The sequence below is a fragment of the Musa acuminata genome, chromosome BXJ3-9 (genome assembly GCF_036884655.1).
Source record: "Musa acuminata AAA Group cultivar baxijiao chromosome BXJ3-9, Cavendish_Baxijiao_AAA, whole genome shotgun sequence".
Lineage (NCBI taxonomy): Eukaryota > Viridiplantae > Streptophyta > Magnoliopsida > Zingiberales > Musaceae > Musa > Musa acuminata.
The window spans coordinates 5,006,857-5,220,626 of NC_088357.1; the positions used below are offsets into that span (position 1 = coordinate 5,006,857).

Genomic DNA, 213,770 nt, shown 5'->3' on the forward strand with positions numbered 1-213,770 from the left:
GCTAGTAATTTATTATAGAGTAACATGTAAGTGTAGTTTTGCATGTGGGATTTATGGTGTATTCATTTATACCATCTACATGGGAAAATAAGAGATACATACGTGTATATTATTGTTGTTGTTGTTTCCGTCGGTGATTCGTTGCGTTAAATTTCGTGTTTTGCGTGCGTGGCTGGTTAGTGCCTCCACCAGTTTCACGTGGGCTGCCGGCCGTAGTGTTGGGTGGGACCGGCAAGAGGTCCCGCTGCTTTCATTCCACGTACGATTGACCGCTTGTGTTGACCCTTATTGACCGCTTTGTTGGTTCACATTTATTTTATGTTCGCCGAGGGACAATCCTAATCCTACCAAGTAAAACTCATACGTGCAATGGGAGTTCACTTATAATAACGATCCTTACACACTTATTTCGGTCGTCGACACGATGGGTGGCATTCTGCGAAACGAAAGTAAAAGAGAAGTACAGGTACCGACGAGCAACTAATCTTATTAGGATTGATCCATACGCCACGTCATGTAGTTGACGACATGGAGGTGGTCGCCGGCGCTGGCTGATCACAGGAACGCGTCCTTCAGGGCGGAGGGCAACCTGACGGGGTTGGCGGTAGCATCGCCTTGGCGACCGAGCGACGACGGATACAAGATCGGCGCGAACTTGACCTTGTTGCCGCAGTTAGTCGGCAAGTCCGTGGGACAGGTCACGAAGGTGGTGGCGTCGCTGGAGACGCAGATGCGGATGCGGGTGAGGTAGTCCTGGTACAGCAACGGCCACGCCGTGTACCTCCTCTCGCACTCCACCGAGAAGGAAGAGGACCCCAGAGTGGTCGCCAGCGCCTCCGTGATCTCTTTCAACTTGTAGGTAACGCTCGCGTCCGGGACGATACCTTCCATGAGGGCAGGAGAATGAGCCATGAGTACTATGCTTAGGAGTCTGGGGTTACTGTAGAGGGTTTACCGCGGGATTTCAGGGTGGCGAGGATGTTGGCCTGCTCCCTCAGTAGAAGTGTCCGGTTGAAGTACACCACCTCGCTGAGGCTGGTGCAGTTGCCATACGTGCACCAGACGTGTTTCCACTGCTCCATGCCATTGTTGCTGGGGCAGCTCAGGCTGGGCCAGTACGCGAACAGGTCCTCGATCAGATCCACCAGCTGTTCGCGTTCCCCATTAATTCCACCCACGTCAAACAACAACTCCATCATCATCAATCGCCATGCATCGAGCTAATTAAAAGAGGACTCACCGGATTGATCAAGAAGCGGCAGTGGCTGTTGCAGTTGGTGATGGGGTTGCCGGTGCTGCTGTCGTACGTCTCCAGCGACTGCACAAGGAAGTCCGCCGCCGGCTCTCCCGTCGTCGGTATGCAGCAATTCTCCCCCAGGTTCACGCTTTGGCAGTAACCCCCTGGCCACTGCAAGCAACCACACAGATTTCATGCAACACACACAGTACAGAGTAACTCCACCACGTATTGATTGACTTGGCTGCTTATACCAGGAGGTTCAAGTAAAGCAAGTCGGGCGTGGAAGCCGCCGCTGCCGAAGAGTAACACAGGCACAAGATTAGGCCAAGGAAGCAGAGCCGAGGAAGCGCCTCGTTCGATCCAGCCATTCTCGCAAGCAAGAACCTCAATGGGTCTGCGAATGAGCGAGAGCAGGAAGCAGTATTTAAAGCATGTCCGGTGCATGAATTGAGGATATAAACATTAAAATAATGATCATAGGAGGAAGCGCATGTTTTCATCGTGCTTGAGTACGACGTTGTCTGGGTCCCTCGATCAATAATTGGTGTGGAGACAGAGAGTACTCTTATTCATATTTTCAACAGCACACACATCCAGGGAACAGTCGATGTTGTCTTTTGAATCAGTGAGAAAGAAGAGGCCGATCAGTGAGAAGACGAGAGAGAGGACAGGGGACGAGGACATCCGACGGTCTTGGCGGTGGCTTAAAAGGCTGGTTGGTGGCTGCGGCGGAACAGGGGAGTCCCCGGCATGCATGTGTTTCACGTTGGATTACGTATTTGTGGTGGGCGAGAGGATACTATCATAAAAGAAAAGAGAAGGCCATTTGGGAGAAGTGATTCCATGTCTTCGTTTATTGGGCATTGTGACTTCATGGCAGCAACTCGTTGATGTGTACTTTGAGATAATAGATCATACTATTACAGTGCTAGGGATCAAGCTTCTTCGAGCGAGTAAATCTCTGCTCTACTCCATGAACAATAGATCATACTATTACAGTGCTAGGGATCAAGCTTTATTTCGTCATCGAAAACTCTCTCATCAATCTGCACAGTCGATTGTGACATCACCTTCTTTCTCGCTGACCCACCCCAATTAGGATTGCTACTTACTCATCGATGTCTTCTCTTGTAATTGGATATAATCGGTGTCATCCTCCATTTGTAGCAACAATCATAATTGTCGCAACATCAAGTATAGTATAAGCAAAGTCCTCTTCTTCAACTTGTGGTATCTCTTGTGATCACTTGTATGATTCATCACCTCTCTTTCTTAGTCATTATTGATCATCAATATCTATTCTTCCTCAAGTTTTAACGCTTCGATAGTTATTTCATCTAGAAACAATAGTTTTTTTCTCAATTAACAGAGCTCATATCCATCAATATAGTTAATCTAATTTTTTTTAAGCTATCCAAATATAATAATTATGTATTATAATGAGCACAATTTATTAATATTCTATTTGGATACGATTTATGAGCTACATAGATTGATATTTTTTTTTCACCTAAAAAGATTCAAATATCAAGAGAAATAATCACAAGGTATGATTATATATATATATATATATATATATATATATATATATATATATATATATATATATATATATATATATATATATATATATATATATATATATATATATATATATGTGGTTTAACGTAGACATCTAACCATCTTCACCCACCGCAAGGATGAGGCTGTCCTCGTTCTTCGCCAGCAGCTTCTTCCCACGAGATCCACGTTGGTTGCAGATTTCTCTCTTCGATATGATTCCCATTAATGGCGTGTTATTACCTATCTACAGTGCCATTTGACGTTATTACGTGTTGATTCTTCACTCTTCTTCCCCATTATTTCTACAACTAACAATTGACTCGATAATAATGACGCACTGTTGAAACATTTATTGTAATTAAAGAAGAACGTTCTCTGAATTATTATTATTTTTAAAAAATACTTTCTTTCTACCTAATTAATCAATTATTTAAAAAAATTGATCTTCAATTCATTTTCACTAACTCAATAAAATTTAATATGTGATTTCTTCCAAGAAAATTATACTAAAGATAGAATGAAATAAATGTAATAATATATATATAACTAATATTTTTAAAATATATTAAATCGGATAATTTTACAGAATAAGGTTTTGAGTCGTTCGATGTATGAATCTGTTATATCAATATAAAATTATATTTTAGATATTAAAAATATATACGAGATAATATTTTGGTGCAGTAATATATGTTTAAGAAACACCACTTTTATTACTGCAGGTGTGAAGATGATGCGACTCTACAACTCGGGAGTAAAAGACGACGCGACAGCTCACGTCACCATAAGTGCATGCATGTGGATCACGCCAAGCAGAAGAAGACAGGCTTAAAGCAGTTCCTCCATCACAGTGCCATATCGTCGCCGGAGGGCAACTCGATCACTGTGCTGGAAACGGCGTCGTCTTCACGGCCGTGCAGTGGGTACGACACAGGGGGGAACTTGACCGTGTCGCTGCAGTTACTCTCCCTGCCGTTGGGGCAGCTGATGATCGATCTCCCGTCGCTGGAGACGCAGACGCGGATCTGGGAGAGGTAGTCGTTGTAGATTAAAGGCCAGATAATGTAATTCCTGGTGCACACCACCGTGAACGAGAACCCGATCCTGGGCACCAACGCGTCGTTGATGATTAACTTAGCACTTAGTTGCATACAAAGACATTTTTTAACGAAGATCCTATAGAGAAGAAAGTTCGAACTCAACTATCTTTTTATTTTTTTGATATATTTTTGTGAATATTTTTATAGGAAAACTAGTTTATAATCAACTCAAACTACCTTTTAAACTTCCCGAAATATTCCTACAGATATTTTGTAAGAAAGTCTGAATTGTCTTATGGGAATATTTCACGATGAGCTAGTTTTTAACTGATCTGAATTGTCTTCAATTTTTTATGAATATTTAAATATTTCATCGAGGAGGTAGCTTAACAACTCGGTAATTGACCCGAGCTATCTTTTGAGTTCAGACAGAAAATATTGGCTTAATATGACATTGACGTTACGAACGGTGACTAACCAATTTAATATTTTCTTTCGCTATGTGTAGTCAAACACTATGTGAGTTGTGTTCAAACTACAAACTCTACGTAGCTAAAGAAAAAAAAAAGTAAGATTATTTTGTATGATCTATTTTGATCAAACGATAAACAAGAAAAAAATAGAAAAAGGTAAGATAAGATTATTTTTTATGTTCTCATCGAATAAAGCTTATGTCGTCGAAACAATTTCTATGGTTACAAGAATAGTGGAAGTCTCGCCAAGAGGAAACAAAAGAATATGGAATATGCGGATCTCCTTTTTCCACGACAAGAGAGATGGCAGAAGAATTTTGTGTTCGAATCCCATCATGTATTTTGTATCAAAAAAAGACACTAATTCAACGAAAAGCTGAACACAAATGATGGAGAGATGGAGTTTAGATATCAAACGTATGGGAATTTTACCTTCGTTAAGTAAAATCCCAACTTGTTCATGACAGGTAATATGCTCTGTTGTTATTTGATTAATCTTAGAGACAGAGATCATAAAACAACATCTTATTCCAGCAAATGGCAAGACGATGATGACATCCTACACACAGGCAAGTCATCATGTTTGAGTGCCAAGATGATGATGATGACATCCGCATGACAAGAGGGCAGTAATCCGTGGATCGATCACTGAGCCATCGCCTTGTCCGATGGCAACTTGATATGGTCGGCCGCCGGATGGCGCGGGCGCCCGAGCATGTCGTCCGTGAACGGGTAGAACTTGACCTTGCTGCCGCAGTTGCTCTTCCTGGAGAAGGGACAACCGATGAGAGACTTGCCGTCGGCGGAGACGCAGATGCGGACTCTGGAGAGCAGGTATTCCCGACTCAGCACGCCCATCTCCGTGGTGCACTCCACCACCGCCGAGAACCCGATCTTGGGCACCAGCGCGTCCTCGATGTCCTCCAAACTGTAGCTCTTCGTCTCCGACGGGATGATGGCTTGAGATCAGGAACAGATCCATGCGTTAGCTGCAGACACTTGTAAGCTCGAGGTCGGCATGCAGGGCAGGGCTACTTACCTTTGGAGCCGAGGGCACGGAGGATGTCCACTCGAGCCCGGAGCTGAAGCGCCCGGCTGAAGTAATTCACCTCGCTGAGGCTGGTACAGTTGCCGTAGGTACACCAGGCGGCCTTCCACACCTGCTTCCCGTTCTGGGCTGGGCAGCTCAAGCTGGGCCAGTAGGCGTTCAAGTCGTTCATCAGATCGTTAAGCTGTGGCATGCGCAGAGTGATCAGTGTGGGTCGGGAGCAGCGGAGATCATCGACTGCATAGATCCAATCAGGCCTATTACCGGGTTCAACAAGAAGCGGCAGCTGGGTTCGCAGTTGGCGACGAGCTTGCCGGTGGCGCTGTCGTAGGTCTCCATGGTCTCCACCAGGAAGTCTGGCTCGGGGTTTTCGATGAGCGGGTCAACGCAGCAGGTCGGCTGCCAGAACCACCCTGGCTGGCAGCGAGTCCCCGGCCACTGCAGGAGTCACGATCCGTTAGACTTCATTAGCAGTTTACCGTACAAGAAAGGCTTTCTGTAAAGCCGAGAGAGAGAGAGAGAGAGAGAGAGAGAGAGAGAGAGGAATAGGTACTATGAGAGACAGGATCATGTAGTCGTATGAAGCAGCTGCTAGCGCACAAGAGGCGGCGCACAAGAGGAAGCAGAACGTGGGAAGAGCCTTTGAGCCAGCCATTCTGCAGAGGTGGAGAGGATGATCGGGGGATAGACGCTTCGTGAGGTGATTAGTCTGATGGCTCTATATAAGCACTGCAGTGAAGACACACCCACCTACTGATAATTGTTGGACTAATAATGCACCGCGATTGCTGTTAGGGGGTCTTAAAATAATGCACTTCGCATAAAATGTCGTACACCAACATGAAACACGAGGGACATTCCCGCATATCGCAAGCATAGTGGGTTGCAAAGTGCAAGGAAAGAAAGTAAAGAGTTTATTTGATTATGGTCTCTCATAGCTATAAGATTATGGTCTCTCATAGCTATATGGACTATGTGACATCGTCAAACCACGATGTCGCCTCCACCCTCCACCTCACCAGCCACTGGACCCTTTCCATACATTACAATCATTAATCTTGATGGAGGTGAACGAGTGATAAGCATAAGGATTTTTCCTCTCTTCTCTTTTGTATGTCTCATCGTATTAGGTATTATCGTACGCTTCCTTCACATATTGCTTTACTCTCTTGATCGAGCAACGAAAATAGTGTGACAGAAGCGAGCAAGGGCATACTCCTTCGACTAAGGGGTTTGAAATCTAAGAGATAAAAAAAGGGTTGAGAATAAAGACACGAACGACAGATAATTTTATTAAATAATGATATAATATCGGTGACGAATAAGAGTTAAGAGTAGAGATGAAAATGACTATATGATCCGAATAAAACAAAAAAGTGACACTAGTAGAATAAAAAATAAAAAAATTTAATATTTTTTTGAGAGAATTTACTATATATATATATATATATATAAATATAAAACTTTATGATCTTAGAATAATCATATACTCTTCATCTATATTAGGGATTAAAAGACTTCAAGACCAACAGGGAAAACACAAGCAAGTGAATAATAATAAAATAATATATTAAAAAATCGATCAAGAAAAAAATCCGTAAAAATATTTTATTAATCTTTGAGCATGCTTTCAACCATGCATTATTGAAACATATTCGTCCATTTGAAATATCATATCTTTAATCCCATATTACATATCATACGAATTGGATATGTGTACTTCCATTATTTTACTTAAATAATAATTTCAATTTATTAAATTAAAATTTATGCCTGTGGACATTATTGTGTGATCGGAACTGAGAACGAAGACTCGAACGATGCAAAGGTCCGTAAGGTCTCGCCGAATCTTCTTCCTTTGTCTTCCCTTTTACGCCATCGGCGGTACCGATGCATTCGATCCGGAGCTGGGCCTTCTCCGCCCTGATCCTGGCTGTCGCCGTCGTCTTCTTCGACTGGCCGTCTCCTCCTCTTCAAGAAATGGCCGGAGATATTCCCGGATCCTTGTATGACATCGCTGTGAAGGTAGGCCATGGCTTCGATTTCTTTCTCCCCCCTTCCTCTTCTTTTGCTTTCTTTTACCTTATTTCTCAAGATGATCTGTTGGATGTCGCAGGATATGGACGGGAATGATGTCAACCTGGGCAGCTACAGTGGGAAGGTTCTTCTCATTGTCAACGTTGCCTCCAAGTGGTATTTGCCGATGCCAAGCTTTTCTAATGCATATTACATTACAACTGGGGTCTTTGGACAACACCGAATGCATGCATGACAGAAAAATGTTGATGGTTGTGTCCTTCGTTCCTTGGGTATTGAATTAGGGTTTACTTTCCTGATCTCATTTGCTGCATTTAGGACTGAAGGGAGCATTCGGTGTAGAAAAAGGGAAATCTAAGATTGTGCAGCACAATGATTTGCTATGAAATTTTGCAAAGTGGTTCAATTGTTTCATCTCAAAGCATGGATGGTAGTGAAATTGTCTAGCTTTCAGGGTCCTATAGAGTCTCAGTAAACAATTTGAAAATGTTTGTAAATTTCACTTTCATGCACAAGAGGAGGGTTAAGGTTTGCTCCCTTTGTGGTCATGAATGTGGGAAGATCTGCTAAAAGGAAAAAAAAATGAAGGGCAGAGTATCAGTTTGTTCTTGGTCATAAAGTTTGTGTTTATGAAGAATAATTTAATATATAAGCTTTAGTTAATCGAATACAAGCAATTTTCTTGAATGGAAATCTTGAGTGCCCTGGAAAAATTTTGATGAACTATGAGCAGTTGTGTTTAGGGATTGCTCTATTTGAGACTTCCAAGCAAATAACAAGGTGTAAGGTAATCAATCCTGCACATAAAGAGATACTGTTATCTATAACCTGGTTGCTATGTACCTTTCCTGTGTTGCAGTTGCAAGTATCAATTGCTTTTTGCTTAGAAGCTAAAACTATTGCAGTAATTTTGGTCTTCAGATATTTGTTTGTCTACCTCACTCTGATTCCGACTCTTGATTATTGCAGTGGTTTCACAAATTCCAACTACAAGGAAATGAATGTTCTCTATGACAAGTACAAAGATAAGGGTCAGTTTTCTTCCTTTTTCATACTATATGGTTGAATGTTTTCATGTTCTTATGCAAAGATGTTGGAATCATTAAACAAGATTTGATGTATTAGCATTTCCTTGCAATCAGTTTGCCAGTCAGGAAACAGCAACCATTGAAGAAATTAAGGAGACTGCCTGCACAGTGTTCAAAGCTGAGTTTCCTATATTTGATAAGGTAATTGCTCTATGGCAAAGAATACTCTCATGCAGAAGGGATCGATAATTTCTTTAATACATTTTACTTTTCCCCCATTTTTTTCGACTCTACAGAATCCGCAAAATAATATCTTAAGCTACAACTTGTTTGTCTCTATCTCAAAGATTTTCTTGTAGAACAATCTCCTGTTATTTTAATTTTTTAAAATAAACAAATTTTCTTCTAGAGTCAAAGTATACAACTCGATGACGCCTTCCTTTATGCATACATATGGTTAGGTGTTAGTATAAGTTGTATGTGTTTCCTTATAAGAAGTTATTTGTTTAGGATTTATTATGGCCCAAATCAGGCAATTAAGTTCTTAGTTACCAGGATCTTAGAGCGAGTCAAAATCATGCCTCTTGTTGTTAGATTAAGTATAACACTTGTGCAATATATTGTAGCTTGGGCTAATTCAATCTTTTAAATATTGATATGAAAATATGGATATGATCGCTACCTTAGTGTCATGTAGTCGACACGATAGTGTTTTTTAGTCGAAACATGATCGATACTTTATTGTCAAGTGATTGGTATGTTCCTGACACTTCTGACTCACACAAATAATGTAAATTCGATATCTCGGAGCCACGACACTTTAATGTTATATGATCGAACCATTTTTGCATCATTAGACTTAACATAGCACGATCATAGTTAAGATCGAGAAAAATGCATAACTATACCATATAACTTGGATTGACGGTTATAAGAGTCTACTATAAAAAGGCTCTCCAAATGTATACCTTCACAATTTCAAACATGACTTTTGAAGCTCTTTCTAAGTCCTATGAATCCCAGATTAACTTAAGCATCCCCACAGTCTCCCAAATTGAGATTAAACTGACACAGACCCAAAAAAGGACATAATTTGATTTCAAATTGATTTTCAATTCAGACAATCAAAAACTAATACTATAAAGTTGACGATCATAGAGACAAATATGAAATAAAAAGTTTACATACCTTATATATTATAATCTTTAATCAATTTATGATTTGAAAATCAATCATCATGATATATGCACATTATTGAGAATAATCTTTTTTTCAAATCTGTATAAATATATATTACCTCATTGAATGAAATTATCAGGCCTTTACAATAAAATCTTAGTGGTATTATAGTCAAATCGTTTCGAAGCAAGGCTTCCTCCCTCATGATTGTGACATCACCTTCTTTCTCGCTGACCCACCCCAATTAGGATTGCTACTTACTTATCGATGTCTTCTCTTGTTATTGGATTAATCGGTGTCATCCTCCATTTGTTGCACAATCATAATTGTCGCAACATTAAGTATAGTATAAGCAAAGTCCTCTTCTTCAACTTGTGGTATCTCTTGTGATCACTTGTATGATTCATCACCTCTCTTTCTTAGTCATTATTGATCATCAATATGTATTCTTCCTCAAGTTTTAATGCTTCGATAGTTATTTCATCTAGAAACAATAGTTTTTTTTTCTCAATTAACAGAGCTCATATCCATCAATATAGTTAATCTAATTCTTTTTAAGTTATCCAAATATAATAATTATGTATTATGACGAGCACAATTTATTAATATTCTATTTGGATACGATTTATGTGCTACATAGATTGATATTTTTTTCACCTAAAAAGATTTGAGATATATATATATATATATATATATATATATATATATATATATATATATATATATATATATATATATATATGATAACGAAGAGAGAAATCTGCAACTAACGTGAATCTCGCGGGAAGAAGCTGCTGGCGAAGAACGAGGACAGCCTCATCCTGGCAGTGAGCTTAAATCCATTAACTAGTGGTGTGAAGATATCCATTAAATAGTGGTGTGAAGATGGTTAGATGTCTACATTAAACCATATATATATATATATATATATATATATATATATATATATATATATATATATATATATATATATATATATATATATATATATATATATATATATATATATATATATATATATGGTTTAATGTAGACATCTAACCATCTTCACACCACTAGTTATTAATGTATATATATATATATGTATATGTATATATGTATATATATATGTATATGTATATATATATATATATGTATATATATGTATATGTATATATATGTATGTATATATGTATATATATATGTGTGTATATATGTATATACATATATACATACATATATATATATATATATATATATATATATATATATATATATATATATATATATATATATATATATATATATATATATATATATATATATATATATATACATACATGTATATATGGTTTAATGTAGACATCTAACCATCTTCACACCACTAGTTAATGGATATCTTCACACCACTAGTTATTAATGGATATCTTCACACCTCTAGTTAATGGATATCTTCACACCACTAGTTAATGGATGAGGCTGTCCTCGTTCTTCGCCAGCAGCTTCTTCCCGCGAGATTCACGTTGGTTGCAGATTTCTCTCTTCGTTATCATTGCCATTAATAGCGTGTTATTATTTATCGGCAAACAATTGACTTGATAATTGATAAGGCATATTTAGGATCTCGATCACGTTGTGATCCATGCCACGTCACACCCTTGCAGATTCAGCAAAAGGGTTGCCTTCCTTCCACGTCGAGCTGGAGCTCGTATAGGGAGGCACCCTCTCAGCAAGTCCCTTCCCAGAAAACTTGGGACGGTGTCGCATAGCGCCGTTCCGCGCATACCGGATGACGATCACACGAAGGTACGATCTTGGGGGTATCGATCGTCAAGTCAAATCCGCATATAATCGATCCTCGGATAACAGTATAAAATCCCTTGACCGGCATCTAGCCAGGGGACAAAGAACAGAAGAAAAAAAACCATTGACTTAGTCTACGAGAGGCTAAAGTCGGGAATCTCTCGACCAGGGCATGTGTGCAGGAACGCGGCCACCCTCGAACTAGCTCAATCTCTCATTGGAGACGCGACCATCCTGGCCCTTGATCCAGACGCGACCATCCCGACCCCTGATCCAGCTCAGCCTCGATGTTTCTTCCAATCGATCAAGAGAGGCACTCCCGAACGTCGAAAACTCTGGACATCGACATGTGGACCAAAAAGTGCCGACTCCTTGGCCACGACACGTAAGTTCACCAATAAAAATAATGATATTGTTGAAACATTGATTATAATAAAAAAAAACGTTCTCATAATTATTTAAAAAATACTTTATTTCTACCTAATTAGTCAATTATTTAAAAAATTTTGATGATCAATTCATTTTCACTAACTCAGTAAAATATAATATTTGAAGAAAATTATACTAAAGATAGAATGTAATAAATGTAATTATATATATAATTAATACTTTAAAATATATTAAATCGGATAATTTTACGGAATAAGGTTTTGAGTCGTTCGATGTATGACTCTGTTATATCAATATAAGATGATATTTTAGATATTAAAAATATATACGAGACAACATTTTGGTGCAGTTATATATGTTTAAGAAAGACCACTTTTATTCCTGCAGGTGTGAAGAAGATGCGACTCTACAACTCGGAATGTAAAAGACGAAGCGACAGCTCACATCACCATAAGTGCATGCATGTGGATCACGCCAAGCAGAAGATGACAGGCTTAAAGCAGTTCCTCCATCACAGTGCCATCTCGTCGCCGGAGGGCAACTCGATCACTGTCTTGGAAACGGCGTCGTCTTCACGGCCCTGCAGTGGGTACGACACAGGGGGGAACTTGACCGTGTCGCCGCAGTTACTCTCCCTGCCGTTGGGACAGCCGATGATCGACCTCCCGTCGCTGGAGACGCAGACGCGGATCTGGTAGAGGTAGTCTTCGTAGAAGAAAGGCCAGAGAATGTAATTCCTGGTGCACACCACCGTGAACGAGAACCCGATCCTGGGCACCAACGCGTCGTTGATGTCGTCCAGGCTGTAGCTCTTCGTCGCGTGCGGTATGATCCCACTCGAGCCCAGGTTGACGAGGGGATCCACCTTCTTCCTGAGTTGAAGCGCCCGGTCGAAGTAGAGCGACTGGTTGAGGCTGGAGCAAGTGCCGTAGGTGCACCACACGTCCTTCCAGTGGGGCATCCCGCTGTTGCTGGGGCAGGTCAGGTTGGCGTAGTACGTGTACAAGTTGTCGAGCATGTTCACCAGCTGTCCAAACAAGACAAAGCGGTCATCATCGACATCTCGGCCGAGTTAGCTCGGGTGGAGGAGGCTAACGAGACTCACCGGAAGTATCTTGAAGACGCAGCTTCTGCTGCAGCCGGTGACCGGTTTACCGGTGGCGCTGTCGTAGGTTTCCAGGGCTTGGACGAGGAAGTCCGCCGCCGGCTCGCCATTCGTCGGCATACAGCACTTCCCTGTCGGTTGCAAGCTAGCACAGTAGCTTCCTGGCCACTGCAGTGAGAAGGACATCATACCATCACCCATCTTGCCATCGATGGTTACCACTACTGCAGGAAACCAGAACCAAGTAGAGGGTAACTATACCATAAGTTTCAAGATCAGGTAGTCGGGCTTCGAAGCTGCCCTTGCCGCCGGAGAGGAAGACAAGCATAACAGCAAGACAAGCAAGCAGATCCCAGGAAGAGCCTTGAGGATAGCCATTCTGCAGGAGCTGTCGAGTTGCCTTGGTGATGGTGGATAATATAAGCCCATCGTGGAACACACTGGTTGTGGCCTGGTGGTGGCGGGATCCATGGCAGCTCTATCAAGAAATGGCTGTCCTCGTCTCAGCCATCCGCCTCTCCCCACGAGTTTCACGTGGCTTGCAGATCTCATCGCTTTCGAGAAATGGTCGCCGTGCTGTTCACCACCAATTTAATGATGACATTAAAATAATGGCACAGTCCAAGATCAGATGATGCTCCATGTGACTGACTTCTTTTATTTGTACTCTCTCTCTCTCTCATGATTCGGGAACGGACAAGGAGATGGAAGCATTGATTACAGTCGAGCCAGCAAACGAGACCCCACTCCTCGCCATCAAATGTTCTTATCTTCACAGGCCGAACATCATTTAAGGGACTAACAAGAAGAAGATGGATAGCAACTTGATCGAAACAAGAACAATGTTGAGAAGGGGAGGGGTTACGAACCAGTTCTGAGAAAGATTTCTAGATGTGATTTCCTCTAAAGAAATCATGCATTAATTTGTTCTTGACCAAGTAAAACATGACTCGGATGCGTTTATTAGCATGATGTGATCCTGATCCGCATACGAGGAGTCGATAGAACAAGATTTCTTCGATCTCGTTCATATATAAAGACTAAGATTAAAAGGGGTTTTCCGAGCTGATTTATCTAATGCTTAACTTAGCACTTAGTTACATACAAAGACATATTTTTTAATGAAGATCCTATAGAGAAGAAAGTTCGAACTCAACTATCTTTTTATTTTTCTGATATATTTTTATGAATATTTTTATAGGAAAACTAGTTTATAATCAACTCAAACTACCTTTTAATCTTCCTGAAATATTCCTACAGATATTTTGTAAGAAAGTCTGAATTGTCTTATGGGAATATTTCACGATGAGCTAGTTTTTAACTGATCTGAATTGTCTTCAATTTTTTATGAATATTTAAATATTTCATCGAGGAGGTAGCTTAACAACTCAATAATTGACCCGAGCTATCTTTTGAATTCGAACAGAAAATGTTGGCTTAATATGACATTGACGTTACGAACGGTGACTAACCAATTTAATATTTTCTTTCGCTATGTGTAGTCAAACACTATGTGAGTTGTGTTCAAACCACAAACTCTACGTAGCTAAAGAAAAAAAAAAAAAGTAAGATTATTTTGTATGATCTATATTGATCAAACGATAAACAAGAAAAAAATAGAAAAAGGTAAGATAAGATTATTTTTTATGTTCTCATCGAATAAAGCTTATGTCGTCGAAACAATTTCTATGGTCACAAGAATAGTGGAAGTCTCGCCAAGAGGAAACAAAAGAATATGGAATATGCGGATCTCCTTTTTCCACGACAAGAGAGATGGCAGAAGAATTTTGTGTTCGAATCCCATCATTTATTTTGTATCAAAAAAAGACACTAATTCAACGAAAAGCTGAACACAAATGATGGAGAGATGGAGTTTAGATATCAAACGTATGGGAATTTTACCTTCGTTAAGTAAAATCCCAACTTGTTCATGACAGGTAATATGCTCTGTTGTTATTTGATTAATCTTAGAGACAGAGATCATAAAACAACATCTTATTCCAGTAGATGGCAAGACGATGATGACAGTCTACACACAGGCAAGTCATCATGTTTGAGTGCCAAGATGATGATGATGACATCCGCATGACAAGAGGGCAGTAATCCGTGGATCGATCACTGAGTCATCGCCTTGTCCGATGGCAACTTGATATGGTCGACCGCCGGATGGCGCGGGCGCCCGAGCATGTCGTCCGTGAACGGGTAGAACTTGACCTTGCTGCCGCAGTTGCTCTTCCTGGAGAAGGGACAACCGATGAGAGACTTGCCGTCGGCGGAGACGCAGATGCGGACTCTGGAGAGCAGGTATTCCCGACTCAGCACGCCCATCTCCGTGGTGCACTCCACCACCGCCGAGAACCCGATCTTGGGCACCAGCGCGTCCTCGATGTCCTCCAAACTGTAGCTCTTCGTCTCCGACGGGATGATGGCTTGAGATCAGGAACAGATCCATGCGTTAGCTGCAGACACTTGTAAGCTCGAGGTCGGCATGCAGGGCAGGGCTACTTACCTTTGGAGCCGAGGGCACGGAGGATGTCCGCTCGAGCCCGGAGCTGAAGCGCCCGGCTGAAGTAATTCACCTCGCTGAGGCTGGTACAGTTGCCGTAGGTACACCAGGCGGCCTTCCACACCTGCTTCCCGTTCTGGGCTGGGCAGCTCAAGCTGGGCCAGTAGGCGTTCAAGTCGTCCAACAGATCGACAAGCTGTGGCATGCGCAGAGTGATCAGTGTGGGTCGGGAGCAGCGGAGATCATCGACTGCATAGATCCAATCTGGCCTATTACCGGGTTTATCAAGAAGCGGCAGTTGGGTTCGCACTTGGCGACGAGCTTGCCGGTGGCGCTGTCGTAGGTCTCCATGGTGTCCACCAGGAAGTCTGGCTCGGGGTTGCCGATGAGCGGGTCAACGCAGCAGGTCGGCTTCCCGTTCCACCCTGGCTGGCAGCGAGTCCCCGGCCACTGCAGGAGTCACGATCCATTAGACTTCATTAGCAATTCACAGTAGGACTCATCGATTGCACAAGAAGGGCTTTCTGTAAAGCCGAAACAAAAGAGAGAGAGGAATAGGTACTCTGAGAGACAGGATCATGTAGTCGTATGAAGCAGCTGCTAGCGCACAAGAGGCGGCGCACAAGAGGAAGCAGAACGTGGGAAGAGCCTTTGAGCCGGCCATTCCGCAGAGGTGGGAAGGATGATCGGGGGAGATGATGAGTCTGATGGCTCTAAATAAGCACGAAGACACACCCACCCACCCACCGATAATTGTTGGGCTACATCGATATTGTTCTCGTGAGTATAATATAATATAATATAATGCACCTCGATTGCGGCATGGGGGTCGTAAAATAATGCACTTCGCTTTAAATTTCGTACACCAACGTGAAACACGTGGGACGTTCCCGCATCCCGCAATCGTAGTGGGTTGGAAAGTGCGAGGCAAAAAAGAAGGATTTTATTTGATTATGGTCTCTCATAGCATATTATACTCTTCATCTAAATTAGGGATTAAAAGGCTTCGAGACCAAGCAAGTGAATAATAATAAAATAATATATTAAAAATTTGATCAAGAAAAAATCCGTAAAATATTTTATTCATTGTTTAGCATGCTTTCAACCATGCATTATTGAAACATATTCGTCCATTTGAAATATTATATCTTTAATCCCATATTACATATCATGTGAATTGGATATGTGTACTATCATTATTTTCCTTAAATAATAATTTAAATTTATTAAATTAAAATTTATGCCCGTGGACATTATTGTGTGATCGGAACTGAGAACGAAGACTCGAACAATGCAAAGGTCCGTAAGGTCTCGCTGAATCTTCTTCCTTTCTCTTCCCTTTTACGGCATCGGTCGTATCGATGCATCCGATCCGGAGTTGGGCCTTCTCCGCCCTGATCCTGGCTGTCGCCGTCCTCTTCTTCTTCTTCTTCGACTGGCCGTCTCCTCCTCTTCAAGAAATAGCCGGAGATATTCCTGGATCCTTGAATGACATCGCTGCGACGGTAGGCCATGGCTTCGATTTCTTTCTCTCCCCTTCCTCTTCCCTTACCTCTTTTCACTTCGGATCGGATAGGGCATATTTTGGCTCTATATGAACCACCAACAGACGCTGCAGATCGACGCGACATCGTACGCCTCCAAAATCATGGGGTGCATGCCACGTCAAACGCCAACGGTGTGATTGTGCGGCTTGACCACCCCAAGAGCTGGGGGCGGTGCTGTCTGCTGCTAGGGCAGTGTCGTCTAACGCCCCTCGAGCACCCCCGAAGATGTCATCTCGTCAGAGAGGTTGTTCCGCCCCCAAAGTCAACGACCATGTCGGACCAGGGCCCGACCAATTCTCACACGCAGATATAAATACCCCCGACCTGATCCAAAAAAAGGGAGAAAAGGGGGAGAGATTTAGAACGAATCTAACTTGCTCGTCGAAGGTGCCAAAGTTGGGACTTACCCAACGAGGACCTTTTTGCATGGAGGTGCTCGTCGCTGAGCCGCGAATGTCTTCTTCACACGGACGGTGCTCGGTACGCAGAGGAGGGTGGCCCAACTAGTCGGACCCGACAAGTGTCAGCCCGCATCTCCCATCTCCAAGAGGCTTCCACACCACAAGGAGGATCCCCAACCATCCGAGGGGATGAGAGGACGCATCTTCCCATGAACAATGCTCATATCGGCCAACTTTGGAATGCGGGCTCACAGTAAGGCTCAGGCCGACCTTGCCACCTCAACCGGCGCTCGACACGTTTAAGGGGCGCAACCACTCAAACGATAGTAATTCCGCCAGAAGTTTCCGACGTCGGCAGGTGGGCCTAGTCATGCTAACATATCAGTCACGGCATATTTGTTCACTAATATTTTGGCGCTAGAAGGAGGGCCCATGTCGCAGGAACAGCTGGTAGGAACGTGCCCCGGGAGGGAGCCCCCGACCGACCTCCCTTTCACTGAGCCAGAAGGACAACCCCTCTCCGCCTCTACGGACGGAAGGATTCCGATTTCAACGCTTGATCGTTACCGGCGCCTGTTCAACGACTCAGGATTGTCCCCCCCCGGGGCTCGCCTCGGGGGGCCCGACTGTGACGCCCGAGGCATTCCTTAACCTAACCAAGCAAGTATAGACCATGACAGGCATGATGCACTCACTCACCCCGATCACCCCCCAAATCGGGCAGCCCCCGACGCCCCCGATCAATCCGGTCCGGCAACCCCCGAACGGGGAACAGCTCGGGGTTGGGGCAGCCTCGTGGCGAGCAATAGACACCCGCACCTTGCCGAGCCACCCTATCTCATCTAGAGCCCGATACTATATCGTTTGACTCGGCGAACGAGTCACTCAAAGCCCAGTTGTCCCAGGTCAATCAACACCTGGACGCGTTCCAGCGCGAGCTTCGGAGATCGCATAGTGAGCCCAGCGAGGGCACTTCGGGCGGGTCCCCCTTTACCCAAGAAGTACAAGATAAGCCGGTACCCCTCAACTTCAGGTTCCCGACATTGAAAACGTATGATGGAGGCTCGATCCCATGGAGCATGTCTCTGTATTCCGGGCCCAGATGGCCCTATATGGTGCCTCCGATGCGCTGATGTGCCGAGTGTTTCCGACCACTCTACATGGCCCGGCACGGACGTGGTTCAGCCGGCTGCGCCAAGCTTCAGTCTCATCCTTCGACCAACTGGCTGAGGAATTTGAGCAAAGCTTCCTCACCAGCGCGCGGCCCAGGCCCTCCATGGCCACTTTGCTTGCACTATCTTAGCGCGAGGATGAGTCGCTCTCTCAGTTCGTGGCACGGTTCGCACCGAGATCCAAGGTTTTTCGGATGCTCACCCTTCTCTAATCTTGCAGGCCTTTATGATGGGTCACAAACCTTCAAGGTTCTTATGGTCGTTGATTGAGAAGCCGCCAACGACCATCTCTGAGATGCTTCTACGTACCAATCAGTACATTGTCGTCGAGGCTTTAGTGGCGGGGAGGCGTGTGGAAGGCAAGAAGCCCAGGATGGAGCTGTCTCGAGGAACGGCCTCGGCGTTCTCGACGCCTCCCCGCCGGGGGCCCAACCGACAAGAGCTGCTGCTCTCAAGACCCCCACCTCTCCCCCTAAACACATCCCGCACTGAGATCTTCCTCTAGATCAAAGAGACGGGTCTCTTGCAGCAACCTCTCCCTATGAAGGCCGCCCACAGAGACCAATCTAAATACTGTGGGGATCCGTCGGCACGCCCCGGAGGTGGGGGAGAAGTGATAGGGCATATTTTGGCTCTAGATGAATCACCAACAAATGTCACAAACCAACAGCCATGAACGCAACGCCATATGCCACCAGAACCACGGGGTGCACGCCACGTCAAGTTCGGTACTATGTGATTGTGCGACTTGACCACCCCAAGAGCTCGGGGCGGTGTCGTCTGCTTTTGGGATAGTGCCATCTGACGCCGCTCAAGCACCCCTAAGGATGCCATCTCGTCAAAGAAGTTGTCCCACCCCCATGAAAGTTAGCGGCCACGCCGAACTGAGGCACAACCAACTCTCGCACGCAAGTATAAATACCCTCGTCCGATCCCGAGGAGAGAAGAAAAAAAGGAGGAGGAAGAAAAAACAGGGCAATCCGAACTAATCTGACTTGCTCGTGGGAGGGGCCAAAGTCGGGAGACACCCGACGAAGGCCGTTTTGCAGGGAGGTGATCGCCACTGAGCTGTGAGCGTCTCCACCATGAAGTTGTCACCTAATGCGCAGAGGAGGGTGGTCCAGTGGTTCGGATCCCAACCAGCGCTGACCTGCATCTTCCATCTCAAGGGTGTGCCCACGTCGTGGGGAAAGATTGCCAACTATCACAGGGACGAGAGGACACATCTCGCCATAAACGACGCTCGGGTTGGTTGGCTTCGGAGTGCTAACCCCCAACCGCTCGTGAGGACCCGGCCGACCCTGCCGCCTCAACCCTCGCCCGAGACGCTCGAGAGGCACAACCATCTCATCATCCTACTCATTCCACTAGAAGTTTCCGACATCGGCCCGTGGACCAAACTGTGCTGTCTCATCAACCATGGTACTTTTGTTCACTAACAGACATCAAACATATGGGAATTTTACCTTCATTAATTAAAATCCCAACTTGTTCATGACCGGTAATATGCTATGTGATTATTTGATTAATCTTAGAGACAGAGATCACAAAACATCATCTTATTCCAGCATATGGCAAGACGATGATGACATCCTACACACAGGCAAATCATCGTGTTTTAGTGCCAAGATGATGATGATGATATCCGCATGACATCGTACACATATCGCCTTGTCCGATGGCAACTTGATATGGCCGGCCGCCGGATGGCGCGGGCGCCCGAGCATGTCGTCCGTGAACGGGTAGAACTTGACCTTGCTGCCGCAGTTGCTCTTCCTGGCGAAGGGACAACCGATGATAGACTTGCCGTCGGCGGAGACGCAGATGCGGACTCTGGAGAGCAGGTATTCCCGACTCAGCACGCCCATCTCCGTGGTGCACTCCACCACCGCCGAGAACCCGATCTTGGGCACCAGCGCGTCCTCGATGTCCTCCAAACTGTAGCTCTTCGTCTCCGACGGGATGATGGCTTGAGATCAGGAACCGATCCATGCGTTAGCTGCAGACACTTGTAAGCTCGTGGTCGGCATGCAGGGCAGGGCTACTTACCTTTGGAGCCGAGGGCATGGAGGACGTCGGCTCGAGCCCGGAGCTGAAGCGCCCGGCCGAAGTAATTCACCTCGCTGAGGCTGGTACAGTTGCCGAAGGTACACCAGGCGGCCTTCCACACCTGCTTCCCGTTCTGGGCTGGGCAGCTCAAGCTGGGCCAGTAGGCGTACAAGTCGTCCAACAGATCGACAAGCTGTGGCATGCGCAGAGTGATCAGTGTGGGTCGGGAGCAGCGGAGATCATCGACTGCATAGATCCAATCAGGCCTATTACCGGGTTTATCAAGAAGCGGCAGCTGGGTTCGCAGTTGGCGACGAGCTTGCCGGTGGCGCTGTCGTAAGTCTCCATGGTCTCCACCAGGAAGTCTATCTCGGGGTTGTCGATGAGCGGGTCAACGCAGCAGGTCGGCTTCCCGGTCCACCCTGGCTGGCAGCTAGTCCCCGGCCACTGCACGAGTCACGATCCATTAGACTTCATTAGCAGTTCACCGCAGGAGTCATCGTTTGCACAAGAAAGGCTTTCTGTAAAGCCGAAACAAAAGAGAGAGAGAGAGAGAGAGAGAGGAATTAGGTACTATGAGAGACAGGATCATGTAGTCGTATGAAGCAGCTGCTAGCGCACAAGAGGCGGCACACAAGAGGAAGCAGAACGTGGGAAGAGCCTTTGAGCCAGCCATTCTGCAGAGGTGGGGAGGATGATCGGGGGAGAGACGCTACGTGAGGTGACGAGTCTGATGGCTCTATATAATCACTACAATGAAGACACACCCACCTGCCGATAATTGTTGGGCTACATCGATATTGTTCTCATGAGTATAATATAATATAATGCACCGCGACTGCCGTCAGGGGGTCTTAAAATAATGCACTTCGCTTTAAATATCGTACACCGACGTGAAACATGTTGGACGTTCCCGCATCTCGCCATCATAGTGGGTTGGAAAGTCAAAGGAAAAAAAGAAGGAATTTATTTGATTATGGTCTCTCATAGCTATAGGATTGTTCATATCTCCATCCCATCTCCACCCCTTGCTACCACCGTTGACTATAAGGCATCGTCAATACTTAATGTTGTCGATGTTTTTGTGGGGGTGGAGGCAACCAACCCCACCAGCCATGGACCCTTCCCATACATACACTCATCTTATTAAGCATCGTCGTACACTTTCTTCCCATGTTGTTTGAGTTGTCTGATCGAGCAACAAAAATAGTGTGGCAGAAGCAAGCAAGGGCATGCTCATTCGACGTAAGGGGCTTGAAATCTAAGAAATAGAAAAGGAGATTGAGGACGAGGAGGCTGAAAGCGAAAGATAATTTTATTAAATAAGGACATAATGAGAGTGAGGGTAGAGATGAAAATGATTATATGATGCGATATAAATCAGAAATAATCTCATGTTTCAGAAAATAACTAACGCAAATAAAACAAAAAGTGACACTAGTGGAAAAAGAAAATAAAAAAATTAAGATTTTTTTGAGAGAATTTACTATATATATATAAATATAAAACTTTATGATTCTAGAATAATCATATACTCTTCATCTATATTAGGGATTAAAAGACTTTAAGACCAAGAGGGAAAACACAAGCAAGTGAATAATAATAAAATAATACATTAAAAAATCGATCAAGAAAAAATCCGTAAAATATTTTATTCATTTTTGAGCATGCTTTCAACCATGCATTATTGAAACATATTCGTCCATTTGAAATATATTATTTTACTTAAATAATAATTTAAATTTATTAAATAAAAATTTATGCCTGTTGACATTATTGTGTGATCGGAACTGAGAACGAAGACTCGAACAATGCAAAGGTCCGTAAGGTCTCGCCGAATCTTCTTCCTTTCTCTTCCCTTTTACGCCGTCGGCCGTACCGATGCATCCGATCCGGAGCTGGGCCTTCTCCGCCCTGATCCTGGCTGTCGCCGTCCTCTTCTTCTTCTTCTTCGACTGGCCGTCTCCTCCTCTTCAAGAAATGGCCGGAGATATTCCCGGATCCTTGTATGACATCGCTGTGAAGGTATGCCATGGCTTCGATTTATTTCTCCCCTCTTCCTCTTCTTTGGCCTTCTTTTACCTTATTTCTCAAGATGATCTGTTGGATGTCGCAGGATATGGACGGGAATGATGTCAACCTGGGCAGCTACAGTGGGAAGGTTCTTCTCATTGTCAACGTTGCTTCCAAGTGGTATTTGCCGATGCCAAGCTTTTCTAATGCATATTACAGTACAACTGGGGTCTTTGGACAACACCGAATGCATGCATGACAGAAAAATGTTGATGGTTGTGTCCTTCCTTCCTTGGGTATTGAATTAGGGTTTACTTTCCTGATCTCATTTGCTGCATTTAGGACTGAAGGGAGCATTCGGTGTAGAAAAGGGAAATCTAAGATTGTGCAGCACACTGATTTACTATGAAATTTTGCAAAGTGGTTTAATTGTTTCATCTCAAAGCATGGATGGTAGTGAAATTGTCTAGCTTGCAGGGTCCTATAGAGTCTCAGTAAACAATTTGGAAATGTTTGTAAATTTCACTTTCATGCACAAGAGGGGGGTTAAGGTTTGCTCCCTTTGTGGTCATGAATGTGGGAAGATCTGCTAAAAGGAAAAAAGGAAGGGCAGAGTATCAGTTTGTTCTTGGTCATAAAGTTTGTGTTTATGAAGAATAATTTAATATATAAGCTTTAGTTAATCGAATACAAGCAATTTTATTGAATGGAAATCTTGAGTGCCCTGGAAAATTTTTGATGAACTATGAGCGGTTGTGTTTAGGGATTGCTCTATTTGAGACTTCCAAGCAAATAACAAGATGCAAGGTAATCAATCCTGCACATAAAGAGATATTGTTATCTATAACCTGGTTGCTATGTACCTTTCCTGTGTTGCAGTTGCAAGTATCAATTGCTTTTTGCTTAGAAGCTAAAACTATTGCAGTAATTTTGGTCTTCGGATATTTGTTTGTCTGCCTCACTCTGATTCCGACTCTTGATTATTGCAGTGGTTTCACAAATTCCAACTACAAGGAAATGAATGTTCTCTACGACAAGTACAAAGATAAGGGTCAGTTTTCTTCCTTTTTCATACTATATGGTTCAATGTTTTCATGTTCTTATGCAAAGATGTTGGAATCATTAAACAGGATTTGAAGTATTAGCATTTCCTTGCAATCAGTTTGCCAGTCAGGAGCCAGGAACCATTGAAGAAATTAAGGAGACTGCCTGCACAGTGTTCAAAGCTGAGTTTCCCTTATTTGATAAGGTAATTGCTCTATGGCAAAGAATACTCTCATGCAGAAGGGATCGCTAATTTCTTTAATACATTTTACTTTTCCCCCATTTTTTTTCGACTCTACAGAATCCGCAAAATAATATCTTAAGCTACAACTTGTTTGTCTCTATCTCAAAGATTTTCTTGTAGAAACAAAGCTGGAACCTTTTTTTTTTAATTATTGCAAGGTTATTGCTCGACAAAAACCGTAATCCTCTTTCTGTCGGCCTATATGCTAGCAACCTTAGCCTGCTTAAGTCTCGAGAAGTGTACAAGAATGTCTTCGACCTGCTCTGCTCTCACCTGCTTGCTTGGTAGTGTCTTTAGAAGCCATATGCTTATTTGGCAACCAGCTCACAAGGTTGCCCAAAAAGGAAGATGAAACAGAGAAATAGAACTATGATGCATATTTTAGGGCTTTCAAGTCTTTTTTAGAATGATCGAGTATCTTCATGTAAATTCACAAAAATAAGGCAAAGAAACAGATAAAAGTTCTACATAACCACAAAATGAATATAATGACAGATAATAATTATATGCTGTTATGAAATTTCACAAATGTAGAGTAACTTTGGCATCTTGCTCATGTAATTCCAGATTGAAGTGAATGGCAACAATGCAGCACCGCTGTACAAGTTCTTGAAATCAAAGAAAGGTGGGTTCCCAGGGTCTCGCATCAAGTGGAACTTCACAAAGTTTCTCGTGGACAAAGATGGGAATGTCATTGATAGATATTCACCGACGACATCACCCTTAAAAATCGAGGTTCTACTTTCTGCTAGCTGCCATTTACTTTCAACTTTGTATCTGCAACAAGCTTACCATCACCACAATTGCTCTTCATGCAGAAGGACATTCAGAAGCTGTTGGCAACTTCATGATCGCGTGTATATGTGCTGATCGAACTATTGTTAATGCATGATTCTAGTTGGAAATTGCCTTGGGTCATTTTGCGACTGTTACTATGTGAAGAAAGTTATCATGATCTATTGCTTCGTGGAAGCATATGTGACAATTTAGAAATAGTCTCAAATACTAATTGGACCGGTACACATCGATCCGTATTTAAGGGTTCTAATAGAGAACAATATTGAACATTCATTTGTATGATTTTTCAGTGTCGATAATCATGGATTTGTATGATTATTTATTTATTTATATCTTTTACTAATTTATTCATCAAAATTGATACCCAATCGATAGTTAAATCCTTCGTTGTGCTAAACTCTATCAATTGCTAAACTTGTAATTATCACTCATCGTATAGAATATTAATTACATAAATATAATTTATATGGGAGAAAATTTATAAAAAAAGAATTATTTGAATAACCAAATAATGTAGCAACTAATTTCTTTTCCCTCTTAATCTCCATATTTAGCCGACGCCGAAGTGATAGTTAGCCACTTTCTTTCATCCTCCATAGCTCTATCCGAGCGAAGCAAATCCGACGTCAACACTCGAAACGACGACGAATCCAATCGACCTGTCCCCTCTCGCGATCCCGGCTTCGATCTCCTCCATCCGCCCCCCCAAATCCGATCCCGTTCTCCCTCTTGTTTCGATCGATTCCTGCCGCACGAGGGCTCGCTACGGCGGATTTTAGGGATTGCGGGGCGAGGAAGTTGGGGGTCGGGCGGTGGGGATGGATTCCGATGAGGACATGCATGACGCGGTCGATCTCGAGTCGGTGGACGACGATTTCTACAGCGGGGAGACGGGGATGGACGGCGAGGACGGCGGTGCTGACTATAATTTCGTTGACCACGTGTTGGATGATTCCGAGGACATCACCTCGCGTCGCCAGCAGGTGATGGGATGGGAAAACGCTTGGTTCTTTTGCTTCTTTCCCTTTTTAGTGTCGTCGCTTAGTTGATTTTGGTGGTGATGCTGGTGGAAATCTTTGAGCCGAATTTGATGCGTGTAGGAACTGAATTGGCTGCTTTTGTGTGTTTTTATGGTAACGACAAGATCTTGTGCTGGTAAGGATTGGATTGGTGGCATGATCATAGCCTGGCCTAGGAATTGGTTAGTGTTACATGCCTATTGTAGGATTGTTCGTTTGGTGTCAGAAGGAAATATGCTTTACTCTTCTTTTCTTATTATATGTGAGATGATTATGGTACAAACAATTTTCTTTCCTTTAATGCTGCATGGTTTTAAACATTTCACAGAGACATTCGTGTAAATATTGTATTATTGATATATCAGGTTAATGGGAATCATAGTGATCATGGCGTAACTTGTGTGTGTGTTTGTTTTTGCTCTGAAGTTTATCAGCATTAAACATGTGATACTCTTGTTCCTTAATATTATGTGTTCTATTTATATTGTATTCGCTCTACTCTTTCTGTTCCAGTATCATGCAAGAGATGTATCCTTGTAAATGTGAAAAATCTATAACCTTAGATACTATAGTGGGTCAGACTTTTATCATTTCATCAGTTTAGTTCAAAAATGACTTGTGTGGTTTGCTTTCAAGCATCACTTCACGTGGATGATGGATTGTCTTTTGTTCGATGAGCGATTGTATTTCAAGTATAATAAAACACGTTGATACCATTGCTTCAAAATGCATCCAATCAAATATTTACTGGGACCACCAACCTCCCTGGAACTGTAATTTGGGCTTTGGGTTCCAATTCATGGATTTTTATTTTTTCTTCTTGGATTCTGTTGTACAGGATCCAGAAGTTAGTGAACGAATTTTATCAATGTCATTTAGGTTTGTAAATACCTATGAAGCATGGGCATAAGGGAGACAGACACTGCTCTGTACAAATATGCCTACATGACAAATCTTATAAACGTAAGCACAACACAGTCAATAGGGTAATTGTACACTAATGTTTTCGTTTGATACTGTGATTTAATACTTTATATAATATAAACAGTATGATTATGAATCATGATGTACAAAATTTATAAGAATCTAAAAAAATTACTAATTCTAGTAGCTAGTGGCCAGATGTTGGATCAGAATGTACCACGTATTGAGTGATATGCTACCCTGATCCTTCCTACATTAATGGAAAGAATAATAGAAAAAAATAAAATCAAGAGAAAATGTGAAATAGGTGACCTACAGTGGATAAATGTCTCTTCCTCGTCTTTTTCCTTCATTGCTTAGGGGGGAGATTTTGGACCTGAAATTGTATGCCAGAGACAAAGAAGAAGGGCCTTTGGACAAGACTGTCCAGTAATATAAAGCTTGAAATTGGCTGGTAAATGATGGTCTACTGTCTACTGGTTGGATTGATAGGAACCTTGCAGAATGGTGTTTTAAAACCTTTCTTGAAGCCTTATAAATATATATATATATATATATATATATGTATGTTACACTAAGGAGTTATAAAAAATCTAAATCATGGTTTCATAGACTGGTTGGTCCGGTACATATTACTATGTATACCAGTCTGACCAAGGATCATTACCAGGCCGTATAACTGGGTACTGGTTGATATGCCAAACCATAATTTTAGCTGTCTGACAAATTGCTGTAATAGTCTGGGACTTGAAAAAGTTGTCTGTTTATGTTAAGATTGCATAATGATGGAACATTGGGCTAATGTGAGGTGTTCATACGATGGTATATAATTATTAAGGTCACATTGGCTTCTGTGAGGCATTCATATGACCATATGCGCATACATGGCTGCACAAACTGCTTTTTAGATCACATATTTTCCTTTGGTAATGTGTGCTGGAATAAATGATTCTTAGTAAATCTTTAGAAGTTTCAGAAGGTAATGCATTATAATTCATCATCTAATGCTGTTCTGCAATTTTCTTTATTCAGCAGAACTGTATCATATTGAGTGAGACTGATATTCGGCAGCTTCAGGAGGAAGATATCAATAGAGTATCTACTGTACTTTCAATACCAAGATATGCAGCATGCATTCTTCTTCGTCATTGTAATTGGTAAGGCAGTTTACTTCTGAAGTGGAGTTTCCTGTGCTTATGCTGTTCAAATATTTTCATACATTGCAGGCTCTCATATATTTTTATTGCCATTACTCTAGACTTTGGAGTATAATAGAACTATGAACATGCATGAATGGTACTGTTAAACTATATGTTCCTTTTGTATTGCTCCAAGTTCTATGTTAGTTCTCTGGTATTTGATACTGGAATTATTGCTGAACTGTATTGTTCTGTGCTGCAATATGTTTGGCAATCTTTTTTATTCATATTTGTTCATTGCCTCTATTGATTTCTGGATTTCACACTGGATGACAATATAACTATACACCCAATATATCTCAGTGTATGCCTGCAGAGGCTGGTACATGGTAATCTTTTGTTTGACTCAAGAACAGTTGGTATATTTTCGAATTTCCAGTAGTTTGAGCTTGTTTATTAAATTGAGATGATATTGAGGTTGCAATAGAATATTGATATGAAAATCTATTAAGGATGTTCTCACCGATTCTTTACAGGAACTATGACAAAATTGGTGATGTCCATGGAAGCAGTGTTTTTGACAAGTGCACTTATTGCAGTTACTGCTAAGCTGCAACATGTTTTGCCCGATTGTGTCCATTCGTTCATGTGACACAAATAACATTAACATAAATAAGTTTTTCTGAAACAAATTCGAGTTTAAGTCAACATTTTGTCGATCTGTAATAGTGATTACTCCAAACAGGTTCTCGCACTATGATATGATTCTATTCGCTCTATTTATTATTTAGAATAATTAAGTTTATGATTCTGTTTGATCTATCTATTAGTTAAGAGTAATTAAATTTATATAATATTCCAGGTCAAGTTTTGGTTTGATGTTTCCTAATCTCATGCAATATCTTAATAGGTTATTATTCTGCATTGTAATTTGGATGTGTGCAGTATAGTGAAAACAAATAGTCAAGCTGTATGAACCTAATTAAATATCACATGATATAGGCAAAATATACAAAGATTCAGCTTTAAGAAATGGTCCAGAGTAAAATGAGGTTTTACAGGAATTAAGGTCTGAATTTCATCAGTGTTGGTATATGTTCAGTGGTTATGGGATTCAGTGCTTTATCCAAGTCATTCATTTATCTTTATGATCATAATTGTTTCTGTTCAGTACACTCTCTTGGCTTCTCCTCATTTATCATCTGTCTTTTATCTCCTGCCACATAATTATCATGACAAAATTGCATAATAGAATCAAGATATCAATCTTATGTAGTGTTAATATTAAGGGGATTGCTAGATTACAAAACAAGGTATAAAAATCTACCATATAAAATTTTAAAGAAAATTTGTTTGTGCATAATCTAATGCTCTCTGGTTGATCGTAATGCTTTACTGCAAACTTGCAAAGAAGGATCTATCGTATCTTAATTATGATGTCATTTATTTTTTTGCAGAATTTGTTGCTCTATTTGTCTGTTTTGGCACCAATCACGTCATTCATGCACTAGTTATTTAAAAATTTGTTTATTTAACATTGTTTTCCACTACCAGTGACCTCTTTCTTATCCTTGTGGTGATGATTTGATTTATATATTTGATTGAGTATGCAGGAGTATTAGTAGGGTGCATGATGAGTGGTTTGCAGATGAAGAGCATGTTCGGAAGGCTATTGGTTTGTTGGAGACAGTGGTGAAAATGCGAAATGGTAGAGAAGTAAGTCAGTTTTGTATTAGTAATCCCTTTTTTGGGTGATTTTGGGCCTGAGGTGGAGTTATTGTTTTCTTAATTTTGATTAATTTATCCTGTGGTCTAACTTTGTTTGTGGCAGCTAAATTGTGGGATTTGTTTTGATAACTATCCTCGTGACATGATGAGTTCTGCATCATGTGGTCATCCTTTTTGTGGGGCTTGTTGGAGAGGTTTGTTATTTTGATTTCAACTGTTATCATAACTTTATAAGCAATTCATGTGGTGTTTGATGGGACTGGCTTTGCCTCACTTAGCAGTTGGCAAATATGTTTTTGTGACAAATGATTGAGAAGTGTGATTTTCCGATCTTAGTGTCCTCTTGATAGTGAACTGGTTTTCTGCCTTTTCAAGGACTGCATCTTCTATAATACGTTTTTGATAGCTTCTTTAAGCAATTTTAAGCCTAATTCTGTCAGACCTTTTTCTGCATTGTAAGTCGATCAATTATACTTAAAGAATCATAGATCTGCACTATCTCCATTTGTTCTGGAATCTTACCTTATGACAGAACACTGGCTTAGAGGCTTTTCGAAACTTAGATTCTTCAGTGTGATTCATTCTTGATTCAAGTTTTGAAGGATGATTATGTTCTTTTCGCAGGTTACATTAGTACATCTATTAGTGATGGCCCTGGATGCTTAATGTTGCGATGCCCTGATCCTTCTTGTGGTGCTGCTGTTGGACAAAATATGATTGATGTATTGACTACTGATGAGGATAAAGAAAAGTACTCACATTATCTTCTTAGATCTTATGTTGAAGATAATAAAAAGGTTTGTGTCGGACTTATGATTTGAGGTTTATTGAATCATATTTAGTTTCATTTCTTTCTTGTATAGTTAATGTCTGTAACTTTAAGTAGAAAGACTAGTGTAGCTGTCTGTCTACTAGTTGTTTTTTTTTAATTTCTTTATCTTCTTCTTTAGATGAAATGGTGTCCTGCCCCTGGTTGTGAGTTTGCTGTGGAATTTGTTATGGGCAGTGGAAGTTATGATGTTTGTTGCAGCTGTTCATATAACTTTTGTTGGAATGTGAGTATATCTTGAGGAACAATGAATCCTAATATAATTATGCTTATTTCAATCCATACTCTAAGTTGTTCAATAAAAAAATTTTGCAGTGTACTGAGGAAGCTCATAGGCCAGTTGATTGTGTTACAGTAGCAAAGTGGATTCTGAAGAACTGTGCTGAATCTGAAAATATGAACTGGTACAGTATAAGATGGATAATTGTCATTTCGTATATGTTACTTTTACTGCTAACTCTGTAGCTGTGGAACTCGTCTTATTTTAGTTCGTAGATTTCAGTTTCTTGAACTTAAACCTTGGATTTAGTCTAATATTAGTTATGCATTTAAGCATCCTCTGCTAATGTAGATACACAACTAATGCATGCTTTATAGGTTTTATTACAAATTTTCTTGTAACCTGAAATGACATGATTTAGGAAACTGGCATGATCAAGAGAGCATTTTTTGAAGTTTTTAGCAGTTATAGGAATATTGTTAATCAAGCCCTGTGAGTCTTATGCTTCACAGGACTATTTTAATGGAGAAAATCTTATGTCCTATTTGGTAGCATTTGTTTCCTTTTCAATAGTTATAGTTCTGCAACATTTTAGCTTCAGATTACTGATGTTAGTTCAGGACTAATGCTGAAGCTTTGCATTTGTGTATTATTTCAAGTTTCCAAAATAGGATTTTATATGACATCTTGATAAATTGTCTTCACCTCTAAATCTAGATTTTCTAATAAATTGTGAAATGTGAATGCCAAATTGGTATGTTGTGTTCTCTCTTTTTTAACAAATAAAGATTTTCTTCATTTGTTCTGAGATTATTTGGATTTGATGGTTATTGAAGATGATGTTGCATGGTTTTCGTGTTTAACTAAGAAATGTTGGCTTATGAAAATCTGTTATAGTTTATGTATAACATTGATCTTTTTTGGCTGTATCACAGAAATAAGTCTGTTGTTTATGAACCCTATCAGAACTCTCATTATGACCATTCTATAGATTTCAGATTAGTTCCTCATATTCCCGAGGCCATTGGAATTACACAGAAGTATTGATGTTTTAATGATAATGAACATAATCATGTGCTAATCATATTTCTTTGACTTTATGTCCAGGATATTAGCAAACTCAAAACCTTGTCCAAGGTGCAAACGTCCAATTGAGAAAAACCAAGGATGCATGCATATAACATGCACACCTCCTTGTAAATTTGAATTTTGCTGGTATTAGATCTTTACTTTATTAATATTCTTTAGAGATATTTTTTCTAATTTCTGCATCTTTTGTGTTCCTTGATTGTTCTTGCAGGTTATGTCTTGGACCATGGTCAGAACATGGTGAGAGAACTGGTGGTTTCTATGCTTGTAATCGCTATGAAGCAGGAAAACAGGAAGGAACGGTATGATTAAATGTCTCTAATATTACAGAATGTGAAGGATTCTACAATGTTAATCCTCATACTTGTCCTTTTTATCAATTTATAAATTCTGGCAGTATGATGAATCTGAAAGGAGGAGAGAAATGGCTAAAAACTCTCTTGAGAAATATACACATTATTACGAAAGATGGGCTACCAATCAATCGGTACGCAAATTCAACTCTTCCACCTGTTTCATCAGAATGGATTTTAGATTTGTTGTCTTTGTTGATAGGATCTATGAATCTCTGATACTGTAATGATTTGTGCTTTGATTTTGGGGACCATACAGTGCTTATAAGTGGCTGATATTAGAAAGCTGCTTTCTGAAAGTCACTTTAAAAAGTAATGCTACTTAACCATGAAAACAGTAAAAAGGACAGCATTTAGTTCAATTCTTTCTGTGCTTGTGGTTGTTCAGGTGATTGATGATTGTTGGAGAACGCCTAGTTGTTGGGCTATCACTACTTGGTTGATTGCTGGCCATCTTGGGGGTTGACAGCAAGCTTGTTGGTTTTTGAAACTTTTTTTTGTTGGCTTTCACATAGTTGGGGAAAAAATTCCTGATTGACGTGATTGTTTGTTATGTCTGCTTATTTGGGCTGCTTTATTTGTTTGCAGAATGGCCAATCTCGAAGTCATGTGTGTATGTTCATAAACACATGCATGCAGTATGCCTCATGCTGGATCATTATCCCAACAATGAGAGCCTCCAATTTCCTTCATTTCACTGTTAAGTCTGGCTCAAGGCCTGATAATCCGATCTAGAAGACATCCTATTGTATAAAGATAAAATTAAATGCGGTATTTTGACCTCAAGTTGTTATGTCATCCAAACAAAATGGAAGGATGAAAAGGTGGGTTGGGTTGGTTCCTTTTGACATTCACTATATTTTAACTAGGCTCAACCCTAATCTGGCCAGGCATGAGGAGATCTAATTTGTTGTAATGAGATAGCCAATTACCAAAGTTATCTACACAAGAAGCTAATCTCTCAACTTAACAGTTTGCTTGAAAGTTATATGTTCTTTGCATGTTTGGTGTGTTTGGAAGGTTGAGGAAGATCTTTGGTTTCCTAGATGTGTTGTATCTGCTTAGTGCTTTAGTTGCTTTATTTGTATCCTAATGAGTAGTGGTAGAATTTAGCAGTCTGTCAATTGTATGTATTTGAAAATTGAAATTCAGTGATTAGAGTTGATCCACAGCCAAATATTAATTTGTTCCGGAGGAGTAAATCTATCATTGTTTTCATTCTTTTACCACTTGATGTATAGGGAAATGAGTATGTTTATATTCTGAAGAATGGAGAACAACATAACTGAGCTGGGTCATTGATTTTAAACAATCCCCCATTTATTAGGCATATTAATCCCTGCCCCTTGTGCCCAAATGATTAAATTCTAACTGGACATGTACACGTATGGTTCTCTTCCTGCAATACTTGCAGTCCTTGATGCATTCTTAAAGATTTGTCTTCGTTTATTTGACTTTCTTTTTTCTTCTTCTCAAGCATCTTCTAACTAATGTGGAATTATGAAAGGTGTAGTCACTTGACAACATATGACATTTATAAAATATCCCTAAATTAATAAAATTTTGTAAATTGGAAAGACATTACAAATTGTTTCTTCTGTGTGTGAACTTTCTCTGAGTTCAAATGGTTGAAGCTTGATTTGACCTTAATGGAAGAACATCATTGTTAAACCAGAATCTCCGATACTAATATGAAATAAGATAAATTCATAATGAGCAAAGAAAGTTTTTGTTTTAAATTTGAGAATATAGGAAGGAAAAGAGAGAGGAAGGGAATGATAACAATCATTAAAGATAATAAGAGTATAAACATTGCAAGATACCCTATAAACTAAAAAGACAATATTCAAACAAGAAATAAAGAAATGTGTTCCCCTATCATATATATTCTAGTCAGCATATGCTGATTTGACCAGAATTTAATTCGTTGGTCTATAGACTTATCTCCAATATTCATCCAGCCTAGGAAGCTTTTCTTTGAGAATTTAAAATGGGATAGCCTTTTTACTTGTCTTTTGTTTTGGTTTCCTCTCATGTTATTGCAATTGTTATTAATAAATGTGTTTTCTCTCTATATGTTGAAGTTTTCATTTGCTGATGCTCCTGACAATTTACATTATTTTCCCTTTTTATTTTTTCACTATTTTTTCTGAACATTGTAACTTTGGTTTCTTTCATAATTTTGTCTTGTTTGATGTATACATGTTTATTATATGATTGCTAGATAGGCGTATTCTTGGTCATTAGGATTATTTTATGTATCTCTCATCCATTCCACTAGTTACATTGGCTGTTCCTATAAGAAAATTGATATTGTTCATATTTGAATGAATATTATGTTCTATAACTTGCAGTCGAGGCATAAGGCACATGCAGACCTACAAAGTATGCAAACTGAGAAGGTATGGAGCTGTCTAAAAAATTCTTTTTGTTAGGTCAACAATAGTCTATGGCATTGGTTGGCTTATAAAAGTTTGACAATACCAGTCTTCATAAATGATCTTTGTCTGTATGAAGTTAACATCAGGGGTCATCTTTATTTCCTAATACATATTAATTGATAAAAAATGCCAAACTACTTGGCTTTGACTATTTCCCTTATTAATTACAAAAACAATCAGTTATGAGACTCTGTAAGATGTCCACCTTGTGGTTTCTTCTTCTGATTTTGCAGCTTCAGAAGCTAAGTGACATGCAAAGCCAACCAGAGTCCCAACTCAAGTTTATAATAGAAGCTTGGTCACAGGTTAGCTTTATGTTTGTAGCACTAATGTAATTGTAAGTGGCAAGATGCTATTTATAGTTTTGGTATAGTGTCAATCTTCTTCCTAAGATGTATTAGCATTTCAATATGCAGATTGTGGAGTGCAGGCGGGTATTAAAGTGGACATATGCCTATGGTTATTACCTTCCAGAGCAAGAACATGCCAAGAGACAGTTCTTTGAGTATTTGCAAGGTTCGTACTAGATTCTTTTTTAATGTACCCTTGGATGGCAAAGTCTTGGAATGGGGAAGTTTTTACCCACACAGTCCTGATCCCCTGATTTTTTAATATTGAACCACTCCTGGACCATATAAAAACTGATTGTATCCATTCTTAACCATCCACTTTGATATGAATAGTCTATGAGATACATGTAATATTATTAAAATATGCTTTAGTCATGTTTGCAAAATTTATAGGAAATTACCTACATGAAAATATTGTGATTGGTTTTTTCATGGGGCCAGGGTGAGTAGGGATGAGGCAGGATGGGTAATACCTTCTTCACCAAGTCCTGATTGGTTTTTGAAAATTGTAACCCGACTCTACCCTATTCCTTGGTCAAAGCTGGTCAAACTCGATGCAAATGGGCCTGGTTGGACCAATGTACCATGAGTCCTGTTTGAAGTTGCATCTTAGCTGTGGATTACATGCATTTTATTACTAAAATCCTCATGATCCATTCTCAGGTGAAGCTGAGTCTGGGTTAGAACGCCTTCATCAATGTGCAGAGAAGGAACTCCAAGTCTATCTTGATGCCGAAGGTCCTATGAGCGATTTTAATGACTTCCGTACAAAGTTAGCTGGGTTGACCAGGTAGCTTCATCCCACATATCTCGAAAAAGGTTATTTAGGGGGCCAAAATCATATATGAAATATTTCAAGGGTTTATTTGGTTTCTCACAATTGATGTGTGGAAACCAGAAATGGAGGCCCCTCATGTCAGGTCTGGTCAGAGGTGACACCACCCCTGAAAAATTAAAGGGATGATTTGGTCTACCTAAATATTAGTGTTTGTAAGGTTTTTGCCCGTAGCTCAGTAGGCGACCTTTATAATATGGTGTCTTTGGGAACAAAGGATATTTGTTTTTCTATTTGGCTGATTTTTAGTTGTATTTTATTCAACCTTTTCATAGCTGTGTGAAAATAACTGACTAAGCTTGTAAATTAGTTGACAGCAGGGCTACCAGCGATGGAGAAAATTTTAAGCTTTGAAGTAGAAGTACAAAGCATCGTAGGGATGAAATAACCAAAGAAACTTCTGACTTGTGGCAATTAGCAAGAACAGCTTAGAGTTTAGATTGTCTTGTTAAAACGTAAGGATTGTTTTGGTTGTGTATAAGAAAATGAAAGATTTTGGTAGGTGCTATGATTCATGAAATAGAGATCTGTAGAGGTGCCACTGATGTAACTTAGTCTATCTTTATTAGTCAGTAAGCAGGGGAAGAAATTAGAAAGCGTAGATTCTGATTATAAAGATATGGCAAAGCCCTTTAGCAATATTTTTGCTGCACTAGGATGTTCAGTGAAGTTGTACAAAATTCTAGTTTATTTGTGAAAGGTTCAACAATGCCACCAATTTTCAGTTACGGCTTGTGTTTTTGGCTGTTGGGCAATGGTGGCTTTTGCACTGAATAACCTATATCCTTCCCTCAAATTTCTTTTTGATCTATTTCTGGCTTTATGTGATTATATCAACCAATAATTTGGAGATTTTGCAATTAACCCTAAAGGAGAGGGATGCAGCATTATTCTGTATTCAGAATGCAATTTTTTACTTTACTTTGGATCTGTTGTCTTGATTTTAGGTTGTACAAATTTTTTTTTCTATAGACTATATATCGATAACTAGTATTTTGTTAATTTAGCCATACAACATGATAGATTCACTTCCAACAGTGTTAATGATGCACAACTTTAAGTCAATTAACCTGTCAAATATACATATATTAGTTCTTTGCTCTCATTTTCTTGTTAAAAATTCTTAAAAACTCATCATGACATTTGCTATTTAAGTGTTAGATCAGTTTGGGAAACCTGAAGTTTGAGTATGACTTTTATGGTACTATTGCGCTTTGGTTGTTTTCATTTATCACATTAAATTTGGTGAATTGATGAATATTTTCTCTGTGATGCTCATTGCTCACTGCACTGGTTCACTTGCAATAGATTATTTAGGTAACTGAGACTGTTGTATATAACATCAACCACCTCTTTATGACATTTAAACATTTTGAACTTTTGCTTTGTCTATGATATACTGAGATTTGGAAGTTTCTGTTGTCTCAAGTGGGACTGCTTCATTTTCAACCAATCCTTGTCAACTGACTTACCAGCATTGCCTAACCAATTTGTTTTTGGTGATTTTTGTTTTGGTTATGCTATGTTGGGATTGGTTGGCATCAAACCAATACTTGTCAAACGACTTTCCAACCTTACAAACTTCATTTGGAGTCATTGGCGTCTCATGCTTATGAACAAGTGGAACTTTCCAGATAGTGATTTTTAAACATATCTTTATGGACTTGTTTCATTGCAGTGTGAGTTAGGTCTTAACGTGGCAATGTACCTAATAAAAAAAAACAAGTTACCTGATTGTTGTAATGTCTCCTTGGTTGAACTTGGGTGGAGAAAGTTTGTCTACATATGCAAGGATCTGATTTAGATCTGATCTGACCTGTTGCAACCAATCATACACTTGTTGTCTTTAAGGCACTTTCCCATGCCAAAATTATTATTAAACAGACACTTCCAATTACTGTATACATGAAGATGTTTCTTGTTCTCTTTTGTGTTCAGAAGACATCTTCTTTTCTCTGTTCAGAAGTCAGTTCTTAGATAATTAATAGAACTGATTTATGGACAAGCTGAATTCCTTTCTCTATGAATGGTTAAGAAGATTTACTTCTGTGCAAATTGAGCTTTGACATATGCACTTTGTAATTCACTAAAGTTCTTGATTTCTCGTTCTTTTTAGAATGAATATTGACAAGCTGAATTCCTTTCTCTGCCGATATGGCTTAGAAGATTTACTTCGATGCAATCAAGTCGTGACAGGTGTAATTTGTAATTACAGCAAAATCCTTGATTTCTCATTCTTATAGAATGAGGATAGTGAAGTGCCCACAAAATCTGGCAGTTATTTGGCTGACTGAAATGCAAAATTTTCATCTTTTATACATAACATTTGTGTTTACCATCATTTTGCTATATACATAGTCAGGCTCTCCTCTCTAGCTACTGAATAGTATGCATTCACCCTTGCTTTAATTTGTTATTGGCAATTTGGAATATTGATTATGATCATTGGCACTATCTTCATTCATATTTATGTTTGTTCTGCGTCAGTGTGACTAGGAACTATTTTGAGAATCTTGTTCGAGCCCTGGAGACTGGATTGAAGGATGTGGGTTCTTCCAGCAACCAAACCACATGCAGCAGGAGTTCAAGCTCCAAGACGTTGGACAACAAAAACAAGGGTGGAAAGATCAAAGCAGCTGGGACCAGCTGTGGATTAGGAGCTCCTAGCCACAGCCTGGATGACAGCAATCTCTGGTCTTGCGACCGCTGCACCTACGCCAATCCCAGGTCCACTAGGTCATGCCAGATGTGCGAGTATCGCAGGTAGTAAAGTGCAGATACTCCTGCAATATGTGTAAAGTTTGCCCCTGAACCTGTTTCAGTGGCTTGTGTTGATAGAACACGCTCCTGTGATGCCAGCAAGAAGGTATTTGATCATCATAGGTTATAACTTGCCATGGAAGAGGGGAAAGTAGCAGGCATGCCAAGAGAGAGAGAGAGAGAGAGAGAGAGAGATTACTGCTGGGCGTCATGTAATCGATATTTGTTCTCTGTTTGTATATATTAAAGTATTAAACAACTGTGTGTTCTATGAAGCATAGTTCAGCATAGCCAGGTGTCCTTATGGTTGTTTTTTGGCAATCTGTTGCTCAAAGATTGAGATGTCAGGAGCATTGGGATCTTATTTGCCAAATTGAATGCATATGATGCATCGCTCCTACCTTTCATACATATGCTCATTGTAACACCATGATACCAATCTGTAAATAATTTCAATTTCAGGTTATTGCTCATTGACATGCTTCTCTTGCTATATATAACCTCCTGCTTCAAAATAATATTATTCAGGTGTTTTAGTAGCATTTCACACTGTTTCTTCACCTTCTTTGCAATTTGCAGAGCTCAACATTACCAAGATGAAGCCATCATTGCAGAATTTGCTAGGCCCAGCAGGAACTCAGAATAAGGATACAAAGATCTTACAATCAGGTATTCCTCTTTCTCAAATGAGATGTTTGTTATTGAAAAGGTTGAATGGTTCACATTGGACACATGACGAATTATTTTTTATTCATTGAAACCAATTGTTTATACGTTGATAGGATGTCACAAGTCTTTAACAGTACATCATAAGGTTCTGCGTCTCAATTCTGTTTTTGTCATTTATATTCTATTCATAGATCCATGCAATCACTAATTTTCTTTTCCTACTTGCGTAGGTCTTTATTGATTTTGTAGTTAACTATATATATGTTGCTTTCAAGTATGCAAAAGGAATAAGAATTTAACTGGATATATTAGTTTATTTCATTTAACATGAAGCCACAATTAGCAGTAGATATCACTCGTCATTCCCGTTAAATACAAGTAGCAATGGCTTAAACATTCACCACCCTTACAAGTCAGTGTAGTTGTTGTGCTATGTCTATTTTACTGACTGTCTGTTTGCATATCCGTACGTTTCGCCATTGGGAAACATGATTTGTTTCTTTACACCCATCGTATTCATACATCATCAACTAATATCTCAAATTGAGAACGTCATTGTTCGTCATGGTGTTAAATAGCTGCACTACACAATGCGTTCGGAGACGACAACACAAGAATGCACGCATGAGAGCCGAGAACAAGTGCACCTGTCGATCCGAAGAAAGACAATCCGATAAGAAGACGACGAACAACGTCGACTCGAAAAAGAATTCATTCGACTGCAATCAGAAGTTGTGCTGCAGGAACAGATCCTGCTGTGGTGATGCTGGTCCGATCTCTTCCTCCAAGCACCTCAAGCCATCCCCCGCTCCTCCGTTTCCCAGACTCCTCACCTCCGAGTTCTTCCCTTCCGTGGCGTCGCCTTCCGATCTCCTCTGCGACGAGGTCACGCTGGGGAACGTGATCCATGAAGGTGCTCTGTACTCCAACAACTGGTCGTCGGCGTCGGTTGTGTCGTTCTCCGAGCACGACTGGTTCGAAGACCTCTGTGACCCCCTCTTGTGCAGCCGACTGCTCCCCAAGACCACCTCCGTCGGCAATATCGGCTGCTCGTTGCATGGGCTGCCCATCAGCAGCGCCAGAGCTCTCTCCAAGGCCGTCGTCACCTTGTCCATCGACGGCCGGTCCTTCCCCCGCATCCTGACGCACTTGCACGCCGTGGCGGCGATCTTCTTCAGAGCCTCCGGTTCGGCAGGAGGTTTCAGCGCCGGATCCAGGATGGCCGAAACGTCACCGGCCTTGATCAGCGGAACCGCCCATTCCACGATGTTTCCTTCTTCGAACTGCATGTCGATCGCCTTTCTACCGCTCAAGATCTCCAGAAGCAGAACCCCGAAGCTGTACACATCCGATTTGGTGGTCAAGTAATGAAGCCTGTAGTATTCGGGGTCGAGGTAGCCAAGAGTACCGGCCGGAGGCTCGGACAAGGGCGAGCTGCTGTCCGCCGGCCCCAACAAGGACAGACCAAAATCTGCAACTCGAGCGTTGTGCTCCTCGTCGATGAGAATGTTGGACGACTTGATGTCCCTGTGGATCACAGGCGGGCAAGCGTACCCATGCAGGTATTCGATCCCCCTCGCAGCTTGGACGGCAATGGTGACCCTGCGAACCCAGTCCAGCCGCCGTTTCAGGCTTGCATCCTTGCCATGAAGGTGCTGGTACAAGGATCCATGGGCCATGAACTCGTACACCAGCAGCCTCTCGCCACCTTCCTCGCAGTACCCAAGAAGGTTGAGCAAGTGCGCGTGGTTCAGCCTGGAGAGCAGGTCGAGCTCGGTGTGGAATTCCTTGGTGTTCTTCTTCACGTCCGACGCTTTGGTGGCTCTCTTCACTGCAACCACCGTCCCATCTCTCAACACCCCTTTGAAGACACACGAGAAGCTGCCCTTCCCCACGAGGGATTCCTCGCCGAATCCACCGGTCGCCTTCTCCAGCTCTTCGTAGGTGAACATCTGTGCTCTCCTAATCTTTAGCTCCTCCAGGTCCGGTCGCACCTTCACCGGCTCCTTGTGGAACGAGTATGCCCTGGTCTTCAACGCAGTCAGGTCAGGCTCCGAACACGAGCAGCTCCGTAGCCGGCGGCGAACGCAGAGGCACGCGACCAAAGATACCGAGCTCGCGAAGACGATGGCGAAGGCGAGCTCCGCGACGAAGATCGGCATCTGGAGAGAAAGCAGCCCGTGGCTCCGGGGCCTCTGCTCTGACGAGCAGGAGGAGGAGCAATCCGCTGAGGCACAGCTGGAACAGTTGAACTCACAACCACGGTCGGACGTCGAGTTGCAGGGCGTAGACTGATACGTCCCTTCGGGACAGCCGACGCTGCACGGCAAGCAAACTCTGGAATTCGCTGGCTTGCAGACTTTGCCCCCCAAGCTTGCATGGATGAACTCGTAGTATCCCGGGCCGCAAGGATTGGAGGCGCAGATCCCAGGGGAGACCGCCATCGGTATCGACCAGGGGCCGCCTGTGCCCCAGCACTGCGGCCGAAGTGACGCCTCCGCAATCACACCGCAGGTGAAGTAGTCCCCTGCTGCGAGCTCGTACACCCTCGTATCCTTGGGTGGGGGCACGCTGTTCTGAAGCTTGAAGCCCCAGCACACCACCTTGCGATCTAAGCTCTTGATGCCGCAAGCATGGAACCTGCCGCCGGCGACCGACACCATGGGATCCATGGGAACCATGTTGACATCTCCCTGGCCTAAGATGTCCGAAGAAGACTGCTGCATTTCCAAGCTCCTTCCCCAGCAGAAGACCTGGGAGTTCTGCAGAACCCCGCAGACATGGAATCCACCAGCCGAAATGGATCGGAACCTCAGGTTCCTCGGAGTGAGGCTGATGACGCTGCTCCCGGTCTCGTCGCCCCAGCAGAAGGCCGTCCGGTTGCCGGCAAACATCCCACAGTTGAACACCGAGCCGGCAGTGATCGACACAATGGGGCCACTGAACTCGTGGGAGGCGGTCATGTTGTAGCCCCAGCAGTCAATCAAGGAGACGCCTCTTTGCTCTCCTTTGCTCGGCCTGCGGAGGGCACAGAGGTGGTCATCACCGGCGCTGATCTCCGAGTAGGCCGCGCCTTCCACCATGGGCTGCGGCACCCCCATCTTGACGTAGATGTTGCTCCCCCAGCAGTAGGGTTGGTAGGCATCCAAAAGGAGCCCACAGACGAATCCATCACCGGCCGTGAGACCCAGGAGGGGGAGCCTAATAGGAGCACCATAGACTATGGAAGCATCAGCACCGAAGCAGGAGACCATGTGAGACCCATCTGAGCTTAGACCACAGAAGACTGGTCCATTCTCACCGTAAGAGACAGCGATGGAGGACATTGATCCGAGGCCGGAGACCCCCACATAAATTGAGCCACAAACGATCACCAAAACTGCAGCTTGAACGAGAAATCCAGGCCTAACGCTGTTCATCTTTCTCACGCTCCGTTCTACCTTACCAAAAATCAAGCCTTTATCACCCAAAAGGATGACCAGAACAGCTTTGAATCATTTGCAGAGTGAGAATTACACTGGAGAGAAGAGACCGCAGGTCAATCACACATTCCTTCTCTTTGATCATCCAGAAAACAAAGAGGACTCGGTAGAAAAGCACGGTGATCTCAGAACAGAGATGGAACTTGATCCGAACCTGGAATCCGGAACTTGTGATGGGAAGATAACTTGCAAGATGAAGCCTTTTACCCAGAAACCCACTGAGAATCTATGAACGGTCTGAGCCAAAAAAAATGGAAGCAAGCCGTGCGGTGCATCCACAACCAGCACAAAACCTCAGCTTTCCTTGCATTCAACTCCACGCAAAATAACTTCTCCCCCTTCACAAAAGACTCGCAATAACGAGGCAGTGGAGAAAGAAGCTGTTGAGAAGGGAACCTACCCCATGAGCAGTTAGTTCCCTTGGTGGCTCATCCTGCTCTTTGGTCTGGAGCTTTGCTGTGGGCAACATCACAGGGGGTAAGCTGGAAAGAAACAAGCTGAAACACGTACAGAGAAGGAGAGGTAATGCGGATGGGAGCATTGAATGCAATAAATTTTAGTTCCTGGTTGGAGGCATGTGTAGGTGAGAATTTTAATGAGAAGTAAATGCAATATGTTTCCATGCCTGGATCTCTGCACACTTGTCCATCAATTCAAATTCCTCTGCAAGATGAGTGCCTCCTTCCTCTCCTTTGCTTCGCTTTGCTATCTGCATCACTGGCTGTGTTTGTCTGAATAGGATTCTTGTTTTAGCAGCACCTGTGTGGGTAGTAGTAGTAGTAGACTAGCAGTGCCAAGTGAACAGTGAAAGATATATCTACACAGGCTAGTGTTGCTAATTAATGGTGGTCTTAGTTCATTTGTATTGACAAAAAAAAAATTATATGCTTGGAAAAACTACTCATGCTTGATATCCAATCAATATGATGATGGATCTGATGTCCAAGGTTGCTTATTTGCCTTTCCATTGGCAGCATGAAGAACTCCTCATTAAAATTTTTGCCATATGTAATATTTGATTAACACTAGCAAAACTAGTTAGGAATTTTTTGTTGATAGAAGAGTTGTTTTGGTTCAATCCATGGCAGAAATATTTTGCCCCAAACAATTTTAACTTTAATGTTCCTTTTGTGCATTAATGCTGGCATGACTGTTAAAATGTTAGGGCATTTTAAGGCAATTGGTCTTTTTAGTTTGTTTTTATTCTTTTTGTTTTCTCTTTTCAAATTTCCTTTCTTCACTGCCTACTATTGTCTTTTACTGAGAAGCTCATATATTGCTTATTTCTTTTCTAATTCTCTGCAAGTTAAGATGAAAGAATTAGATTCTTCCACTGGCTGTCTTGTGACTTTTAACTGCACATAGCGACTTACAACTGCAAAGAACAGATCTTACAGGGTTCTATTTCTACACTGCTATCTCTTTTTCTGATACAATCTCTTTTACAAGGAAACCCACCTGTAGCAGAATTGTGTTCATTGTATACAGAAAGCTCATGGAATTTCCATAAGACCAAGATAAAGATTAAATATCAATACAATTCAAAAAGCTTGAACTATTAAATCATGGATCAAACCCAATATATATTACCTGATTTTTTTCATTCCGTAGGAATATGAGATCATTGTATAGTCATGTTTAATCTTTAACTCATATGCGTGTGGATCTCTTCCTTTCATTTGCAAGAGTTAGTTATAGTTTGATCTATTGTATGACTTCAATTTTTAATCACTCATTGTCAACCTTTCAGATCTTTCTGTCAACCTTGGCTTTAAAACCATATTAAGATTTTAAGATCGGATGAGTCCAAATCATATTGGTCATGACTAACATCCTTGAGATTGAACACCAATGCAACTTATGAAATCGTGAGTCAAACCTAATGTCGCTGGACTATTCAATCCTTAACGATGCCAAACGTACTCATTAACCCTCATTCAATCTTAATTCTCACATAAATATTTTCCTTATAATTATTATAAAGTTACCTAGTTTTTTTTTCCGCAATTAAAAGCTCTGCAGATCTCTGTCATGAACTATTGCTGGAAATAAGATCACTTTCCAATAGAAATGAATCTTATTCCTAATGCTTTAGAAAAATATGTAAAGGACAAAAATCTGACAAGAACTTATAGATACACTCTTCCTCCTCTTGTAATATATCATGTGTATTTTCATTGATAATACATGGAATATTTGAAGAGAGCTTTTTTGAAGATTCAAATGTGAGTAGATTGTGACCCCATAATCATATTTAACCTGCTGCCAACAAAGAATTTGTCCTTTGTTCAATTCTGAATATTCTGATCAGTTTCTTGTCACTCAGTTGTTCTTAAGTGTCAGCACATCTTAGTTTCCACTGCAGTTGAATGGTTTTTTGTTTTCACATTGTTCCCCCAGAAAACTCTGCTGATGTTTAATATGCCTCATTCTTTAATGTGCAACAGCTACAATCCCCTAAATCACTGGAGCACTGACTTGGAGGATCTTGAGATCATCATTCGAAGATACAAGATTTGCAGAACAAATCTTTGCCTTCCTGGCTGTAGCTGATACAGATGCCAAGCTCAGGCACATCAACAAAAGATCATTCTGTATGTCCATGTCAAGTGTCAACCTGCACAGGGCAAGTCCGTTCAAACAAAGAAGCAAATTGTTTTCTTCCTCCCAGTTTAGCTTTCAACATAATTCCCCAAAGGCAGCACCCACACACTTGCAAATTGTTCTTGGAGACAAGAGTAGATCCTCTGTTATTGTCATCTACTGAATGGGGACACTTCATGATGAGCTCGAGCAACAAAAGCAAACAAGCAATAAAGCTGGTAGGTGGATATTTCTTACAGGTTGCTCATTTCTTGGTCCATCAAAAAGTCCTTTTCCTTATTGTTTATGAAGGAATAAGGTAGCAATGAGTACATCTACTTTGAATTGTTTTGGGTATTCTTAATCTGTTGTTAAATTATAATAACAATGGATCTTTTTTTCTCTTTTATATTCACATATATTATTTGATTACTTGAACTGGTTTCGAGTACCTCTTTTTCTCCACCTTGCTCTTCTTTATGTGAACAGATACAATCTTATGATACATTATGCTTTGTTTCTTTTCTCCTTTACACAATGAATAGATAGCACTCAATGTTGGTTAGAAAAGGTAAGAGTGTCTCATGATGGCCATAATTATGGCTTTCATTTCTCCTCAACTTTATTGAGTCGTGTGTTCTACCCCCCAACTAAAAAGTCACCAATACACCTCCTGCAAAAAAATCAGCCAAGGCTAGTTTCCCTTTGTCACAGACACATTAAAGTTCTCCGAAATTTTAGTTTAGTTGTGTATCGCAATGTTGTAACATCTTGAGCTTATAAGAAAGCTAATTATATATTATCTTATTTATCTTATATAATTAATTATTTTTATTATTTTAATTTTTATATTTTTTAAAATTATATTGATATCTCTATACTTACGAAAGTGAAACATTTAATTTTATTTCTCCTTACACTATCGATACTATTGACAAAAATATTATATGTGATCAATGATAAACCGAAATAAGGCAGAATCATCACGTGTTCTATTGACTAATTATAGAGGATAATATGTAATTAGTCCACTTATACGGTTTGAATGGTATATTAACAATAACTTGAATTTAAATAATCGAGTATAATAAAATTATTGAGTCGATAATTATAATCAATCAAATCGTGTTGAATATAATAATATAATTATAGATCGACTCTACATAGAGAAGAAAACATAACATGACTTAAACAAAGATAGAGATATCGGTCAAAAAAGAGACTAAGCTCAATAACACCCACAAAATATTCTATGCAAAAAAAAATCATTTTAATCCCTTCTAATCATACAATTTAAGAATAACTAAAATATACTTAATAATTTATCGTCCATATAGAAGTTATTATATCATAGATAACAAAGATTAACTAAGTCAAAGTGTTATCTATGAGGATGCTGAGAATTTGGACTTTTGTTTTTAATAGTACCTTTGACAAAAAAATATTTTAATAAATATATATGTGATTATAATTTATAAAGATAAATAAAAATAAATTCATATTTTTTTTAGGGGCATATATATATATATAATTATAATTATGCGGTTTTTCCATAAATTATGTTGCATTCAACTTGTTAGGTACACACAGTCTCGTTGGCCATTTCCATTACTCAATCGCCACCGACACAGCTCACTCACAGTTCGGCATGACAGCCCCGTCTCCCACGGGCAATCTCCGCCCCACGATGCCGCACCCACCGCCTCATCCACCGTCCGATCTGATCCATTAATTTACGCCGCAGGGACACCGCAACCGCCGGCACGCTTCCCTCCCTCCTGTCGTCACGTGCCGGCCGGCCCGACGACAGCCCCGGGGAGGGCGCCGGCCCCACGTGACGCCACCGCCCCTCCTCGTGGAACCTTTCCCTCCATCGGATCTTGATCCAGCGGCCCTTCTCGGCCGTCCTTCCCCCGCTCTCTCGGATCCGTTTCCAACGGTCGTCTCGGCCTTCTTTATTTCGATTCCCCGCTCCCCCACCCCCCACCCCTCTCGACGCGCTTTCGTAAAGTATTCGACGTCCAAAACAAGCGTGTGGGGACGACAGCACAGAGAGAGAGAGAGAGAGAGAGAGAGAGAGAGAAGGCTTTAAGACCTCCGTTGGCTCTTCTTCGTCGCCTTCAATCCCTCTCCATCGCACAATTGATTGGGCACATGGAGCTAACACCGATGCCAGCTATCTTTGTAGGGATCTTCCTCATCTGTCACCACCTTAATAGCCGTCTCCTTCGTTTCCTCCCTGAGAAGCTGATCTCCCTGCTCTTGCCTTTTTCTTGGCACCCTCCCTCGAGCAAGGACGGCTTGTCGCCCCCTGCCACCGCTCTCTCCTCCATCTCCTCCTTCAGATCTCCATCGTTCGGTCCCAAGGCGTCAGCCAGGGTGATGGACCCGTCGGAGTTGAAGCGGGTCTTCCAGATGTTCGACCGCAATGGCGACGGACGCATCACGAAGACAGAGCTCAGCGACTCGCTCGAGAACCTGGGGATATACATCCCCGAGGCGGAGCTGGCGTCGATGATCGAGAAGATCGACGTCAACGGGGACGGGTGCGTGGACATGGACGAGTTCGGGGCGCTCTACCGGAGCATCATGGACGAGCGCGACGAGGAGGAGGACATGCGGGAGGCCTTCAACGTGTTCGACCAGAACGGGGACGGGTACATCTCCGTGGAGGAGCTGCGGTCCGTGCTCGTCTCCCTCGGCGTCAAGCAAGGCAGGACCGCGGAGGACTGCCGGATGATGATCAACAAGGTGGACGTCGACGGCGACGGGAGAGTGGACTTTAAGGAGTTCAAGCAGATGATGAAAGGTGGAGGCTTCGCGGCCCTCAGTTAGTAGCTACCGATGCCTGTGGCTGCTATGGACAGAAGATACATAGGGTTGTAGATACTGATGAGGAAATTGAGGTCGGGTGGGGGAAGAAGAATCCTCGGAGAAGGAAGACAAGGAAGGACTCGATCTACGTGACATGCGCACGGTTTGATTTGGTGCTGAAGAGTCTCAGACTTTATCTAGCTTTTCTTTTAATCGGTTTAATAACGTTAATCTTCTTCTTCTTCTTCGTCTTCTTCTTCGTCTTCTTCTGAGCAATGAAATGCTTGGTAGGTTTGGGGTCTTTTGATTCTTTTCCGAGTTCTCTACACTCACTCGTCACGGCCAAAGTGCTCTGTCGACGACTACTGACTGTATATGTTTCGGAGATGGAAGAAATGCATGTCTTCCCTGCACTTTGACCTCATCATCCATGGCTTAACATGAACAGTAAGTACACTGTGAAGTAACAATGTATGCAGATCAAATTTCACTCTGTAGCAGCACCACTTCCTTGATTCCAAATACCAAATCTGAATCCATGCAGTATCCAACCCAACATAAATGTGATTTTTGTTATATTTTTATTTCCTAACTAATAAGAATATCTATTCAAAACAAATAAAATTATAAATTAGTTTTTTGAATATTTATTTCTTATTTATAGTGTTTTATATGAACTTATAATTTTATACGAAGGTATCAAAATTATTATAATTGGACTGATTCACCTTATAAAGTGTTTTAATGCAAAAGATAAATTTTTTTTTTATCTTTAATGATATAGAAAAAAAAGTCGATACTTTTCGTTACATTTAGAAGGTCACAAAATATTTATCATTTTTGGAAAAAAATATTATCTTTATACTTTTTGTTACGTCTCCCTTACTTCATAAATATTTTGTTTTTCGTCTTCCATGTTCTTTACACAATTTGGTCCGATCTTAATCGAATCAAAATAAATAAAAATTGAATCATAAAGAAGAAGAATTCACAGTAATATTGAGAAAGAAGAAGTCCAAGTTTTTTTTTAGATGGGACATCCTTTTCGATTTAATTTGAATCAAATTGGGGCTTTTCGAACCCCAAAAAATAAAATTAATTAATTAATTAAAATTTTTATTCTCAAGAAAAAGATAAAACGATAATATTGAGGATGTGAATAATTGCTTTACGTTTAGCTGAGCCGAAACGACGCATCGCTACTTGGGCTCGATGGAATTGAATCGAACCAGGCTGAACCGGAGAATTACTTCGAACCGAACCATTGTATCAGACAGACTACATGCATCGATCCGAGTCAAACACTTCTCTAATACGGCTCAAATCAGTTTAATTGAGTTTGAGTCGAACCCGAATTGATTGATTCGGTTCAGCTAACTCGACTTATTAAAGCCCCTCGCGCCGCGCGCCGCGTGTGACCCCTCCGTTAACGGTTTAACCAAGTCGTCGCGGCCGGATCCCGTTTTCGCGCGTGCAAGTCGGCGGTGCCTCCGTCTCTCTCTCCACCTTCCGCCGGTGCCCGGTCCTCGCGCTCCCTGCCGCGTTGTATCCACCAGAGGTACCCTTCTCTCTCTCTCTCTCTCCTTGAAGGCAAGTGGTACAGCCCCCTTCCCCCCGATCTCGGCTTCTCCCATACAGAGTCACCTTCCCTCTCCCCCCTTCGGCCGCCCGTCCCCCTCTCTCTCGCGGGGCTCTCAACAGCACGGACGACCGACGGTGCCCGCTCCCCTCTCCTCTTCTTCTTTCCTTCTCTGCTTCTTCCCCAGCTCCTTCCCTTGCTCCCAGCCAGCTTTCTCCTCTCCTTGCTTCTTTCTCTCCCCGACAGTCTCCATGGGTCATCGAAATGCGTTACTTAATTTGTCACTGCTAATTTGCCTAGGATTTTAAATTATCACTGCTAGAATTCTTGTCGAAATACTTGGACTTTTGATGTTAATTTTCTTTTTTTTGTTATTTCTGTTATTATTAATGCTTTATAGATGGGTAAATGAATGTAATTTGATGATTTAGTGATGATAAAATTCATGTTTTGTCTAGTAGCTTTGCTTGGGCAAACTACTAGCGCCTGACAACACTGCTCCTAGAGTTTCCCTTTCTCCCAGATGCATAAATTGGAGTACATCTTTCCTTCTTCCTTGTTTTATGAATCAATCTTGGGAACACCTTGCGATGACAGAATTCATTGGGGCCCGAGATAAGGAGGAATTCTTCCATTTTTTACATTGGGCCCAATAAGGAGACCTCTATAAGGAGAAGAAATAGATTGATCTCAACTTAACTAAAAAAGCTGGTAAAATCTGAAAAGAAGAAAAAGCATTTTGTAAATGCAATTATTATATTGATTGTAAAATTAGAAAATTGGATATTCTTCTTAAACATCAGCCAATCCACTGACAGTTTTCATATGAATCTCTAAACAAGAATATTCTGCCACAGAAAGTTGAGTTGAAGCTGCAACGATAAATTCGACCAGCGAGTTAAATCGTCTGCTTGACCACCAAGCCCTCTATTCTGCCTTTGAGGGTTTAAGTGGCAGGCATTGGTGACATCAGCGGCGGGTGACACGAGGGGTGGACGAACTAAGAGAGGAAGAAGGTACTTTCATTATTAATGTTTTCTTTACTTTTTTTCCTTGTATTTTATGTTCTTTATTTTGATCGTGTCATATGACTGCCACTTTTTTGCTAGGTTTGGAGATGGATATTTCTTTTGAAGATGGGAAAAGGTTATGGTCTCTCATGTGGAACAAAGAAGAGCTGATCACAAGGAAAAGGAGGTTGGACATAATACCTTGATGGGAATGATCGAGAAAAAGGAACTAGTGTTGTCCTTTGAATTGCCAAACTTTTAATCTACTAGAATTAACTTGTTTGGTTATACGTAACCAAGGTTATATGAAAGATATATGTTCAATAAATTAATGTGTTATTATTTTTTTAGTGTTGTACAAAGGACATAAAATTATGCCCAATATGAGTAGTCTGATAGTAAGTATGGATTTGAGATACTAGAGCAAGCATAGGATCCTCATTGTAATATCTGAATCACTTGATGAAGTATTTCTTATGACGAGTGTTAGTAGCTAACCTTTTTATATTGGGAAGTGTTACTATGGATTTGATGGAGTATTTTTTTATTATGGTTTGTGAAAACTTGAAGTTTAATATTCTTCCTTGTTATAACTGACAGAACACTTTGTGCAGATTTTTGATGGGATCAGCTTCTACATCTGAAGGGAGCCCAAAGAAGCATAAAAGACCCAAACTTTTGACAGAATTGTAAGTGCATTAATTATGATGGCCTTATTGATTGCTCTTATTGTTTCTTATCTACAGGTTCATCTCACTGTCTTTGAACATTGTGTCTTAGGATGATGTAAAATGATTAAATATGACTCCAAATACATAAATTGCAAAGAAATAATAGTGAAATACTGCTAATAATAAGACTTTTAATCCTCAGATCTCTTTATTACTCGTGGAGTCCACATTTAATCAATTATCAAGGTGTCCACATATACTCAGATCTCTTTACATGCTTAGTTGTATAATCTATGTGAGTGTTTGGGTCTTTCGATATTTGATGTAGTAAATCACTTGATTTGTTTAATGATAGACTACAGTTATGTATCAGTAATCTGCTGTAGATTTATAGCTTCTGCAATGATTTTTTATAATTGGCTATTTGTCATCAATACCCTCTTCTATACATCATGCCACACTATTTGTGATATTGAACTTCACCATCTTTTTGTTTACCTCTAGCTTTCTTCGCTCTGATAGCTGTTTTGCTAAAAGCTACCAGCATGCTGAGAATGATCTTTCTACCGAAGTTCTTTTTTCCACATAATTCTTAATCTACTTGATGCTGGATTTGATCATTTCATCTTTTGCAATATATGTACACTTAGTTTTGTATCTTTTGCCAGAATTATTTCATGGGTTATCAAAGCTAACAGTCATTTTCTACTGTTGATGTAGGTACTTACTAGAGTCATATGTTAGGAATGATGACCTGCTATCAGAACAGTTGACAAATATTATTGGAAACCCAATAAATTATCATGATGACAAGTCTCTGCATTACACACCCACCTCTAGTCTTTGTCTTTCATCAGTTTCCAATATGTTGGAAGAGCTGGATGAAATGTCCTATCAGGAGCTTACTGCAACAAACAGAAAACTTCGAGGTGTATCACTGCTCCCTCAATTTCCACCTGCTCGGTGTACTGGAAATAGAGGTTTGCTAATTAAACGGGTGAAGAAAAGATTCAATAAATTGCTGTTAAAACTCAAGGATGGGGATGCGTTGCCAGAGCCATTAGTTAAAGCATTGTCCATTATTTATTTGTCTTACACGCATAGATCCAGACATGTTGATATGCTAACATCAGAGTTTTACCCCTTTCCACCAGAGACAGTGGACTTGCAAAATGATATCATGAATGCCCTTTGGTTGCTTCCGAAGGTTAAACATGATGAGCTGAAAGCATTGCATGCATTAATGGATCCAAAAGCTGAAGTTCCTCTAAAGTGTTTCAGGAATGTGCTCAGGAAATACTTGATGGAATATTTGTTTGAATGTAGCGAAACAAGTATCACACAGGAAGCCTTGAGAACCATTGATTTTATAAACAGGAAGATGCACAGTCAGACTCTTGTGTTCTCTAAAGAGACAATACAAGAGGAGGTTGAAGCTGCATTGATCATGAGTCGTTGGCTTAAACAAATGATATCAAGCGTTTTTTCAGAACGAAGTGACAAACAATGTTTTGTGGGGTTTGGTAATGACAAAAACATTAATTCTTTTAATATGGTTGGAACCAACTATTTCATGGGTCTTGGTGACAATGAACATGACCATATGTACAGTTATTGCTCTAATTATGAAGCAGAAGCTACTGGGGAATCAGGACCAGGCGTTTCTAGATCATTCACCACTGGTAGCAACTCTTTTTTAGTCACTGGGACTGGCAATCAAACTAGTGGTAATAGCTCAACGAAGCCTGAAGTTGAGCATGACAATGAAATTGACATAGAGAAACCTTGTATTGAGGAGTTAGAAAAGTTTACTCCTGAAAGGACTTCCCAAAACACAGGAAATATGGGAGTAAAGTCAGTCGAAGAAATCTGTGATGAGACAACATTGGTTGCTTATAAACTTATTGTCTCTATGCTAGATAAATTATTAAAAACAGAAGGTATGCATGCAGATATGTCAACACGAATTTACTTGAATGGTGGCTCATCAGCTTCTGCGGATTTGCAAGGTATGGAAGTTTATAATAAGATAGTTTCCTTCTTGTAAGGCATTCGTACTAAATGATGCTGCCCGGTTGTCCAATAAACATACCAGGTGCCAAAGATATGTTGAAAACTTCGAAAGAGCAGATGAGGTCTATTATTTTTGTACGAACTGTTGAGGAGCTAATACCTTCTTTGACAAAGAGGTATTGTCTTCTTTGCCTTAAGCAAAATAATACTGGATCTAAATAGTGAGGCACAAATGAATTTCTGATTTCTGCATTTGCTGACTAAGTTGGTTTGAGAGGGACTGGATTTTTAACTTCTCATTTTGACTCTTGCTAATACTGCAGTTGTATCAGAAGAGTGAAGAATTTGATGGAGAGCTGATATAGATTTCTTTCCCAAGATGATTCAAGTTTGTAAAAGGAGCATAGTTGCTGGCAGACACCAGAGATCATCTGGAGTCAATGACATCGTGCACTTCTCGAGTCCAAAATTGGAATCAAATAAAAAATTCCCAACTGGAGAAATTATAATTTTTGTAAACCAGTTAATGCACTGGTGACTTGAATCTCACTCTCTCACTGTCTATTCATTTCTCTATCTATCTGTAAAGTTCAGTAGGTTTATGTACTGTTTTTGCTTTTGTTTGTTTGAATTTTTCTTTAGACATACATTTAAGTGTTCATAGAATTTATGCCTTTGTCAGGTTTGATGCATGATACGATGAACATAGTAATATCTTCTTCTGATCGAAAACATAGTGGCTTTGTTGCAGTAGCAATGAACTTTGAGTTTTATGGAATTCCGGTCATGAATTGCCTATATGGTACTGGAACAAATGTCCGAGGGTCTATCCACCCTTTTGCATACAATTGACTAGTACTAGATGACATGAACCGATGATTCTTTTGCTTGCTGTTCTTATTTGTTTCTAGCACCTAAACTTGGACATTTCCGGTACAAACTGCCAAATCTTCTGGACATCTTTCTTTGACCAACAGAATCTGTTATGTTGTATATTTCTCAGTAAATGTTTGTTACTTTGCCTTCAAATGGTTCTCTTCATTTGAACTTACATGGAGCAGGTACTGAATCCCTGATAATGTTTGCAAGATACAAGAGCTTCTTAAAGCTGCAGATCGACTTCTTACCGTGAACCTTTGAAGTTTAATACAGACTTAGGTTCCAGTGTCTCTCTTGTTCAATCACCAGCAATGGAGATACTAGGTATGCTTTTACTGCTTTATACCTGTTTATTATCATTGCATCATTATATCTTTGTTTGTGTTAGTTTTGGTTACTCAAGCTCGAGAACCAGAAGCGTTCTCCATACGGAAAGGACCTTCATTCAGCAACAGTCAACCACTTGTCAAACTTGAGAGGGTTCGTTGCTCTGCTGCAAGGTTCAGCAGAGATAGATCTAGGCTTGTGGTGACCAAAAGCAACTCTGCCATCAGTGTTCAAGATTGTTGTAGTTTCACTGCAGATCCTTTGAGATAGTTCCCACATGGAGACAAAGTGGCAGCAAGAAGGGATGGTATCTCCAGACATTCCATAAATCCACTACACCACTGGATAAGAATGTTGTGCTGTGGAAAGTCCACACTAGTGCATCTATGTATCAGCATTTCCAAAATAACATGTCTAAGTACACATGGTTTGGATCTGTGAGTCTCTTTCTTATGTAGATGGTAGAATATGTGAAATGATTATTTGATATTAATTAAATTCTCAGGCCATCAATTATATTCAGCTCTGATGAATCTGTTGCCTGTCGAGTGGCAACAAATGAGATTCAGTTCCTTGACTGAAGGATTTTTCTAAAGGAACCATTTATAGGTTAAGACCACCTGTTGTTGCTGCAACTGAGCTGTCAAAGACTTCTGGGTCTTACATTGCAGCATTTGTACCAGAATCAAAGTTTGTTAATCCTAATCTATCTAGGCAATATTTATGCAAAAATTTGGTTCTGATAACATTTTGTCTTCTCGCTCAGGGTATTCCTACCAGTGTTCAAATCTTTTATTGTTATAAGGATGCACAATCTCAGCCCATTGCAAGATGGAGTTTCTTTTGCTGTTTCACGGTGGCATTCCATTGGAATAAGATTTCTTCTGGAGTTCTAGCAGTTGCTTAATCTGATGTTGATAAAAGCAACCAGAGTTGCTATGGTGAGTCTAAATCGAACTATTTAACAACTGATGGAAGCCATGAGGGACTTGTTTCTCTTTCTAAGTTTTCAGTTGGGTTTCTCAAATCTTATAATCCCTAGAATTAGCAAAGTCAGACTGGTGTGATTGATTGTAATAAAATGGCACTGTGCATGATGTTCAGTGGTGTTGTTCAGGTTTGGAGTTTGCATTTGTTTATGGATGTATCCTTCTTGTGCTTCTTGTGGCCTAGTTTTCTTCTGCACATTGGTCATTTGGGGTTTGTTTTTGCTTCTTGCTTCTGTTGTGATCCTTCACTAATCCCAGTTATGCCTGCAAGAGCAACAATATTTGATAGGAAATGCAATCCTTTGGTCGAGCTTGGTCAAGTTCCTCACAACACAATCAGATTCAACCTGGATGGAATATGTATCCTTTAGTTATCAATCCAGTTGGCTTGTTATTTGTGGTTATGTTGATAGAAGGCTCTTTTTTATTAGTTATCGAGCAAATCAGTAAGTGAGTTACTTTGCACATCGGCTCATTCTTATGTCCTTAACTTCTCTTTTTATCGCATTATATGTTTGGCTGGCTTTGGTAATTTATCTGGTGACATGGTATGTTAGAGGAATGGTGAATGCATTTATTCTGTTTGTTATATGACATCAGTTGCTTGTTGCATATGTATTTACACAAAGGCTTCTGTATATTGCTTGATTGGTTGATTCACAAAGTGGTGGTATTCCTTGGTAGCATTTCAACAGTAATTTTGTCTGTCCTTCTTAGGAATTCACAAATAAGTTTACCCTTAATTATTTTGCTATGATATGAGCTTGCATTAAGGTTTTTCTGTTGAGTCTAGTGAGGATGAATGCTACTAACTTGTTATATTTCAAGATAACTGACACATTAACTCGATGAATCTGGAACAAGAAAAAAAAAAAAGCTTCAACCCAAGTTAATGTGTCAGTGTTTTTTTCCGTCAGGTCATGACAATTAATGTTAGAGCAGAGGGCTTAATTAAGAAAGAATTACCTGTTGATGGGCATATCCTATTTTGCCATGTCATTGATGCTTATGATTACTGTAGTGGGAGGTTTAGCTGAGAATAGTGCAAGAAAGAAGCATCATGTCATTGATGCTTGTATCACAGGTACCTGTGTGATACAAGAAAGAAACATCATGAGAATAGGGCAAACTTCTCCATGGTACTACCAGGGGGTGACAGAAATCAATTGGATGGCAATTGAGACTGTAACTACAAATTTGCAAATGTCTTGTATGGATCGAATACTTCATTCAGGAAGAGGAAATCATTTTACCTTTGTAACCAGAGCTCTTTCACCAGCATCATCTTTGTGAGCAATTAGAGTGAGTTGCAAGAATATCCCTGTATCAAGAAAAATGAACTATGACATCTATGAACTGCTATTTCCCCCAGAGCTTCTTGGTTTTCTTCTACAGACTATTTAGCTTCACTGGTTTCATTTGTTTAAAGCTTCATGATTGATGACATCCTTGTGAGGCGAAATAAATCTGTGGTGCTTCCATAATCCCTCCTCCTCAACTTGGTGGCCTTCTACACTGCTAAAACAGACATGCTAAACATGGATGCTGAGCCTGTCTCTAGGTATGAATTAATCTGCTGCTACCAGGGATGAATGTTTCCATATATCCAGATAAATTCTTAAACCGTGTTCATAGTCGAGTTAGGAGAGTTCTATACAAGCATATATATTGAAATCAGCACCAGTAAGCTGTCTAAAAAATCATGCTCAAGAAAAGATTTAATGCACTGGAGCATGTTATGAGCCCAAGACTTTCACCTGCTGTTATGTTTATATTATGTTTATAAAACTGAAAGCAACAACTAATTATGTTTTCCAGATTCATATATATTACAAACTCATTCAGATCATCAAAAGCCACATCCATACAATTTGTTGATGAAAGTGAAACTAAGTGTATCATTGATTACGACGAATACAAAGTGTGGGTGAACTCCTTTAACAAGTTGAACAACAAGAATACTTGAAGGGATTGTCTCCATTTTCTTACATAAACTAAGATTCGGTACTCTCAAAATGGATGTAAACAGACAATAATTTCAATCACTTTCTTCCCCGTATCTCTCTTCCCCGTATCTCTCATAGCAAGTCCGCACTACAAACGCCAGCCACTTAGGATTGTGCCACAATGTTGGCGTTGCAACAATCTCACGTTCCAACCAATCCTTTCTCACCACTCCTTTCCGAGCAACACTCCGGTAGAACTTGCGCCATTTCTTCATAGCACGTGTCAAGCGGACACTGGCTTTAGCTCCAAAAAGATACTTGATATAGTCCCTGACAAGACGTGTTATTTCCTCGCCACTGATCATTAGGACATACTGCAATGCCAAACAGATATTATCAAGGGATTTGTTTGGTTTAGAAAGGTACGACATACAACGGATAATACAGAAATTAACCCTGATGACAGAATGATCCACCACAACTCCAACATGTAAGGCTAGACTTCTTGATGGAGGTAGATCCATTTAATTCTTTATAAATTCTGATAAATCATATTTTCTTTCGAGATAGTTACTAAAATTTCCATAAAGTGAAAGCACAGTCTTGAATCAACTTGTTATCGAGGCAGTTCTAATCAAGCAAAAATGAAGTGAAAGGCGCACAATGGGTATAATCAAGAGAAGACCATTTAATCAAAGTTTAGTTACTAGGTGCCACACTTGATTGTCGATACCTAGTAATATGTTTCTTGTGGTGATATGTTTTGGGAAAAATACCTAAAAAAGATTAAAAAACCATGGACATGGCCATAATCTGGTGCGACGCATATTCTTGAATAAGTTTCCAAATTTATTATATCTTTACCAATCAGACAAAATAGTAAAGTAACTGGTGATAATAAAGGGAAAACAAACCTCCTTTCTATTTACCAGCTTCAAATCATGAAATCTAGAACAATAATTTTAACAAAAACGAGAAACCTACAATCCTTTAGGATCAATCAGGATGTGTCACGATTATAATGAATAATCAACACTAAAAGAAAAAGTGGAACTTATCAGAAATCAAAGGGATGAGCATAGAAATACTGCACTAAAAGGAGCATACTTGTATTCAAACTGTAATATGGGCTTTTTAAAGTTTTTTCTTTTGTTAAATATGAAAAAAGAACAAGAATATGATCAAACATTTTAATTCAACAAATTGCAAGATACATAATCAGCACATGGAGTAACATAATCAGAAACAACACCAGGTAATTATTTACGGAAGCTATTGTTTTCTACACTAGCCAAAAATGATAAGAATTGCTTACCAGCAACACTACAACGATTACTGCCATAATCACCTGCAGGAGTTCATCAAATTGTCCTGCAAAACCTTCATCTTCTGGTCCACCAGAACCATCCCCACCACCGCCACCAGATATTCCATCACCTCCATCATCATCAAATTGCCTTTCCTGTGCCCTCTCTCTCAACATATCCTGCACTGTTAGCTCTCTCCTAAAAGTAAAACCTCCAACAGCTTTCTTTAGTGTTTCCCATGAAAAAGGCTGCTCCAGATTCAAAAACATATAAAGTATGCCACAATTTAGGTAACAAAACAAGATATTTCCGATTAAATTAGATGCTAACTCATAGCTGATTGCCTACTCCAACGGCTGAAGTTTATACAAACACAACACCACTCCAATACATAGTAAAGAGTTTTTCACATGGTTTGTACTTTGTAAACATGTTAACTAAAATGATTATATCACACGGTGACTAAAGAAAGAGTAAATGATCAGTGGTTAAATATCCCCAACAATGTGAAAACAGAACATGTAGAAGGAAAAAAACAAGAAAAGTTTCTTCGAGTATGTGGACAATAAGCAAGGATTGCTAGTTCTGCATGCTTCCTGTCAAGCTGAGCCAAGCACAGGGGTGCATGCTACATGATATGCTTACATATGAGATCATCACATGCCCAGCTAAGGCAGAGGCCTTGCAGCACGGCCAGAATGGCATGAGGCACATACCTTGCTGCCAAAGTCTACACATGCTTACAACTTTAAAACAAAAATAATATTGCAACCATAAAAAGCCTACCTCGTTTTCACTCTTAGAGTCTCCCTTTTTCCCAGATGCATAAACTGGAGCACATCTTCCACTCTTTCGTGCATTATGAATCAATCTCGGGAACACCTTGTGTTGACAGAACTCAATAGATGGAGAGGCATATAAGTATGTAGCATTTGAGTATAAGGCCCGAGATAAGGAAGAAAATTTTCTTCCATGTCTTGCATCCGGCCGAATAAGGAGACCTCTATTAGGAGAAGAAAGAGATTGAACATGACTCATCCTAATCCAGAAAGCAAAAGTCCAGTAATCTCGAATGAAGTCAGCAAATATCTGTAAAATTAACAAAGGTGGAATGGAGAGTTAAAGACATAACAACAACTTACATCAACCCATGAAAACTTACTAAAATCTGGGACAGTCTCAGCTTAACAAAAAAAAGCTGGTAAAAGCTAAAAAGAAGAAGCATATTGTAAGTGCAATAATTACATCGATTGTAAAATTAGAAAATTGGATATTCTTCTTAAATATCATGCAATCCACAGACTTTTATATGTGAATCTCCAAAAGGAAGTATTGTTAACAACAAAGAGCATGAAATGCAGGCTTACAGATCATAGATGTGTCACAGATAAAAGGTGATTATAATTGTTTCAAAAGGCATCACTCATGATAAGATGGACCAACATTCTTGAAAACATGATCAAGTAAAACAAAATTGATGGAACAAAATTTGGTTATTCCTTTGAAACCCAAAGACAAATCTCATATTTCTTACAATTAAACTAAACAAACCACGCAATAGAAAATGAAGTTAAACACCGAAAGACATACTAAATTATGTCTCACTGGAGTTGAGAATTGCTTCTTTGTTCGAAGGAAATACAAATAGCAAATGAAGGGGTTTTTTCGAAGGAAAATCTTGATATAGAAGAAAAGAAATATAAACAAGAAACCCTATATGCTACCAGCTCTCCTCAACAACAATCCAAGGAGCCATTGATCCGCGAAACGAGGCCCAAATAGGATCCCGTACTGACCCTTATCCACACCCCGCAAAGAACTCCAAGGTGCTGTGAATGACTAGACTACCTCATGCAGCGGATCACCGGAGACACCACGAGGAGGCGATAACACACCTTGGATCGGACAGGTGGCGGAGGCCGGTTGAGACAACGCCAAGTAGTGGCGGAGGACGGGCGGAGTCGCTGGGGTTCCCGATGTCGGGGCGGCGGACTTGCTCGAGTGAGCAGGAGATAGCGAGATAAAAGCTAGCTATTGTCACGTGTAATACACGTGATCAGAATAAGTTTTTGTCAGGAACAAGGTTATCAAACTCGCGATCCAGACCGTAGGATCGTGCGATCTTAGGGTCCGGATTAAGTCTTGCGAGTTGACCCGGCCTCGAAACGTAAATAGAATGAACTCAGGTTGACTCGCGATCCGACTCGGTACAATCGGTCGACTCAATGCGTTAATATAAGAGAGAAGAAGAATGAAAGAGAGAAGCGGAGGCCGCGAAGGCCAAGTGACCGAGCGACGAACGAGCCCTAGCTTTTTCTTTGCTGCCGCTGCCAACATCGCCGGGGATCCACCTCCTCTCGGCCGCTACCGCAAGGCACCTTTGTCGCAGCACAAGTCGCCTCCTCTCGCCGGTACTCTTCTTACTAATCGCTTCTCCTCCCGTCTCCTCCCTTTCCTTCCGTCTCTCGTCTCGTTTGCTAATGGTTGTTTATGGTTTCTCAGATTTCTGTCTTTTAGGGTTTAAGCGTTGGACATTGGCTACGTCAGGCGGCGGGTGACGCAAGAAGAACAAATAGAGGAAGAAGGTGCATTATCCATTATAATGTTTTATTTTCCTTTTTTCCTTGTAATTTATATTTTATATTTTGATTTTTTTCGTATGGCTGTCACTTTTTCCGCTAGATTTGAAGATGGATATTTCTTTTGAAGATGGGAAAAGGTTATGGTCTCTTATGTGGAACAAAGAAGAGCTGATCACAAAGAAAAGGAGGTTGGCCATAATACCTTCACGGAAACAATAGAGAAAAAGGAACTAGTTGGCCTTTGAATTTCCAAATTTCTAACTAACTAGAATTATGTTGTTTGGTTATACTTAAACAAGGTAGTATGAAAGATATATGTTGAACAAATTAATATGTTATTATTTCTTTTAGTGTTGTCCCAAGGACATAAAATTATGCCCAATATGAGTAGTCTAAGAGTAAGTTTGGATTTGAGGTTCTACGGCAAGCGCAGGATCCTCATCATCCTATCTGATTCACTTGATGAAGCAATGTTTATAACGAGTGTCGGTAGCTAACCTTATTTATCTTAGGACGTGCATGCTTTTATCTTTTCTAAATGAAAGGTGCACATGATTTGTGAAAACCTGAAGTGTGATATTTTTCCTTATTATTACTGACACAACACTTTGTGCAGATTTTTGATGGGATCACTGTTAGCTTCTACATCTGAGGGGAGCCAAAAGAAGTTTAAAAGACCCAAATTTTTGTCAGACTTGTAAGTGCATTAATTATGATTGCCCACAGGATTATCCCATTTTTTTTAACATTCTATCTTTTATTATGATACAAAACAATTAAATCCTGCTCCAAATGCATAAATTGCAAAGAAGTAAGCTAATAATGCAATAAACTGCTAATAACGAGACTTTTAATCCTCGGATCTCTTTAATCGAGGTGTTCATGTTTAATCAATTATCAATTTATAACTGAAAACTTGCTAGATTAAGCAAATGTTCTTTTATAGGAGGACTATTATCATATCCTTTCCTTTTCCAGTGATTTGTTTGTGGCAAGCTCTTTCAGTTAATTGTCCTAAAATGTTCCAACAAACAATTTGGTGATCTAGATTTATTCTTCAAGTGTACTATGGGAGCTAATAGTTAATAGCTAATGACCATGTATGGATGGATTATACTTTACAATTTTTTTAAATCTTTTGTTTTATATCTTTATTGAATTTTTATTTTTATCCTTGTTCTTTATGTCATTCTTTGTTCCTTGTTCATAACTTCGCATATATTTATTTTTGTGATCATTTTTCATCTTTTATTCCATTCGTATCATCCTTTATATTGTAGAATATCATTCAATATATTTTAAATATATTATTTATAAAACTCTCCTCCTTGATACAGTGAAAATAAAGGGTATAGCTAATTTTTATGCCGTTTTATTTTTTTAACTTTTGGATTTTAGTTTGGCTCAATCCTTCTTTATCCATATTCTTTTCCAAACTTCCAATCTCGTCGTTGATCATGCTTTGAAACTTATAGCAGATGATATCTTCTAGAAACCATTGGAAACTAGGTCAAATGATACATTGGTAGATTATGTTATATTTATTATGAATGTACAAGAAAATTATGTTATATTCATTATGAATGTACAATAACAACTTGTAGATGAAGAGTATGCAGATCCAAATTGTATTGACATGGTTATATAATTTTTCGACATAACATCAGCTTACTTGGTGTGTGTCCATAGAAGATAACTCTCGTATAGGAGAAAGATTAATTCTTTGAAGTTTGTCCTACAGGAGTTGCATCCTTGTAGGAAATCAAACCTTATCGATCCTTTGAACATAGTGCTCACTTCCTAGGTGCTACTTGGGAAGTATATTCTCCCATGTGCCACCTGGGGATTCCTGAGCATTGAAATTGACAGTTTATTCCTTCCATGCCATTTTTTCAGCCAATAATTGGATAAAATCCTATCACAAAACAGTAACTGGCCTATTGTGACACCATATGACAAAAACAACACTTTTTGTACACATGTTTATGGGCACATCAGAATTGTGTCTACCTAAAAACATTAACTTTGTGGACTCCAATATCCCAGACACAAGTATGCTCCTAACACAAACCATAACTTGTCCTAGCAATATGTGGACACCTTTGAATGGGTTCACATAACACGCAGCAGTATTTTTCTTTGTCGCAATATATTTTGCAACATGCCAATCAACACAACAGTCCTTGGGTCTTAAAAAGTAGTCATAGCAGGTGGCAGCAACAATGAAGACCACCATGGCTATTTGCAAGGGTGAATTATAGATTGCAGGTGCAGTGAAACCATTGTTAGGCATCCATCATAATAGGTGGCTACTATTCTGGCCACTCTACAATGGGCTTATAGTACCCTATTAAGAAGCTTTTTAACCAACCAATGCAATTAACTCTTATTAAATTTCTAGATCTAAGTTAATCAATTCAATTTGAACCAGTTTAAATGGAATAGTTTCTTAATCCAAATATTTATTCTTGCTTTGCTTTACATCCCTGGCCTTGCTTTTACTATCATATTGTGGATGATGGATGATCATATCACTTCTGCAATTTTGACATTATATAAGTAATGGATATCTGGTTATATTTTGATATTATATATTATTACCACTTCACATGAAACATACATGCTTAGTTCTATTATCTATGTGAAAATTTGGTCTTTCAATATTTGATGTAGTAAATCACTTGATTTGTTTGACAATAGACTACGGTACCAGTGATCTGCTTTAGATTTATAGCACCTGCAATAATTTTTGGTAGTTGGCTATTCATCATGAATACCCTCTGCTGTTACATCTTGCCACAATATTTGTGATATTGCACTTCAGCATCTTTTTGTTTACCTCTAGCTTTCTCCTATCTAAGAGCTCTTTTGCTAAAAGCTACATGCATGCAGAGAATAATCTTTCTACTGTATTTTTTATTCCCACATAAGTTTTCATCTACATGAATATGGATATCTTGATCGTTTCAACTTGCAATATATGTTTACTTAGTTTTGTATATTTTGCCATGATTATTGCATGGGTTATCAAAACTAATGGTCATTTGCTGCTGTTGGTGCAGGTACTTACTAGAGTCATATGTTCGGAATGATGAAGTAAGTTTCTATGTTAATCAGTTGATATGTTATAACCTTAATACTAGAGTATGAAAATTTCTTAATACTTCAAGTCAGTCATGATACCACAAGTCGAGTAGCACTTGCACATACAAATGGGAATTATTATCTGGAGCTAACAGGATCAAGCTTATTTTCTGTAAAAGGAAGGACAATTTGTTCCATTGCTAGGCAGTTGATATTAGATCTAAGAACTTGCAGGATTGGGATCATGTTCAGTGTCGGCTAGGGATTTTGCAATTTGGATTGGTCAGAATTGGTTAAACTGACATGACGTGCTAGTGTCGCATCATATTAGACCACTAATATCATGTCAATTGACATGATTTGCTGGAACAAATTATGCTAGATGACTAAAGAGGAAAGGAAAATTTTCTAAAAATATTACACGTGTTTATTTAGGGGTAATTTTTAGTGTATGCATTTACCTACCACCAACATCCTATCAGACAGAAGGGCTACAGGTTTTTCTTTTTTGCCTTACCATGAACTCTTTTCAGTGCCTACTTCCATCAATCCCTTAGGTGCCATCTTCAGATTGGCTTGAAGGCTGCAAAGTTTTAACTTGTGGTGGAGATGTGTATGCTGAGGTGTATTGCTTTAGTAAATGAGATGGAATACATTTTAATATTTGGTGGAGATGAGTATGTTGAAGTGTATTGCTTTAGTAAATGGAGTACATACGATTATTGGAATTGGTTAGCATGAAAAAGAAGAGCAGCACAATGTTTGACGCTGCAGGCAGTGCAGAATTTAGGGAGGGTCTATGTTCACAGTGAGCAAAATTTTAAGGTAGTTTAGACATTTTGAAAGTTGAAACAAGATTTTAACTGCAGTATAAGGAAAGATGTGTGTATTTAATTTAGACGATAATGGAGAATTTGAAAAAAAACAAGAAATAAAAATAATGGGTTAAGATATAATGGATCTTTAGTTATTGGAGGATTGTCCGTTGGCAAAAGCCGCAAAACTAATTGGTTGGAAACGATCCATATAATTGACGTCAAATAGTTCACAACAGAGGCTTGTTGCAAAATTATGCATTATCTTGCTGATCTGTTTATTTATTAGGCATAACTTCTTCAAAGTGTTCTTGAGCACAGCCACATGGTATTTTTTCCATTGATCCAACAACTGCTTAGTGAGGAAGTAGCCAGCTCGTCTTATTTTCTAAGACCTGCCAGACGACTAGGAACTTAATATTTTCTGTAGTGGTTTTCATTTAACATGTTTCTCTTATTTCTTTATCCATTGTAAAAGGAAGCCTGTCATTACTGCCTATACATAAGAGTGAATCGTCATCTGGAGCCCAAGACTTGACCAGACAAGTTCAACTCTACTATTTAGCAGAAAGCAGTCTTTTAGTCCTCCTTACAAACTTAAATCATTCATTGTGTAATTTGGGTTGAGCTAATACTAATCCTACCATTGAGCTATGATCTAGGCTCGTAAGTTTTTGACACAGTTTTATGTTGGTTATTAGTGGCCTAACACAATCCTCCATCTTTTTCATTTGAATTTGGCGTCAACATTGGTGGTGTTTTTAAAACTTGTAATAGTACCCAAAAAGAATAATTACATTGCAGATAATGAAACTAATCATTTATTTGGGAATAAAGGAATGCCACTAGAAACTACTGAGGCCCTTGAATTATGCTTTGTGGTTGTGCATAAATGCAGTACATGAAAAGTTTTAACACATCAGCTATCTAGGTTTCTTTTCAAGAATGTAGATAATATGGTGGATTTTGCTCTCCGTGGTATTAATTAATGACTTTTGGCAGTAATTATGTAGTGGCTTGGCTGATTTAGTATTAATTGCATGTATAATGAATGCATTTAGAAGACCAAATTCTCCCTGCATGAAGTTATTTTAATATCTTTCAAAAGTTTATGGTTTTGAGAAATATCAAACTTCCTTTAGTATATTGATCTTTGACAGCAAAACATTGATTTCCTGTCATTCTTTTAGACAATCACCAAGCTAGTCATTCGGCGTTACTATGATTATTCATTGCCAATTTCTGTTTGCTTAAAATGACTTATTTACCAGGTTACCAGTAAATCAGTCAGGATTACTGTTGAAAGAAGTTTTGCATGTTGTAGTTGTGAAAGCCACCATGTGGTTCAGGACTACTTGCAACTTTTTCAAACAAATGACGGGGAAAATAGGTGCAATAATGGTCTCCCATTGAAACAGTTGACACCGTCTTTGCATAATGCTCATATCTCTAGTCTTTGTCTTTCATCTGTTTCCAATATGTTGGTAGAGCTGGATGAAATGTCCTATCAGGAGCTTGCTGCAACAAGCAGAAAACTTCGAGGTGTATCACTGGTCCCTCAATTTCCACCTGCCCGGTGTACTGGAAAGAGGGATTTGATTATTGAACGGGTGAAGAAAAGGTTCAATAAATTGCTGTCAAATCTCAAGAATGGGGATGCATTGCCAGAGCCATTAGTTAAAGCATTGTCCATTATTTATTTATCTTACAAGCATAGATCTAGACATATTGATATGCTAACATCAGAGCTGTACCCCTTTCCACCAGAGACAGTTGGTTTGCACAATGATATCATAAATGCCCTTTGGTTGCTTCCGAAGGTTAAACACGATGAGCTTAAAGCTTTGCACACTTTACTGGATCCAAAAGTTGAAGTTCCTATAAAATGTTTCAGGAATGCACTAAGGAAATACTTGATAGAATATTTGTTCGAATGCAGTGAAACAAGTATCACACAGGAAGCATTGAAAACTATTGATTTTATAAACAGGAAGATGCAAAGTCAGACTCTTGTGTTCTCTAAAGAGACAATAGAAGAGGAGGTTGAAGCCGTAATGATCACAAGCCGTCAGCTTAAACAAATTACATCAAGGGTTTTTTCAGGACGGAGTGATGATGCAAGACAATGTTTCAAGGGGTTTGGTGATGACAAGAACATTAATTCTTTTAGTATTGTTGGAACTGACTATTTTATGAGTCTTGGTGACAATGAAAATGGGCAGATGTATAGTTCTTGCTCTAATTATGAAGCAGAAGCCAATGGGGATTCAGGACGAGGCGTCTCCACATCATTCACCACTAGTAGCAACTCTTTTTTACTCACTGAGACTGCTGATAAAATTAGTGGTAATAACACAAAGATGCCTGAAGTTGAGCATGATAATGATATTGATATAGAGAAACCTTGTATTGAGGAGTCAGAAAAGCTTACTCCTGAAAGGACTTCCCAAAACACAGGAAGCATGGGAAGAAAGTCGGTCCAAGAAATCTGTGATGAGACAGCATTGGTTGCTTATAAACTTATTGGTTCTATGCTAGATAAATTAATAAAAACAGAAGGCCTAGATGCAGATATGTCAACAAGAATTTACTTGAATGGTGGATCATTAGCTTCTGCAGATTTGCAAGGTATGGAAGTTTATCATAAGACAGTTTCCTTCTTGTAAGGCATTTGTACTGAATGAAGCTGCCATTGGTTGTCCAATAAACATACCAGGTGGCATGGATATTTTGAAAACTTCGAAGGAGCAGACAAGGTCTCGTATTTTTGTTCAAACTGTTGAGGAGCTAGTACCTTCTTTGACAAAGAGGTTACACCTTCTTCACCTTAAGCAAAATAATGCACAATCTAAATATTAAGGCACAAATGAATTTCTGATTTCTGCATATGCTGATTAAGTTGGCTTGGGAGGAACTGAATTTTTAGCTTCTTATTTTGTATCTTGAGCTTCTTATTTTGTATCTTGCTAATGCTGCAGTTGTATTAGAAGAGTGAAGAATTTGATGGAGAGCTGATTTAGATTTCTTTCCCAAGGTGATTCAAGTTTATAAAAGGAGCATAGTGGCTGGCAGACACCAGAGATCATCTGGAGTCAATGACATCATGCACTCCTCGGAGTCCAAATTTTGGACTCAAATAAAAAATTCCCAACTGGAGAAACTATAATTTTTCTTAACCAGTTAATGCACTGGTGACTTGAATCTCACTCTCTCTTGGTATACTCATATCTCTATCTATCTATAAAGTTCAGTAGGTTTATGTACTGTTTGTGCTTTTGTTGTTTTGAATTTTTCTTTAAACATTACATTAAATGTTCATATAATTTATGCCTTCAGAAGTTTATCTATAAGAAATGAATGTGTGAGAAGATAAAATTTACATTTGACATTTTAGATAGCATATACCAGAAGCTGGGATGAAGAACCCAAATCCTTGGTCTCATAGTAGAAAAGAAGGTTGAGAAAAAAAAGGATGGAATTGGAAAGGAGGAAAATTAGTGGGGTTATTAGGAAGTACACTAGCCATATCCAATGAGACCTTGTTCATATAACCCTCCCTTGAGAGAGAAAAATGTATTGCTTATATCATTAATTATCGAGTCAAAGTTTAAGTGTTGGATTTGATTACCTGTCGGGTCAACCAGCTGATTGATTTAGCCATATTGTCATATAAGATTAGTAGAAGTGAAAAACAGTGTTACTTTGGCCCAGGGCCAGAGTGATGAAGAGAGCAAAACACTTGTGGATCAACAATGAACATAAATGATCAAACATATGATCTCTTAGGCTATGTAGACTAATAAGGTAAGGTAAGCAGTACATAGTCATAAGTTTCAAAACAACTAAAGAAAATAATAAGAAGTTATTTCATGATACTGTTTTGTTTATAAAGTTTGTAAAATTCTCTTAAATATATCATCATGCTCATCGTGAAGTAACAGATCCTCTGGTATCATCAATTCAGATTAAATCTTTTATTTTTCTGTTCTTCAAAAACAATTTCATGTGATATACAACAGTACACAGTAAAAGATCTTTAACACAAATTAGGCTGGAACATGTAGCATACAAAAGTGAAGGAATATTGAAATGTAAAAGAAACAAACTCAGAAGAACATTTTCTTTCATTGTGATGCTTAAATGTATTCTTGCCCATTCTTTTGCTGTCCAGAATGTATAGAAGAAAAAACTGACACTTGTGATTGTCACCTCTATTCGGATTTAATCTTCCATATATTTTCTATTGTTCTTTTGCTGTTGCCTACTTCTACTTGTTAAAGTCTAAGTTGAATTATAATTTTAGATACATTGATATTTGGATGAATGGTTCTATCTTGACAGGGTCTCGACCTCTAAACTCAAGGGACTAATTGTTAATTCCCTATTTGTAATGACTCTCATAATCCTGCTTTATTCCATCTGGTGCGAAGCACAAATTGATCTTTCTGGAAGGACTAATAGGTCTGAGGGATGCAAAGGATAATTTTCTTCTCCAATCCCGTCTAATCATGTCCTTATATAACTTTGTCATGGAATATGATGGTCATCTTAGATCTGTTTTTAATACTGCAGACTTGGGATGAATTGTCAAGAAAATATAGTTGCAGCGGGATGCAAACAATGTAACACATGCATCCACTGATCGCAGAGCAATCTTAGCAGGTCTCTTCTGGACTTCGCCACCCGTTCTACAGATTCTGGATGTGACGGATGCCATTTGAAGAATCCCAAAGGCACCACTCCACATCTGCGTGCAATTTCTTTTGTCATATTTACATCCCAAGAGCTGCAGATTCTAATTCTAATGCTAATTTTGTTCTTAACATGATACAATATTAATCAATATTTATTATTTTTTTCAGTTGAGACCAAATGGTGTAGATTGATAACAGTATTGGGATACCAATTCGGTAGATTATTATAATCTTTTTTGATCATTTGATGCTTGTTTATTAAAACGCTGTCAACCCTTTCTTTATCATCAAAGATGGATGTATAACAATGTATGTACTTCTAGGGATTTAAAGAATGAATTTTTTAATGAATCATCGATGAGATTTAGTACGATTTTGTGCCCTAAAAAGCATCGAACAAAAAATAACATTGACCCGCTAATCTATATGAAACTAAATGTGATCTTATCATAATTCTATATAAAGTTATATTTACGACGATATATCAGATCCCATGGCACCGGTAAGATGTGCCCCCAGCACATTCAAAGTCGCAAACCGGTTCTCCTACTCGACCGTTATCGTGAACCGGACGGCCCAGGATCCGGGTCACGGCCGCAATTGGCGCGCACGTAACCAGAGACGGGCCCACCGTTTCGAAACCGAAACGACTTTGCCCTCCCCAACCGTCTTCGCCGCGGTGAGCTGCGTCGTCTCGACTGGAATCTTCCAATCACGGAACGAGTAATCGAGCCGAGCATGTCATGGATCGGGTCGGAAAGAACTACCCACCGCACGGGATCGTCGTGTGCTCTCACATTTCGGCGGCGTCCGGAAGAGCTTTTTCGGATGAAAAGGAGGGGAAAAGGTGGGGGGGGGAGGAAATTGCATTGGCTCTGCGGGATTTTAGGGTACTGGTCTCCGCAAAACCCTCCGTGCTTCAGCTTCTGTTCTCGATCTTTTGATCCCAATTCTTTCTTGCGCCTCCCGAAGGAAAAATAACGTTTTTTTGTTCGAATTTCCTTCGTTTTCTTTCTTTCCGTTTCGAGGTGGAGGTTCCGCTTCCAGATTCTTGTTTTAATCTAACAGTCTGGTTCTTGGTTTACCCTGGAGTGGTGGCACCTTTTGTTCCAAATCTTGTTCTTGGAAGCAGTCGGCCCTTTAAGTTTCCTTCTCCGGCCATATTCGGGTTCGTCGATTGTTTGGATACAAGTTGAATGCTGTCGAGGAGGATACTGTGGATTGGATCTCGTTGTGAATTCTAGAGAAAAGATTGGATTCTTTCGTAGCTTTTGAAAATTTGGGACATCATCAGGTTGAATGCAAGTTAATATTGGAAGGCATTGGAAGTGAAGATTGAAATCGAAGCCTAATACAAGGCTGAAACGTCGATTTTTGGGTGATGCACTTACGCCATCAATCAACTGATTCAGCAATAAGAAACGAGGAGTGCGTGCTTTAGTGGTTCTTATGGGCTGCATCTGCTCCAAAGGTATCAGCCGGGATGGCGAGACCCACCGAATAAAGTCCTTGAAGCGGTTCCTCACACTCTCGAAGAAAGGGGTGGTTGTGGCAACTAGAGTCGATGTCGCTAGTAACGGAAACCCTATGGTTGCGACACAAGATAATGCGGTGACCAATTCCCTGCCTCCACTGGTTGGTGAACGTGGGAAGACCGCTGCAGGTGGCGGGCTCCAGAGATGGGTTACCCTTAATGCTGGGGCAAATAGAGATAGTTCTGAAGCTGTGGGTGTGTCAAATGAGGTGGAAGGCAGCTTAGAAATTGTTGATGTGCCAAATGGGTTCTCCGGAGAACATGTTGCTGCAGGCTGGCCTTCTTGGCTAACTGCTGTTGCTGCAGAAGCGATAGATGGGTGGATACCTCGGAAAGCTAGTTCCTTTGAGAAACTAGATAAGGTTGGAAAATACTTGCCTTCATTTTCTTCTGTTATTGATGTTTTAATTTTTTTCTGCTTCATTGTCTGTTGGATTTATTGCTGCTTTGTAATCTGACAGAGTCATGTTTACATGCCTTGCTTACAATTAGAGTATGATACAACTAAAAAGATCTCTTTGGTCACCTAATAGCATCACAATAGTACTAATATGCAAGTGCAGTAAAGGATGGTTCCAACTTGCTTAGTTGTTGCAGGGGGAATAATGAGAAACTGAGATCCATTAACTAAAAGTTGTTTGATATCGTAACCACTTTCTTTTCTACATCTGGTCCTTTTTATGTAGACCATCCAAGGACTGGTTTCTAATGCCAAAAGATTGTCGTTTTCATGATAAAGACGAGCAGATTACACTCTGCCAGCCGAATGAAGAATTCGACCTTCCCTAAATAATAGGCCCATATAGGCAGCCTAGCACCTGATGAAACTAAGATAAATATGGTTTATGTTTTTCTTAGTTCTTACTATAATCCTCTTTTGCTTCGGCCATGCCTACCATCAAGCCACTTCAACAAATGAGCACAGAATGAAGATCAGGATGCAAATGTTATGTAACTTCAATTTTTAACACTTCATGGAATGAAATCATTGATGTCCATGGTTTACACATCGATGTTATTGATTGTTGATGTAACTGTTTTACTAGTTATTTCGTTTGGAAATAAAGGCGTATATGCATCATGATCAACAAGATAGTCAAAATGATTGTTCATATGTAATTGTTTTATACTTTTATCCTCAATTAATGGCAAATATATGTTTTTAAGTATTAATTTCAGGCTTGCTAAATTCTCTGACATAAGATTTTATTTGGTCCTTTGATATATCCACCAGTTTTCCATCTTTGCTAAATATATCGCATTTGCAGATTGGACAAGGGACCTATAGTAATGTGTATAGAGCCCGTGATCTTGAAAGTGGTAAAATTGTTGCACTTAAGAAAGTGCGATTTGTTAATATGGATCCTGAAAGTGTCCGCTTTATGGCTAGAGAAATTCATATTTTGCGTCGGCTTGATCACCCAAATGTTATAAAGCTTGAAGGTATAGTTACATCACGAATGTCATGCAACCTGTATCTTGTTTTCGAGTACATGGAGCATGATCTCGCTGGACTTGCTGCAAGACCTGGTCCCAAGTTTACTGAACCACAGGTTTCTCTTATACATTGTCAATTTCATGTAGATTTTCTGAAAAATCGATATATTTGACCATGTTCATATGGATTTCAGGTGAAGTGTTACATGCAACAGCTACTTGAAGGGCTTGCCCACTGCCATAGTCGAGGGATTCTGCATCGGGATATTAAGGGCTCAAACCTTTTGATTGACAACAATGGCATTCTTAAGATAGCAGATTTTGGCCTAGCAACACTTTTCAATCCTTATCAGAAACAGCCATTGACAAGCCGAGTGGTAACATTGTGGTATCGGCCTCCTGAGCTTTTACTTGGTGCTACAGAGTATGGTGTTGCTGTTGATTTGTGGAGTTCTGGTTGCATACTTGCAGAGTTGCTTGCAGGGAAGCCCATCATGCCTGGAAGAACTGAGGTATAACTGATCCGCTCAAGTACTCAAATAGATCTGGTTCAGGGAAATGAACCAAATGACTTCTAAATTCTAATAATGTGAATGTGGAAGGTTTCCATTTGGTGTGACAATCCACTTCAAACAGATCATTTATGGACCAGCCACTAAAAATATTTTACTGAAAGTTGAAATTAACATTCCATGTTTTGCATAATTGTCCATGTAATACATGATCACAGGTAAATTGCCATTTTGATGCAAAAAAAAAGACTTTAAGACTTTCTGAAGTTCAACAATTTGGAAATATATAGATGTCACGAATGGGCTACACCTTCAATGTCATTGTTGCTGATATCATAATCTTTTCTTTGCTCCTTTTATTTTCTTAAAGATATTTGCTGCCTCAACCAGTCTAGAGGACCACTTTGCACTGGAAACTTTATATCGGAAATAGTGATTAAGATCTTGGTCCAAGCTGATGTCTATTGGCAACTGAACTGGCACGATCATACCAAACACTTTACAGACCAACACACACACTAACCGAGCACTACACACCTTGATAAAGGACTGGTTGCAGAGGATGGGGGAGCAGAATGGAAGAAGTGGTGGTGGAGGGTGGGAGAACAGACTGGAAATGGTGGTGGCATGAGGATGGGAGAACAGCATTGATGAAAGAGGGTTGGCAAGGGTGACAGTTGTGGTGCAAAGGGAGGAAGAAATCAGAAAGATAAGGTTTGAGAAGAGGGAAAGAAAGGAGGTCCAAGCCCTATATGGAATGGTAAGCTTACTGCTTGGTAAGATTGTTCATTGGTAATCTTATTCTGGTAAACACAGTGTGGTAAGTATGCCAGGTGATAAGTATACCGAGTGGTTACCATGATGGGATTGCTTAATATTGGTTTGTACTGACTGGTAGAATGTCTTTAACAAGTATCTGGTTGAAATCACGCATTTGGATACATAATTATCTCAAGTGACAGAAACATCATTTCTCTTAAGAATGGGTTTAAAGATTTTGGAAATTTCCTGTTTAAATTTTTTTAATAAGTTAGATCTGGATTCCTAAAATTCATGTTTGTTATTTACAAATCAAATTATCTATTTTCTGGGATTCTTCTATTCTTGTTATGGTTCTCAAATCGGTCCATAATCTTGACAGTTGCTAACTTTAATAACTTGATTTCTTATCTGACGTATGGATATAAAAATCTCTGTCTAGGTGGAACAACTACACAAGATTTTTAAGCTCTGTGGATCACCATCAGATGAATACTGGAAAAAATCAAAATTGCCTCATGCAACCATTTTTAAACCTCAGCACCAATATAGGCGCTGTGTTGCAGAGACATTTGAAGATTTTCCTTCAGTGGCTTTAACTCTGTTAGATTCCCTTCTTGCAGTAGAACCAGCAAACCGTGGAACTGCAGCTTCAGCCCTTTCAAGTGCAGTAAGTTTTGATTTCACTGCTATGGCATTTCACATAAAGTGTTATCTTTAACTCTTGTTGGGACATTTCCAGGATCAAACTTGTGCTGCTTCTGTTATTTAATGAAGAATTTGATTTCTGATAAATGTTATAATAGGATCCGAGACAGTTCTTTTTCTTCTTTTAGATAAATTGAGAGAGAATAATTGTTCATCATACATCTAGTACTACCAGTATCTCATATGCTGCTGTTAATTTTCTTATTTTCTCAGTCTGTATTACAAATTGATTGAGTAGAGTATAATTTGCCCAGTATATTTACACTATTTCCTTTGCCTACAAAGTCGTTCTCTTTGAAGTATCCAAATATTAATGAACTCTCTGAAGATCGTCATTGGAGTCTTTTCCATACACATGCAAAATGTGTTACAGCTACCAGTTACTTCTTATTTTCAGTTAAATATGCTTCTAATATGCTATTTGATGATCTAGTGACCACTAAACTCTACTACTTTTCAGTTCTTTAAAACCAAACCATTTGCCTGCAACCCTTCAAGTTTGCCTAAATATCCACCAAGCAAGGAGTATGATGCTAAACTTCGGGATGAGGAAATTAGAAGGTATTTTGATTTAAAATCTGACATGAAACATTTTACGTATTGCCTCATTCTCCTCAAAGGATAAAGCAACTTGTGGAAGATATATACAGGATATTTGTTGGACTATGTTGTTCCACTGGATAATGACATCATTCATTTTCTGCTTTATGGCCTTTTACAGGCAAAGAGCAGAAGCTACCAAAAAAAGGTCAGAGTCTGCAAGACCAGGAAGACGAGAAATTAAAACAAAGCCAATGCCCGATGCAAATGTCAAGCAACAGGTAGATTTCATGCACTTTTGTCAATGCTTTTATTAGTACGTATAATCTCTAGTTTGCAGCTGCTCACAAAATATGCAAAAAAGCAAGAGAGCATCTGTATGTGACATTTAACAGAAACCTTTGATCAGAACATAGACAGCACCATATCCTTGATGATTTTGAAGGTTAGAAATGTATTATTTGTTATAGGTAGAAAGCCAACTCTACTCATAGTAATCAATTATTCCATTGTAATCATGCGACAAACTGTTTTCTACTTTCTCATTGGCCAGTAGCTTCATGAATATATGATATAGGAACAACCAAGCATAACTGTTTAAGAATGATCGTGATGGCATACATCATCCTTTCAAGTTTCTCTCTAGCTTTATCTTTTTGTTGCAAATGCTCTTTAGTATGGTGAAAACCAAATATGCATCTACCTTTATGTGTTCTTTTAGACTAAGAAATATCTTTGAATTGTGTCTACTCAGTTACTCTAGAGTTATGTCTACATAGTAACCCTTCATCATTCAAGCATAGAGTAGGGTTATAGTCCTTAGCAAAGTCTGGCAGAGACCAACATACTGATCTATCCAAAATTTTCATGGCAATGCCAAGAAAATATGTATTGGAGAAACATCTGGAAACAATTAACCAAAAGCATATCGGCATACTCTGCTTTACAGTAAATAAAAGTTGGATAAGTTCTTATCAAATCAGTGTTTACTAGACAAAAAAAGCTTCCGATTAGAGTTATTGAGAATGTGTTCTTTCCAATGTAATGTAATACTTAATTGTGCTCAACCTAACATAATGGAGTACATGTGCTTATGCAGAAATGCATTGATTAAACCATGGATCCCTATAGAGAATGTAATTCTTGTGTCAATTAACTCAGCTCTTCTATTTATCCTATTGGTTTAATTTATCCATTACTGCTGTTACAGAAGAGAAAACCACAGGCAAATCCCAAAACCAGCAGTGAGAAATACAATGCACAATATGATGAAAGTGGGTCTGGGTTTTCAATTGACCCTCCTGTGGGAACAGCACAAAATGGCTTTTATCATCCAGGAATGCACGCTGGTGGATTTGGATCCTCCTTGACCAAGGAAGAGAATCAGGAAGAGCCCCAGGTTCCTGGACGTTCATATAGTTCCATGGGAGTGGCAAATGGCCCTCGGTTGCAGGCACAGAGATCTTATATGCCTTTATCAGGAGCTGCCTTCTTCCCAGGTTCAGTGGCAGCAAGAAGCACTGCAAACTCAAGATACAATCGGCTTGATGTGGCTGAGCCATCTGACAAGCATATACTTGACAGACCTGCCTCCACCCATAAGAAAGATGACAGAACAGTGAGCAAGGTATTCATATTCATATGTTCTTCTGTGACACCTGAACAAGAATTGCACCATTGATAGTTGTTAAAGTAGTTGCATGTGGCACTAAACTTCAGCATGCTTTCATAGTGAATTTTGTGAATCAAGTCACATCATCCTGTGCAAGCCTAGGGATAATACTATAGGAGGCTATAGAAATGTGAAAGCCTTTGAACCACATGTTTAAATACTTGACCGAATAGAAGATACATGCAATTACAACAGTTTCTAAAACATGATTGGGGTTATATTAATATGTTTCTATATATATTGGCACTTCTTTTGATTTTTTTTATTTGACAAATTTATGTAACCACATCTCTGCTTGAGATTTTTCTTAGTGTACTCCACCAATGAGCATGTTAGGGCTTAAAGCTTTAAAGATAGCAATAATAGAATTTTCTGCTGCTAAGTTGAGTTATATCACTAAGTGCTTGCACGCTTTTACAAATTTCAGGGTTATGGTCCTAGGAACAAAAAAATCCACTATTCTGGACTATTGATGCCCACAGGAGGAAATGTCGAAGATATGCTCAAAGAACATGAGCGGCAGATCCAACAGGTAGTCCGCAAAGCACGCCTTGATAAAGTCAAGTCCAAGAAAAATTTTTAAGAAGGATGACTAGTGTCCTCCCATGGCAAAAGATGGTTTTGAGTCATGTATACATCGTATGAATGAATATAAAGGGAGGTAACATGCTCAAGGAGTAGTGCAAACATAATTTTGTGAATCATTAGTTGCGACAAAAAACATTTGGGTCATTAATTTGGTCAGTAGTGCAACATCGAAGAAGCTTTTGGCGGTGCAGAGCTGGTTACTGTTTGCAGTTGAAGTGCTTCCACGTTGCTTGCAGACTAAATCTCTAACTACCTGTCATATAATCTTTCTGCAACCTCTTGGTTCGTTTGCCGAACGTCATCATGAATAGTTCAAGGATGTCAAGAGCCTTATGTTGTTAATTCGGTGATGTGTGCACATGATCCTCACTGTTGGGTTTCTTGAAATCTGAAAAGGAAAGTTGGCCTCCCTTGAATGGAAAAATATATGTAAATCATCCTCTCAAGATTCACTGTATATGAAGATAGAGTTGCTCTGTAAATGTTTCTGACAAAAGCTACTTGGAAGGTTTCCTTGTCATCTTTTTATGTATTTTCTGGTGAGATCACTGACATCCATCCGGCACAAGATCTTCTCGTTTCAAATCTTTTACTATCGTCACACAATTCTGAACTCATGGAGCTGAAAGTTTTTTGGCTGAAGAGCAAGATTGCATGAAGAGAATATCTGTTCTGTAGCAGCAGGAATTAAGCTTGGTTTCCACTATATTCCAAGACGGTTTCCATCTTTATTTGAGCTTCGTCAGTACTGTTAATATTTCAGGTATTTCATCCTTTACTCTGTTGCTTAGGTTAATCTCTACTCTTATTTGATGTTTCATTTTACAATCATTTCATCTTGTTCAATTAGGTATCTGGTGCTCGAGCAATCACGTGTATCTGTTGCATAAGTAGAAATACATGTTGGATTAGAAATTGAGAACAAGGACTTACTGATTTAGCTGCAATAAATTGAGTAGTCCCACTACAGCAACTTCTCATAGCTGCACTTTTACTATTTTCTTTTCTTTATGATGTATTTACTTCCCAAATGTACCAACAGGATAGGCCACCATGATTCACATAAGAATCATGTTGGCCATGGTACCTTCCACCATGTTCTTCTTAGTTCAAAAAATAGGAATAATTAGGAGACACTATTTCGAACATTTCTACTCAAAAACTACTTAAACCATACCTTGTTGAAGTCTCATCCATTCTTACTACAGCTTAAGAATCAAGCAATGACTTAAATGAGCAAAAAGATGAGTTGTTGTAGAATGGTGTAAAGTCAAAATGACTATACTGCTTCAATTATGATTCCACTTCTATGTTTGTTTCTTCAGCAAGTGTGCACCAACCCACAGGGGGGGTTGGTCACCCATCTGTATCAGCCCCCCTCATTTCTTTTGCTGCTTCTTTAAGGATCAGCATTCACAAAGGCAGCCAATTTGTTTTTCTTCTTTCTCACAAGCCACCATCTCACTCTCAATATAACTTGATGCAGGACCAAGTCTCGTTGCCACACTCTCTCCATTTGCCAGCACCATGAAGGCCAAGGGTCCGAACACCATCAACCCAAAGCTGCTTCTTCTTGGGTTCTTGCTTGCATTTCTTCTCCTTTACATGCTCGCGTCTGGTTACTCATCCTCACCAACTCCAGACACCACCTCGGTGGAAGCATCGGCAGCAACTCGAGCACCTGCATGCACAAAGATCCCACCCTCGCTTGGAGAAACCATCATCCACTACGCCACCTCAAACATCACTCCCCAGCAAACCCTGCGAGAGATCTCCGTCACAGCTAAAGTTTTGGAGCGGAAGTCTCCCTGCAACTTCCTTGTCTTCGGCCTCGGCCATGACAGCCTCATGTGGAGCGCACTGAACCACGGCGGGCGCACCGTCTTCCTCGAAGAAGACAAGAAATGGATCGAGAGTGTCACACAGAAGTTCCCGACGTTGGAGGCGTACCACGTGAGTTATGACACGAAGGTGAGCCAGGCCGACGAGCTGTTGGAGTCAGGGAAGTCGACAGGCTGCATGGTGTTGGAAGACACCAAGTTTTCCAGGTGCCCGTTGGCACTGACCAAGTTGCCGGATGTGTTCTATGAGGTGGACTGGGACTTGATCATGGTGGATGCACCCACCGGCTACTTCCCACAGGCGCCGGGGAGGATGGGCGCAATCTACACGGCGGGCATGGCAGCTCGAGGGAGGAGGAGAGAGGGGGATACCGATGTTTTCGTGCATGATGTGGATAGAGCCGTGGAGGATAAGTTCTCAAAGACCTTCCTCTGTCAGGGTTACTTGAAAGAAGAGGAGGGAAGGATAAGGCACTTCACCATCCCCAGCCACAGAGCTAATCCAGAGATCTCATTCTGTCCTTCATAAGGCGGTTGAGAAAAGTGTCAGCAGTAGTTAAAAGGTGGTCATACTATTATTATTCGTTGTCATCTTTTGGGAACACTTTTGAGTTATTTTTTGACTTTAATAGTTGTGATCTTTATGGACCTAATAATTCTGCTGTACTTGTTGAATGTAGATCGATCTATGTATCGTTCATATTCTCCGATAGTGTTTCTGATAAAATCAATCATTGATGAAGTGGTTGCTTGCTCTGTTTCTCTTCACATTGATGGATTATCTTTTAATGTTTCTACAGGGCTTACAACTGAGATGATGGATTGCAAACAGTTGAGTCATCTTTGTGCTGTGGCCGCTACGCCGGGCAACCTCTAGTACTGACCTATCATTCAGGATCATCAGTGGTCAAGAGACAACCCTGTTATCGGAATACGATTATGCAATTATGAGATAGACCATTACGTTCGGACGATCCACCCCCCGAGAGGGAACCATAAAGCCAAGAAGATGATCTTAGGATCGAAATAAACACTAAGATGGGAGGGGATGAATTAGTGCTTTTGTAAAAATAATGATTTAAAAAAATTATAAATCCCGTATGGAAAAGATGCTTAATTTGAAAACGTTAGTAAAATACAATGATCAATGCTCTCTACCATGTACCCACAAGCAAAATCTAGGGATGCTCAACAACTCAAGAAGCAGTTGTAGATGTTGTTGGAGCTTCAGATTTCTTTTGGTGGACATGTAATAAGAAACATGAAAGAAGAAGCAACTCCATGAACTTGACAAATGGTATCACTATGACCGATTAGAAGCGATGGATGGATGATGGCTTACGGTGAGTGATCTACTTGCAAATCTTGAAATCATCACTCTCTCCTCAACTAGCATTCCTCCTCCATTAGCAGTCAAAGCTCAACTACCGGAAACAAGGATGATGAGCGTATGCAGATTAACAGGTCACCAACTACCAGTTCATTAGTAGCAGCCAAAACAAAATCCGTCATGTTTGTAGCCAAAAACACAAATGTTCCTTTCCCGATGGCAACATTATCATCGACTGATTTATTTCATTTATTAATTTTGTAATCGATAATCATAGAAATTGATGTGATGAGAAAGAATATTTATCTGATAACGTAAACGGGACATTTGTTTTTATTTGGGGTGCTCTTTTTATTTATTCGAATGAAAATACCCTTATATTTTTACTAAAATGACTTGAGCATATAAGTTATTCAAAAAAATCCTTAATTTTGATAATTAAATATCATAAAATTTTAAATATATATAAAATAATAATAATTTTTTTATTTTTTTAAAAAATTATGATAATTAATTATCAAAATTAAGGATTTTTTTTAATAGATCAAGGTATTTTCATTTAAATAGAAAAAAATCTTTATATAAAAACAAATATGAGGGTGTTATTGGTAAAAAAAATATTATGAAAGTGAAATAAATAATCTCATTTGCTATAACAGCTGCATTGATAAAAAACATATACCACGTATTGAATCGATACGAAAATGATAGACAAAAAGATAATTTCAATATTTCTTTCTTTTCTAACAAGTGAGATATAAAATTAACTTTTTTAGATAAAATCGTTAGAAACAGAAAAGATATTAAAAAAATATATTTGTTCATTATTTTCACGTCGATCTAACATATATTGTCAGTAATTTTCATCAATGCATCTAATGACGTTAGAATAAATAAAATTATTTATTTTATTTTTAGAATTATAAAGATTCTAATATAATTTTTTTAAGTATAAGGATTATGATGCTGTGAAAGGATTGAAAGGACACATTGCGCGCGAATCTCTTCATCTCCTCCTTCTCCAGCGCCGCCCAAACGTTGATGCCACTCCCCTCCCCCTCCTTGCTGCCATCAGCAAGCAGCAGCACGAACTCATGCATGCCGCTCACCACCGGGCCGCCGTAGACAGGCTTCCCCCACCCGAAGTCCAGCTCATGGAATGGCAGCTTCCACCAAGCCGACACGAAGAAGTTCCTCTCGAGCACCGACGGCACCCCTCTGTTCACCTCCAGCCAGTCCACAGCCGACCTCACGTACTCATTCGTCACCATTCCGATGGCCTCCCTCACCCTCTTCACCGCGAAGCAGAACGGCCGCTCGCCTAGCTCCGCCGCCCCGGCGCTCGCCGAGGCTGTGATCACCGCGTTGCCGGTGAACCCACGAGGCAGCGGCGGTGACATCTTGATCCTGACGTCCACCGCGAACAGCACGGAGGAGAACTCCAGCGGGTCGTCGAACACCGCCTTCGTTCTCGCTCTCCACAGGTGAGCTACCACCGCCTCGAAGCTGGAGTAGCACTCGGTCATGGCCTTTCGCTTGAGGCCATCGATCATGTCAGGGGCGAGAGACAGCACCCTGTAGTCGTGGTTCTTGGAGACCTGTAACAGAGCGGTGGATGGAGAGGGCTGCTCGGGGGAGGTGAAGCAGGTGTCATCCCTCCGCTTCGTCTACTCCGTGTGGTGGAAGCGTCTCTGAGGTGGATATCTTGCCCTGATGCATGATCTATCCACATGAAGCTCGAGAGTCTTCAGGCCATCACCCCTGCAAATGGCAGCAAGATTCTCAAACATTTCGGCTGCTAATTTCCCGTCGAGTACGCTGTGGTTCGTCATTATGCCGATCGAGAAACCTCCGCATCTGAATACAGTCACCTTCATTGGAAATCGGAAGTCAAGGTCTATACAGACGCATCCATCCCGATGAGAGGAGGATGAACTGACCTGAACGGTGAAGATGGGGGTCTCATGGAGGCCATTAAATCCATCGGTTCTAAGGATGAGATGCTGGAACGAAGGGTTGGGTGCAGAGAGGCTGCCGAGCTCCTCTAGCCTACGTCTCGATGTTGCACCAACGAACAAGGCCCCGGCATTGTTGCAGAGTAGCTCCAGCCTCTTGGTTTCCAGGTTGAAGTTGAGTCTCCCGGCCATGAAGTAGTAGGGGATCAAGAGGACATCAGACACTGAGCTCTTCACCCTTTCGACGACATCGGACGTGACTGCTGCTGCATCGTCAGGTGGCATCTCGTAGAAGAAGATGGTCTCTACAGGAAAAGCTGCGGTCTGGTCGATGTCGGATAGGTAGATTGTCTTCATAGGTGTTGGATTTCTCGGAGAAACCAGGACGGATGCTTCTCCTTTCTCGACATCCTCGTCCGTCAAAGGAGTGGCAATCTGCATGGGTAGAGAAGCCATTGATCGAGGCAGAGTACGGGGAGACCTTTAATGCTTTTAACAGAGGAAGTGAGACGAGAAAATATAGCCCTTGAAATCAACAAGAAAAGCATGATGGCTTCAGTGCAATCTCCTCGTTGGCCGAGTAGCATTAACAATCGTCACATTGGCTACCCATTCATGGTTCATGCATCCTCAGATGCCGGCATGAAAACGAAGTCAGCAAAGAGCATGCGCCTATGTGGTTGGAGGAGAGAGAGAGAGAGAGAGAGAGATCCAAGAACTTGATGGATGCATGATCGCATGTTTTGTGGCATAAAAAATGTTGAATATGTGAGAGAGCAATAGGAAGAAGAAGATGGTGGGAAGGTGTATAGTTGAGGACTTGTATCTGAACTCCTAAGCAGAGCTCGAGAGTTGTTTGCTCGGTTGCAAACCTGAAAGATATCAGAGCATCAGCCTAAATCTGCTTTGTACATTTGATGACAGTATGAGAACAATGATTCACCAAATTTCTTGGAGAATTTTGCGCATCCCTTGAGATTCAAGTTCATAGTGGCTTGGCTGCAGAAGAACAGACGGGGGCTGATCATTCATTGTGGAGTTGTACATGGATCTGAAGTCAGGGTCAAAGCTGTGGTACTGCAGTCCAAAGGAGCAGTGATGCTCCTACCAAACCTGGAGACCCTTTGTCATGAATGCCATTGAATGAGCTTGCCATCTATGTTGGCTCCTGCTGTTTAGGTTTGCAGTACCTAAACAGAGCCAAAGGGCAGTGAAACTTATGAATCAGGCCTTACCTTTGCAGCTTCTATTCCTGGAGACTCTAATGCGTGCATTGATCCTCCCCAAACTCTGCATTGCAGTGCACAAACCTTTGTCCATGAGATCTAACAGGCATTCATTTCAGGAGGGTGGCTCTAAGTTAAATTCATGTGATTGATTTAGTTAGTGCTGTGGCCTTGCAGACTCTCAATCACAGAAGATGGAAGAGTGTAGTTATGACACTACACAGTGCTGACTTCATGGAGGCAACCATGTCTTCTGGAGGTCATCAATTCAAACAACAATGGTGATTCATAGGCTTTATGGTCAATCCAAGGTGACCGGACTTGGATGAGAATGTAATGCTTGCCTTTCTATGCAACTTGAACCACAAATAATTGCTAGACTCAGTGAGTCGAGTGCTTTCAGCCATGGTGGGAGCTCAGAAGAAGCATGGATCTGTCAGAGAGTTCTCCATCTTCTTGCAGAGCTAGCTAGCTCTAGAGCTTCCTGTCCATTCCTCGCAATTAATCTGTGTTCTTGGTAGATGGATCTCTAGTTTATATCTCCTTCACTGTTTCAAATCACAAACACCATATTATGACCTGTACTGATCATGATCTAAGCTATTGAGACTCATGTTCAGCCATAATGCCTAAACAGTAATCGAGGGTTGTCTTCTTCACCAGCTGATTGAAATGCAACAATCCATAATGCCTAAACACTAATATAATTAACACTAAAGCTTGGTAAACTCATGATTATGACAGTGTGGAAAATGAAGAGAAAATCTCAGAAAGTGATACAAGAAAATAGTTATGACATGCTACCACCAAAACTCAACTTGTAAGATGAGCATTTGGCATGATGATGCAAGAGGATTTCAGTGGTCATTCAAGCTGGAGAGAGTTCTTCTTTGCCAAGTGATGCTTGTTGTTGTGCATCCACACCTTGAGGACCCTCCTCTTCACCCCAATCTCCTGGCAGAACTGCTGGACCACACTCTCCTCCTGCTTCTGCAGCCTCCACCCCACCTTCTCAGCAAAGCTCAGCATCTTCTCCTTCTGCTCTGGGGTGAACTTGGTCCTGAACCTCTTCTTCACCACGACAGGCCTTGCCATCATTGCACCCACCCCTTCCATCTCATCAGACTCAGAGGTCTGCATGACACCCAGAGGCATGATCATGTTGTGAGGTGTGGCCCTTGGAATGAGGCTATTGCATGCAGGGCTGTAACCAAATGCATCTGATCCTGAGATGAGGAGGCCCTTGTGGCCCATCACCTTCCTCCCCCTGAGGGGGTAGAACCAGTCGCAGCAGGGCTCTCCTTCTGTCTCTTTCCTGTGGAAGTTCCTGTGGCAGCTGCAGGCAGAGCACTTCAAGGCCTCCAGAGTTCCCTCCTCGCCACTGGGCATGAATTCACCGCACCCATCAGTGGCATTCCCACCGATGGAAGCTGCATGGTTCTTGAGGCACTCCCTGTACCTTACTACCACCCCTTTCTTGGTGCTGTAGGAGTTGGTGGTGTTGTGGTGGTGGTCCTCTGTGGTGGCAGTGGATAGGGGAGGAGGAGGAGGGCCATTGGAGGGGTGGTGGATGGGAGGGCTGTCATGGATGCTGCCATGGCCATGACCACCAACATATACACTGGTTATTGGGATTGGGATCTCTCCTTCTTGACCAGAAAGATCCATTCTCTTAAACTTTGTGCTCTCTATTTTTGAGGTCCTTTTTTTGACCTCAACACCAGAAGGAAAAGGTCAGTGACAAGAAAAAAAGAAGAATAAGAAAGGACAAGTAAAATTAAAACTAGACACTCAAGGATCCATATACTTTGAGCTAAGGCTTTTGGTCTGAAATGCTTGGGAGTCTAAATGATGAACCCACTTACCCTTTGGCAGAAAACTGAGAAGCTCTGAGTTCTAGAGAACCTTATCCAGGTAAACCTCACACACTCTCTCTCTCTCTCTTGTTCCAACCTTGAAGACCCAAGAGTGAAGAATGGGATCCTAAAATTGGAAGAGATGCTTGGCTCTATCTCCAGAGTCAATATGTGACTAGAAAACAGCAAAAAGAACTAGATGAAGGTGAGATTAACAGATTGATTTGGACAATAATTCATAAGAGGAAGAACAAGATAGATGATGATGGAATTGCAAAAAAGACCATGAAGTCATTGTAATCTGAAGACCAATGCTGACCTTTCTTTCTAACAAATTTAAAATCCTGAAGCATGAAAGATGATACCCAAGTAATCTCTTGTTGGTTGTGGGAGACTAGACTTTCCCACCCATGAGGAAAACAACAAGAATCACAACAGTGCCTAGAGATTTCCTACTAGCATTCAGATGACCACCACTTCATTGTCTCATAAGTACAACCGAAGAAAACAAACAGGTAGAGATGCTCCATGATGGTTGGAGCCATGCAGCAATGCAGAATGCTTGAGAACCTAGGACAGAACAAAACCCACCTTCCTCTCTCTAGGCTGCAGGGGTAAAGCAGAAGTGATCCTTTCTTTTCAAGGCTTGGAAGTAAGGAAGGGAGTAGGCATGGAGTTTATTCCAGAAAACTCTTGTTGGTTTACTCCATAAGAAGATTCAGCATATCCTCCATTGTGGTTTCCATGGCAAGAAGAGGGCATTAGGAGGAGCTTAGGTGGAAGAAGAAGAAGAAGAGAAATAAAGCAAATAGGAGAGCAAAGGAAAAGAAGTGAGAGAGAAAGGAATTGATGTGATTTGGCTGAAGGGTTGTGGTTGTGAGAAGCTAAATAAGGGACTAGCAAAAGTATTGAGGGATCACAAAGCTTGGAACAATATAGAAAGAGAAGCAGAAATTTTCAGGACACTGGAAAACTGAGAAAGTTTTAGGGGGTGGTGACCAAACAATAATAAGGTGTGGGGTGTTTGCTTTGTTTGCACTATCAGGTATCAAGCTTACCACATAGATGGAAACAGAGAAATTGAGGACTGCAGTGTCAGAGGAGGGGGGAGAGAGAGAAAGAGAGAGAGGGGGAGGAACAGAAGGAGTCCCCACATTATGAACTTGAGGAACATAAAGAAAGCTAGCTACCAAAATGTCCTTAGTGAAAAATAAGATGACAGAAGCATGTAGCAAGCTTTATGGCCAAAATGCCTACATGGTGGAGCTAACAGTCCATTCCTCATCAGAGGAGATGTTCATCCACCATGTAGGCATGGTTATTAGCTGAGGGTTAAATGATGGTTATTAATATCAAAGTTGAATGTCTGATTTCCTTGGGATATGATCATTTAACCACCCATGGTTATTATTATGATGAAGATGATCATATCCCAAGGAATTCAGACATCCAACTTTGATATTTAGCTGAGGGTTAAATGATCACAGTTTACTCAGCTCACCATTTTTCTCATGTTTTAGATAATTTAAGGCACCATTAGACATTAAACTTATGCTGTCAGGACAAAATTATATAATTAATCTGCCCTGTTTACATGATAAAGACTTCTGAAAATGTCCCAATATATATTAAACTCACTAACAGATGGATAGTGGCTTCAAATATGACACAGGAGAGACAAACTTAGTTTCTAAGGAGTTCTCTTCTTTTGATCACTATATTGTAATCAGCATGGAGATAATTAATCCAATTCATCTCTTTGTTCAAACATCCTATGACTAGTTGCACTATTTTGGTGGATTACTAGATTTAGGCTTAAACTGGTTGCTGGGTCCTGCCTTTTCTTTTTGATCATTCCCTGTAAGCATGGAGTTCTTTCCAAAGAAATCATTCCTTGTCAGAATTAAGGTCTCCACTAAAACACTTAATATGAATCTTTTGCTATCCTCTTTACCTTCTCAATTTTTCTCAGGACAAAAGGGAAAACAGAAGGTACATAACATGGTCCCTGAGACTCTATATTCTTTAGCTTTTCCATGACCAAATATCTCCCAGATGCTGAGCAATATTCTCCATCACAAGGCACTTTTTTATCTATGAACATGTGTGAGAAAGTGGTCATGACAACTTTGGAGGTGGAATTTTATCAGCACAATCTGCTTGACTAATCCTCATTGACAAGTTACTCTTAAGATGCTTTTCTTGAATGCTCTTTTGCTACCCTAAGATTCTGTTTCTCTCATTTGTTCTTATGGTTCCTTTTATCAGCTTATGGAACCTGAATTTTTCGAATCATTAGAATTGAGTAGATTTAGGCACTATTGACTGCAGATTTGCTCTGAAATGCACAAACAACCCTCATCTACAACTCATCAGAATTTCTTTGAGAAATGCAATCACTGTTTTGCTCAACTTCTTTTAGATATTCCTTTCAATTTTGCTGGTAGTTTTACTGTAATAAGTTGTAGACAAATCCACACATCCATTGATTAAGCTTTGAATTGTGAGGATAATTATGTCTACTTGAAGAAAAGAATAAACTCTACCTTTTGAGGTTATCTTATTATTACAGACAATTTCTGATGCTTGTGATGTTTTTGTTTGCAAAAATCTTCCTACCAAAGTAAAATATTACTCTAGGATTAATTATAATGACAAAAAAAAAAATGCAAATATCTCATTCATCTGATCAGGGTACACTGTATCAAGCAAAATGGTACTGTCCATTCAATAAATCACAATCTCTGCTGGCTTTACATATTAAATGCCATCAATAAAGATGATGTGCTCTTGTGTTTCACACACACACAGAGAGAGAGAGAGAGAGAGAGAGAGAGAGAGAAAGGTTGTGGTGACAAATTAATTGGGGTTCCTGGAAGAGGGAGAAAAGTGGTGGTTGTGCCAGCAAATTTAATTAAATAGGTTCCTGATGTCACAGTGATCACACAGGCCATAGGCTCCCAAAATCCAAACCTTGATTCCTGAGCCAAATGTATCTCATCCCAAACAAGCTGACAGAGGCCAGAAACAGTGCCCTCTGTATCTTCTTCTTGTTTGGAAGCTGGAAATCTTATCCCCCTAACCCTCCTTCTCCCTCCACACATTCCAATGCACACAGATAACTCCTCTCAGCCACCCAAAGGCAACAAAAACTTCCATTACCACTTAATCTCACAGCACACTGTTCATCATATTACTTTTGGTTACAAGAAGTTGATTTGCTCTGCTGAACACAACCTAAAAAGTGGTCTAATACTTGAGCTTCAAATTTGAGAATGAGACAGATTTGGAATCATGTTGAGGATCACACTCCAAAAGATTATCTTTGCCAGCAGCAGATTTTTGGCACATTGGCACATGAAATCAGGACCATTTCTGATGTCTTTATTTTGATGTGCCTAATAATTGCTCCACATGGTCCTGGTGTCTGATGTATCACATATAGGTGATCTTAACTTGATTTGCCCATCTTTGGCATTAGGTGCACAAAACTATTGGTCCTGAAATGAAGAAATAAACCCAGAGTAATTATATCAGGATCTTTCTTTTTCTGTATGTCTCCACTTGATTTGATTGTAAATAGCAGACATTAGGATGTTGAACATTAGATGCTAAATGATCACAAACCAATGGGACCTATGGACATTATTATTATTATTATTATTATTATTATTATTATTATTATTATTATTATTATTATTATTATTATTATTATTATTTATAATATATGGTGCATGGTGGATTCTATGGGCTCATATTATGTTCTTCTTTCTAGTGAGAGCACTATCTCTGGTCACTGAGTTGTGCCACCAACATGAGAGTCTCCTCCCTCTGCCATACCATGATTTTACCCCCAAGAGCTCCACCTTCACCCCCTTTTTATCCTTTGGAATGAATAAAAGAGAAATGTTCAGTTCTCTTGGATTACAAATATCTTTTTTGATTCAATAATTATATTTCTATATCAAAATTCACATCCATTTATTTATCATAAAACCTCACTTTATTAGATCTTACTTTGGATTTCTGAATGAATGAACAAAAAATGTGAAAGGAATAAACAAACCCTGATTTTAGTCAATTTATTTTCAGCAGTCATCTCACTTAATTGCCTTTGTCCACATTATCCTTTTTATGTAGCAAGATTTATGCTGATCGAACAAGTATAGGTGAAGATCGATTTCGGGACGAGATAAATCAGTATTAACTAAAATATATTTTTTGTTTTTATAATGCCAAAGAAATCAAGAAATGTAGTACAACAACTTATAAAACAACAAACTTATTTCATATAAGATACTTGTATTTGGTTTCTACCATGAGAAAGCAAGTGGAAATCATGACTAATAATAAAAAGGACTAGTAGAAATCAAAAAAACCAAGACAGATCATCCACACCAAACAATCCTCATCAAAGTCCATCACAGAATCAATTGCAAAATGTCAGAGATCAGTGGGTCTTCCCACAAGTCTCTTTCACCTGAGTGGCACAAAGTGATGTTCTAAAATAAGCAATCTTCTTTTACAAGTTGGCCACACTTCATGAGACAAACAAGAGGATGGCAAATGAATAGGTTGGTCTTCCTTTTGATCTCTAATTCATGTGCATGTCTTGTCTCACTGCTTCACTTCACCTCTTAGAATAAGAAGAAGAACAATAGAAAAGAACAAAAAGAGGACACCAAACATAGTGACAAGTCTAAAACATTAGACTATAGCATTAATCACACAAATCTAATTGTGTTTGCATATTTAACTTTAATAATGGTTATATACTTTAGTGGCTTGGATACATTTAGTTGCATAAAAGCTAGATGCAACATGTGCAAGTGCAACTATCCAAGTGGACAATTATGTTACCAAACATCAAAGCTGAATATAAAATGTATAACATTATAATATATATATATATGTTTATATATAGTTGTTATTAAATGATAGAGATGCATGCAATCAAAATATGGACTCATACCCATACATATTTATGGTTCTCTATAATTGTACGTTCAGGAGCAGTTGGGAGCAAACAAAGAATTGATTATGTACCCTCTAATGAAATGAATGTAAGGAGGAGATATGAGAAAATGGAAACCAGTAGAGGTGATATTTTTTGTCATGTATATATGTATGAGGATGAAGCTACATTAAGGTGAGGATAGGCAAGTGATCCTAAAGAAGTTGGAAGTTTAGTTTGCTGAATATATTTGAATTTGTGGATAGATTGTGTAGAATTATTGTCTACAATGTTTCCATAATGAATCCTTATGAAAGCTGTGCCCAAGCATTTGACTCGAGTTGTTCTCCTAATAGAATATTATTTCCTTTCTTATTCTTATAATAAGAAGCAAATTATTCTTATTCCAAAATGCTCAGAAACAATGTAAAGAAATGTGTTAATGCACCTTTAAAAGAAAAGAATACAAAACACATGCAGACAAGGCTGAAGAAAGGTCAAGAAGTGCAAGCATCTCTCTCTCTCTCTCTCTCTCTCTCTGAAGAAAGGTCAAGAAGTGCATGCATCTCTCTCTCTCTCTCTCTCTCTCTCTCTCTCTGTCTCTCTCTCTCTCATTCACTTTACATGATTTAATAGCAACTGCATACGAGCATGATCATGAGTTTTAACAGTCATAATTTTGTCTAAGGAGCTGTAAACATCACATTTGACCCCCTCTCATTGCTTTCTGTTCCTTGTTCTTTTTCCATTGTTTGCTTTTTTGTTGTAGCTTGGAAAAGAAGAGGCATTGATATCAGTGAAAAGCGAGTTTATTCAGACCAGCATGAGAATATGTGTGCATGCGAGGGGGGGAGAGATATAGAGGGCAAGTCTCAGCACAGAAACTGCAGACAAAGATTGAATGTGATCAAGTCAAGCTTACACCTTCCCCCTCAGGAACAGACAAGTATACAAAATCATGATCCAGTTTAGGAGGTCAGTCCACTTTAATTGAAGATTTTTCTTTTATAAATGACAAAAAAAAATTGAAATTAAAGATTTTTTTTTTTTGCGATCGATCGAATATAGCTTAATTTAATTTTGAATGTAACTTGTCAATTTTAACTAAACTAATTCATATATTTTTATAAATGACATGATTGTTAGATGATTCATATATTTTAAATTATTTTTAAAAATCTATGATAATTAATTATTGAAATTTATGAGTCTTTGAATCGATACTATGATCGAATACAACTTACTTATAATTTTATCAACTTCTATAAAACTATTATGACATGTTTCTAAGATGATCGATACTGTTTTTTTATTTTTTAAAAAAATATAATAATTATTCATCAAAATTTAAGATTTTTTGAATATATTCTATGATCGAGTGTAACTTAGTTTAATTTGAAGTGTAACTTGATCAATTTTACTAAACTATATAGCTATGATTTAAGATGGTTAGTATTTTTATTTTTAATTTTTATAGAATTTTATGATAAGTAATTATTAAAATTAGATATTATTTTGAACAAGTTCGGTAAACTTCTACTATTAACATAATTTTTTATGAAAGTATTAGGATATAATTTTAAGATGATTAGTGTTATTAGGACATGATCTTAAGATGATTAATATTTTTCTTTTTATAATTTTAAATTTTTATAAATAATTAATTATCAAAATTTAAGATTCTTTAGACTGGTACTATAATAAAGTGTAACTTCAATTTTGAATGCAACTTGTCATTTGAGTTTTAAGATGATTATAATTTTTTTTAAAAGAATTTATGACAATTAATTATCAATTTTTTATTTAAATAGAAAAAAGAATCTTTTGGGATAAAAATATATAGGAAATTTAACATTCGATTAAAAATAATAATAATAAATACTTAATTGGAGCTGACATTTGTTTTGCATCCTTAGGCGGGCAAGAAAAGAAGAGGAAGAAGCAAAACACAAACGATAATAATTGAAGGCAGCTTTGATGGTCAAAACAAAGTTCACCAGAGGTCGAGGAGAGAGGGGAGGGAATGGGGAAGAAAGAGCGGGCGATCCGAGGCGGCGCATGCAAAGCGGCCACGGGTTGGGGTCGACCGAAGGCTTGTTTCGCTACGAGACAAAATCTTCATTGAATCCAATGCGTCCCTCCCCCTCCCCCCGCCCCTCGGCCGGTGGTGCTGCTTTTGCCGGCTGCTGCGTTGCTTCATGCTTGCCGCTTCTTGCTTTCCCCTGCTGTGGTTGTCCGTGTGAAAAGGAGGCGTGGCGAGTCTCCTCCTCGTCTCCCGACCTACGTGCTGTCACCATCGTTCCTTCCTTTCTGGTTTCTTGTTTGCTTGCTGTGTGTGCGCGTGTTGCAGAGAGAGAGAGAGAGAGAGAGAGAGAGAGAGAGAGAGAGAGAGAGAGAGAGACAGGCTTCCTTCCAAATCACGATAACAGTGCCAAAGAGTGGTTGCTTCCACTTTTTTACACTGTAAAGCTATGGCGTCAAACTCTCAGCTTGCAGTAAGACATGTTGGGTTATTACTTAACCAAATCCCATCGCTTATATCATCGTACACGCGACAAGCTTTTGTTGGATCCCTTCGCCTTCCTATATGAGTTGCCTTCTCTTATTGATATCGATGCAAATAGTGTTGGAATTTATGATTTATAAGTATTTTAAGATTTCTTATGCTAAAAAGATAATAAATCTTGGTAAAAAATTCCTCATTAATTTATCCATAATTATCTCATATATATATATATTATTATGTAAAAAACAGATGCGAATAATACTTTTGATATTTATGAGTTTTTTCTAATATATTTGTGAGAAAAATATATAAGAAAATTATGCTTAAGCGAATATACCTCAAGGATCTTGTAATTGATCTTTGGTAAAAAAAATTTTGATTTTTTTTATAAATATAGATGAAAATTATCGAATCATATCAAATCTTACGTCTAGCTTTTTATATATATATTTTTATTATAAATCTCTATTTTTTATTTTGAATATCTTCGCTCATCGTGTTGAATAGTATGGAGTATCCAAATTATATTTTATTAACTTGTAATTACTTTCAGTGCCTCACAGCATGCAAATTATGGAGATGATAACTCTTTTTTTCTGTAAGAATTTGTTCTACATTCCATGTACCTCATAGGAGTGGCTGGAGATGAAGTGTGGTTCATCCATCATTGAAGCATATGCATCCATCAGATATAGTTATCAGAATTAGACCAAACAAATGATTGGACTGAAAAAATTGTGCATTGATTTGATTTTATTTTATTTATAAATGCAGAATGAACCAATTGATCCGACCGATGTATCGATATTATGATTGAATCATGATATGCCTCCAAGAAAGAATAATGACAAACTAATCTTTAGATAAATCTCACTTAGAGGACAAAAAGAATGAAATCACATAATTGTTGTTGGATTGAATAAAGGAATGCTCTGGATGTAGAAATTGTATGAGAATGTACTGTATAAGGCCAAAACTCTGCAAGTTTCTCCCATTCACTAGACATTGGTGATCTCAGATCAACTCCATGTTTTACCTGATAACAAGAAACTGCATGGCTGAGTCTTCAAACATCTGTTAAAAGCTGCTATGTAGATGAGAGAAGAAAACAAGATTCTGTGGAATGTAGCATAGCAATTAAGATTGTTATGAAAGATATGGACTAGAACAAGCCTGACTGACTCACTTGTTCATGTCTGGTTGACATTAAAATAGTGTTATTGCACAACATAAAAAAGAAATCATAATGCATCTCCACCAGCATCACATTAATGCATCAAATAATTCAATGCAGGAAAAGTACAGATTACCAAACAGCTCCACTTTCTGGATAGTTGAAGAGAACAAGGATGCCAGTTGATAACACAGTGTGGTGGATCTGAAAATGGAGTTCCTATTGATGAAGCTTCTCACTGAAACAAGATCTCTTTGGAAGAGCAATATCATAAGCAACATCTAAGAATTTTGGAGACAAGGTTGGTGTTCAGCTCAGAGCTGCATAAAGTAGTAGGATACAGCTCCTAATTCTAGACTGGATGAAGAGATTATGGATGCCAATTTACAACACAGTGTAATAATTCTGAAAAGGGAGTTCATACGATAAGCTTCTCTCTCACTGAAACAGAAGATCTTTGAAACAACAGGATCATAAGCAACATCAAAGAACTGTGGAGACAAGGTTAGTGTTTACCACAGAGTTGCCTAAATAAGCAGGATAGAGATCAGAATGGAACTCCTCCACAATCCAAAGTCCCCTTTCTTTGGTGGTATTCCCAATCTAAAGCCATAAGTGGAAGATGGCCACTACTTCACCAATTGCAATCAGTTTAATCATAAAGCACACAATATGTGGAGGAATGGAAAGAAGAGAGAGGGATGACATAAATGTTCAGAACTGGTGAGAGAAGAGGGAAGAAATATCTGTGAACAAACAACATGCTTCATTAAACTTTTTCTCATAAGATTCTGATCACGCCTTCCAAAAATCTCAATCTTTAAACAAGAGTAACACAACATTCAATTTTCCCCTGAAACCAGGAAGCCAGGCATTACAAGCAGAGCAGCAGACCAGAGGCTGAAGCTGTTCTCTTAATCCTTGGGAGTTATTTGGCACAACAAGTGTTTCTCAGAGGATTAGTCATCACAGTTTGTAATTGTCAAAGATCCAATTCTCTAACACATTACTTTCATCAGTGAGCAGAGCAAGCAGATTACAGAGGGTATATAGCATTATATATACACTGGTCTCCTGCCTGGAAACAAAAAGTAGAGCCATTCCCCAAGCACAAGGAAGAAGAAGAAGGAAGGTAGTCATACTAGAAAACTCTCAACACAACTCATGAGACCTATTTCAAGTACCACTGAAGCAGTAGACCTATACAGGTTTGACAGCAGTATATATATACAGAGTGCAGAGGCAAGCAGACAAGAAACAGAGTCACTGGTACCATCTCGAGTTTACCGGGTTGGGGGATCTGAACCGGAACGGTCCAAGGATTTAATTTAGAGCCGGACCGCAGTGGCCGAGAAAACGAACCCAGTGAACCCGATCGGCGTCTGCACGCGCGTCCACCGCCGTGACCCCACCTCCAGGACCCACGCGCCATGGGCCCCGCGATCATCCCCTCCATCTCCGTCCGTCTCCACGGCCATCACGAGCACCTTCTCGCCGGCGCCTCCAAGCGCTACCGCCGCCGCCGCGCACGGGCTTGGCCCCGGCCTCATTCCCACGGGTAGCGGCGCCACCTCCTTCCATCCCCTCCCGCTCCCCTCGTACTCCCTCACCCCACCGGTTCCCCCGCCGCACCCGACGCTCCACATCCTCCCCCCCGCCACCCCCACGCAGGCGGCGGCGCCCGCCTCCCACAGACCTCCCTCCCTCCTCCACGCTCCCGCCGCCGCGTCGTACCACTCCGCCGCCCCCACGAACCGACCCTGCCCCTCCGTCCCGTACCCGCTCACCGCCCAGAACCGCCCCCCCGCCGCCACCCCCTGGCACTCGTCCCGCTCCTCCCCCATCTCCGGCAGCGCCGCCCACGCGTCCGCCGCGGGATCGTACGACTCCCCCGATCGCAGCGCGTTCTTCTGCCCATCATGGCCCCCCGCCACGTACACCCGACCCGCCAGCGCCGCGCACGCGAAGAAGCTCCTCGCCGCAACCATCGCTGCCCCTCGCCGCCATCCCCCCGTCGCCGGGTCCAGCACCCGCACCTCCGTCGTCGGCTCCATGCTCGCCGGGTCCCAGCCCCCCAGCAAGACGACCTCCCTCCCCACCGCCGCGACCTGGGCGAAGAGCGGCACCGGCGCAGGCATCGCCACCCGGTGCCACGACCCCAGCGTCGCATTGTAGGCGCTTAGCCCATACACCGGCGGCTGGCAAACGGCGCCACCTTCTTTCTCCTCCTCAGAATCGCCACACTTCTCGACGGGGACGACGGCCTGAACGAGGAAGATCAGGTCCTCCGCGGTCCCGATTCTTTCCCTGTGTCGGTGGAAGGAGGGGGCGGTGACCAGATCGCGCCAGCGGCAACAGACGAGTCGGAGACCCGGGTGGAATCGGAGCGGGACTCGGGCGAGGCAGTCCAAAGCTATGTCATCCGGCAAACCCGGTAACAAAGCCTTGTAAAACTCCTCCCTCTCCGTCCCTCTTTCTCTCTTCTCTCTTCCTCCCATCCTATTTCTCTTAATCTATCTATCTCTATGCTGTGTGCCTCTACTCATTTATTAAGCTTTCTTGAACACCACTTCAGTATGGATGGAAAAATTGTGGCGTGGGGAAGGATGGGTTGAGGGTTTTAAGAAGAGGAGGCAGGGCTTTATCAAGTGGGGTGTCCTTTGCCTAATAGAGCTAATCCATGAGAAATGGATTGGCATAGCGTTACTGTGAAGATATTGGTTGCAGAATTTCCATACTATACAGCATTCTGATAGTTAATTTTGTATCACTGATGACTGTGGTGCCAAGTGAGGTGAGAGACAATTAATGATAGGATAGGATAGGCTAATAAACAATTAATGATAGGTCTTTGGGGATTGGAAAGAGCAAGCCACATGCGATTGGAGGAACATAGACAAGAATAGTGAGCAGTGGAGATTTTGACTTGGAAGGAACTGCAAAAGAAATATTGAAAGCTTGCTTTCCTGGTTGCCTGATGTGGAAGTTGCTTCCTTCAGTTTTCTAGCCATAGAATTTGAGTTTAGGGGATCCTTAAGCAGCTTGATGATGGTTATGGAGGCCATTGAGTGAGGCATTTGTCTTCTATGTCATGCAGAACTGTTTGTCTTGGGGTGAAGTGGTGGGGGGGTTGGCTAGATGATGCAATTTGTGCTGTTTTCAAGCTATCAAATATGGGTTTGGGAGATACTTGTCATTTCATTAGTTGGTTGGATGCTATTTAGTATTTTATCTTCTATGTTGACTGTTTATTTTGGAGCTCATGGAATTTGGCTAAGTGATGCCATTTATGCCTGGAGGGTGTCGATTTTAGGTGGAAAAAAAGATGCATCTGAGAGCCTTGCTTCTTGTGACGGGAGAGGCTGTGACTAGAGATGGAGCAGTTCAAAAACATTACTGCATTACACCTCATGAAAACTATAGTCAGAAGGTTTTGAGTTGAAAAACACAGTAGAAGCTAAAGTCAGTCCAAAATCACAGTTGAACAATTCTGTGCAGGAAGAAGGTGCTTTAATTTAAGCTGATAAAGATACTTTCACCTGGCTTCAGCTAGGTGCTCATCTTCCTATGCTTTCTTTTATTCTTTGTTCTTGCTTGAGTCTTCCAATCAAGGACTATGGCAGACAGCAAAAGATAGTGAGATGTGATCCAAAGTCATGAATATGACAAATATCTTCGGGAATTATTTGATACCAGGGACCACAATTTGAGCACTTCCTTTCTCTAGAAGGATAAGGATGAAAGTCTTATCCAATCCCTAGCCTTGTGTGATTGTGCAAAGTCTGACATATAAGTAGTAGTCAAGCAGTTTTGCAAATATATCCATGGTCATGCCAATAGCTTGAATTCTTTTAACCTGTTTCTTGAAAGTTGTTCTCAAACATCATATTGGTAGATTTATTTTCTGATGCTTATGACTTTTAGAATTTCTTGTGTATGTAAATGATTGCATTGGTCTGGGCTGAAGGACTTCTACAGAACAAAAATCAAGAACCAGGAAACCTATCTGACAATATTTTTGTACTTGCTGACTTGGATGTATCTCTTGATGGGAACTAATAACATGAAAGTGCTCACACTTGGTGGACTCAAATCCGTGTAGGTTACCCTCAGAAAAACTAGAGGATGTAGGAAGAGAGCGATATAATATTTTTGATAATAGAGGAACATAAAAGAAAGGAATAGAAGATGGTAACTAAAAGATAATAGGAAAACAAAAGGATAACTTCCAAACTCGTTTTGATTCAATGAGAACACTCCTAGGATGAAGGTCTCGCACCTCCACACGACTCAACAAATGTGGCCTCGCATCAGTCACACTCGAGGTAGGAAAATAACTTATTTCATTGATTCGTTTCTGATTGATTTGCAGTATAATGTTCTTGTCCCTTTTTACAAGCTAAGTACATGAAAATAAAAGAAAATTATAAAAATAAAGAATTTACAATTGAATCAAATCAAATATATGATTTGATCTTCCCTTTGAAAAAGATAATATTCTTGATTGATATGCTTCTATCCTGGTAGAGATCTAATTTACAAAATTTCCATCAGGATTTGAAAATTTCAATTATAATCATAATTTGATTTTTCTTAAATTTTTTCCATATTTTTTTCTTGCTTGAATAAACTAGGAAACAAGATCAGAATTATTCGGTATGTTGTCATGTGGCAACTTATGATATGCAAAATAACTGCTAAATTAATCAAATTTATTTGAATAAGAGATAGATAAGATTGGTTCCACATCACTAGATCTACTTAGGGAATTTTAATTCATGAAGAACGCTATCTAGATGCATAAGACAAAAGCTACCATAGCATATGATTCTAAGAGAAAGGACATAGAATATATTTGTAGACAGCTAATATATAACACTATCTTAATTTCCATTTTCCTCCTTGCTGAATTATCCTAAGATAATATTCTCTGTTTTCTGTTATTATATTATTCCATGTGCTCTATGTATGTGCATGTGTAGTGCAAAGCAGAAAAATGCAGATATGACCTACTGAGGTGTATGAATTTAAGAGACCAATGTCGGAGAGAGAGCAGAATTTCTATTACATAATTGTTCTCTGTAGAAGTGTTCAACGAGGATGGTAGAAGGAAGATATAACTCAGTATTCTTAAATCAGTAGATACCAATGAAGAGACCCCTTGGAACAATATCTTGTTACAATTCACAATGTAAAAGAACCTAAATCAAAGGACAATTATAAGCTTTTGGCCATGTCTTTAGCAAACCAATTATCAAATGTAAAAATTTCAGCATAAGTAATTTATTGTCCACAAGTTGGCGGAGTATCTGTTAGTATAGATGTGCTTGTTCCTAATCTTCTAGAACCTTTTGGTAGTCGTGCTGAGGATCAGGTCATCCAAGTAGTGGGGTCATTCATGATAGGTGGATACTATCCTTGCATTGATACAACACTATTAACTTTTCTTGAATAAGACTTCCTTTCTCTTCTCTTCCCCAGCTTGAGAAAACTGTGTCCAGTGCTCCATCTTCCTCTGGATGGTAGTAAGTGCATGAGAGGAAGAGGACCTCAAGAGAGGCTCCTGCCTGACATCAATTTGCAGAAGATTTTCTTGGGAAAGTGGACAAGGAATCTGAGCATACCACATGCATTCACTTGCATTTCTGTTCTAGAAGGATTGAAGGATGACATGGCCTTAATTGTGAAAAATGGTGTTGCTTTGCTGAACTTATTTGCTTTCTTTTGGGAAGTACGGAAAGTTCATCAGCAACTTAGATGGAACAAAGTGTGAGACTGCGTAGTTACGGGATGACATGCTCGTGCTATAGGTGGAGGGTGGAGTTCAAGAGCTTGAAATAAACTCTCCAGCTCTAAGAAGAGTTCGGCCTTACCAAAGCCATAGCAAAACAACTTATGGGAAAGAAATCCTCTGGTAAAGGTCTGACTTCATCACTCAGCTTTCTATAACTCAGAACTCAGGAGCAATAAGGACATCTGCTCTAGACTAAAACCATTCTTTTTCTTTTCCTCAGGATACTTGCATATCTTTTTGGGAAAAAATTGATATTTTTTTTTGTAAAAAACTAAAAATATCTTTTAAATAACATAATATGTTGTTCTAACTAAATCTGGCTAAAGGAGATGTTGGAACCAATTCAAGAAAATGAACTGGTTGATGGTTGCAATAATCATTCTCTGAACATGGATTGGGATTCCACGAGCCTTGAGCAGTCTCAAATGTGAATTAAACTTAGGACTTGCTTTATTTATTTCTATCTGATCTGTTACAGTTAATTGTTCTAGATTTCTATGTGCAAACAGACCTAGATTTCTATGTTTCTTGAAAAGCATCATATAACCACAAAATGATCTTTTCTGTGTGATATATTGCACTTTGCTCTTCTTTTTTTGATGGATGGTAATCTTGTATTTGGTTGTTGCTTTAGAAAATTTCAGAGAGACCGTTTGTGTACTACTGAAATGGACAATCAACTGGATAGATCTAAAAGTAAAAGAAAAGGAATTGAAACTTAGGACCATGATTTGGCAGAATGATGACCAAAGTACAAGTAGGTTCCATGTTTATATTTGCATGCAAGTTAGAGAGATCATAGCCCTTTCGTGGCATAGAATTATGCAGAACAAACTTGCTGATGGTTGATGATAGATTTACAGGGGTATCCATAATTTGTGTTTGTGATCTATCACTGCCATAGTAGATAGAAAATCAGAAAAGGAAAGCTCATGCTATGGGCCAGCACTAATAAAACAAGTTGAGGAAAGGGGTCTCAATCAAAGAGATAAGATCCTACATATAACAAGTTTGGAAACACAGGAAAGCAGAAGGCTTAGAAATGATACTATTTTATTAGGTCCATGATTCACTTATTTGCAAATTGGTTTATATTAGCTTGCTCTCAATATGTTCATTCATCATCAGGCAGTTGACAGAGACTTGATCATTCCAAGTTGTACTTTTGTAGGCTGCTGCCTTCTCTGTAAGATAAATATACTAACCAATTGATTAATGGAGAAATGAATAATAAATTGCAAATAAAGATAGATGATCTGAGAGCTGATGATCTCAAGTTACTAAAACAATGTTGTCTCAATCCATGCCCCTAAATTTATGAACTTAAGGACAAAAGCCATGTCCTTTTTTTCTTAAAAAAAATTGCTTGACAATGTCTATGTTGATGAAAGAGAATTGAGCCCTCTAAATTGCACAATAAAGATACTTGAGCATGAACAATGCACACACACACAGACTATATATACATACATACATACATGCATACATACATACATACATACATACATACATACATACATACATACATACATACATACATACATACATACATACATATATATATATATATATATATATATATATATATATATATATATATATATATGACAATAATTTTGTGGATAAGTCATGCTGGATAGGAGAAGAAAATGACTAAAGTGAAGGGCACAGAAGCAACTTTCCATATGATTCTTTTTTCCTTTTTTACTTCTTCTATATTGCTAAGAATTTTTGTTTCTATTTATTTGCATACTCATTCACTGAAATCTCTAGTAGGGTGAACCAGAACAACCTTTCCATTATACTAAGACCTGCCCTCAAAAATTGATCACAACAAGGTATGTACCAAGATAGTTCATACTTAAAATGGTGGCTTATTCCCTTCGTCGCTTGCTCAAGGCCCACTGAATCCATATGGGATGTTTATTTATGTATTTGACAATCTTTTATTAAACTTGATAATATAACTGATTTTTTTTATTTGATTATTTATGATTCTGTTGGTATCTGTTTTCGAGGATGAGGGGAATGCCAAGTCAACTTTTTGATTTACACTGAGAGATTATTGAAGCTATCAAAGAGAATAGATGGTTAATGAACAAGAAAATTTGAAAAGAAAACATAAACAATGCTAAATTAGTGAACATATTCTATTATTCTAAATCATAAAGGAAAGGAAGAGTTTGGATAAGAATCCAAGTTGAGACAACAGAAATCTTCTAGAGTTGGATAAGAACCCAAGTTGACACAGCAGAACACATTGAAAATGATTTAGTCTAAAGAAGCTTCTTTTGCTGTAAGCATGCTATCATTGATTGTTGCTTGACCCAGTAGCTATCCTTTCTTTCTTAAGTAACCAAAATCCATTGTATGTAAAGAAAAAAAACAAGTCAGAAAGCTATATAATACTGCCCAACATCTGAATTATTCAATAGGGTTTTATATCAGAGATGGTCATTGGGATTATTTAAATTTTTAAAGACTACGCCCGACCAAAAGTCTTAAAATAAATGAAAATAATTACAAAAAGGAAAAGGAGAGAAGCAAGTTCAGGAATTTGACTGGTGAGAGATTATCCATTAGTTTTTTTGCTAGAATAATTTGTGTTTATGATCAAACGGTATAAGGCTAGTCATATCTTAAGTCTTAACATGTCAAAGCTACATAGATTAAGTGGCACATGTGTTCAGCAATGCCGAGGGAAATATTCATTCATTTTCATGCTTATCTGCGATTGCTAAAATTGTGTTTATGAAGCAGGTATTGTCTCTAAAGGTCATGGAATCATGGTCTACTTTATTTAAAACAATGGAGGAGTTTTAAATTATTTCTTCATCAAGAAGATTGTGTCAACTCAAGTAGTCGTGAGAGTAACATCCATTCACATTGTATTGAGAAGCACAAGTAGATACTTGTTGAGCACCAGATTAGTCATCTTTCTCAATTCGGTAAGATCATCTTTCAAACAATTTTGTCCATTATTTCACAGTGACGATCTTTCTTCTCTAAATCCAGCACTTGTTTAAGACTACCATATACGGTGTTACGAATCTGCAAGCTCTTGTTCACTTGACACTTGTTTCTTTTGGTGTTTCAGAAGAAAACAAAAGCTCAGAGCTCCCCAGTTTGAATGTTGCTGCCAGATTGAATGTTCAAGTTTCAAGCTTCTAAGCTCAAGGTCAGGAAATTCCACTTGGTTCATGGATGGCTGAATCAAATATAACAAGTTTTATGTTTCTGACAAAAATAATTTCTCAGTTGAATGTTACAGTTTGCCTTTCAATTAATCTAGCTACAGCAGTCTTAGATCCTCTTCTTATACCAGATTCCAGTTAACATAAATAAACTGAGAAGCAATCCATAAGGGATCGACTCAGTATGAATGAGTAGAGTCTGCATCAGCAATTAGAATATGGTGATAGTTCATTTCTTTGCAGCAGAGTCACAAGAAAGAAGAAATGACCCCAATATCAACTTCAATACTTGAAACAAGTCAAAAGATAGTTGATTTCCTTGTGATGGCGGATGGAATTACGAGTTAGGAAAAAAAATTTCTAGGATTAATCTTCTTATGGATCCTAATGAGGATGTTTGATTATGAAGTTTTGATACTCATTACGAGTTTACTGTCAAATCTGCTTACAAATTCTTGCAGTCTCTTAACAGTAAGCCTGGTGAAAAGTGGTTTATACTAGCTTGCTCGCTCTATCTATCTACGTATATATCTCCTTGTTATATGATGACACAATTATGTCCCTTTTTTTCTTGGCAAGACAGTGCCCATTTCTTCTTTTCTGGGGAACAATCTTCATGTACTGTCACAATCTTTCTTGTTTTACTGGTGAAAAGTGGTTTCAAATGATGGAATCAGTCGACTATAAATCAAAGATTGGAAATCGAATGATAATTTAGTATTACGAATTTAAAAAAGTAAAAAATATTATGCAAAAATTGTAACTAAATGGCATGATTTTTTTAATCTGGTAAAAATGTAGGAATAATATTATTTGTTGCTTAAAAATGTCATATATATATATATATATATATATATATATATATATATATATATATATATATATATATATATATATATATATATATATATATATATATATATATATATATATATATCTGTTTAATTCCGTGGATATGTATATAAGTTTGGAGATTTTGCGGGTATTTATTTTAAAGTGGTGTTTACCAAAACTTTAGGACTTCGGCTCGCTGGCAGAAGAGTCAGGGGCGTATCCCTTCTTGGCCGCCAAGAAGGAAGAAGAGGAGCGAGCGAGCGAGGGCCTCATTGATCGCTTCAGCTCGACGCCGGTGACACATGTTCCGACGCCTCCTAACGCCGAGACCCCGCCGCAGCGCGGCCACCGGCCTCCTCGCTCTCACCGCCTTCTACGGCGGCGCGGCCCTTGCCTGCTCCTCTTCCTCCTCGGATGGTCACTCCCATCCCACCAGTATCCCTACTTACTGTTCTCCTCTCCCTTGCTTCTCTCGCTCTTTTCAACGATCTTGTGGCTTCTCAGTTTCGCCTTTCTCCCCGTCGACAGATGTAGCCGTTTCGATCTCCGCTCCATTGCGGCAGTTCCTGTCATCGACTTCGGAGCTGTTCTTGCGAGACTTCACTCTTCCATCTCTCTTCTCTAGCCCTGCCGGAGGTTTTAGTATCAAGCAACGGATTCTGTTTCTTCCCCCTTTCTCTTCTTTACTCGTTGCATTCTTGATCGGCCGATCTTTGGTTCTAAATGCAGGCTTTTTTACACGGTATTCTTCCACGAGCCCTCTGCCGGATTCGAATTCGTATAGGGAACCGCTCGGGAAGAACCGGGATGATGCGCCGTGCTGCCCGGGATGTTTGGGAAGGAACTCTATCGCTGAGGCGGCTGCGGCAGCTGGTCCTGCTGTGGTGAACATTTCTGTCGTCCAAGGTGAGGATGCTTCTTTTTGCTGCTTCAGGTTGTCAATCGAGGGATTTCTTTTTTGTTCTTACCTAACAGGCAACTTCTGGCAACACATTTCTGAAGGTCTGTATGGTCCAATGTTTGGGAAGAGTATCGGCTCCGGGACCATCATTGATCCTGATGGGACGATTTTGACTTGTGCACATTGTGTGGCAGACTTCCATAGCATGAGAAGGGTTTCCAAAGGAAAGGTTGGTGCACAATATGACAGTATTCTGTGAACTTTCTCCTTAAATCAGGTCTAGGATGCTAGGGACTCTATAGCAGCTGTGTGATTTTATAGTTAACTCCATGATTAAGTCCATTAGGCATTACTTAGTATGGAACATTGTGAGACTATATTATTACTGACAGTTTGATATTATATTTAGGATCTTTTTTATTGCATGCAAGTATAAATGCTTTGTAGATACAGTTGGAAACAATCAAGGTTATGCCATTTAGTTTAGGAGTGAAGATTGGTACTGGAATCTTAATGGACCTTGGTAGGGTATAGAATTGTAGTAATCTGGAAGAGGCCTACAATGTCTCCAAGGCTCGAGGAATGTCACTTAGGTCAGAAGTGTTCTTGGTTAGCTAGGCATTATAACTCTTTGAAGGTTTCTCCAAGATATTACCTGCAACCCAGCTAATACAGAATATAAAGTTTGTTCATGACGATTGGAGTTTTCAGAAGTTGAAGGCTTGCTTGGTTGATGCCCTAGTGTTGACGATAGAAAGTGATAAGTCTTGGGCCTCAATGAGGACACTGGGCCTTTGGTCTGGAAGTTTCTGTAACCCAAATTAGCCCCAGGTTGGAAGTGGATGGTTAGTTGATTAGTATATACTTGTTGTTATAATTATTACTGCTGGTATGGGCTTGAGCATTATGGCCATGTTGTCAAGGGCTCATTCCATTCAAGTTCTTGGGCCAATGGACCTATCGAGTCTCATCTTCTCCGTACATGTTTTCTCCCTAAAATGTTATGGGAAAGAACTAGAAAGGTCAGCCATGTCTTATTCTTTTTTCAGTCATAAGAATCTTAACTTAGGTAGGGAAACACATGCTTATATATGTATGATTGAATTAAGTTCTTCGCTAGTGCTAGTAAATTGAATTAGCTTTATCATTGAGGTAAAAGCCTAAAATTTAGCCTTTTGTCTCCAATTTCTACTTATTATTTTCTTAAATTAAAATAGGTTGGTGTGACTTTACAAGATGGCCGTGAATTTGAGGGCATTGTGGTTAATGCTGATTTCCTTTCAGACATTGCTGTAGTGAAGATACAATCTAAAACTCCACTTCCAGCAGCAAAACTTGGATCATCATCTAAGCTTCGTCCAGGTGACTGGGTTATTGCCTTGGGCTGCCCACTTTCTCTGCAAAATACCATCACATCTGGCATTGTAAGGTATTTTAACATAGATGTTGTGCTTCTTGTTTAATTTCTACTTTATCATAAAAATTCTCCTCATTTGCTGTCAGTTATTCCAGGAATTTCATGAGCGTGTATTAGATTGTTGTAATTTCACTACAAATTATTGTGTTTGATTAAAGTGTTGTTCAATATTATATCAGAAGCTTGTGGCTTTCATCTTGAATTTAGTACTATGGGTTTATGCTGTCAAGGAAAATAGTCTTTTTGGTTTCTTTTTATTTTGTGATTCTCTTTTAACTCTCCTTTCTATATGTAGCTGTGTTGATCGGAAAAGCAGTGACCTTGGTCTTGGTGGAGTTAGAAGGGAGTATCTGCAAACAGATTGTGCAATTAATGAGGTAAGAATACTTGTTATTTTTTCCTTTCTATTTAATAAACTGTGTGCATCTATCATTTGTTCCAGGACCTTCCTATATTCTTTTGTTGGATGATGCCAGTGTTCCTCATTATTTGTTATTACAACCCTTCTCGACTATTATTGAGCTGGGAGCTTGTACTTTACAACAATTGACCTACTTGCTGATATTTGTTTGAGTTGGCTGGAATATTTTGGTTCTGTTTGCCTCAGTGAAGTGGTTACGTGACTTTTAATTCATGTGAAAACTGCCAAAAAAGATTAAAGAACATAATATATGATCTCTAAAACTCATCATTATGCACTTCTATCCTTTTTTGGCTTTGTTTGTGCAGGTTCTCAAAGAATTTAATTGAAGGAAATTAAATGTGTTTATAAAGGAGAAAATTGCTATATGTACTGCTATTTCTCTGCTGTTTCATTTGTAAGGTTTCATGATTATGGTTTTGCAAAGAAGAACAAATTGTAGCTCACTTCCCAATTATTTGATCGGCGAGTCTTTGAAACTTGCAAGGCTGAAGGAATCTTAAGATATTTGATTGTCTTAACTTTTGTAGTCCAGCATTTTCTACCATGATTGATTAATATTATATATTCATCAATTGTTTTATCCTGTAGGGAAATTCTGGGGGACCCCTTGTGAACCTTGATGGCGAGGTTGTAGGTGTTAACATCATGAAAGTTGCCGCAGCTGATGGATTGAGTTTTGCTGTGCCTATTGACTCGGTCATTAAAATAGTTGAGCAATTCAGAAAGAACGGGTATGCTTTATTTAATTTGGTTGGTCTCACTTAGTACACCACTTAGGCTTTTCTGTTTTAGTAGTTCCTCTTGGTCCAATTTTTTAGTGACATCCTAAATGATGTCCTGTTGAGTGTAGTTATCTGTCATTTAGTTCAAGCAAATAGGAGAAGAATATTTTGAGCATTTTGTCTCTAATGCGTCTTATTGGCAGTTTTGCTTCTCTCCTATATCCTTACCCCACATCTTATCCTTCTCCTTTCATGGGTAAGCTGTTAATTACTGTAGTAGACTTGATGGTGGAGGTCGGAGGGTATTAGCAAGATGTTGGAACCATGATAATGGAGGTAAAAGAAAAACTAGACGTGGTGGTGTTGGTGCCAAAGCGAAGTTTAGAACAATGTTGGGGATGAGGTGGATATATGTGATGTGCAGATCTAGCCTAGGTCCTTGCAGGTCTGGACTAGATCCTTATGGATATAGCCTAGATATTCATGGATTTGACCTAGATTCATACCGATCTTACCTAGATCCGTGTCAATCTAGCTTAGATCCATGTGCATCTAACCTAGATCTACACGGATTTGAAGGCAGTTAAGCTGACCATGTAAGATAAGTACAAGTGTTATAGGGACAAAGTTGACAATGACCCTCAGCTTGTCGTCTGAATTTGTGTGTCATTATAGCATCAATACGTGCATGAGGAGACCATAAAACATTGGGCTAGAGACTATTAGTATGGGATAGTGGAAGTGATAGGGTTTAAACCAAGTGTCAACATGAGACAACCCAATGGTGTACATGAGCTTGTAGGATGACTAGTATAAAATAGCCTTGATCAGGTGCCATGTGGAATTCCGTAATTCATTTGGTAGATTACGAAACAGATGAGGATTAATAATGGATATACCAAGGAGAAGAGGGACATTAAGAAAAGTAATTGCAAAATGAATTAAATTTCATCACGTCTTTGCTGATGCAGCTTGAGGCCCAGAACTGAATCAGAACTTTGAAGTAAGAGTTCTTCGTTTGTTCTGTAGAATTTTCGTTGTTCTGTAGAACACTTTCTTTGAAGTCCTGATTCAGTTCTGAGGTCCTTCTAAGAATTATTTCCTATAATGAATTTGCATTTTCTGAGGATGTGTTTTCTGCTGAAAAAGATTTAGGCTTCTCTTTAATACTAAGAAAAAAATAATCCTAGCAATTTATTTTTATTTTTGTTATCATGTAGGAGCAAAGTTTGCCTCCTGTAGTCCAAGTGTTGACTTGTATTTCTCCTTCATTTAGAGGTTGAATACGCATATGATCATACTGGTTGATCACTGATATGGTACAGTCACATATTGCTTTATCACACTATCATGGGCATGCGACTCATCATATAGTGTGACAAAATATGTGGCATGTAGTGCTGATAAACCCAACAAGATGATGGAAACAATATGATATGGTAGGCAATGCACCGACACTAAATTTCTGACATCATTCCACTTGCAGTTGTCTTGTATACTGCCATAAATATGGAACAATGTTTGTTGATTGTTGTTCTACCTTTTGATTTCAGCTTCTGATCATTTTTTATACTCAACTTTATTGTCATTGAATTATTACATTATGCCACAACTTTTTTGACCTTGATCACCCTAAGAACACAATATAGTGTAAATTAAATCTATGTAAAATTAAAGCCTTTATAACAATTTAGTAACTATATCTTGTTTGTTTGTAAAAAATGTTTGTGCAGAAGAGTAGTCCGACCATGGCTTGGACTGAAGATGCTCGATCTTAATGAAATGAAAATTGCACAATTTAAGGAGAAAGATGCTTCATTTCCAGATGTAGTGAAAGGTGTACTAGTGCCTGTGGTAAGTTTTGTCTAGTGATAATATGCTATGAGTAAACTATAAATGCTTTTCCATATCAGGTTATTTTTATAGTGCTTGTTTGTTTTTTTTTTTTTGGCATAAGGGGAACATGGAAAATAAATTGGATCTAAAAATTGGAGTTTGAAACTAATATCATCGGTGATTTACCAGAAAGGAACCTTGCTTCCATAAATGACTGGAGGAAAAATTTTAATTAGGTCAACCTATGCACAATGAGCTTCCTGCAGAAAAATATGTCAGGTCATCCCTTTCTCCGCATCTAGCCCTTGGCACCATCTTTCCTGTGCCTTAAACTTTTCTTTGTTCTCACTTTCCTCAACTTAGAGTGGTAATGATGTGAAAACCTCTGCTATCATGTTTCTTTACCCATTGTTCGAAATGCTATGAAGGGGTTGGACTTAATGAATGACATGGACATGTGGGACGGGAAGCTGCTTTTGAAAGAGATTTTTTTTTTTCATGAGCCCACTCATCTATTCTTAATTACAAACTTGTCATACCTGGTGAAGTGTAAACTTGCAAGGACATTGGAAAGCAAGGTTCGTTGTACCGTATCGTACCAGCGTTTCGATCCGGGCTTAGTACGATATGGTACCGGTGTACCGGGCAATACATCAGGGCGTATCGAACGGTACATCCTAGTGTACCGAATATTTTTTTATTTTTCCACTGTAGCAATGCTACAGTATAGTATTGTAGCTCTGTAGTAGTGCTACAGTATAGCACTGTAGCACTGTAGCGGTACCAGGCGGTCCGCGTATCGGTGACCTATCGGACCGGTACATATCGCTCGGTACGAGCAGTACGCTTCGGTACGGCAGACCTTGTTGGAAAGTACATTATTTGTCATACATGTCAACCATTTATGCTTCATATTTTTCTTATTCACTACATGCTTTGGACATAATAAATTGGTCTTCTCCACAAATGATTTGTTTATCAAAGATATTTAATAAAAATAAAAGACAATGTTGATTGCATGGTATGTAATTTTGAATCGTACCGCTTGGTACGGGCGGTATGTACCGGTCCGACGGCATAACGGTACGTGGACCGCCTGCTACCAGACGGAACGTGCTACAGTAAAGAGGAAGCAATATATAAAACTGCTCGGTACGCCCTAATGTACCGCTTGGTACATGGTACCATACCGTACCGAGCCAACCTTGAAACACTGGTACGATACGATATTACATACCTTGGTTGATTGTGCATTAGCTGGCTCATTGATTCTATCAATCAGTTTTTTATCTGTTATTATCATGTTGAGGATAACCTACTAAATGATAAATTGACATGCCTACCAGGTAACTCCAGGATCCCCTGCTGACCGTGCAGGATTTCGACCAGGTGATGTAGTCGTTGAGTTTGATGGTAAACCAGTTGGAGGCATTAAAGAGGTACTTCACCTCAAATTGTCTAGAAACCAAGTCACAGCAATCTGCATGCTTGAATCATGTACGAAAGCAATTAGGTCTCATCCTGTTCAGAACTGGACTACGTACTCAACTTTAGGTCTTGTGCTTTAATCTGTCAGAAAAATTATTACGTTGATGATTGGATTTATTTTCCTTGTAAATTGTTTTCACCATTCATTTATGAAGCACAATATTCATGATTGACATTCAAATAGTCAAACATCATGCAAGTGTGGATACCAGGAGAAGCTTTTCCCAAGCAAGTCAATTTCTTGGCAAATACATGGGGGAAACTGATGCAATTTTGAAATTGCAATAGCTTGCCCAACTATTGCATTACATTATTATCAAAATTGGGTCATCAAAGATGATACTCAAAAGTAAGTTAGGTTAGAATCTCAAAACTATAATTTCTATACCTTAGTTGCAATTCGTGCCAGTTTGAAGACTTGGCCATCGATCATTATCTTCTTCAGTGGAACATATCCTGTTTCTGCTTCAGACATACTCTCAGTTCCTTGCTGCCATTCATGATGGCATTTATGATTCATATTGCTGGTTAGCGTAACTAGATTTATTTCTTTCTAACGGCATTGCAAACCGATCACCCAAGAAACTTCGTTTAGGATTTGTTGCTTTGTCTTTTTTTATTTGGAATAATCAGCACTTCAGTCTGTCAAGGTACTAAAATAGTTTTTTGCCAGAGATACACATGCATCTGTTTTCAATCCTAAGACTTTAGATTTATTTAAATGTGTTGTAGACACTGTTTGTCTCAATATGTTTGTCTTCCATGTCCAATATCTGTTGCGTGTGGAAAAGAAATAAAGACATTACCAAAGCAGAATGTACTGTCGTCGATTGCTGTTTCTTCTACAGATCATCGACATCATGGAGGATCAGGTTGGGAAGCCTCTGAAAGTGCTAGTGAAACGAGCAAACAACAAGTCAGTCATGTTGACCGCAGTGCCCGAGGAAGCTGACATCGACAGGTGACATGTTCCTTGAATACACCCTCGTACAGGCACATGTCATATGATATAGAACATGCATGCTTAGCCACATATGTTGGTTTTTTGGATTTAGCATTGAGCTTTGAAGCTAAGAATGACAGATTGTTGTTAATAAGATGAAATAAGATGCTTTTTGAATTTTGACTAAGAAAAGTCGAAAATTAACTTCAAATTTTCAAAATAGTTATTTGAGTATACTAAATGTGCTAATGTTCAGATACATGTAACACTAATGTATCTGAACATGAGCACATTTAGTATACTCAAATAACAATGATGATGAGAAAATTCACATTATAATGATTGATATATGCTGATCTGACTATATATCGGTTTCAATTTATTTATTATGATTTTGTATTGACATTATATTGATTCAATCAATCAGTGATGGTCAAGAATAATATTTTGTAAAATTGTAAAATAATGTATAAGGACTGATGGCTGTCCGAAGGTCAAGAAGTTGTTGGTAAACTACAAAACTAATATATATTTTTTAATGCGTTAATTTTAAAAAATAATATCATAATAGAATAATTTAAATAAAAATCTGAAGTGTGTGCACAAAATAAGATCACAGTGAACATCACAATCTTACCACGAGGAAATCAAGGTAGACATGAATGATGTCTCCAACGCGGTGCTCGTTTTGCATGTATACATGTGTTGTCTCAAAAGGTTAACATCAGCCTCTCTCTCTCTCTCTCTCTCTTTCCACATCCATCTGCCAGCCTTACGACACAAATTAAATGAGAGCAACATGTTAATTCCTGATGTAGTAATCACTAATGTCGACCATCCGAAGAACACAATCAAACATGACGATAAGATGCTTTTTTCCAATCTTGGATTTTTTTTTTTTTAGCACTATACTTGTTTCTAAAAACTGAAGTTCTTCATAATCTTTTGATTTATATTTCTTAACACTCCTCTTATATTTTTTTATCGCTACGGTTGCATCTAAAAGTTTAAGCTGTCGATGGAACACAAAGATCGACCTAAACCCAACATGATAAAAATAACCTCAAAATGAATAAAAAGGGATCAATTTTAGGTGACAGTACGATGAGCGAACGAGCAACAAGCGACATATGGAACAGTGCCAAACTGCTATTTGAGAACACTACGAACAACTCCATGATGAATCAATTTTATGTGTGACAGTACGACGAGCAAGCAAGCAACAAGCAACATATGGAACAATACCATACTATTATTATCCGAGAACACTATTGAGCACCATCATCTTTACGATGAATTGTGAATTACTAATATAGTTTACGCTTTGTGTCGCATGTCATGTCACAAGTGAAATGATGAGTTTGTTTTGACAATACCATAACACTTATATATATATATATGCCTAAGCTCATAGATGAGATAAGAAGACCTATATTTTTGATGCACTGTTGACGACATGTTAGAAGCCGAAAGAGAAAATTAGATATAGTCGAAGCCATTATATCAATTCTGTCGATCTAAAGAAGAAAAAGATGCAGCGGACTCCCTCATCTTATTTACAGGTAGGAAGAAGCAATGTTTCCGGTGTCAGAGGGCATGAAAGCCAGGATCAAAAGTAGAACAAGCATGCCTATAGGAAGCAGCAGCAGCACCGAAGGTGGTGGTGGCAATGGAGGCAGTACGAGAGGAAGTATCAACAGAGATAGAGTGAGGCAGATGAGTACAAGAAACGACTTCATGCTGAAATAGTTGGAAGGGGAGCCTCTCGTCTCCTGCTCCTGTGGTGGATGCACCCACCCGCCCGTGCTTGAACCAGTCGCCGATCTCTCCATCCTCCTCCGCCTGCCATCCTCATCCGTCTGTCTGCTTGATTCTGAGCTCGAATGCTTCATGATGCATCCAGATCAACACGTCACAGGCTGGTGTATGATTGCTAGGCACATCGTTAGATCAAGTTTTGATGAAGTGGGGGATCGAAGAAGGCTCTCAAAGCCAGAGAAGCTGATTCCAAGATGACCACTCGAGTTGTGGGACAAGATTGCAGAAAGTGATGGAGGCTTTGTCATGAACAACTCCGGTTTACATCTTCTTCTTCTTCTTCTTCAGCCTTCTAATGGAGACATTGGATTTGTTTTCTTTTCTGTATGAAGAAACAGTATGTTTCGATTGAAATAAACAAGGAAATAATTCACTTAAAACCACTTGATCAGAGACCAAACCTCTAAGCTGTTCCTCACAACCCTTGGAAACCACTGCACAGGCATCAGTCCTCCTCTATCATGTCTTTACCTGAAATCCATGCCATAGAATGAAGAACTGCACATGAGATCGGTGCAGGTGTCCTCCTCTGACGCTCCTGTACTATGAGATGAACGGAAGAGTGAGAAGAGAAGGTTGATAAGGATTATTATTGACAGAATGAGTTTGATGAGGAGGCAGTGCCTGTGACGCTGAGAGAGGGGTTTGGTAAAAGGAAGCGTTGCGGTCTGCTCTCATTTATCCCTGGGAGGATCAGAGCAAGAAAGAAGAAGGTTGAGACTTGGGGTGGATACACTGCATTCCGTGTTCAAGTCTTCAACTACTATTGTTTATCCCATGCAAGTGGTGTGGGCTGGTGATGATGGCATGAGCTTTCTCTTTCTCTCTCTCTCTCTCTCTCTCTCTCTCTCTTTCTCTTTGGGAGAAGGAAAACCAGGTTGATGTTTGAGGTTCCTCTCCCCTGGCCATCTTTCAAGATCCCCTTATCCCCCTCCCTGGCTCTTTTTGGATCTCATGACAAGTCAAAAGAAGGCCTCCACTTCATCAACCTGGGTTGTCAGTGAACCAAGTTGAGCACGGAAAATTCTTGCTTTGGATATGGGATAATTAGGTTAGACTTTTTTTATTATTTCCATCCACTAAAAATATATATATATTAAAAAAATTTATAATTACGAAAGTAAAATATTTAATCTTATTTATCCTAATACAGTCGGCATTACCGATAGAAGATACAATAAGTGCATAAATGATATGAAAACGATATGTAAAACAAAATTTCAACGATGATGATAGACTAATTATATATTATCCTCTATAATCAGACCTCTTTAACGTTTTGGTCCTTAGACTTAAAATATTTATATTAAAATTTTTATAATTATGAAGGTAAAATATTTAATTATATTAACTATATTTTCATCGATTTTACCATAGATACAACACATGTCTGAATAACGTCATACCACTCTACCTCCCCTTCCTCTCCCTTCTCATCGTTAATAACACAAATATCTCACTTGCTTGCTCTTCCTCTCCCACCACCAATATCGACAAAGTCAACTATCATGTCGTTGTTGTCGATCACCACCATAATAATCACTCATAGTATCGTCATCCATTATCATTGTTAAAATTATCTTTTCACTCATATTTTTGTATTATTCATGCTCATCCAGTCAAGTGTTGTTTTACCGACGATATTAAGACAGATTAAATTAAATATTTCACTTTCATAATTATAAAAATTTTAATATATAATTTTATTTTAATATAAATTTTAAAATCTAGAAACCTAGATTCTAAAAAGGTTAACTATGTAAGATAATTTATAATTAGTTTATCATCATAATTTAAATTATCTTTTTATCCATCATTTTTGTCTCATTGTGTTATCATATATTTTATATTTCATTGATAATTTTAATGCCTCAGACATTGTTATGGGATCCACCAATAGTTCTGATATATATATATATATATATATATATATAACCTTAACCTCATAATGCCTCACATCATATCACAATGCTAATTCTTTTCTCCATACTAAGTTGTCCATGGCAGTTGGCATCTCGAGGCCAATAAAAATGAATATAAACAAGGACAGGAGATGTGTCTGTTTAGCTGGAAAGGTGCAGGAGCTGCTGCAGCCTGGATTGTTTCAGCACTCAGAAACCTCAGCTTCACTATACCAATTTGCACCACCCTGTGTTATCATATCATAATGCATTCATCTGTATACCAACTTGGTTTCCTTGCTCTCTGCATTGGTCCTTTGTTTCCTTCTCCCTAAAAAATGTATACAAGTTATCTACTACTTAATATTAAAGGCAATTGTGAGGTATTGCAATACTATAAATACTCTTTGGTATCATATACTGTGAAAAGATTTAGCATATTCACAAAACATTTAATCTTGAAGCTTTATGCAATGTATATATTCTCATATTTGCCTGTTCCTATATCTTAGCCATAGTAGATTAACCTTACTGTGATAATATATGGCATTCCCACAATTACTTGGGCAAGCTAATACTGCAAGAAAAAAAAATGTTTAACACAATATGAAACAAAATAGATGAGTCTTATTCCATCTGGATTTCCTATCTTTATTACTTAAGTATAACATTCAGGGATAAAACTAGACATGAATATAACTTATTAGAATACCCACTAAAGGTTCATTACATGGCACACTTGATTGGGTCTTGCACTTCTATTTGTTCATTGTCACACCATGTGAGACAAGTCCCTAAACAAATCATGTTTTACATTGCAACTCTTCAAGATTAAACAGCTAAAAAACATGAGATTTGAATTAAGACAAAAACAGGATATCCTTGCCAAGTCAAATACTTGGCTAGAATATGGTGTTTTGTTCTTTGTTCGACAAGTGTTATCCTTTCCAAGGTGGTATTCTAAGAAACAAATCTGGTCTGACTATCTTGTCTTACATTGCAACTCATGTGAGACAAGTCCCCAAACAAATCATGTTTGACATTGCAACTCTTCAAGATTAAACAGCTAAAAAATATGAGATTTGACTTAAGTCAAAAACATCAACTATTTTGTCATCCCAAATGGGATATGATTCTCCTTTTGGCCCATAATTCATTGAACCAGATTAAGTTTCAAAGTTAAAAGTGCAGCCAATATTGAAAACAAATCATAGCAAGTCAAATAATTAGGTAATCACAGATACATTTGGAAATAGCCAAACAAAAATAAATAAAATAAAAAAGCATATGAATAAAATTCTTAGGAAACTTTCATATTCATGGATACACCTAGAGAAGTGAAGACTGCAAAAGAAAAATAAAATTCATCAAACTTTTCGGCAAGAGCCATTCTTTCCATTTCTCCTTGTGGAAGTGAACATCTTGTTCATGGACAACAAAGGACAGGGTTGACATTGAGTTAAAAGGAAGTCAACTCCTCTTATGTTTCCAAATTGGAATTTTCATTTTCTTTTACTTTTGGTCAGAAAAGATGCTAATATATACCATGGCATTTGATTAAACTTCAGTGTCTAAAAAAGACAGATGCACCAGAATTGTCTCTCAGCAACTTCTGCAATTCAATTAACAAGGTCATTATCTAAACCCACTATGCCTATGTTAAGTTCGTAGCCTCATCTACTACAAAGATAAGGTAGAAGAATATTTTCGTTGGATGATCAGACTGCTAACAACATGGCCCCAATTCAGTTCATGAGATGAACCTGAAAAAATAGATCAAGTCTGCAATCATTTACTTGCAAAGTTATACAACAGTAAGAATCCCCCTCATTAGCGCTGTTCTTGTTCCCTCCCTCCTAGTAGTGTTCTACAACATAATTCAAAGAGCTCAAGAGAAGAAAAAAATGAACTTAACAACAAAGAATATCACATGGAGTCTGCTGGAATTCGCTGAAAGTGAACTAGGAACTCTGTGTTGCCCTCAGCACCCTTTATTGGTGACTCTATCCACCCTTTGCTACAGAATCCATAACCTTCAACACCTTTGATTATTTTTTCAAGAACCTGCAGTCAAAAAAATAGAAGATTAGAGACACAAGCATGGGACTCTTTATACTTGTCAAATAAAGATAAAGTTAGCCAAGGTTATGGCAATTTTAAATCTGGACACTTTATTTCTGCATTCATGTGGTACTCTTAACATGGATGTGAAGAAATTGCAAAAGGAACTAGAATGGTAACTGGCATGAACAAACTTGATTCAACAGCCAGGCAATTTCTGGCAAAACATAACAATGGTTTAAGGTGTTCCTGAATTTTCAATAGCAAGATTAGTGCCTTCCCCTTAACCCAACAGCTTTCTCCTTTGCTGTCTTTCTTATGCTTCATGTCTCAAGTCCTTTCAAATAGCAAAGTATACTTTCAAACTACAAAATAAAGAGAAAGATACAGGCTCCATAGAATTAGGAGAGTGAGTGTCCTACTGAACACTAGAAATGATTATTAATGGAACTGGGAGATGATCTATACTCTGGTCGGTCATCACCATTGTTATGTTCTGTAATTTGCATTCCAGCAGATGCAGAATCTGTATGCAGAACACATTGCTACATGCAAGCATCTAGCATAGACAAATGGTTACGTATTTCTACAAGGACAGCCCAGTGCACAAGGTTCTCATGAATACGGGATCCAGAGATCATCCTACAAACATAAAGATCATTTATGATCATCCAGATTACAAGGGAGGAGCAACCTTACCTTGATGCCAAGATCAGTCATCTTCACTTAAGCATTTCTGGACATTAAAAATTTTAGAACTTTCTTATTCTGAAAATTAAGCAGTGAACCAAAAGAGCCATCCAATCAGGCATTATTCATGACCTCAGCATGCAACGACCGAAAACCAACAAGGTGGAGAACTAGTGTCTTTTGTAGCTTCCCTTGTGCATAGGTAGGTCCACATGCCATGAATTTGAAAGAAATGAGGTAAAGGGACATTTGAATGCAAAACAGCAAAAGTATGACATTAATCATGTGTAGATGGAGTTAGTAGCAAAAAGGCACACACAAAGTAAATAACAATTAGGTCTCACAAATGGTTTTAGTTTTATCAATAAGAATAAGCACATACTTCCTGATGCACCTGAGGATCTCTAACAATTCCACCTCCTCCAACCTGGTTAATATACATTAAAAAAATGTAAAGCTTTCATCACAAAGGAAGAGTCATAAATTTTATTATTTAGAAAACAGGACTAGACTTTCTAAACACTAAATGTTTTGACTGTGTGCTCCAAAGAATAAGCACCTTAAAATGTACTTGCTAGAAATCCAATTGAGTGATTTTGTGTCCTTATATTTACAAACAAATTTGCAAGTACTGTTGTCAACAAGCTGAACAAATTTGCAACAAAAGTAGGTTTTCCAAAATATTTCCAATTTAACTTGGTATGGTAACTAGGGATTACAAACATTTTGTGGAGAAAGTTAAGGCAACTGAGATGGAAATTTTCTTTTTTGTGGATGGTATATTAGTTTATCCTAAGGTTGTTGTGGAATCAGTGCTGCATGTAGTTTGCCTTCTATGTAGCTTTGCTATATCTCTCATCTTTGGCAGCGTATAAAGAATAAACATATTAGCTAAAAAAGAAATTCCTAAAGTATTGAGTGACAATATGGACAATAAATTTGCAAACCTGAGACCTACGGGCCTCAAACTGAGGCTTCACTAATGTCACCAACGTAGACTCTGCCTTCATAACATTGATGACAGCTGGCATGACCTATAATTATCCAAAAGAAAAGGTTATGGATAATTCAGAAAATGCATTTCATGATGGATCCCGCAATCAGAAAACCTTTAAAGAAACATATGCCCATGTCAAAATTTTATTTACAACACAAAAATATGATAACCCTAAAGAATTATTTTTCTTTCTGAAGTACACAAAAAGATAAAGCGTGAAAATATGAAAAATGAGAGAAAAAAGGAACTCATTTCCTAACTCCTCCATGACTAAACACAAATAAAGTCAGGCGGATGGATCCAAACAATGCAAAAAGGGGAAAGAACAAAAGGACATATTTAACCATATATATGGAGAAATCACAGAACATCTTGTTGTGATACATACCAAAAGTACAGAGATAAAGGATAAGTCTAGAGTCACAATGTCAACTTCTTGTGGTAGTCCAGGAAGATATCTCAGATTTGTCCTTTCAATTACAGAAACACGTTTATCTCTACGAATTTTATCAGCAACCTGCAAATTTTATAGTCATTAAATATACATGCAACAAGAAAGAAGAATAGATATAGAACAATTACAGCTAAAGTTTGAAAATGGAATATTCTTCAAATTATCCACCTCCACAAATAATGCAAGGAGAACTTCTGGAAGCTTAAGTAATGATTCTTATTGCTGATGCATAATTATATAAAAGAATAATAAAGGCAAAAACATGGTTCGCCTTGCTGGCCCATACCGATATACCGACCAACCATCAGTATGGTATGTACTGAACCATATCGATATACCAACACATTGTATGATGAGGTATACCGACAAACCGGTATGTACCACCCATACCAGTCCCCTGTCAGATTGCTATGTACTACCCATACTGGGCGGTCTGTCATGGTATAACAAACCTCGCAGAAATTTACATATTCACTAAATTCTCATAATTTGCATCAGATACCACCCGTGGTCAAATTACCTTATGGTATTACGTCATAAAGCTATCATTCTGAACATAATGAGATCCTTTCCTATCACGATGCTAGCTAAGGAGTGTACAATTTCACCATTCTACTTTAATAATCAAAAGAAAGGCATGCTGTAACAGAAGGTATAACTTATTATTGATAGTTATTGAGTTAATTGATATCCAAATGAGTGCATTTGTAATGTGCATTCTCAACAAAAGAGACTAATTTTAGTGCTTTGTATGATAAGAAAGGTCAAGTAAACACCAAGGTGTCAACCATCATAAATTATTACATATGTATATATACATGTATTAGTGAAAGCCAAGAGAATGATGCTAACGGAACCATAAGCTCTCATATAAAGCTGCTCTTTCGATTTCTCGAAATGACCTGTTGCACAAAAGTTCCTTGTGAAAGTTTGAATACCTGTCCATAGCCTACATCGACACCATAAACATGTGATGCACCATGTTGAAGCAGGCAATCAGTAAAACCCCCAGTGGACAACCCTGAATCAAGTGCTACTTTCCCAACAACATCAACATTGAGTTTTTCAATAGCAGCCTCTAACTTGTATCCTGCTCTGCATACATAGAAGGCAACAAATTTTTTGGCACTATTGAAAAATTAAAAAAAAAAAAAAAATCAAATGATCAGTAGAAAGTTCCTTTGGAAGCATCACCTACATACATATTTTGGAACTTCAGCCTTTATCTCCACAACAGAACTATTCGATACAGGGGTTCCAGCTTTGCTAACTACCCTTCCATCCACAATAACTTTACCTGTGAAGACCATGAAACAAAATAAGCCATATAAGTAAAAGCATAAACTTCTTGCACCATAAGAGAAGTGTAATGACACATCTCAAATCCGACACCACAAGAAAACACACCAGAAAATGGCTAGTTACACTTTGTAAATGGAAAAGACCAACAATTATAAGTAAGCAACTTATGAACAGTTGAAAGTTTTTGTCAAAAGCAAATAAAGATGGCAAGTCTAACCAGAGTTATCAAACAATGTGTGGTACCAAGTGTAAGAAAGCATTTGCACGATTGAAATACCATGAAATTAAATAAAGATTTACAAAGGGGAGAACAAATTTGCCTTAATCTTCAAACAGCTCAAACAAAATTTTCCTATTAATCATGTCAAGCATACTAAAAAAGCAAGTTTTATTTTGGTAATACAATAAACCTTGTAAGATCCATGACTGTATCAAGGTTCGGCTATATTCCTGAAATCTTTCAAGACATGCTTCATCCAATCGCTTCTTTCTGAAGAAGAATAAACAAAATGAGATATTAAAACCAAGTCACAAATTTCTGATAGAAACTTTAAGATAACCTTAGTAAATGGGAAGTAGGATCTGCTATGATTCTAGAAAATTCAAAAAATCATTAGAACTGCAACTTTTAAACAAATAAACAGGCACTTAGTTTTGTCAAAACATCGTAGCAGTTCACGTGTAAGATGGTCAAGGCATAAGGCTGTTAGAAGTCTTCTTCCAGACTTCAATTTCAACTTGTCCAACCTGAACTATTATACTTGTTTTCATATCCCATCAAAATAATCAAGTTTTCTACTCTACCTTGATCAAAGATGAGCATTCATGAGCCATTTCAGCAAATGCATGCCAAACATGCATTGGAGAGCTCATAGAGTGACATACAAACTTTCCAGCATGACTCATGAGTATGCAAAATTATATTTGTCATGATGTTGAATTATCTAGTTGCAAAAGAAGAATTCTCATGGTCACAATTAGTGATCTGACATGCATAAAATTGCAAATAAAGGATATCTAAGATATAGGCCTTCAGTAAAAAACATATGGAAACAACTAAAACAGATATTTATATTATCTTAAACAAATGCCATAACCACAAAATTCAACAGCAACAAGGACATCTTTTAACAGTTATAATGTAACTAAATAGCCAGCAAACGCCTCTGTTCTTTTTAACACCGTACATAAAATAAGTGCATAAGATCTGTCGAGGAATAGTTCCTCCATCTTTTAAAAACCATTCACGACCACAATTCTAATCTCTTTTATCCAATTTACAAGTCCCAAGATCATTCACACCATAGTGAAAAGATGAAGCCTGGTATAACGCAGAGGAAAGAATTCAATGGAGAATGAGAGTTTGACATTTACTTCTTCCGCAGCGGAAACCTTTCGGCTCTTGCAGTCACAAAAGCCCTGACAGAACGTGGACGTGACGGCTGTGCATTATAGACCCATTTCACTGCAACAAGAAAAACAAACACAAGAAAAAAGATGATAAATATCCAAATACTTCAGGAGAAAACCTGAAAAGGCTGACTAAGCAAGGAATAAAAATGAACTCCGACACATAAAAGCACGAACAAAATAAACGAATATCCAAAAAAAGAAATGATAAAAACCAGTAACCCGTAAGGATCAAATGAGAATTTACGAGAATCAAATTCCGCTAACTCGTCACATCATTTATACTGGTAGGATCAAAATTAATATGAAGAAAAGGATCGATTTTGAACAGAAACAGCCGGGCAAAAGAGTCATTTCAAAGCGATTTGCACACAGAAGTCGGCACGGAGGTTCGATTTCGAGGAAGAGGAAAATCACCAAAAGCAAACAACCGGTAGGAATCAAATGAGTAAAAAGGAACAAAGAATCAACTGCTGCAATGCCTCGAACTACTCATATCATTTATACACACAAGATAAAAACAGACGCAAAGAAAAAGGTCCAATTTTTGGGAAACAATGCGGGGAAAAACAGGCAATTTGAAGCGCTTAATAAGCCAAAACGAATCGGCATAGCTGAGAAAAATCACCAAACCAAGCAACGATAGGGCTCAAATAAGACAAGCAAAGAGAATTAAATGCTTCTTGATAAGATTAAAACAGATGCAAAGAAAAGAACCGAATTTGCGCGTAAACAATCGGAAAAAGAAGCTGCTTGAAGCGATTCGTACGCTGGAACTGGCGTAGGAGGCTTGATTTCACGGCGGATGAGAAGAAGGAGCTCGTAAAAGAGCGGCCGATCCGAAGAGATAAGACCACCATCTCTCCTCCCTAACCCTCTCGGCCCCTCCCCTTCCACGCTAGGGTCTGGCCGCGTCGCACCGATGAGGCCGGTGATACTGATACTCTCACCACGCGTCACGCGTCGCCTAAACGACAACCCGTTCGGCCGGTTCGCTGTGCGATCGGTTCAATAATGCAATTAGACCGCGGCTTCGACCGGTCGAGAAGCCGACGCAAGCCAGACCCGGTCCTTGTTTTTGTTCTCTCAATAATTATTTCATATAAATAATTATTTTTTTCTTCGATAATACAACTGCCAATTATCTTTTTTTAATTAGGATGATACAAAGAAAAAATAATATCATGTTTATTCGATAGAAAGAAAGGAATGGAGGATGACAAAATAATGAAGAAATTCTTGCAAAATATTTCTATATTTTGTATCTCCTAAGGTCTTTCATGATCATACGATACTTTTCCATCCACACCCGTAAATTCCACACTAAATTCTGCTGCTTGTAAGTGCACTGGCTACTCTTTAGGGGAAGGTGCCTTTGCCTGGTTCATGGAGTTTGGATACAGTCCTCCATCAGGTCAAGCAGCAGAGTTCATCCATGGTGGAGATTCATAAGCTGACTAAAATTCCATCGTTTCACTCCACTAGGCATTCAATTACCACATCTACTTAGTTCACCTGCCTTGCATTACTATTACTATACTCCCTTTCTCCTACTATTCTTCGCCATGTCGCCGTCACCGGGGAGGGTGACAAGAAGGGACAGGAGGAGTTGGCTCGTAGAGACAGACAGGTGAAGTCTAGCAGTTCTTGTTGATCACGTAGCAGTGTCAACTCCAACGGCGCTGCCGCTTCGTTCATGTCATCGGCTACGTTCTCCTACCGAGGTCCGTGCAGTGCATGCAGGGTCGTGCGTCGTCGGTGCAGCGAGGGCTTGGTGTACCGCACGCTCGGGACTCGGAACGTCGCAGCTCCCGCCTCACCGCCAGCGCCCTCGTGCTGAACCATCGGATAGATGTAGTATCAAACTTGACATTAACATGCTGGGTTAACGTACGTAAATGGGCGCATGGAGATGGGGAACCCTTCTGAATCAGTACAGAGAGAATAGACATGCACATCACTGTTCTACCAAGAACCAATAACGAAAGTAATTGAAATAGAGTTCTTTTGCTTTTCCCTAACAATAATTAGAAACAACAAGGAGAAGGAAACGAGATAGCCTCATCTGTCACGCTACAGAGAGAATATATTGGGAAAAAAATTTGAGGCTCGATCCAAGTAGAAGAGATTTACGATTTCTGGGAATATTATTTGAGCTTCTTGGCTGGTTTGAATGTGCAATTTGTTGTCACGAAATGCAGGGCATATTTCAGTAGCCGAATTATCCTCCACGTCAATAAAAATGAGGAGAGATGTACAAGGAAACAAGAATGCTAGTGTGTAGATTATTAGATTTTGTTTTGGAGTTCTTATGTTTGGATAAGATTTGAGTCTAGAATATTGCAGCTCTTTGGATACAGAGAGGGTAATGCCACTACCAGATGATTAACAAATGTCAAGAACATGATGCTAGTATCCAAATTGGTGTCCTTGACTGTAGGTTTGTAAGCAATCAATAACATTAAAGACGTTAGACCGTGCCAATGACCATCTGACTCTCAGGTCTTGGTCAACATAAATCATATTCCGAGAGAACAAAGCCAGAAGCACACAATAAACACATATGTTGGAATTTTTTTGATGCTGCATCAGTGAACAAGAGTAAAAGATGATCAAACTGGACATAAGAAGAAACATGTCTCGGTCTAAAGGATTAACACATAAGTTTCCACCAATCAAGGTTGAGAAACACTTAATACAATTACAGGACTAATCTTCCGGTTATGGAGATTCAGTTAATTAACATACTGGTTAAAAGCTAAGTCAAAAGAGAACATGATCGATTCAGCCTTCTCCATTAGTGTAAATAGGCAGTCTGGTAGTGGACCTGGTAGCTGTTTCCATAGTAATTGGTCTGAGTAGGTGAGATGGAGTATGGAGCAGAACCCATCCGCAGCGGGTAATGATTTTCGGCAGCATAGGCATACTGCATGTCATATGGATATGGAGATCTCTCAGGGAGTGCACGGTAAAAGCTTTTGTCAGGCATGCTGGTAATACGAGCAGTGTAAATGCAGCCAGTGGCACGGGGCCGCTTGGATTGCGGCTTTGCAACTTCAGCAACCCTCTTCTTGTCAGCCTTGGCTTTCTCAAGCAGAACGATACGCTTCTGAAGCGGATCAACCGGATATTGCTCCTCAAGTTTGTGCTCCTCGATGCACTTTATAACAATTTTAAGGGCAGCTAGTTCGCGTTCATTCATTTCATTCTGGAATGGCAATATAATCAAAAGGTCATATAGTTTGTGACACAAACACTCATTAGACAATCTGAAAAGCAAAAGTGGGGAAGAAGCAAGACTAACAAGTTATCAAGTATCACATGAGATTCTACTGATAATATATCCCTGGTACACGATTCTCAATTTTGGTTTTTTTACTTTGAGAAACCTAGCCACATGAATGCTCGACCCGTTCATTTTTACATAACCACAATAAATTTCTCGAGTTAAAACCTGGTGCCAACAGAATTCCAAATAAGACAAACCATATCTCAAGTACACTAGATAGAGTCATAGAGACACCATATACTGGACCATATAATCATTAGCAAAATGTAACTTTATTAAGCAAGAAGAACCATTATGACAAGACTATCAGCATGGCATTGACCCAATTGCAATAAGAACTTAGAGGCCACTTCGTGAGTAGGAAATTTATATTTTTTAAATTAAGTTCAAAAAATCCAAATACAGCTAATTAGCAGATAGCTACATTACTAAATAAAAAGAGGCGGCTAGAGAATGAGGATCCCCCATTGCAGCATCTTGGAGGGTCAAAGAATGCAGCCTTACCCCTGCATGGCTAGATAACTATGAAATATTAAATCATAACAAACTAGCAAAGGAAGTAGGACCTGTGCACCAGGAGACATGCTTCCAGCTTTGACCTGTGCAACCTTTCTTGCGTCCTTCAGATATGCTTTAAGCAATGGCACTGGTGGAAATTGTTCGGTAAGTTTGAATGCACAAGCAAGATTAACAGCCTCAATTTGCCTCCCGCTGTTCAGAAGATATTCAATCAAACCTAGGAGTCAACAATTCCAATCAGCATATATGAGACGGAAAAGGCACAAGTAAACTAAACCAAAGGTCTAACTAGAACCGATAACTAAGATATAATCAGAAGCAATTTTAGAAACAGCTGATCTGATCATCTCATGTCTGACAATAATTAACTTTCAGACATGCAACAGCAAGTCACAAACTAACCACAAAAGTGGACAACTAACAAATTTACATCCTTACTGCAAATAAGACACAACACAAATACTTGATTAAAAAAATAACAATAGGTATTTAAAAAATTTAAGCTGATTAACCACTACAAACAATGGTGGCAAAAGCATGCAGCAAGAGGAGGCTTGAAAACAACTTCGCTGCAAAATTAATCCTCCCAAAGTTTCCATACCTAAAAGTATATCAAAAACAAAACAGGTAAAATCAATTTGGTAGCATCAATGCAAAATTTCATGACGGAGGTCATGGCCCAGTGTTAAAAGAAAATGTCAAATTGAAACCATAGGATCCAGTAACTGATTATTTATGTTTTCTGCTGTATAATAGTTTTTAACAAGATCATCTGATAAAACATGATGCTGACTAATATCTTCATGATGCCCATAACTATGGGAGACTACTCATTCAAGAAAGTGTCAAAATGTATAAGGATATAGAAAGCATGGATAAAAATCCAACAGAAATCTGACATCTGCTTGACCTCGATGATCGGTCCTAGAAATATGAATGGATTTTTAATATGATGAAACTAATAATGGGCCAACCTGGCATTCTATTTGACAAACCAAGTGAGCAACACAAGTCAACAGTTTGACGGCGCCGTGCAACAGCTGGAATAAGTTTGCAGATTTCATCTTGATCAAATTCTGAAACAATGTCAAAAGTAGCCAACAGCTGAAGATATGCATGTGCTTCCAATGAGTTCCCACTGCTGGCTTCAATACCCAGATGATCTAATTTTGGCTTCCATTCTTTAGTTATCACCTTTGCTTTCTCTTTAATGTCTGATGTAAGTATCTGTTTGTCAGAAAGGGAACCAGGTACAGCATCTGCCAACAGCTGTTCTAGCGATTCCATTAACATGAGACAAGTCCTTCGCAGGCCCAAAAGGTTCCCATCTTTTTTTCCATCTGATCCTAGAATCTCTCCAGCATAGAAGCCCTTCAATGAATCCAAAACTAAGCTGAAAGGATTGGCTGCCCTTCTTAAAGCTGCTGGCATTTCTTCGCGTATAGAGCTCAAGTTTTTCCGATTATCTGAAATGAACTTATGTAACCCTTCTGCATCCATTTCCTCACACAGCTTCACCAGCTCTGTGGGGTGTTCGTTGTGTGGATTAACATTTTCTGCATGATACACATCTTCTAATGATGATTTTGCATATGTAACATCAGAGTTTTCTTCTGAAATAACATCAGTCATGCCATTTCTGGGCCCCACACCCTCAGCAATGGGATCTGGAGAGGTTTTATATGTATCAAACAAAGCAGATAGAGCAGCATCTCTTTTTTCCTGCAATTGTTCAAGTGATGCAAGCTCCTTAGCCACAACAGCAGACTCCCGACTCTCCAACATCTCTTGGGCCTCCTTGACCTTTGTAACATATTTGGTCTCCTCAACTTCCAATTCATCAAACCTTTTCTTTAAAGACGTCTCAAGCCCACGAAAATGTTCCTCGAGTTCTTTCCATTTCAAATTCAAAGATATGGCATTAAGACTCTCAAGTTCAGCAAATGCATGTTGCAACTGTTGTATCTTTGAAGTTGTAGAATCTATGAGTGTAGCAACGGAGTGTATATCCTCCATAGCATTAATCCCTGCCAAAAACAGAAAATAAACGCTTATATATAAAGAAATAAATAATAAAATAACCTGAATGAGAACTGCATCACAAGCACTTTAATTAGTAAAGCCAGTTTTCTAAAGCAACATTTAATAAATCATTTTCCCTAAAATTGTTAACTTTGTAAAAACTGATTTCTAATTCTTAAATTAGGGTCAAATTAGATCATTAGCGCACTCAACTAGATCTATGGGAACCTGCCGGGTAGGGTATGCTGATGATATCTCAGTGTGGTTGCTCTTTCTTCTATATGCTCTAACCTATATATGACTACATGAGATCAAAAGTCACAGAGAAATCAGCAAATCACAACGGAATAATCAAACAATGTAAAGGATGAAAATTATAAAGATTGACATCTGGAGTAGATACGACCTAACTTTTTAAGCTATAATTTCCCCTGGCCTTAATAATATCACTAACTAAACATGCACCAGCCTAGCAGAGCAGCTATTCATGGTAATTTAACATAAGCCATTTCCTCCCAACAAGACAAAATCTAGATGCCAACATCTTTTAAATTTATGGCATCCAATGGAATTGCTGAACATACCACGTCTAACAATGTCACCTAAAACACCAAACTTCATGCATAAAACTAGTATAAACTTCTCACACCGGGACACTGAAACCAGAGCAATAGAAAATTGCAAGAGTCTACACTTCAAAACTTTTTTTGTCCTTTACCTCCTATAATTAACTTCGCAAGATCAATATTTTCCAATTACAAAAGAAGCTACTCACCAATTTCCCCAAAATGTTTCCATTTTACGTGTAATACCCATTCAAACACTCAGATGACCTAACTATGTGGTCCAACGATAAGATAGCCTTCAATCTGCATCCCCAACCTCGAGACCTGTAAATCATCTACGTAGAATAGACAATGAGAGACAAATTAAACCAAGGAATGAGGAAAAAAAACACACTACTAAAAGCCCCCATCAACAGGGTTTCGCTTTCAACTCGTTAGCAAACCCTATCGACCAACCAAGAAACGAACGACCAGGTTCAAACCGAATTCAAGAAATCAAACCGACAACCCTAATATTCATCAGTCGATTCAGCGAAAAAACCCTAGCTGGCAACTCAAATTCACCTAATCCCGCACCGAAAAGGGAGATCCCACCACGAATCGACCAGAGGATAGACAAATTGGCGAGGGGAGCGAGAGACCGAGAGGGAGAACTCACAGGATTACGCGACCGTCGTGGATCAGGGGAGCGGGGGAAGACGAAGCGGCGAATGGGAGTCGGAGCGGAACCCACCCATCGACACTGTAAGAACGAGCGAAAGGTAAGCGACATGAGCTCTTCGCTTTATCGATGCGCGGGCTTACGGTGGTTTTCCAACCGTTCAACTGTAGATCGACGGTTTGGATAGTTGAGAGCTTATGCCGTCGGATGACCGCTCCCTTGGCGTCGATGGGCTTGCAGTGGCTTTTGCTCCCTTTGATGAAGTAGCACGTGATATTCTCACGTGATGCCTTTGTCCATTAATTAAGAAAGTGGTGTAAGATTGAGGATTTAAAATATTATCCGATATATTTTAGAATATATCAATTAACTTAGATAGTAAAAAACAATTTTGATTATATATCATAAAATTCTATAATATATCAAACCTCACTTATTCTATACCTTGTGGTTTCAGTTGCTAATTTATAAAAAAATTCATAATTCGAGGACCTTAGTTTACGATCGATTCTAATTTTGATTTGGAATCAATGAATTATCGGATCAAATTTTTTTCTTTTTTCCTTAGTGTGGGAAAAATAGCTATAAAGTTCGTTTTCTATAGCAAAAAAATTATTTTTCTAAGTCAACTTAAGATTTGTATGGACAACTAATAAATATATATACCTAATGTTCATACATACCTTGTGATTATTCCTACATGTGAATTCATATACACATAATTTCCATAATTTATGAGATTTATGAGCAGATGCCTATGAAGTAGTTTTTCTTTTCAAGTAAGAAACTATATTGCTTTAAAATTCTCTTACAAAAAACTCCATATCATAGTTCGGAAGACCAAGAATTGGTGACTGCCACAGTCAACGCAGTTGACTTGACTTTGATCAATGCGTGTTCGAGTTAAAGTTGAGTAAGCCTAAAAAGAGAATGCAGGACTTGTTCACACTAAAATTAATAGAAATCCAAAGAGGACTTCATCAACTGCTATAACTATCCTTCTGTAATTAAATTCAGCATATACATATATAATTATTGTTGTGACTTTAAATATTATCAATAATATTCGAATAATTATATAGTTTTAAGAAAATATACACATTGTTTAAATTCAAAGTAGCTAAACTAAGGATTTTTAATGTGTATTTATGGCCAAATATATGTGAAGAATCTTAATATTTAGATGGAAGTATGCGTCACAATTTATAAGAGCAAATATATATTTCTCAGTTTCGAAAAAAAATTATATTTTTGAATGTAAAAATCTTCATAAATACAGATAAAAGCGAGCAAAAAAAATCATACAATCTTACCCCCAAAAATACCAAACTGAATGTTTATGTTTGGTCTCTGAATCCACAAGCATTAATTCATGAGCTGAAAAGAGCACAATAAAAAATATAGGCAAAAGTTGAAGACTTATCTAAATATAAAATAGGTATGAAATAAAGACTCAATTGCCTAAGTCTGACTTCCAAGACATTACAAAACTTCAATATTTTTGGACATAATATAATAATAATAGAGAACAATTAGGTACCGAAAGATTCCTAATTTTCTATCATGGAAACACAAGGGAAGCAGACAAAACAAGCTCTGATGAGTCCCCACACTTCTTTGACTCGAAAGTTCAAAGCAATGCAGTGTTACCTCTCTCTCTCTCTCTCTCTCTCTCTCTGTAGAGCTCTAATTCCCAATCTTAACTTCATCTGGTCATCAACCAACACGCTCAATCTGAAAACATGGGGAAGTGTGCCATTAACAAGTTGCATTCATGTGGGAGCAGGGAATGGGGCCCATTCTCTCTGACCAATCAGTGAGAACCACCACAGCACTGGACGGAGAGTGATGGCTGGAGGACGCATCCAACCCCTCCGGTAAGAGTAAGAAACCTCTGTCTCGCCTCGCCGGCCACCCATTCCCCATGAGAGAAAAGAGAATGCAATGCTTTTCCTACCTCCTCTAATTCTACCTTCGAGCACACCTGCCTTGTTATTAGACAATAGTTCGAAATCAACTGCGGGGCCCAATGTTCCGTACCCAATAACGTAGCGGGTACCTGACGCGGGAGTGTTTCTGGAACAGTGAAGCCCCAGTCAAGTTCTTGGGTCCACGCACGCGTCTCGTGTCTGGCTTTGGTTGGGTCAGCGAGATGTCTGCTGTCACGAGGGACGAAAGATCCCCAGGAGGACTTTGACCACAGTCGAACGCAAGATCTTGTGCCTCATCACACTGTTTTATATGCGGTCATTATGTAGACGGTCGAGATTCACGATAGATTAACGTCAGGTAGAATTGACGGTTAGATGTAAGGACGTATACAGTTTTTATGTGTGCATTCCCGGCAGCATTTAACAATAGATTTCGCAACGTCGAGAACGGGAAAGGCGAATAATTTGTCATTTTCTGCTGCGCAATTAGGAAGAGATGACGCCGATGACAAAGGGGGAGGGAGAGAAAATGTTTGCCTTTGGGTAATGGTGGGATTTGTCGTCGTGATGACTGAGAGTGCTGCTTTTTTCTAGCACCGTCGGGTGTGGTGTTTTGCCTTGGAATCCTGGCACAGCGAGTCCTCTCTCTACCCCCAGTCTTCGGTGTTATTATTTAGGGCGCGGAGTGGCGACAACAACGCTGGGAACGAGAAAAGTCTCTGCTGAGCTCCGCGTCCCCGAGTCGGGGGCCTTGAGTTAGCGGAGAGACGCTCTTGACTCTGCTTCTTGCCCTGGGTGTTCCTGGTGAGTGGTCAAAATGCGCTTGTTTGTGGTCTTCTAAATTTGTTCTCGAGATAATCTTTTCTTTCCTGTTTATCTTTTTCATTTCTTGGTGAATTTGATGGATAGGTGGGGAATTTTTTTTTTCCTACTCTTTTGTTGGTGAGTTGATCTTGGATTTTATGTATATTTGTTCTCTTTGTTTGAGATTTTTAGTCTATTGATTGCTTTTTCTAAGCTTGTAAGTTGGAAAGATTTGGTTTCTCTTATTTGGTCTCCATGGATCTCGATGGGGTGGCAGTTTATGGCGTCTGTTTGGCTTCGAGTTTCATGAAGAAAAATAGAAAGAAATAGTTATAGATCTTTAATATTTTATTGCCTTTTTAGTTTATCTTAGAATAGTGACTCCTCATATTGGAAGGGCTAGCTATCTTGATAGATTTTTATCAGTGGTGTTATCGGTGATCTGTTGGTGGCCTTTTTAAGATTAAAGTTGGTGATTCAGCAGATTTTACAACGATCCTTCAGTTTTTTGTTCTGTTGTTGGTTCCTGTGATGGTTTTCTTGTAATGATCTGTGGCTCTTTATGGAGATCTTGTAATTATTTGTATGTAATGTTTAGTTGTTGACTATTCTTTTGGTGGGAATCCTGGGAGGAATTCTTGCCTAATATATTGAAGTTTAGATATATGTTTGGATCACTTGTGGTTACGGCTGGGAAGTCATGAGTTCAAGTCATTCATCATAATTTCTTATCAAATCTTAGCTTTGCAACTTCAGTTTTCTAAAAGAAAAACCCTGTAATTATTGAATGTTTGACCCTGTATAATTTGAAGAAATTATATTGTTTGGGTCCATGTGGGCTTTCTTTCCTTCCAGGTGCGATCTAAATGCTTCTCCACATTAGAGAATAGGATACTTGTTCCAATTACATTCCTAGGTTTTGTACAATGTTCAAAGTAAGAACATGGTTCCACGACGTGTGATAGGTGGGAGTAGAGTAGAGTTTAATCATTAGAATTTAGATCATAATACTGTGGGATTACTATTGGTGCCTTTAATACCTATCGTAGTTGTGTTAAAAGTGCTTATTTGCTGCCGTTCGTGGTTTTTTGGATCGTGAATGAAATTGAAGCAGCAATGTAGAATTGCATGCACGCTGGCCGAGCTGGTGATCGAAATGTTCTGTCTGGCATTACGAAAGTGGAGTCAAATGAGTCACTGTCTTGTTTTAGACTCGTCTTCTGCAAGCTGGTGTATGATTAATCGATCGTTGCTCTAGTTCTGTGTCAATTATGATGTTATTGGTTGATGATCATTTTAACAGCTTGAGAATTAAGCTGATATGTTATGAAATCTACATTAGTAATGACACTGGAATACTCTGACTGCATGTGCTCGTGGATATCTTTTCTATTTATCTAATTCGGTTGTATTTTTCATTTAGGTAGAGCTGAATCTTGGAATATATAATGGCGGGTGATGTTGTATTCGATCCTGTTCCCTGTGTTTAGCTGGAGAAGGGGAAGCAAGTAGAAATTTGCATGTCTGTGGCCATGAAGTGTAGACTTTCCGTTACTCTTCTGCTGATGCTTATTTGGTTTTTGCTCAATAACATAAGTTATGGTACTGTGAGTGACATCCAATGTTTAGAACTCATACATAAATCGCTAAAAGACCCTGAAAACAGCCTAACCTACTCATGGAATTTCGACAACAAATCAGAAGGGGCCATATGCAGGTTTGCCGGTGTGGAGTGTTGGCATCCTGATGAAAACAGGGTCCTTAACCTGCGGCTTTCCAACATGGGGCTTCAAGGCGAATTCCCTTCGGGACTTGAGAATTGCACAAGCTTGACCGGTCTGGATCTCTCGAGCAACAGCCTTTCTGGACCAATTCCTGCTGATATTTCAAGAAAGATCCCATATGTCACAGCACTTGATCTTTCATTCAATGGTTTCTCGGGTGAAATTCCGGTGAATCTCTCCGACTGCACTTATCTTAATTCCCTTAAGCTTCAGCACAATAAATTGACCGGACAAATCCCTGGGCAACTGATTCGCCTTGCACGACTGATAGATTTTGATGTTTCTGACAACCAGCTGTCTGGCCCAATTCCTTCATTCAATAACAAATTCCCGCAGTCGAGCTTTTCGAACAACCTTAATCTTTGTGGGGATATTTTGAATGTTGATTGCACAGGGACTTCAAAGAAGACTAATACCGGGGTAATTATAGGCTCAGCTGTTGGTGGTGTTGTGATAACCATTATCGTTGTTGCAGTTGTTTTATACTTCTGCATGCGCAAAATGCCCATCAAGAAGAAAGAGAAGAAAGACATGGTCATCGAAGAAAACAAGTGGGCAAAATCTATAAAAGGAGTTAAACACGCCAAGGCAAGTTGACTTTTCTCTTCATTTTGTTAATGAGCTGAAGTTTGCATTCTAGTTTGCTATGATGGCTTCTCTTTCTTATTTTTCACCTCATTCTGTATTGCTGCTTAATCTATGTGAACCTTAAAGGTTGATTTTTTTATGGGTAGGTTTCTATGTTCGAGAAATCTGTGTCGAAAATGCAATTGATTGATCTCATGAAGGCGACCAATGATTTTGACAACGAAAACATAATTGGTACCGGCAGGACAGGGACGATGTACAAGGCAACACTTCCAGATGGCACTTTTCTTGCTATCAAGAGGTTACAGGACTCACAGCAATCTGAAAACCAGTTTGTATCTGAGATGGCGACGCTGGGAAATGTCAGGCATCAAAACTTGGTTCCCTTATTGGGTTATTGCAGTGCGAAGAAGGAGAGGCTCTTGGTGTACAAGTACATGGCCAAGGGGACTCTCTACGATCAGCTACATGGCTCAGGTGCGCAAGGCGGAAGTATGGAATGGCCAACAAGGCTAAAGATCAGCATTGGAGCAGCAAAGGGATTGGCATGGCTTCACCACAGCTGCAATCCCCGCATTCTTCACCGTAATATCAGTTCCAAATGCATCCTGCTGGATGAGGATTACGAGCCTAAAATATCTGATTTTGGACTTGCAAGGCTGATGAATCCCATCGACACGCATCTCAGCACTTTCGTGAACGGTGAGTTTGGCGACCTGGGTTATGTAGCCCCCGAGTATGCTCGCACACTAGTCGCAACACCAAAGGGTGATGTTTACAGCTTCGGAGTAGTCCTCCTTGAATTGGTTACTGGGGAAAAACCCACACAAGTGTCTAATGCTTCGGAAAGCTTCCGAGGCAGTTTGGTGGAGTGGATAACCTTCCTTTCAAATAACTCTCTTCTGCAGGACGCAATCGACAAGTCATTAATCGGGAAGGACTATGACAGTGAGCTGCTCCAGTTTATGAAAGTCGCTTGCGTTTGTGCTTTATCTGGTCCCAAGGAGAGGCCTACGATGTTTGAAGTGTACCAGTTTCTAAGGGCAATCGGGGAGCGGTACCATTTTACTACTGATGATGGCATCCTTATGATGCCCTCCGAAAGCACTGATGCTGAGAATCTGGATGAGCTTATTGTCGCAAAGTGATCAAGAAGTTCAAAAACAACATAAAACAAGTACTCGTCTTGCTGTGTATCTTTAGCTGTCTCTTGTACATCAAGTTGCTAAGTATCTTGGATCGTCTCCTTTATCCTCTGTATACATTGTATCGAATATTTCCTCTTCCATGCTGAATGACCATGATTTGTAAGTAGTTTTTGTATCGCGGTTAGTGATGCAAGATACTAGTGAGTTCAACATGGGAACAATGATATTTGTCTGATCTGAAGATGAGCAGGTTCTCCAGAAACTCATCAAGTGTTACTCCTGATACTTGGTGGTGTTGATCTACTAGGTTTGCCATGAATGTAGATTGTAGAACAAATGGCACTCCTTTCCCATACATAAGCTTTTGAGCTTTTTCCGAGGAAGATGATCTGAAAGAGGGAAAAGAAAAGAAAATGCTAGATGGAGGCACCAGTAGAATTCACTTGATCTGTCACAAACCGTTCTACAGGTATTGAATCAAATCAATTTAAGTTGCTGATAGGACACCCATTGGATCTTTGTAAATCAATTCAGATCTTTTATCTTCGTCCATTATAGAACTAAATTGGAATGTCATACTCTTCTGGATATGAGGGCTTGTTGTTTTCTCTCTCTCTCTCTCTGTCTCCTTCCTCGTATACTAAGGATCATGTTAAGTGCTCGACCATTTAAGCAAACTAGCTGCAAAGATGGCACGGAGAAGATGTACATGATTTCTGCTGCCATTTGCATCACAACCATTTAGATTCTACCGTTCAGCTTATGCGTGTTTGCAGTGTGTTCTCCGGGGAGGCATGTGATGTTCTGCAAAGGCTTTGGTGACCTCCATGTCGATGATGATGATCACACCATGCAGCAGTCTCCTGTGAGAAGAGGGCGTGACAGAAATGCTAAAGAAGATAGTTTAGCTGATGATGATGCAGATGATAGTGTGCGGTATTTGCTTCCCCACATCTACTCACACGAAAAAGAGGAAAAAAGGCATTTGATATGGATTTAAAGATCCAAAGTAAAATGAAGTAGCAGTTGTCACTTCATTTTTGAGTTCAATTCCAATGTTCAAGAACTCAGGATCTCTGAATTCCTAGTCATAGGAAGATATCCAAGTTTTGTTGAACATGTAACATAAAACTAAACACATTGCAAACTCATTCGAGAAAAGAATTGATATAGGAAATCTTCTCCTTGCAAACAGATAGAATTTTTCTCATGATACTAAAACCCTGATCATGTGTTGTGTGCTGTGGGCATTGGTTGTATTTGTTTTGGAAAGGAATATATGGTTTTTCTTTTTTGTTGGTAAAAGAAAAGAATACATGAACCAAGTTTTGTGTGATTCAACCTTCTTTTCTTCAATAAAAATAAAGAAAATAATAAAATGGTAGTCCGATATAATCTCTCTCTCTCTCTCTCTCTCTCTCTCTCTCTCATGTTTGATATTGTATTCAGCATTCTCTGGTGTCCAAGTTAAAGAGAGAGTGCCATACATAGTAGGCTAAGCAAATGAGCAAACACCCAGTGAGAGTGGCAGAATGCCTACTTAAAAGCATTTTGATGAGCCAAAATGACAAGTTCAGAGTGCCAGTGCTGCACAGGTAAACTGGGAAAGCCTGTATTAATAGCAATCGTTAGATTCTTTTCTTTTGGATCCAGCAATTGCATGTGCTGTAGAGAATGTTAGCCCTGTCTTTAGGAACCTGAACTTTTGGTCTAAAGTGGAATGTTTTCTGCTAGATAGGCATTCATTTGTGGTATAAATTGCTTGGTGGAGTAACTTAATTTGAGAACCTTGGAATCCCACTTGGTATGAAACTATTTAAACCCAAAAAAGCATTTCCATCGATCACCTCTTTCCTGTCCAAACTGTTTAAATCCAATAGTAGTGCATACCATGTCGATGCCCAAATGATCAAAACTGGCTTTGATCTCCAAACTTACTACTCCAACCGCCTAGTCGAATCTCTTCTAGACAAGGGACAACTCTTGAGAGCACGTCAGTTGTTCGATGAAATGCCTCTTAAGAATACCTTCACTGCTAACCGCATGATCTCTGGCTATGCCAAGTGTGGATACCTCGATGAGGCACGTCACCTGTTTGACCGCACGGCGGATCGCACTGCAGTCACATGGACCATCATGATTGGTGCCTACTCCCAGGCCGCCCAACATCAGGAAGCCTTCGACCTCTTCCGGTCCATGTTGAGATCAGGAATCAGGCCTGATCATGTTGCAATAGTTGCGCTGCTAAGTTCTTGCGGTTCTCCCGATGCATCAGGTTGGGTTGTTCAGGTTCATGCCCATGTTGTCAAGTGTGGATTCGGTGATAGAGTTATGGTGTGCAACACCTTGGTGGACTCGTACTGCAAGTGTGGTCTTGTTCGATTAGGTAGAAGAGTATTTGATGAGATGCATGAAAGGGATTCTGTCACTTTTAATGCTATGGTGATGGGTTACTCGAAAGAAGGATTGTATTATGAGGCACTGGATCTGTTCATCATGATGCGGAACTTGTCAGTCAAGCCATCACAATTTACGTTCTCTGGCATTCTAACTGCTGCTACCGGCTTGTGCAATTTTGGTCTTGGCCGACAGGTCCATAGTCTTGTCACCAAAACAAATTTTGGTTGGGATGTCTTTGCATGCAACTCATTGCTGGACTTCTACTCAAAATGTGATAGCTTGACTGAAGCCAAGGCACTTTTCGATGAGATGGCAGAGAGGGACAATGTTTCTTACAATGTAATGATTTCTGGCTATGCCTGGAATGGACAGACTGAAGAATTAATGAAGCTCTTGAAAGAGATGCAATTCTGTGGCTTTGATAGGAGACGATTTCCTTTTCCTAGTCTTCTAAGTTTTGCTGGAGCTCTCCCTGATCTTGTGATGGGGAGACAAATCCATGCCCAAATAATTCTCACAGAGTCTTCATCTGATGATCTCATGTGCAATGCCCTTATTGACATGTACTCAAAATGTGGTCTTCTCGAGACGGCAGAGATGATTTTTAGGAAAACAATTAATAGGAACATCGTGTCATGGACGGCAATGATCTCAGGTTACATAGAGAATGCTCTCTATGAAGAAGCGTTGAGCCTATTCTGTGAGATGAGGAGATCTGGCTTGAACCCGGATAGAGCTACATTTTCTAGTATCTTAAGGGCTTCGGCTAGCCTGGCTCTACTTTCAATGGGAAAGCAGTTGCATTCTTATTTAATCAGATGTGGTTGCATTCCTAATGTTTTCTCAGGAAGTGCGCTTCTCGACATGTATGCAAAATGTGGATGTTTTGTTGAGACTCAAAAGACATTTGATGAGATGCCAGATAAGAACATCGTCTCATGGAATGCAATGATGTCTGCTTATGCACAAAACGGACAGGGGACCAAGGCTATCAAACTATTTGAAGACATGCTCCGACAGGATGTCAAACCAGATGCTATCACCATTCTCGGTGTTCTTTCTGCTTGTAATCACGGTGGCCTTGTGGAAGAAGGGCTGCAATATTTTGATTCGATGACAGAATTATATGGACTGAAACCAAGGAAGGAACATTATGCTTGTATCATAGATTTGATGGGTCGAGTCGGGCGTTTTGATGAGGTGGAAAGGCTACTTAATCAGATGCCTTTCGAGGCTGATCAGATTATATGGAACTCAATTCTAAATTCATGTAGGATACACGGGAACCAAGAATTGGCACGACGGGCAGCTGACAAACTTTTCTGCATGGAGCTAAAGGATGCTTCTCCTTTTGTCATCATGTCAAACGTCTATGCTAAAGCTGGCCAATGGGATGATGCTGCCAAGGTTAAGAAGATGATGAGGGACCGTGGCGTGAGGAAGGAACCAGCTTATAGCTGGGTTGAGATTAAGCAAAAGATCTACAGATTTTCTTCTGATGACAAGATGAATCCTCAGATAAATGAAATTAGAGCTCTGCTAGAGATGTTGAGTGAGGAGATGGATAAGGAAGGTTACAAGCCTGATTCCAGGTGTGCACTTCATTTGGTGGATGAGGATCAAAATTGAATCATTGATGTACCACGGTGAAAGGCTAGCCATTGCATTTGCTTTACTAAATACACCACCAGGAACACCTATACTGGTGATGAAGAATCTGAGGGCATGCACGGATTGCCATGCTGCAATTAAGGTTATAACCAAAATTGTAGGGAGGGAGGTAACAGTAATGGATTCGAGTAGGTTTCATCAGTTAAGGATGGATTGTGCTCTTGTGGAGATTACTGGTAGGTCAGTGATGAACAAGTACACACGAAGGAGAAACCAAATAGCATTGTGAAAATGTTGGAAGGTAAACTCTATCATATCCTTCACTGATTCACTTTTGAGATGCAGACAAATAGTAGATGTTCTCAGATTCATGCCTATAATGCCTCGTGAGACGTGTCATGTTTTAAGATGATTGCTATCTTTTGATCAACCATATCAGAAATTTTGTTCAATATTTGCTAACACATTGCAGTAAATTGTGATTTATGATTAAAGCCTCTTTTTAACATCACATGGAGAAAACCAAATAAAATTTGGCAGCAAACTTTTGGTATCAGCAAGCCTCCATTGCCGATATATACCAAGCTGGAGAAGTATTACTTCTTTTCAGGAATTGATGGAAATTCTGATACATAAAAAATTAGATATTAGTTTGCATACTCCTGCAGGTGGTTAAAGAGACACTGTTAGACTAGCCTACAAGCTTTGAAATCTACATAACAATCTTCACAAGAAGTTGCAAAAAATTATTTGTGTTCTTGGAATACCTAACATCTCCTTCAATGTAGTGAGAAGAGGGTAAAAGTAGTGAATTTTGTAAACTTCTCCCTCCATATAGCAACTTTTATCTGCTAAATGAAGATTTGTTCCACAAATTTTTTCGCTTCTGATATTTGAAAAGCATGCTTTTGTTTATGGCCTCAAATAACATTGCAACAGATTCCTACAAATGAAATGTTCTTATAATGCTGGTTTCCATGCGGAAATGTTGTTTCTCTAAGCTAATTAAACTCCTCACCTTTGGTAAATGGGTCTGTTATGGTAGTTTGATCCATACTGATTAAAATACCCTGGAATATAGTTATTTTTATTTACTTTTCGAACATTTTAGTTTTTTTTCTTATATAAAATCTTTAGGCATGTGTTATTTATTTATTTATTTTTTACCTTCTCTTTTTTTACATCAAATGGTATACACAATACTTACATATGACTCGAACATGAGAATCATCAATTGTGTAATAATATATTAGTATTAATATTATTTTTCTTTTTTTTCTCTCATAATTCTTTACTTATCGACTCATTGTTATTTTTTACCTTCTCCTACCACCTCATTAATGTGCCATTGAGTTTGAATTTTTTATTATTTCTTCATCAAATATCTTGAATTATTCTTGAACAGAGGTATTTCACAATTATATTTTTCATAATTTTATATCATAATTTCTTATGTAATATCCATGCATAATTAATTCTCGAAATATTTTATATTTAATATACGGTCTGATCAAAAAAAGACCGGAGACCTGATCGGTTGATATCCGTCAATTCTGTGATCCGGATCTGATAACTCTGTCTGATTCCTATCTTTCGGTGTCAGCCGTCCGATCAGTACCGCAAGAGACTTGGAGAGGATCCGAAGCCGAGGGGGTGAGTCCGCCCCGTACGCCACGACACACGGTCCCGCTGGCATGAGTTGCCTACCCTATATGTATGACGTCACGGATTTGAACATGACGTGAGATGTGTGGGGTTGTTATGTGACCGAGGATGTTTCCTGATTTCGTCGAGACAGGCAGACGACCTCCAACCTCGTCTATTTTTCTTCCTCCGGAAACCTAAATCCTTTTCTCCGCTCGGCTGAGCCTTTCTTTTCGCTTCGATTGCGAAGGTTTTGTTTTCGGAGATTTATCCGAAGACAAGCAAAAATCCCCGGTTGCAATTCAATCTTCTGACAACACCCCTTACCTGTTGATTCGAGCCGATTTCTTCTTTTCTTAATCTGCCTGTTCCCAAGTACCAAATGGGGAAAAACCAGGCTTACAAAGCGATGCAAAGGGCGAGGCTGGGGTCGTCCTCCGCCGGACCGGAGGAGATCGAAGACGGAATGGTTTGTACCATTTCATACCATCCTTTTTTTCAGTGTTTTTGTTCCTACTGCTTAAAAAATTGATTGTGCAAGAGGATCGTGATTGTTTAGATCGAGGTTGAGCGTCCCTCCTCCCCCTCCCCTTTCATTGGAGGAACCGATTCTTTTTTCTCTCTTTTTGGCCCTTCTGTATGAGACTCGAGTTGCCATTTTTCATCTTGTAGTTTGCTTCAACGGTTTTATCTGAATCTTTGACATCGTAAAGTTGTGATCTTCCGGTTTTTTTTTTTTGTTTTTTTTGTTTTAGTAGTTCATTTGGATAATTTGTTTGGTATTTTAATTGTTTCTTTTGGTTGTTATGCGGGTAAAAATATGATTCGATGGCAATAGTTGGTTATGGTGTCAACTTTTGCATCTGTTAGAGACGAAAAGCAGGACTTCAAGCAGTAGTTTTTTGAAAGTTTTAATGCATTTAGCAGCATAATGGTAGCATGTATTTTGGAGCGAATCCCTTAGCTAATCGGTCTACATGTTAGTAGTGTGCTTTGGTTTACATAAGGGCTTAAGAGTATCAATTTTTTTCCTCAACTTCACTTGATTAGTTTATGCAGGTTTCAAAAATCACATTAATAGTGTGATTTTTCAATGGAACAGACATAGGACTTAAGGCCACTTCAACTGAAGTCCATTTTGGTGAATGAACAGCCCTTAGTGGAAGTTAATTGCATCTATAACGTCTTTTCTATGGTTGATCATATTCAGTAAGTGCAAAAAATTTGAGGCTCAAATCGTATCTGTATTAATTTTGCAGTATTTATGCTTGTGGACCTTTTTTCTCCTTGTTGCTGGGTAAAGACATGAATTGTACAATTTTTTTTTTTTAAGAATGACTCTTCCACCGACAATAACTTTGTCAGTAATGTGCAATCATCGGTAACATCCCTAAATTGCTTCTGTTTTGTAGTCTTGAGGTTATGTAGTTCTCTTACGGTTTTACATTTTTGCTTTCCTTTGATCAAGACATACCTTTGAAGTAGCATGTCTTTGTTTATTGTTTAATACAATTGGATTATTACTAATGAGGACCATCGCAGACGGATGGTTCATTTCATTCACCAGAGTGGCATGCTGCTCGTTTAGCCAGCCTAAAAACATCCCACACCATAACATGGGAAGAGTTCAAGAGGAAACAGAAGGTAAGACATTGTCAACAGGACTACTGCAGTTTCTTAAGCAGTAAACAAAACATGCATTTCTCAATTCTTTCTTCATGTTGTGTTTATTATCTTTTAATGATATGTTTGGGGTGCATTTTTGAGGGAACCTTTTTCTATTTGTGTGTTAATTATTATCTTTTGATCTCACATGTATACAAAATTTCTGTTTTTTGATGTGTGTATACAGTATGTATATTAGTTTGCTTTGGTACGTGTAAACTTTGGAAGTATCTTATGTTTCATGTATGTTTTTTTAGTACATTTCTTACTGTATTCAACAATTTGACTGTTTTGAGATAAATTTGTCTCATTTCATCAATGTCTACAAAATTTGCCCATGTTCTTTCATTCTACTGAAAATGAACTCTGTTTCAAAATTTTTGACCAGTGAGGAGTCATGATGCCCATTTTACACAAAGATTATTCAATATTTTTATGACCATATTGAACATCAAGGCTTATTTTGAAGGCTCCAAATTTAGGAAATAATATGACTGCTAAAATGTTGCAGTAACTGCTGGTAAACCTTCTGATTTTTAAGACCACTAGAAATCTCCAAGGGCCTTGTGACTTTGGTTGGTTTTAAATTGTTTGTGAACTCCGTTGGTTTTGTCACGAGAAGATTTCTGCTACAAATTATTATGTTGCTTTAAGATTTAACTTTATGATCTACCAAGACTATCTGTGACATCTTTTTTGTCGTTGTGAACTAGAACACACATAATGCTGATCTTGTCTGAAGTTCATCGATACAGTGGTTTAATGTATGTTTGACATGGTAGACATGGTTATTTAGGGCTTTCCTACTGCTTTATTGATTTAACACAGGGAGTTTATATTTGTTTGCCTGTATGGGTTTGTATGGAAAATCAACATTACTAAATATCTGTGTATCTGAAGTATCTGTGAACAAACCTTTGTTATTTTTCATGATTGTTTATCCATTAGACTCCATCTTTGTCTTTATTATTATTGAGATAGCTGGTATAATGTTAAGATATACCTCTCCTAACAAAGGCTTCTCTCCTTATAGGTAAAGAACTTTCTCCAACTGTGGACATTTGGGACTAGATCTTAATTCAACTAGGATTGTTATATTATTGAAATTACTGTTAAATTAGAAAAAGCATCCTTCTTGTCTGTTCAGCATGCTGCAAGTGCCCATATTTTAAGCTAAATAAGAAGATAAGTGCGAGAAAAGTAGGAATGCCCAGGAGATCTCTTCTTGAGCTGGACTTGGACCTCTATGTTAGCATTCCCAGTCTACTTCAAAGCTATAGTGGTTAACCAGGGGTTTTTGCATGCTATACAAAACAACCTGGGGGTGATTCAGCCTCCTTCTAATCTCTCTATTACAATATCTTCTTTGTTTCTCATTTCCCTCTGTAAAATGTTCCTTCTCAACCTTCACTATGAATTTGTTTTATTGCTCACTAATTTATCGATTGATTATCTGTTAGCTTTTTTTTTTGGTTACTCGTACTCCTACAATCTCCCATGATTTAAATTTGTGATAACCATACGTGTTTCTAATAACATACACCAAAAACAGAAGTAACTAAAATCTTATTCCATTGAGTAATCTATGGGTCAAGTCACCTTTTGTTGAATCCCGATAAGACCTCTTAGTTTAGCTCATTTAGGCTGTAAAATTAATCAAACCCGATTTTGATCCTCATGCTGCAATGAAATGAGGACAAAATGATTCTATAAGAATTGACAATGCATAGGTTGAGAGTCAGATGTAACTTAATATGACTCAAACTAATAACTAAGTCTACAATGATTCCAACATAAATATGGTCTGCACTAGATATGTCAGAAAGAGTTCAAGCTTATTTACATTATAAAGCTCCTACCTTACCATAACTTGATAGGCAATTTCTTTCCTTTGTATGTCATTAATGTTCGACTCAAAACTTGTTATAGTATCCATCTTAAGAATTTCTCCCGCAATTTAAAATCATGATGGTGTTTCTTCTGGTAATGTGATATTTTGTTTATGGTTTTAGGAAGATGAACTCAGAAGAGATGAGCTTGAGGCTGATAAGGATAGAATGATGAGAGAATACAGAGCTCAGCTAGATGCTGAAAGGGCCCGGAAGCTGTCCCTTGGAAAAAATCACTCTGCCAGCAAGTCACATAAAAAAAAGGGTATATACATGTGGTTTAATGCTATGGTCTGGACTCTGTTGTCTTGATTTCGTATGCTCTCTTTGTCTTGAGTAATAATTAAACAGTCTTTGTGAATGATATTCATTTTTCTTCACTTTGCACATTTTTGAGAAATGCAATTGCTATTTTGTTGTCATAATGCAGACAGGAAGGACAAGGATTCCAAGAAACGAAGTAGCAGAAAGAGAAAGGTACTTCTGATCCTATTTCACTTTTCTAGGTACTGCATGTGCAAGTGTACTTTGCTATTATTTACAGAATTTTTCATTTTCTCTTCCAATTGATATCAACTAAGATTATGCATCCTGGCCCTTGGAATGATGCTTGTTTCTTTTCTTGATATGAGCACATTTGACTGATTGAAGTGTATGCATCGAAACTTCTAAGAACTTGCAGACAACATGAGCTAAGTTGAAAACTTCCAATCGCCAATGTTCTATGTGATTTGTACTTGGGATTTAGGTTATCCACTATGACAACATATTGATGCTTGATCTCATGTTGCATTTCTTATTTCGTTTGCCTGGCAATTGTTTTGATAATTCTGGTATGTTAAAAGGAGTTACATATATCTTGCAATAAAATCTTTGCAAGAATTTACTAGGAATAACTGACCATACAAGAAAGGGTCTTTCTCAGTCTACAATCTAGATTGATGCTGATTCTGCTGAAAGGGATTATGCATATGGTATTTAGGAACGAACATGTTGTTTTGTTTCAGTTTATAGAATCCATTTGTGGAACCAATAGCTACAAAATTTTGATTAGGAATGTGTTGCTGGTCAAACATACTTTTTGTTTTACTATAAGCTTGTGGTGTGTGCTTTCCGATTAGTGTATTGTTTAGTGAGTGATAGAAATTACATTGAGAAGGAATCTTACTCTTTTCTTACAGTCCATTATTTTTACTATCATAGTATCATGCTCATCGTTTTTTATCAAGATTCCAGGTCATCCTTGATTTTTCTGTCACCAATTCGTATGATCTGCAGTGTAACCACTACTGTTTGTTGACTTTTCTGCCTCGGTCCCAATTTTGATAGCAGAAAAGATCATCCGAGTCAAGTTCCTCTGGTTCATCCTCCGAATCTTCAAGCAGTGATGATGACTATGAAGATGATGAAAGGGAATCAAGGAGATCAAGATCCAAGAGATCAAAGAAGAAAAGGAAGCACAAGTCAAGGGTCAAACACTCTAGCAGCGACAGTGACAGCGACAAGAATGGCGGCCCAGTGCCATTATCAAAGTTCTTCGGAAGTGTCAAGAGATAGGTAGACCTTGTGCTGTGGGTTAGAAACGGCTCCACTCCATCTGAAATGGTGGTGATTCTGGTTACAAACTTGGATTACCGAGTTCTAATTATGCTGCTTAGAAAATATTATGTAACATTCATGCTGTTGGTGATTGGGAGTTCTCGAGAAGTTGCCCTGTGAGGATAACTCAGCATAATCCTGCCCAAGTATTTGTTATGAATCCATTTCTGCGCATGATCTGTTGCATCCTGAAAGCAGTGTCTTCTGCATTGAAGATGTTGTGGAGGCTTTGACCAGTTGATAATGCAGCAACCAATCATGTTAATGCTGCCAATTGCATGGATTGCATCACCTGTAATGTTGTTTGAAGGAGGGAAAAAAGGTATAAATTCCATGTTTTTATTATCTAAATAAGACATCTTAAAAATTGATTTTTGAAAAGATCAAAATATTCTTAGATCTTATTTATTATCGAAAAATATTTGATTTTTTTTTCATAAGGACAATTAGGATTTTCTATTTTAAGAAGAAAAAAAAATCTATTATATTCCATGATGAGATGATGTCAATTTTTTCCTTATCATCCTATTTCATTATATTATGATAATCATTTAATAGTGTTATCTATATATTTTATATTTTTATTATAATACATCATTATAATTTTATCCACCGTTGATCAAATGATTCGAAACAGCAATACGTGTGTTAATATTTGTTGTGATGTTGGATTTTATCAAGCGTTGGTTGTAAGCCGCAATCCACAATTTGATCAAACGGCTACGATCGCCTGACAGCTTGACAGAATATGAAAGAAGAACTCGATTGAATCGGACCAAAGGTATTCACGCCGTCACAGTCAAATAATAAATGTCATCGCTTCCGTCGTGGCGCGCACCAATTGAACGGTCGAGATCGAAGTGAGCGGGCATCAGAGCTGCACGTGGATCGCGCCTATTACAGCTCACGGTGAAGCAGACATTTAAACCGGATCTCAATCCGGCTCTTTCGAATCCCCGATTGAACCGGGTCCAAAAGAAAAGAGTGAGTCCACTGCCTTGATCCACGAGAGACTCCCGAAGCCGTCCGGTCCGGTTCGGGTAGACCGGGACGGCATGTCCCTCCACGTGTTTCCCCTTCCCGTACCCGTGAAACTCCGCGGCCATCATCTATAAAATGAAACCCCGGCGACGGCCTTTTGGACTCGGGAAGGGCGTGCGATCTGCGGCCCCAATTCGTTTCTGCGGTAAATCGATCCTTATGTGATAGTGTCTTACTTTTATTTCCTGCAATTCTTCCTCAACTTCTTGAATTCGGTTTGTTGGGATCGATTACTTGTCGGGTTTCTTCTTGTTGGGTTTTCTAGATCTGCGGTCATCGGAATCTGGTGGACCGAAGTCATCCGCTCCTGTGGCAGAAGGTTTTGTTCTCGATGGGTAGCGCGGAGCTGACGACCGAGGAGGTTGGTGACCTGAGATCGGGCTTTGATCTGTCCTTGCGCTATCATTTTAATTCTTTTGATGCATATGCCATTTTAGGTTTGTATTGATGATTGTTTGACTACGATGCTCAAGGCCGTGGATTGATTTTGGGATTGATCGTTGGTGTCCGGTGCATACTGATAATTAGATGACGTTGTTTGGCCTACCATCTGGGTAAAAAGAAAAAGACAAAGAAATAATATATGTCAGTGTTAGAAACAAAGAATTGATCGAGTTAATTGAAGTTCTTGTCAAATTATTATTTCTTGCTGTCAGCCTTTCCTTCTCAAACACCATTGGTGCGTGTTCTTGTCTTCATTAAGTTTGCAATTAGAAGCACCTTTCTGACCTATACAATTTTTTTTCTTGGGATTTCGTTTAATGGCTGTCGATGAATGATCATAGGCATAGACTGCGATAAGCCTTTTCTTTAATTCTTATTTTTTTTTCTAGTGCTTCCAAGATAGCAACAAAATCAGATACATGGTGAGAACTGAGAAATGTAGGTGATAATGGTTGCAATATGTGGGAAGCCAATATGGAAAAACCTAGGCTGCTGTTCTGATAGGTGGTTTTTCAACATCTATAAACTGACTGGAGTAACTAGTAAGAGGATGAGACTGAGAAGTACTAGCGATAGGAAAGCATGATCTGCGGTAAACTAGCAGGGGGAAGAGGACAAAGGAGGAAGACAATGATAAGGACAAGGGAGGAGGACTATGGTAGCAGTAGCACTACGATGGCTGGTGATGCAGAGAAGATGAATAGAGGCTGGCTTTGACCTACAATATCCTACTTTGTTAATCTACATCGTCCCAACATTGAGATCAATTTATAGCTCATGGTACAAGATGACATGGACATCAGCAATTCCCAGACATAGATCTGACTATTTGGGTTTGATTATGGATCTTTTCCACATTTGAGTTCTTTTAAGGGCATAAATACTAGTCAAACTTTAACAGTCACTGAATCACTTCTTACTTTTTTAACTAAATTTTTATTACGTCATCTTCTACCTCACCCTGTGCTATTAATATAAATTAATTTATTTGTCTGATTGGTGTATCTATAGGTCTCCTTTGGATGTGTTTATACCACCTTCAATATATCCTTTTCATTTTATACTTTATCGGAATTAATATTAATCGTTATTATTGTAAACATTTCTTGTTTTAATTTTTTTAGTTACCCTGCATCTCCAACTTAGCATCCTCATTTTCATTGACACTTATTTTTGGTGAAATGTTTCTTAATTGTCTAACATTACATTCCATGAAATAGCTCATCTTACAATGAAGGATTTATTCTCCAATAGAAGGGTATATCAACTGGCAGATGGAACAATTTGGTTGGTGTGACAATGTAATATGAAGGAAAGAACAAAAATATTATGTGATCAAATTTCTTTTTCCAATTAAAACTATGCATATACACAGAACAAACCTTGTTCTGCATGTCATGTAATGCAGCACCAGAAGCAGATTTACAACAAAAAGGCATCGTAAATATAACACTATAAAGAATTTACATTGTCTAGTGGTGATGTCTTCTTTGAAGAAGACCTTACCTTTGAGTTAATTAATTTTATCAGGTCTCTGCTGGAATTTTGGTTAAGTAGGAGTAATTTTTTATTCTGTTTAAGAACCTTGGTTACCACTTATTTTGTCTCAATTTGCATTTGAAGGTTCTCAAGATGGACATACCATGGGAAACTTATATGACTACAAAGCTCATTACAGGAACACATCTTCAGCTACTAAGGCGCTATGATAAAAAATCTGAAAGCCAAAGAGCTGCTTTGCTTGATGATGTAAGCACTGGTTTATTTTCTTTTTCTTTTCTTATTCAAATTTATTAGTGCCATCTTCATCTAATTGGTACCGAAGTATGATGTTTTGATTCCATTTATAACTTTCGTTATGCTCTAGGTGAATGCTTTTTGAAGTGGTTTTGAAATTTGTCCACCCTTTTGTCTTTTTTTTTTTCCTAACTTCAGATGTTGACTATCTATATAAATGTAGCTTCTGTGGTGACACATAATATAACTTTTGAGTTGATTTTGCTAATATATTTTTCTTATACATAGTTATAGTTATTTTAGCCTAGATATTGTGTCTATGTTGTATCTTACTTGTAAAAGTAAAGGGAATGAACCCAATGTACGAGGCGCCCGCCAATATGGGGCTTGAGAAGGCGTTCTTTATATTTTTTTCATCCTATAAGAGTTAAATCATATTAGAATCCTAAGTTTATGGTTATTGCAAGAAACAAAATGTAATTTGTTTTGATATAAGTTTATTGCCTAGCTGCTTGGACTATGGCATCAAGCTATTTCCTTCTGTGTAACAGTGTAGTGTTACCTATATTGGCAACTATAATCTGACTTACATATTGATGATTGCAAATTTAAAGACTATTATTGGAAGATTTAGAACCTTTTCTTATATACACTATTTTAGAGAATCTAATCAACCAGCAAATTAGGCTGCTAGACAGGGTATGATAGATAACATATCCTCTTTTTAGAAGGAGATATCACTTCTCCTCTAGCTGAGAATTTTTTTGGTCTGGACCATACCACTTAGCATGCCGGCATACCATGATCAGTTGAACCTCTACTGCCTAGTGTACCAGCATTCCATGTGTCAGTATCTCGTATTGGTCCTAAAATTTTAAATCATGGTTCCAACCACATTGGCATGTGTGATTTCTGGACAGACAGGGCCAAAACTTTACCTCCTTTATCTTTGTAGTATATAATAGTATATATAGTCTGGCATTATATTTAATTTTTGACTGTTGGGAGACCATTATTGATGCATTCATGCCCTTCCTTTCTTGACTCTTTTCATTTAATACTTCGGTCTGGACTGCCATCTTTTATTTAGTGTAACGATAATCTAAGGTAGTCACTGTTTGCTACTTAAAATGCTTCCTTTCCTTTCATATTTAATAAGTTCCATGTATGCATATGATGTACAGCGAGTTGGACAAGTATAAAGCTTAGACCATGTTTTCACTGAATTTCTCTCTAAAATTTGTCAAAGGACTTGATATTCATATTGATTGTCTGAACTTTTAAACCATTTAGATTCTGAGTGGTCATGATAAAGCAATATTAGCTGTGTGAATAATTTCAGTACACACTGGTCACATTAAATTAATTCATTTGACAGGATGGACCAGCTTATGTAGCGGTCTTCATAAACATTTTGCGTGACATTTCTAAGGAAGAAACAGTTGAGTATGTGCTTGCTCTCATTGACGAAATGCTCACAGGTATGAAGTGGTGCAGAATGTGACAAAATTATGATCTCTTATGTGAATAATCTTGACAAATTTCTTTCTGTTCTTTGCAGCAAATCCGAAACGAGCTAGACTTTTTCATGACAAATCACTATCAAACGAAGATACTTATCAGCCTTTCTTAAGTTATGGTCTTCAGGATTTTCTTTTTTTATCCAATTTTTATCAATGATATCAGTGGCCAAATGTGTCTTTGAGGTTGACAGTTGGAACTAGCTGACCAACTTCTATTGTATTATAATAAACCTTTAAGGACCATCTTTTTAATTGGTAGCCTTTCATGTAGCAACTTATTCTCCTCCTAGTCATGCTTAGAGTGTCATTCTGGTTTTGTTAAGTTTTTATTTTTTTGGTGAAGTAATCAAACTAATTGAGTTGTTAAAGGTTCAACAATCCCTCTGATTGGCCCTTCCCTGAAAATAGATTTCTTTTTCCGTGGTATATTTGTCGAGGTGAATGGTATAATGATTTCATTATGAAACATCTTATTGGTGTAGTGATTTTTTTCTTTTTCTGCAATTTGGATTGTGCTTGAATCATTTACACATTTCACTTCTGATCTTTCAGATGGCTTCAGGAAGGCAATTGGTTCATACAAGAGAAGAGTTGTAAGATACTGACACTTATAGTAAGGTACATCAAATTCTCAAATGGTGCAAATACTGTTGTAGATTTTATGATCAACCGAACAATCAACAAGTGTGCTTGCGTTCAGTGCTCGTCCTAAAGGTCAGCATGGCCTTGTTTCAAATGGAGAATCTTCACATTCTAAGAGCAAAATCTCAGCTATTGATGCTGTTCTAGAAGGCCTACTTGATTGGCTCTGTTTACAGGTAAAACTTGTATGCGTCATCATGGAAACAACATAGCAATTTTTGTTACATTTTATAGCTATATAATTGAAAAACGAAAAAAAAAAAAGAAAAAGACCAAAAAGAAGGAACCATCTCATTCAGTAAATTGATGTGTCATGGCTTAGTAATAATTGAGTTGATTTTGTAGTCTATGCATTCGGTAATTTATAAAGCTTGTGATGTAGTAATACCTGGGAAATGTGTCACAATGCTTTTCCCAAGTTCCACTTGAGTTTCTGTTTTTCAATCATATAAATATTTTTGACTTTTATGGACTCGTCAGTGAGCTATAGACTAGTGATGTTTGTCACAGTGTTTTTTTCTGAGCTCCATTTCTGTTTTCATTTGAACAGGTGTTTCGACTTCTATGAACTTTTCAGTAAGCTATAGACTGGTGATGTTAAGTTAATTAGCATGTTCTTGATTATCAAGGAAGTTTGCTTAGATTTCAGTTAATATGATCCGAGATTCTATTGTCTGGCATCATGATCATCTAAAGCTATTGAATCTGATATGATTTGGCCAAAATACTTTTTCGTAGTCACTTATATGAAAAATGAACAAAGCCATTCTGCAACGAGATGTCATGAACGAATTACATTTTTGATGGTTCATTGTGGATGAGTTCCCAATACTTGACTTTCCTGTGTTTCAGATCATATATATTTTATTTTGGTCATATATTTTAATTCTACAGCAAACTGCACCAACGTTTTCTTGATAACTATTCTAATAGTTCTGAAACCCTTTTATATTTAACCTGGTAACCACAGTGATCATTCTGTGACACATTTATATTTGGGTTAAGGTAACCTAAACGTGACTTGATTATAAAAATTGCTATCTGACTTATGGGGAGCAAGTTGATGGGCTCATGAACATATTTCCCACCTTTACTGAGAAGAATGAAAAAAAGAGATGATGTCATGGAGAAGCTAAATATTATAGAAACAGGCAAAGAAGTCCAATTAAGATGAATCTTTTGGCTGAAGACTGGTTGATTGCCTTCAACCTAAATATATGAACATACTTGTTGATCTCTTAAACAAGTAGACATTTCCCACCTTGATGGATTGACAATCAGTTACATGTTGATACATTATTCTCGTGATATGGATTTAACTATTCTGAATATATTATTTACTCATCTTGCCCTTCCACAACTGTTTTACTCTTCATCAGTTCACACTCCGTGTATGGATGGGCAAACGGGTCATTGACCCAGTATAATGTTGATTAAGAACAAGTTTTATTTTTATTGTGCTTTATGTTTGGTGTGGTATGTAAGAGCATACATTTGTAACACACTCATGCTGTTTTAGCAAGAGAATGATATATATATATATATATATATATATATATATATATATATATATATATATATATATATAAACAGTTAGATGATCAGCGTTCTTTCTAACTATGGATTACTGAAAGTAGTTGTACTTTCCAGCTGAAGGCCCCAACTCACCCCAATCGTTCTGTGCCATTGGCTGTAAGTTGCCTAGCCACTTTGCTAAGAGAACGCTTTGTCAGGGTTTCATTTGTACAAGCAGATGGTGTTAAATTGCTAATTCCTTTGATTTCCCCAGCATCAACTCAGCAGTCCATTCAGGTAAAAATGATTTAATTTCTTTCTGTGGTTCTGTTTCAAGTTCCACAGATCATACTGTGTGGTTATTGACTTGAACTTGCAGTAACTTTTTGATCTGTTGTCTGGTTTTATGCTTGATAATTGTTTGTTTCTTGTCGTGCCTTGTTTCATCTGAATGTAGTTTGTCGTCTGGGTTTCCAACATCACTCTAAATGATAAACATGATGAAACAGGTGAATAGCTGATTGCATAAATGGATCTGAACAATGACCAACTTCAGTATATGTTGCATGACATCTTCAAGATTGCTAATGTGCATCTTGATTTTCTTAGTTCTATTAAGAATATTTTAGATATATTTCTTTGACTTTGTTTTTTGTATTTGTGTCCACATAATGTGCTTAACTGTACATATCTCATTTGCATTAATGTGCTTAACTGTACATATCTCATTTGCATTAAATGTATCACTGCAAAGAAGGCATACATTTCATAAGCCATCTTTCTTCTTCCACAGTTATATAAAAATTTAATGTTATCGACTATGCTTAAGCTTGCATTAATTTGCCTACTGTTTTTGTTGATACTTTTATCCATTTTTCTGAAATGTTTTTGAAGCCAACAATATTCTTTTGCAGCTGCTTTATGAAACTTGCCTTTGTATTTGGCTCTTGTCCTATTATGATGCAGCAATTGATTACTTGGCCACTACTAGGGTAATGCCAAGGCTGGTTGACGTTGTAAAAGGTTCAACAAAGGAAAAGGTTGGATTCTCTAACTATTTCTTTCTGACTCAGTGATCTAAACTTAGTCTAAATGTAGTGGTGATTTTGCTAAAGTGTATATCTCCGGTGCAGGTTGTGAGGGTCATTGTATTGACTTTGCGCAATTTGTTACCGAAGGCAGCATGTGGGGCCCAAATGATTGACCTCGGATTGCCGCAAATTGTTCAGTCTCTAAAAGCTCAGGCCTGGAGTGATGAGGTTACATTTATGATACCCTCTCATGCTATTTTTGGTGCGTTTACTTTTAAAACCATAGTTGCAAAGCCACAAGTACTCAAATATCAGATGCTGCAGATTGATATTCCGTCACTTTTGAAACACATTTGAACAAGCTATAGTCCTGTGATTAAATGGTAATGTCCTTACCATCTTCTCATTCCACGCAGGATTTATTGGAAGCATTGAATCAGCTAGAAGATGGACTGAAGGAACACATTAAAACTTTAAGTTCCTTTGATAAATATAAGCAGGAAGTCCTTCTCGGTCATCTTGACTGGTATCCTATGCACAAGGATCCAGGATTCTGGCGTGAAAATATTACAAATTTTGAAGAAAACGATTTCCAGGTATGTCATGTTACTCAAATTGTGGAGGAAGTTGCATGCTGAAGGACTCTGGTACTTTTTCTGTGGGAATCATGGGTTGTCTAGCCATCACAATTATATGCTTGTTGACTGAATTTTGACCTTTGAGTAAGGGTGTTTCATACACATGGAGAAAAATCAATAATAAAAGAAGAAAGCAGGGTAACCATGGATCATATTCCATGTGTATATTGCCTTTCTTTTTTATGTTGTTGCAAGTCCTTGTATGCAACTTCTCACTTGGAACTAATATTACTGTTGGTAAAGCTCTTGTTGACTATGTAAATGCTAAAAGACTATCAAATTCCAGTCATCTTAACCAATTTAAACATACTAGAAGCAAATACAGTGCCAGGAAAATAACACAATAGATAACAGCTTCAAATTATTACTCTGTGAAACTTGTAGTGGCTGCACATGCAACTGCTATTTAACTTTTGTTGTTATTTTAGATCACTTAGTGCTGATGTGTTCTTTTCCTTTGGACCTTGCACTAATGATACTTATACAGACCCATGGTTGATGCTTATCTAATTTCCAGTAAATATTTTTTGCAGATCCTGCGTGTCCTCATCACAATCCTCGACACCTCCGGTGATCCAACGGCACTTGCTGTTGCATGCTATGATTTGTCTCAATTTATCCAGTACCACCCTGCTGGAAGAATCATCGTGTCAGACCTGAAGGCCAAGGACCGGGTAATGAAGCTCATGAATCATGAAAATGCTGATGTGACCAAGAATGCTCTTCTCTGCATCCAGAGGCTTTTCCTTGGTGCCAAATATGCTAGCTTCTTACAGTCTTAAGTCAGTGTTGTTCCCAGTGGGACCCAATCTCTGGTACCATCTCATTTTATAATGCGCCCCTTACATTTGGCGATTCTGTTTGTGTTCAAAAGCCATCTGAAACATTGTGGTAGAGTTGAGGTTTTAGATACCAACCCAATACTGGTTTGGTAACCTATGGAATCATCGCATTAATATAAATGATGGTATGTTGATCTGTACCATAACCACTATCATTAAATAAAATAATAAAAAATGAACTGATGTGTACCGGTATGATCTATACCGGTTTTGATTGCAGGGCCTTGAATGTTGTTACTTTCGTTGAGGTGACCTGTATCCTGTAAAAGTTCATAACTATTTCTGGCACCCGTATTGAGGGCCTGAATTAATTTATTTAATTATGTGCTTGAATTTTTATCGTCACTTGTATTGCTTAGGAGTGGATGATGACTTGGTTTGATTAGTCTTTGTGGCATGCAGTGGTGCCGTGGGACTGCAGTCCCAAAAACACACTGCGCCTGCAAATAGGTGATGCTGAGTCGTGAATTTATACTGTTTGGATTGCATATAATTATTATCTGTTTACCTTCAGAATTCAGGATGAGCTGCAAAGAAATTGTCATCAGTTGCAGTCAATAATTGACTTCTTTTTTAATGTTTCATCTCCTCCTCATTGGAGTACCCGATCAATAATTTTTGGAGGAATATGACATGGTAAATGTTGTCATCTTATATTATGATCTATGATTTAAATTGTAGGATAATGATTATGTTTCTGAAATGTGGTGCCCTCCTCCATGGGTCATTCAAGATTAGTTTTCATCTCCTATGTTTTCTTTTTAACTCAATTATCTTACTGGATCGGAGTGTTTTGAATGTTCGATGGCAGTGCGGACTGCTGAATGTTCGATGGCAATGCAACAAAACCCACAAGCAACTTTTGAATGTTCGATAGCAGTGCGGACTGCTGAGACAAACCAAGAAAGAAGGAGATCTGCCAGTCTTCCATTCCCATCATTTTATGATTCAAAAACTTGTCATCGCAAATCAAACTCAAACTTTCAAGAATGAACGAGCAAGAAGAAGAAGCCACAAGGTTCATATCTTCCAAAAGATTCACTTCCTGTCTACTAATTCATCCCTAATAAAACAATCACCCATCTGTTCCAAGGATTTGTCCATGCAGCATAGAATTCTCCATGTATGCACAAAACTACGATGAAGTAAATGAAGATCCGTAAGTGGCAGACGGATCACAACTTGTTGCACCGGCTAAACCTCTTAGAACTACTACTCTTCCTCGGCCATCACCATCCTGCTGAGAGGACTCGGCCCGATCCTCTTCCTCCTCGTGGCATTCCTCTTCCTCATGAACTCCATCTGGTTCCTCCTCCTCAGCTGCATCATCGCCTCCTCCTCCACCACGAACCTCCGCATCAGCATGTCATCCGTCAAAGACTTCCCCCTGAACACTCTTCGGCCCTCGGCGGACCCTCGCGTGCTCGCCATCCATCGCTCCGGCGGCGACTTCGACCTCGGGCAACTGTAGCTTCTCCGCGACGGCGCATCGGCTCGAAACACCTCGTTGTAGGAAGACATGGGAGCACAGAGGCAGACTCGGGTGAACGAAGAGGCTACCTTCAGAGAGCTGCATCTTCCCAGCTTCTGCTTGCTGGAGTCTGCAGCAGTTCCGGTACTAGGCCTTGCTGTTGGAGATCTTGTTGCAGACTTCCAGAGAATTATGACCTCCATCACTCTTCCATACCATGGCTTTCTGAAACACATGCAGAAGTCGACACTCTTCAAACATAGTATCAGCGCAACTCAAGCCGTATGCATGGCAGAACAAAAGCGTGTAACGGGGAGAGAGAGAGAGAGAGAGAGAGAGAGAGAGACGAGTGGAGATGGATGCTTGCCTCTGTTGTGGCTGCTTCTGCTCTTGCATCAACAGGGAGTGGAGAAACATGGGAGGCAGCTCCAAGTTTGTCCGCGAACAGAGTGGTTGGAGCCAATTGTGCTGCGCTCGGTGGGAGAGATTGAAGAGCGGCAATGTGGTCCTCTCCCTTCTTCTTCTTTTTGCTTTTGCTTTGCAGGATTCCTTAGAACGAGGGAGAAATTGGCCTTACAAATCAACGATGGTTGAAACAGCAGACAGTCATTTGAGACCTTTTCCATCTCATCTAATTCGGGTCAGATCCGATGACCCCATAGGTCAATGCTGTCTGTGTAACCACAAGCACCAAAAGATCATCTCAGAGTACCTACCATAACATGAATCTGGCCCATCACAAAGCTGTTCCTGACTACTTTTTCTCTGGACTTGAAGCCACCAATCATAGTTCCAACATCTTAAACTGGACCTCCATGGTGAAAGCCAGTAAGAGAGAGAGTAAGAGAGAGACCCACACAAAGGTCTGAGCTCAAACATACTATTGAAATCGTGCTATGCACATCAGAAACATTGGTAGTGGTCGGTGGTAGTCTAATATCAAACGAAAGCAAAGCAGAGGCAGGGAGAAAGAGAACATGATTGCTGAACACGACTGCTTTATGACATTTAAGATCTCAGAGCAGAATCCTCCAATGGCTGACGAGAACTACAGTGGCAAGTTCTACCAGCTCAAAGTATATTGTTCTTGATTCCTCTTTGGCAGCTTACAGGTGTGTCATTTGGAATCAATTCAAGCTCGAGGTACTTAAAAAAGTTCCTGCAAGTTGTATCTTAAGCCTGGTTAATATATATCCTTAAGGATGCCTGCTCAAAATGTCTTACATCTGGATTATTATCTCCTTACTTTTGGAGGAATAAGCTTTATAAAATGTTGGAGGATATGGCTTTTGCCTTTACACTTTCATCTTTAAAGAAGAACAACTGTGATTCCCTACATGGATAATGTTTGTCCTTCCAGATAACTTTGCTCATGAATCTTCAAGTTACTTGAACTCTTACCCAGTAACAAAGGGTTTGCTGGTGAGTTGTAGATATGCATGAGCTGTGCTTAGGAAAAAGCTCAGCATGGATGATTCTCTTGTGTAGGTCTGCATGTCTCACTCAGGGGGCCAAGTCATCAGAAGTTCCAACTTCACCATAGAATTGATGGTATGAGTTGGGGGGGAAACAAACAGAGATCAAACAATGTGATGATGCAGCATCAGCTAAGATGATAAGACATCAATCACCATCACCACTGCTATATCATGTTGCACATTTTGCTTACTATGTTCTGAAGAGTGTGGCCTTTGGCACACACTGTAATGTTTGGCAGTTAGGAATCATGACAAGGAGGAAGGTGACAAATTTTGGTATGCCTCAAATCTAGTTCTGATTCTTTCTATGTGTTGATACAAGTTGTCACCATTGTAGCTTTTTTGAATCATGATGGAATGGTTGTAGACTTTGCATTTCCAAAAAAAAAAAAAAAATCATTTGACATCTCTCCAATGAAAATAATTTATAATATCTTATCGTAAATTTTTCCGAGTTACTTTGTGAGTTTGAAACTACGATAAAGTTTCCTTGGTTCCTGCATTAACAAGAGTCGCGTGCGCGAAAACATCAATTTTCATGCAATAAGTTCTTACTAGATTATATATCTTCTGAAAGCCAAACCCTGTTCTTTAACCAGTAAAGACCGCAGTCCATGAAGAATAAGTTCATGCCAAGCAGGGTTTGTCGTACCGAGCCGTACCGCCCGGTACGGGCGGTATGTACCGGTCCGATAGGTTTTCGGTACGCGGACCGACGGTTACCGGTCCGAAGTACTGTAGCAGGTACTGTAACATTGTAGCAGGTACCGTAGCATTGTATCAGGTACTGTAGCACTGTAGCAGTGCTATAGTACTCGATACACTCAAGTGTACCGCTCGGTATACCGTACCGTACCGGTACCGAGCCCAGGTCGAAATACCGGTACGGTACGATATTGCGAACCTTGATGCCAAGAACAAGTGTTTGCTGGCTTTGCTTTTCCTCCTCTTCTTCTCATCTGCATGCATATATGTTTGCTTCCTCATTATCTCGAATCCTACTGACCTAAATTGCAAATGAACAATTTTACTATAATACTAAGAAATCACTTTGTAATATCTTCTAATTCATTATAAAGATTAATTTTCAGGAGCATATATATATATATATATATATATATATATATATATATATATATATATATATATATATATATAATCTGTTCCAAACGACCGAACCATCAATTTTGACCGACTAATTTAATTTAATTTGGACCGGCACGTCGAGCCGGGAAATCTAGGCCTGCTTGCGGGCCACATTGGGTCGGAGAATGGTAGGTTGGCCGAGCTCAATCTGAACTCTAGTCGGTTCCAACCCAACCGATTGCCACCCACGAACACTAAATTGGGCCAAATGGGCCCAACGAAGAGCGTCTTTCCAAAACCAACCACCTCAAACAGTTTCTTACTCCCGTGGAGTCTCCCAAATCCAACCCCCCATCTCTCTCTCTCTCTCTCTCTCACAATTAGAAGACGACAACGCAGAAGGCAAGGGGGAAGGGAAACCGCATCTCTCCATGGTGTCGGAGCCCTCCGATCGCTCGTCGGCGTCCCCGAGTCTCCCGATCTCCGCCCTTGCCAGGTGCGTCCGCCACCCGATAGTCTTCTACACCCCATCAATCTTTTGCTCTCGTCGCGCTCTTCCGATCGATCTGCGTTTCGATCTGGCGCGTGGTGCTGTCGGTTGGATTTCTTGTCGCTTTCTTATTCGATTTGATTTTGCTCATAACTCAATTACTACAGGGTTGGAATCATGGATCTTTGTTGCTCGTATAGGTTTTTTTTGGTTTCGATCCGGGGGCTTGGATCGGCCTGTTGAATGATGATTCTGACTGAAGATTTATTTCTGGTTGTTTGTATATGGAATGTAATGAGTTTTGCTTATGGATGCAGGGAATGAGGAGGAGAGGACGGGGTGAAGAAGGTTAAGAATAGATGATGTCTGATGACGGAGAGGATACAGGATGGATGTGTGGCAGGGCTGGTATGGTGAACCTTCACCGAGTTAGCTCTATAGTAAGAGAGATTGGAGAACCATGCCGGTATCACTCGTCTGCCAAGGTTGGTCTAACTGGAGCTTTCTTGGTACCTTAATTCTGGCTCTCTAATTGTTTCGCTTGCTGTTGAAATGCGGATGGTGTTTCCGATAAGCCTTTGGTGGTTCAGTGGTAATCTTATGCATTGCAAGGTTGTCATTGGCAGCTGCATATTCTCGCTATCTCAATGGCTTATACACTTGGTGTTTTTCTGGTTTTCAAGCCAGGCGATCACCCAAGGGCTTGGATGGGGTTTAGGTGGCTGCAAGACCCTCAAGGCCTCATTTTTTCCCCTAAGCTGGCTTTTGATAGGTTTAAGTAGACATTATTAGAGGGGAACATAATTTGGCTCAAAAAGTAGATTAGCACTATTATCATTTTGAGTAATGATGCTTGATACTGTATCATTATAGTTACAATTATTAGTTATGTTTTTTTATTCTTGCTTACACTTTTATTTATGTTAGTATCTTAAAAGAATTTCCCGATAAAATGCTTGTAATGGGAGTATACCTCTATCTTTTAAACAAGATTTTAAGTTTGGGTCATCATTAGTCAGTTTTTTATGTTCAACTTCTGCTGAATCTTCTTTGTAGATGGGCTGAGTTAATTATTTTAAGGCTCTTTCTGGACTTTCTGAATTTTTTCTATTTTCTTAAGTATTTTAGTGCAAACATATTTTTCTTTTATGGTTCGCGAACATTATTCTTTTTGAGACTATTCATCTTACACTTTATGTTACATGGTTTCAGGCTTTCAGCCACAACAATATTTTCGCTGCAGTACTTATTAGGGAATGCTTTTATCTAATGCAAAATGCTATGTCAATTCTATTATGTGGAGATTTCTACTTGCTCTTGTTATGATATCTTGTATTATCATATTGCTTAAAAACATTAAATGATTATTTTTTTCTTACAATTATATAAGATTTATAGTTGCAGCCCTGTCATTCACTTTGACATTTTTGGAAGGTCATGTTTAACTAATGATCTGCTTATTATTCATTGCATGCATCTGTTTGTAATTCATAAAATACAAGCATGTATATGTCACTTATATAATCTGTATTCACTTTCTTTTCTTATTTCTCATCTAGTTTCTTATGAAGCAGAGAAATAAAATGCTCAAGCCAGAAAAGTGGCAATCAAATTTTGCCAGTGATGGGAAGATTATAGGTTTTCAAAAAGCACTTAAATTGATTGTCGTAGGGGTAAGTTCTTTGGCACTTATCATATCTTTCAAAGTGTCTGTGTCCTTAGTTTTGAATGTTTGGATCCTAATTCTTCACATTTGTTGGCATCATGTTTACTGTTGTTTAACTGTAAGATATTATAGCACATTACAATCCGTTAGAATCAAATTTGCAAGCAAAAATCCCCTTGAGAGGATATGAGATATTTTTTTATGATTGTTTGTTTGCTAGCCTATGCACATTTCATGCATGATATGAAGTGACTTATTGCTGATAAAGCATAGTGATATGTGCTTTTATATTTTTATCATCCTGTGCTGATAAATCACAAAGACCAATTTCTTTTATTTTTCCTTTGTGAAAAACAGGGTGTAGATGCATCAATAAGGGCAGAAGTCTGGGAATTTCTACTTGGTTGTTATGCTTTGAGCAGTACTGCTGAATGTCGGAGGCAATTAAGGATGGCCCGAAGGTATCATTTCCATCTTCACCTTTACTAACATGTGTCTGTTTGATCATTTTGTCGTGAATTAAATTATAAAAGTATAACTGTGAAATTTTAAACCGAGTGCATAATTGGTCTTGCATGTTCTGTAAGAGTAAACATTGCTACTGTAATCTTGTTCTGGATACAGTTTCCTCATCTGTATCAAGTACTACTATTTTACCTTTGTAGTTTGTGAGTTGAGAAAAAGATGATTGAATAACACAAATAGCATTTCATTTTACACCAGTGACATTCAAAGGGTTACCTGATGTAACTGATGCAAAAGTAGGACAACATTTTGGTTGCAAAATAGGAAGTTTGCAAATTTATGCCCAAGTACTTATTACTTCTTGGGTAGTATTGAAACTATTATGTTCAGTTATTATAGCTACTCAATCCACAAACCATCCAATGCATCCAAGTACACAATTTAGTAGGGAGACAAAACTGAGATATGTGGACATGTAGAAGAAGATTAATTATAAAGGAATAATACTATATTCACATTGCATTATTTTGACTTTTGGAAATGTGAAATTGTGGAAATCAAGTTCATAAGAAACCTTATAATCATAAAAGGACCAACTTTTTTTTCCTTTGTTTTGATAATAGGATAATATATTTGCAGATTTTGATAAAGTACCTGACTTGTGCATGTGTGGATGCGCATACTGCATTGCTTCTGGCAGTCGACGCAAAAGTCCATGAATGCTGTTTCGAGAACTTTCTTAACATCAGGCTCCTCTTTTTATTCTTGACGAATCTTAGTTATCATTATTAAGCAGACATGATGTTGGATCACAATACATGTTGGTAAATTAATCTCTTTTGTCTTTCTGATGCTAAAGATACTCTTAACAGCCATCACCCTAACCAGTGTAGACTACATGTGTTCTATATGAATTAGTAAACAAAGAAACTATGGTTTGCTTTAAGCTTAGCATTCCATAAATAATTTATCATGCCCCTTAATTTTTTGGATAAATATCATTAGAATGCTTTATTTAATCATCTAGCATGCTAAGCTCTTTCCAGGGTTGATAATCAGGCTTGGCTTTATGTATTATATGTAATGCAGGGAACGCTATGCAGATTTAATCAAGCAATGCCAAATGATGCACTCAAGCATTGGTACTGGTAACCTTGCCTATGTTGTTGGGTCCAGAGTCATGGATGTAAGGACTCTATCCAAAGATAATGTTAATGGGAAAGCAGTGACTACAAGTGAGTATGCTTCTCATGATGCTGCTGATAAGCTGGATACATATACTGATATGGATATTGATACAACATATTTGTATCAAAAGAAGAGCTCTGATAATTCAACTGATTTAGCCAGCCCCAGGATGAGCACTGATAGCGCTGCTTTTAATTATGGTTCAAGAAACTCAGAGAGTGAAATTAATGAACCACAGTATGACAGCGAGAGTCTTTTTGATTTTCCTCCGCTTCCTGTAACTAATTTATTTCAGAAAAATGGTGATGATAAGAGAGAAAGTAAGAAGCATGGTAATGGTACTTCTGTTTCTGAAGGTACAGCGTCGAAGGTTCAACGCATGTATAGCTTCCAAATTAACAACAATGTGGATCCGACTACAGAATCAGATTTTCCGTCTGCGAGCAACAATGTTTCTTACTTTAATTCAGATTCTCAAAAGTGTGTTGAAGGGACAAAAGAAAAGATGTTAGAAAAGGATGTTGTCAATGGGTTGCGGATATCAGACATTCCAGAGGCAGCTATGGTAGACAAGACAACGTCAAATGGATTGGTCACTAAGGAAGATAGAGTTTCTGAGTGGCTATGGACACTCCATCGAATTGGTAACTTAATATTTCTGCAACAAATTTACAAGAACATTTCTACGATGAATTTTCAAGAAATCTTGCATTATTATTTTGTCCTACATGATTTATTTTGTTCTATTTCTGTCAGCTGAGAATCATTGGTTTTGTAGTTGTCGATGTTGTGAGGACAGATAGTCATCTTGAGTTTTATGGGGACTCAAAAAATATGGCCAGAATGTCAGATATTCTTGCTGTCTATGCATGGGTTGATCCAGCCACTGGGTACTGCCAAGGTTGTTTCTGAGTCTTCACATCTTGAGTTTTTTGCTTGTATCATATATTCGAGTTATTGCAAATTTAACCATTTAATTTTGTGATTCACTTTAACTTACATAAATTTTGGATGATTGACATCAGGAATGAGTGATTTGCTTTCTCCCTTTGTTGTACTTTATGAGGACAATGCTGATGCTTTTTGGTGCTTTGAGATGCTTCTCCGAAGAATGGTAATCTTGCACTTATCTGATCCACCGTCTCTTAATTTATTTGTCTTTTCAATATATCAGCAATTATAACATCTGTCACATATTGTTTCAGCGTGAAAATTTTCAGATGGAAGGGCCAACTGGAGTCATGAAACAATTACAGACATTATGGAAGATCTTGGAACTAATAGATGCAGAAATTTTTGGACATCTTAGACTCATAGGTGCTGAAAGTCTTCATTTTGCTTTTCGAATGTTGCTGGTTCTTTTTCGTCGGGAACTTTCTTTTGATGAGGCACTTCGTATGTGGGAGGTTTGTACCTTAAAGATGTAGATCCTTCCATGTAGTTGATTAATCATGTCACATAACTTTTTATCTGTTCCATACTATAATTGTTGATTTTTTTTCCCAGATGATGTGGGCTGCTGATTTTGATGAATCTCTATGTCAGCAATTAGAGAAAATTTGTCTTAAACCATTATTTGTTCAACTCAGAGAAAGTTCGAGGGGACAGATGAGATCAGATGAGACAGAATGCAGTAAAAAAAAACTGAAGGCACGATCCCGATGCAGTAGTGGTGAATCTTTTGCACAGTATAGCAATGGGGCAAGACCGATTTCAGTCCGTCCATTTTGTGGTCTGTCTAGTGCGAATTGCTGGGCAGAGAATGATCAGCTGCAGCCTTGCAGCATGTCTGTATCAACAAGAAACAACAGTGATGGATTGCCAGTCTTCTGCGTAGCTGCTATTCTTATCATCAACCGCCAAAAGATTATGAGAGAAACACACTCGATTGATGATGTGATAAAGGCATGTCCTTTTCATTTAATTGTCTATATTTTGGAGATCGGTGGACCTTGAACATGCTATTTAATTTCTTATGAAGAAAATATGTGCATGTTTTTATTTGTTTAATTGCTATTTTGTTATCTAATTGTACACATTGGCTTGGACTTTTTACCTTGATGAGCTTTATATTAAAAAAAAATTATCCAAGACTAGTATTTTTACAGGTATTGTTTTCAAGTCTATTAAGTTCATTCATTTTCAGTATAGTATTGTGTGCCATTAAACTACTTGGCTTAACTAGCTTGAAATGTGCTATATTTGATGTTAATCTGATGCGCACATGTGAAATCTGAGAGACTTGAATGCCTGTTTCTCTTGCAAATGGTATATCCTTATCCGCTTCTCTTGTCTATTACAGATGTTTAATGACAACAAGCTGAAAATCAATGTGAAAAGATGCATACGTATGGCAATCAAAGTAAGGAAGAAGTATTTTTACAAGGTAAAATTTTTAGCTTATTGATTATGAAAATCGTTTCCATTTTTGCTAATAAATTGTTATTGCCTTCGCTTCATTAGACCCTCTAAGTATTTGATTCTTTCAGCAATTATCGCTTCTTTGGAAAATTCTTCTTCGACATTCCATAAAAAGTATATCTTGAAACCTTTGCCTTGTGTTGTATACAGTTGATAAAGAAAACAAGTTCAGGACGTTTGGAGCAATGAAAAGCAAATCCACAAATGGATGCACTGCCACTGTGCTATTCACACATCCTGGAAATGGAGCCCAACCTGCTTTTAAAGGATTTTTTGGTTTCAGTATGACATTTTGTAGTTCCTACATTGTGGAACTTGAGCTGGAGGCATTGTCCAACATTTCAAAGATTCAGTTGGAATGCGTTATGCCGTGTTGCACAAGGTAAGTTACGTTTTTATCTTCTAAGTTAAATGTCTTGAATATTTCTACCTTCGTAAACTTTTGTTTTGAGGATACATGTAGGTATTACCTAGCATCATTGACTTTTTAACTCTCCAATTTTTATGACATTTTAGAAATCTGTAAAATATCCGTTAGACTCGTGAGCAAAGGAGAATTTAGTCTGACAAATTTCATGTTTGAAATATCTAGAAGTTGGTTTTCATGAAGTTCTCTGGGACATCGTATAATATCCAGGGTGTGAGGTTGTAAGGAGAATCTCACAGAAATTTGCCACTTATGGATAACTTTTCTTATTCATGTCTGTTTAATTGGAAAATAAAATATATAGAAATCTTGGTTCAGTTTTCTTGGAAAATTTACATTTTTTTTCCCAGAATTGATAAAAAATCTTCACTTTTATAACTTTTCAACATATCTTTTAAAAAATAGTGTTTAAGTTTTTCTAACATTGCTAACACAAGAAAGGGAAAAGAGAAAAGAAAATTTAATTTCCTTTCTCACTAGCCAGGCAAATTAATTTTCATGAAAAGGTTCTTCAGTTGGAAGTTTTTCTCACCTCTTACCTTGCATCCAAACAGGCCTTTGGGAGAAATCCTGTCTCTTGTTTGACCTGCTAATGAGTCCATAAACAATAAATCATCTTTTCCACTTATATTGTAGCACCTACCAGCCTTTGTTCTCTCGGAGTTTCTCGAGGTTTGCAATTTGAATATCAAGAGACATAGAATTCTTCCTCCAAGCCTTGTGGTGTACTGCTTGTCAAATTAGCTCCAATGTCTCCTCCTGAACTGTTGGTTGAGTTTGACCTTCTTGCAGTATGTTTTTTTAGTTTATTTTAGTGTTCGTCATTTGAATTATGCACTCACAAACTTTTTCTATTTACAGCATATCTGTACAGATTCTTCTGATTTGACCCAAATACTTCAAAGCATTAGATGTTGACTTCAAGCAGTCAGAGCATTAATCCTTTGCTGATATCGGTCTTGACTACACCGCAGGATTACTGATGAACGGTGGATAACAATCACCTTTTTTTTATGTAATTATCTGTCACTAATTCAGTGCTGGCGAAAGAAGTTTTACATATTACAATGACCTCACTAAAAGAAATTTTAGCTTTTTAGGTGTCAGCTGTAGTTCGTGTTCTATCACTAATCAATTTCTTCATGCATCTTCCACCATCTAAATTCCTATCACTTATAGGGCCTACTATATATTGTTCAAGCAAACAGGCCATTTCCAGTTCACATCAGGATGTTTAATGCAGGATATTCTTCATCCAGAAATTTGCTTCTTTGCGAAGAACATAGCAGTGAACACAGGACATGGGACTGTAGTCGTTCTTGATGTAAACTCACCCCCTTCATGATGATGTCTGATAAACGAAACATGGCAGCCAAGTGTTCTCTTGTTGATTCTTTTGCCCTTTAAACTGTTTTTATTCTGCCTGCAATCTCGTTCTTTCAATTGCTCCTGTGGTTTCTTTTTTTTCTTTTATTCCTTTGTGTCGGTGTGTTCTATTGCGAGCCTGCCTCGTGGTTCGAGTGACACATGGAATCCTTCCCAGATGTGTTTATGCAAAGAAATAACATATGCACGCACGCAGGCGTCGAAGAAGTCACAACTAAAATAAAAAGGAAGTAAGATGTTGTGTCTCCCACACTCGAGGATATGGATTTGGACACTACAAGCATAATTAATGCTTATCCAATCCCCATTCCATGGGAGTTGTCACGAGCTCGCGCCATAAAAAAACACCGAGACGGATTAGGTCATTCCCGGTAACTTGGTGCCAACGGGAAACGCCGGATCTCTATTCATAAGGCGGGTCGTTGGGCGGGTAGCTGCCAAGCCGGTACGTGAAGCTTTCTCTAAGCACATCATCTCATCCTAATATTAAGACACGACATTCGTCTACCAACCTGATCGAGAAACCAGCAAACCCTTCGGTATGCCTCCCGGTCTACCTACCACGTGATTGGACCAAGAGGCGGGTCCCGGTTGGACCAACGCCTAGCTATTTCTATTTTCTATCCTCGGTTAAAAGAGTGGGAAGAAATTAATAATATCTCCGTCTCATCGGCGGCTACCGAAAGAAACAAAATTATAATTACAGACAAGAAGAGTTTAAATCCAACCTTAGAATTTGCTCCTTCCAATTCTGAAGACCGGACCGAGCAAACCCAGCGGAGCCAAAGGTCCGTCCCAAAAGCGCGATTTTTATCCATCTTCCTCTTCCTTTCCATCCAACAGTTGTTTCGTCGACGACGCCTCCTTCCTCTCAACGGATTCGTGGCCAGGTCCCTGACTTCGTCCCCCTTCGATCCATAGGGCGGGAACAATGTTCGAATTGGCCGGAACCAGCGGGAGTTTTTGAGAAACGGAGGGGATTTTCGAGAGGTCTTTTGGCTGATGGGAGCCAGCGCAAACCCGTCGGGGAACCCGGATGGAGCCAACGGCGGTCCCTTACCTGGAGGCGGCGGCGGCGGTGGTGGCGCGTCGGTTCCCGGAAACCCTAGCAATGGCACCATGGCGGCGGGGGCGGCAGTAGCAGGGCCCGCGCAGGCGCTGAAGCATGACCCGGGGCTGTCGATTGAGTGGTCCTCGGAGGAGCAGGCCATCTTGGAAGAAGGGCTTAGCAAGTACGTAGCTTGAACTCTAATTCCTCCGTTGTGGAGGAACTTTATTCCTCTTGGCTCTTGAAAGGACTTCTTCTTTACTTTCCTTGTGACAAGTTCTGCTCATGTTCAATTTGTTTGGCTCTTATTGCTATATTAGCCGTTTGGAGCATTTCCGGATTCAATTGTTCTATTCATGATAAGAATTTTTTTTTTTAGATTAATGTCCTTTAGGTGTTACATTTATGAACTTCATGTGGCCTTTTTGCTCGAATGAAGTTAGAGATTTGCGTCATCTTATTTTGTGGTATATATGGGGAAAAAATTATCGTTTTAGATGCCAAGTGATGGGAGCACGTGGATTTACTGAACACGTCTGTCCACTTAAAGACATCTGCAACAGGTTTTCTTTTTCTCATGACATAGTAAACCATGAGCTTCCTTAAAAATGGAGGAGTTATGATAAGGTGACTGAGTTATGTGAACAATTCTTAACGTGTTTGACCACAGGAATTGATGCGATGCTGAAGAGAAAGCAGCTCTGTTTACGGTGCTGCATGTGCATGGTGTGAGGCAGCAAGGACGTGGACTTTGAAATGTTTTAAGAAATAGGATGGAGTGGTTGAAAAGTTTAAGGCCTAAATAATAATTGTTATACCTAGATGAACTCGCTGTTGATCTTTTGAGATAAGATTTTGTCACAAGTTATTGTGTGACAATTCTTAGATATAACCCTGCTATAAAAATATCTGTACCATGAACCAAGTATATAATCAGTAGAAGCTTATAATTCTTCTGATAAACCAGTAAGTAAAAAGATGGATTAGCCGAGGAACATATGTTCTAAGAGCAAAAATTAACAAAGATATAAGTTCATCTATGCATCACATGTCAATGCTGGATCTACTTGTGGTCCTGATTGTTTAAGTCTTGTGTTGGTATAATATACCATAATTTGACCTACCTTTCATCATAGGTGACACATTCTGAACTTATCATATAGTGTATATTGGTTCAAAACAAACTTTCTTAAAACTTTTATGCAAGAAAAAATGATAATGACAATGGTGTTAAGAGCAAGAAGCAACTCCAAGTTGATTAATAAATAGAAACCGCTTGATCATTGTTGCATCTGGTCTAAGATATGTCTTCGAGCGTGTTTCTTTACTCCTTTCTCATCATAGTATAGTGAATTATTTTGTTATATGATCTCTTTCTCTTTGTTAGAAACTAATGTATGCGTGAGTTTTTATACAAACTTTTCTTTTATTAATTCGAGTTTGGTGATTGCTTGGATTGTAGATATGCATCTGAATCAATCATAGTGCGTTATGCAAAAATTGCCACTCAGTTACGGGACAAGACAGTCCGTGATGTGGCCTTGCGGTGCAGATGGCTGACGGTAAGTTTGACAATTTGTTGCTTGGCAGAATGCTTCTTTATTTTAATATATTTTCATCAGTGAACATGCCCTGTCAACATGGTTCTTTATATTAAGAATTTTATGCTGGTCATGTAGGAAGCACTTTGCAAACAACCAAACCTTTCCTTTACATTTCGTTTATTGGGGTAATTTTTGTGGTTCAAGGAGAGAGCCATGTGGAACAGGCTTTGGCAAGGAGGGACAATTTGAGTCTATTATGACAGATTTATATTGCATAAGTGACTAGGATAGGCATTTTACCTTGTTTGAAAAACTGAGTGCTTTAAACTGAGTGGTTTTTGTCAGCACAAATGCAGTTCACTTCTTTGTTCATTACCGAGGGTGACAATAGTAAGCAGTGACAAGAAAATAGTTGTTAAAAATCAGAGTGGAAAACAAGTTTTGTTTGGAATTTTCTTGCAGGGATTTCAATGCCTCTTGCAGATTATGGCTATTGGCATAGTATATACCAGATAAGTACTATCTCATGAGTGGTTGTGCTAAGCATATATATTACCCTGCTTACTGCTTCACACTGTATGTACTTAATTAAAGGCAGGGGATCTAATTCTGTGTCTAGAAAGTATTGTTTACCATTCTCATTATCAATTTGTAAATCTACCATTTTACAACTTATGAAAACAGAATAATTTACACTTTCTTCCATAAAACTCTGTTAATTTTGAACCATCTGTTAATGAAATCAAAGAATTATGCATTGCGATTTTATTTACAGCAATACTATTGGTTCTATCATCATATCATCATTGAGTACATGTTCTATGATATGTTCTTATGGTAGTAAAACAAGATCACCATGGGCATTCAATCTGTTTGCCTACTTTATATATTACCTACTTGTTTTTGGATTTTATCTTCATTTATGTAAATGAAGTTTTTTTCTGCTTGAACAAGTTTTATTTTCTCTTCCAGAAAAAGGAGAACAGTAAGAGAAGGAAAGAGGATCATAACTTGACAAGGAAAAGTAAAGATAAGAAGGTAAGCCATTGCTTGTATCTAGGTGTGCATTCTCTATCTATGGTTTAGTTACTAAATGTCTGATTGATTCAGTAGGCATTTCATCTGTTGGATAATTATTTTTTCCCAGTTACTGTCTTGTTTTTTCTTTTTTTTTAGTTTCTGTTTTGTTATCAAACATGTTTTTGGAATGTTTTATGGTTTCTTATATTTGAAGTTACCAATACTTAATTACCTAGACTTGCTAGTTTCTACTAAAGATAATGGATAATGTTCCACTAATATGTGAATCCAGTTTTTTTTTTTTGGTTATAATCTTGTGGTGATAATAATGTTTTATATGCATTACCTGTTTGTTTACTCTATAATTCAGATTCCTTTTTGTTTCGTATGTCAGATGTTCTTTTTGATTTTTTTTTTGTTTCTCTTTTTGGATTTTGTTTTATTTTATTTCGGAAGAATTCTGATTTAACCATCCGATTCAGTGATTTTTGTCCGATCTAATTCTCAAAATCCACTAATTCCACTTTTTCTTTGCTCAATTATTTTTTAGATGGCACATTCTTTTCTTAATCATGCCTTAGTTTGAATATTTACAATGTTCACTGGAGAATCAGCATGAGATCTGCTCAATTTAAGATATGTTTTGGTTGGCCTGCACTATTCAGGCTTACATTGTTGGTATTTAAAACGATCATGGAATTCTGACCTAGTCTGGCAGGAAGCTAATTGAGACTGATCCACATGATTTTATGGAGGATAATAATGATTCATAAGTGAAAGATGAGATAGAAAGTGGGTAGTCACATGGCTTTGGGCAGCAGGTGGGGAATCTGCATCAAGGATTGTGCTCTGGAGTCACATGGCTAAAAAGTTGGGAATCTACTGATGGACGTCTGTGCTGCGGTGTGAACCTCATTTGTGTTGGATCATAGTATATGAAAGACTTCATAGATGAAAGAACAAGGTAAGGTAGGAGGACATGCTAGTGATGATTATGTGTCAAAGAGAGAACATAGGAAAGGGGAAAATGGATAGGCTGAGAGGAGTATGCAGATTTGCTGGCTTGTCTGAAGGTTAGATTTGCTGGACTAGAATGTGACTGGAGTTATTTATTAGTTTCTGCTGAGTCAGTTAGGGTCACATCAAAGTGTTAGATGACTAGGAAATGCAATGATCAAAATAATAAATATTACTGAAAATGGTGTCCAGTGATTTGGTCAACAGCTGCAGATATTGTCTCATAACTGGATGTTCTGCACCAACCTATTTCTAGTATGTATGAAATACTTTGTGTGAATATCTAGTCTGTGGATTTTGATTTAACAGCTTATTTTCCTATATATGCAATGATTATGATGTTGCTTTTATTTTAACAAATACCAACTTTAACAATATTAACATAGAAATTCTCAGAAATTTCAGAGTGCATACAAAGCTTTATATTGTGGATTTGGTTGAACCAAACTAGTCCCATTGGGGTTTATATGTGCATAAATATTTACCACATACAATCTAGGGATTGCATGTTCCCTAGCTTATACTTGAGAAATATAGTTTTCATCATGTCATGTTCTGTTGAAGACTGTGTTCTGGCCAACATTAGATGTATAGCAGAAGTTCTTTCTTTGGACACAAATCATAGTCATGTCTATAAATAACTAGGTTTACATTAGCTGTCATATTTATGATTGATTGTAGAAAGCAAATGTGTGTGCATGTGCTTGGAGTTTAGCTTTTAAGTACTTGATGCTTGCCTTCTTTAGATTCAAACACAATGTATTTGGCCAATATGTATATGTGTGATTAAATCTGCCTCTGTATGAAGAATTTTTAAGCATCCTACAGATGCTTAAAAATGATGCATTTGATATACGTATATATTTGACCCTAAAATTGTAAGTAGCAAATGGTGTATTTGATTCTTTCTTTAAGCAATTAGTCAGTTTACCAACTTCTCATTTGACATAAGGAGTTTTGGGCATGTTACAATAGTAGCAGGCATCACTTCTAATTACATAACTGGCTAACCTCTTTTAGAAATTTTCCCAGTGATCCATTTCTAAAAGAAATATCCTTTTTATCAAGCAAAATTAATAATACACTGCAAATGCTTCCATTTGATGCATTGGATTGTATCATCTTTACTGTCACATATGGACCTGTCAAATTATGGATTATTTGGATGATAAAAAATTACTTTTGAAGCAATTTTGTAGTAAAGAAAATAGTAGTTTAGGAATGATGTTTAACTTTGAGCAGTTCTATTCCACAGTGAATTATTCTGTATGTTGTACGATATCTCTTGAGTATGCATTTTTTGTTTTATATAATCTATTAAAGATTGCAGCTAATAGCATGCGATAGTTCCCTTTCTATAAATGAATGTGGTATTTATCTGTGTAATTGCTTTCTAAACCTGTTAACTGATTTAATTTTTCAAAGGTTGATCAAATGAAGTTATCTTTCTGCTGCAGGAGAGAGTTACAGAAACTTCTGCTAAATCATCAGCGCACCTTGGGACACGACCTAATGTTCTTCTGTATACTCCGCCAATGCTTCCTGTGGATGATGATGATATTTCATATACAGGTTCTGTTTCATTTGGCTGTTACATTCGGTGTCATATTCCACCTTCTGTGGTGATTTAGGGTTGGGTTTATTGTTATCTACAGAGTCATCTTTTCATATTTTTAAATGTTTATGCTAGAAGAATAAGTAATTGACCACAAGAACTAGCAGTGGGTTAGAATCAACCAATGCATAAAATAAATTTCATGTGCATGCTAGAAGTTGCTTAATGAAGAATGTGATATTTCTAATTTTGACCTTACCGGATGTCATTTTTATTTTGCAGCAATTGGTGGTCAAACAGGAGAGCTTCTTGAGAATAATGCAGAGACCTTCACTAAAATATCGGCAAACTTCGCTAACTTAAGGGTATCAGCATATACATGTTTCAGTTTCTGTGTATTAAGTTATTTAAAGTAGTCAACATGATGGAAGTGAACTTTCTAACACTGAACAAAGCTTATTTTCTAATTGGAATTTTTGATCAAATTTTGCTGACTCATATGGAAGCGTCTACCCTCATGATGTTTCCATGCACATTGTTGTGTGTATGATGAACCAAAGTAAAATGACGGCTGCAAAATTAATCTCTACATTATTTTTTTTACTCTTACAGATGCAGGATAACATCAATTTATTTTGCCAAACGCGGGACAACATACTTGCAATCTTGAAAGAGTATGTTTTCAAGTTTCAAGTCTCAGCCTTTCATTATTAAACTTTTATACATACATGACTTTATGATCGTTTATGTTGTAGAGGATTGTGCATTTCCTTTGCAGTAAATTGGTAATTATATATACACATGCATATGCATAACTTTGATTGTCATCTTTATGGTGCCAGCATCATTTTTTTGTACATGCTATCATCTTTCCAAGTTAATTGAATTACTTATCTATAAATTTTATTAATTCCAAGGTAGTCATACAACTAGTACTGATTGTTTTTGGTTATATTGATTTTTTTTTTCATGTAGGAACCCTTTTTGGGATACCTCAAATTTAGCATCAATTTTTTGTCAAATGTTTATATCATTCAGTGTGAGAGGAACTAGACCACTGTCTCTCATCCATGATAAAAGCAAAATTGTCTCATTAAAAGAATTGCTGGGGACAGATACTTCAAGTTGGTATTGTCTGAAATATTTGGCTCATTACTCTCTCTTTCTAGCTGGTTAAGAATAGATACTTCAAGTTTGTTTCTGCAGTCATAATGGATATGTGTTCAATAAGATACTCGAGGATATTTCTCAGATTTATGATGGATACTTGAATTACTCTCAGGCTTATATGTTTTACTCCATAACACACAGAATTTAATGAACAGAACTTCTAACTTGAGCTGTCTTGTGCTATCAGTTTGAATGATATGCCTGAAATAATGAAGCAGATGCCACCACTTCCGGTGAAGTTAAATGAAGAGCTTGCCAACTCAATCCTGCCAAGGACAACCATGCCAATGTAGATCTGACCGGTGGATGATCTGTATTTGCTCCCATGTTAGACGCAGGCAAGGAATGACCAACTTGATCTGTTACAGTACCTACTAGTAACTCTATTTAGTTTCCCTTTTGTTGCATCCTGTGCAGTATTTAGGATAATGCATCAGAAAACACAGATGCTAGTCATTTTTGTAAGAAATGATAATTCGTTAGACTAACGGAAAGCTAATAAGTAGCAATAATTCCATACTTTTGTTTGGTGGGCAGTGGTGTTTGGTAGTGATCCTCATTGTTGAAAATAATGTTGTGGTGTCATTTAAGAGGGAGCTTAGTGTTCCTCTTGTGCTCCAGCCTCCCCTCTCATACAGTAGCTGTTGTTGTTGCTGCCCAAATGCAAACTGTTAGGAGTTCTGGGCTGTCCTGAGTAAACCATGTGTAAGCATTGTTAGATGCTTTTGTTTTTGCAGCCCAGACTAATGTTGTTGTTGCTTCCCATCCTTGTTTTGGACAACACCTAAACGAGGATGGGGGTCTTCAGAGCCTTTGGGCATATAATTTGTATCATATATGTGGCATAGCACTTAGATGCTTGTTATCAGTATTCAATGGAAATCTTTGAAGTCTAGTTGACCATGGTCAAACTTGAGAGTCTTCATACAGCTTCTGTCATGTGGTGAGATTCTAACAAAATAATAATACAGGTTCTAAGGCTCACTAAACATTGCTTAGGTTGGTATTAGAGAATGAAAAGAAGGATGGGGATGCAGCCAGCATAGTTTGGGCATGCCTCAAGTGCAATTATATGGCATTAATCTAAGTAAAATCTTTCCGGTTTTTTCGATGGAATTTAAATAAAAAATCTCACATAATAATGTGAAACTTAATTGCCAAAATGGTGCAGTCCTGATGTTTGTCATGTGTGAAGATTATATGACAGAAATGTTTGTTTGATCAAATTGTACCTTTTTTTTCTCTCATTTTATCTAACAAAAAAGAAGATGGTTTGGTGGGGAGTCACCATTGGAGGTGTTGGCAGTGGTTCTCATTGAATGAATGAGCCAGCATCACCATGCACAAAGCTCCAAAATCAGTCATAAATAATTGCACCACATCTTGCAACTGCAAGTTTCACCCCTACCTGACAACTGCTACATGGTTGTCTTGTAATCCATATTTAGTGTTTTATGTTTCCATCAACATAGTAAAGAAGAATTGGTGTTGATATTGCAGTGTCCTTATCTTCATGGAGTTATTATTATGATAGCACCATGCTCAACAACTTCTCTTGGGTTAGTGTTTGAGAGGGACATTCTAGCAATTGTGGCAGGTTAAAGGATCTTCTTGAACCAACTCTGATCAGATTCTTGTGAACTAGAAATGATTGGTGGGGTCATTTTATTCTTCTTTCCTTTCTATGATTATTTCTTGAATTCAAAGAGCAATGTTTTAGCATTGGGAATTTTCTGTTTTCTTTTTCTCTTTGGAGTGATTTTGATGTGTATGTATATTTTTGTAAGGTTTTTTTTTTTAAATCTAAAAAAGTTTTCATTATATTAAAAGGTGTCAAACTTGAAATTTATTACTTATGCAATAATGTACTAATCAATCCAAATATTTTAACCCATATATGTCTTAAGATTCTAAAATAGCATATTTCCATTATTAATCTTGTATATATATCTTCAAATAGTAAAATACTTCATATATTTCATTTTCATTAAATGTCAATATCGAAAACTTAGATTATTCACTTGTGGCCATGGTTGATATTAATTTGTTGAGTTAAGATGTACATAAAAACATAAAATATCTCTAATGTTTTTAATATCATAATTGGCTCCTAAAGAATATTAAAAATAATAAGTCTCTCAAACCATATTAATGAAAGCAATATTTTATGGCTGATCATTTATTGATATTTTGGCTGTGATCTACTTAGAAATGCTAATTTCAAATCTAAACCATCATGCATTGATCTGACAAAGTCGAAATTGTAGAGAGATCTAGTGGTCAATTTAGATTTAATTTTCATACCTAAAATATTGATATGATGATGATATGTCAACCCATTTATCAAAAGGTTGAGTGCTTAAAACTTCATCCAATATATTTTCAAATGTGTTGATTAGTTTAATCGGAAAAAACATCGATAGAGCAAAGTCGTGACTCAAATCTCATCTTCGTAAAAAAATAAAAATAAAAATAAAAATGTATGATGATTCACTTTCCTTACTATTTTAAGAAATGTATATACTAATGTTATTATTTACTCTAATAAGATATTGATAATGTCAATTTTTGAGTGGGTCAAAAATAATCATATATACCAACTTAGTCAAGGATGAGACAAAGCTTTTAAATGAGAGGATGGGGATATTTTGAGCATCCAAGATGGTTTTCACTACCTATGATAAGAAGTATAACTCATGTGAAAAATCAATAAAAAAAAAAGTTTAAGCAAATTATTGAGGAAAAATAAAGAAAGTAAATATGGCATTCATGCATAGATAACAAAATATTTTTATTTTATTATTCATGGAGACATCTCGGTCATTAACATATTATACATTCATATAATTGAAGCTTCGAATATAATTATAAATGGAATATATTTATGAAGAATTTATGAAACAATAATTAGCAATTAATCTATAATATTTACATTTATATTATATATATATATATATATATATATGTATATATGTAAGTATGTATGTATGGTATTTTATTGCCATAGTAACTATGGATGAGTTGAATGATTGAGTGCCCCAACCAGAGAGAGTAATAATAAGCTTACAAACATCGGTGCGACGCCAACACCGCGCTCGTTGTAATTATTGCCATTTGATCGCTTCTGTTCTCGATTCATTCCCTCTCACCCGGAGAGCGAAGACCCACCCTCCTCTTTCCTGATAGGAATCCACGAACAAGGACTAACAGGTGGACTGTCAGAGTAACCCCCAGCGCTGCAGCTGCGGCAGAGCAATCATCACCTGCTCCGTCTCCAGAGCTCTGATTTGATTAGCGGAAGCATCATCCTTCGATGAAGCCGGAGAGCCCTCGGCGTCTGGTTTGCTGAAAGGTTAATCTTTGCCCTCCCTTTTGACGGCCCGTAGAGTGAAAATACTTGCTTTGATCGGGTACTGCTTGTTGTGACGGTGTTTGACTTCGATCGTTTCGTTTTTCTCCCCCTGTTGAAATCGGAGACGAACCACGTAATGCTTGAAAGGAAGCAAAATGCCAACTTTTTCTTTCGTTGTATGTCTTTCTTTGGTCATCCTGTCCTCGTGAGCACTATAAATGAAACCCCCAAGGTCAAAGGTTTGATCTTTTGTTGATTTGCTGCTTCCAACTCTCGGTTTCCATGGTCGAACTGCGTTTCTGTGGAATCTCTTGATCTGTTCATAGTCAACGTCTTCTTTCCCTTACGGTCTTGTTCATCGAGCTCCTCCTGTCAAAATTCGCTCCTTTTTGCCCGGATTGGATACCGTAGCTGCTGAACTTCCCATTCTAAGGTGGAATTTGGGCATGTGATTGCAGGAGTTTGGTTGTATCGGAGGTGAAATGGCTGCTGTGTTGGTCCCTGGTGTTCTCCTCAAGCTCCTCCGGCACATGAACGCTGATGCGAAAGTTGGCGTTGAGCATTGCTCATCTGTCCTCCAGGTCGTCAGCATTGTCCCTGCTCTTGCCGGTGGAGAGCTGTATCCGAACCAGGGATTCTACCTCAGGGTGTCTGATTCCTCCCATGCTACCTTTGTCTCCTTACCTGATGAGCAAGTGGACCTCATCTTGAGTGATGAAATCCAACTAGGCCAATTCATCCATGTCGACCGCCTCGAGGCAGCCTCCCCTGTGCCAATTCTTAGAGGTGTCATGCCTCTCCCTGGTCGTCATCCTTTTGTTGGCAACCCTCAAGATCTTGTGGCCACTTGTTCCTCGGGGTTGCTTGGCAGCGAGAAATCAAAGGTGTCTCATGGCTGTAGTGGCAATGCAAATGATGATCTACTATCTGCAAAGGAGAAGAACAAGTCTGGGAAATTGGAGGACGTTTCCAAAGTTGTGGTGGTGGAAAAGAAGAAGTCGTCATTCAGTCGATCGAGCTCTTCCCTGTCAAAACAATTGACTAGTAGTGATGTGGAGAAGAAGGAAGTCCACCATGTGAGGTCAAGATCATTGAATCTGAGGTCAGTCCCTTCATCTCCATCGGACTGTTTCCCGTCACCTGTGTCCGAGAAGCTCCACTCTGAAGTTACGCAGCAGGCAAAGGTTAATGTGCCAGAGAAGACTTCACCTTCAAGGTTTGGATTGTTGGGGAGGGCAGCTTCTGTTTTAAAAGCAACCACAGCTGGTAGGAAATCATCTGCCGGGACTTTGATTGGAAATTTGGTTCCAGCTTTCAAGTCAGGATCAAAGGTTCTGAGGAAGAGCTGGGAAGAGAACATGGAGTTAAAGGATAGGGATAATTCTACTCCTAGGGCAACAAAGAAAGAGATCAAACCTGAAACCCGAAGCATTTCTGTAAGAAGCCGATACTTCAGATCTTCTTTATGCATGATAATTAGCAGCTGCTAGCTTTATGTAATTCATTTAGCTTCTTTATATCTATGTCAAAATCTAGGAGCAGCATTTTGCTGATAGTCTTGTTGATCCTTCTTATTCGATATTAGAATTCTTTGAAAACTTTTGAAATGAGAACATCATTCTTGGGTTCTTATTAGCATCTTCTATTTTTGCACTGTCAGATACAATTTCGATTGCACATTCATGATGTACCTTTTCATTTTGAAGTTCTATGTTATATGTCATTATGGAAATACTGATTTTTCACTAGTTTTTTTGTACTTAGGCTTGCCATGGAACTATTATCTTTAAGAGCAAGAATTTATGAGGATGCAAAGAAGTCATGGTTGCACATAGAATAGTAAATTGAGTAATAAAACAAATCAATGCAATGATGACATTAGAATAAATGGTTGATTATGTAGCATAATAACTGATTATGTCAATGCCAATTTCTATCCAATTATCAATCCACATAAGGAATATAAAAAAGATAATAAATAAAAGTAATTGCAACTATGCTGCAGTGTATCAGAAAATCTATAATTTTCCATTATGCCCTGCAGGCTCCCCGAAAAAACACACTCACAACTGAGAGGCTGTCACATAAAGAGGACAGCAAGGTTCAGACTACCGGAAAGAAAGGCAAAGTTGATGCTGATCTGGAAGATCATGATAAGTCGATTAAGCAACAGCCTGCTGTAAAGAAAACTTCAGTTTCCTCATGTAATCTAACCCCTGAAAGCTCATCTACATTTGTCCCCAGTAATGTTTCTTGGGCATCACTTCCATCTTCTCTAGCAAAACTTGGAAAGGTACTGTTTGTGTCATCATGTACAAGCATGCAGAAAAGCATCTCTTTCCATTTCTTTGTCCATCGATTCAATTATATTCTTCTATGTTAGCTCACGGTTAGGTTCTTTGATCAAACAAATATAATTTGACACATAAGTGTATCTAGATCTTTTATTGGCATCTTTTCTTTTTGTTCTTTGTTTTCTTTGTTAACTTTGTGGTACTCATTCTAGGAAGTACTGGAGTATCGAGATGCTGCACAACGAGCTGCTATTGAGGCCTTGCAGGAAGCTTCTGCTGCAGAGACCCTGATTCAGTGTATGAGGTACATGGCTTTCCATGAATATAGGGCATAATCTATCCTAGTATCTTGAACTCTATCGAACTTGCTTTTAGAATTGGTTTATGCTTTAATCACAGTAATTCAAATTAGTTCGCGACTCAATAAATTGTCGATCATTTGTTCGGCTTTCCAGTCATCTCTAATTTCAAATTTTGCTATATTCTTGGAGGTTAATGCCTACCCCTAAGAGATGTCCCATTGCAATTTGGGTTTCACATGGCATAACATGGCCTGTAAGCATATCATCTTAGATAGCATCTAATATTCTAAAAGGCAATCATGTAATGCAGGTGATTAATGTGCATAAATCTGTTACATAAAAGTAGGACAAATCAAGAACTCTGAAATAAAAAACTACACAATTAAAAAAAAAGTCAAGGTGATGATTATGGATTATTGTATAGACGTATGTGATTAACATACCATCGTTGACTATGTTTTATTCCATAAAATTAATATGAAATCATGAGCTGCATATGCAATGTAATCCTTTCTTTCAGAATCCTAGATTTATTAGAATCCATAAACTATTTATCTCTCTGCCCCAGAATTGTCATGCTTTTCTTTAATTGTTTGTCCTTTTTGAGCAGAAACTGTGAATATCTATTTGTTCTCGAGTTATTCAATGAACTGAATGGCAGAGAAGGGTGTCATGAACATGCTGCTATTTTACATTTTAAATACTAGTCAGAAGCTCAGATTTAACTAACTTTCATTAATGTAATTGAAGAGCAAAACAATATGTCATGATGTAGGCATAACTCACTAAAACCTTTCTTTTTTACAAAGAGAGACAGAAAATGATTACAAGTAATGCCCCCATCAATCGGAGCAATCCTGTTGAGTCCAGCAAAACTCATTTAAGACTACTATAGTTTGATATACATCAAGTAGAGTAGGTACTTTTTTATGCCAAATGATACCACTAATGCTGACAGTGCAATGTTCAAGAGAAAGATCCTTTTAGTTTGTAGAGAAGATGGAGAACACCTTTGATTGTTCTGAACAGTGGGCCTTCTTGACCAAACTTACTACTGTGTTGATCACAGTAAGATCCTGACTCTGACAAATCTCTGCATTATTGGACTGAGTACCTATGCTCTGACATTACTGCCTCTTGTTTCTTGTTTCTTTTTACTTGATAACAGTTTGAATCAAATTTGTTTAGCCACTCTGATTATAACATCACAAATCAATATTAGTGTATGTGGAGATACCATGTCAACTCTGAAGTTATTAGAAAAGTATTTACTATTTAGGAAGCTAAACTGCAAAGAATCAAAGGTAGATAAAAATGGTCACTTGATTCAAAAGTAATTAGAAAGCTACTAGCCAAGTTTAGTAGTTGGCTAAATGCAGTCTTTTGAGTAGTCAGAGAAGTCGAACATCCTAAAAGGCCTGTGGACATACATAACCAATACTAATTGAATTGCTAAAACTCATGTGAAGTAAATAGCACTACCATGCCTCTGGTGCTAATCTGGCACAAGAAATTTGCCCAAAGGCTTGTTGATGAGATTTTGTCATCATAAAGCTTCAAAAACCACAGAATTTTTCCTTTAACACTGTGTTGGATGACATTGAAGGGAGACACAAGAATGTGCTTCTTATGTCAGAATAAAATGTCAGTGACAGATCTCCAACCCATATTTACTTTTCTCTCTTTCTCTCCCTCTCTCTCTTAGTAGATGAAATGTTCATGAGATGCTCTCTTTAGAATCATAGCAATGCAATAACTTGCAACAAATGTTTCCAATTAATAAATCTTCAGTACAGGATTTGTAGTCTGATTTGAATTGTGTGGCAAATTTTGTGTACCAAATGTCAACTAATATGTAACTATTATGACATTTGGCATTTGGAACTTGATATCTAATACAAGTGAATATATGTATATTAGCAAGCAACCTCTACTTGCAGAGGAATCATAGATAACAACATTGAGAAAGTGAGATTAATCAAATCATAACCATTAATAACAAATGCTTCCCATTTTGGAATCATGTGATCCTTTTTATTTCAGAATATTTGTATTTATTATAATTCAAAAAAATATTTCTTTCCTCTCTTCTTTCATGGTTTAATTGTCTTACCTGTTTTGAGCAGCATGTACGCCGAGTTACGATCCTCCGCGGAGGATGATAACCCGCAACAGGCAGTGGAGCAGTTCTTCGCACTATTCGGTACCCTCACCCGCGCCGGCCTCGTCGCTGACTCCCTCTTCAAACTCGCTGTAACCTCACCGACCGACCCGCTGGGTGGTGACCCGACCATGGAGGAGGCTCTCCGCGTCTCCGGGGTCCACCGGAAGCTCGCCGCTGCTTGGATCCACACCGCCATCGCCACCGACCTCTCCGCGTTCTCCCTCTACGGCCCCGGCGCTTCTCCTTCGAAGCATCGGGGGACAACGGTCTCGGTGGTCCTCGAAGCCCCGCGCAAACCCGCATCCCCTTTAAAGCCCACGTCTTCCTCCACTTCGTCCGCCCCCACCGCCGTTTCTCAGATCAAGCAGCGCTCCTCGGCTTCGATCCAGAAGCCCCGGGCGCCTCCGCCGCTCCCCCCGCCGCGAGAGTGGGTGAGCGGGCAAGGCGTGGCGGAGGTGGCGGCGGTCGGGCGAGCGCTGAGGCGGGAGGTGAGGGGGTGGTTCCTAGGGTTCGTGGAGCGGTTCTTGGACGCCGACGCGGCGGCCGCGGACGGGCCACGCGACCGCGACCTGGTGGCGGGGACGCTGTCGCAGCTGAAGAGGGTGAACGACTGGCTAGACGGCGTCGGGGAGAGGGGCGGCGACGGGATGGCGGAGGACGGCGGCGTTCCACCGGAGACGATCGAGCGGTTGAGGAGGAAGATCTTCGACTACCTCATCGCGCACGTCGAGTCGGCCGCCGTGGCGCTGGGCGGTGGCCGACATGGCGTGCCGGCGTCGTCGTCATCGCGCACCTCGTCCGTGCACGAATCACGGAGCGCGAACAGGTAGTAAATTGCAACGGGTCACGTGGAGCGATGCTAAGCAATCTTAATTCGTCTTTGGTGTCTGAAGGCCGTCAGCTGATACAATCACTGGAGGGCAAGTGGCCGTCCACAATATGAAGATATGTATATTTTGTTGCTCAATATCCTATTTATTTTCCACCCCAAAAAATATATTAGATATTATTAACACTCTTCCGACATCCACCTGTATAGCTCACAAATAAGATTGGTTTTTTGAGAGAGTTGATGATGACAAAAAAATGTATCTGAATGAACGAATTGTAGCCAAAGATTCTGATCATATTAAATATTATTATTATTATGCTCGTGTCTTCCTATGTTAGTCTATAATTATGTATATGCTGAAATAAATAAAACCGTATTTAAAGTTCGATCCGCAACGGGTGACCCTATTGGTCGGCACACGGTGAGGTATCTCAAAAGCCACGTTGCCCCACCCAATTGGTCCGCGAGATCGTCGCTTTCGCGGGGGCATCGAGCGCCCTGGTCCGTCGGATCGGAATCCAAAAGTCATTCTCACGCCATCCTTCACCCACTCGCCAAATCTCCCACGATTCTCCCGGAGAGATCGGACACCTGTCGTCCGATCCCGATCGAACCGTCGAAACTAAGATATTCCCATTCGTCGAACAATGACCCAGACATCCAACCATCCGGCCGGGTGATCACCATCCGTCCGATCGATCGGGTGATCACCGTGATGAACGACTGAGATCATCTGGGGACACCTGGTCCCCTCGTAATTATGCTGAATTGTGACAGTATAAATAAATATCACGTTGGCTACCAATTACAACAACGACATTTACATCTCACTAATCGCTCTCGCTCTCGCTCTCGCCCGCGCCCGCTGTTACAGGTTGGGGCTCTCTGCCGATCAAATCTCTCCTCCTCCTTCCCAGTTCCGATCCAATCTGGGCAATCTCTCTCTCTCTCTCTCTCTCGGTACTTTAGGTAGATTGTGATCTACAAACTAAATATTGTGTTTCTTCTTTTAATATCGAGTGCCGGCCCTTGCTTGTGGAATGATGTTTCTTGATCTTCTGGTTGAGCGTCATTAACCGGCGATTCATCACGGTTTCAGAAGACATTGGCTTGTTCCTATGATCTTTTTTATTTGAGTACTGTCCGCAGTAGGTGGGAGAGGTTTTGCTCTTCTTAGATTTGGGGTTCAAACGAGTTCTTTAGACGGTAATAAAGTGGTTCTTCTGGTGTATTATTTGGTTGAAGGATCTTTTTGTCTCTTGTTCGCAATTGATGTAACGGTTTAGAGGAAATTTTGAGTTATCCATCTTTAAATCCTTGTGAGAACGTTGGTTTCGATTTTATGTATGATTTGATTAATGCGATGTTGTTAAAGTTACCCCGTTGATCCTATTCACGATTTTGTAATTTTAATCGAATTTGACATTGCAGTTAGAACAAGAGATCAGAGTTCTGATGTGATCTTTAAGGATTTACATAGATCTCTTATAATCTTCAAGTATATGGAATAACATTGTAGAGATGCATGTTGATTACATTTTCTTTCGGCATGAATCAAATAATAATTTCATTTGAAACTGCCTCTGAAAAGGTAACGTATGTATTGGCACATTGTATTCATCACTTCCCTTGCATGGTAATAATTCCTTGATTTTCTTTTTGTGATTTTAAAAGTTGTGGCATAGTATCAAGTCTGGTTTACAATCCAAACAGATGGAAACAAAGAAGAAAAAGCCAAAAGAAAAAAAAAAAAAAGAGAACGATTACATATAATTTTATGTCTGTCATTTTACTAGGTTACCTACACCGATAAGAGCATTAAGAGTGAGAAAATCTAAGATGTGCTGCAACTCCAAATTTTCAATCAGTCTTTATTCACTTTTTTCAGATTTTTTTAATAGCAATTGAATGGTGATGATGCCACTCTAATCCTAGTGTTTTAACGAATTGGGTTTTGTTCCACAAGTCCCCATGAGTAGCAGTTGACTGAGCAAAATTACCATAATATTAATTGGCGTTGAATTTTCCAATGCTTTAGAATATTTCTCTGGTATATGGTTATGGAACTTGTGATATGTCAGTCAAAGTTTATTATAAAACCATGCGACCTTTATTATTTTTAAATTTTCTTTTCTTTTCTAGCCTATTAAATTTAGTCTAATACAACAATTGAGCCAAAATTTTCAACCTAATTTGTAAAGCTTCAACCTGACCAGGTTGACCGAATCAAGATGTCTGAGAATGGTAACATGAAAAGAATGAAGGATCCACTATTGAGCGATCCACATTCCAGGGCAGATGACCTTTTGGTATGTTTTGGTTTTTTAAATATAGTTAATATTTTGGTTGTTGATTACAGAGTATTTGAATGTTTTTTCAATATCAACAGTTGTCTTGCTACTATTCATTTTATCTCTCAACATCATGCTATCCACTGTTATCGTTGATATTAACTTGACTTGGGATTATCTTATCCTTTAGGTAAACCATGATAATGGACAACCTCCCTCGTTAACATGGCAGAGGAAAGTAAATGACAAGGGCCACCAATTGTCTGAATTCACTCTAACCATGCGAGAGAAGCTAAAACTGGTATTGCTGTTGCTGAATCTTCTTCTTTTTTAATGGTACGGCTAATCATGATTCAGTGGAAATAAGATATTTCACAAGTAATTTGAAGAGGTTTGGTTATGATATTGGGTTCTGAACTAGGAACTTGTTCCCATTGCCAAGTTTTTGTTGTTTAGGTCATAGACTGGAAACCTAACAATTTAGATGTGCTGAGTGGACAAAATGGGGCATGACATTTTAATTTTAGTCGAAATTATTACAAATTATCATTTTGTCTTTCTGAATCTTGATGCCTGTTTTAACTGATGAAACATTATATTTCCTTTTCTTCTGTTAAGTTGTCCATTTAGTTCTAAGTAGCACCATAGTCCACAGACAAGTATGAGTTTCTGCCATTTGTGTCCTTTTAAGTTAAATGTTCACATTCAAAGTACATATTGTTTAGGAAAAGAAGCTTTAATATGTGTGGGTAAGGATCTTAGTTTAGATTTATATAGAGCAAAAATATCCTTTTGTTGCTTGTTTCTGTGATAAACGACAAAGCAGAAAGTGTATCTTAAGGAAACTGTATAGAGTATCTAAAGATTCCGAAAAAAAAGATGATCTTGAAAAGAACACTAATCAAATGCAAGCTTAGTTATGCTTTTTAATGGAGTGCAGAAAATAATTAACGATAATGGTGAAAGAAAACATTGTATACAATGTCCAGTTAAAGATTTGGAATAAATCAGTGTAGCTGTTATAATTAAATTAGGTTTAGCTATGACATTGAAGGTTGTGATGGGAGGAAAAGTTTCAATTAAACATGAATATAGTTAACCATAGAAAGAATGAAGAAAAATTTACCCCCTTGCAGGTGGACCTTTAGTGGAAGCTTGATTGTCACAAATTAAAGCCAATGTCAATACGCCTTCACAGTTCATACTATCTATTATCAGTTGAGACATGACAGCACGAGAGAAGGAAAAAAGTGCATGGAGGACTTTCTTAACCATAATGATATCATATATATGCTATTTTTGTGCAGAAGAAATGGCACATAAACATGTATGTTTGATAAGATTTTTACTAACCAAAACATGAGGTTGCTGATCAGTGATTTTACCAAGTTAGTTGTGTCTGTCACTACTTTAACTTTAATATTGTCTTTGCTTTGACAGCATCCATTTCACAGTTCCTATTTAGATGTTTCACTTTATGTTGGGTAACAAATTGAGATGTTTCGCTGGATAATGCCTTTCCTGCTAGGTGAAACTCCTAACAGCTTTCGATCACATATTACGATTCTACTTGTTGTATCATATAATACAAGAAAGCTTGAAGTTCATTTACAATTTCATCTCGTTAGCTACATCTGAAGCGTTTAAAGCTTTGAATTCATATCTCAGAAGTTGAATATTTCTTATTTGACTCTCTATACAGTAATAAACAAAATATTTGTTATTTTTGTGGCAACAAATATCCAATTAAAATTCTGCTTAAATGAAGTATTTTTCTAATGAAGTTTGTCATTTTGATGGTCCTATTTGATCTTAGTTTCACTTTGGATGGACTTTACTGCTTTTGCATTACTTATATCATCTAGTTACCAGGAATTTGGTAGGCCACTTGTTTTCATGCTCCTATGATTACATGCAAAACTCTGTCTCTTGATGTCAGATTCAGCAGTATCTTTTCTTTTCTGGACTATCACTTAGAAACATGCAAATAACTCTGATGTTTTTGGGCCATTATTCATTATGACAGATTAGCCATGCAGGTTCACAGAAACTTGTTCTCTTGTCAGATTACTTGTTATATGGTTTATGCAGGCTCCACTGGGTATTCGACTTGGAAGACAAATTGTTGAAGACATTGCAAGAGGACAGGTGAATAATATGATTACATTTGTTCCATGCAAATTTATATCATACCATCGTTTCAACATTGTTGTCTTTTAGCATAATTTTTGGGAATGATATTTGGCTTTAGGTTGCGGTGATTGACCCTCTGAAGAAGCACATTGGTATGTCCTGCCAGGGTGTTCCTCTTGGTGGCATTGGGTACTTCTCTATTTTGCAGGTTAACATGCTTTTATGAGGAACAGTTTGTTTCTAAAATGTTATGGAAATTTCTTGGATCTTTCATGCAATTTGGACTCTATATTCTAACTTTGCTAATGCAGGGTTAGTACAACCTATAGGTAAACCTTAAAACACTAACAATGAGATTGAATGCAATGACTCTTCCAACTAATTATGCTACAAGAGATTATGCAATATATTTAAGATAGGAATATATGAGAACAACTGAAGTAAATAAATGGTAAAACTGAATATAACACTACTAATTTACTCAAGGTCTCAAGTGCGATTCCAGGCAATAATAGTATTATAGATAAGCAAGCTAGAAATGTACCTATCAGTATCTTATTTCATTTGAAGTCACATAAATATAACATTCTACCAATACTTGAAGCCAAGGTTTAGAAAATCTAGGTCTGATATAGATACTAGTCAGTGGCCGAATCAGTATGGTTTGGGTACAGATTGACATACTAACAGTCAAGCTGATACTGCTCAGATCAGAGAGAAGAGGGAGAGAAGAGTGGAGGAGGCGTTGGAGGATGAAGAGGCATGCTGGTAGAAAAAGGAGGAAATAGTGATGACCTGGATGAGGAGACTGCAGCAACATGGCAGGGAAGAGGAGGCAACAGCAGAGAAGGGGAGAAAGAGAGAGCATGTGAGAGAAAGCAAATGTGACAGAGAGATGACTACAGGTACCAATAGTAGGCATACTGTCTGGTACAATTTGGTACCAGGTGGCTTATCGCCTGGTAAGCTTACTAGGCAGTATAATCCACAATGCACTGAACTGGCACAAAAGTGCTCGGTTCATATTTTGGTTGACTGTTGAACTGATAAGTATTGGTCCATACCCACTGTTACAGACAGTATTTTAAACCTTGCTTAGAGTAGCTTGTTGTTTCGAGGTAAATGGAGTTTCATTTGATGTTAGGAAGCAAAGAATGGATTAACTTTATAGAATGGTTATCATGGCAGGTTGTGGTGTTTGGTTGTTCATTTAATAACAACATCATCAAGTCTATGTGTTTATCATTTTTCTCCAGTTATGCTGGGCAGTGCATTTAGCACTTGTTATAAAGCTAGCACTAAAGTCCGATTAGATACCAATTGATAACAATATTTGGTAGTTTCAAATAATGGCCAAACTAGTATATACCAGTCAATATTTACTGGCTTGACCAAGGACTGGTACAGAACCATATAGTTGGATAATATAGGCTGTTTACTGCTTGGTATACTATTGAATATTAACACCTTGCTTTGTACTACTTTAGTGCATAAGACCTTTTTGTTCTTCAAGTTAATTCTATTCCATTCTATAAGAGCTGGTTTTAACTCTTAACTCATTTCAAATATCTTCTAGCTATTTTATGCTAATCTATTTTCAGATGAGAGAGAATGTCCACTTCTGCATCAGTAGTTGCTAATAAGCTGATTTGTTTCCTTCTCTGGATTTTTTGGCATTTAGTGTAGGAAGTATTGGAAGAAGCTACAGAGGTGATTTTCAACGATGGCAATTGTTCCCTGGAGTTTGTGAAGACAAATCTGTACTAGCAAATCAATTTTCTGTAAGTCACATTTATATGTTAAGCTTGTTTCAAATATGATGTTGGTAAAGAGATGTGTGATAAGTGTTATTTATTTTTCTCCATATATTTCTACATATTTTAATGTGTTTTTTAGTTCATGTTATTTATCCTCAATTGGAACTATTATTTATGGTTCATGAATGTAAACCCTACTCTATCTTTTCTACTAAACCCTTGCATCTATCTTGACATCCTCATCTCAGTGATTGTTTTCTACAATGTGTATGAAACATGAAATTAGATTGTTAACTTTTGCATGATCACCATCAGATTGTTTCCCTATAAAATGAATGTTCATTTGATGTTTTAAATACACGAAAGAGCAAAGTAGTTTTCCACAGTTATGCATTTCAACTAATTGCTTGGTAATAATGTTGTGGCATCCAACACTAAAATTGCACATCTTCTAAAGAACCAAGTGAAGGGTGTTCACTTTCCCTGAAATGAAGTATTGATGAATATCCATAAATACCAGCATCACAGTTTAGAACCTTATCTCATCCAATGTCTATCTTGGTAGGTTTTTATCTCACGCTCGGATGGTAAGAAGTACTCAACTGTTCTGTCTCCTAGGAACCCAGAATTGATCAAGTAAGCAGTTACGTTCTTTTTTGGCTTTCCCTTGTATCCTTGAGTAACAAAAAAAATTAATATTTAAGAATTTATTAACTTAGATATCTATCTTTCTTTTGGGTTCACATTGTTCAGAAAGCTTAAAACCATTTGAAGTTCTTGATATGCAGACAAAATTCCATTTCAGGAGTTGGATCTTGGGATTGGAACCTGGATGGTAAGAATACTACCTATCATGCTCTGTATCCAAGGGCCTGGACTATCTATGACGGTAATCACCATTACCTGATATGGATTTTGAAAATGTTTTATGATCATTGTATGTGGTTCATTTTTGCTCTGTCTTTGTATTTGCCAATGCAGGAGAACCTGATCCAGATCTTAAAATAGTTTGCTGCCAAATTTCACCATTTATACCTCACAATTACAAAGAGAGCAGCTACCCTGTTGCAGTGTTCACATTCACAGTAAAAAAGAAAAACAAATTGATAACTTATGTCATGGCAAATAACTATATATTGTTTTAAGCTGTTGTTTTATGATATTTCCAGCTGACCAATCTGGCAAAGATTGCTGCTGAAGTAACATTGCTTTTCACATGGGCTGTAAGAAAAAAATACTTTTCTGATTTATTTGCATCATTATTTTACAAATCTATCAAGATTTTATGCTTGTACTATTGGTCATTGATGTTCTTTTAATTAATTTTATTTATGCATTTTAATCATTTAATATAACCTAAATGGAGAAAAATGGCCATTTAGTTACTTTCTTTGATTTCTGCAGAATTCTGTGGGTGGAACCTCTGAGTTTTCTGGATATCACTCTAATTCAAAAATGGTGTAAGAGTATAATACACTAACCAGCTCATTCATAAAATTCATTCAGCTTTTTTCTATTCAGCAGATGTTCTATTTGTACCTTATTAAATATGTAAGATATGGTGTTTAACATGTATTCTTGTTGCAGAGAGAAAGATGGTGTTCGTGGAGTACTTTTACATCATAGGTATTTTTTAATATGAAAATTGAGACCCTGAACAGAATATCATGAATGATAACATTGGGTTGTTGAGCTGGTGGTAATATCCTTTTATTGTAGATCCTACTTATTCTGGGGTATTATATATGTGGATACAGGACCGATGATGGTCTACCTCCAGTAACGTTTGCCATAGCAGCAGAAGAAACAGCTGATGTCCATGTCTCTGAATGTCCTTGCTTCATGATAAGTGGAGATTCTGATGCATTTACAGCTAAGGACATGTGGTCTGCAATCAAAGAGGTTTGTGATATTAATTGACATTTAATCTCATTATGCTGAAACCATCCCACAATTCCCAATTCTAAATTGGTCACCTGAATTTAGTTGCTTGCATAGCATGTTGGCTGATGTTTTGCAATTTTTTTCATAAGATGTGGCAGTAATGCTTTATTGCAGGTTTTGTTTGGTAGTCTAAAATAAAGAAGTTACAATCCAGTACATCAAGGATCTGCTTTTTGGTGTTTTATGCCATTCTGGTTGATGGACCAATCAATATGGTCCATTGGTGTGAAAATATCTTTGAGCCTCCTTTCTAGGTCCTCATCTAAGTTGGAGGATTATACATCAGTCAACGGTTGCTTGGCGGTAGATTCCTTGGTCAGCTTATGCTGGAATTCATGAGGGCCAATCCTCAAGAAGGAAAACAATTTGAGTAGCTGACATTTTGAGAGAACCCTTAAAAGCTCAATCAAATTAGCCTGAGCCGTGAACACTAAACAGGAACAGATAACCATTAGTTTCAACTAGTCATGTTTTCTTTTTTAGTTTCACTTGGGGGTATGAAAGGCAATGGCTTTAAATGTGTGCCAGGCAGGACAGTCTAATTTTGTGTTGCATGTCAATCTGCACGTGGTTCATACAATATCATATTGGTTGTTGGAACCAGGGATTGTAACTTTGTTGATGCTTGCATGAATATAAGACTTACTAGCAAAAGTGTTCATTGTTGTGTGGTGTCAATTCTTGGAATTGTTTGGTATCCATCTGATTATGTGGCGCAGAATGTTAAGATCCTCGACAGTTCATACACAAGGGGATTTTACACTGTGATGGCTAGGTTTTCATCATGCTATGGCCTCGACTATGATTTAGCAGAGAACTGAAATGCTACAAAAAAAAATGCCATCCATCTTGGCATTTATGATACCAATGTAGGCATTTAAGAAGGTATCCATGTAGACTATCATATGAATCAGATTTGACATTTAATCTCTGCTATTGATTTAGGTTCCTTCATTTCTCTTTTACTTCCTGTCATTCAGAACACATCTATTAAGTCTTTGAGCTATAGCATCAATTATCTAGAAAGAAGTTCATGAAGAGTTTATTAGTACAGAATCCTCTATCATATGAACTAACTGTTTTTCTTTCTTTATTATCATAATTCTTACATTGCCATTTTGTTGAACATCTTACACCAAACAGCATGGATCTTTTGACCACCTTGATGCTCATGAAATTTCCTTTCGTTCTGAACCTGGATCATCAATTGGAGCAGCTGTTGCAGCTTCTGTGGCACTTGCTTCACAAACGACCCGTACTGTGACATTTTCTTTAGCGTGGGCTTGCCCTGAAGTAAAGTTTCCTAGTGGCAAGATTTATCACAGGTAAGCAAGCTACGATCCAATTGCATGAGTTTTAAGAGCACAAGTAATTCTGTTGTTTATGATGAATTGAGTTGTGATGACAGGCGCTATACAAAATTTTATGGAATTGATTGTGATGCAGCAGCAAATCTTGTGCATGATGCCATTATTGGTATGATATTTGGCTCAGTTTGTTACATGTCTTTGGGTTGATTTTTCTTCTGATGGACCAATATATATTTATTAGCTTCTGCTCCTAAATTAATTCACAGCTTTTGCTCCAGCCTTCATAGCTTTTGCTCCTAAATTAGTTCACATCTAAATCTTTCTCCTTCATTCTAACTTCAATAGAGCATGGTTCCTGGGAGACACAGATTGAGGAATGGCAAAATCCTATTTTGCAGGATAAGAGGTTCCCCGCTTGGTATGTTCTAGATACCATACCAAATACAATAAAAAATTAATGCTTCAAAATGGTTTTGACATTTATTAAAGTTTCATTTCAGGTATGCTGTCACATTATTTAATGAACTATATTATTTTAATGCTGGAGGAACTATTTGGACAGGTGATTTTCCATTTGTACCATACTTGACAAACAATATTTTCTTGTAACTAATAGTTCATCATGTCCTACCACAGATGGGTCACCACCAATTCAGAGTTTAGCAACTATTGAGGAAAGAAAGTTCTCCCTTGATATGTCGAATGGAGATTTTGACAACTTGACTGAGGTCATAACAAGAAAGAACACTGCAGTCAATCTCCTTGATAGAATGGCATCAATACTTGAAAAGTTGCATGCGCCCATTGCATCTAACTCGGCTATAGGGACATCACTACTTCAAGGAGAAGAAAACATTGGCCGGTTTCTCTATCTTGAAGGGATTGAGTACTATATGTGGAATACCTATGATGTCCATTTTTATTCATCCTTTTCCCTGATCATGCTGTTTCCAAAACTTGAACTGAGCATTCAACGAGACTTCGCTGCTGCAGTAATGATGCATGATCCTGAGAAGGTCAAAACTCTGCACGATGGCAAGTGCTCTGCAAGAAAAGTTCTTGGGGCTGTTCCTCATGATCTTGGGCTTTATGACCCATGGTTTAAAGTTAATGCTTACAACCTTTACAACACAGATAGATGGAAGGACTTGAACCCTAAATTCGTACTTCAAGTTTGGAGAGACACGGTAGCCACCGGTGATAAGTCCTTTGCAAAAGCTGTTTGGCCTTCGGTGTACATGGCCATGTCGTACATGGATCAGTTTGACAAGGATAAAGATGGAATGATTGAAAATGAAGGCTTTCCTGATCAAACCTACGATGTCTGGTCAGCTACCGGTGTTAGCTCATATAGTGGAGGACTCTGGGTGGCTGCTCTGCAAGCTGCTTCGGCTATGGCGCGTGAAGTTGGTGACAGAGCCTCTGAAGAACTTTTCTGGGACAAGTATCTGAAAGCAAAATCTGTTTATTACAAGTTGTGGAATGGTTCTTACTTCAATTATGACAATTCTGGTAGCAAGACAAGCTCATCTATTCAGGCTGATCAATTAGCTGGACATTGGTAAGTACATAAAGAAAAAAGTGATTTGTTTTAGTTCAAAATATTCATTTAATTGGATTTTGCTACCTGTTGGATGTTTCATACATACACAATCTATTTGTCTCAGAAGGTTTACATCACAAAGGTAATTTTGTAGAACAAAATATAATTTCTTTTATACTTCAATTTTATTTATATGATATATGTTGTGTTGTTCTTCTGTCAGCATCCAAGTTGATTTTTTCCCTGTAGCCTAATAACGTGCATCCATTCATATGTAACAATATTTGTTGGTTTTATCTCATTTACTTCTCTTACCTTACTGTATTTGTGATGTTTGACTCTCAGCTCTACTGTTGGGTAAGGCCACTTTTTTCATCCCCTTTTTGTGAGAGTTCAATTATTCGAATACTTGACTATATTTCAGGTATGCTAGAGCTTGTGGTCTTACGCCAATTGTTGATAAGGAGAAAGCAAAAAGTACATTTCAGAAAATCTTTTGCTTTAATGTCTTAAAATTCAAGGATGGAAAGAGAGGAGCAGTTAATGGGATGAGACCAGATGGTACTATTGATATGTCTTCCATGCAGTCAAGAGAGATATGGCCTGGTGTAACATATTCAGTTGCTGCCGCAATGATTCAAGAAGGCATGTTGGAAGAAGCATTTAGAACTGCACAAGGGATATATGAAGCTGCCTGGTCTCAAGAAGGATTGGGGTTAGTATCTATCCCTATGTAATTCCAACACTGTGAAACATCAGTCAATGTTCTTTATCCAAGGTTAACCATCATGTAGGGTACTTCCTCTCTACACACCATGAACATAGCTAATTACATGGTCCTACTAGTGGCATGTTCACTATTGACCTTTTGTGTCATTCCTTTGCATTTCTACATGTGCATTCCTGGGCCCTTTTTACCCTTTTTTGGTGCCATAAGCTTGCATATCAGTTTTATAAATTCTTTATATCAGAAAATATTATTCCACCTTAGCACCTTCAAATTCCAGGTGTCTATAGATTCTATTTTATCTTTGCACCTTTTAATTTTATTCTATCTGGCCCTTTTTTTTTAGGCAAAGCAGCTAACTTGTCTGGCCAACTATTTCTTCCCATTTTATAAACCTGTTGCGAATTATTTATGGCAAATAGTCTGTGCATCAAAGTAGGACAGAGATTAAGTTATGACCAAATTTATTAGGACTAATTATAGTTTATACACCAATGGTTTGCCCAGCTTCAACCTATGCAGTTATGGTTTAAAGCACATAATACATATAAACTCACCTATGTTTTACACCACTGGATAATTAGCTCTTGCTGTAACCTACTAGGCAATAAACTTAATGTGTTTTGACATGATATTGATGTTACACTTGCATCACAATGACATGATAATGTAGTGTCCATATGATGCATAGATAAATGTGGGACTCATGGGACTCTACAATATGCAGATCAGCAATGACATGGTGCAAATGTGGCATTCACATGCTATCACTAGACCCTTGTTTTTAATTGTGCTGATGTGTTGTTGATAGAACTCGGTCCAGTATAACAAAACTAGCATAGTAGTGGTGTATCACATGATAACCCAATCGGTAGCCACAAAAAAAAAAAGTACAAACTGTTACCCCGACTATATGATCCAGTATTGGTCCTATTTTAGACAGAAAATACCTATTAATATGCCCCATGCCGACCACAAGTGTTGGAAACCATGTTTCAGATGTACGGGCACTTCATGTTTCGGAAGGCGAGTACTATAAGGAATGAATTCACAAGAGTTATTGACAATAATGAACCCCTAATTTGAATTATTTTCAGAAAGATTCTACTCAAATGGTTAGGATGACTATTAGTATTTATATTGTGGATGACAATACCATTGGGTCAGGTCTAGGGTGGTGTGATTAGAACTTGGATTATATATGTCTTGTAACAACAACAAGCCTTAATGTCCCAATTAATTTGTGTTCGACTAATGGATCTTTTCTAGTCATTGATTTCTGTACAAGGCATGTTTCTAGTCAAATCAAAAAACATTCTGATATTTTTTTATTGATATTATTTATAGTGTTCTGCCATGCCATAATAGTTCCCGAGATTCAGGATTTAACATAAATATCTTTACTCTTGCCCACTATGTTTTAAAGTAGAGAGGTTCTTTTTGAATGTACCCATCCTTATAAAGTTTGTTGACATCTTATTGAGTTAATTTGGATGACAGGTATTCATTTCAGACACCTGAAGCTTGGAATAACAACGACCAGTATCGGTCGCTTTGCTACATGCGCCCTCTAGCAATATGGGCGATGCAGTGGGCTTTGTCACCACCGGTGCTCCACAAAGAACCTGAAACAGCATTACAAGGAGAGGCTCATCTAAATCACCATGCCTCGTACTCAAGAGTTGCTAAACTGCTTAAACTGCCGGAAGAAGAAACTTCTAAAAGCATTCTCCGAGTCATCTGTGAAATCACCTGCAGTCGGCTTAGATCATGATTCGGGTTTGAGAAGCCCTCAACTCCTTGGTTACGTGCAAGCCTTTTATCATTCATCAAAACTGCTGAGCTGGGGCAGAAGGTTGTGTGTCTGCATTGGCACACACGGCATACAAACTACAGCAATTTTTAGCTTTCAGCTCTACATTTGGCCCCATCGATCTATCAGAATGAAATTAAAAGTGTACTTCAAACCCTTTTGTGTACATGTGAATTGTGTACTCGAAATGAAAATATGGCAATCTCCGAGATGAAATGGTGCACTCCAAATCCGGACACATTACGCGTAAACAAACTTTACGAGAGTATATTTTGTATCTCGATGTCATCATTACCGTAAAAGAGTTGCCTCATTTCAGAGAAATCAAGGGATTTTATTTTCTATAATGTCATTTGTGGGTTGTAACAGTGTTAAACAACATAGGCAAATCTCGAGCAACTGACAGTATGATGACTTTTGCGGAGGGTGATCAAACCTAATATCATCTAACATTATGACGGTGACGCAATTCACAGGAGCGAATAAAATTCTGATTCCCAACCCATGCTTCTGTTACTGGTTCCATTCCTTGAGATTGACCGTTCTCCTGATGTAAGAGAATTTAATTGTGGTTGCATCCCAATCCCATTTGTTGCACCTCATTGCATGATCGAACCAACACACACACACCTTCCCAGTGTGTGTGCTGCAACAAATACATCCGCAAGAATAAGCGAAACAAGCTGACCGTACCATTGCTGTCCATAGCCACCCTGAAACAGAAACAATACACAGGAAAACCGGGAAACAGTTGTAGAAAAACCTAATCCCGAGTCAATATAATCCATTGAAACTAAAAGTCAACAAGACAATAGAAGGGTCATATTGCCCCACACGCAGAAATCCAACTGCCGAGAGATCATATACCAAGTACGCTAAAGTTAAATAGACTGACAACAGCTGAACTTGAGCATACATGGGAGCAGAATCACACTGGTCGCCATTGCGAGAAACTTCCGTATACAACGGTGCATTAACGGGCCACCGATTGATCATAATAGCCTGATGGGTTTGATGGCTGCTGGGCATAACCGGGCTGACCGCCGCCTGCTGGCGGTGCACCATAGCCCGAGCCAGGAATGGTAGTTCCATATGCTGCATCAGCAGGCACACTGGGATATCCATAATTACCGTTGCTTGCAGCATCACCATAACCCTGTTGGGATGAAGCATACTGTCCATAACCAGCAGAATGTGAACTTGGTTGCGTGTAAGCTGGCACTGGCTGTGCAACTTGACCATAGCCAAGAGGAGCCGCTTGGCCACCCTGCTGGGCGTAAGCTGCCGAAGGTGGTTGAGTGTATCCATCCGCAGCACCAGAGGCAGGCCCATAAGTCTGGTTGTAAGAAGGGGCTGGTTGAGAAGGTATATTGGAACCATAGGGATATTGCTGGGTCGTAGTGCCAGATCCATAGGCTGATGTCGCATGACCTTGATACGTTGGATCCCCTGGTTGACTTGTTCTTGGGGGTACACCATATGGGGGCACCTCCTGATGGGGAACACCATAAGGGGGCTTGCCATATGATTGTTGCTGACTGAAACCGGACTGGACGCCTGGCTGCGAGCCCACTGTTTGTTGTTGGCCATAGAACTGTTGGCCTGGTCCTTGACTATCATACCTGCTGGGCTCATTATAACCCTGACCGTAGTGCTGTTGAGCAGGGTGTCCATAAGGAGTAGGTTGTCCATAGTTTGGAGTTTGCGGTCGTCCATAATTCACAGGTCCTGGGGATGGGCCAGACATTGGGTTGGGCAATGAAGCTTGAGTTGCAGTATTTGGACCACCTTGACCATAATAATCATATCCACCAGTTGGAGTGTTATGGACAGGCGCTGATGACCTCTGATCCCAGTCTTTACCACTATAGCTGCCTCGTGGAGTGGTCTGCTGCGAGTAGCCACCATAAGGCTGAGGATATTGTGCCGTCTGAGGGGGCGGGTACGTGCCTCTTTGCTGGTACTCGTAGCCCATGGTCGGTTGCGTCGGAGCTGTTGCCCGGGCTCCCCAGTGAGACATGCTAGTGGGCCCACGAGAGCGATAGTTTTGTTGGCCATAACCTGAGAGAGGCGATGACCTAGGCGTCTGCCAACACCAAATTTTCAGTTAAAATTAAGAAAACAATAGACCTTATTCCCGGCCAGGGAAGATACAGATTGTCAGTGCATAATCAACTAGATAAAAACAGCAGGCTAAAAAAATATACAAAATACAGATTTAAATGCACTACCACGTGATGTCTTTCTCTGAGGTCATGCAACAATCAGATCATAGTATGAATCATTATAAACAGAGAAATGAAAGTAAAATAACAACTTTGTCAAAAAAACACAGCAACAAGTGTGTATACAATGCAAAAGTAATGCTACTAAACAAGAATTGAAGGATTGGAGAGCACTGTACAAGAAAAATATAAGGCCAAACTAACAGGTTAAGCTAAAAAATGTACAACATTTGCTGATCAGAGAAACTCTTCCGCAAAGATATGGAAGATGCAGGCATGCCAAAGATTGCAAATTACTATAAACTTAATAATCACTGATGATATCCAGGTAACACAATGGAGAAATAGATAAGCATCACACAAACATTCTATAAAGAGCTACAGATAGTTTAAAAAATCAAAACCTCAGAGAAAAAACTAATGAATGTTTTTGCATGACACCGATGCATGTTTTGGAATTACAGAGATGAGAATTAACAATCATTCTTTATTGATGCAAGCAACTTATTCCAAGTGGCAATCATGTAATGAAAAATGTGCAGGAAATATGAGGACATTAATGAAATGGCATCAATAAGCATCAGTAAGCTAACAAGTGAACACAAGACCTACCTTTGAGGTTCACGTCCACAATCAGAAGGCAAAACATTTAGCCACAAAGTTACCATTTGGAATGATTGTCAGTGAAAAAAAATGAAATTAAACAATCTCATACAAATATGTAACACCAAGACTTCTGCTGCAATTACATACTAGAGAAATATCAAGTACTATGTTGATATTAAGGTTTAAATCATTTCCTTTCACAAGGTTAACTCTGTTTCAATCATAACCTTGCATTAGAAATTTGCAGAACTACAAAAAATTGGAAAAGCAGTTTTCTGTTTACACCAGATATTGATATTGTTGGAAACTCTAGCACAAACAAGTCACTTGCAATTGAGAATATGTCTGAAGGAATTAGCAAATTATAATATTAACCATAAAAACAATATCACATTTCTTGGCCATTGTCATGAAAAATCAACTCATGAGTACAATAGAAGGGCAAGTTTGCTATCTAAAGGGCCAGCATTTCAAATATAATATAGCAATTTAGCAACCGTCATGTGCATAATTTCCATTAGTAATGTCTCATGCTACATGAGAACAAAAACAAATACATTACATCCTTCAATAATCTCAACTGACATGCAACTATCTGTACATGGAGAAAGACACTGCATCAGATTTATCATCTATATGAGAAGATGGGCTAAAAGAAAGAGAAACTGTCTGATTAATGCAACAGATATTCAAGCCAAAATAGATAATTAATTATTTGCTTAGGTGAAGCAAGAGAAGATAAGATGGTAGCAATGGAGAAAAAGTTATGAAGTATGAACAAACATTGCATAAATCAGAATCAGAAGGTTGGTCATGGAGCAAGATGTGTATATAGTATCATCAACTGAGAACAAAGATACAGGAGCTTTAGATTCGATGGGTATATACATGATATTCTGCAGACTGATAAGCATGCATACCACACGATCATAAGGCAGTAATGACTCTATACAGAATGGTGTAATATCTAAAAAATTTTAATAGCATACATTGCATGTCAGATTCCAAAGGATGGTCATGGAGCAAGATATGGATATATCATCGTCAAATGAGAAGATTCCAGAGCTTTAGACTTCATGGGTATATACATGACATACTGCAAGATGATAAACATGTACACCACTCTATCATAAGGCAGCAATGACTCTGCAGAATGATGTATTATCTAAACACATGCAAATGTTTGGAGCATCCACTATACCAGATAACACCAACGTCATCATGATACTTCTACAAATTGAATTTGATCTTCAGTCTAAGCAGTCTTACCAACTTTAAACTTCTTCAATGGCAAAGGTTAAAGCCACTTATGCCTCTTTCTGTGGACGAGACTGAGGAATGAGTTTTTTGCTACACCAAGAAACCAATGTTGACCTCAATTGTAAGGCATAGCGAAATCTGCATTATGAAAGCCAACCAATTTGGAATTGACACCTCTGCACAATTAAACCACTGCAACTGGCAGCAAGAAGGCTTTACGTTCATCACACAACTGTTGTTAGACTTTTTTTTTACAAAAAACTCATTCTCAAGATGAGCAATTAGTGTTTCACTCCCGGCCACCATGATCGCAAGGAAAAAAGGGTGATCATTCTAAGCAAGTAGATAGATGTTGACATGGAATAGCATCTTTTATTCACCAAAGGTGATCATGAAGGCAAAGATATCATTCTTTGGATGCAAGACAAATAATCTACATAAAAAATCTCAACCCTAATATCACAAAACAAAAGAGCTACAGAATTTCATGAAACAACATTTCAACTCTGTTTGGTGGCAATTTAAACAGGACATATTGACTTGCTTTAGTAAAGGCATGGACATTTCAACAAATATGTTTACTTTTATAGTAGGCCAACAATCATTTATGAAAGTCAATATCATATCAAGGACCTTGCCTTGAAATAAAAGGAATCTCTAGAGATAGTGTTGATAACATCTGATTTTAACCCACAGACCATCTGAAGTAATATTGATCCAATTCAAACTACAAGGAATCATGCAGCAAAATGCAAGTGTATAATTAATTTCATAGGATCAAAGCCTCAACCTGGTGAAGTAAGAAACCCGACACTAACTAATAGAACACCTTCCACACCAGCAACCCAAATCATATACCATATTTGTCATATTTTGCGAAACCATGATTACGACAGTTGACATATAAGAGATAAACTGAAACGACCAAGAAAGGTGATACACAGAAAAATCTTATATTTCTTTTATGAGAAATCACCGAAAATAGGAGTCAGGTTCCGCACTTATATCTTATGCGAGAGAGATTTTTCTCTTCGAAATTTAGAATTCATGGTTCTCAAGGTTGCAATGGCCAAAAGTGGGGCACAAAGTCATCATTGGTCAAAAGACAGGTTAAATATAGCTGCCATTTTCTCTTGACCTACTAATACAATTGCATGGACACCCAGTCCTCTTACTTGTTAACAAACCCTTGGACCTTCGAGTCTTATATTCATCCTCAGACATGGTTGGTTCTGATTTTGCCAAGTTGAAAAATAATTTGTGGTCTTTCCACTTCCCACCTAACTTCTTAACAAGTAGCTAACAAAGTACTAGGTTAAACAACAAAGTCGATTATTCCATACCAAAAACAAACAGAACTTCACAGCAAACATTCCTGAGATAATATTGATGAGAAATAACCACCTTACCATCGTTTTATTCAAGTTGCAACAATTGATGCCTACTAAGTTCCAGATGGTAAAATTGAAGTTATGGAAAGTAAAAGGCAGGCTATCAACCAAAAAAGTAAGAAAAATCATGTCTCACAACAGACCTGATTCATTACTTCCTTGATCATTTCTTTTGCAGTTTCAATTTGCCTTTTGTCTCCAGTTATTCGTACAGTTCTTTCTTTTGATGCATCACCCTCAGGTAGATGTTGTGGTATCAACTAAAAACAGTAGATTGAAATGAAAATCAGTTGAAATTCGTCCAGTCATTGTCAAAACTGTACAGTGTTCATGAACTTCAAACTGCCGACATAAGGATCTTTACCTGGATGCGTGCACCAGATCTGGTCTGTAAGTTCTTTATAGTCTCACCACCCTTGCCTATGATTAGGCCAACCTACAAAACAACACAAACAATTTCAATGCAAATCACAAAAGAAAGAACATTTTTATACATACAATTCATACCTTTTCATTTGGTACTTTAATCTCAAATTGTTCTCCACCGGACTGTATAGTACTAAAGCCCCTAGCAACAAGTGATGGGGAACCTCCTGCATCAGCCTATAAAAAAAAAGCAACTCATAAAAAAACTCGAAAAACAAAGGTAACCAAGAAAGCTGCTATAAATTATCACAAGAACAGGAAAAGATAAAAAAGAAATGTTAACATTTGAGTAACAAAAAACCTCAGCAATGACATCCTTTATCAGTTTTTCTGCCTTGTTAATGCTCTCCAAGGTCCCTATTAGTTCCACAGGTCGAGTCGTAGAATGAGGATCAGCTTCAGCATCTCTCGTGATCTGGATTTTTGCCCCTGAGTTTAATTGCAGGTACCTTATTGTCTCCCCAGCTTTACCAATAAGAACACCAACCTGTACATGATGTCCCAAAGATCAACTTAGAGACAGATGCAACACAAAGCTCGATCCCAACTTAGATCAACTGGTACATCACTAATTCAATTACAAAAAGACAGATACAACACAAAGCTCGATGCCACTCTAAATAACCTCAATCGACTTCCATAACATAATGCAATCAGTCATTATCTTTTTTCCTCGTAAAAAGATAGACAATATGTCATCTGTGGTTAAAGGACAAATGTGCCTGCAGTACATTTATGCAATAGATTCTCCAGATGTTCTACCTACTCATGAAAATTATGCCAGAATGATTGACAGGCAGCAAACAAAAAAGTGGCAGAGGTTTGCTTCCTGAAGCTTGCAACTCATCATATGTCTGAAAGTAATTATGCTCTGTTTACTTCAGTACCATCCATATTAATTACTTAAGCAAGATTTTAACTCTTATCCCTGTACTTTAGCTCTTTAGACTCAGATACCTGATGAACATGCATAAATTGGTACGACATGATGACATTAAAGAGTTACACAACAAAACAGCACCTATGGATGTAGACAACAAAACACAAGCAGCTATGATACAAGCAGCTTGATATGAAATGTAGATGCTTGCATTATCAGTGAGATAAAACAAAAGACAGCATCAATGATTTAAAAAGTGTTAGGCACCAAAAGACATAAGGTCCCAAAACGCCCGAGACGCTAGGCGCTTGCCCGAGTGAAACAAGACGCTCTAAAATATTATAATATAAAAAAAAATTTTAATATTTTAAAATATAAAAAATATATATTTTAATATTTTAAAATATTCTCTACTGTTAACAGCAGTAGAGAAGAGTAGAGTATGAGAAGGAGACCGAGGTGAGAAGCTAAGTCACGGTAGAACTGAGTCGTGGACACTGAGAGCAGCAGCAACGGCAACAGACAGCAACGAAGAGAGGTAACGGCAGCGGAGAGAAGCAGCGACAATGACAACGGAAACGGTAGTGGAGAGCAATGACAGCGACAGCGGCAGCGGAGAGAGGCAACGGCAACGATAGCGACAGCAGAGATAGGCAGCGGCAGCGACAACGACAGAGAGAGGCAACGGAATCGAGCATGGGGTTAGGGGAGGACACGAGGAGGTTGAGGCTGATATGCATGCGTTAGTTGGTTCAATCAAATCAACTAATCAGGCACTCGCTGCCTCTCTCTGCTGTTGCTGCGACGGTTGGTCGCCTGGTTTAAACCGAGGGCTTGCCTGAAGCATCCAGCGCTTGGGCTCAAGCGAGCGCCTAGGCCATTAAACGAGGCGCTCGGACCTCGCCTGGCCATTAAACGAGGCACTCAGACCTCGCCACGCCTTGCCCAAGTGTCTTTTTAAATCATTGCATTAGCATGACTATGTTAGCAAGTAACTGGGGAAAAACACAACTTAGTGGGTGATAGGCAAATCAAATAAAGCCATGAACAATACTAACAGCCAGCATAGTAGTGCTAAATCATAATACCATATAGCCCAAAAAGTGTTTCTCTTTTGGCAGAGAACATTCGGATGAGGAAAATGAAGAGAAACCAAGATACCAACAACAGGATGGATTTTTTCCTAGTGGCGAACAGTAAGCAGTGTTACTAACAAAGGTGTCTGACCTACCAATATATCATCATCCGTTGGAACTGCATGAAAATTGCAATAATCAATTAGAAAATCATACAATCTTAGACTATTCTTTGTTTCCTTGCATCTAAATACATGGGAAAATAAGAAGCAACCTGCATGTACCTAGTTCAAAAACATCAGTGCTCTCTATGAAACCAAAATCGATCATAACTACTAAATTATTATCTTTCTGAAAGAGATGATATAATTGGTAAACTTACGTGCAATTAATTAATCCTATCTGTTATATTAGACTTTGATCAATTGCTAATAACAATTAACAAAGGTAGCCTGGTGCCCAACAGTATTCACTCTGGGGCTTTCAGTCTTACCTAGTATCTGCAAAAGAACCATTAAAGCACAGCTCACAATAGAACCATTACACCAAGGCACATCCTTGTCAGTTACATCATGGAGAAAAAGTGCATGATCAAACTCAATAAGCATAATTCTAGCTTATTGTAAAGCTCTTAAGTACTGAGTACCAAACAAGGAGCAGTATCTTAAGAACTTCCAACTTAGATGCTGATGAAGTGCAAACAGCCAAAGGGCAATCCATACCACAATACATTTGGTCTTAATTGAATCAGATTGCTTGAAATAATCCAAAGGTAATGGATAAAGTTTATCCTGAATTCTCATCCCATGGGTTCTTTGTTAAAGATCTTAGAAGAGATGGTGAAATTTTTTTCATGCTTTCAGATAGCAGCATGTTCCCCAATCTAATGAAGCCATGCATTACTAAGCAAATGACTTGCATTGGACATGAATGATTTCAGACAGCAGCATGTTTCATAGCTTCCAGGTCACCACCACTGTTATGCAGAATGATTTTATTTAGTTGATTCTAGCACTCATTCATCAGCTTATAAAATTTTCTTTTATCAGAACAAGAGCTCAAGATGTTGAAGTTATTAACTACTTTATCAATTGTCATCCACTTCTTCAGTATTATGGCAGGAATGCCAATTCTAACACAGCAAAGCAAACTTTGCCCAACCAACCCACACAATTATCACTGGATGAACTGTGAACTATCAGGTTAATTAAGTTGGTCTAAAAGAGCATGATCATACATGCATCTAAACTAGGCTCCTCGGTTTTGATAAGCAGAGCTCTAATAAGAACATATGATGCAGTAAAACCATCAATATTACATGTACAAGAAAATTTTGCATAAAAATATCATTATACACATTCAATGCAAGAAACACAAGGATGCACCAGTATCTTTTTTAATTTATAACTTGATGACTGGATGGTCCAATTTCTCAGTTAGAAGCAAGACAATGAGCAGCTGAGAGCACAGGCATCCATTACCTTATTGTTAGGAACTTCAGTCTTGCGAGACATCGTGCCCAAATCTGCTGGAGGTACCATGGCGCTTTGATCACCCTGTCCGTCACCATTTACCAGTTCTTGAGTTTCTGGCTTATGTAACTCTTTTCCTGTGTCAGCAGCCACTGCATACGCTAGCCAGTAACCATGTTATTAACTGAATCAGAACTTTTTAAAAGATTCATAAGCACTGAAACAAACTGAGGCAATCAACTCTTGAAACTATTGCTTTCAAACGTACAAATAGACTAAATACCCAACCCAAAAGTAAAGAGCTTAAATAAAATGAAAAATCACATCAGGACCACTTCATTGTTGATTATGCATATAACATATAAAATTATTACCAAGTGGATACATAAGGCATGTAGTAGAGCAACCAAAGACAGCAAATAGCACCTCCCAAAAGACATAATTGGCCATCCCATCAATTATGAATAATATCTATAAAATTAGTTGTTCTAAAATTAATAAAAAATCTCTAACTTTCAGATGCTCAGAACCCGAACAAAAGATGTCCTAACCCACCAACCCTTGATATAAACCGACAAGCATGTGCTCGAATGAATCTACCAGATAAATTTCAAAAAAGAATGAGAAGATTCAATACCGGAACCATCCAACTCTCCACCAGATTGAAACTCCTGGGCATCAAACTTCACATCAACCGCCCCTGGCTCCTCTACCTTTGGCTCACCGCTTTCTGCAATGTCCGATTTCACCTCATCTGCCAAAGTAACAGTAAGCAGTGCCACAGCGGATGCGTCTTAAAATCAAAAGAAACAATAAGCAATAGAGAATTCCAAATAAAGAAAAAAATGAAACTCCAACAACGAACAAATCAAAGCAGAAGGCGCTTAAAGCGAGCGAGCAATTACCAGAGCGATCCACAAATCCACCCGCGGCGGCGACCTCCCCATCGCCCGATCCGGGCTCGTCAGCGGCAAGGGCCGGGGCATCGGCGGAGACCTCCTGCTTCTTGAGGGGTGCCTCTTCGTCGCCTTCGCGGGGTTCGAGATCATCTAGCTTCCGCTTGTGATCTCCGGCGGCTGTCACGGTCCCATCAGCCATGGCGGGGGATTCGTCGTCCTTCGGTGCTTCCGCTCCTCCCAGGGCCTCCGCTTCTTCTTGTACTTCTTCTACCACCTGAGCGATCGCCAACTCCACTCCGGAATCCGCCATTGGAGAAAGCTCCGAGGGGTGGGAAATTAGGCTTAGGGTTTGAGGTCGAAGGGAGAGGCTCGGGATAGGGTTTTTGAACGGGTCTACGGATGTGGTGTATGGAACGCCTGCTTATTTATAGTGATAGAGTTTGGGCCGTCAGAGGGCTTTAACTTCGTTATAGAGTTAATGGGCTTAAATATGGGCTTAGAAATAGGCCCATATTGGCCTGTACATTTCATGATAATTCTGGAAATAATCTATTAGTGGTGGAATTAATATTATAATTTATATCTTAGTTTTATTTCTATCCATTTCGGATAATAAATCACAATAAAATTAAACTATATGTATACAAATAAAAATATATATTGCATTAGCAGAAGTTTTTAGGCAATTTAGGATAACGAAACCAGATTTTATTGACGTAGAAATCTATTCAAGCCCTCGTGAATCCTAAAAGCAATTGCTGTTCTCTCTAAGGGTGGGAGCTCCCCTTTCCATCCCTCGCATGCACGTGCCTTACGTGAAGGCCATGCAACCTCGTGCCATGAGCGACGCCATCTTCCTGCTCGCCAGCTACGGCTTCGTCGGCATGCCCTACCTGGCCGCCGGCAGGCTTGCTCATCGTGTGCGCCAGCACCGACATCGCGCGTGATTGCCTCATCAGTACTGCGTCCGTGGACGGATCCTGAGACAGCAGTATCTCGTAGCCGTCGTAGTACGACTCCATCCCGTCCGCCATCACTTGCCACACCAACCCGCCGCTGAGCGACCCGCCGCCGCTCCTTGCCAAGTTGTATATGTCGGTGCAGATGGCGTTGATGTACACGTCCCGGAGGTTCTCGGTGTAGCCGGGGTCCTTCTTCGACAACCCGAACTCGGTGAGCACCAGTGGCTTCTTCAGTATCTTCGTGGCGTCGTCCCAGTGGCTCCACATCCACCGCTGAGCGAAGGCGGTCTGCGATGCGTCGTCCTGCGCAGCGAGCCTGAAACCAGGGAGGGTGAGTTTGTGCGCTTCGATCAAACCTTTGAGGGAAAGAGCTAATTAGCTAGGTTACCAAACGTCTGGGTACGCATGGATAGTGGCAAAGTCGATCTCGTCGATGAGATTGCTGGTGATGAAGTCTGTGCCAACTTGGTAACCGGGATTGTACTGCTTCTTCTCCGGCATGGAGTCTCCGTAGAATCCTTCCATTCCTATCTCTAGCATGTGTTTGCTGTCCAGCGACTTTGTGTAACTTGCCATCTCTTGAACCCAGGCCTGTCCAGAGTGAGAGAAATATATGAGAAATTAAGATTAAGATTGCTTCTTGAAGGTGTCAAAAGAAGAGTGAAGAAAAGATCATGGGTGGTGATGCTCACGTTCACCGTTTTCCCTGAGTAATCTGCCTGGCAACGAGGCTCGTTTATTAGTTCCCATGCCATGATCGTTGGGTCGTCTTTGTAGGCTACGTTGGTGATGGTGTTGATTCTTGTTAACACTCTCTGCAATTGATTTCAGCAGGAGAGAATTGCACTCGCATGTCTGCTTTGCATCAAATGCATGCACGTAAAATGCTGAAAATAGAAGGTGTTCTTTACTGCTTATACCTGGACATGGTTCTTGTAGTATCCCTTCACAACCGGATTGGTATAGAAATCGTCTTCACCACCGACAGCAGCACCTGCATTGCTCGCCCATTGCACGTACTGAGCTCTGCCTCCGAAGTCTTTGTAATTGTTCACCAGACTCAGGATCAAGCGAACACCATGACTTTGAGCCTCCGAGACCACAAAATCCAGTCCCTAATGCACAAACAGTCGAGCAAAGTTGCATTTTTAGTCAAATCATTAAGCTCGTACGATTGACGAGAGCCATCGAAGCACCTGAAACACTCGCTCATCGTACACTCCGGGTGAGATCTGGAGAGCTCCATCGCCTCCGTCGCTGAACGCCCACGTCCGGCAAACAGTGAGCCCTGCGGCGGCAGCTTCGCCGAGCACCTGCGAGACCTTCGCCCGCTCGGCGGGTTGGGACGCGACAGTCATCATCCAGTACGAGTTGAACCCGTTGAAGAGGTACGGGGAGCCGTCGAGGACGAACTGCGTGCCTTGCCTCTCAACAAAGGAGCTGCTGCCGGGAGCAGCGATCGCCAAGAACGCGAGAGCACCCAACAGAAGGCAGAGAACAGCGCAAAGCTTGGCCATCTTGTTGTGGAAGAACTGCTGCTTGGTGTGGGCAGAGTGGAGCCCGGGGTTGGTATTTATAGGGTGCAGGGATGGAGCTCTTTCATCTTGTAAAGCTGCGAGAGAGTGCAGACTCGATGGGGTCTTTTTTCGGTGGTCTAAATAATATATTGGAGCACAATCCACCATTATCGCATAGGTCTTCGAGAAGAGTACCGAGGAGGCCGAGGAGGAGGAGGAGCAGAGGAAGAAGAAGTAGAAATAGAGCATGAGAGAATGGTGGGCGGAAAAAGCGGGCGAGTCCGTTGGCGGGAAAAGGGAAGGAATTGGTTTGGGTGACGGTGGAGGCCCATGTGGGCCGTTATGTGACGTCGGGTTGGCTTCCTGAAGGGTATATTTCGCGTACATTCGAGTTACGTGCAAGTTAACGTGTTGCCAGTTTGAGCTCGACTCGAAGGGATTGGTATTCCGAGCTCAATCTGACGACCCGAACTAACACATTTGAGTAACGGTCAAGTTAACGTGTTGAGAGGACAACATGCCATGTGAGGATGGTTGCCAGTATGAGGAGTCTGTTAGGTCGTGTAGTCGAAATTAATGATCGTATTCCAAAATAGTGTGAAATATTAAATCGAAAATATATTGTAAAATAATATTAAAAGAACTAGTAAAATTGTAATTAATGAAGAAAATCTCAGTGATAAAAAGCCTAAATTTCCTACTCAATTTTTCATAAATATAATATTGAACCTCTGAAAGACACAACACATGCAAATGTCTCAATCTTCAATAGCTCATTTTCGATGATGACTCGGGCATCGAAACATGCGGTCTACCATTTCTGAGTTTAAATTAAATATGGATAATGCTTGGTACCACTTATCCGACACCAGGAACGTGGCCTCACGTGGCATCGTGACTTGTTGCATGAACCACCAACTTACTTGGTTTATTTATCTACAGCTGTCTATTCCGATGCACTGTTTCCTTATGTCTGTTAGCAAATAAATAGATAGTACTTAAACTTAAAATTTTAATTTTTATAATTTAGTAATAATCATATAAATAAGTTATTGAGTTAATATATGCCTTCAACACCACTGCAGCAAATGAGGCATTAAATGGGGCGCAACCAACGGCCCATTTAATGAACTCATATAAAGAAAGTTGCTCACATTACACGCAAAAATTACATACCTAAACCACAATATTGACCGTCACTCAGCAATGCCATCTCAGTCTTCTTCCTCACAACCACAACCACTAACACGTTACATTCATTACCGCTTTCCGGTTACTATTTCACCCACGACTGCTACTTGATGAAGGCTTTGAGCTCGTCGATGAAAGCCGCCGACTGCTTCAGCTCGGGGAAGACGTAGAAGGCGTGGATGGCGTCGGGGTACTCCAGCAGCCGCACCGCCTTCCCCCTTGCTGTCATGCACTCGTAGTACCGCCGTTGCCAGTCCTGCAGCGGGTCGAAGCCCCCCACCACCACCATCGCCTCCGGCAGCGCCGCCTCCAGCTCGCCATCAGCCCGCGGCCCGAACACGTTCGCCGCCTCGTGGTCCCGGTCCGCCCCCTCCGGCAGGAACGCCCGCCACAGCCAGTCCGTCCGGTCCACCGACACCAGCGGCGCCGCCACCAGCCGATTCTCCGACTCCGTCCGCTCCTCCCCGCCGAAAAACGGCTGGATCAGCACCATCCCCGCCAGCCGAAGGTTTTTCCATCCCCCCGCGGCGTCCGCGGCCCAGCGCCGGGCCACGTGGTGGACCATGTTCCCGCCCGCGGAGTCGCCGGCCAGGAAGCAGCGGGAGAGGTCGGCGAGGCCGGCGGCTGTAGGGTCGGCGGAGGCGAGGCCTCCGTCGTCCAAGAATCGAAGCACGTCGACCGCGTCCTCGTACGGCGCCGGGTAGCGGTGCTCCGGGGCGAGGCGGTAGTTGACGGAGACGACGAGGGCGTTGATCTTGCGGCAGATCCGGCGGCAGAAAGCGTCGTAGGCGCGGGAGGCGGGGGAGAGGTAGGCGAACCCGCCGCCGTGGAAGTAGACGATGACGGGAATCCGGCCGGACGACGCAGAACTGGGGACGAAGAGGCGGAACCAGAGGTCACGGGAGGGATCGACGGGGACGTCGGCCGTGCGGACGCCGTGGCGGGGCTTGGCGGAGGCGGAGGAGCGGGCGTCGAAGAAGGAAAGGAGGCAGCGATTGATGGTGCCGTTTGAGCGGCGAGCGCCGTCGGTGACGACGGAGAGCAGAGCGATGTAGAGCCGCGTCGTCCACGGGAGCGGCGGCGAAGTTAAAGAACGGCCGCCACTCGCCAGCGAGGAGGCCTTTTGCGTCATTTTATTATACTCCCCCTCTGTACCTCACGGGAAACGGTTCGTAAGCTGAGGGCGAGCGAGGGGGGCGAAGAAGGGTAGATAAAGATAACAGTCACGTGCTCATCACATGTCGCGTCGTCGGAGATGGACTGATCTGGTAACCTAGTCAGCCACCAGTTAACGCAAAACTTACGTAACGAACAGCGACGTGGGGCGTGAAATGCAACCAGCGGCGGCCACGTCCGCCATTGCCAAAATGACCACCACTCAAGTCGCGACACGCGGCATTTAAGGGACCGAACCGACTCCTCCACTACGCAATCGAGAATGTTTCCGGATACGAAATACGAAAAGAGTAATGAGACTGGAATGTGGGTGAGGTATCGTTTTCTGACAGACGACACGGATTACGTCGAGGTTGGATGTCGTGTAATGAAGTTGATCGCAACACGAGGAAGAAGACAAACCAGGCATCGTCGAGCTTCACATCGGCGGTAGGCGGGGTGGGGGGGGGGGCGGTGGCGGCGCTTCGGTGGCAACTCATGGAGGGCCGATCAGTTCTGCTGCTGGTATCGATATCCAACGAACAACTGCTGAAAGCAGTCTCACAGTGCTCCTCGGACCGAACTTTCGGTTTCATTTTGATTGACCTATTGATTTTAATTAAAAAAATAAAATACTCCATTAAAATTCGAACACATGTCAATAAACTTTAAATCTAAAATATTTATCATACAATATTGGTTTGATTTATATTTA

The 213,770-nt window shown here is 39.1% G+C and overlaps 34 protein-coding genes, 2 long non-coding RNA genes and 1 pseudogene across 59 annotated transcripts; 18 read left to right on the forward strand and 19 right to left on the reverse strand.

Moving 5' to 3' along the window:
• Positions 1-361: 361 nt before the first annotated feature.
• Positions 362-1,651, reverse strand: LOC103997207 (ribonuclease 3). Its single transcript, XM_009418379.3, has 4 exons — positions 1,492-1,651; positions 1,241-1,408; positions 956-1,148; positions 362-884 (listed from the first exon to the last, which is right to left on the reverse strand). The coding sequence occupies exons 1-4, from the start codon at positions 1,606-1,608 to the stop codon at positions 556-558; spliced, it is 807 nt and encodes a 268-aa protein (XP_009416654.2). The 5' UTR covers positions 1,609-1,651; the 3' UTR covers positions 362-555.
• A 3,175-nt stretch (positions 1,652-4,826) lies between these two features.
• On the reverse strand, positions 4,827-6,078 carry LOC135648746 (ribonuclease 3-like). The gene is made up of 4 exons (XM_065166668.1): positions 5,918-6,078; positions 5,629-5,802; positions 5,356-5,548; positions 4,827-5,275 (listed from the first exon to the last, which is right to left on the reverse strand). The coding sequence occupies exons 1-4, from the start codon at positions 6,017-6,019 to the stop codon at positions 4,962-4,964; spliced, it is 783 nt and encodes a 260-aa protein (XP_065022740.1). The 5' UTR covers positions 6,020-6,078; the 3' UTR covers positions 4,827-4,961.
• Positions 6,079-7,163: 1,085 nt separating this feature from the next.
• LOC135649272 (probable glutathione peroxidase 2) lies at positions 7,164-8,837 on the forward strand. The gene is made up of 4 exons (XM_065167480.1): positions 7,164-7,389; positions 7,481-7,557; positions 8,371-8,432; positions 8,544-8,837. Exons 1-4 carry the CDS (start codon positions 7,255-7,257, stop codon positions 8,570-8,572), a joined length of 303 nt encoding a protein of 100 aa, XP_065023552.1. The 5' UTR covers positions 7,164-7,254; the 3' UTR covers positions 8,573-8,837.
• Positions 8,838-12,136: 3,299 nt separating this feature from the next.
• LOC103997495 (ribonuclease 1) lies at positions 12,137-13,496 on the reverse strand. Its single transcript, XM_009418742.3, has 3 exons — positions 13,147-13,496; positions 12,886-13,053; positions 12,137-12,807 (listed from the first exon to the last, which is right to left on the reverse strand). The coding sequence occupies exons 1-3, from the start codon at positions 13,435-13,437 to the stop codon at positions 12,292-12,294; spliced, it is 975 nt and encodes a 324-aa protein (XP_009417017.2). The 5' UTR covers positions 13,438-13,496; the 3' UTR covers positions 12,137-12,291.
• A 1,369-nt stretch (positions 13,497-14,865) lies between these two features.
• LOC103997492 (ribonuclease 3-like) lies at positions 14,866-16,137 on the reverse strand. Its single transcript, XM_009418738.3, has 4 exons — positions 15,954-16,137; positions 15,668-15,841; positions 15,395-15,587; positions 14,866-15,314 (listed from the first exon to the last, which is right to left on the reverse strand). The coding sequence occupies exons 1-4, from the start codon at positions 16,053-16,055 to the stop codon at positions 15,001-15,003; spliced, it is 783 nt and encodes a 260-aa protein (XP_009417013.2). The 5' UTR covers positions 16,056-16,137; the 3' UTR covers positions 14,866-15,000.
• Positions 16,138-20,006: 3,869 nt separating this feature from the next.
• On the reverse strand, positions 20,007-21,291 carry LOC103997493 (ribonuclease 3-like). Its single transcript, XM_009418739.3, has 4 exons — positions 21,135-21,291; positions 20,834-21,007; positions 20,561-20,753; positions 20,007-20,480 (listed from the first exon to the last, which is right to left on the reverse strand). Exons 1-4 carry the CDS (start codon positions 21,234-21,236, stop codon positions 20,071-20,073), a joined length of 879 nt encoding a protein of 292 aa, XP_009417014.2. The 5' UTR covers positions 21,237-21,291; the 3' UTR covers positions 20,007-20,070.
• A 1,065-nt stretch (positions 21,292-22,356) lies between these two features.
• On the forward strand, positions 22,357-24,932 carry LOC135649271 (probable phospholipid hydroperoxide glutathione peroxidase). Its single transcript, XM_065167479.1, has 6 exons — positions 22,357-22,585; positions 22,677-22,753; positions 23,563-23,624; positions 23,704-23,822; positions 24,429-24,596; positions 24,680-24,932. Exons 1-6 carry the CDS (start codon positions 22,442-22,444, stop codon positions 24,710-24,712), a joined length of 603 nt encoding a protein of 200 aa, XP_065023551.1. The 5' UTR covers positions 22,357-22,441; the 3' UTR covers positions 24,713-24,932.
• Positions 24,933-25,231: 299 nt separating this feature from the next.
• On the forward strand, positions 25,232-38,621 carry LOC103997491 (probable E3 ubiquitin-protein ligase ARI8). Of its 2 annotated transcripts, none has more exons than XM_009418735.3 (15): positions 25,232-25,642; positions 27,635-27,759; positions 29,355-29,457; positions 29,573-29,663; positions 30,094-30,266; positions 30,420-30,524; positions 30,614-30,702; positions 31,626-31,733; positions 31,819-31,909; positions 32,005-32,094; positions 34,315-34,362; positions 34,635-34,706; positions 34,818-34,917; positions 35,415-35,541; positions 38,074-38,621. In XM_009418735.3, the coding sequence occupies exons 1-15, from the start codon at positions 25,478-25,480 to the stop codon at positions 38,351-38,353; spliced, it is 1,767 nt and encodes a 588-aa protein (XP_009417010.2). In that variant the 5' UTR covers positions 25,232-25,477; the 3' UTR covers positions 38,354-38,621. The 2 variants fall into 2 exon arrangements, with proteins under 2 accessions (XP_009417010.2, XP_009417011.2); XM_009418736.3 differs by having other exon boundaries at positions 27,638-27,759.
• Positions 38,622-39,549: 928 nt separating this feature from the next.
• LOC135649559 (serine/threonine-protein kinase-like protein CR4) lies at positions 39,550-43,535 on the reverse strand. 2 transcript variants are annotated; one of them, XM_065168035.1, is made up of 2 exons: positions 42,652-43,535; positions 39,550-42,532 (listed from the first exon to the last, which is right to left on the reverse strand). In XM_065168035.1, the coding sequence occupies exon 2, from the start codon at positions 42,432-42,434 to the stop codon at positions 39,741-39,743; it is 2,694 nt and encodes an 897-aa protein (XP_065024107.1). In that variant the 5' UTR covers positions 42,435-42,532; positions 42,652-43,535; the 3' UTR covers positions 39,550-39,740. The 2 variants fall into 2 exon arrangements, with proteins under 2 accessions (XP_065024107.1, XP_065024108.1); XM_065168036.1 differs by lacking the exon at positions 42,652-43,535 and having other exon boundaries at positions 39,550-42,216; positions 42,317-42,438.
• A 3,655-nt stretch (positions 43,536-47,190) lies between these two features.
• Positions 47,191-48,318, forward strand: LOC135648932 (calmodulin-like protein 3). Its single transcript, XM_065166957.1, has one exon. It carries the CDS (start codon positions 47,235-47,237, stop codon positions 47,913-47,915), a length of 681 nt encoding a protein of 226 aa, XP_065023029.1. The 5' UTR covers positions 47,191-47,234; the 3' UTR covers positions 47,916-48,318.
• A 1,001-nt stretch (positions 48,319-49,319) lies between these two features.
• On the forward strand, positions 49,320-53,814 carry LOC103997488 (uncharacterized). Of its 2 annotated transcripts, none has more exons than XM_009418729.3 (7): positions 49,320-49,452; positions 50,316-50,489; positions 50,583-50,670; positions 51,098-51,172; positions 51,875-53,163; positions 53,250-53,343; positions 53,491-53,814. In XM_009418729.3, exons 3-7 carry the CDS (start codon positions 50,591-50,593, stop codon positions 53,525-53,527), a joined length of 1,575 nt encoding a protein of 524 aa, XP_009417004.2. In that variant the 5' UTR covers positions 49,320-49,452; positions 50,316-50,489; positions 50,583-50,590; the 3' UTR covers positions 53,528-53,814. The 2 variants fall into 2 exon arrangements, with proteins under 2 accessions (XP_009417004.2, XP_009417003.2); XM_009418728.3 differs by having other exon boundaries at positions 49,323-49,452; positions 50,331-50,489.
• Positions 53,815-53,959: 145 nt separating this feature from the next.
• On the forward strand, positions 53,960-55,918 carry LOC135649884 (eukaryotic translation initiation factor 2A-like; annotated as a pseudogene).
• Positions 55,919-57,208: 1,290 nt separating this feature from the next.
• LOC135649885 (uncharacterized) lies at positions 57,209-60,609 on the reverse strand. Its single transcript, XM_065168815.1, has 4 exons — positions 60,464-60,609; positions 59,402-59,704; positions 58,624-58,863; positions 57,209-57,682 (listed from the first exon to the last, which is right to left on the reverse strand). The coding sequence occupies exons 2-4, from the start codon at positions 59,651-59,653 to the stop codon at positions 57,401-57,403; spliced, it is 774 nt and encodes a 257-aa protein (XP_065024887.1). The 5' UTR covers positions 59,654-59,704; positions 60,464-60,609; the 3' UTR covers positions 57,209-57,400.
• Positions 60,610-60,854: 245 nt separating this feature from the next.
• On the forward strand, positions 60,855-69,957 carry LOC103997486 (uncharacterized). 3 transcript variants are annotated; one of them, XM_065168814.1, is made up of 10 exons: positions 60,855-61,026; positions 61,118-61,200; positions 61,298-61,385; positions 61,814-61,894; positions 64,260-64,293; positions 66,368-67,724; positions 67,813-67,906; positions 68,075-68,312; positions 69,438-69,557; positions 69,669-69,957. In XM_065168814.1, exons 3-8 carry the CDS (start codon positions 61,306-61,308, stop codon positions 68,109-68,111), a joined length of 1,683 nt encoding a protein of 560 aa, XP_065024886.1. In that variant the 5' UTR covers positions 60,855-61,026; positions 61,118-61,200; positions 61,298-61,305; the 3' UTR covers positions 68,112-68,312; positions 69,438-69,557; positions 69,669-69,957. The 3 variants fall into 3 exon arrangements, with proteins under 3 accessions (XP_065024886.1, XP_009417001.2, XP_018674111.2); XM_009418726.3 differs by having other exon boundaries at positions 69,438-69,957; XM_018818566.2 differs by lacking the exon at positions 61,298-61,385 and having other exon boundaries at positions 69,438-69,957.
• A 702-nt stretch (positions 69,958-70,659) lies between these two features.
• LOC135649322 (probable serine/threonine-protein kinase At1g54610) lies at positions 70,660-77,544 on the forward strand. The gene is made up of 8 exons (XM_065167562.1): positions 70,660-71,686; positions 72,593-72,877; positions 72,956-73,273; positions 74,475-74,702; positions 75,201-75,301; positions 75,462-75,561; positions 76,491-76,907; positions 77,380-77,544. The coding sequence occupies exons 1-8, from the start codon at positions 71,240-71,242 to the stop codon at positions 77,533-77,535; spliced, it is 2,052 nt and encodes a 683-aa protein (XP_065023634.1). The 5' UTR covers positions 70,660-71,239; the 3' UTR covers positions 77,536-77,544.
• A 624-nt stretch (positions 77,545-78,168) lies between these two features.
• Positions 78,169-80,378, forward strand: LOC135649323 (glucuronoxylan 4-O-methyltransferase 3-like). 2 transcript variants are annotated; one of them, XM_065167563.1, is made up of 2 exons: positions 78,169-78,303; positions 79,027-80,149. In XM_065167563.1, the coding sequence occupies exon 2, from the start codon at positions 79,068-79,070 to the stop codon at positions 79,908-79,910; it is 843 nt and encodes a 280-aa protein (XP_065023635.1). In that variant the 5' UTR covers positions 78,169-78,303; positions 79,027-79,067; the 3' UTR covers positions 79,911-80,149. The 2 variants fall into 2 exon arrangements, with proteins under 2 accessions (XP_065023635.1, XP_065023636.1); XM_065167564.1 differs by lacking the exon at positions 78,169-78,303 and adding an exon at positions 80,182-80,378 and having other exon boundaries at positions 78,823-79,944.
• Positions 80,269-82,264, reverse strand: LOC135650002 (omega-hydroxypalmitate O-feruloyl transferase-like). The gene is made up of 2 exons (XM_065169037.1): positions 81,701-82,264; positions 80,269-80,301 (listed from the first exon to the last, which is right to left on the reverse strand). Exons 1-2 carry the CDS (start codon positions 82,262-82,264, stop codon positions 80,269-80,271), a joined length of 597 nt encoding a protein of 198 aa, XP_065025109.1.
• A 114-nt stretch (positions 82,265-82,378) lies between these two features.
• On the reverse strand, positions 82,379-83,122 carry LOC135650006 (acyltransferase GLAUCE-like). The gene has a single exon (XM_065169047.1). It carries the CDS (start codon positions 83,120-83,122, stop codon positions 82,379-82,381), a length of 744 nt encoding a protein of 247 aa, XP_065025119.1.
• A 1,458-nt stretch (positions 83,123-84,580) lies between these two features.
• On the reverse strand, positions 84,581-86,919 carry LOC103997484 (zinc-finger homeodomain protein 4-like). 3 transcript variants are annotated; one of them, XM_009418724.3, is made up of 2 exons: positions 86,340-86,919; positions 84,581-85,594 (listed from the first exon to the last, which is right to left on the reverse strand). In XM_009418724.3, exon 2 carries the CDS (start codon positions 85,558-85,560, stop codon positions 84,757-84,759), a length of 804 nt encoding a protein of 267 aa, XP_009416999.1. In that variant the 5' UTR covers positions 85,561-85,594; positions 86,340-86,919; the 3' UTR covers positions 84,581-84,756. The 3 variants fall into 3 exon arrangements, with proteins under 3 accessions (XP_009416999.1, XP_009416998.1, XP_018686825.1); XM_009418723.3 differs by having other exon boundaries at positions 84,581-85,605; XM_018831280.2 differs by lacking the exon at positions 86,340-86,919 and adding an exon at positions 85,758-85,774.
• Positions 86,920-95,418: 8,499 nt separating this feature from the next.
• Positions 95,419-97,201, reverse strand: LOC103997523 (F-box/kelch-repeat protein SKIP20). Its single transcript, XM_065166759.1, has one exon. The coding sequence runs from the start codon at positions 96,878-96,880 to the stop codon at positions 95,711-95,713; it is 1,170 nt and encodes a 389-aa protein (XP_065022831.1). The 5' UTR covers positions 96,881-97,201; the 3' UTR covers positions 95,419-95,710.
• Positions 97,202-102,954: 5,753 nt separating this feature from the next.
• On the forward strand, positions 102,955-112,112 carry LOC135648625 (putative protease Do-like 14). 4 transcript variants are annotated; one of them, XM_065166476.1, is made up of 12 exons: positions 102,970-103,124; positions 103,274-103,354; positions 104,389-104,639; positions 104,733-104,840; positions 104,934-105,110; positions 105,207-105,334; positions 106,323-106,534; positions 106,818-106,899; positions 107,535-107,677; positions 109,402-109,522; positions 110,851-110,943; positions 111,841-112,112. In XM_065166476.1, the coding sequence occupies exons 3-12, from the start codon at positions 104,507-104,509 to the stop codon at positions 111,955-111,957; spliced, it is 1,314 nt and encodes a 437-aa protein (XP_065022548.1). In that variant the 5' UTR covers positions 102,970-103,124; positions 103,274-103,354; positions 104,389-104,506; the 3' UTR covers positions 111,958-112,112. The 4 variants fall into 4 exon arrangements, with proteins under 4 accessions (XP_065022549.1, XP_065022547.1, XP_065022548.1 ...); XM_065166478.1 differs by having other exon boundaries at positions 102,971-103,124; positions 104,389-104,621; XM_065166475.1 differs by having other exon boundaries at positions 102,963-103,124; positions 104,389-104,840.
• Positions 112,113-113,392: 1,280 nt separating this feature from the next.
• On the reverse strand, positions 113,393-114,635 carry LOC135648478 (uncharacterized). The gene is made up of 2 exons (XR_010500973.1): positions 114,155-114,635; positions 113,393-114,075 (listed from the first exon to the last, which is right to left on the reverse strand). It is a non-coding gene; the product is annotated as an uncharacterized LOC135648478 (long non-coding RNA).
• Positions 114,636-117,426: 2,791 nt separating this feature from the next.
• On the reverse strand, positions 117,427-123,495 carry LOC103997482 (uncharacterized). The gene is made up of 9 exons (XM_009418719.3): positions 123,338-123,495; positions 122,533-122,623; positions 121,569-121,648; positions 121,051-121,153; positions 120,795-120,951; positions 119,791-119,919; positions 119,353-119,439; positions 118,788-118,832; positions 117,427-117,718 (listed from the first exon to the last, which is right to left on the reverse strand). Exons 1-9 carry the CDS (start codon positions 123,426-123,428, stop codon positions 117,581-117,583), a joined length of 921 nt encoding a protein of 306 aa, XP_009416994.2. The 5' UTR covers positions 123,429-123,495; the 3' UTR covers positions 117,427-117,580.
• A 1,665-nt stretch (positions 123,496-125,160) lies between these two features.
• Positions 125,161-129,778, reverse strand: LOC135649774 (FRIGIDA-like protein 3). Of its 3 annotated transcripts, none has more exons than XM_065168562.1 (5): positions 129,623-129,749; positions 129,174-129,288; positions 127,351-128,403; positions 126,424-126,593; positions 125,161-125,776 (listed from the first exon to the last, which is right to left on the reverse strand). In XM_065168562.1, exons 3-5 carry the CDS (start codon positions 128,390-128,392, stop codon positions 125,366-125,368), a joined length of 1,623 nt encoding a protein of 540 aa, XP_065024634.1. In that variant the 5' UTR covers positions 128,393-128,403; positions 129,174-129,288; positions 129,623-129,749; the 3' UTR covers positions 125,161-125,365. The 3 variants fall into 3 exon arrangements, with proteins under 3 accessions (XP_065024634.1, XP_065024633.1, XP_065024635.1); XM_065168561.1 differs by having other exon boundaries at positions 129,174-129,299; positions 129,623-129,740; XM_065168563.1 differs by lacking the exon at positions 129,174-129,288 and having other exon boundaries at positions 129,623-129,778.
• Positions 129,779-131,992: 2,214 nt separating this feature from the next.
• LOC103997480 (probably inactive leucine-rich repeat receptor-like protein kinase At5g48380) lies at positions 131,993-136,055 on the forward strand. Of its 2 annotated transcripts, none has more exons than XM_009418715.3 (3): positions 131,993-132,360; positions 133,784-134,732; positions 134,879-136,055. In XM_009418715.3, the coding sequence occupies exons 2-3, from the start codon at positions 133,881-133,883 to the stop codon at positions 135,878-135,880; spliced, it is 1,854 nt and encodes a 617-aa protein (XP_009416990.2). In that variant the 5' UTR covers positions 131,993-132,360; positions 133,784-133,880; the 3' UTR covers positions 135,881-136,055. The 2 variants fall into 2 exon arrangements, with proteins under 2 accessions (XP_009416990.2, XP_009416988.2); XM_009418713.3 differs by having other exon boundaries at positions 132,032-132,360; positions 133,788-134,732.
• Positions 136,056-137,332: 1,277 nt separating this feature from the next.
• Positions 137,333-140,900, forward strand: LOC103997479 (putative pentatricopeptide repeat-containing protein At2g01510). The gene is given in 3 exon segments (XM_009418712.3): positions 137,333-139,896; positions 139,898-140,091; positions 140,094-140,900. Coding segments are annotated over 3 exon segments (2,442 nt in total). The 5' UTR covers positions 137,333-137,686; the 3' UTR covers positions 140,132-140,900.
• A 770-nt stretch (positions 140,901-141,670) lies between these two features.
• LOC135648689 (uncharacterized) lies at positions 141,671-146,862 on the forward strand. Of its 3 annotated transcripts, none has more exons than XM_065166580.1 (5): positions 141,671-142,004; positions 143,078-143,179; positions 145,213-145,354; positions 145,520-145,595; positions 146,419-146,862. In XM_065166580.1, the coding sequence occupies exons 1-5, from the start codon at positions 141,918-141,920 to the stop codon at positions 146,648-146,650; spliced, it is 639 nt and encodes a 212-aa protein (XP_065022652.1). In that variant the 5' UTR covers positions 141,671-141,917; the 3' UTR covers positions 146,651-146,862. The 3 variants fall into 3 exon arrangements, with proteins under 3 accessions (XP_065022652.1, XP_065022653.1, XP_065022654.1); XM_065166581.1 differs by having other exon boundaries at positions 141,672-142,004; positions 145,520-145,566; XM_065166582.1 differs by having other exon boundaries at positions 141,674-142,004; positions 145,520-145,566; positions 146,422-146,862.
• A 954-nt stretch (positions 146,863-147,816) lies between these two features.
• Positions 147,817-156,446, forward strand: LOC135649938 (probable V-type proton ATPase subunit H). Its single transcript, XM_065168920.1, has 12 exons — positions 147,817-147,874; positions 147,995-148,090; positions 149,797-149,922; positions 151,289-151,391; positions 151,472-151,542; positions 151,984-152,051; positions 152,134-152,251; positions 153,726-153,887; positions 154,505-154,630; positions 154,724-154,849; positions 155,038-155,217; positions 155,793-156,446. Exons 2-12 carry the CDS (start codon positions 148,061-148,063, stop codon positions 156,039-156,041), a joined length of 1,359 nt encoding a protein of 452 aa, XP_065024992.1. The 5' UTR covers positions 147,817-147,874; positions 147,995-148,060; the 3' UTR covers positions 156,042-156,446.
• Positions 156,447-157,091: 645 nt separating this feature from the next.
• Positions 157,092-158,132, reverse strand: LOC135648897 (uncharacterized). Its single transcript, XM_065166908.1, has 2 exons — positions 157,940-158,132; positions 157,092-157,797 (listed from the first exon to the last, which is right to left on the reverse strand). Exons 1-2 carry the CDS (start codon positions 157,987-157,989, stop codon positions 157,314-157,316), a joined length of 534 nt encoding a protein of 177 aa, XP_065022980.1. The 5' UTR covers positions 157,990-158,132; the 3' UTR covers positions 157,092-157,313.
• Positions 158,133-160,490: 2,358 nt separating this feature from the next.
• LOC135648269 (uncharacterized) lies at positions 160,491-167,965 on the forward strand. 2 transcript variants are annotated; one of them, XM_065165747.1, is made up of 12 exons: positions 160,491-160,632; positions 160,944-161,111; positions 162,186-162,299; positions 162,650-162,753; positions 163,847-164,589; positions 164,724-164,846; positions 164,971-165,059; positions 165,151-165,351; positions 165,452-165,850; positions 166,248-166,331; positions 166,517-166,748; positions 167,655-167,965. In XM_065165747.1, exons 2-11 carry the CDS (start codon positions 160,986-160,988, stop codon positions 166,553-166,555), a joined length of 2,022 nt encoding a protein of 673 aa, XP_065021819.1. In that variant the 5' UTR covers positions 160,491-160,632; positions 160,944-160,985; the 3' UTR covers positions 166,556-166,748; positions 167,655-167,965. The 2 variants fall into 2 exon arrangements, with proteins under 2 accessions (XP_065021819.1, XP_065021820.1); XM_065165748.1 differs by having other exon boundaries at positions 162,201-162,299.
• A 903-nt stretch (positions 167,966-168,868) lies between these two features.
• LOC135582443 (uncharacterized) lies at positions 168,869-176,056 on the forward strand. 4 transcript variants are annotated; one of them, XM_065166999.1, is made up of 9 exons: positions 168,869-168,967; positions 169,070-169,411; positions 170,690-170,789; positions 171,744-171,809; positions 174,266-174,380; positions 174,646-174,728; positions 174,976-175,037; positions 175,339-175,491; positions 175,721-176,056. In XM_065166999.1, the coding sequence occupies exons 2-9, from the start codon at positions 169,182-169,184 to the stop codon at positions 175,824-175,826; spliced, it is 915 nt and encodes a 304-aa protein (XP_065023071.1). In that variant the 5' UTR covers positions 168,869-168,967; positions 169,070-169,181; the 3' UTR covers positions 175,827-176,056. The 4 variants fall into 4 exon arrangements, with proteins under 4 accessions (XP_065023071.1, XP_065023072.1, XP_065023070.1 ...); XM_065167000.1 differs by having other exon boundaries at positions 168,896-168,967; positions 169,101-169,411; XM_065166998.1 differs by having other exon boundaries at positions 168,913-169,411.
• A 2,447-nt stretch (positions 176,057-178,503) lies between these two features.
• LOC135650135 (uncharacterized) lies at positions 178,504-183,733 on the reverse strand. The gene is made up of 3 exons (XR_010501466.1): positions 183,595-183,733; positions 180,095-180,230; positions 178,504-180,025 (listed from the first exon to the last, which is right to left on the reverse strand). It is a non-coding gene; the product is annotated as an uncharacterized LOC135650135 (long non-coding RNA).
• LOC135650134 (uncharacterized) lies at positions 179,368-184,793 on the forward strand. Its single transcript, XM_065169297.1, has 4 exons — positions 179,368-180,321; positions 180,930-181,178; positions 181,392-181,483; positions 183,608-184,793. The coding sequence occupies exons 1-4, from the start codon at positions 179,368-179,370 to the stop codon at positions 184,473-184,475; spliced, it is 2,163 nt and encodes a 720-aa protein (XP_065025369.1). The 3' UTR covers positions 184,476-184,793.
• Positions 184,794-185,222: 429 nt separating this feature from the next.
• LOC103997471 (uncharacterized) lies at positions 185,223-198,233 on the forward strand. Of its 3 annotated transcripts, none has more exons than XM_065168306.1 (20): positions 185,223-185,351; positions 186,694-186,786; positions 186,959-187,069; positions 188,860-188,916; positions 189,020-189,090; positions 190,583-190,682; positions 191,224-191,294; positions 191,447-191,547; positions 191,640-191,743; positions 191,828-191,881; positions 192,063-192,118; positions 192,246-192,284; positions 192,416-192,560; positions 193,746-193,927; positions 194,011-194,078; positions 194,258-194,330; positions 194,413-194,474; positions 194,549-195,473; positions 195,880-196,170; positions 197,683-198,233. In XM_065168306.1, exons 1-20 carry the CDS (start codon positions 185,238-185,240, stop codon positions 197,954-197,956), a joined length of 2,991 nt encoding a protein of 996 aa, XP_065024378.1. In that variant the 5' UTR covers positions 185,223-185,237; the 3' UTR covers positions 197,957-198,233. The 3 variants fall into 3 exon arrangements, with proteins under 3 accessions (XP_065024378.1, XP_065024379.1, XP_065024380.1); XM_065168307.1 differs by having other exon boundaries at positions 185,306-185,446; XM_065168308.1 differs by lacking the exon at positions 185,223-185,351 and adding an exon at positions 185,514-185,683.
• Positions 198,234-198,746: 513 nt separating this feature from the next.
• LOC103997470 (uncharacterized) lies at positions 198,747-208,636 on the reverse strand. 2 transcript variants are annotated; one of them, XM_009418701.3, is made up of 8 exons: positions 208,237-208,636; positions 207,969-208,085; positions 207,341-207,483; positions 204,205-204,390; positions 203,985-204,080; positions 203,842-203,913; positions 203,621-203,737; positions 198,747-200,081 (listed from the first exon to the last, which is right to left on the reverse strand). In XM_009418701.3, the coding sequence occupies exons 1-8, from the start codon at positions 208,538-208,540 to the stop codon at positions 198,969-198,971; spliced, it is 2,148 nt and encodes a 715-aa protein (XP_009416976.2). In that variant the 5' UTR covers positions 208,541-208,636; the 3' UTR covers positions 198,747-198,968. The 2 variants fall into 2 exon arrangements, with proteins under 2 accessions (XP_009416976.2, XP_009416975.2); XM_009418700.3 differs by having other exon boundaries at positions 207,341-207,492.
• A 232-nt stretch (positions 208,637-208,868) lies between these two features.
• On the reverse strand, positions 208,869-210,930 carry LOC135648860 (mannan endo-1,4-beta-mannosidase 5-like). The gene is made up of 5 exons (XM_065166840.1): positions 210,389-210,930; positions 210,113-210,307; positions 209,885-210,007; positions 209,581-209,783; positions 208,869-209,508 (listed from the first exon to the last, which is right to left on the reverse strand). The coding sequence occupies exons 1-5, from the start codon at positions 210,875-210,877 to the stop codon at positions 208,998-209,000; spliced, it is 1,521 nt and encodes a 506-aa protein (XP_065022912.1). The 5' UTR covers positions 210,878-210,930; the 3' UTR covers positions 208,869-208,997.
• Positions 210,931-211,846: 916 nt separating this feature from the next.
• On the reverse strand, positions 211,847-213,092 carry LOC135648320 (probable carboxylesterase 18). The gene has a single exon (XM_065165877.1). It carries the CDS (start codon positions 213,030-213,032, stop codon positions 212,004-212,006), a length of 1,029 nt encoding a protein of 342 aa, XP_065021949.1. The 5' UTR covers positions 213,033-213,092; the 3' UTR covers positions 211,847-212,003.
• Between the last annotated feature and the right edge of the window lie 678 nt (positions 213,093-213,770).

Excerpts from the sequence above, each read along its gene's own strand:
- LOC103997207 (XM_009418379.3), bottom strand. The coding sequence starts at position 1,608 with ATGGCTGGATCGAACGAGGCGCTTCCTCGGCTCTGCTTCCTTGGCCTA. Across the intron at positions 1,409-1,491 it reads TGCTTTACTTGAACCTCCTG|TGGCCAGGGGGTTACTGCCA; the intron begins GTATAAGCAGCC and ends GGTTGCTTGCAG. Across the intron at positions 885-955 it reads CGCCACCCTGAAATCCCGCG|GTATCGTCCCGGACGCGAGC; the intron begins GTAAACCCTCTA and ends CCCTCATGGAAG.
- LOC135648746 (XM_065166668.1), bottom strand. The coding sequence starts at position 6,019 with ATGGCTGGCTCAAAGGCTCTTCCCACGTTCTGCTTCCTCTTGTGCGCC. Across the intron at positions 5,803-5,917 it reads ACATGATCCTGTCTCTCATA|TGGCCGGGGACTCGCTGCCA; the intron begins GTACCTATTCCT and ends TGACTCCTGCAG. Across the intron at positions 5,549-5,628 it reads GCCGCTTCTTGTTGAACCCG|CTTAACGATCTGATGAACGA; the intron begins GTAATAGGCCTG and ends CGCATGCCACAG.
- LOC135649272 (XM_065167480.1), top strand. The coding sequence starts at position 7,255 with ATGCATTCGATCCGGAGCTGGGCCTTCTCCGCCCTGATCCTGGCTGTC. Across the intron at positions 7,558-8,370 it reads GTCAACGTTGCCTCCAAGTG|TGGTTTCACAAATTCCAACT; the intron begins GTATTTGCCGAT and ends TGATTATTGCAG. Across the intron at positions 8,433-8,543 it reads TGACAAGTACAAAGATAAGG|TTTGCCAGTCAGGAAACAGC; the intron begins GTCAGTTTTCTT and ends CCTTGCAATCAG.
- LOC103997495 (XM_009418742.3), bottom strand. The coding sequence starts at position 13,437 with ATGAGATCTGCAAGCCACGTGAAACTCGTGGGGAGAGGCGGATGGCTG. Across the intron at positions 13,054-13,146 it reads ACCTGATCTTGAAACTTATG|TGGCCAGGAAGCTACTGTGC; the intron begins GTATAGTTACCC and ends TTCTCACTGCAG. Across the intron at positions 12,808-12,885 it reads GCGTCTTCAAGATACTTCCG|CTGGTGAACATGCTCGACAA; the intron begins GTGAGTCTCGTT and ends TTGTTTGGACAG.
- LOC103997492 (XM_009418738.3), bottom strand. The coding sequence starts at position 16,055 with ATGGCCGGCTCAAAGGCTCTTCCCACGTTCTGCTTCCTCTTGTGCGCC. Across the intron at positions 15,842-15,953 it reads ACATGATCCTGTCTCTCAGA|TGGCCGGGGACTCGCTGCCA; the intron begins GTACCTATTCCT and ends TGACTCCTGCAG. Across the intron at positions 15,588-15,667 it reads GCCGCTTCTTGATAAACCCG|CTTGTCGATCTGTTGGACGA; the intron begins GTAATAGGCCAG and ends CGCATGCCACAG.
- LOC103997493 (XM_009418739.3), bottom strand. The coding sequence starts at position 21,236 with ATGGCTGGCTCAAAGGCTCTTCCCACGTTCTGCTTCCTCTTGTGTGCC. Across the intron at positions 21,008-21,134 it reads ACATGATCCTGTCTCTCATA|TGGCCGGGGACTAGCTGCCA; the intron begins GTACCTAATTCC and ends TGACTCGTGCAG. Across the intron at positions 20,481-20,560 it reads CCATGCCCTCGGCTCCAAAG|CCATCATCCCGTCGGAGACG; the intron begins GTAAGTAGCCCT and ends CCTGATCTCAAG.
- LOC135649271 (XM_065167479.1), top strand. The coding sequence starts at position 22,442 with ATGCATCCGATCCGGAGCTGGGCCTTCTCCGCCCTGATCCTGGCTGTC. Across the intron at positions 22,754-23,562 it reads GTCAACGTTGCTTCCAAGTG|TGGTTTCACAAATTCCAACT; the intron begins GTATTTGCCGAT and ends TGATTATTGCAG. Across the intron at positions 24,597-24,679 it reads CATCACCCTTAAAAATCGAG|AAGGACATTCAGAAGCTGTT; the intron begins GTTCTACTTTCT and ends CTCTTCATGCAG.
- LOC103997491 (XM_009418735.3), top strand. The coding sequence starts at position 25,478 with ATGGATTCCGATGAGGACATGCATGACGCGGTCGATCTCGAGTCGGTG. Across the intron at positions 25,643-27,634 it reads TCACCTCGCGTCGCCAGCAG|CAGAACTGTATCATATTGAG; the intron begins GTGATGGGATGG and ends TTCTTTATTCAG. Across the intron at positions 34,918-35,414 it reads GTTCTTTGAGTATTTGCAAG|GTGAAGCTGAGTCTGGGTTA; the intron begins GTTCGTACTAGA and ends ATCCATTCTCAG.
- LOC135649559 (XM_065168035.1), bottom strand. The coding sequence starts at position 42,434 with ATGAACAGCGTTAGGCCTGGATTTCTCGTTCAAGCTGCAGTTTTGGTG.
- LOC135648932 (XM_065166957.1), top strand. The coding sequence starts at position 47,235 with ATGGAGCTAACACCGATGCCAGCTATCTTTGTAGGGATCTTCCTCATC.
- LOC103997488 (XM_009418729.3), top strand. The coding sequence starts at position 50,591 with ATGGATATTTCTTTTGAAGATGGGAAAAGGTTATGGTCTCTCATGTGG. Across the intron at positions 50,671-51,097 it reads CTGATCACAAGGAAAAGGAG|ATTTTTGATGGGATCAGCTT; the intron begins GTTGGACATAAT and ends CACTTTGTGCAG. Across the intron at positions 53,344-53,490 it reads ATACCTTCTTTGACAAAGAG|TTGTATCAGAAGAGTGAAGA; the intron begins GTATTGTCTTCT and ends CTAATACTGCAG.
- LOC135649885 (XM_065168815.1), bottom strand. The coding sequence starts at position 59,653 with ATGAGTCATGTTCAATCTCTTTCTTCTCCTAATAGAGGTCTCCTTATT. Across the intron at positions 58,864-59,401 it reads ACTCTAAGAGTGAAAACGAG|CCTTTTTCATGGGAAACACT; the intron begins GTAGGCTTTTTA and ends AATCTGGAGCAG. Across the intron at positions 57,683-58,623 it reads TAATCGTTGTAGTGTTGCTG|TATGTCCTAATGATCAGTGG; the intron begins GTAAGCAATTCT and ends TTGGCATTGCAG.
- LOC103997486 (XM_009418726.3), top strand. The coding sequence starts at position 61,306 with ATGGATATTTCTTTTGAAGATGGGAAAAGGTTATGGTCTCTTATGTGG. Across the intron at positions 61,386-61,813 it reads CTGATCACAAAGAAAAGGAG|ATTTTTGATGGGATCACTGT; the intron begins GTTGGCCATAAT and ends CACTTTGTGCAG. Across the intron at positions 64,294-66,367 it reads CATATGTTCGGAATGATGAA|GTTACCAGTAAATCAGTCAG; the intron begins GTAAGTTTCTAT and ends CTTATTTACCAG.
- LOC135649322 (XM_065167562.1), top strand. The coding sequence starts at position 71,240 with ATGGGCTGCATCTGCTCCAAAGGTATCAGCCGGGATGGCGAGACCCAC. Across the intron at positions 73,274-74,474 it reads TCATGCCTGGAAGAACTGAG|GTGGAACAACTACACAAGAT; the intron begins GTATAACTGATC and ends ATCTCTGTCTAG. Across the intron at positions 75,302-75,461 it reads CGGGATGAGGAAATTAGAAG|GCAAAGAGCAGAAGCTACCA; the intron begins GTATTTTGATTT and ends GGCCTTTTACAG.
- LOC135649323 (XM_065167563.1), top strand. The coding sequence starts at position 79,068 with ATGAAGGCCAAGGGTCCGAACACCATCAACCCAAAGCTGCTTCTTCTT.
- LOC135650002 (XM_065169037.1), bottom strand. The coding sequence starts at position 82,264 with ATGATCGATGGCCTCAAGCGAAAGGCCATGACCGAGTGCTACTCCAGC. Across the intron at positions 80,302-81,700 it reads TGAAGAGATTCGCGCGCAAT|GGTTGTCTCTTGACCACTGA; the intron begins GTGTCCTTTCAA and ends TTCCGATAACAG.
- LOC135650006 (XM_065169047.1), bottom strand. The coding sequence starts at position 83,122 with ATGGCTTCTCTACCCATGCAGATTGCCACTCCTTTGACGGACGAGGAT.
- LOC103997484 (XM_009418724.3), bottom strand. The coding sequence starts at position 85,560 with ATGGATCTTTCTGGTCAAGAAGGAGAGATCCCAATCCCAATAACCAGT.
- LOC103997523 (XM_065166759.1), bottom strand. The coding sequence starts at position 96,880 with ATGGGAGGAAGAGAGAAGAGAGAAAGAGGGACGGAGAGGGAGGAGTTT.
- LOC135648625 (XM_065166475.1), top strand. The coding sequence starts at position 104,507 with ATGTTCCGACGCCTCCTAACGCCGAGACCCCGCCGCAGCGCGGCCACC. Across the intron at positions 105,111-105,206 it reads GAACATTTCTGTCGTCCAAG|GTCTGTATGGTCCAATGTTT; the intron begins GTGAGGATGCTT and ends ACATTTCTGAAG. Across the intron at positions 110,944-111,840 it reads CAGTTGGAGGCATTAAAGAG|ATCATCGACATCATGGAGGA; the intron begins GTACTTCACCTC and ends TTTCTTCTACAG.
- LOC103997482 (XM_009418719.3), bottom strand. The coding sequence starts at position 123,428 with ATGGTGGTCTTATCTCTTCGGATCGGCCGCTCTTTTACGAGCTCCTTC. Across the intron at positions 121,649-122,532 it reads AGGTTTCCGCTGCGGAAGAA|AAAGAAGCGATTGGATGAAG; the intron begins GTAAATGTCAAA and ends ATTCTTCTTCAG. Across the intron at positions 120,952-121,050 it reads GTTCCAAAATATGTATGTAG|AGCAGGATACAAGTTAGAGG; the intron begins GTGATGCTTCCA and ends CTATGTATGCAG.
- LOC135649774 (XM_065168563.1), bottom strand. The coding sequence starts at position 128,392 with ATGGAGGATATACACTCCGTTGCTACACTCATAGATTCTACAACTTCA. Across the intron at positions 126,594-127,350 it reads TTTGTCAAATAGAATGCCAG|GTTTGATTGAATATCTTCTG; the intron begins GTTGGCCCATTA and ends GTTGACTCCTAG. Across the intron at positions 125,777-126,423 it reads GCATGTCTCCTGGTGCACAG|AATGAAATGAATGAACGCGA; the intron begins GTCCTACTTCCT and ends TTGCCATTCCAG.
- LOC103997480 (XM_009418715.3), top strand. The coding sequence starts at position 133,881 with ATGTCTGTGGCCATGAAGTGTAGACTTTCCGTTACTCTTCTGCTGATG. Across the intron at positions 134,733-134,878 it reads AAGGAGTTAAACACGCCAAG|GTTTCTATGTTCGAGAAATC; the intron begins GCAAGTTGACTT and ends TTTTATGGGTAG.
- LOC135648689 (XM_065166580.1), top strand. The coding sequence starts at position 141,918 with ATGGGGAAAAACCAGGCTTACAAAGCGATGCAAAGGGCGAGGCTGGGG. Across the intron at positions 142,005-143,077 it reads AGGAGATCGAAGACGGAATG|ACGGATGGTTCATTTCATTC; the intron begins GTTTGTACCATT and ends GGACCATCGCAG. Across the intron at positions 145,355-145,519 it reads CAAGTCACATAAAAAAAAGG|ACAGGAAGGACAAGGATTCC; the intron begins GTATATACATGT and ends GTCATAATGCAG.
- LOC135649938 (XM_065168920.1), top strand. The coding sequence starts at position 148,061 with ATGGGTAGCGCGGAGCTGACGACCGAGGAG. Across the intron at positions 148,091-149,796 it reads CGGAGCTGACGACCGAGGAG|GTTCTCAAGATGGACATACC; the intron begins GTTGGTGACCTG and ends TTGCATTTGAAG. Across the intron at positions 152,052-152,133 it reads ATACTGACACTTATAGTAAG|TGCTCGTCCTAAAGGTCAGC; the intron begins GTACATCAAATT and ends GCTTGCGTTCAG.
- LOC135648897 (XM_065166908.1), bottom strand. The coding sequence starts at position 157,989 with ATGTTTCTCCACTCCCTGTTGATGCAAGAGCAGAAGCAGCCACAACAG. Across the intron at positions 157,798-157,939 it reads CAGAAGCAGCCACAACAGAG|AAAGCCATGGTATGGAAGAG; the intron begins GCAAGCATCCAT and ends CATGTGTTTCAG.
- LOC135648269 (XM_065165747.1), top strand. The coding sequence starts at position 160,986 with ATGATGTCTGATGACGGAGAGGATACAGGATGGATGTGTGGCAGGGCT. Across the intron at positions 164,590-164,723 it reads ATGGACACTCCATCGAATTG|TTGTCGATGTTGTGAGGACA; the intron begins GTAACTTAATAT and ends TTGGTTTTGTAG. Across the intron at positions 165,352-165,451 it reads AGGCACTTCGTATGTGGGAG|ATGATGTGGGCTGCTGATTT; the intron begins GTTTGTACCTTA and ends TTTTTTTCCCAG.
- LOC135582443 (XM_065166999.1), top strand. The coding sequence starts at position 169,182 with ATGGGAGCCAGCGCAAACCCGTCGGGGAACCCGGATGGAGCCAACGGC. Across the intron at positions 175,038-175,338 it reads ATACTTGCAATCTTGAAAGA|GAACCCTTTTTGGGATACCT; the intron begins GTATGTTTTCAA and ends TTTTTCATGTAG. Across the intron at positions 175,492-175,720 it reads GGGACAGATACTTCAAGTTG|TTTGAATGATATGCCTGAAA; the intron begins GTATTGTCTGAA and ends TTGTGCTATCAG.
- LOC135650134 (XM_065169297.1), top strand. The coding sequence starts at position 179,368 with ATGGCTGCTGTGTTGGTCCCTGGTGTTCTCCTCAAGCTCCTCCGGCAC. Across the intron at positions 180,322-180,929 it reads CTGAAACCCGAAGCATTTCT|GCTCCCCGAAAAAACACACT; the intron begins GTAAGAAGCCGA and ends TATGCCCTGCAG. Across the intron at positions 181,179-181,391 it reads CTCTAGCAAAACTTGGAAAG|GAAGTACTGGAGTATCGAGA; the intron begins GTACTGTTTGTG and ends TACTCATTCTAG.
- LOC103997471 (XM_065168306.1), top strand. The coding sequence starts at position 185,238 with ATGCTGAATTGTGACAGTATAAATAAATATCACGTTGGCTACCAATTA. Across the intron at positions 186,787-186,958 it reads CCAGGGCAGATGACCTTTTG|GTAAACCATGATAATGGACA; the intron begins GTATGTTTTGGT and ends CTTATCCTTTAG. Across the intron at positions 192,119-192,245 it reads CACTCTAATTCAAAAATGGT|AGAGAAAGATGGTGTTCGTG; the intron begins GTAAGAGTATAA and ends TTCTTGTTGCAG.
- LOC103997470 (XM_009418700.3), bottom strand. The coding sequence starts at position 208,540 with ATGGCGGATTCCGGAGTGGAGTTGGCGATCGCTCAGGTGGTAGAAGAA. Across the intron at positions 203,738-203,841 it reads GATCTGGTGCACGCATCCAG|TTGATACCACAACATCTACC; the intron begins GTAAAGATCCTT and ends TACTGTTTTTAG. Across the intron at positions 200,082-203,620 it reads TCAAGGAAGTAATGAATCAG|ACGCCTAGGTCATCGCCTCT; the intron begins GTCTGTTGTGAG and ends TGGTGTTGGCAG.
- LOC135648860 (XM_065166840.1), bottom strand. The coding sequence starts at position 210,877 with ATGGTGGATTGTGCTCCAATATATTATTTAGACCACCGAAAAAAGACC. Across the intron at positions 210,008-210,112 it reads ACTACAAGAACCATGTCCAG|AGAGTGTTAACAAGAATCAA; the intron begins GTATAAGCAGTA and ends AATCAATTGCAG. Across the intron at positions 209,509-209,580 it reads CATGCGTACCCAGACGTTTG|GCTCGCTGCGCAGGACGACG; the intron begins GTAACCTAGCTA and ends CCCTGGTTTCAG.
- LOC135648320 (XM_065165877.1), bottom strand. The coding sequence starts at position 213,032 with ATGACGCAAAAGGCCTCCTCGCTGGCGAGTGGCGGCCGTTCTTTAACT.